This window comes from Halichoerus grypus, chromosome 6 (genome assembly GCF_964656455.1).
Source record: "Halichoerus grypus chromosome 6, mHalGry1.hap1.1, whole genome shotgun sequence".
Classification (NCBI taxonomy): domain Eukaryota; kingdom Metazoa; phylum Chordata; class Mammalia; order Carnivora; family Phocidae; genus Halichoerus; species Halichoerus grypus.
This window is the reverse complement of record NC_135717.1, coordinates 86,609,563-86,897,920: the sequence shown is the minus strand read 5'-3', so window position 1 is coordinate 86,897,920 and position 288,358 is coordinate 86,609,563. Positions and strand designations below refer to the sequence as shown.

Sequence of the window (288,358 nt, the reverse complement as noted above, 5' to 3'; positions counted from 1 at the left end):
TGTATTTGTAGGTGGTGAGAGAAGGCAGCATTGATCTGCTGTCCCTGGAAGATCTTCCAAGTGCCTAGCAAGACTGGAACAGCTCAGAAGAAACTGTCTGCTCGCTCATACATTCCACAAGCATGCCTTGAGTACCTACTTGGTGGAGATATATGTAGTTATCTCTCTGTCTCTCTGTCTATCTATCATCCATCTCTCTAGGTCTAAATACATAGCTCACAGTATGGCTAAGTGTATTCCATAAATAAAACTTGGTAATGCAATGAGACAAGTGCAGTATCAGAGGCGGGCTCAAAGAGCTGTGGAGTGAAGGAGGGCCTGTCTTGAGTAGGACAACAGGAGAGAAAGGCACTCCAGGAAAAGAGCACGAAGGAAGGAAGGACAAAGAAAAACTGAAGAGCCGCCATCACCAAGGGCTGGGATGGTTCAATGTGGCCAGCGCACAGGTTTATGGAGTAAGGGAAGTATTTGGGGCTGGAAAGATAGATTGGGGCAGCTCATGATCTTGCCCCAGTGACTTGTCAACCTGGCCGAGAGGTGGGAATGAAGGCAGTGAAGAAGGGAGAGGGTGAGGGCAGATGGAGTGGACTGAGGGGCTCACAGGGTTTAAATGGGAGGAAATGAATATTGAGAAATTTATGAAGGGATTGTTAATAATACCCTCAGCTAACTGCATTGAATACATTCTATGGGCCAGGCAACGAGCTAGGTACTCCATTCACATTTAATACTCATAGTCACCCAGGGCAGTGGGTCCTGTAATTATCTTTTATTTTACAGATAATGAGACTTGGGATATGGAGGTAAAATAAATTGCCCAAAGTCACAGATAGTGAGAGAGCTGAGATTCAAACCCTGTCTGTCTTATCCAAAGGAGAAATAAGACAAGGAATGTAAGGAAAGGAGAAGAAAGCCAATTTACTTGTCTCGAGTTGTCTATTTCATTCTACAGTACTTATTTTTAAAAATGTTTTATTTGTCCTAGATGACCTTTCCTTCCAAAATCTTTGGTAACATTTTCTTCTTTGCCTATACCTTTTCTTATTTCCCTCTCTCTGCCACCAGTCCTACATTTACACAGCTCATTGTGAAAATCTCTTTAGAATGCAGTTGTATGAAAAGCTAATGCAAAATAAAAATTAGTCTGTACAATATATTAACAAGGTAAGGAGCATCTCTTTGTCGGTTTCTCTGCACAGGTGATTTGTTTCTCAGTGCCGGGGTTTGGAGAGGAGATTCACAATGCCTGTTTTGTTTTTTTCACATTTCCTGAGCAGGACACTGGGACTTTTGGAACTCGTGCATATCCACCCATATCTCAGTATAAGCTGAGATGCAAAGTAATTTGAACAGGACAGAAAAAAAAAAAAAAAGAAAAAGATGGGGCACCTGGGTGGGTGGCTCAGTCGGTTGGGCGTCTGCCTTTGGCTCAGGTCATGATTCCTGGGTCCTGGGAGTCTGCTTCTCTGTCTCTGCCCTTCTCCCTCACTCTCTCTCAAATAAATAGATAAAACATTAAAAAGAAAGAAAGGAAGAAAGGAATGTCAATGAAATGCCTTGTCGACAACATGAGTCTGACTTGTGCATCTATGTGATTTATCAGTAGAGTCAGGCGGTTTAGTGTATGAGTCCATCTTTCTCCATGAGCAGGGGGAGATGCATATGCATGGCCAGTAAAGGTGTTCTTTCACAGGTGAGGACACGTGCTCTGAGAACAGTGTACCCTTGCTCCCTCATGAGCTCCAAGTCCGCTAAGGGAGATCTAAGCATTCATTCATAGACCTTTACTGCAAACTCTAACAAAATATGTTTTTAGGAGTGGAAGAGGGGGACTGAAAAGCTATTCTTGGTCCACACTGTGGCTCCTCTATCCTACTAGGAGCTAGGGACTTCTGCTGCTTAGCTGAGTGGAATCCAAGGGCAATCCAAGGGTAGGGGTCCTGGAGGAAGACTCTTTGTTCCTCTCTCACCATGACAGTGCTCACAAGGGAAGGAAAAACTCAGCATAATGTTTCTGCATCTCTTTAGAAGCTGTCAGAAAGGACTTCTAGATTGGGCATTTTTATATATGCAGTGTTCATAAGACCATCACATAGCAGCAGAAACAGCCGAATTGCTATCCCCTCTTGAGCTGGGCCAGTCTGCTTGGCTCCAGGTCCTAAAGTTCAGGACAGAGGAGCAGAGGAAAGCTATGGGAGAACCACAGAAACCACCGCCAGGAACTGAGACATGAGGCCTCTCCTTGGCCACTCATGAAGCAATGCAGCAAATCTAGAGAGGAAGGACAGCTGTTATAACCAAGTCTCTTGCTAGTGGAGTCCGGGGCCTCTCACTGGAGTGGGTTGAGAGAGTTTGACAGAAAGCTTAGAGACGATGAGTATAGATAGCACTTTCAGGGAATTTTGTTATAAAAAGTGGTGGAGAGAGCAAAGGAGAGGGCAGTAAGTGGCCGGCAAAGTCGATGGAAGATTTTTTTTTAAAGATAGGAAATATAATAGCTGCTGGGATGTATGATGCAGAGTTACATGTATCATTATGGGTATATCTCAAAAGCATAATGTTGAGTAAAAGGCAAGTGCAGAATAGAACACAAAGTATGCCATAATTTTATTTGAAATGTAAAATATTAAAAAAATCCCCATCATTTCTTTATGAGTATATATGTAGTCCATTTTTTGATTATTCTAAATTGTTTATTAGATAAGAATTTAATAAACATCCCTTATATTAGCAGTAACGGTGGCACTGGAGAATACTGTGCCTTCTCCAAGCTGCACAGGGAACCACGGAGAGCATGGAGGCACTTGAGACCCTTTCCAAGGCCATGACTCTTGTGGCCTGCAGATGTGAGCCCTTGAATCTCCCTGTGCTTGTAGACTGGTTTCGTGACCCACCGGGTGTCAGGATTTCTTCTTCTTCCTCTTCCTCCTCCCCCTCCTCCTCTTCTTCTTCTTCAAGATTTTATTTTTATGTAATCTCTACACCCAATGTGGGGCTTGAACTTACAACCCGAGATCAAGAGTTGTACACTGTACTGACTGAGCCAGCCAGACACCCCAGGATTTCTTCTGAAAGCTTAATGGAATGAGTCAATGAGGGGAACCTCAAAGAATTTGTATGTGGAATCTAATGTAAGAATTCAGGGCTCTCAGAGTCCCCAGTGGTACCTGGCTCACTCCTCAGCAACAGACTGAAGGCTTCGAGCAAACTAGCTAGTTAACACCATGATGGACGGGATTGCTGTAGGTTGCACTCGGGCGCACGCACATCCAATATATGACATAATCTTGCCTGGCCTTGTGTCCCGGTGTGTGCCCTTTATGGGGTTGGTGGAGCAGAGAGCTGCCGGTTCTACCCACAGCACCTGCAGGAGAAAACATATTACACGGGACTGCTTCTTCTTCCATAGCTCCCGAATGTGATTGTAAACGCCCATCTTGCTTACCTGGTGGCTGCAACCACATGGAAAGCTGTAGTGAATATTTTTTCAAAGTCTTTGTGGGACGATACCATTAGCCCCAGGCCAATAGTTGTCTAAGGAGTGGAGGGATCAAGGAGGAATACACGGCATTACATGTATCTAAATGCTGTATTTTTTTTTAACAAAAAAAGGAAACTGAATAAAATATAGTAAATTGTTAATAATGTTAAAGCTAGATGGTGGATACACAGCTATTTATTTTATTACAGTCTACACTTCTCTCTTTACACTGAAATACTTACTAATGTAAAACTAGCGAATACAAAAATATCATTATCATCATCATCACCACCAACAATAAAGTCAGCCATTCTCAATCCCACGACCCTGAGGTCGTGACCTGAGCTGAAATCAAGAGTTGGATGCTTAACTGACTGAGCACCCCAATGGGTGATTTTCTGATGACAGTTCACATCAGTAAAATATACTGAATATACCTGTGCATTTTATTTAAAGCAATGTTGACAGGTTTGTGCAAATCATTTTGGAGGTAAAAGCTATGGGCCAAGGCCTGGATTGAGCCACATGACACCCCTCCCCCCACTGGAAAACGCAAAGCTCATCCTTGTGGGTTTTGTTTTGTCCCTAATAGGCATTGAGAAGCACCCACAAACGCCTTTTTCTTATTCATAGTTGAGCGTTTGCCTCGAATTCTCTGGAGTGCGTACATGTGCTGGATACTGCAGTGGTTGGAAGGTTCTGTGATATTCAGGAGGACAGATGACAGGACACAGGAAAAGAGGTCCACCGGAGAAAGGCTTCTATAGTTAATCAAATGTGACTTGGAGTACCTGACTTTTTAAAACAAGTCAGAAAGCAAGCTAAAACACCTCTGCGGGGATAGATTAGAAGGAGGATCTGGCAGGAAGACCAGAGGCACCTGTTCTTCTTTTTTTGGCCCCTCATATTTTCTGAAGGTATAATACAAACCTGGTATATCTAACTGACCAGTGGAAGAAAGTTCTAGAGAAGCTGGTTTCATTTCAATATAAGGAAGTGGTTTTTTTTTCTTCAAATACTAGAATGTATATGAGGGCACAAGGCTGCCCCACGTGTGAGCTCCAGCGTTAAACAGACTAAGCTGGGAGGCTCCCTGTCAATGAAGTCATGAGTGTCTTCAGTTTGCCCTTGGAAAGAGGTTGTACGAGAAGGTCCAAGGGTGGCAGGCTGACTCTCTGAACTGGAAGGGCTCTCTTCCCTGTTCTCGAAGCACTGTCTCTTCTCCCTACCAGCCCACAGGCACCAGGGTGGGAAGGTGGAGAGCATGAATGACACAATCTCCCCACCATCATACTGTGGGGACATTGCATAGGCAGATGAGCCAACCACAACTGTTCCTGAACTTTAGGAGAAGACTCTGGATTCACTGAAACGTAATTGGATGCTCATCCCTGGATACCCGTGGGCAAACTGCCTCACTTCTTTGAGCGATTTGAGATAGCTAAGAAGGAAGAAATAAGTCACAGTGAAGACGATGTTTATACAACGCCCCAATCTGACTTTCAGGGTTTGGCCCTATTTCTTTCTGATAGGTACAGGAGTTTAGAGCCGGGTGAATAAATCTGACTGCTCATCTGTCACATCTGATCTGATTGTTGAAAGGCCTGAGATACCAGCCAGCTATTCATGACCTGTCTCATTGGGAGCTCAGCAGCTGGCTGCTAACGGTCAGACACAGTCCTGGCCCGAGTCCACAATGGAAGGTTGGGGTATTTTGCTTGAGGATCGCTCAGGATGGAGCCCTTTGGAAGGACGGCAGCCAGATGTCCAGGTGCATTCAGCTGGTGGGACAGCAGCTGCTTTGTTATTCTGTGAAATGAAGCAGCATTCCCGACCCGTGGAGTTGAGCGGTCAGGCCGCAGTCATTCAGAGGCTGAGTCAGGGCAGAGTCACACGCAGGATGACAGCCCCCATGGGGTCAGGGGAACCTCCACTGTAGCGAAATTCTTCAGCGGTTCTAGCCAAAGTTTTAAAAATCCCACCTCTTCCCACCCTGTTCTTTGTTAATTGGAACTACACAAACTTCCACCATATGTCACATGCATCTATGCCCAAGAAGAGATGGAAAGGAGGTGGCATGGAACTATTTTTTTCCTTGTGGCCCCTCACCTTCTGCAACACCACTTCCCATCGAGGCCAGAACCACGTGAGACACTCCTGCGTGCCACAGAGGAGCCCTTGGGAACATTCAAAGATTGCATCCCCCAGAGCCTCGTGGATCGATGAAAACACCACCTATCCTGGGTCTGATTAGCAGAAATGCACAAAGATAAGGAAAGCTAGCTTTCATTGAGTATGATTTTCAAGGCACTTCTGGACAATGTGTCACCAGTCCTTTCCACTCAACAATATCCCCATTTACAAGCAAAGAGGCTGATTTGGTGGTTGAAGGACTTACAGAAGGTCACTGGCTTAGCGAAGGTGAAGCCAGAACTGCCAGGATTCTGCCTCCAGATCCCTGTTCTGTCTGTTTCCACGCAGCCCGCCTGCTGTCTGGCAGTTTCTGGACACTCAAGGGGGTTGCTTGGGTGGTAGCTGTAACCAGGACGTCCAGTGGCAGGAACCTAAGGGGATCCAACCCCAAGAGCTAGTAAGGGGCCATGCAAGGCCTCCAGCACAGAGTCTACACCATGCCCATGGTGCTCACCTCCTAGCTGCTCCCAAGAACAGGGCTTTGTCTCTCTCATTTACCTGTGGATCTCCAGCACCTCGAATGGAGGTACCCAACAAATACTTGCTGAATTAATTTGGCGCACTATTATCTCTCCCAGAAGGTTATAAGGGAAAGGGATCTTGTTGTGGTCAATGTTGTATCCCCATATGAACTATGAAGGGGAATATTATAGTGAATGCTTTGATGGCTTTGAAGAGATAAATAAGCTTCCAATCCTGGTTCTTTGCATTAATAGCCTTGGGATCTTGGGCGAGTTACTTAAACCCCTCAGAGCCTTCATTTCATTCTGTGTAAAATGGGGAACACAGGAGTGTTGTGAGGATTAAAGGAGCTAACTCGTGACGGATGTTCAGCCTTCAGACGTTGAACACTTTGGGTTTTCATCATGAACTTGAATTGTGGATTGCAAGGCTGGTCACTGCAAGGAGGAAGATGAAGCCACCACCTCTACACTATATTATCCTTACATATTTGAGAAGGCAGGGATTCTTGGGATTTACCCCTCAGGGGATATCAAGATTTTACTGCTTAGGACCTGCTCTCAAAAATAGTCCCTCCTTCCCGTGGTCACATCCCACAGCATGACTCTATTTATTGGTGGATGTATGAATTCCATAGGTACTCTCTCATCAAAATAACGTTTCATGGCTTCCTTTTAAGTGGACGGTCCTATTGACAAAGAAAAATGAAATGCTATTATAATTAAAGGGATGTTTATTTACTTTGCACAATGTATTTAAGTTGGACTCTACGAAATTCCATTGGTAATTTCATATCCAAGCCAAACAGCACAGATTTTCTTTTCCATTATTCCTGAATCCTAATTCACTCAACCTATCCCAGCTCTGAGGCTGTTCGGACTCCGTTGCCTTTAAGTCTGATTTTTGAGTTATAACTGCATTTGCTGTGTGTCTTTATAATTACCAAATACTCTCATTTACATGATCTCATTTAATCCTCAGGGCAACACATGGCGAGGCAGTATTATCCCTATTTTATGGATGTAGAAAGGGAGGCCTGTGGAGGTTTGGGGAGCTTGCCCAAGGTCACAGCCAAGAAGCAGCCACCCCATTGACCTGGGAGGTGGGTTCTGATTCCTGAGTTCCGTCATACCCCAGCTGTCCCGTCTCCCTCGTCATCAAAGTCCCCGACATCGGCTATGACAGAAGGGTGTGTGCACAGCCGAGTCCCTGTCTATTTCTCTTTATCTTGGGTGCCTCCCGTAGTTTTCGCTAGCTGTTTCAGCCACTTGCATGCCCCAGGTCCGACTCCGGCCAACTGATCTTATTACATCCTGCAAAGGAATGTAAAGGAACAGGCCTCTGTGTTTGGGTCCGCTTCCCCTGTAACTTTTCCAAAGATCCCCAGCTTTTGGCCCGGCCCTCTTAACCATAACTGTGGCTTCTCTTTCCGGACTTGGAAGGTCCTCTTACAATACCTGCATTTCCCCTGGCACAGCTGACAGACCGTCTGTGTGGGTAGAGTGATTTTCGCCTCGATTGTAATAAAAATTTTAATTATTCATCAGTACAGTAGCAGTTAGACAAATGCCCAATTATTATTCATCCATAGCTAAGTAACCTCCTGCTCTTTTTTGGAGCTGTGACAAACGCAGCCCTTCCAGAACTGGCAGAGGGCTCAGATCAAAGAGCGCTTTGTGTCTTGCTTGAACCAGGCAAGGCAAGGCAGCGCTGTCTGCGTGAGCCTGCACCTCCCGCCTCCCCTGTCCCCCAGTGTGGAGCCAGCCTAACAGCCTGGACGAGCAAGCCAGCCTGGAGAGGGGAAACTGAGCCCTGTAGTACTGAGTCTGGCAGCCGCCAGGCATCATGCATGGCCCCCCTGGTTCACCTGGCAAAGATTTGCCTTGCCGGTTGGAACAGCTGCACAGGGCCTTTTGCCAAAGGAGCAACTGAATTGCAAACGAGGTTATGGAAAGTGACTCTTGATTAGATCAACTCTGTAGCTTTTTTCCCTCCATAATCCGTGGCCTCCTCCCTGCACGTCCCCTGGGGGCCCCGGGTCACCGGGAGGGCTGCTGCAAAGGAGGGACACCTTTTCCTTTCTTGGGGCAAGCTCCCCCTCCCTGCTCACCATTCATCAGGACCTTCAGGTCCACCCAGATCCCACGGGGTGGGGCCTTTTCCTGGGTTGGACAGCTTTCCAGGGTTTCATGTTTTCCTACTCTTTCCCCTCAGAATTTACCGGGAGAGCGATGTTGGCCAGAAAGCCCCTTGCACTCTGCCGGCTCTCCAGGATGCCATCCTACACTTTGGGGAGATGTCCCAGCTTCCCCGTGTCTCTCTCCCCTGCCATCGTGAAACCTTTGGGCACCTCTGGTGGCTTCCACATTATACCACAGCCCTTTCTGCCCTCTGCAGACCCCAGGTAGCTCTCCTTATGCCTCTGACTCCTGACCCCATCCTGCCTCGAGCGTCTTGGTCCAGTGTCCCCCTCGCTCCTTTGATTTTAGGTGTCCAGGCAGCCACCCCCTCTCCTGTTTTCTCATACCCCTTCTTCACCCTGGCCCTCCCCCCCAATCATGCCACTGTGCCTCATGGACCCTCACCTCTCAGTGCTCAGATTTGTCAAACCACACTTCCTCCACTCCTCTCTTCCTTGCAACCCGCCTCTCCCCTAAGGAACACCACTTGTGTAATTTCCTCCACTGTAGGTTTTCCATTCTTTCATTTCCGGATCATGTCATTTCTCTCCTCATTAACCTAAATAGCTTTCCACCTCACTCAGAGTAAGAACTGAAGTCCTTACAATATCCCTATGTGATCTGCCTGCTGTTATACTCCAATGACAAGAAATCCTACTACTTTCCTTCTTGTCCCTCTCTCTCCAGTTTCACAGGTCAAACCTGGTCCTGCCTCAGGGCCTTTGCACTTGCTGCCCTCTCAGGCTATAATACTCTTTCCCCAGATATTCGATGTCTCACTCCCTTCTTCTATATCCATTCAATGTACAGTAATATCCTGGCTCTCCATCACCCCACTAACCTAGGTTTTCTTATAGCACTTATTATCCTAACATATTTGTGTGTGTGTGTGTGTGTGTGTGTGTTGTTTACCTCCCTCCATTATAATATAAGCTCTGTGAGAATAGGGATTTTCTTTTGTTCACAAACAATGGAGTACTATGGACTGAGTGCTATGGACTGTGTCCCCCCCCCCCCACAAATTCATATATTGAAGTCCTACCCCCAGTAGAAGGCTATATTGGAGATGGGGTCTTTGGGGTGATTAGGGCTAGATGAAGTCATGAGGGTCCCCTCATGATGGAGTTAGTGCCATTATAAGAAGAGACACTGGAGAACTTGTCCTCTTTCTCTCCCATGTGAAAACACAGGGAGAAGGCAGCCATCTACAAGCCAAGAAGAAGGCTCTCTCCAGAACCCAAGCATGCCAGCAACATATCTTAGACTTCCAGCCGCCAGAACTGTGAGAAATAAGTTTCTTTTATTTAAGGCCCCCAGTCTGTTGTACTTTGTTATGGCGGCCTGAGGCCACACATCAGTGTCCCATGGAGCAGGGGGCCAGGAGAGGAGAGCTGGGGATCTGTGGTTATTGGTTAGCTCCCACCCTTACATGAAGTCCTTCTCATTTAAGGTTATTACATTCTTCTTGTCCTCCTGGGTGAGTCACCCACTGTGTCCCCGTAGCTGTCTCATGGACGATTTTGGAATCTGGCTCCTTTCTTCCTCTTGTCCATCTCAATTTTTAATATCCACATAGATGATCTGTCTCTCAAACAGATTCCTCAATTTCAAGGCCTCCTTAGCCCCCCTGCACTTCCCCCACCCACGGGGACTTGTTATTCGTACACGGACAGCTCCAACCCAGAGCTCTCAGACCCCTGGCTTTCATGCTATGACCAGAACGCCCATCCTTCTGGCTCTCCCACCATCTCCTTCCCATGACACATTTGACTTTGTGGAGACTTCTTGGCCCTTGGCCCCTCTATTTCTGCCCAGTCAGTAGGCTCCAGAGTTGTCACAAATGACCGTGCCCTTTACGGACTGCACAGTCTGCTGCTTGAGGAGGCAGGTGGGGGCTGGAACCCAACCTTTGCACTTTGCTCCACAAGTTTCCTGCACCTGTGCACGGGGGCAGGGCAGCGTCCCTGGAAGCAGCGGCACCTCTATCTTCTCGTAAAGAACAGACGTGCCAAGCCATGCGCACACAGCATGTGCCCAGAAGGGCATTCAAGAAAATGTTCACAGAGGCATGGTGTAGGCTGCGGCGGCCTTGATGTACCCGATAGTGGACAGCTGTCCCAAACCTCTTGAACACTTTCTATACTTCTTGAACACTTTCTCCAACAGTGCAAATACCAGCCTCCCCCCTGGGGGTGCAGAGGGGAAGGGAGACAAAACCCATCGTTAAGGTCCTAGTCTCCCTCACTTTCTTGCTGCTGGGGATGATGATTTAGGTTCCACCAACCTAATGTACCTACAAGAGACATTGACTCAATGTGGAGTTCTACAGAGAAGGCAGAGCAGGGGCGTCTGCTTTTCCGGGAGCGTGGTGATGGAGGGGGTTTCGTTCTATATTTGGCAGGTGTGGTGGTCGGCCTCTGAGCTAACGCTTCGTGATTACGGTGGAGGTTCAGCCCTTGGGATGGGCCAGTCCCACCATGTGTGGGGGGGCGACATTCCTGGACGCTCAGCCAGAGTCTGTTTCTTTACGTCTCTCAGTGATTTTTTTTGAGCTATCTATATCCCCCTCTTTTTCAGCCAGCTGGAGTGGATTCTGTTCTAACTAGAACACGGGCCACCATGTGTACCCTCCTTGCCTCTCCCCTGCGCCGTTCCAGCCCAGGTCCTGTGATCATCTGAACTCCTTGCCTCCACCTTTCCCTACCCGCCCCCTGCCCCATTCTTCCTCTGCACCTACCCAGTGAAATACCTACCCCACTCTCTTCTTCCTCCACACCTGGGCAGCTGGTGGGGGTAAATCACCTAGCCATGCAGACTGTCACCATTTGTGTCTCTGCCTCAGCTGGCTCTGTGTGGGTGCCCAGTGGTGCTTTCTTGCCCGTGTCCGGTCTATCGCCCATTCTCTTCAACAACAATTTAAACCTTCCACCATTCCCTGCATGCTTGGTCTCTTCATTCTCAGCAAACAGCCCTCTAACTTCCTGTCCCACTTTACCCCATTGCCCCCGGCCAATCTTACCACCCTCCCCACATTTTCTCCAGGGTCAAAGTACATGGGCACCATGCTCCTACTGAAAGGCAACCTCATCGGGATCCCTCTGACCCCATCCCCTTCCATCATCTCTGGACCTTGCTTCATCAGTCACCACCACTTGCTCCTGCATCTTCTGCTTTTCTTTCTCTTGCCAAAAAAATAACTCAAGAACATTTAGTTAGTTTGAGTATCATTAATTAGTTTGTATGCAAATTATTTCCTCCTATGTGAAAGAATCCCTTCTTTTTTTTAAAAAAAGTAATCTCTACACCCAATGTGGGGCTTGAACTCACTACCCAGAGACCAAGTTGCATGTTCCACTGACCGAATCACCCAAGGGATCCGTTCTTAAGCTGAGATGAGGATTTATACATAATGGTGGGAGATAAGAAAACACTGCAAATGGTCTGTACACAGTAAAGCTTGTTTGCACCTTTTTGGGGGTAAACTGATTAGGTCAGCAGAGATGGCCTCCTGTCCTCGACTAGGTCCAAAGGGAGATGGAAGAAGACAATCTAAGTTGTTTATGGATTTTTGAGAAAACTTTGAGAGTCTGGCTGAGGAACACACGTTCCAGGCTCTCTCTGTACAATGTCTACCAGCGTTCTGCCATCCACTCCACCATCCCTGTGATGACTTCTCATTCCCTACTGGATCTTTCCCCTGAAACTCTCATCGCACTCAAATAATTTCCATCTTGAAAAAAATTGCTCTCCCTTGACCTTCCCCTACTAGTGTATTCAAGCTTCTCTGCTTCCTCATCTCCTTTTGCCCCTTAGTCCAAGTGGTTCTGTCTTCCTAACCAAACAACTCTACCAGAACTTTCACACTAAGGTCGTTCATGACCTACGTACCAAATGCAGGGGACATTTTTTAGTTGTCTACTTCTTGGATTTTCTTGCTGCCTTGGACCGCAGACTCCCAGGGCACTTTTGGGTCCTGGTTCTTTATGGACATCCATGATCACATAGAGTTCAGAGGTCCCTCCTCTTCACATCACAGACTTGGATGTTGGCACTCCCCAGGATTTTTCTTGGCTAGTTCTCTTCCCTCTGGACTTTAAGTATCATTGCTGTCATTTTTACAGCTAATGACTATGTGCTGGTGAATCCCAAACCTGCCAAGTACTGCTGGAAAAATTATACAGAAGAAAATTACAGTCGGGGGAAGGGAGAGGATTTGTTTTATCCTAAGACAGAAATGCTAACACTTCACTGGGCTCCTGCCATTTATTATCCACCTTTCACTGGGTAGTTACTCAAATGTTTAAGGGAGGTGAATAAGTTTGCCAAGGTGACAGCAGAGAACCTTGGGTTTCCCTGAACCCCTCCTTCTGTTCTGCATCAGAGACCTCAAAATGAAGATGGGGAAATGGCTGCCTTTTGGTTCACTCCATCCATCTGTTGTCCCTTGGATTCCTCTGCGAATATTGACTAGTTAGGCCCATTATAGGCGTGGGGAATATTCTCGGCCCCTGGAGAGCTGCCATCACTCCGATGGGTGGCTGGGTCTTGGGAATGGCAGCCACCTCTTATGTCCACAATCAGTCAGGACACCCAGGGCCATTTGTCTGCTGTTGAAACATATTCAGGGTGCCCTGCTGTGCAGCGTCAGAGGAATAAAGAGAATCCTCAAGGGGCTGTTGTAGTTTACAACTTTTGTACCAGAATTTGTCTGGGAGCTCCCTGGAGGCAGCTAGAGGGACCTGATGCTTTTCGAACGGCACCTTCTTCCCACAGCATGAGTGCCCCGTCGGACTGCCCCCTCCCCAGCACCAATGATCTCTGCCCTACATCGGGCACTCACCTTTTGGTCTGGCATTGTCTTGTCCCCCATCCTCCTGTGTACATGGCTTTCTCCTTGAAGGCCAAGGCCATGGAAGCTATCTATACATGACATACATGAGACAGGTGTAGTGTGAAGAGATACAGAAGAGGGAGCCCAGACCCTGAAATAGAAAGAGCCTGAACTCTGAGTGGGACAAACCTCTGTGTGAGTTCTGCCCCACTGTTTCCGGATTGTATGACCTTGGGGTAATTACTTATCTGAGACTGTGCTAGGTTAACTATAATATGGGAATGTTAATTCACTTAATCACATGGTGGTTGCAAAAATTAAGTGAGAAGCACAGGTAAAGCACTTGGCATTGTTAAATGCCCCAAATGGTAGCTGTTAGTATATCATTAGTAGATGCTTAATAAATATTTCTTGCTTCTATTGCTTTCTCTTTTCTCCCTGGAGAATTCACTCAGTCCTGTGATTCATGTCTCACATCTACAGAGTGCAAATTCCTCTTCTCTGCTCTCTATTGGCTGCATCACACACTTGGCCATTTACTGTTCCTAGTGAATACTGATGCATGCGTTTTTATGTTTATGGTTTGTGTCCTAAACTCTAGTGCAAGGTTCTGAAGTAGGGATCCTATTTTATAGCTTTTGAATCCTTACTGCCCTGCACAGTGTCCCAGTCATAACAGCTGCTCAGTAAATATTTGCTGACACCAATGAGTAACATTTCACCTTAGAATATAATCAGTTGCATGCTGGGGTGAAAATACTCCCTTACCCTTCACTCTATATTCTAGGCCCAGCCCTGCTCTCCACATTCCCTTATACGTAGCCCTGACCCCACCCAAGCTGGGGCCTGCTGTGGTAGCTGAGGCTGGAACAGATTGCTGTGCAAATACTTGGCAAAGTAACAATCTATTTGTGGATAAGCAGAAATTGGCTGTATTCTCGGTAGAGTTATGAACTGTCACTATTAACACCCATGAGTCACTAACATCGTGGTGGGCTGAGTGATTTTTCTGCAGGCTTATAAGGCATATTATACTAAAAATGCCACTGTCCATCTGTCTAATCAGTGCCTGTTCCATTGATGTCACAGATATTTAAATGAGCTTCTTTCTTCATGCCCAAATACACAGGGGCTTTATGTAATCCCGACTCCACTTGTGAGTGAGGCTGAGGTAGCCAATAATGTTGTTGTTGTTATTTCTTTTTATGGTTTCCAGGAAAAGCTCTAGTATGCTGGGAGAAGTTAAAGAGGAAAATAAGAAACAAGCTAATCCTGTGCTTCTACTCCCCAAACCAGATCATCAGCCTCACATTCTAGAAATGGAAGCAGTGAGGACTGGATGAAGTTGCAGATGGGTAGAATGGTCCTTAACCCAGTAGAATTTCAGCCCCAGAAAACTATAATTCATCGACTATGTGGCTCCATGTCCCCTTTCTGAATCCCTCATAAACTTATCTTGTGACTAGCTTTACTTCAGGACATAGAGGAAAGGGAATTCTGGGAAACATGGCTCCAACTTGGCTAGGTTGATACACTATGAAGCCCCCACAGAGAGTAAGTTTGGTTAGTATCCCGGAAAAAGAAAATCCTAGAGAAGAGAAAGACAAAATATCAATCATATCTCTCAACTATAAAAGTAACTTTACTCCTTTGTAATTAGCAATTTGTGGGTAATACTTTGCAATGGTGTGAATATCCTGATGCCCAACACAGTTTACCCAGTGGTCTCAGGATCTATTGATGATCCCTGTCTGAATCAATTTTTGCAAATTGCTTGAATTGACCCACATGTGTTCAGTGGGAGCCCCTTTAGGCCAGGCTCTGAAACCCTTTAACATGATTCTTGGTCTTTGTATACTTCCTTATTTTGAGCAAAACAAGAAATACAAGGCTCAACTTATGTTTTTCTGGCCCCAGACCTGGGAATGGATGTTTCTCCAAGGAACTCTGGTCTCTTTTAGTGGGGAATGATATTTAGACACCAAGATCTGGTTGCTAGGTGTGCTCATTGTTATTGGTGTGTTGCTACACCTGGGCCTTTGCAGTGGAAGTAATAGGGAAAAAAAAAAAAAATATATATATATATATATATTTAAGATTTTATTTATTTATTTGACAGAGAGAGACACAGTGAGAGAGGGAACACAAGCAGGGGGAGTGGGAGAGGGAGAAGCAGGCTCCCCACAGAGCAGGGAGCCCGATGTGGGGCTCGATCCCAGGACTCTGGGATCATGACCTGAGCCGAAGGCAGACACTTAACAACTGAGCCACCCACGCACCCCGGAAAATATATTTTAAAAAACTGTAAGTTTGCTGATATTTACAATTAAAATTTATCCTTTTTCTTATTTAAAAATTTTATCTCTATTCTCTCATAGTGGAAATCTTGGTTTCTAATAGCATTAATATATTTATTTATTTACTTTATCCTATTATATACATAAAATATTTTCAGGACATTATGCCATTATTACTACTACCAATAAACCCGTTCAGTAACATTTAAGATTTCTTTGCAGTTCTTTTATCCTTAGAATATATTCCCCACTAAGGATGTAGAGAATGTAGACTTTAAAAATTACTCAAATTAATTTCTTTGTGTGATTTTGCTGTTGTATTTATATAAAGTTAGTTTTTTAAATTAATAAACTTTATTTTTCAGAGCAGTTTTAGGTTCACAACAAAACTGAGCCAAAAGTACAGAAAATTCCGATATATTCCCTACACCCCGCCACCTTCTCCCACTATCAACATTTTGCACCATAGTGGTACATCTGTCACAGTCAATGAACCTACATGGACATGTCATCATCCAAAGTCTGTGGTTTACTTTAGGGTTCACTCTTGGTGTTGTACCTTCTACGGGTTTGGACAAATGTATAATGATTTGTATCTCCCGTTATAGTATCATGCAGAATAGTTTCACTACTCCAGAAATTCTCTGTGCTCCACCTATTCATCCCTCTTTTCCCCGAAGCCCTGGTAACCATTGATCTTTTTACTGTCTCCATAGTTTTGTTTCTTTCAGAATGTCACATAATTGGAATCATACAGTATGTAGACTTTTCAGGTTGGCTGAAAAGTCTACACTTCACTACATTTCACTTAGAAATATGCATTTAAGTTTCCTGTATGTCTTTTTATGGTTCGATAGCTCATCTTTTTAAAGTGCTGAATAATATTCCATCACCTACTGAAGAATATCTTGGTTGCTTCAAAGTTTTGGCAATTATAAATTAAGCAATATCAAATTTAATTTCACATTTCAAATGTTTACAGCAATGAACACCACATGCAGGTTTTTATGTGGACATACATTTTCAGTTCTTTTGGATAAAAGCTAAGAAGTGCTATTGCTAGACCTTATAGTAAGACTACTTTTAGTTTTATAAGAAACTTCCAAACTGTCTTCCAAAGTGGCCATACCACTTTGCATTCCCACCAGCAGTGAATGAGAGTTCTTGTTGCTCCACATAATTGCCAGCATTTGGTGTTGTCAGTGTTTTGGATTTTGGCTATTTTAATAGATGTGTAGTGGTATCTCGTTGTTGTTTTAATTTGCAATTCCCTCCTCATATATAATGTTGAGTGTCTTTTTATATGCTTACTTGCCATCTGTACATCTTGGTGAGGAATCTGCTCAGGTCTTTTGCCCATTTTTAAATCAAATTGTTTTCTTATTGTTGAATTTAAAAAATTCTTTGTATATTTTGGATAAAAATCTTTTATTAAATGTGTTTTTTGCAAATATCTTCTCCCAGTCTGTGATTTGTCTTCTCATTCTCTTGACATTATCCTTTGCAGAGCAGAATATTTTTAATTTTGATGAAGCCCAGCTTATCAATTCTTTTTTTTTTTTTTTTTGGAAAGTGCTTTTGGTGATGTGATGTACCTAAAAAGTCATCAGCATGCCCAAGATTATCTGGGTTTTCTCCCATGTTATCTTCTAAGAGTTTTATAGTTGTGCATTTTACATTTAGATCTGTGATTTATTTTGAGTTAATTTATGAAGGGTGTAAGTTCTATTTCTGGATTATTATTATTATTATTTGCATGTGGATGTCCAGTTGTTTCAGCCCCATTTGTTGAAAAGACTATCTTTGCTCCATTGGGTTGCTTTTGCTTCTTTGTAAAGATCAGTTGACTATATTACATGAGTCTATGTCTGGGCTCTCTATTCTTTTCCATCGATCTACTTATCTATTCTTTTGCCAATACCACACTGTCTCGATTACCATAGTTTCATAGTACATTTTGAGATCCAATAGTGTCAGTTCTTTGACCTTGTTTTTTTTCAATATTGTGTTGACTATTTTGGGTCTTTTGCTGCTTTGTATAAGCTTTAGAATTAATTTATCTGTATAGATAGAACAACTTACTGAGATTTTAATTGGGATTGCATTGAATCTATAAATCACGTTGGGAAAAACTGACATCTTGACAATATTGAGTCTTCATCCATAAACATGGAATATCTCTACATTTATTTAATTCTTCTTTGATATCTTTCATCAGTTTTTCTCATATAAATCTTGTACGTATTTTGTTAGATTTATATCCCCAAATTTAATTTTTTGGGTGCTAGTGTAGATAGTAATGTGTTTTCAATTTCAAATTTCACTTATTATTTGCTTTTATATAAAATAATGATTGACTTTTTATATTATACTTGTATTCTGAAATTTTGTTATAATCATTTATTAGTTCCAGAAATTTTTTTGTCAATTCTTTTGATTTTCTGCATAGATGATCATGTCATCTGTGAACAAAGACAGTTTTATTTCTACTTTTCAAATCTGTATACTTTTAATTTCCTTTTCTTGTTTTATAGCACTAGCTAGAACTCCAGTGTTGTGTTGAAAAGCAGTGGTGAGAAGGGACATCCTTTTCTTGTTCCTGAGGTTAATTTTTAATATTTGCATTTAGTTTTAGGCTTTGCTTAAAAAAACAAACAAACTCTATGCCTATCATTCTTATCCTTATCCCCTTTACTCCATTCTCATTTACTCTTTCTTGGTAACCATTTGTATTTATTTCTGATTTTATATTTTCTGTGGTTTTTTTTTTTTTTTTGCAAAAATTAACTAATATGTGTACTCATTTTTATTTTCCCTTCATTCTTAAATAAAAGATGGCATCCTATATATACTCTTCTGAATCTGGCTTTATTTACTTCATAATACATTCCGGAAATCATTAATATTGACTCATAGAAATCTTTCACATTCTTTTTCATTGCTGCATATTCTATTGGATGGATCCATCACAGTTAATTGAATAAACATTTGGGCTATTTCCAGTGTTTTGTTGTTGTGAATAATGCGGCAGTTGAATAACTATATATATATATATATATATATATATATATATATATATATATTGTTTTATAGTTGTAGAAGTATATCTTCAGGGTAAGTTCCTAAAACTGTGATTGTTAGGTCAAAAGCTAAAGACATATATTGTTTAAAAAATTTTTTGTATTTGAGTATAGTTGACATACAATGTTACATTAGTTTCAGGTATGCAACATAGTGATTCAACAAATTTATACATTATGCTACGCTCACCACAAGTGTAACTACCATCTGTCACCATACAATGCTATTACTTTTTTTTAAGACTTTATTTATTTGAGAGAGAGAGAGTGCACAAGCAGCAGGGAGGAGCAGAGGGAAAAGGAGAAGCAGATTCCCTGCCAAGCAGGGAGCCCGATGCGGGGCTTGATTCCAGGACCCTGGGATCATGACCTGAGCTGAAGGCAAACACTTAACCAACTGAGCCACCCAGGCTCCCCCATACGATTCTATTACAATATTATTGACTATATTCCTTATGCTGTGCTTTTTATTCCCGTGATTTATTCATTCCATGACTAGAAGCCTGTATCTCTCACTCCCCTTCACCCATTTTTGCCCATCCTCCCACCCACTTCCCTCTGGCAACTATCAGTTTGTTCTCTGTACTTATAGGTCTGATTCTGCTTTTTGTTTGTTTGTGTATTTGATTGTTTTTTTAGATTCCAAATATGAGTGAAATCATATGGTATTTTTCTTTCTCAGTCTGACTTATTTCAGTTAGCATAATACTTTCTGGTCCATCCACGTTGTTGCAAATGGCATAATCTCATCCTTTTTAATGGCTGTGTAATATTCCATCTCTCTCTCTCTCTCTCTCTCTCTCTCTCTCTCTCACACACACACACACACACACACCCCACATCTTCCTTATCCATTTATCTATCCATGGACACTTAGGTTGCTTCCATATTTTGGCTATTGTAAATAATGCTGCAATGAACATAGGAGTGCATATATTTTTTTGAATTGGTGTTTTCATTTTCTTTGGGTACCCAGTAGTAGAATTATTCAATCATATGATATTTTTATTTTTAATTTTTTGAGGAACATCCTTACTCTTTTCCACAGTGGCTGCACCAATTTACTTTCCCACCAACAGCGTATGAAGGCTCCTTTTTCTCCACATCCTTGGCAACACTTGTTATTTCTTGTTTTTGTTTTTTAATTTTAGCTATTCTGACAGTTGCAAGGTGATACCTCATTGTGGTTGTGATTTGCATTTCCCTGATGATGAGCAATGTTGAGCATCTTTTCATGTGTGTTGGGCATCTGGATGTCTTCTTTGGAAAAATGTCTACTCAGGTCCTCTGCCCACTTTTAATCAGAATTTTTTTTTCATGTTGAGTTGTATAAGTTCTTTATATGTTTTGGATATTAAACCCTTATGAGATGTATCATTTGCAAATATATTCTCCCATTTAGTAGGCTGCTTTTTAGTTTTGTTGATGGTTTCCTTCACTGTGCAAAAGCTTTTTATTTTGATGTAGTTCCAGTAGTTTATTTTTGCTTTTGTTTCCCTTGCCTTAGGAGACATATCTAGAAAGATGTTACTATGGCCAATATCAGAGACTTTACCACCTGTGTTCTCTTCTAGGATTTTTATGGTTTCAGGTCTCATATTTAGACCTTTAATCCATTTGAGTTTATTTTTGTGTGTGATATTAGAGAGTGGTCCAGTTTCATTCTTTTGCATGTGGCTGTCCAGGTTTCCCAGCATTATTTATTTTCCCATTGTATATTCCTGCCTCTTTTGTCAATGATTAATTGACCATATAACCTTGGGTTTATTTCTGGGCTCTCTATTCTGTTCCATTGACATATGTGTCTATTTTTGTTCCAGTACCATGCTGTTTTGATTACTATAGCTTTGTAGTATGTCTTGAAATCTGGAATTGTGATACCTCCAGCTTTGTTTTTCTTCCTCAGGATTGCTTTGGCTAGTTGGGGTCTTTTGTGGTTCCATACAAACTTTAGTATTATTTGGTCTAGTTTTGTGAAAAATGCTGTTGCTATTTTGATAAGGATTGTATTGAATCTGTAGATTGCTATCATTTCTTGGCCTTTTGGCTAAGATCAAGTAAATCTGTAGATTGATTTGGGTAAAGACATATATTATTTTATTGGAAATTACCAAACTGTCCTCTGTATGGGTTGCACTATTTTTCACTCCTACCAGCAATATATTAGAGGGCTTGTTTTTCCATGGCCTCAACAACACCTTGAGTGTGTTCTCAAGAATCTGAATTTTTGCCATCTTGATAGGTGAGAAATGGTATGTAATGTGAATTTCATTATAGTGAAGTTGAAAATATTACCATGTGTTAAGGCAGGTGCTTATTTCTTGACTAAACTATTACAGTGGCCTCCTGACTGGTTTTTTTTGGTCTTTTAATTTTCTAGAATCCCACCAGAGAATTCCTTTTAACAAAAGCAATCTGATCATGAAGCGCTCTTGGAAAAAAATCATTCAATCATGTACCTTGTTGTAGGAAAAAATTAAGCTTTTAGCTTGGCATACAAAATTCTTAATGATCAGTTTCCTATATGCCTTGATTCTGGTCTTTTATCCTTATGTACTCCTGCTTCACTTACTCCAAATATTTCCTTTTCCTTTCTCTTCTGTGCTCTTTCATGTCTCTAAGCCTTTATGTTTTCCATTCCTTCTTTGAATCCCCTTCCCATTCTTCACTAGAAAACTCCTACTCATCCTTCAAAGCCCAGTTCAACTATCATCTCCTTGATAAAGTCCTTCTTAACTCCCTCAATAGAGCTACTCATCCCTCTGGGTTCCTAGAGTTTGTGGCACTGAACCCTACAATAGCATCCATCAGATTGTGCTAAAATTGCTTATTTTTAGTCTATCCTCACTACTCTTTGAATACAGGGAGTCATTTTATGCACCCGCCCCATTTCAAGCACTGTGCCAGTTATGTAGTGAGTGCTAAATGAATGTTTGCTTAATGAGTAAATAAATGATGAGAAATAATTCATCACTCCAGTTTCTGCTTATACAGAATTTGAGGTTTTCTTTCTTTCCTCTGAGCTTTCCTTTTTAAAGGATGCCATTGTATAGATCTAACAGTTCCATAAGTATGACCAGGCTTATGACCACCTAATCTCCTAAATAATTTCCTTTAGCAAATGACGAGTCACCCAATTATTGAATCTTAGAGCTGGGAGAAATGTAGAGGAATCATTGGGTCCCTCCTTCTCCTGAAAGCAGGACTTGAGCTTCTGCTTCCTCATAAGGAGGAGAGAAGACTGTGTGTTTTAAAATCTCAACATCAGGGTCGCCTGCGTGGCTCAGTCTGTTGAGTGTCTGCCTTTGGCTCAGATCATGATCCCAGAGTCCTGGGATCATGCCCCGCATCGGGCTCCCTGCTCGGCGGGGAGGTCTGCTTCTCCCTCTGCCTCTGCTGCTCCCCCTGCTTGTTGCTCTCTCTCTGTCAAATAAATAAATAAAATTAAAAAAATAAATAAATAAATAAAATCTCAACATCAGCAGAGTGCATGACTCTCCTTTCAAATACATGTGTGGTAGTGCTTGAAATAAGCCACCATGATTTTGGATTGTGACATGGATTGGATAACATGGGGTGATACGGATTGAATTTTAAGGTAACAAAGTAGGTACTTCTTTCCAGGTCAGACAAAGAGCAAATACTTTGTCATTAGCACTATCCTCACCACCTGCAGATTTTTTTTGATGAAGATATGGTTTAGATATAACTAAAATGTCTGAGAACACAATTGAGGGTACTTTACCTACCTATCCCTTTTCTTTTTCTGATTTCTTGCTCTCCTACATTATTACAATTTTAATAGTCATCATTACTCTTAAGTATTAGGCTGTTATGTTATCCATACTGATGTGATTCAAATGAAAATTGGCATTCGACTCCCACTCCCCAGAGCCCATCAAGATAGGGGTTCCTCCTTATTATCTATGGACGATTTATTGAGTAATTTAAATAAATAGTACTTCCCTCCACCCGAATCAATTTGTATATGTGTTTTTCCTGTTCTCTTTTCCTTCTAATATAAAGCGATAAACTGTTACTCAAGCCCCATAAGGGAGTTGTCTTAGCAGTCTGGAGTGGGGCTGATGTGTGTTACGTCTTAGGGAGCATCTGTTGTCATACATCTTTACTCTTTAACCAAGATGGTAGTGCTTACTCTGAAGAATAGTACAACCTGGAAAACTGCCCAGGGAGATGGAAACTGAGATTTGCATTCAGTTTAGGATGTAATTTATTCAAACAGGTACTGTGCCAGACTCTAGAGGTAGAACATGGTCCTTGCCTTCATGGAGCTAATTTTCTATCGGGGAGCAGAATAATAAAACAAATGAATAGATAAAAAATAAAAGCAATTAAAAATGTGATGAAGGGAGCAAGTAAGAGGATAAATTAAAGATAATAAGGGGGACTTACTTTTGATAGGTTGGTTGGAGACAGCCTCCCTTGGAGGTGATATTTATGTGGAGACCTGAAGGATGGGAAGGGGCCAGCCAGATGAAGAGTGGGGCAAAAATATTCCATGGATATGCAAGAGCATATGGGAAGGCCTGAGGCAGAAGAGACTGTGGCTTTTGGAAAGGAATTGAAGGAAAGGAAAATGGTGAGGCCGGAGCTTAATGAAAAAGGGAGAGAGTGGGATAGAGCAGGATGTGGTTGAAGAGGCAGGTGGCAGTCAGATCATGCCGGGCCTTGGGGGTTACCACTGGTGTTTGTGTTACATTCTGAGGGTAATGGGAAGACACTGTAGGGTTTTAAGTGACCTGGTTGACATTTTAGGATGGTCACTTTCAGTGCCCTGAGAAGAATAAATAAATACACATATTTAAAAATCAAATAATACTAAAAACATGTATAACTGACAATACCAGTCCCCTCCTATTAGTTGTGCTCCACAGAGGTAACCATCTTTAACTCCTTTAGTTATTTTCTTGATAATTATCTTTTTTTTTTTTAAAGATTTTATTTATTTAGTTGAAAGAGGCAGAGATAGCGAGAGCAGGAACACAAGCAGGGGGAGTGGGAGAGGGAGAATAGGCTTCCTGCCAGGCAGGGAGCCCGATGTGGGGCTCGATCCCAGGACCCTGGGATCATGACCTGAGCCGAAGGCAGACGCTTAATGACTGAGCCACCTAGGCGCCCTTGATAATTATCTTTAAATTTCTAGACAATATGGGTACCTTGCTGTATTCCTTAAATGCCTGTGGATCCTGTTGTTTATTGACATTCAAGAGACAGTCCTTCGTGCACGGGTTAAAGCTTCATGTACATAGCTGGCTTTGTTCTTGGTGACTAGGAGGCCTCTCAGGACAGGGAACAGACAGTGAGCCAGCCAAATATCAGTGTCAGGAGGTTGTTTCTGTGGGGACACTCAGTTTCTCCAGAGAAGAAAATTCCAATCTCTTGCCCGAGAACTTGCCTTTGACTCCTGTTGTTCTGGGAGCATGGGAGGGGAGGGGGACTGGGTCCGCTCCCTACTGTAGAACATACAGGCTTTCTATTAATTTACCTTATTTTCAGCTCTGAGTCTCACACTTACTCTCCTCTGGGGCTGGTGTCCAGAGATGGAGCAGCAAAGCTTCAGTGTCTTAAAGATGAAGCCTCGTCTCCTGGCTGGTCTAGGGAAGGGTTCCGGTCGCTTTTACCCTGAGGGTGGAAGGATGGGGAAGAATAAAGAAATCTGATTATGAACTGGTTATGAGATATTCTTAAGTAGAGTTGTGACATATTTAGGCAGGTGTAAGGCTCGGGGCCCTGAGCTGAAGTCTTGTTTGGAGAGATAAGCCTGGAGTCGTCACCTCTGGAGGGTATTGAGGACCATGGAAATAGTACCTGTCATTCAGGACAGTGTGGAAAGAGGTGAGATGAGACCACAAGACCCAATTCCGAGGCGCTCCAGCAGGGAAGGAGGGAGCTGCGCACCAAGAATGAGAGAGGGCAACCTTGGTCTGGGGTTAGGGGAGGGAAAGGCCTTCTTCACTTTGTTTGGAAAAAACCGATAGCTAAGAACCCAGTGTCCACGGACAGATGAGTGGATAAACCAAGTGTGGTATATATAAACAACAGAATATTATTCAGTCTTGAAAAGGAAAGGAATTCTGACACATGCAACAACATAGATGAACTTGAAGAAGTTCTGCTAAGTGCAATAAGCCCATCACAGAAAGGATAATTACTATATGATCCCACTTATATGAAATACCTAGCATAGTCAAATACATGGATACTGAAAGTAGAAATGGCAGTTGCCAGGGGTTTGGGAGTGGGGAATGGGGAGCTGGTGTTTAATGGGCTGGGAGTTTCAGTTTTGGGAGATGAAAGAATTCTGGAGATGGGTAGTGGTGATGGTTGCATGACAGTGGGAATGTGCTTAAAGCTACTGAGCTGTACACTTTAAAATGCTGAATTTCATGGAGCGTGTATTTTACCACAGTTTAAACAAAAAAAAGAAGGAAATTAGAAACTACCAGGTCATCCTAAGTCCAATGATGAAATAAAAGGAAGCGATGTGGAAAAAAACAAACCCAAACTAGTAGCTGAGAAAAAGCAACAGCGCCCTATAACCCTGTTTTGTTGATTGAAGGTGGTCCCCCCACCCCCTTATATAATGGTCCATATGAGAGTGGGTGTGGTGTGGGGAGAAAATGAAAGATGAGAGGAGAGAAAGTGGGTTAAGGAAGAAACATCTGGGGAGGGTGAAGGTGTGCGGAGAGACAGAAGGATAAAGGTGGGAGGAAGGGCAAAGAGTAAGGAGAAAAGCTTCCTGTAAAGGCATGGCAGCCAAGGCAAAGGACAAAGGCAGGCCAGCACACATCCATACGACAAGGACAATGACGTTGGTCCCACATAGCTGGACAGGTCCAGGCAAAGTCAATGGGAGCAGTGTTTCTTTGAGCCTGCAGAACCCCACTCTGCAAGTTGCGACAGATGAATAAGGTATACTTTCACTCAAGTGATCACATGTCACCATATGCTTCTTATATGGTGAGTTATTGTGGAGAGAATTTATAAAAAAAAGTATGTGGTTGTATCGCTTAACTCTGTTACTATTTCAAACTCACAAGGAAATGGACGCGAAGCATGGTGTTGCTGTGCTCCGTAGAAGAGACTTTTAAGAGAGATCCCAGATTTTTCTAAAACACTTATTTTATAACACAGGTAGTCCTTCCTTCCTTAAAGAAATTAGGAAGTAAAAGTTGGCAAAAAAAGGAAAATTAAAATCTCCCCAAATTCCACTCCCCAGAGATAACCACTGTTATTGAATTGATGTACTTCAATTTCTATGTCCCGGTTCCTTGAATCTGAGCAGGCTTGTGACTGCTTCAATCTATAGGGTACGGTAGAAGGGATGCTATGTGATTTGGGAGCTAGTCATAAAAGGCCATGCCGCATCTCCCCTGCATGTTGGAACACTCACTCTTGGAGCCCTGAGCTGGCTCTTGGAGGTCCGACTACTCTGACTCATCTACCAAGCTGTGAGGAAGCTCCAGCCACACGGAGAGGTCGCTTGTGGGTACGCTGTTATCAATGGCAACTGAGCCACCACAGTGTGGGTGCCAGCCAGGGGAGTGAAGAAGCCTTTAGAGGTTTCCAGCTCCAGCCGTTTGAGTCACATGCTGCAAATCAATTCTCATAGCTGGAGCTCCAGACATCAGTGATCAGGGATAAGTCAGCCTCCAGTCCCTGCTCTCTGCCCCGGCCAAATTCTTGACCCACAGAGTCTGCGAGATCCATCGGATGGATGTGGTTTTATGCCGCTAAGCTTGGGGAGGGAGGTCATGACACAGTTCTAGATAACTGGAACACCCAGCAATTCAGTTTCCCTTCTCAGAGACAACCACCATTACCAGTTTCTTGTGTATTCTATCAAAGGTATTTTATTAATATAAAATCACGTATTTTCCCTTCAATATATTTTTAGTACAATATGGCTGTATACCATACACGGTCCTGTACTTTCATTTTTTTAATTTAACAATGTATCTTGAAGATTCTGCAGTTATTTTTTTTTTTAAGATTTTATTTATTTATTTGACAGAGAGAGGCACAGTGAGAGAAGGAACACAAGCAGGGGGAGTGGGAGAGGGAGAAGCAGGCTCCCCGTGGAGCAGGGAGCCTGATGTGGGGCTCGATCCCAGGACCCTGAGATCATGACCCGAGCAGAAGGCAGATGCTTAACGACTGAGCCACCCAGGAGCCCCAAGTTTCTTCAGATATTCAGAGAGAGCTACTTCATTTCTTTTTATAGAAGTATACGATTTTATCTTATTTTTTAAATGAGGAAGAATTCATATTTTTATTTTATTTTTTTTGACATACCTATTCAGCTTTCTTATATCAGAATTACAAACTTGCTGGTGATGGGTAGAGTAACAATTTTCTTTCATCTGTCTCATCAGTTTAGTTCTGACTTGTCTTATTGGTTTAGTTTCTCTCTCTTTTTTTAAAATTGAAGTATAGTGGACACACAATGTGACATTAGTTTCAGGCGTACCACATAGTGATTGGACAAGTCTATACATTATGCTGCGCTCACCACAAGCATAGCGACCATCTGTCACCATAAGGCGCTATTACAACAGCATTGACTATATTCCCTATGCTGTACCCTTTCTCCCCATGACTTATTCATTCCATGACTGGAAGCCCCTACCTCCCACAACTCTTCTCCTGTTTTGCCCATTTCCCCCTGTCCCCTCTAGCAACCACAAGCTTGTTTTCTGCATTCATGGGTCTGTTTCTGCTTTGTTTGTTTGTTTTGTTTTCTTAGATTCCCCATATAAATGAAATCAGATGGTATTTGTCTTTCTTTGTAATATTTTCTTATATAGATATTCCATAATTTAAATAACAAGCCCTATTGTGATGGGCGTTCAGATCATTTTCAGTCCTTTAGTTTTCTAACCAGGTAGCAACTGCCGGGGTAACATTTGTAATTGTGACATTGACAAGTTGCTCTCCTTGGGGGGTTATTCTGGTTTTCTTTCCTAATGGAAATGTCAGAGTATGGGTTTCCTCAAAAATACAGTGCTTTGTCCAATTTTGTTTTAAATATCTTCCAAACAAATTGATAGGAATGGTGTTACTACAGTTTAAATTATTTTATCACTTATTTTGTTATGAGTAAAGTTGAATATCTTTTCATAGGATCAGGAGTCATCTGTAGTCTTTTTTCTTTTTTTTTTTTTCTGTGAATGCTCTGGTAATATCCCTTGGCCATTGTCCTACTGGGCTATGGTCTTTTTACTTTTTTTTTTTTTTTTTAAAGATTTTATTTATTTATTTGAGAGAGAGAGTGAGAGACAGAAAGAGCACAAGAGTGGGGAGCGGGAGAGGGAGAAGCAGACTCCCTGCTGAGCAGGTAGCCCGACGCGGGACTCGATCCCGGGACTCCAGGATCATGACCTGAGCCGAAGGCAGTCGCTTAACCAACTGAGCCACCCAGGCGCCCGGTCTTTTTACTTTTTATTTGGTGAACATTTTCCTCATGTTTTCTTCTAATACTTTTAAGACTTAATTTTTCCATTTCAATCTTTGACGTACTTGGTTTTTATTTTATTATTAATTTTGGTATATGGATATAATTTTTTCCTGAGATGGTTACCTACTTCTCTTAGTACTATTTATTGAATAATTCATCTGGTCCTCACTGATTTAAGATTCTACCTTTATCTTTACAAAATTCCTGTGTAAATTTGAGTCAATTTCTTGATTTTCTATCCTTCTATTCTATTGATATATTTATGAACCGGCACCATACTGTTTTAATTAGCTAAAATTTGGCAAAATAGACTTGTTTCACTATTTTCCCCCCAGAATTGTCCTGGCAATTCTTGCATGTTTATTCTCCAAATAAACTTTAGAACCACTTTGTCTAGTTAGAAAAATATTCTGTTCCTATTTTATGAGTATGGCATACATTTTGGATTAATTTAAAAAGAATTAACATCTTTGTGATGTTGAGTCTTCCTGTGTAAGAAGAGATATGACTTTTCATTTAAGATTTTTTGGGGATTCCCTCAGTACCATTTTACAATTTTCTTGCATATTGTTTTTAGAGTTACTCCAATGCGTTTTACCTTTTGTTCTCATTATCAATGGGATCTTTTGTCCCATTAAAAATTCTAAGCAGATGTTGTTTATAGACAGGAAGACTTGATTTTTCAATATTAATTTTGTACCTAGACAACTTCAATTTCTTATTATTTATAATAATTTTTAGTGGATTGTAGTGGGGTCTCTAGGCAAATATCATAGTATCACCAAATGCTGCACTTTTCATTTTTTTCTTGTTGCCTAATTTATCTGATACTTACAGAATAATGTTTGTGGGTTTTTTTAGAGAGGGGAGCAGCAGAGGCAGAGGGAATGAGAGAGAATCTTAAGCAGGCGCCATGCCCAACATGGAACTGGACGCGGGGCTCAATATCACAACTCTGAGATCATGACCTGAGCCGAAATCAAGAGCCACCGAGGTGCCCCCAGAATAATGGTAAATGGAAATAGAAATGGTGATAGTTGACAGCCTTTTCTTATTCATGAATTTAGCAAAGAACGTATATAAATTTATATATATTCCTTTATGTATGTGTGTGTCTATGCATATGTAATGTTCTCAATAAAGAATTTATATGTTATAAGTGTTTTCGACTGATGCCTTTTTAGAAACCCTATTTTGAAAAATAAAATTAAGATATAAGCCTCTCAATTTTAGATTTATTGACCAGATGGGATATATTCAAGCAGCACAGAGGAGAGGTTAGTGGAGAAAAGATATCTTATTCAGACAGTAGTGTGATTATTAAGCTTATGAGGGTCAAGGGAATGTTTTCAGAATGGAGTGTGTTGCAGTAAAACACGGTTTTATTTGCTGACAAATGGAATCCATTTCTGTATTGCCCAGATACTTAATTGACAGATTGAATCACTGCTCATAATTGAAGGTTAAATTCAACATGGTATATTTTGAAATGACCCCACGTTCTTCCACATACCTGCAATGTTCAAATCTTCCTGGAAAGAAATTTTTTTTAAATAAAATTAATGTGTACCCAAAAAATACAAAAATGCTAACTCGAAGAGATATATGTAGCCCGACTTGATAGCAGTATTACCTACAATAGCCAAATTATGGAAATAGCCCAAGTGTCCATCAGTGTCAGTCAGAGAAAGACAAATGCCATATGATTTCATTCATATGTGGAATTTAGGAAACAAAACAAACAAGCAAAGGGAAGAAAAAAAGAGAGAGGGAGGCAAACCAAGAAACAGACTCTTAACTATAGAGAACAAACTGATGGTGACCAAAGGGGAGGAGGTGGGGTGATGGGGATTAAGGTGTGCACTTGTGATGAGCACCAGGTGATGTATGGAAGTGTGCAATCACTGTATTGTACACTGGAAACTAATGTTACACTGTATGTTAACTAACTGGAATTTAAATAAAAACTTAAAAAAATAAAATGTTTCCATTCATGTTTGCTTTTTTGTTAGCATCCTTAAAATCTGTAGAACTTTTTGTAAAGCCTCCTTTTTGATGTGAAAACAAATAAAATTTCTGATTTAGGATTAATGAAGGAGAAGAATGTAGAGAATGTAGAGGGGAAAAAATACTGTTTTTCCTTCTGGGGAAAGTCAATGTGGGCACAATAATGCTGCCTAAAGACTAAGGCCTCTTTTGATGGTCCCCAGTTTGCGAAACCAATGCGTACTGTTAATACTCTACTCTTTGCAAAGAGGCTGAATTCATGTGAAACCCTCAGGTTGTGCTTTGACACTTGGGACCCTGACATAGGTTTTAGTGTTATTTGCTATTTCCTGGAGGGAGCTTTGAATGGGCTTGACACCAACAGCAGCAGCACAGAATGAAGAAAGAACCACTTTGAGTGACTGCACGGGTGTCAAAGATGGGAGAGGAACACCCAAGAGAGTTCGAGTTGATAAGGATCTCACATGCTTTACTGTCACTCAAGCTCTCCAGGGAGTTCAAAGGATGTTACCATACGGTCTGATTACCTCTCCTCGCAACTCTGGGCCATAGGTGATGAGTAGAAAGGAAGCTCTCATCTCTGGTAGTTACATGCTGGATGTTGAACAATGAAAGCCCTGTTTTTCTAGCATTCCCCAGACACTGTACAATGGAAACCCCAGTCTTCTCTGAATTCCCTGTCCAGGTGAGGTGACACCGGCCAGGACTCCTCTTGCCCTCCTCTTAGTTGAGTCAGCTCTGGTTTCCCTCTTGTGTTAGAGAAAGTGAATCCCACACTCTTTTTAATCACAACTGACAATACTGGCTTTGTGGATTCAGTGGTCTTCCCAGTGCCTCTCTTGATGAAGGATGAAAATGATAAGTTAGAAACTGGACTCATTGAGCTGGCTTGGCTACAAATCAATGACCCCAGGCAAACAAGTCTTATCAACTTTCATTAGATCAATTCTAAATCCCTGAACTGTGTAATTCTTCCCGAGCTATGGTCCTTCCCATATCTCTAGATGCAGAGAAACATTGAAAACTAAATTACAGGTGTCTGGATAGGAGATTTGGGGAGGGATGTGTCACTGAGAGATACAGGTTTTGGTGACTGTTAATAGTGACATCTATTATATAGTTGTAAAGGTTCTGAGGGAGCTCAAGTTGCTTATTTTTGAAAAAGTGAGGTGAGGAAAAAAGGGAAAAGAAGAGGAGAAATTCCCAGGAATTTAGCTTTTGAAGAAGAGAGATGGAATTAGTATTTACCTACTAATTACATTTGTCACTATTATAGTTGTATCAAAACAGTGCCCCACATCTTGAGATAAGGATTTTGAGTAGTGTGGCTGCCTAGATCATGCCTCTGGATCTAGGGTTTCTGAGAGTGAATAATTCACTCCACAGATGGGATACAAAGTCCCCTGCATGACTTCTTAGACCATTTGTTTTAAAATGAGTGTAAAACATAGTTCTTGTGGACATTGCAATTTATTCCCACTTAATTAGATGGTATTGGATATGAAGGAGAAAATCTGGAAGGGAATGGAAAGGATGAGGAACAGAAAGAAGAAGTTCTAGAAATAGCAGAATCACCAAAGTATAATGCAATCTGGAGTCATCTTGTGTGTGTGGGGGGGTGCAAACAATAACATATAGATTTTGGAGTCAGCAAAAATTTAAATACATAAGTATGGTACACTTAATAAGCCAAGGAATTATAACAGTGATTATAATTATAACCTACTGAATGGGAGAAGATACTTGCAAATGATACATCTGGTAAGGAGATAATATCCAAAATATATAAAGAACTTACACAACTCAACACCAAAAAAAATCTGATTAAAAATGGGTAGAAGACCTGAATAGACATTTTTTCCAAAGAAGACATCCAGATGGCCAACAGACACATGAACAAATGCTCAACATTGCTCATATTCAAAGAAATCCAAATCAAAACCATGATGAGCTACCACCTCACACCTGTCAGAATGGCTAAAATTAACAACACAGGAAACAACAGATACTTGTGAGGATGTGAAGGAGGAGCCCTTTTACATTGTTTGTGGGACTGCAAATTGGTGCAGCTACTCTGGAAGATGGTATGGAGGTTCCTCAAAAAGTTAAAAATAGAGCTAGTTAAGACCCAGCAATTATACTACCAGGTATTTACCCAAAGGATACAAACATACTGATTTGAAAGGGCACATGCACCCCGATGTTTATAGCAGCATTATCGACAATAGCAAAATCATGGAAAGAGCCGAAATGTGCATCAACTGATGAATGGATAAAGATTATATGTATCATATTATATGTAATATAAATAGGAATATATATTGGAATATATAAACATATAAATGGAATATATAAATGTAATGGAATATTACCCAGCCATCAAAAAGAATGAAATCTTGCCATTTACAATGACGTGGATGGAGCTAGAGGGTATTATGCTAAGCGAAATAAGTCAGTCAGCGAAAGACCACATGATTTCATTCATATGTGGAATTTAAGAAACAAAACAGATGAACATAGGGGATGGAAAAGAAGGAGGGAGGCAGGGCGCCTGGGTGGCTCAGTCGTTAAGCATCTGCCTTCAGCTCAGGTCATGATCCCAGGGTCCTGGGATCGAGTCCCACATCGGGCTCCCTGCTCAGCAGGGGGCCTGCTTCTCCCTCTCCCACTCCCCCTGCTTGTGTTCCTGCTCTCGCTGTCTCTCTCTGTGTCAAATAAATAAAATCTTTAAAAAAAAAAAAAAAAAAGAAGGAGGGAGGCAAACCATAAGCGACTCTTAAGTATGGAGAGCAAACTGAGGGTTGCTGGAGGGGAGAGGGACAGGGGATGGGCTAAACAGGTGATGGGTATTACGGAGAGTACATGTTGTAATGAGCACTGGGCGTTGTATGCAAGTGATGAATCACTAAATTCTATTCCTAAAACCAATATTAAACTGTATGTTAACTAACTACAATGTAAATAAAAAATTGATACAAAAAATAATGAAAATATTCATCTGAAAAATAATTTTCTCTCTAAAAGAGTAAAAAACAACATAAACTAAAAAAACCCAAAGAGTACACTTATCATGATGACCACTGAATAATATAGAGAATTGTTGAATCACTATAGGGTATACCTGAAACTAATATAACTCTGTATGTTAACTATGCTGGAATAAAAAAAAAAAACTGCTCTGTAAAATACTGTCAACAGAACAAAAAAGACAAGCCACCAACTAGAAAAGGCTGGATTTGCAAAAGATAACATCTGATAAAGGGCTGTTCTCCCAAATATAAAAAGAATTCTTAAAACTCAACAGTAAGAAAACAAACAACTCAATTAAAAAAATGGGTCCAAGACACCTCACCAAAGAGGATATACAGATGGCAAATAAGCATATAGAAAGACGCTTCACATATGCCATCAGGGAAATGCAAATTAAAACATAAATAAGATATCACTACACACTTATTGGAATGGCCCAAATCCAGAATGCTAGTAATAGCAAAGGCTGGTGAGGATATGAAGCAACGGGAACTCTCACTCACGGCTGATGGGAATGCAAAATGGTGCAGTCACTGTGCACAACAGCCTGGCAGTTTCTTAGAAAACGAAATATAGCCTTACCATAGCATACAATCCAGCAATCATGCTCCACGGGATTTACCCAAATGAACTGAAAACTTACATTCACACAAAACCCCATGTAAGTTTACAAAAGCTTTCTTCATAATTGCTAAAATGTGGAAGCAACCAGGATGCTCTTCTGTAGGTGAATGGCTAAATAAACCATGCTTCATCCATACAATGGGATATTACTCAGCACTAAGAAATGATCTATCAAGCAATGAAAAGCTATGGAGAAATCTTAAATGCATATTATTAGGTAAAAGAAGCCAATCTAAAAAACTATATACTAAATGATTCCAACTATATGACATTCTGGAAAAGAGAAAACTATGGAGACAGTACAAAGATCAGTGTTTACCAGGGGTTAGGGAGGAGGAAGGGATGAACAGGCAGAGCACAAATATTTTTAGGGAAACTACTCTGTGTGATACTATAATGGTGGAAACATGTCATTATACATTTGTCCAAACCCACAGAATGTACACAACTGAGTAAACACTAATGTAAACTATGGACTTTGGGTAGTGATGTGTCAATGTAGATTTATCATTCCTAACAAATGTACCAGTCTGCTGGGGAATGTTGATAAGGGGGGAGGCTGTGCATGTGTGGGGGTGGAGGTATGTAGAAACTTTCTGTATTCTCTGCTCAATTTTGCTATTAACCCAAAACTGCCCTTAAAAAATAAAATATATTAAAACAAAAATGTCATTCAGGACTTAAAATAGTAATTTCGGTTTTCCGAAAATTTTATTTACATTTCACATCCCAATATGCATGGCAAATGAATTATTTATTAAACAGAATTTTGAAGTCTAAAAATATTGAAAATAGGTTGTTTGGGGATTTTGCTAAACATTTTAGGTTTGGATTTCACTAGGGCTACAGAGAATGAAGTAGAAAATCTTACAGATATAAGTGAGGGAAGAGAGTAAGAGTAAGAATATTCTCTTGAATTATTTTCCTATTTACCTAGGGAACATATGTTTCCTTTTTAGAAGAAAAGCATATTCTTTGATCTACTTCCTAGATTTTCTCTGTGTTACAGGTTTATATTTAGGCGAAGGTGAGAATGGGCTGGCTACCCTGAGAGCTAAGCTTTAATTGGTGATTTCGATAAAGGAGCAAATCCCTTGCATGACTATCAGAAGATGAAGTTATTGCAAGGAACTCCATAAGGGCTGTGTTTTAGATATAGTTCATTCTGACTTTTTTGTTGCCTGGGGGATGTCCCAGCTGAGGGCTTTGGTGGAATCTAGGCTGAGTATGTGTTAGTTGGGACTAGGAATGTTGGCTCATTGACAAGGGTTGATCTTGTCAGAGGCTGGAGGTCAAGTCACCCCAAAGAAAGACTGATGGTAAGGAGTCAGGTTCCAGGAGCAAGTGGGGAAGCAAGGTGGAGTCCAAAAGGAGAGTCTAGTAGGTGACTCATAGTAAAAGCAATAGGTCAGTTTCAGAGAGGAAGACTCCCCATACCATGCACAGACGTTTCTTCTTCAGAACTGGATAGACTGTTGCCACTTGAGCTGGGTTCCATCATGGCATTTGCACCTGTTACTCTATCTGTTTCTAAAGGGGAAAAAGGACTTAGCTTATGACAGGTGGAAAACAGGATGGCTATGGGGATATAGGGTCTACCTACCTAGTAGGACTGACTTGAGTCATTGCTAAACCAGTCAATCTGAGGAGTGCTGGCCAACTTGACTGGGTGGGGTACAACCAGGAGGGGGTCAAAATTATTTAGAATGCATTGTCAGCTCTTTGCCTTTTCTTAACTACCGCAGGGGTGAATCTTGCCAGTGGAAAGCCCAGGGGACTCTAAGATGGATCAAGGGATAGTAAAAGTGCCCTTTAAAAGCGTCGTGTTTACATTTGATCTCTTTAATCTATTGAATATTTACTGATTCATTAAGAGAAGGTCTTGGGTTTAATGGAACCTCTTTACTTCTTGGGTCTGATTTTGGCTTCCCATGTCCTCGAACTCCTGATTGCTCCCTTCCTCCAACCAGACAGGACTGCCTTAGAAGCAGGACCTCAGCAGTCATTCTGTGGTGATGTGGAAGAGCCAGGGTGGGGCTCCCAAAAGGAGCTTTCCCACCTCAAGGCACTCCCTCCTCCTCTACTCTCTCCATCCCCCGTGAGTTCTTGGCTGTTGATTAAGGCATGGCTCAGATACCAGCTAGCCATTCCCTTCCAGGACTTGGTGATTTGGATGATCAAGTTAGCCATTCCCCCCCTGAGCTCCCACAGGGGACAGCCAGGTCTTGATCCCTCCTCCCTGAGAGTATTTCCCAGATGTAAGGACAATAAAGCACAGATGACATGAGTCGGTCATGGTTCTACATTCCTGGAGCTTAAGAAATCTGGGGTGGAGGGCGCCTGGGTGGCTCAGATGGTTAAGTGTCTGCCTTCGGCTCAGGTCATGATCCCAGCATCCTGGGATCGAGTCCCGCATCGGGCTCCCTGCTCCTTGGGAACCTGCTTCTCCCTCTGCCTCTCTCTCTCTCTGTCTCTCATGAATAAATAAATAAAATCTTTAAAAAAAAAAAAAAAGAAATCTGGGGTGGGGTAGGGAGCAGCAAAAAACACATAAATAATTAGATATTAGTCAGATTGGCAACCAGTATATTCACAGAAATAAGTTGTCAATCAGTCAATCAATCACTATTTATCAGAGCTAATTTTGAGCTAGTTGTGGTTTGGAATTTACTTTCTAGGCATATTCAAAAAAGACACCCTTCTCTCTTTCTGAGTGCTGAAGCACTTTTATGAAGTACCCAATGTAGTGGAAAGGGTTATAAGAAAAAAATGGAGTAATAGTTTCTTATGAGGTGATATACACCTTATCCTGGGAACGGACTCTTGTGATGAATGCCTTAGCCATGTTAGATGCTCCCAAGTCACTCCATTATTTCCCCCTTTGCTACAGAATCGAGCATAGGGGAGCTAGCCATGGAGGGTTCACAAAGCATCGGTATTCTTTATTTAATTGTGAAACAGATAAACAGAACTCCTCTTTTTGAGTGGAGAAATCTGATTTTGCCTCCGGATGCTACCTGTCTGACTCTGAATTTTGAAATCCCAGGATGTCAAGTGTTAGATGGCATTGGTATGACCTTAATGATAACTTAGATGGATCAAGGAATGACAGAGATGTCCTTTAAAAGCAGTATGTTTGCATTTGATTCATTCAATCTAATAGATTTTTAAAATTAAGTTATTAAGAGAAGGTCTGAGGTTTAAAGAGATCCTTGGTTGGATATGAGCAGCTAAGATTTGTAAAAGAAAAAATTGTTTAGAGGACAAAAAAAAAAAGACTGACCAAAGGCGATTCAGACTCTACTTGGGGACAAATAAAATCAAGCCCTTGATTGATAATTGCCCCTCAAAGTATGCTTCAGAATCTGGTTGATTTATTGCTCTATGTGTAACTCATTGAGATTTTATATCGGGGGCACTATTTCCCATCATACCTCTCTGTGCTCCTGAAATCCTAGAATATAGAACAAAACTTTTCATTCTACAAACAACAACAAATATCATTGAATTCCTGCTACTTTTCAAATGCTGTAATAGACACATACCATGCATTATTTCATTTAGTCATTGCACAACAACTAAAGGAATTAAGTATTTCCACTATTTTACAGAGAGATAAATGGCCAACACAAAACCCCAAAAAAGAGAGGCAGTAGGACCATTCAGGGTGAGGTTGTGAGCTGAGGGTAGGGAAAGGGCACACTAGGTTCTAAAGGGAAAACTTATTTATTTACAAATGTGTATAGTGCCCGTTCTTTCCTGTAATATAAAACCCGAGAGCTGGGTATTTCCATGATTATAAGTGCTGCCCCCTATAAACATAGTCGGGTGCAAACTTCTCAGTCAGGTGCAAATTTTCCAATATTATGAAAAGCAACAATAAGTTGTTTTGCCAGTTTTCAAAGTGTGATGCTTTGGGCTGTTTAGTAATACCTCCAAGGGGCTGTATAAGTGTTATTATTGTTTGTTGGATTTGGGATTTTTATGTCTATTTGATGAGTGAGACTGTACCATAATTCCCAGTTTTTGTCTTGTCCTATATGATTTTGGTATCAGGGTTATGTTAGTCTTTTGAGTTAGGAAAGGGGTGCTTCTCTTTTTAGTCTATGGACAATTTTATATAAGCTTGAATAGTATGTTCCTTGAAGGTCTGGTAGAATTCTCCCGTAGGATTTAGTCCCTGTGTCCCTTACTCTGGGCTGTAGCCACTCTGATTCAGTTCCTTAAAAACTCCAGAGTTCTTTCCTCCTTGAGTACCTTTGCACATACTTTTCTCCTGACCTCCCCACTCACCGTGCTTTTCCCAAATGTCACCTCCTCTGAAGCCCTTCTCTGATAATCCCATCTTAGGCGAGTTTCCTCTATTCTTTGTTATTCTCCATCTCCATCCAGCACCATTAGTATTTTCTTGATAATAATTGTCATGATTTATAGCTGGTTTAGTGACTTTTTGGTTTATTTGTTTTATCAATATGAGGGCAGGGTTGTGTTTATATTATTCATCCAAATGCTTAGCCCAGTGTTTGGCATATGATGAGAACTTAATATATATCTATTAAGCACATGACTGGTCATCCCCAACTCATTTAAGTTATACTGAAAGATGGAGAGTCCACACAATTCGGTGTTCCCAAGTTTCTCTCCTAGTTGAAGAGCCTATTCTTTTTTTAAAAAAATTTACATTTTATCTCTTTCATTGCCAACTCAGGAAGTTAAGTATGGTTGTCTTAAATTATTTTTAAGATAAACTAGAGGGAATTTAGGAAAACTTCATCTTGTCCTCCCTTGACTTTTTGACTCCTTAGGTTCTATAGTCAGCAGACTAATGCTTACTTTGAAAGGCTCCCATTTTATCTCCAATAATACTTTTTGCCTTGAAGTCTACTTTTTCTAATACTAATATAGCCACATCAGCCTTCTCATGCTTGCTGTTGGCATGGCATATTTTTCTAGCCATTTATTTTTAACCTATCGGTGTCTTTGTATTTAATGTCTCTTATAGACAGTGTAAATTTGGGTATTGCTTTTTGTCCATTCTGACAATCTCTGTTATTTATTTGAAGTGTTTAGTCCTTTTACACTTAATGTAATTACTGATTTGATTGCATTTAGGTCTATGTTTTGTTCTTCATTTTCTATTGGTCCCATCTGTTTTTTTCCCCTCTCTTACTCTTTTCATGGTTTCTTTTGAGTTAATTGAATACTTTTCATAATTCTACTTTATCTGCTACCTTTTTGCATTTCTAGTAGTGATTGCTTAAACATTGTATTATATATTCCTACCTTTTCAGAGTCTTAAGAGTTATTATTGTATTACTTCATGTAAAATGTAAGACCCTGATAACCATATGGGTTCACTTACCACCTTCCTACTGTCACTTATGTCTTAGTTGGGATATGTATTACATTTCTGTTGTTATAACCCCCCACACTCCAATGCTATAACTTTTGCTCTAATCTCATTTTGTTTAAAGTTTTGTCATTTTAAGCACTAGTCTATCTAACAGTTTCTGGGACAAGAGTGAAAACCAAGGCTTAGTTTATAGCCTCAGTGAACTCCTTGTTTCTGAAACTGTCCGTGTGTATTTATAAATTGCCGAGAAGCCTACAGGAAGCCACTTTATTGGAACACCCAGTTGCAGCCTTTCAGCTAATAAAGTAGGTTTATTCATCCTCTTTTTAAATTTAAATTGCAGTGAACATCTAGCCTCCTTCCTCTCACACAAACCAGTTCCTTGTATTTCTTCATGCAAAATCAAATATTTATGCCATGCACTTTATTATAAAACTTTGGCATCAAGCTGCCCATAAAAGTAATCTTTTTTGTGTTTTTGCATTTCCTTCTGAGACAATATTCTTATGCCTTTTCTGCTTTTAGGATCTGTTTTTCCTAAGACTAAATTGTCTTCTCATGTGTGGTACTTTTCATATCTGAATGTGTGAACATTTTCCTCTCTTCTTTTTGCCTTCATATTTATGCTGTTGATTGACAACTTTTGAGGACTGTTCTTTATTCTTTGCCTCTGATTCCTTCCTGAGGTATTTTCCTGACTCTGTGCTAAAGACCATGAACCATAGAGAAGCATGTTAGTTCTGTCACTGGGTAGCTTTGTGACTTTGGCTCAATCACTCATATCTGTTGAGCTCCAATTTACATGAAATGATTTAAGACTCCTTCTAGGTCTAATATTCTGTTTCTCTATGACTTGAGTTGCCTTAGCAATATTATCATTTGTTCAAACACACATGCACACAACACACACATGCACACACACACAAAAGTACATGCAAACACTTATGTAGAGTTGTCCTCTTTCTTCCTTTTTTTTTTTTTTTTTAAGATTTTGTTTATTTATTTGAGAGAGAGAGAGAGAGACCGCCAGAGCAGAGGGGAGGAGCAAAGGCAGAAGCAGAAGCAGACTCCCCACTAAACAGGGAGCCCGACACAGGGCTCGATCCCAGGACCCTGGGATCATGACTCGAGCCAAAGGCAGAGTCACCCAGATGCCCCTACAGTTGTCCTCTTTCATTATCCTATGATACTTCTGCTTTTGGTCATCTTCACTCTTAAAAGCTGCTGTCAGATACCCCCTGATTCTCACCCCATATCTGGCTGCCTGGTCCTTGGCTCTTCAAATGCCAGTGTTTATGTTCTTGAATCCGACTTTTACCCATTTCAGCTAACTGGTAATCAGCACAACTCTGCTCCTGGCCTTGTACTCCACCTCTGCCTGCTGAATTCACCAGAGTTTTCCTCCTTAGTCCCTTCAGCAGACCCTCTCCTTTCATGTGGCCTCAACTGGGATGGTGGACTTCCATTCTGCCATGTCCCTGGCCCTTCTCAGTATACGAATGAACTGGACTTCATTCTTGTGGATGACAGGGTTCCTGGGAAAAGGCCATGGAAAAAGTCAGAAAAAATTTATGAAATTAGTAAAGAAGAGAGGTGGAGCTGGCCCAAAGTGAAATTATAATTTAGGGGAAGTTTATTTTTAGTATCCCTCCAAATCTCTTTCAGGTACAATTTCCTCTCTTTGGCACCCCACATTTCAAGACACCCAGTGCTCTCCTACTACACCTTGCTACCTTAGGAGACACCCGCAGCCCCATCCCCTGGTTCTCGGGACTCCAAATTCCAGATCACTGCCAGGTCCAGCCCGTCCCTCCAGCCAGTCTCTACTCCATAAGAGCCCTGTTCTCTAATGGCCAAATCAAGAAATGTTGGTATCAAAGGCTGACAGTGGTTTGAAGAGTTTTCTTTCCTGGATAACATGAAAAAAAGAAAAAAAAAAAAAGGAATCAGAAGATCTTATTTTGAAATCAAGTGCTCCTGCTTTCTATCTGTGTGAACTTAACCAAATCTTACCTTCCCTTGAGTCTCAGTTTCCACCTTAAAATGAGACAGAAAATATTTTTTCGTGGGGTTGTTATAAGAATTTATAGATATAGTGTATGTAAGCACTCTTTCTAAGTACTGTGTAAGAATAAAGATTTTTATGCAGGATTCAAAAATGCTTCTAAGCCTCGCCCTATACATCATGAATTGGGAAAGAAGATGGTTCACTTGGCAAAAGACAGATCCAGACGGCCTCTATACTTCAGTTGCTTCTTTAAATTTTTTTTTCCTTGAATAATGAAGGGAAAAAAGAATAAACTATGAAGAGAGAAGCTAGGTAAGATTTGGTGAGTAGAGAATACGATTTTTAGACATCAAATTCCATATGCACCTATGCATTCACTTTCTGGAGAAAGAACCCACCCAGTTGAATAATAATGTATAGTATTTATTGAACATCTATGATGTGCCAGGCACTTTATATACATTATCTCTACTTTTCAACGAAACCCTTCAGAATGGTAGAGAAGGAAATAGGCTACTCAAAGAAGATGAGTTTTCTTTTCTTTTTATTTTTTTTTCTTTTCTTTTTCTTTTGTTTTTTATAATGTCCCATTGCTGCAGGGGGTAGAGCCAGGTTCCAACCCTACCTCTGTCTGATACCAAAGCCTGTGCTCTTTTCACCAGACCACCCTGATCTTACTTCCCTGAGGAAGCTTACCGATCCATCTCAGAAGCTACAGACCACCTGGGATACCTGGATCTTCCTCAAAATATGTTCAAAAAACAAAAAGCAGGCATGTCTGAAAATAATTTGGAGTTGACTGGTCTGAAGGCCCTTGGGCTAGACTTGTTCGAACTGCACCGTGGCCTGAGCAACCTCCCCAGAACTGGGGCTTCTGTGGAGCACCCAGTAGGGAATGTTCTTTGGCAAGTCTGAGCCCATCCAAAGGTTGGCACCCCAAATTATAAAGCGAGGGAGGCTAAAGGAGCAGCACATTATGACACTGTATAATTATTTGACTTTGGTGTAATTCCTGCTTGACGGCCAGTTAAGCCACATTACCTGTCTGAAACGGAAGGAGCCTTTGCAGGTAAGCGTAGAACGGAAGTGGATCTTCTCCATGGCAAATGTCTCAGCCAAATGGCCTGGTCATGTCAAATTTGAGTCTGAGTCCACACCTTTCATGGGAAAACTTAGTGGTCCTCAAGGGTGGCTCTCTCTTGCATGTGGCCAGGTGCCCCCCATCATTGGCACTGAGGTAATATTTGAAGATGGCCATGGTGGTGAATGCTGGGAGCATGGAGAGAATGAAGCATATACTAGCAAGGGAACTTTATTTGAGTGTCTGAAACCCTGATTTCACCTAAACAGGTTAAACCACAACCAAAATTTCTCTTGCAATAGAAAATCTTTGGTTTGGAGATAAAGTCATCTCTGGAGTGTTCCATATTCTAGGTTTTCCTCAGGTGGGAATCAGTACTGGGAGCCTGTAAGGGAAAGGAAAGAGTTTCAAACTGAATTGCCCAAAGCAGATTTTGAATCCCTTGGAGAATTTGCATTCATCTACTGATTTGACTAACGAGCTCCAAGCTGATGCAAATGACATGTGCAGGCTTTTACTAGGAGGAAGAAACTGGGGGAGGGGAACGGCTTCCAGACTTCTAATCTTGGGGGAAGCTCCTCTGGGAGGTTGGCAGAGGAAGGATGTTCTGACTTCCCAGATGGTTTTGCAAGGTAATCTACCCTATTTTGGTCAAGGTCTTGACTAAGGATCATATGTGTCTTGAGGAGGTCAAGTGGCAATTCAGTTGATTAGAAACAAAAGGTCAACATCCTTCAGCAGTTGTCAGTGGGTGATTTTCCCACTTGGAATTCCATGGAAACAGAATTACAGAGATGTGTAGTGTGTATGAGTTTGGGGGGAGGGTTTGTCAGGCATAAAAGAGGAAAGGGAACTCACATGTATGTGCTAGGATTGTCACACATTTTCTTCACTGAATCACTTCAATGGTGCTTTGGGGAAAAGAATTCCTTTTTTTTAAGAGTTTACTTATTTATTTGAGAGAGAGAGAGAGCAAGCACAGGAGCAGACTCCCCGCTGAGCACGGAGCCCGACGTGGGGCTCGATTCCAGGACCTAGAGATCACGACCTGAGCTGAAATCAAGAGTCAAACGCCCAACCGATTGAGCCACCCAAGCGCCCTGAGGAAAAGAATTCTTTAAGAAACCCGAGCCACACTCCTTCAGTGAGTTGCTTGAGATAGTGATTAAATGGGATTAGACCCCAGCATGGATGCTGTTCTTCCTGTTGTTCCATGTGAAGATTCATCTCTGACTGGAAATGGAAGATTCTCCATTTGGTCAGGTGCATCCTTCCCTTGTCTAACAGAAAAGCAGGAGTCTAGCAGTGAGCAAGATGTCCAGGAGCGTCTCACGGCCGGACCTTCTGGTTTCCCAAGCAGCCAGACTTCTAGGGCTTTATGATGTGGCCCCCTCATGTTCAGAGCAGTCCTCAAACATAATGCTCTAATTTCCCAGTCCCCAAACTGAACCCAAATAACATTGTTTTGTGCACCTATGAGCTGAGCCAGGACTTCCTTAGCAAGTGGGAGAAAAACAAAATCAAGGAAACTCGCAGACCAATTCTAAATAGAATGAAGCCTACACATTTCCTAAAGCTATTGAACTGAACAAAACCAGGTCAAAATATTCTCAGTAAACCTGAGTCAAGGCAATATTTCCCTTGGGTTGAGTCCATTGCCACAAGTAAATATCACTGAATGTTCAGGTGCTCTGCAAGGTTGAGAACTTGGCCCACTGCGGACACTGGGCAGGGGTGGAGGGGCTGGCTCAGACAGCTGTGGGGTGTGGGAGGGCTCGGATAGCCCCTCACCTGACCCAGCCTCTGACCCCTCCTCTGTGAAGTGATGGGGTTGCACTCATTCTCTGGTGTCCAACCTAAGACAGAATAAAACAGAAACAAAGGAAATTTTTCAGAAGGTAGTTTTTTTGGAGAATCCGGACGTGTAGAACGGATACAGAGCTGTTCTGGGTGAAGAAGGGGGTGGTGGCTCATGGCTCTGGAGTAAAGTATAAAATTAATAGCAGGTCACGTTGTGCCAAGCACTTTTCTAAGCGCTTTCTCTGGAATACCCCATCTGCTCCTCACCACCATCCTTCTGAGGTAGGGACTATTATCAGCATGATCCCAGTGTTACACTCGAGGAAACTGAGACACAGAGAGGGTAAGTGAGTTGCCTGTGGTCACACAGCTAGTGAGAGGAAGTGGGGTGGGACCAGCCATTCTGACTCTGCATTGGGTTAACCACTCCCCTCTGTTGCTCTCACACCAGCTGGGTTGGGGACCAGCCTGCAAGGGATGTAACATCAGAATGGAGTAAATCAGAAACTCGGTCCCAGCGAACTCAGGTCTCTCTGTCTCTCTGTCTCTCTGCCAATGCTGCCTATCTCTGCTGCCAGTTTTGCTCCTCACGCAGCAGGTCATACGTTGCCACTGCAGCCCCTCCCCCAGGCCTGAGGCCCCCCTGCCTAGAAGTGTTGCTTTGCCTATAGCTGCAACCGGCTGGAGCTCCGAGACCCGACGATACAGCGCGCAGGCTATTTACTAGGAATGAGTGATTTATTATGTAGTTTAAAAACCCTCTAATATGTCTCCCCAAAGGCTGCCCTGCTTCAGAAATTTAAAAAAGGAAAGGGAAGAGCGCATATGAACTGCAGAACAGTGAGAAGTGTTTTGCCAACACAACACACGGAAGAAGTACTTTTAAAACACACTTTGAAGGTGGTTTCATTCCAGCAGACACGGAATCCATCTCTATTTCTTATGTGTGGGTGACTGACGCTGCCCACTAATGAATGGAAAGAGAACTGTCTTCCAAGATAGTCGTGGGTAAAGTACAAATGGGAGACTACGTTCAGTGCCTACGATAAATGTCTGATTTTGTACATAAAAGAGTTGCCTTTCCTGCCGGTCTGCAGCTTGTCTTTTCATTTTCTTAATGGTGTCTTTTGAAGAGCAAGTTTTAATTTTGATGAAGTTCACTTTGTCCAAATTTTTTTTCTTTTATGGGTTGCGTTTTGGGGGGTCATAGCTAAGAAACCTTTGGCTAACCCAAGGTCACAAAGATTTTCTCTGACTTCACTCCCTCATTCACTTGTTAAGATGCACATTGTGCCAGGGTTTTAAGGTCAACATCTTGGGCACTTTGGATGGAACATCTGCTCGTGTATCCTACTGTTTGGAACGACGAGGATGTCATCATCAGCTTTCTCTCTGCTTACAATGAGCATGATCGGTCTTTCTAGAGGCTCGAAGAGAGGCAGTGATGCCAGGAATTCCCATTCCTTACCATAAGCATGGTGGCCGTGAGGCGTCGGGTTAGGAGCACCAGTATTAAGGTCTAGTACACGAATAGCTGTCCCTTCACTTGATGAAGAGGCTTTTGATCATGGTGTTCACTCTTGTTGCTGCTCCAGAGAACAAGCAAACTCCTTGCAGAGCAGATTGGCCCCAGGGACTTTTCTAGGGAGGACGTGGCAAAGGAATGCACACCAAAGAGAGAGGCTAGTTCAATTTTGCATTAGGGTCAGAATCTCGGGGCTCGATGGGCGAGAATGGATGTCTTGCTACTCCAAGTGCGGTCTGAGGACTAGCAGGTGTCAGCATCACTGTCAGGATTGGGTAGGGCATTTCTTGTTAGAAATGCCAAATTTCAAGCCTCACTCCGAGAGTAGGGTAGAAGAGCAAATTTTCTGCCCATAATTCCCAAGATGTAGATATTACTGGCAGAATCTGCTTTTTACCAAGATCCCAGTGACTCACAAGCACTTCTCAGGTTGAAGAAGGTCGAGTCCAGTGGTTCTGGACTCCCCTGCCAATACCCTGGCTGAGTGGTCATCTGGGCTCTGCTTAATAATGCCAGGGACAGATAGTCAAGGTCAGTGAGTAGATGAGAATGATCCTTTTATTTTCCTTTTTAGGTTAGGTTGGTTAGGCAGAGAAGTGGACATAAGTGAATAAGGAGTTGTGCTCTAATTTGCAAAGGGCAGGTCAGCTGCTAGAGCTACCTTTTAAAACAGCTCATCTTTACAGCAAATGGACTGCTGAAAAGATTTGGAGGAAGCTGGAAGATGACTTTGATATGTGGTTCTTTGTCCACTTAGCCCCATTCCATAGTATATTTAGTATTAGGAAAAATACAGCATTACCATGTGTGAGTACTGTTAATGCAAATTAGTCAGCATCAATTATTCTGTGTACTTACAATTTAGAAGGCCACATAGTCTTCTTTATACCCAGATGAACAAACTGATTCTAGCAGTGGTTCCCAAACTTCAGCATGCATCAGAATCACCTGGAGAGCTTGTTAAAAAATTGCTAAGCCCTCCCCTCCCCGACCAAAGTTTTTGATTCAGTTTATGGGACAGGAACTGATAATTTGCATTTCTAGCAATTCCCAGGTGATGCTGATGCCGAGTTATAAAAACAGTAGCTTCAGATGCATTATTAGCACCTCAGGATATAGACACTTACTCTTTGATACTGTGCTCTGATGATATGGAATATAGGGCCAGATATCAGCAATCCATGGTCACGGAAGACAGAGTACCCAGGACAACTTACATACAGAAATAATCTGATGGCTTTCAAACATCTACTTCCCAAACCTGCATCTGAGTTGCTAACAAGCAATTTCATTTGCTTCATTTTCCATTCTTTTAGTTTCTACCCACCTCTGATGGCAGACAGATAGTTCTGGTTGACTGCAGGATGTTTGATATTGAAATCATAAGCATCTACTGGCTGGCAGGTGGCCCCACTGGCCAGTGTCGCTGAGACATTCTGAGCATGGGGGCTCTGAGCTGGGTGATGACCTTCCAGGTCATCATGGTCCTTTGTGTAGTCCTGGGCCCCACCTCACCTGCAGGCTCACATCCATGACTGCTGTAGGATTAAGGAGCTGTTCTATCGTGGGAGGACACTGGAATCACCTCAGTCCTCAGTGAGCTGCTAAATCTTTGGCACAGCACGGGACCCAAGCATCTCTGGTCGGGGCTCCTTCCGGCAGATTTCTCCACCTGTGGCAGATGCTCGGCTTTGAACTTTCTGCCCCTTCTGGTGCTGCTTGTCTCAAGACTCCCTGCAGACGGCTCTGTGACAGAGGCCGCCTGCCAGTGGAAAACCAGCACTGTACTTTATTCTGTAATTGAGTGGAGACAGGATTTACCTCATTGGCGTACCTTGCCTGTAGGACTCCATTTCACATTATTAAAAACAGAGACTTGGTCCTTTTTTTTTTTTTATAAAAAATTTATTGAGATGATGCAATTATAGGCTTTTCTTTAAAAATTATTTGCAACTCACTGGCCCTGAGAAAAGGCATTTGTTTTTTGTTTTTTTTTTCTTTTTTGTTACATTCATTTGATTCAGTCCCTTATAAACCCCACACCTCATAAACAACAAGAGATTAGAAATTAAACAAAAAGAAAAAAGGAAAAGAAACTCTGGATTCGTTCTGGTTTGCAGGTGGTTGCAGTCGCAAAGAGAAATCTTGGAGAATGTTCACTTGGCGTGTGTGAAAGATTCGGGGAGTCTGTAGCTGTTTAGTGTTGATGCAGATGGGACCAAAGGAGCATCAGGTTAGTCTTCTGTGGTTTTTAGACAGGCAGGAACTATCATCCCCCTCCCCCCATGGCTTCCTTAGATCACTGCCTTCCTTCCAGACTTCTGCTCAGAAGAGGAGCAGGCTGAGTGGATAAAAACCTACTAGCACCGAACGCTAGGGCAAAAAAACCTGCCCTTTGTTTTTGGGTATTGCCCCAAATCTTTTATCTTCAGCTTCCTGGGTGGGAATGGGTCAAATGGGGGTATGGCCGGGCTGGATTCCACACCTCACTCTCCCTGGCATGCCGTCTGCTCCCAGGGCATCATCCTACCTCCTGGACACTCAGGTCTCCCTTCTGCAGAAGGGAGTGAACGTTTCAAAAATGTATTCAGAGTTGGAGCCTAGACAGTGAAAGGTGGAAACAGTGGTTACTTAGTCATTTAGGTGAATCCTGTCATAGCCATTGAAGTTTTAGCTAAAGCTACATTCTTATTTGGGCAAGATATCAGCGTAAAAAGACCCTGGGTCAGAGGGTTCCAAACACACTGTTGAGCGGAGAAAATCCATCAGTCTGTCATTCCTCTTTTTCTGTGGGGACGTCCCCCTCAAAGAAAGAAAGAAAGAAAGAAAGAAAAAAAAGAAAGAAAGGAAGGAAGGACTCAGGACATTGGTGACGCTGCCTTAGGCCAGAGATCAAGTTGCCTTGGGACAAAAAGACTGTTCCCTCCACATGGCCAGTGCAGCCAATCGCCACTGCTTTCCTCTGATGGAGAGGAGGCAATGCAGTGAACCCAAGATGCAGGCAAGAGAAGGTGCTAGAGAATTTCTAGCTGGAGATCAAGCGAGAGCGACCCCCCCCCCCCCAGACATAGCTGAAGGAAGCTCTCCCCGCTCCACGGTGCTCTTCTGCATTCTCCTTTCCTGATTTCTGATCTAAGCCAAGGAATCCCATGACAGCAGCAGGGAAAGGCCAACTATTCAGATCACAGACATGCTTTTCATGTGGTCCCAGGTGAACGTGCCATCCCCCCCAGCACTTAGTGTTGAAGTTAAGAATTTCAGCCTGGATAGATTCTACAGGTTTAGCAGATGCTCTCGGGAGGGCAGGGGCTGTGCCCAATTCCTCTTTGAATCCCTCACAGTGTCTAGCAGGTGCTTCAGCCAAGTTTGCTGAACTGAAGCAGGTATCTCTGGGGTCTGCAGTGTGTAAGCACCGTATCTCTGGTGTCCGCACTGCCCAGGTGTTAGCTCAAAGCATAAATGAGGAGGACTTTTGCCTTTAAGGGAATCAACAGGAAATTCTTATTGGTAATATCTGGGTGGGAAATAAAGATCATATTGGAATTAGCACCTTCTTTTCTTCAAGTGGCTGAAGGTGTCATCCTATCTTACATATTCTTGCAGGGTATTGCTTTAAATACAGAAGTCCTTGGGGCCAAAGGGAATTTCCCTCCATAATTCAACTGTAATATTCTTTGAACAGTAAGAGCCTGAGCCCTTCTATCTGGGTAAAGTGAACAGAATGAGATGTTCTAATCTAAGAGCCACATCATGCCCTGTCTCTGATTTCATAGTCACACAAAGGGCCTCAGTCAAAATCCACCCTTTCTCTTCAGCCCTTAAATTCAACGGCCTTCACAACACACCCGGTACTTGGCTTAAGATCTCCAGTTGTGATCCAATATCAGTCATCTTAGAGGCTGGAGAATGTATCCCTGCATGCTGTTGATCGCCCTGAAAGATATCTGTAGCATGCTGGGGTCCAGCTCAATTTCACCACCACTCAAGCAGACTGAGACCAAACCCTTCCTTCATCAATGGACCCTCCAGCCTCACACAGCAGGTCGTTGACCTGACCGCAAGCCCAACCTTCTGGAAGGTAGAGTTGGGGGAGTGCCTGACAGCAGAAGAGGCTGGCCACATCCATGTGTCTATCTGCGGTCTGATAAGAGGCAGGAACGGAGCACAACTGAAGAGCTTTGAAGGGCTCCCTGATTCCGGTGTCCTTGACCCACAGTCAATCTGTCCTTCCCTCCCCCCAGGCTGGTGTCCTTGTCAGTAAGGCTGGGGGACAATTCCTCCTGCCTGTGTTGCTCCAACCCCCACCTGCCTGACGCGGTCAGAAGTGGCTTGAGGAGCTACCCAGGGCTCTGGCAGCCTCCCCCTAAGTGCTGCTGATGGTGATGCTGGGAGCTATGAGATGCTCACCCGAGCGAGTAGAGGAAACAGAGAAACAAGGAGGGGGTGCTTTGTAAGGCAGGTCTAATCTCTTGGATTAAAAAAGACTGTCCTAATATTGGATTCTGAACCTGGGAATGGGAGAGTCAATTCAGGTGGCTAGAAAAGGAAAAAAACAAACAAACCCTAAAACAGCTTTCTAAAAATATCTGTTATCATCAAAAGTACTAAGAGGTGGCACTTCCTCATTTTACAAGATACTATGGACCTGATTTTGAGGTGTAAAAGAGCCACAACCAGGTCCGTTCTGAAACACAGCTATGAAAGAAGAAGAAACAGGTAATGAATCTGAGGAGTTTCCTGTTTGCCCTGGCTTGGCAAACACCAGGAGCAAGTGACTGTGTACTCCAGGGTCCTCTCCTCTCAAATGCCCTGGGTCCTGTGGGGACCAGGAAACTTAAAAAAAAAAAAAAAAAAAAAGGCTAGGAATTGGGGAAAAAAAAAAAAATCAGGTGAGGGCATGAAACTGACCACAAGATGGCCTCGGGATGGAGCAGAGAAGACCTTCTCCCTCACTAGCCTTAGTCACCTCCGCTGGAAGCATAAATCCCTCCTGCAGCACATTTTCCACCTAGTTTCTGACCATCAGGCCCGTGGGGTCCTTTTGTATTTTCCACCTTGCGGAACTTGCAAGCTAATCCCATGATGCTGGGGCCTTCCGAATGACGCAGACCCGCCTTCTGTCCTTAATCTTCCATCCTGCAGAACCACCAAGTCCTGGGGTTCTCACAGCCATGTGGGGGGCGGGGGCAGCCCGCTGGACTGGCATTTCTTTCTGGAGGACCGCAGCACCTGTGAGGTTTGGGGCCTCCCTCCGATGGGTAGCCAGATGCCGGGATGTGGGTTTGATTTTGCAGTGCCGCTGCAAAGCGCCCAGACCACTGATGCCGTCTGGGTGTCAACAATGCTCAAGACTCTCCGAGAGGCTCAACTCTGCTAAAAGGCATCTGAAGCTCAACAGCAGGCGGGGAGGGAGGACAGACGGGAGGCAGGGAAGGAAAGAGCGAGAGGGAGAAAAAGAGAGCTCTCCTTTTCACTTTATCTTTTTTAAAAGCATCTTTTTTTTTTTTTTTTTTCCAGCCAAGACCCAACAGCAACAGGAACAAACCTGATCCACATGGCAGGATAAAGAGGAACCTGAAACCCTTTGCAAGTGTTCTCTTTCCTGACCAGCTGGGCTTGCCACACTTTGTGAGATTTGCAAAAAATAGATATATATAATAGATATATATTTCCATAGGAAAACAACCTCGGATGTCTTCCCCTGTATGAATGATGAAAAGTCAAACTGCATGGTCTTAAAAAAAAAAAAACAAAAAAAACCAAAAACGAAAACACCATGAAACTAACAATAGGTGGATGGGTGAGGGTGAGGAATTACAGATGGAGAGGTTCCACAAGAGGAGGAAACGGAACCAGGAGTCCCAGGCTCGTGCCCTTGGCCAGAATTCCAGCCCCGCCTTCGCTGGGTGGTTTGTCTAAGGTGCTCTGGGGGCCCTCCCACTATGCGAGACAAGTGTCACTCCCACTTCCAGGTCTCTTCCGGTTCAGCTTGCAGTCCGCCTGCTCGCCACGCCTCCAGGGCCCTCATGGGCAGGGGGCCCCCGGCTGCTGACCCCCCTGAGGAGGCCGTGGCTTGGTTCCCTCAGCACTCGTCTTCTTGGTATATTTGTTCATCCAGCTCCTGGGACTCAAGGTGCTCCAGACGGTCCGTTCGGCCACTCATGATTTCATCGGGGGTTTTCATAAACCTTTGGAAGAGGAAAGGAGTCCAGAGATTACATTTTCCTCAAGTTTGTCCTTATCCTGAACTCTCAACTATAAGCGAAAGCCCCATCACCTCAAAGAGCTGGAGAGCTACTGAACCCGGCCAGTAATCTTAACTGAGCACAAACTGGAAAGCCTGAAAAATGGCCAAAGAACTATCAAAAGAGTCTAGAAGACAGCACCCCTTGGAGCTGTGTAGTGCTTTGTGCATGGCCATGCGAGGGAACCCTGGTACAGCTCACTGGTCCGTGTCTCTTATTTTTAGAGAGATTTTCCAATGACCTCTGGGAGCTGTAGATCCATTCCCATCTCAGGCTGTGAGCCCAGGGAATCGTATGCAAAACTTGAATTTAACTCAAAGGACACAATTAAACGTTGAATGGAAAATTTTCATAACAGGGCAAGTTAGTGGTGCTTTTGGAAATTAGAAAGGCAAAAAGAAAGAATCCTTTTCACTGTTATCACTGATCCACCCAACATGCTAGCAATGAATCCCCGTTAGTCTATCTTCCTCTGCAGCTGGGTGCATACGGCAAGCCTTATCTTCTTGTTGGAAATAACATTGGCGACTTGTATCGACCACGATTTCCCTGGTTCAGGAAGGCAGCCTGGGTGGAGACCCTGTAGCCTCACCCTGGGAGAGCCCCCTCCACAGTCCCACTCAGGGCCTGCACACCTTTCCCTCCCCAGACACTCTGCCCTGCCACCAGATGAACTGTCTGAAAACATACTTTTGGTCTCGTGACTCCATGTTCAAAAGCCTACGATGAGCACTTATCAGATAAAGCCAAGGACACACTCTTGGGCTTGCCCACCTGGGCTCTCTGTCATCTCTAGCTGGGAAACTCTGGGCCCCCGCTGTTTATGAACCCTTTACTCTAGCCTGGCCAGTCTTTTTTCTCATACAAATCATGGCTCATGCCTTCCTCCAAACCTGGCCTTCTCTCTTTACTCCTTTCTCTGAGTCCTGCCTCCTCCTCAAAGAGCCACGTAATAGCACCGGTCCCTACTGAAATCTTCCTTCTTTCAATGCCTACAAATCCTGAAAGAGTACCCACAATTTAATACTTCACTTGATTATACACAAAGAAGTATTTTGTGGCAAGTCTGGCTTCTAACACTCATTTCCTCAAAAATGACCAACTCTCCTAATAGCACTATTCTGTCCTTTTATATTGTCGAAAATCACTCTTGGAAGCCTATGAACTTTCCAACTACTTCTGCTTCTCTTTTCTGCCCTATATTGCTGAACTTCTCAAGCAGTATGATTTGTCAAGTCTGCAGTCTATCTTCTCCTTTCATCCCCTAACTAAAACCTCTCCCCACCATCTGAAGTCACTAACAATCTCCTGAGGCCAAATCCACACATACGCTGTATTTGGCGCTGCAAACTACCCCTTTCTTCTCTTGACTACTTTTCCATAATAAGCTTCTGATAGTCTACATCAGGCTTGTCTCAAGATACATTTATTGAAAGCCCCCAGAAGGTATAAAACAGAATTACATAAAATATAATCCTCTCCCTTCTAGAACCTCATGACCTAGTTGTGGGGAGAAGGACCTCACGTGTACAACTATTGCAAATGCAATGTGATTTAGGGCCAAGGGAATCCAAGAGATGATGGAGGAAGAGATCTCTGCGTGTTTGAGCAGTTGAAGAAGGCTGCATGAAGGGCAGGACACTTGAGATGGGCCTAGAAGGCATATATATCACAAAAAGCAAAAGTGAAAGGGATGTAGGTTTCCGGCACCGGGAATCATGTTAGTGTTGCAGGGCAGCTGGCTGGGTGCGTGATGAATTTGGAAGGCAGGAGAGTGGACCAGAGGTAGAAAGGATTATGAATTAATCTAGGTGTAAATCATAAAGTCTAGGCAGGGAAGCAATAATAATGCTTTCGCCCTTCTTACATCTCCCAGATTCTCACGAAAGCGCTTGTCATTGGTAGCCTCTGACCTGGAAGCTGCTGGTTAGAAATCTTGGGAAATGCGGTTTCCAGGCTTCTAGCCCCGATGACACAGAATGCAGTGGAAGGACAATCCAGCACAATGACTAATCTGGATATGGGAAGAGTCACTGATAACTCCAATGTCAAGGTTGGCCACTTAGAACAATGGTGACGCCACTGATGAGTAACAAGAATTCTGGATGCGGGGAGGGGAGGTTTCTAGTACGCGAAGAAGGTCTGTCTTGAACATTTCATGTCGGAGATACTGATGTGGTATTTCAGGGGACATGTACTATGAGAGGCTCTTGGAAATTGAGATTTGGAATTTCAGGAGGATTTCAGAGCTGGATACAGTCTAACCACTAAGGTGATAAGTGAAGCTGTGTATTGGGATCATTTCATCCAGGAAGAATAGGAGGACTAAGTTTAGGGTGAAGGATGAAGGGAAAGCATCAGCAGAGCCAGGGAAAGGAGGGTTCTTTTTTTTTTTACTTCAATCCATTCTGTTTCCAACTCTTGAACAGCCTTTTCTGTTGTTCTTGAAGATCTCAATTGTTTTCCCTCTTCCTAAGTTACCATAGTTCTTGCTGCTAAAGTCCAGGTTCTCTGCTTTTTCCAGTCTATCCCAGCATGCTCATCTATTCATACCGAGTGTCACTTTCTACCTCCCAATCCGTCTCTCTTAGCCCCATCCGAAACTCTTTTCTGTCCCACCTGCCAAACCCATAACCTAACGTCATGTGTGTTGATCCCACCTTCTCCCAGCCTTTCCTGGGTCTCCCCACGGCCATTACCACCAGTGTCAATTACCACCACTTCTACCTCTCCTGATTGGTCCTTTAGATCCCTTCTTCTTCCTCTTCTAATTCTTTCTCCTCTCTTGCATAGTACTTGGAATCACAATCTATGTGGTAGGTTAAATGGTTGGAACTCATTAGCTGTGAGGAAGTCTGGAAAGAGGAATGTCTAGTGCAGCAGTTTTCAGACTTTTCTGATTATAATGCATCGTAAAAAATACATTTCACATCATGACTCAGCATGTACAACACACATACACACACCCCCAAATTTTCATGAATCATTAGTCACTCTTATTTCATGAGATACAGTCTGATATTTTCAACTCTGTTCTATCCAATTCGGTTCTATTTCATTAAAAAAAAAACAAAAACAGTTTTGGGACTGACTCATTAAATCTATTTCTTGATTCATGAATGGCTCACGACCTGCAGTTTGACAAACACTGGTTCAGAATGTGGCTTACAGGGTTGGGAACCTGGAAGCCTAGATTTAAAAGCTCGATGATGTTACTTTGGTTGTTCCTTTTAACTACACTGGGATGTTGATACTATTGGATCACTGCATAATTTTGAAAGGTGAGTCAGATTGTGTTTACTTAGTTTTGGCTTTATTCTAATACAGACATAAGTAAAAAAAAAAAAAAATTTTTTTTTCTGAAATTCTAACAGCCCAGCATCCGGTACCCAGTTTGTAGCACTGGATGGCTCTGAGTGTCACACAGGCAGGTAGAGACCTTAACAGTCTCCCTCCTCCCTCTTATTTCAAGAAAACAATATCCTCCCAAAAGAAGGAAAGGAGAAAAAGGAAGTGCTACCTGAACAAAAGCCTTTGTCCGGGCTCCTTCCTGATAATGTTTAGTTTGTAGTAGTGGCGCAGGGCTCTGGACATTTTCTCATAGGTCATGTTTGTTCTGTTCTGTTTGTTCAAAGGAGGAAGAGAGAAAAAAAGCACAAAGACACAGTGAAATCAACCTCAGAAAAGACACTGGGGAGCTATTAAAATAAAAGATTTTCAGCTGCAGGCGCGGCCCCGCCGGGTGGGGAAAGCTCCCCGCTCCCCCCCCAGCTCCGGCCCAGCGGTGCCCACCCCCTCCGCTTTCACACGCCGCCAAGAGGTGTCCGAAGGTGAATCACCTTTTGTCAGAGGTCTTGGTGCTGCAGCTAAGAAAGCATATCCCACGGCAACCTCCCTGGTTTCCTTTCCCAAGACCAAGCTCTGCTCTGCTCAGTGAATTTCCTGCAGGGTCCCCCGATCTGTGGGTCATCCTTCACCTTCTGACCCACAGAGAATTCCTTTTTTTCTTTTCTTTTCTTTCTTTTTTTTTTTTTTTTTATTGCAGTGACCTTTCTCCAACTTGTGTTTCTGGTTTGTCATTTTAAGGAAGAGATTTTTTTGTTGTTGTTTAAATTCCTGTTCTGGAAGGAAGAATACAGTGGTTCCGAGCCCCGGGGGCTAGGGCACAGTCGGGAGCCGCGACGGGATTTTTCTCGGTGACTCACACACCAAGGAGTCTGTCAGTGGGGCCTTGCCGTATTTGGTCATGGCCTACATCAGGTCTTCCTCAACGTGGCCCTGGGGCCTGCCCGCCGCTCAGGCTGCCAACCTCCGAGGCTGCAGCCCCGGTGGGGCTGGGCTGTGCTCCCCTCCACCCCCTCTCACTCAGCTCACCTGGTGGTGTGTCTCCCAGGTGTCTTGCCTGCTTTGTCCCACATCTATCGGACCTTGGTGACTCATTTGTTTTATTTTGAGTAGGGATACGGATGTATTTATTTAATTTTTTTTTTTTTTTTGAGGGGGGAGACTCTTTGCTCTGTGTCTCTATTTTCTTTTCTTCTCCTGTGGTAAGAACACTTAACATGACCTCCAGCCTCTTGACAAATTGTTAAGTGCATCCTACAGTCGTGGTAACTCTAGGTACGAGGTTATATAGCAGAGCTCTAGAACTTACCCATCTTGCTTCATGGAAACTTTCCGCCCATTGATTAATACTCCCCTCTTCCCTCCTCTCCCCAACCCCTGGCAACACCATTCCACTCTCTGGTTCCATGAATCTACCCTATGAATGGAAGCAGGCAATGCTTGTCTTTCTGTGACTGGCTTATTTCACTTAGCATAATGGCCTCAAGATTCCTCCATGTTGTAGCCCATCACAGGATTTCTTTCCTTTTTAAGGCTGAGTAATATTCCACGGAATGTATACACCATTGTTTCGTTATCCAGTCATCCACAGTGGACATTTAGGGTGTTTCACTCACTTTTTACATCTATGTACTTTGACAGTTTTCCTAACTATAAAAGGCTGCATCTTTTAAATTCCAGCCCCTCTTCCCAGCATGGAAAAGTGTGGGGCAAACAGTTCTGGCCTGTTTGCATTTCAAGGGATGTTGCAAAGTCGGAGGATAGGCATTTCCACAGAGAAGGGGGCTTTTGCAGCCATGGGAGTTTCTAACCGAGCAGAACAGAAGCGACCCTTCCCCACTGCCTTGTGAGTCCCAGAGCCCTGTGGAGCTTCCCTGTTCCCCAGCTCCTGGCGACAGAAGGGTGGCAGGGCCAGCTCGAGAGGATGGGATGGAGGGCTGCTCCCAACGTGGCCCTATCAGACCCAAGGGGTGCGAAGTTAACTGGCCCCCAGCATAAGTAACAAATGGAAGGTGGCATCTTTAATTATTTCCTTCCCTTTCCAACTGTCTAATTGTTCGCCCCGTGAGAAATAAACTAAATAATGAGGGGCACACCGAGGAGACAGAAGCCAGGCAATTATCCTCCTACCCAGAAGATAAAGGCTTTTTTTTTTTTTTTTGGCACTAGTTGGCAGAGTAAATAGCTGGTACCCGTTTACCTTATGGTTTCCCCATAGTCGAGCCAGTCCATTGGGATCCACTATCCGGAATATTTTGGATTCTTTGTCCTCCCATCGGATGAAGTTTTCGTACCGGCTGTCAGAAAGCAACTGATAGACATAATCCCAAAGCAGTCTACAGTCTACAGAGGAAAAGGGCAAGAAAACACTTTTGAATAGGTTTCTTGTTGAGGCACTAAGAACAAGTAACAGAAAATAATCAAGTAGTCACTTCTGCCTCCTATGGACTGATGGTCTTTCTTATTTCACAGTGAGGAGACCAGGGCCCAGAGAGACCTGGCAGATGGTGCTGGAGAAAGGCGACCCTTGACCTGTGGAGGCCTTGGAGACCATCCCAGCCATCCGCCTCCCTCCACAGATGAGGACGCGGTGACCTGGAAGAGGAAGCAGCTTGTACAAGGTCATGACCAACGACTTGACCTTGAGCAGAGCTCACATGAAAGACAGAGAGCAAGCCAAAAGAGGGGGTAACACTAGGCTGGCGGGGTCAAAGGGCGGGAAGAGAGTCCCAGGGTTCCAGGCAAGCAGCATGGTCTGATTGGTGGTACTGCAAGATTACTCTGGGGTTGGAGGCTGAATGGACAAAGACGAGAAGATCAGGGCAGAAAAGAAGTGTGATGCGTGAAAGCCTGTGGGAAAGAAAACTCTGTGGTTTGCTGATTGGGAGCTGTGACTAGCGTGGTTTTCAAGAGGACAGATATTTTCTCATTACGCCCTATTTTGGAGTTCTTTAAAATTGTTTTCTCATAATGAAATCAGGGTAGAAAGGAACCCAAGTCAAAAAAATCACTTTCCATTTGGAGGACTGACGTTCCGTCACTTGGTCAGGCCACAAATATTTATTAAGTGAGTTAATACAGGCCAGGCACTGTGCTAGTCCTCGACTTTTGGCTGTGGCTTGGCATATTAAAGAGAAGACAGCCTGCACCCTTTTCCCTTGTTCTAGTGTTTTCTGGATGTGCTGAAATGGTATGTGGTTTGCCCTCCGGCACCCCGGATAGGTGGATGGAGGCAGACCTGTCCTACCTAGGTGTGCTTTCTGTACCGGCCTCCAGATGAGAATAGGAGGCTCTGATTTCCAGGGGTTCACTGTTGATTCTGGGAACCTCGGCAGGCCCTAGCCATAACGGCTGGGAGTGAAGGATCAATGATCGAATTCTGTGTGTTTGCTCAGCACTTTCCTTGCATCCTTTCTAATCCTTGGAGGCCCCAGGTGGCTGGGATTAGAATTCTGGGTCTCTTGCATGACACTGTGCTGACTTCCTTCTGTTGGGTCAGGCCTGGCACACCTGGAGGGCAGTGTCTAATGGAGACTTGGAATAATTTAGAGCCAACACGGTCACCTCCCAGGGAATGAAACACACCCTTCTCGGGAGTCTCTTTACAAGGGGAATTGAGTCAGGTCACCTTGGGCAAATTTCTTAAACCTCCCTGAGGTTGTTTCCTCATACATGAAACAGGAATAACACGTCCTTTACAGGATTACCGTATTAGTGATGGCACAAGCGAAGGGAAAAGTCATGAAAATAACAACAACGCCATATATTGGGTGCTGTGCTCAGGCACTGTGCTTGTATTCCACAAGCATGGCTGCTCTTGACCCTAGTAACCCCTCGAGAGGCAGGTGCTGTTGCTATTCCTATTTTATGGACGAGGAAGCTGGGGCGTAGAGGGCTTGGTAATTTACTCCAAGGGCACAGCTCATGGGTGACACCTGTAGGAGTCCAGGCTCTGCGCCGCTCTTCCTGATGGTTAACAGGTAGATATTTGTACAATTTTAGGACTTTCCAGAGCAAGGTTTCGCTCTGTTCAGTGCAACCGTGCTGAAATCCGGCCTTTTCTCTGAATGGCAGAAGGAAATGTGGCATTTTCTAAGAGGTTTCATCTTTCAAGAAACTAACATGAAACTTAAAATGACCATAAATATTCTCTTACGGTAGCCTCCGCCCACCCCACCCCACCCCACCCCACCCCCAGTTATCTGTGTCCAAACATTAATGGGATGTGCGTGTTTTAGAACAGGACGAACTGCTCTCTTCTTGAAGCAAAGACACCGCAGACTCTGGGAGCTGAACCCCATTCTGGCGACAGAAGCAGCCAGTCACTTCCATTACCCCCCTGCCAGCCGGGGGGAGAGAGCGGGGGACCCACTCCTCACACCATAAAGCACCTGGAGAAGTCCGCGTCACACGAGTGCAGGCTGAGAAGAATCTAGCTCATTTTTAAGGCACTTGTCACAGGACGACTCTAGCTGCTAAGCAAAGCGGTGAGGTCGGCAACGTGTCTTCACCCTCCTGCCACCTCCTTGCCTCACATTTTTACTACAGATGGAAAACAGAGGACCGAGCTGTGGATTCAGTGTTTGTCCTACCATCAAATGGCAGAGACATTTTAACTTCCCCGCGATCGCTTCCAGTTGGAAAGCGTCTGACAAAACCAAATATCATCACATAAAATGCCAGCAAATTAGAAGGAACGACAAAGGGGGTCTGTGGGTCTAACTCCTATATTGCTTCTCTACAGGGGAGAAATTGTGTCCGCTGCGAAGAGGCCTGATGGCACCTTTGGATTCATCTGGATTGGGAATGCGAGTCTCTAGAGTGTTCATTTGACTAACACTTAATAATAAAAAAACTGCCTTTAGTAGTTGATATAAAGAAATTGTGCCCATAGGAAGCTGAGCAATATATGGCTACTGCCCTCACGTCTCAGCCAACTGGAGCCAAAGCATAGAGTGGACGGTCCTTCCATTCCCACCCGAGTGCGGACTTTTACTTTCCTTGTTTCTGTGGCTTCTGTTTTACTGGCGCTGTGCATTGTATTTCTTATAAAACGCTACAACGGGAACCAGGCCATCTCTCCAAGTAAGGGCTTAAGCAGCACTGGGCTACCATGCTGGTTTTTCAGAGGCATCGAACTTGGACCTTTATGTAAACCATTTACTAAAAAAGATCTAGAAAGTTATCACTCTTTGGTTGGTAAATGAAGGGCAGGGCTTACCAGAGAACAGGCTTTACCTATACGTTTCAAGAACATTTGACTCTTGCAGACTTTTCCCTTTCATAAATGTGAAAATAACCCCAAACAAGCTGCCAATTGATCACTTTAAATGACATTTAAACCAGCAAAGCCAACTTTAGCTGAGTAATAAAAATATGTTGACATTCAAGACATATTGAATTACTCCATCGTTAACAGAGTAGCAACAGGAATTTTGTGGCATAAAGCAGTTGTTTCAAACTCAGAGTATAAGTGGCTTTTATAACACTTTTGATCGTTTTGTGTTTCTTTAGTTAAAAATTATTCCAGATGATATATATAAATGCCTGACCACATAAGATTTTTTTTCTTTTTCTTTCTTTTTTTTTTTTTTTAACAACTGAAGTTCAAGCCATTGGAGTTATTTTGTTTTTAAGATTTCAATGAAATAAGAGGCAGATCCTTTTTAGTTCCCTAGATCCTCTGGAGGTTGTTACGTGCAATTTTTCAGCTCTGTTGAAATCCACATGTGCACAGATACAATGTTCTCTGATCATCAACGAAAATGCTTAATACTATATAATAAAACTCACGAAACTCTATAAATACAAGAGTATCCTATTACAAAACACTTGAACATGCATGTGAAAAAAATTTATATTACAAGGTATTCATTAATTTTAAGTGCATTTCTCTTAAACTAAAGGGTCTTCTGTATTAAGGCACATGGGTATTTTAAACAAATGTCCATTATTTGGATTGTCTCTTCCATGAGAGGAAGTTTATTAAAGGGTTTAGCTCCAGTGAAGTGCCATTTTCCAGTTGCAGAGAGAACATTCTCTCTCTTTCCTGCTGGGTGAGGTGCCCTGGGTGTCCACAGCTAAAAGCATTGTAAAAAATCCCTTCCTGTGGTTAAGGAGAAATATTTTCACTCCCACGTCTGTCTCCTACCAGAGACTCATTGTACATGCTCCCGGAGCATAGACTGTAAAAAGATGGGCAATTCACACATAACCAACATGGTTTCTAATGAAAAAACCATGCTGGACAAAACTGATGTTTAAAAATCTGAGTGGGCAAGTCAAGTTATTGACAAAGGGAATGTTTAATGATGGTGGTTAATTAAAATGTTGGGAAAGCTTCTGAGAAAGTAATTTGATGTTGTTTTAACTGCCCAAATGGAATTTTAAATGAAGGTCTGTAAACTGGAGTTCCGTGGGGATAATCACCAACTCACCAGACACCGAGTGTCCCTGTTTCATTTCTTTCAATTTATTGCAAAAATTAATAAATTTATTTCAGGTTCAGCAACAAAACAGGTAAGTAACACCCAAAATAAAAGTTGCCACTCTGCATGATAGCAGTGGTTCTAACCTAGGGGCAATCTTGCCCAGGAGGGAAGGGAACACTTAAAGCTTCAGCCCCCAGCTGGAACCTCACTGCGCCCGGCCCCTGCTTTGCTCAGGTGGGGGCAGCCTGGGAAATCGCATCCCTACCTCCCGGCAGTCACGCTGTATTACAGAAATGTGTGTCCTTACACAAACTGGAATTTCCAGTCTCCTCCAGCTCCTTCTATTATTTTCCGCCCAGCCACTGTGGCTGTTACCGTTTTATCTTTTAAAAACGCTGTCCTGAAACTTCCTTCTCTTTTAGGGCTCTTTGATTTCTCGGTAGTTCACAGTGAAAATAAACGGCGGTGACTCAGCCAGTTTGAGAAGTCAGAGCCATGTGGGACATTCCTGAGCAAAGCCTCCGAGGTGAGAGGGAGTGCAGAAGTGAATCTCCAAGGAGATAAGGAAACAAGGGCGCCTCGAAGGGGTGCCCTTGGGGCTCAACGGCCGGGCCAGCTCCGGGTGGGCAGTGGGGCTGGCTGTACCCCCTGCTCTCCCCTCATTCTCTGCAGCCCTGCAGTAGAGCAAAGAGAAGGACCTTAGTGCTTGGTCATCAGCCGACTGGTGCTGTGTATCTACATTTTGTCTCATTAGTACTCCAAAGTGCCTGGAAATGGGTATTAGTATTCTCATTATGATGGAGAAAGAAGGCAGGCCTCAGGGACAGTCAGCACCTCTGCTGGGAGACAAGGACTGGATTCCAGTTCTGCTTGTTCCTGAGTCCACGCTTTCCCACGGGCTCACGCTGCTTCCCGGGGAACATTCTAGGCCAGCTGTTGATTAGGACCCTGGGTCGGGAGCCCTCTGGGGTTCTGCAGAGGGTTATCTGCCTGAGACGGTGTGGGATGATGTGGCTCTTCTAGCTGGTACTGAAACCCTGGGCCCCTCTGGTTTAAGGAGACATCCCATAGCACTGTCCTTTCCTTCCTCAAAACAGACATTGACACACCTGCGAGCAAAGGTGCACATATGTATGTCCGCCTTACCACCAAGGCCCCGGGAAGAGACTGTCCCTCATCACTGTCATACTAAACCCTTTAGGCTTCTCTTTTATAATGCCTTTTTCCCCCTCAAGGCTGCTCCTGAGGCTCATTAAAAAAAAAAAAAAAGTCCATGAGCTTCATTTGCAACCATGTCACCAGCACTAAATACTGCGGGGGCGAGGGGCGGGGGCGGGGAAGCAGAGATGGAAATAAGAAGAAGAGGACAGAGTGACTTCCACCGGTCCTCTAGGCCCTGGGGACATGTCTCCAACTGCTTACCCTGGAGTCTCAGGCTTATTTTTCTTCATCTGATTTAAGATTGGAGGCTTCCAGGTTGAATTTCTGTGCCTATTGAACACATCCAGTCAATAAAACCAAATCAGGAAAATACATTGTTCTAGTCAGGTGACAAAGAAGCTGTATAGGAGACTCCGTGTTTCCTTGATTAGGATCTTTTTGTTTCTGTTGAAAATGTAACCTTGAGTGATAATAAACATATTTTTGAAAGTCCCTTTAAAGATCTGAAAGATTGCCATGACGTGTGTTGTAGGAGGGTTGGGAGTGGAGGGAGCACGTGCTGGGGGGAATTTTATGTCTTATCTGCTGCAGGATCAACCAAACAATGAAGTCCTCACAAACCATGAAGAAGCTCATGTTTGCAAAGAAAATCAGGGGACTAAGCAAAAGTTGTGAGATAAGCACCAGAAAAGAAATAGTTTCTATTGGATGGGTCATAGACTTGGAACAAGCAAATCCGTATAGACCCGTAAAGTCCCCACGTTTGTGCAGCAAATGAAGAAGAATGAATGGATTATAAACCAGTTTGCCAATGCATCTTGCTTCCTTAGCAGAGTTTTGGATTAAGGCCAAGGAAGGGACGAGCAGACAGGAAGTTTGGTAACTCAGCTTTTAATGGAACTGAAGAACTTTAAGAGAAAGCCAAAATGACTTAAAATTTTTCTTTTAAGACTTAGCTGTCTATAGCGAAAACCAAAGCAGGAGCTTAGCTTGTTTGATGGTGTAAAGTCAGAGGGATGTTGCTTTACGTCAGCAAAGACACAAAATTTGGCATTTAGAGACACTATACCCTATCGCCTAGAAAAATGCCCGGCACATAGAGAGATACATGATCATTTTTGAACAAATGAATGAACCATTTAACTGCACCGTCCAAGTATGCAAAGAATCAGTTTATTTCACTCAGCCGTATTTTACTTATGTTCATGATGTTATTGTAACTATTCCGGACCGGTCTGCAAACAGCCTACAGTCTCGAACTTGTCTCCTTTCTTACATCACCTGTTATTGTTCCTTCTACGTGTTTTAGGCATGCCTCATCCTCTAAAGTGCAAGTAATTCCTTGAGAGCAGGGACAGGGTTTTCTACTTCTGCATCCTCCATCATGCCTACGACCTCAAGCACACGCTACATACGAGTCAACAATGCCATAGAACAGGGGGCAGCAAATGCTTCCTGTCAGGCTGCCTGCAAATATTTTAGGCTCTGCCGGCCATATCATCTCTCTTGCAACTTGCTCCACTCTGCTGTGGACACTAAGTGATTGGGCATGGCTGTGTGCCAATAAAACTTGATTTACAAAAACAGGCGGTGGCTGATTTGGCCCACGGGTCAGAGTTCCCAATCTCAGCTCTGGAGGCCCAGGTCAGAAGGCAACACGTGTCTTGGAAAGAACACTGGATGAGGCTCAAGGCTAGACTCTGGATGTGCCTGAATCTCCCTTTCTGCATCTGTACAAGCCCCTTCCAGGTTTGAAATCACCGACTTCTAAGAATGAACGTCAATATATACCGAAAACGTGACTCACGGCATCACCAGCGCTAAATCTCATCATCTTACGGTGTGTGCCGCTAACAGACTCTTTGGATATGAAATACATGGGCAAGGCACAGGCCAGTAAAACTTCTGTGGGCTGAGAAAAGTGCTAGAAGGTTCACAGATGCTGCCTGGACCCCCTACCTCCTACCACCCCACCCCCCCCAAACAATTGCTTCATGAGCATAACAAATAGAAAACAAGCCCAGAAAGAAGCAATTTGTTCACTGTTACATACACCATTGGCTATCCAATAAAAAGTTTGAACCCAGGGGTCTTGTCTCACTGTGTTCCATGTTAAATGCTCTCCCATAAACTCTGGCTATTCTAACTTAGTAATCTCAACAACAGTCCTTCTTATCCTTTGAAAAATAAGGGATACCTTTAAAAATAAGCTACATGTTATATTTAAATAGATCTAATCTGTGGTTTGTATTTAAGCTGCCTATTACCTCCTAAATTTCTTTTATTGATTATCTTAATTTTTCTACAAGGCCAATACCTAAGTAAACTATCATAACTTTGCATGTCACCTCTAAATTGTATGCTACATCCCAATCCTGAGATGTTAAAAAGAGAGAGAGAGAAAAAAAAAAGAATGGAAGAAATATGAGAGATTTTTAATGGGCTTGGATTCCCAAGATTTACATTTCTACCTGAAATAGAAAAAATATCCTGGACCTTATCTTGCTTTGGAGTTTTCTCCATCTGGAATGACCGCTTTTCCTTTAATCTTCATTGTTCATATTCTAAGCATTTGTAAGCCCAGCTCAAAGGCAGCCCCTCCACGGAGCCTTCCCTAACACCCCCACAGCACTTAACAGGAGTCCTTCAAAGACACCACACACTGCATTCAGCTTTTTCAAGATAAAGATTCTATCTTAGACCTCCTGGAACCCTCCCCCACCCCGCCCCCATGAATGTAGTCCAGTGCCTCAAACACAGAAGGTGCCCAAATATATAAATCCTAAAGTACTTGAGCAAACGACATCTCAATGGACAAGAATTTGGCGTTAAGTTTTTGATCCGCATTCATAAGCCGTGTTCCTCTCCACATCCTCCGGCTCTGGTATTCAGCGGCACTTTCATTTCTTTCTGGGCTATGCTCACCGAACAAGCTTAAGGAACTAAGTTTGCTCGTTTCACATCTGCTTTGCAGATATGAAGCCTTTTTAGGGCTGTTCAGTAATGCCAGAACTTTACATTGTCCATAGGAATTACCCAATGGGCTCGACCCCTACTAAATAGAATCTTATAAGGATCTGAGTAGTCCAAAAAGACACTTAGAAGGGTAGGAGTGAGGGGACAGGGATATCCCAAGAGAAACAAAGGAGCCTGGAGTTGTGGTAAGTTCTCTTTGGAGGGTTAGAATCAAGACTAAGTGTTAGACTCTAGACTTGCTACTCCTTTCCTTTCACCCTTGAGAAAAACAGTGACTTTCAGATAAATTCACCGATGCTGGATTTGGTTAAATTAGTTAATACTTACATCTGGAGATTTTTCAACTTTTGAGTGTGTCATTAGAGCATTAATGATGAATAATTTGAGGGGATTCTCTCATCCTGGAGGAGTTAAGGCACTCCGCAAAGGATCTGGGCCCTAGGGCTATTCTAGATGAATATTCTGACTTCCTAGGGTCCTAAAGAAAAGCCTACATTCCCCTCTTCTGTGTGTTCTTGAGAGAGACAGGGCATCCGTGGGTACCAAGGTTCATCACTGGGTTGGTTATGACAGTCCATAGAGCATCTTATTGATGAGGCTACATCCATCACCCAACAATTCTGATGTTCAGAAGTAAGATTAAAAAAAACAGTAGCACAATTTTTAAGAGACTAATATTTTAACCTTTATAAACCTACTAAACAAGGGAGAAATAACTCCGTAAGTCTAAATAATGTAACTTTTTCGATCTATGGGCTTATCTTAGAGTCCTAGGAAGTCTGTGATAAGACGGCGTGACAGAGGAGGTGGGGGACAGACACAGCTGGGGAAGCCAGGTCCCTGAGGGCAGCCCTGCCGGCAGCAGTCAATGGCACAGCAGTGACTGTCCCGTTGACCCCATCACCCAACCCCATCTGACTTTGCTTCTCTGGGGCTCTGTTTCCTCCGTGACTTCCCCGGTTCAAATGACCTTCCACATAAAATGCATATAGCAATAATAAGCTGCCCCTAAGAGCTGTCCTTAGAATTATGAACAAGTAGACAGAATCTGCAAAATGTCCAGCACTGCTATATAGACCATGCAAGAAACAAGACAAGAAGGGCATGTATAGAGAGGAAAGGTCTGGCCTGGGAAGCACAAGTCAGGTCATTCTATTCTTCACAGTAATATCCTGACCCCATCCTCTTTCTCTAATCATCTGGGAAAATTCACATGTTTTGCCTAAGGTCTCTGTCTCTTTATAAATTCTGTTTTTTTTCTTTTCTTTTTTTAGATTAAAAAAAACCCATACATACATACATATACACATATGTAAAGGTAGAGAACAAAATAATGTGAATCCCTGTGTACCCATCACCCAGCCATATAGCCATTAGCTCACAGCTAGTCTTATTTTATATACACCCCACCCACGCCTCACCCCCGGCGCCATGGGGTCACTTTGAGTCAAATCCCGGACACAGGTCATTTCGTGTTTCATAGTTTTTCAAACATAAGAGTCATATTTCTTTGGCATTTCATTTTCTTGATTCAACACCCCACGTAAATGATTTGTAACACGAAAACGGAGGCAACATTGGCGGTACACTTGGAGCCAGAGAAACGTTTAGAAACAAATAATTTAAACAAAAAAGGGACAATGAGTCAAGGCAGAGGCTGTTAATGTAGCCTGTAGGACTCGGTGCCGTCATGCCGTCAGGAGCACTGCTCCATCCTGGGGCTCAGCGGGAGATCTGTCCTGGGGTCTCCGCTCACGGAGGAAGGGGGTATTTCTCGCCTTGCCCCGACCAGGTCTGACTTCTGCCTCCATGCCTCCCTCCCACTACTGAACACATAATCACCTTCAGCACCGAGCCACCTCCCTGTAAAGCCTTCCTCCATTCCTCCCGACAAAATGCACCTTCTGCTTTGCTCCCACAGCATTGAATTATCCTGGTACACAGTCAGTACTCAATTAGTGCATGTGCACTGGATGAATGGGACACAGGATTGACTTCATTCTGCCTTATATCTTAGTGGGTGGTTTTCACATCTGTCTCTCCCAGGAAATTTTAAATTCCTCGAGGAAATAATTGTGTTAAAGCAGCTCTGTGTCCCCCTACTTCCTAATGCATTTATCTGTGCATAGTGGGTGCTCAATAAATGTCTCAGGAATGGAGAGATGCTCTAGGAAAAGAGCTGCCCTTGCCACGTGGCTGGAGGGTTAAGTGTCTGGAGAATGACTTCATGTAAATTATGGGCAGACTAGCACAAATACAACGTGTAGATTTTTTCCCCTGGTTTCCACTGGTTTCTTGTCTTAGGGAAGCAAATTTGGGCTTGTCATCATAAAAGTAAAAGAATTTGGGAGTGGTTTCCTTCGTCCAAATGACCCAGCAACACCTGCCTACAACACCATAACCGTGTTTTTCTCTCCTACCTTCTTCTCCCAAGGTGAAGGCTACATTGAGTTACTGCCCATAGGATGGAATTACAGGTCTGAATCGGAGACAAAGGTTCTTTATGCTGTGTCTGGTCATTAATTAGCTGCTGGAAACTTCAAGACAGGGCCATTAGCATGCTCATAAACCTTTTATTTTAAATGTGTTCACTTAGCCATGATTCTGATGTGACTCTCCTTGTAAACTGGACGTAGGACATTTGTTTCTTAACATTTCTGAGGCTCATTAACTACTCCATCCCAGCGGCTCATTAACTAGCCCATTAGGGATTTCACTTCATTCAGGCAGAAGCCTCCACTTGCCCTCACAGAGCCTTTGAGGGCGCCTAATTGGGAACGGTGTGAGGCTCGCTGCAAGGCTGGGGAGAGAGCGGGGCTTTGTCAGGTCTCCCCAGAGGCTGGAGTGGTGGCAGAGGGGTGCGCTCACCTACCTGCTATTCTCCCAATGGGCATGGCGTGCTCCTCGGGTGGGGAGACAGACACCATGATGTGGTTCATGTACGCCAGGTCTTCCCGATGGGAGAGGTTGATGGGCTTCCCTTCCCTATGCAGCCCGTCCTCGGAGAGCCTGGACTGTTTGAAATCCACGGAGTGCCGGGGGTTCAGGATCAAAGGGTGCATGATGGGACTGGGCATCAGCTGGATCACGCGGGTGCTCTCCTGCCGGGGGCTTGATGGCTTCTGGTGGGGCTCGGAGGACGGAGGGCAGTGGTTATTCTCCATGGGAGACACTGACAGGGGGTAGGACTCCTGGTGGTTGTTCTCCTGGTGGAGCCTCGGCCCCTGGGCCCTCTCGGCCGGGGAGAGGCGGCGGATCATGTTGTCCAGGGGGGACCGGAGGGGCCGCTGCTCGGGGTCGGGAGAAGGCCGGTGATTGGCTGTGACAGGTGATCTAGACCGGTGCAACAGTTCAATGGTGGGGGGGTTGTGGTGCACGTTCTCCACTGGTGGCCTTGGGGTCCTCTGGACACAATTATCTGTGGAGCAGAGGGAGAGACAATCACTGACCCCAGTGAATTGTCAGGGGAGGGACCCCACTGCGGTTCTAAAGGTAGTAAACAGTGAGTGGAGCCTGGGCGTGTGCCGGGCAGACTGTCCGTCCCTCGAGACGGAGTGTCTTTTCCACTGCTTAAAAAAACAATTGAAGTGCGCATACTTGAAATTCTTTTCCTACACTAGACAGGCTAAGAATGTCTACAAGCATTCCATTAATCACTTACTAGTGGCTTATAAACACAAGGAAGCCAAACCCATGTTCTTTAGCTTTTGGTTACTTGACTCTTCGACGTGGCTTTTGGGGTCCTTAAGAGTTTCTTTCTAGATGCTTTCACTGACTTACATCTTCATAACTAAATTTATATATTCTCTACTTCTGGGACATTGTTATTGGTGTTAATGATACTATTATTACTATTGCTAAAGTAGCTACTATATCCTTGGTACTGGATTATGTTGTTTAAAATGTATAAAACTCCTCAGTAGGAGATGCTAATACCAGTACTCCTATTTTACAGGTGATAAAATGGAGGCATAAAGAAGTTAAGCAACTTATTCAAAGACACACAGCCGGTGAGGGAACGAGACCCAGACTCCAGTAAGAGTCTAGAATCTAGGTACCCATTACGATATCTGCCACTTTGCTATATACAGAAACCAAGGGGAAAAGTGATAGCAAAACCTGCTTTAAGCATGGACAGTGGGCCCAATTTACAGACTGGCAATCCTGTACTTGAAAGAAGATTTAGGATGACTTTGTTTCCTAAAGTGCACAGACCCTACAAATGCTCAGAGACAGGCAGCAGTAAGTAAGGAAAAGGAGGGACAGACACCTCCAACAATGCCTCTACCCCCTCCCACTTGAACTTTCAAGCTGGTGATATCTGAGCACGGACAACACTGGAAGTGTACACAGCTCAGCAACAGAAGCAGTCCTGTGGGCTGGGATGCGGGGGGACCAGCACACACGTGGCTTTAGGAGTCCCTGCTTAGGGGGAGGAAGGACGAAAATCTGCCTACAAAAATGGAGCTTTCTACAGTGCCTCCCACTCATCTTAATGAGGTTTCTCTGGCCACATCTGCTCCCAGAGCTGTCTCACCAAAACGATGCACATGCTTTCAGGTTCTTGTATGGTCAAAGATTTGTCCATGACTCTAAGTAAAGCAAGTCAAAGATACCTCCCTTTGTCCCTTATGACAGTATCTACATGAAGAACATATAAAGGGGATCTAGGAATCTGACAGGGTTAGTAAACAGAGACCGAGCTGGTAGTGTCTCAAAGTTTTACATAGGATTAATAGAAAAATGAGGATTCCTCTAGATCTCGGTTATATGAGACAGTGAACAAAAGAAATGTTGTTCACGATCACTAAAAGAGCATCTGCTTGAAGGCAAAGGGTTTATTTTGTAACTACTGTGTAACCTGCTGCCGTGAATTTAAAAGTGCTTACTTGTTGGAATAGCTATCAATGGGAGACTGGCTTAATAAATGATACTATATCTCTAAACAATGGAGGATCAGGCAGGTATAAAACGGAATGAGGAGTGCCTTAATATTCTGCTAAGGACTGGTCTCTAGGTTCTATGAGTAGGTATGCAAAGCCAGGTGACGTATTTTGGTATGCTACCACCTTTCTATGATAAAGGAGAAGGGGATTCCAGTTTCCACGCTTGTATCAAACTAACCTTCCTACATATAGAAATGATGGAATCTGGATATAATACATTTACAAAAGTTATTTGAAGGTGCTGGAGAAAACTGAAGGGCATTTTACTCTTGAAAGAAGAGAACTGCACAAGTGAGATCCAAATTTATATAGCCCTGAGGGTCTTCCCCAGTCCCTGTAGCAGGGGGCAGCTAGAAATGAACCACAAGTTGTATAATCTGTCAGGGAACAGAGTATGGGGCTCCAGAATGGCAAAAAATCGAGAAAGCAAATCCTATAAAGGGGAGAGCCGCAGGGGGAATCCACTAAATTGGCACGTAAACTTCCCTCACATCCCTAATATGTGCTCCTGAACGGTGCATGTGCAGTGGGACCTCTAAGGAGTTCAGTGAAAATAACAGCTGTATGGCTGAAAGATAAGAGCAGGAATGTCAGCTACTGGCCACTGGATTGGAGACAGAATTCAGAATTTGAGCCCTAGCAACAAAGGCTCTGTAAACACCTCAGGCTGTTTATTACCCCAGAACAGCCACACCTTAGGAGTAAAGACTAGCTCCAGGACAAAGGGATTTGCCTCAGGGCTACAGGCAAAACTGAAAGAGATCTGCCCTAACCAAATGTTAAGACCAAGCCTCTGCAAACTCAAAGTGACTGGTTAGTCGTTTACCTACTAGAGTAAAAATCAACATTCTTCAGAGGAATATAACATAATCTAGAGTCTCTACAATGTATCATCTATAATGTCCAGTATTCAATAAGGATTTTCGGAACATGTGAAAAAAAAACAGAAAAATGTGACCCATAATCAAGAGGAAAGGCAGTCAACAGAAACAGACTCTGAGATCATCTAGATGTTGGTATTAGCAAAAAAGAACCTCAAAGTAGCTATTAGAAATAAGTGTAAGCACTTGAAGGAAATGATGGTCATAATGAGATATAACAGATGGAGACTGTCAGAAGGGAAATGGAAACTTAAGAAGAAGAGTCTAGGACTGAAAAACACAATATCTGAAACACTGGACTGGATGTACTTAACAGCAGATTGGAGATGACAGAAGGAAGGTTAGTAAATTTGAAGACACATCAATGAAAATCAGAAACAAATAAACAAATAGATCCTCAGTGACCTGTGGAACAATATTAAATGGTCTAATGGACATGTAATTGGAATCCAAGAAGAAGAGAACAGAAAGGATGGGACCAACCGCCCCCCCCCCAAAAAAAAACCCCAAACCGGAATAATGACCAAATGGTCCTCCAATTTGGTAACAACAACAGGAAACTTATAGATCCAAGATGCTCAGCAAATACAAAGCAGGATAAATACAAAAGCTACATCCGGGCATTTCATAGTCAAACTGCTGAAAACCAAAGATAAAGAGAAAATCCCGAAAGCAAACAGAGGAGAAAAAAAGATACACTATGTACACAGGTAAAGTTATACTAATTATGGCTAACTTCTTTTTTAAACACCCAGAGAGAGAGAGAGAGAGAGAGAGCGAGAGTGCAAGCATGCACACAAGAAAGATATAAATGGAGACCCATACACTGAAAGGGACTTAAGAGACACATCAAACATCTGCAATGTACAGACCCTTGTTTGGATTCTGATTAAGGAAACTGTAAAAACACATACGAGGTACTTGGAAAAAATGTAAACATTAATAAGACATTTGATGATATTGAAGAACTGTCAGTTTTCAGGTGATGTGATGGCCTTGTGATTAAGATTTTATAAAGGGTCCTTCTCTTTTCAGACCTGGACTGATATATTTACAGATGAAACTATGTATCTGGAATTTGCTTTAAATTAATTTGGGATGGTGAAGCAGAGAGTAGGTGAGGCACAGAGGAAGCAAGATTGGTCATGAGTTGATCATTGAAGCTGGTGATGGGTACATTGTGGCTCATTAAATAATTCTCTCTAGTTTTGCCTAAGTTTGATATTTTCCACTATAAAAAGTGTTTCTTTTTCTTTTCTTTTCTTTTTTTTTTTTAAAGTACTTAGTCAACCTTGCAAGAATACAGGTTGGGATAACAAGTACTAAATTCTTCACTTTAACCCAAATGCAAATAAATGCTTACAGGGTACTTAATTGATTAGGCCCACGTAGTTAATTTTAATGGCTGAGATGATTAGCATGATAGAAATGACCTACCATCTTTTGGGGATAAGGCAAGTTTTCTTTTCACAGCTAATACGGACCTTGACTCTGCTGTCCCCAAAAATGAATTTATCTCTTCTCTGTCACAGAACATTACCATGATAAGCAACTACTTAAGATGGTTGTGTTTTCAAGTTTTGTGCATTTTCTTCTAAATGCCATATACAGAATATTTCCCTTTACTTAAAAGCGTATTAAGGTTTAAAAATACTTAAGGATAATGAAGACCATGTACTGAAAAATTCTATATCCTGAATCCATTTCCTGTCTTACAAATTTCAAAACAGACACAGGCGTTGGCCAGGAGTCTGGTCACCTGCAGGCTCTCTTTGATGTCTTGGGCTTCAAGGCTCAGTGCATGGGTGTGCACTCGGGGCAAGCCCTAGGAAGTCTGGGTGGACTCTGAGAGGAAGAATTTCCATGCCAAGGGTAAAAGAGGAACTGATGTAATGTCCTGGAGAGATTTCACTCTCCGTTCCTGCCCAGATCTTCGGGAACAATGAAGGAGGGAGAGAGACAGTGCTCTGGATAATCCAACTCAGATTTTACTTTTGACTCAGGGTCCAGGCAGGAACAGGACCTGGAGGAGCTTGATTTATTTATTTCTCTGCAGACACCACTCAAAGAGGAAGTACTTGATGAAGTTGATAACATTAATGGTGGAGAACTGGATCCAAGGGTATTTAATTCCAGGCTCCTGGTGGTCTGGGCACAACCACTGTCAAGGCTGAAAGGCCTGCAATGAGACCTTCCAAGCTTTGTTTCAGTTTGCAAAGCATGCGCCCACGTATGGAGTAGACTCTGCCGTTCCCACCCTGCTGCCTGCTGCCCTGTTATTATAAGTTGGCAGCAGGGTGTGGAAACTTATGAGACCAGAGCCGGCAGGCAGAGAAGCTCCGGACACAGGAAATGCACTGAGCGGACAGTGGGTGCATTAAATCCCCCAGATGTAGGAGTCTTCTGTCTAAAACAAGAAGATTTTTTTGGTCTGGCCTTGATGTCTGGGTTTGTTCTTGGTGAACTGCCCAGCTGGAGAGCTGGGAAATTATCCACATTGCCCTCGGTCTGAAGGTCTTGATATGGGAGGGAAATGCGCAAGAAAGAGGGAGGGAAAGCCACACGTTAATTAGTCAGTGTGGGCATGGAGAGAAGGGGGGAGAAAGACCATGGACTGGCAGGGAACCCATTCTGGTTGAAAGTACTTTCTAATCCCAAACCTTTCTCTTTGTGGACCTCTTTTAGATACAAATACTCCCTTCTTGCCACCAAATAGCCCCAAATAAATGAGGGCTTTAAGTGTGAGGATTACAAAAAAAAGGATTTCTTTTCTTGTTTTCTTTCCTTTTACTTATTAGGAAAGTTTGTCTATTTAAAAGTCATCAAAATTTGACCCAATTTAATCAGGTCATAAAGAATGAATAACTAGTAAACTTAAAACAAACCAACAAAAACTGCCTTTGGTTAAAGTTGTGGGCTTTAAGCAGGAAATTTCCAGGGTAGACCAAAGGCTCAAGCTTCTAACTCACAAAGAAGGATCACATTTCCGAGGATCACATTTCCACCACCTCGCTTTCCCTAAGGCCATGGATGGTGATAAGAGAAGTTAGTCAGGGAGATGCAAATCAACAGGCCCAGCAGGTAATTTACTCATCAGCCTCAGTCCACTGTGTTCCACATTCTCCTGGAAGGAACCACTCACTTCCCAGCATGAATTTGTAAAAGATTAGTGGGAACCACAAATGATATAAAGAATTATAGAGACTAAATGCTCTAGGCCTTCAGATGCAATTCAAAACAGACTTCCTACACATGCTTGGGTTCTGTCACCCCCTGTTATGGGGTGAATCGTGCTACCAGCCTCACCCCACACCCCTCAATTCATATGTTGAAGTCCCAACGCCCTAGTACCTCAGAATGTGACCTTATTTAGAAACAGGTCACTGCAGGTATCATTAATTAAGTCAAGGTTGTATTAGAATAGGGTGGGCCCCTAATCCAATATGACTGATGTCCTTACTTAAAGGAGAATTTGGACATATAGACAGGCATAGACTGCATGATTGGAAGGGGAATGTTTTGCCACACAGTGATTACAAAATATGTGTTGAACCATAGAACCTTCAGTGATGCCAACCATATTTCAAGTAGTGTCGTGGATACAGTGTATGCAAAGGGAAGGAAAAGTGGTCCTTGCTCTCAAGGATATCGTAGTCTAATGGAGAAGGCAGACACATAAAAAAACACAAGGCTAAAGGTGCTGAATTAAGAGTCCGTCACAGGGAGCATGCCATGTGAAGATGAAGGCAGAGATCTACCAGTCAAGGAACACCAAAGATGCCTAGCAAACCAGGAGAAGCTAGGAGAGAGGCCCAGAACAGATTCTCCCTCCCAACCCTCAGAAAGAACTGACCCCGCCTTTACCTTGACCTTGGACTTCCAGCATCCAGAACTGTGAGACAATACATTTCTGTTGGTTAAGCCCCCCAGTTTGTGGCGCTTTGTTATGGCCATCCTAGCACACTAATACACAGCACCCTGCCCCGCCCCTGCCGCCACTCCACAAGGTTCCATCGAGACTCTCCACTGACCCTCTGCTTGCCCATTCAGCCCATTCACTCCATTCAGCAAGTTGCCACGGTCACTGAATTCCCTGGTAGGGCCCGAGAAGAACATCGCCCGAGTTTGCAGTGTATGACTCACAGATGTGTGAGCTCGTCACCAATAAATCCTAGGGGAGCTCCCAGAGTTTTAGAAGCGCTTGCTGAAAAGGGGCTGAAGGAAACAAAATGGGTGACTTGCAGGACTCTGGGGCTTAATCTGTATTCCTGTGCGAGGGACAGCCTCCCAAATGGCTAGCCTCTGCAAGCGGCTCAGTACCAGAGAGCACAGAAGCAAGTCTGCCTGGCCTCCGTCTCAATACGGGGCTGCACAAGAGAAGTGAATGAAGAAATCAACGGGTCAGATTTCAAATGAGCCAATTAAACCTGTGGGGTAAACCTTGTGAATCATTTATAGGGAGGGGGTCAGGGTGGCAGAGATAAGTCGGAGTGCTGGAGAGGGGAAAGAGCAAGATCACAGAGGGCTTCCGGCTCTGGAGGTGAACCCAAACTGCTCCAGTCCTCTTATTTCAAAGGGCTCAGATAGCACTTCCCCAGGGGGAACAGGAAGTTTCTTGAAAACTTCCTGGCTACCTGGGGAGAGTTAGTCATGCATATTAGGGATCTCTGGCGCTAAAACTTCTGGCATAGTCGGGGAGCCAGCTAGCCCCTGGGCTAAGAGCAGCCTCTACAGGACTGGATGGAGGAAGCCAGAGGAGGGAGGGAAGTGAGTGGGTCCTCCCTGAAGTACACTGAGCCCCCCCACCCCCAGATGAAAAGAGGCTCTGGGCACCATCCCAGGGCCTCCACACTTTCCCATCACAATGAAATGCCGCATCTGGGGCCAAGGGTCAGAGGGTAAAAGGTCATGCTACCCCAGACTCTGAAATACAGGAAGCAAAGCAGGAAGAAGAGGCCCTAGGGAGGCACGGAGGACTTAGAGGAGAGTAGAAGGATGGAGCAAGGGGAAGAGGTGGTACCTGGTGCCCTGGGGACAACGGGAAGTCAAGACTGGGGCCTGGTCTTCCTCTGCTGGAACCTCATTATCTCCAGCCAGATATAAGAATCCCAGAATTGAAAGGGGGCACAAAAGGTTAATCTTATGGTTCTTACATGTGAGAGGAGACAGCTGGAAGATTAATAGGTCCCAAAGGGGTCACTGAGGGCCTACCATACGCCAGGTACTTCGAGGTAACAAAGCACAAACACTGCTCCTTTTCAAAATGGGCTGTGTCCTGAGAGCAACTGAAGTTGGCACTTTCAATGTGGTTTCCCACAGAATCTAACAGAGGGGGCCTGGTTCGTCCATGAAGGCATTCTGGTATCATGGCGTGGGTAGGCAGCAGGCCCTTCCGACGTCCACAATGCAGAAATGTATGTGGTGTTTGCACAAAGTGCACTCGGTCACAATAACGGGAATAGTTAGGAAAACTGGGATTGGAGGTAAGAAATAAAACCAACCATTGCACAGCAACGTGAATATACTTAACACTACTGAACTGTCATGTAAGCTTACAAGTGGCTAAGATGGTAAATGTTATGTGTATTTTATCACAATTCAATATTTGTTTAGGTTTAAAAGACAAGAAGAAGGAAAAAAACCCCAACCAAACAGTGGTTAAGAGATATCAAATAATGATAATGAATAACAATTATTGAGTGCTTGCTATGTGATAGTTGTTGTTCTAAGGGCATTTTCCATATTAACTTGATTTTTATATCAGAAAAATTATAAGCAGGTTTGCTGGCATCTGCCACACCGTACCCTGGTCAGGGGACCTGGCTTGGCCTCCTAATCTTCCCAGTTCTACTCATTGGTCCATCTTCTGTCCCGTTTTCAGGGAGTTTGCACAAAACACATGGTGGAAACTGACACAAGGAAGTTAAGTAACTTGCCTAAAGTCACACAGCCAGTAAATGGGGGAGCTGGGATTAGAACCCAGATGGTTGGGATCCAGAGCGCGCGCGCACTCACGCACGGGCACACATCATTATGCTCTCTAGGTCCGTCATGCATTACAGGGTTAGCATCGATGTCAAGCCCCAGCCAATGGCCTCCTTGACTCTATCTATCTATCTATCTATCTATCTATCTATCTATCTATCTATCTATCTATCTATCTGTCAGAGAGAGAGAGAGAGAGAGCACAAGTAGGCAGAGAGGCAGGCAGAGGGAAAGGAAGAAGCAGGCTCCCCGCTGAGCAGAGAGCCTGACATGGGGCTCAGTCCCAGGACCCTGCGATCATGACTGAGCCAAAGGCAGACGCTTAACTGACTGAGACACCCAGGTGCCCCTCCTTGACACTTCAATTGTCAACATGATCTCAGAGAAGTTTTTACAACAACCTGTAACAGGATGGCTGGATCAGCTATAAACTTCATCTACTCTGGTGTCTTGTCAGCAGCTATACTGAGGAAGCAGCTCCCAAAGAGTGACCAGCACCAAGGGGCTGCTTCCCAAGGGGGATGACAGCCAGGGCTTCTGCTCTCAGAAGCCAGTGCCAGACTCTGAACTCACATTTCTCACGGGCTGGGGCATTTTCTTCATGCTAAGTCCATTCATTCAGAGGTAGTCAAAGATCTACAGTGGGTTAATTCAGTCCAAATCAGCATGAGTTTTTGACACCATGACTTGCAGACATATAGTGGTGTCTCCAAAGTTGTCTTTGATGGGGCACCTGGGTGGCTCATTTGGTTAAGTGTCTGACTCTAGTTTTGGCTCAGATCATGATCTTGGGGTCGGGAGATTGAGCGCTGTGTTGGGCTCCACGCTCAGTGCAGAGTCTGCTTGAGATTCTCTCTCTCCCTCTCCCTTTGCTCCTCCCCTGCATGAGCTCTCGCTCTCAAATAAATAACATTTAAAAAAAAACTTATCCCTGACCTTTTTGTTTGTTTAGATTTGGCAGTTTCAAGTACCATGAGGCAGAAAAATTATAAGCAGGTTTGCTGGCATCTGCCACACCGTACCCTGGTTAGGGGACCTGGCTTGGCCTCCTAATCTCCCCAATTCTACTCATTGCTCCATCTTCTGTCCCGTTTTCAGGGTGTTTGCACAAAACACATGAACAAAAATGTTATTTTGGTTGGCTCATTCATGCTACAATGGAATGAACACAGGCATGAGAGCTAAGTGGACCCAGGGCTAAGTCTCAGTTTTGCTACTTGGTAGCTGTGTGGTCTGGAGGCTCTTAGCTTCTATCATCTCATCCGTAAAGTGGGGATAACATTACCTTCCTTATAGGGTAATTGTGAAGATGAAATGATTTGGACATGTAAGAGCTTAGAACAGGGCCTGGCACACAATAAGAGTTAGCTAATATTTTGTTCCTATGAAGCAGATTCATATACCTCATCTTCTTTAATTATCTCATTAAAATTGTGTAAAGTTTCCTTCCTCCAAAGCAGTCTTTGGGCACTTGGATTTGGCAGTAGAGGGGATTGGGGGTGGAGGGGAAATATTTCCCTCAATAAAGCAATCACATAAATGAAAATCTCTGGGCTATTGCAGAATGCATGGCACCCTCCCTACTCCCCACAAAGAAACGACTTGTCTCTATTCTCTGGGCCATTACCATGTACTGGTTGTAGGGAGAACTGAGGTCAACTGTTTCGACACTTGAAAGTTCTATCACTTAGGATTTCCATGTCCACCGAGTGAAAAAGAGCTGCCTGCCCCAGAGCAACACCTGTGTCTTCAAAGTGTGTCCACTGTTGCAGGAACAATCACAACACTGCATGTGTGAGGATTTTCAAATTAAAGTGATTAAAAATCACCTCCCACTCTCTTAGATAGGACACAGGAGAGGGTGGGACTATAGAGTTGAAATTACAAGAGGGTCCCCCACAGGAGTCATGGGATGAGAGCATATGATAAACACAACTCTTGTTCCTTCTCTCTACAGACTTGGGCCTGTCCAGTCCGACAGGGGTAACTCTATGGAGCTGGCCCCATTTGGAGACTAGCTCAACTGGAAGCATATTTTATACCGCTCAATGAGCTTTTCAGGAATCACTATGCAAGTAGTTTTAACACCAGTAGGGCTACTGGCGATCGAATATATACTTAGGGACAAAGCCTTTCTTGTAATTATTCCATAGGAGTTATAAGTAACTGATTTTAGAACCTAAGGTGTCAAAAGAAGTTGATATTATCACTGTGTGTGACAAAACGCATTTATTTTATCATCATTTGCTGATCTGAAATTTCTAAGGATGTTTTACCTCCTGGTTTTGGTGAAAGAAACAGTATCATTTTTTTGCTGGAGGAGTCCTGTTTCCTTCTTACATAACTATCTACCTAACATCTAACTCATTCATATTATGCAGATAAAATGAGCCACAACAATCAAAGAAAAATCCACCTGCACTGAGGCTTTCAGTCATGAGATAAGGGGATGGTGCCACTCTTGGTTTGACCACTAAGAGGGGTAATATTACCAGCAGTTCCTGGTAAGGTGAGACACGGGAGGACAGAGAGATGTTTAACTGATTCCGAGCAACACCAAACAAGACACACTTTGGACTTTCTGGATTTTAGTTGCCCAAGACCCTGACAGTAGAGAATGTATCTTATTTACCTTCCTATCACCCAGGGAGACCCAGACTTTGGAGGGAATGTAGGATTTGGGAGTGTAGGAGATCTGATACCATTCAGCCTAACCCCTGTCTCACAACTGGGGAAACTGAGGGCCAGAGAAGAGAAACTCTGCCCTTAAGCTTTGTTCTGGCAGAATAGAGGATTTGCTGGTTTCCTAACTTCCAAATCCCATCTTTTAAAAAATTTGATCGAAGCTCACCATGCGTGCCAGGTGGTCCGGGGTGGTCCTGCTTTGTGCCCGTTGTACCTGCTGGAGGAGTCCTGTTTCCTTGTCACAGTGGCTCGGGATGGGTGAGAGATTACACAAGGCTGCCTTCATTGTAGAATACTGTGCTCTCACATAAGTAAATAAGGGAAGAGGGCGGCCATGCTGGTTCTCCTAGACCTGGGCGGTCAGCGGAGGACTGCTTTGCCCCAGGCATGACACAATTTCAGAACTGTGTACAATACGGAGATGACGAATGTTTACAAAATAAAGGGTAATGGAATTCCTGGGATTGCCCACCTCTTCCCTCAGAGCCTGGAGGGCAGCCTCTGAGCTGTAACACCAACTTCCTAGCTCCGGGCACGGGCACACATCTGCAGTCGCAGGGAGGGGGTAAACGAAGCTTTGTCCTTGCACTTCACTCTGCGCACCTCACTGTGCCAGGCTGCCGAGGGGCCACGCCCGTTCTCCTCTGGGATGTTCCTGCTCTCTTTCCTGTCACATTATCTGTGTGTCAGGTCAGTCCCATCAATGGCAACTTACTTTTACAAAGGACTGTGCCCCCAGGGATGTGGACCAGACCACAGGGGATAGAATATTCGATATGTACAATCTCACTTTACAGAGTTGGGTTTTTTTTTTGGGGGGGGGATCTTTCTGTACGTTAACAGATGTCCATTATTAGTGTTTTACCACTCACAAGGAAGTGTGGCGGCATTAATTCTAGAGACCAATCATGGTGAGCTGGGTACTTTTTCTTTTTGGTGGAGAAAAGGGAACAAGGTAGGAGCTGTTTGGAAGTGGGGACCTTGTACTGGTTGATTCCCCTCCCTGGAGGGTCCCCCTGTCACCAATGGCAGCTGGGGGGCAGGCAGCTTGTGCATATCACTATACAGATCTTCTCAGCTGATACCATCTGACAAAGACCTAAACTTCCCTTCTCGCATGTCCATCTGTTCACCTGAGAGAATGTGCGGTGTCTAAACAGGCATGGACCCTCTGGTCTTGATTCCTGGCTGACGGCTTAAAGGAATGGTCTCTGAGAACACACTCCTTTTAAGAGCTGGCTCTGAAGCGAGCGCACTGGTCCACGGGGTGATGAAGCCCTTGACCTTGGTCTCATTAGTTCCATCCTTTAACCTAGGGAATCACCACCACCGACATCCTAACACCCGAGAGCACAGCTCATTATGGCATATGGAGCAGCACATCTGTATGTACTTGGTCTGAGAGCAGCTCTGAGAGTATGCCCGGCTTTCTCTATTGATTAGCTCCTGCAAATGAGAAGAACAACAAACACCTACTTCGGAGTCAATCCAAGGTGGAAGGACTTGCGGTGAGAGACCAGAAGCTTCCCATGACATTTGGGAATAAAAAGAGGAATACGAATTCCAAATGGGATTTTTTTTTTTTTTTTTAAATAATGAGTACAGGAGAGAGAGACAGGAGGGGGGGAAAAAAGCCCATCACACACCTTTTGTATCCGAAGAGGCAAGCTAGGTAATATGATTCTTGCCTATGTCAAGCTTCAGTAAACCCACCTCCTCTTCTCTGGAATAGCTGTTGGCTATTATGCAAGCCGGAAATGTACATGGCAGGAAGAGCAAAAGAACAGAGAAACCGAATTGGGGGGGGGCAGCTGCTAAATTAAGCAAGGGTAAAGCTGGGGGAAGAAAGGATGAGAGAAACAGGCAGGGAGCAGGCAAGAGCCGCTCGTTTATTCCCCATCACGAAAGCAAGGGGGCCTGCTGTGAGACACTTGGCACGAGGAAGGGATGGCAGTCGCCTGGAGTCAGGCTCTCTTTTGTGAAGTGTTAATTAAGAAAACAAATAACTTCTCATTTTTTAATTTACCAACAACAAAACAAAACATGAGCCCTGCTCCTGAGAAGGCTCAATCAATTTAAGGAAATATCCCAAGGAACCGGGATTGGAGGCCCCGAGTAATCCAGTCCTAAGAAAAATGGCAAGTTGAAAAGCATTACTTTGTGTCCCCGTGTCTATTGTCTAACCGATGCGCGCACACATGGACATCACGCTCCTCAGAGGCACGATGCATCGCTGCTCAACAGAATCACGCATCAAGTTAAGACTTTAATAACCTAGGTCTGCACCCAAACACCTGCTTTGGAATGATGTCCAGTGCCACAGTTCAATTCTGGTCTTTTGTTTCTGTTTCCTACCAATGATTTTAGGACTGCTGGGACTTACCAGAGAAGAGCAGCCCGGGGCTTAGCAGGTACATCTGAGGTAGGCACTTATGTTGAGTACACTGCAAGAAGCCGCCTTCGGTGCACGAAGGAGGAACCCCTGGTCCACCAGAGTTCACAGGGTTTGAGTCCGTCTTGTTCCCCCAGCTTTTATTACCCTCTACTCACAAATTTTCAAAGACCCCCATTACTCTCCTTCATCAAAGCCCTCTCCATTCTGGGTCCAATATGAGTGCCTTGGACTAGCTCTGCAAAAGCAAAATGTTGATTGTTGTTGAAATGGGGTGATGGCTCACGGGGGTTTACTTACTTCATTCTCTCTATTTGGGAGAAATCTCTATTGTTTGACATTATGCAGAACAAAAGGTTGAGGGGGGAAAAACGATAAGCCTTATAACCCAAGTCATCTGATGGCTCTCTTGTTCCAGGGACTCACTCCATCCTACCTATTCTCTCTGCCTGGAGGGTTCCCCACTTCATCCTTGCTTACCAGAATTCTGCTGGACCATCAAGGAAGCCTCCAGAACCACCTGCTTCATGAGGCTGACCCTGATGCTTGTGCCTAGATGTAATTTCCACCCCACTGACTCTCAACAGCTATGCTTTGATACTCATCCATGTACCTCATTTCTCTATCAGACTGCAGAGAACCAAGAGTATATCTCATTCATCTTGGCATTTCCCTCAGTGTCTTCTATAAAGCAAGCACTCAATACATGTTTGTTCAATGACAAACGAATCATGTGAATAAGAACAACTTATCAAATAAACAATGACACCTCTTGGATTGTCTAAACCTCACGCAAGGAAAGAAAAGCCTCCTCTGGTACCTTCTTCATGGTTCTGATGCAGGATGACTTCTGGCTGTGTGTGTATAGAGTTTCCAGGATGGAAGAACGGTGAAAAAAGAATCCGAGGTTTTCTCTGCTTCAGAATATGCTGAAGGAGTTCATAGAGCACATCACCTGGAAAGAAAAAGGAAAGAGAACTAGAGCAATGGGAATATTCGACTCTCTATTGTTGGCACAGAACTAAAGACATAATGGCGAGCCAGGTCCGCATGCCACCTACCCCCATGGAGCACGCGGGGGAAACGCAGAGGGTTGGAGCCATGTGCTTGTTTTTTCATTGGACTTTTTAAATTGTGCAAGTAATATACGAAGATAGTTTAAAAAGCGCTGAAAACCAGAAAGAAAACAAAAATCACCTATAATCCTATCACTAAGAGAAAGAAGTCCTATTCCTACCACCTATGGTTTTATAGTTAGAATCAGGCTTGTACTAGTTTCATACCTCTCTTTTTCCCTTCACGTTATTGAACTGCTCCACTAGCTGCAAAATGAGAGCCCATCACGCGGATGCACCAGACTTTATTGGACGTTTCAATGACTCCAATTTATCGCTATTATTCTTGTGAAAAATATTCTTTTCACATCATTCTTTGCTTGCATTTCAGATTAACCAAAGAAGGATTATGAAGTCATTAAGTATGAAAATTTTTAATGTTCCACTGGCAATTCATACATTCTTCATAGAGATCTTCCAACGGAAAAAAATTGCCTTTCGAACCCACTCTAATCCCAGGCAAGAAGAGAATGAGGATGAAAAAAATGCACAAGTCTGGTCAGAGGTGCTGACTATTGAAGATACTCTATAAAGAATGGCATGTTCTGGGATGCTTACCTCCTTTAAAAATACACACAGGCATTGCTCCAAGGCTCTACAGTCTCTAGAAAATCATCTCTAGATGTCAGCCCCTTGCGGAGGATGGTGGGGGCTCGTCTGAGCTAGGGCCCTCTGTTCTGATATATCTGGTATTTAAAGTGTCCACTGAGTAATTAGCAAAAACAAAAAACCCACCCAAAAAACCAAAAGCACAAAAAAGCCCCCCAAAACCTGTCATGGTCTTGTCCCACCCCTTTGGCTTAGATCCAAGTTCAAAAATGCAGGTGGGTGCTCAAAACCCCTTAGGGGTGGGTGATTAATCTTTAATATACCACAGGCTTTTCTGACTGTCCCCCTACGCCCTTCCATATGCAGATATGCAGTCAACAATTGTACCAATCAATGGGCTTTTGTCTCTAATTTTAGCTATTTTTAACAGATACTTTAATTAACAACTTAATTTAACTGCGTATTTTGGGCTACTGCTAAATTTTTTTTTCTTTTAAATTCTGTCTGAACCTGAGAAACGCTCCATATTAATTTCTTTCTTTCTGCAAACCATTTGTACCAAATAAAGTTCGAGGGTATTCTGTTCTAAGAGATTCCTGTGGTGCCTTTGTGTCTTTGCTTTGACTTTATTCCTTCCTCTACCTTTGAGTTTGGGTGGTTATTAATATTACTTAGTGACACTATTTACTATTAGGATTCAATAAAGAAAAAGACTTTAAAGAGCTGAAGGCCAGCATGTCATTTAGGCATTTCCTGCTAATGACATGGGTGAGAGGACGCAGAGGGTTTCTGCACCAGACTTGGAAGAATGTTCTGTGGAAGGTAGAACTATGGCACACACGAGTGCGTTTTTTGAGCTGGGAAGGCTTGGAGCACATCTAATCTGAACCTAGTAGTCATGGTAATGTCGTCTCTGATGAGAGGAGGGTACAGAGCCTGAAATACAGTCCTATTTTAATGATTCATATTTTAATCGCTTACAAAAATAAGTCCCTAATCAACACTTTGTTTCTTTTGGTGTAGTGTAATGTCTTCCTGAACTTTTCTTAATTTCCATGGCCTCACACCCGCTGGGTTTTATCCTGTGGGTTTGAGCAATGCTTTATTTCGGTAGTACGCGGAAAGAGAAAACGCAACACTGAAAAATGTGTTCCTGATGATTAGTATTACTAAAAAAAATGGCCAGTAATTAGTGTATCCATTTTGGAAGAGGAGGCCAGGAAATACAAATTTAGTGTCTGTGAGGGTGTTCAACTTTGTTCGCTCAGAGAGGCAGGCTGATGTGGCGGGGAAGGCACAGACTTGCAGATGCAGGCGGCCCAGCCCCTCTGCACCTGGTGACCTTGAACAAGTCCCTGAACTTCCCTGTGAAATGCAAATGACATCTACCTTCCAAGTCTGCTGCAAAAGTTCAATGAGGGGAATGTGGCAAAGCACCTGGAGCAGGCGTGTGTGCCATGCATGTTACCCGCTGACCTCTCATCAGAGGTTGCTCTTGGGGCTCCAGAAGCTCTGCCATGTGCTGATTTAAGACCTGGCAGGTCACTTTTTTTTGTGTTTCCATTTCTCTATGTACATACAGGAAGCGAGGCAACAAAGCAGAACGGGGAAGAGTCTAGGCTCTGGAGTCAGACCAGGGTCTTAGGCATGTCCTTTACCCTCTCTAGGCCTCAGTTCCTTGGTCTACAAAATGGCCATGTTAACAGCATCTACCTCAGAATTCGTGTAAGGACGGGATGAGGTAATCCCTGTAATGAGCTCATCACGGGGGCTCGGCAAACAGCAAGAACGCAGCAAACATGAGTTGTTTTTGTGACCACAGCTATCCCCGCCACCATCACGGTTCCTACTGGTATTATTACAGTGCTGTAGGACAGAGCTGTAGACCCTTAAGGCAGTCTCTCATGGAGAACAACGAGTGTGTGGGTCATGGTCATTGTTATGCTCCCCCTGCAGAAAGGGCAAAGGTTAACTGAGGCCATTCACCCATCTTGGCTTCTGTGGATCCCTCTTGCTGAGCCCCTCCCCTGGGCCTGCTGGGCAGGCCCACAGACTGGCTGACAGGCCCTCCACCCCAGACTCTCCCAGCCTTCTGTGCTGGCTCTCTTCTGTCCCTCATCCCAAAGCTGGCAAAGGGAGCTCCTGTCTCTGTGCGAGAGAAAGCAGGAGAGGGGTGAATCAAGTGGAACTGTGCCAGTTCTTACCTAAACCATTAGCCCGTGATGAGAACTAGTGAGATCACATTCGTAAGTGCCACCTGGGATGGCTGGTTAATGGGTGTGAGCATGGGCCAAAGGTCCCACATTCCAAGCCAGGAAAAAATGGAATTTGAAGACTGTAGAGGATGGCCATAGATGGATCAGTCCATTCACAGACATGTTTCCTCAGCAACCAGGGGCTCAGTTGGGGAATGTGGCTGGCTTAGCACAAATGCATCGGGACTATGGGGGAGAAACCAACGTACGGTGCATAGCCTGGGTACATGTGGTTGGGCAGTGACAGTGTGTGCCCAGTAACAGCTTGGAATCTTAGGATTCTAGAGGTTACTTAGAGCGACTCAAACTTGTGTTCAGTAGAAGTCCCCTGCCTCCCCTTCCCCTGCCAAGAAGTAGGTTTGGCTGAGTACTTCCAAGGATGGGCGGCCGGCCACAAACATAAGCAAACCATTTTTGGACAGCTCTAGTTGATAGAAAGTTCTTCTGTTGAGTTGGAACTTGGCCTCCCCTGCAAACTCATGTACCTCAGTTCCTAGTTTTGGCTCTGGAACAGAGAACATGTGTCTTGTCTACAACAGTTTTCTAAATAAATAAAGACCCCCCCCACCCCCGCCATCCTCTCCCATCTCTACTGCCTCCTGTTCTCGCCAACACCCAGCCTGTTCTCCTGTTACACCTTAAAAATGTTCGTATATACACAGAAGATCACATCTAAAAAGTAGTATTAACAAAAAGGTCTCTGGAATAAAAAACGAGAGTCGAAAATAAGTTATATTTATTTGCCTGCTGAAAATAAAGAGCACGAGCCATAGCACTGTATATCTAACTTAGCTAATGACCACTGGCTTGAATTCAAAAGGCACTTGTCACAAAATTCTTGGCCCATTTGATTCATGATAAATCTTCTCTGTCTTCCCAGAAAAGCAATACCTAGTGCTAACTGTAAAAGGCGCTTCCATTGTACTAAGCAATGGAACCAAGGCTCCTGTTTAAGGGACAAGAGCTATTGTTGGTTTCTCTCTACATCTTCATGCTTATAGACATGGTTCACACATACACATGTATGTACAGAGGTGATGCTGCTGTGAAGCTGGTGAGTTGCAGGGCTTTCACCTGCATAGGCTCCTGGCAGGAGCCCTAAAGCCATATGTGTCCCCCAAATTATAAGCTTCAGGCCCCATAAAACCTAGATATCCCCCTGAGTGGGTGCACGCACGCATGGACACACACACACGGATGCACACACACGCATACAACACAGAAACCCACAGACTAAACACACATGTAATTCTGTAGTGGTGATCTTGATGTGAAAAGCCAGGCATCCACTCAAAGAATACGAAATTCTATTATTTTATTTGTAATTTGTTTCCAACGGATAGTAAAGAGAGTGAACAAACCTGCCGCAAGTTGCCTTATCAATGTTCCTCGTGTCTGAAGACTGAGAATAGACAGATGCTGTTTGGGGGGTTAAGGTTTCTTTCCTTTTGAGGGAAGAGCCCAGGCTCTGGGGCAAGAGGTCCCAGGTCCCCCTGGGTCCTCTATTTGTCAGCTGCATGCCCTCAGGCAAATACTCTTTCTCTGTGAGGCTTAACTCCAGGCTTAGTGAAACATTCTTTTGTCTCAAACGAGAATAATGCCACAGACTTGGCAGGGCTGATAGGAAGATCAAGTGAGATGATATGAACAAGCACCAGCCCCACGTCTGCGATAATGTGGGCTCAATAGATGGCACCCCTTGTGATTTGATGATTATTCACAGACGTGTCTCAAAAAATCTGGAAACCATTTGCTTTGCTTCAACACTTTTGTATTTAAAGCGCCTATACAAGTTTCATGAAGTCACATTCATATGTATTGAATATGTGTTTTCCCAGTTGACATCATTTCACATAGACATTTCTAGTTCAGTCTCTCTCACTCCCCTAGTTCACAGTTGTATCTTCAACCTCTTTCTATGGGATTCTTCCCTTTAGCATTTAAGCAGTGTCCGGTTTTTCCTGTTTTCTGCACATACACACACCCCTTGTCCCCATCTTCCCCTCCAGGTACTGCTCCTGGTTCGCTGGTCCCAGCATGGCCAAGCTTGGCCCAAGGAGCTGTCCAACTCTGTTCTTGCCACTTCCTACCCCTTCTACTGCGGACCTCCTCGTGGTCAAACCAGAGGGCAATGGTCGGTACTTGGGGACTCTGCCTTTCAGCAATATTCATCAGTAGCGCTCACTATCTGCCTCCTCCTAGAACAGTCCATGGCTTGGGACGTTCCTACCCCTCCTGATTTTCTTTCCACCTCCTCCAACCCTGCAACAGTAAGGCTCCCCAGGCTCCCACTGGTCTTTCTCCCTGGTAATCTCACCTACTCCCATGGCCTCCATCAGCCCATTGATGCTAAATCTACTCCAGCCAGGCATTTCTTCTCAACTCCAGAACCTTCAGTTATCTCCTAGATACTTCCCTTTTGCATGACATACAGACACCACACATTTAATGTGTTGAACGTAAAAGTCTTTACAACCCACATGGTGTTTCCTAGCACAGTGAATGCCCGGTTGTTCAGGCCAGAAACCCAGGAGTCATGCTTAATTAACTCTTCTCTTTCTCTCATCCAAAATCTAACCAGTCACCAAGACTTTCAGACTCTGCCTTCTAAATACTCCTGGTGTCACCCCCTTCTCCCTGCTGATCCCATCTTAGTTCAGGTCACCACCACTGTTCCTGAATGCCAGCTAAGCCAACTGCCCACATCCACTCTTCACCTTTGCACTTTGTCATGCCAATCTCTGCTTAAAATGCTGAATGGCTTCTACCTGTTTTTATAATAACCTTTAGGGTTCTGAACATGACCTGCAAGGCCCTGTGTAATCTACTCAAGAAATAATAAGTGGCTCGATGAATAGTTGTAAAGCCACAGTATATTCCTTTATATTTACATCCTCCAACTTTGTTTAGCAAGTCCCATACTGTGGGTGGCTTGGGCATTTCCAGTTCTTATAATTATAACTAGGATTGCTAAGGGCATTTTTTCCCCACTGCCATTGGACTGTGTCCTTGGGATATTTTCTTCAAATGTTATTATCAGTGAAAGTGTCTGATCACTTTTAAAGTTCTTATCCATTCCCTGTTCTGCAGAAGGCTGGGACCCATGCATAGTGTCATCTACAAGGCTACCCAGAGCCCCTCCCCTGGGGTTTCACAATGTTTAACTTCTTGAGTTCAGTAGGTTGAAAGCAGATTTTTATTTAACATTCTTAAAATTTGCATTTTTCAGGTGATGATTTACTATGTGCATATCCTCATCTGAAGATTATCTGAAGTAACACATTCTTAAATTTGCAAACTGTCCTCTTTTCTTTCTCTCGCTTTTCTGTTTTTATTCAGAGATTTTAGTTTCCTTTTGACCAATTCGTAAAAAAAAAATAGTGCAAGGGTGGGAGAGATACGTTTCGGATTTGTCATCAAATTCTCTCCGCTGGGTCCTTTCTGCCTCTGGTAGATGTTCAGGCTGAAGTCCAAGGCCTCGGGTCATTCAGTTAAATTCAGCAGTGAGAATGCTAAGGCAGGCACTGGCCCAGGGAGGTCCCACTGGTGGCCATTACAGCCCCCTCCCACTGGGGGACTGCTTGGTTTTCCATCTCTGTTCGACCTTATTTTCTGAAAATTCCATTCAATCCATTTTTGCAGGCTGATTAAATGACAGGCCTTTTTGTTAAATACAGAGTGCCTCTGTAACCATAAACATAAGCTAGTCTTTTACTTAGGAACAAGTATTTGGGATTTAGCTTGATATCTATGTCTGAGACACAGAGATCCTGAGAGAAAGGGAGCTGGTTGTGGGAAAATCTGAATATTGTCTTTAAGACAAGAATAAATCGGGGCGCCTGGGTGGCTCAGTCGGTTAAGCGTCTGCCTTTGGCTCAGGTCATGATCCCAGGGTCCTGGGATGGAGCCCCGCATCGGGCTCCCTGCTCCACGGGGAGCCTGCTTCTCCCTCTCCTCCCTGCTCATGCTCTCTCACGCTATCTCTGTCGCTATCTCTGTCTGTCTCAAATAAATAAATAAAATCTTAAAAAAAAAAGAGACAAGAATAAATCGGTTAGGAAAGAGATACCTTAAGACAACTGCCTTTAGCTGGATGCAGAACATAAAGAGACATTACAGAGAAACAAAAAAATAAGCTTGTGAGAAAATACGAATATTGTAAAATAAGTATGCACTTTATTAAAGGAAGTGTTGTATGTTTTACACGTTATAATATCACTCCGTATGGCAGAGGGATTGGTCATCACCACCGTTTCACAAATGGGAAAAGCGAAGTGCTAAGAAAAAATTAAATGACTTTTCTGTAATTGACCTATCTAAGCATTTCTCTGATGTGTTTATACTTTTTTTTTTTTTTTTTTTTTTTTGCTCCGTTCACAGACAGGAGAAGAAAGAGCCAACTCTGGGTGTCTCAATCAAGGATCATGCCTGCTGCAACTCCCACACTTCAGGACAATAATCCCCCTCTGTGACCCATCCCCTCAGATTCTGCGCCTTGATTCTAAAACAGCCAGTTGACCCAGCCATTCAACCCAGCAAATGCACCGACCACTGCTTAATAGAAATGAATTAAAAGCAAGTTGGTCCAAGGAGGAACTTTATGAAGATAAAGATCAGTATTTTTCACTTAACCTTGAAAGGGAATTTTACCATATTTGAAGGTCACAAGCAAGGCATATTTCCAAAAACAAAGATTCTGGTGCATTGGGGAGGGAAGAAATAATCACATTCTGGTATGTTAAATGACTGATTCACTTAGTAAACCCATCATACGTTTTTTGCTGAATTGAACTGAAGGAACTTTGAAAATAGGCTTATTTTTCATTTTTTGGCATCAATAGAGAGTCTAACATGAATTAAATTGAAGATAACTTGTGGTTTTTGTTATTGTTCTTATAAAAAATGCATACATAAATCCATTCCACCTTGATGTCTTATAATGGATAACTCTAAATAAGAGTTAATATCAACGCTAACTTGTCTGTTCCTTCTTATTCATGTGTTTTCTCAAGTCTCAGAGTGGTCAAATAATCAAATATCCCTTTGAATTTAAATCATCCCAGGCCATTTAAGGTGGTAACTGTCTGGTAGCTCAAAGAGTAGGTACAATTATCCTGTACAGGTAAAATTTTATAAAGTTACAGTTCCCTTCCATTTATTCTTTAGCTTTGCAAATGTTATAAATTCACCAGCTTATATCTTCTAACTGGGAGGATATTCCAAAGAAAATATCCCATTTATCTTCAGCCTTAAAAACTTCAGTTTGGAGATAATATAATTACTTAAAGCACAGTCTGCATGTTCCCTGCTTTATTATAGAGTTGAAAATGGAGAAGTCTTGTCCTGGAAATGGACGAGATAAGTGTAGTTTTTCAAATTGGCCAAAGAATGTGGAGTTCAGAGAGGCTACCATATTTGGACCTAAGACATATTAACACTTCAGGTAATTATAATTCACTGGGTCCCGGTCCCTCTTCTCTACATTTGAAATGAGTTGTGTTGAGGAGAATGTTATTTCCATATACAGAGAGCTTAATTCTGGGTGAGGCTGGGCAGGAAACAAGGCTGGGAGGAAGCTATAAACATCCATTCATGGTGACGGGGCAACCAGATACTTTTGTTTTATTCCAGCAGCCCCATGACTAGTGAGAAGCTGCTGCTGATTCATCTTAGGCAGCAAAAAAGATTAGAAGAAATACAGAAAAAAACTGGGTGAAGTGTAAGTTTTACAAGGCATAGAGGTCGAAGGGGATCAAAGTATTTATTCATTGCCTATGGGATAGGAGGATGTGCTACTGAATAGAAGCTGAACATTGTTTCATGCTTGAAGTTGGGCTCAACTGTTAAGAATAGAAGCCCATTTTATGGAGGAGGAAAATAGGGGCCAATGAAGTATTGTGACCTGTGGAGGAGCCACGTAGAGAACCCGGGCCTCAGGACATCTACTACATCAAATGCTAACCCAGAAAGCCCATGTCAGAAGAAACAGTGGCAAATGTGACATTTGAGAGCTAAAAAAGATTTTCTATCTATACCTTGTCTCTACCTTCTTAAGAAGAATGCCAGCAGGTAAAGCATGCCTTCATTACCCTGCTATGTGGCCACGTCATGAGAATGTCTTCTTAACTCTTTCTTAGCTCTGTTTCCAAACCCTCTGACAACATCCCTCTGTTCTGTGGTTAAGTTTTCTTGCAGCCCCTACTGGCAGGTATCACCTTGAAATTCTATCCATGGCTTTCTGGTCGATGCCTTAATTAAATCACCTACAGGATACATTTCTCTTTATTCCCAGCTCAACATAATGGGGATAATGCTCCCATCTACTATTCCCCGCTCTGGCCTGGCTCTGGTCTCAGAATTCCAACTGCAGAACAGGACCTGTCTTTTTGGATGCTTTGGCATTGCTTGGCCAAAATGAGTCTTAGCCCTTCCCACCCATGAGTTCCTCATCTTAGCTCACATTCTGGGCCTGAAGTCTTTTTTTTTTTTTTTAAAGATTTTATTTATTTATTTGAGACAGAGAGAATGAGAGAGAGAGAGCACATGAGAGGGGGGAGGGTCAGAGGGAGAAGCAGGCTCCTTGCCGAGCAGGGAGCCCGATGCGGGACTCGACCCTGGGACTCCAGGATCATGACCTGAGCCGAAGGCAGTCGCTTAACCAACTGAGCCACCCAGGCGCCCTGGGCCTGAAGTCTTATTAGTTTACTCTCATTGATCTCGTTCTGGATTTCAATGTCTCCAATGAGGACTGTAGCAAGAACATTCTAACTAGGTCTCCTGTTTTTAGGGACCCTCTGGGTCCACCCTATGCACCGATGGCCAAGGTCTGCTCCAAAGGGAGAGCTCCAATTCTATTATTCTCCTGATCAAAACCTGTCAGTGGTTTCCCACTATCTGCAAAATAAAATCCAAACTTCCCAACTTGGGCTTTAAGGGACTCACGTGTTGGGTCATAATTCAATTAAGATTTGTTGAGCGCCAGCTGGTTGCCATGCACTGTGCTAAATGCTGGAGACCAGTCAGCTTAACAAGACACAGCCCCTTGCCCAGATGAACTTCCTGCTCTAGAAGAGGGATGCAGAACAGAAAGCAATCACATATAACATGGGTTGTGTGTGTGTGTGAATTATGCCAGAATTAGGGTATGCTCTGTGATAAAAGAGGAACGGCACCTAACCCAGGCTGAGGAGGGAAGAGGTAGAGGAGAGGAAGGCGGCAGGGGGTAGTCAGGGAAGCAGGATGGCAATCGGGGAAAGCTTTTCTGGAAAAGGTCAGTGGAACTTCAAATATGAAACGGCAATCAGACATGTCAGGCAGGGGCGATGAGTGACGATGGACAGTGTTTCAAACAGAGGATCGAATTTGCATGGCCTTATCTCTGAACTCCATCTCCATACCAACTGACCTACAGTTCCTCTTTAACATCTTTCCTTACCTCTACCTTAGTTGCCTTTCCAAGCTTTCAAAGTCTGGCTCCATGACCAAACCCTGGAGCTTTTTTTGACAAGCCAGCCAGAAATCGCCTCTGCTCTCCCTGAACCTCCTTAGCCCATACTTCTGTACCTCGAGCATGGAGTTGCTCAGCGAATACTCACCGAATGAATTTCTACTGCTCCTTAACTGGGGTCTAAGCACCTCATGACCAGCCTAGCGCACTGACTTCATCTGGCCTCCCACCTCCTGCCTCTTCCCTTCATCAGATGGGCTATCTCACCATCATCCAAACACACTAAGCTAATGCTGCTCCAGTGACCTGGAATGTTCTTCTCCCCCCACCTCCTCAGTTCCATCCATCCTTCATGCTCCAAATCAACTCTATTCCTTCTTTCATAAACCCCATCCTACCCTGTCCTCTCCCCTCTCCAGCTTCCTTTTGCCTTTAGGTTCAATGCCATCCCCTCGCTCTAGCTGGACTGCAGGATCCTGTACATCTACCACATGGCCCACTCTAGCAGAGACCTGAGAAAATGGCAAGGACCTACTGGGAGGCTGTTGCCCATCTTTGCTTCCAGCTTTGAGCAGAGAGAATCTCTGGTTTCTAAGTAAAGTGGACAGAGGTGACTAGGGAGAAAAATAAATCAGCAACGAAAAGGAGTACCTGAGATGAGACGAAGGGGGGACTTACAGACTCATGGAGGAAAGCCAGGCTAAGGGCTAAGTCAAATCGCATCAAAACGCATGACTGTGTCTTCCCTTGTTTGCCTTACATGAATGGTTTTTCTGGAACACACTAAAGAGTTACGAGTTCCTTTCTTCCAGAGAGGTGACTTTGCCCCTTTGAGTATACCTTTGTGTTTTCACAAGAACAGACAAGGTAAGTATTTTTGCATTAAATTAAAAGGAACTATGTAGTTTCCTTTTAGGTTAGTTTTATTTACATATATGGTACTCTAGTTTTTGTATTCTGAGACAACACAAAGAATCAATGATTTGAGACAAAATGTTTCAGGTATGTCTGGCTCTATTCCTTTGTAGAACCTTAAAAATGATCTGTTTTTCAGAGATAATAAACTTCCAAGTTTCAATAACATCTCTACTTCTGGGGGAAACTTCCTTTTATCATTTCCTCATATAAACGGTCTGCTGCAATTGGGAAAAGCGGGGGAGATACTGTTCTATAACCTTATCTCATCCCCTGTGATGGCGATGTTTCCTCATGACGGTTAGTTTATTAACTTCTGGCAGGCCTCCAGGAGTAAATAAGGGTTGAACGTCGTTGGAACTATGCCAAGACCTTACGCAGGATCTTTGCCCTTTGTCAAGACAAAGAGAGTCTCTGCCGGACAAGTTACATCAAAATTGGCCACAGTGAGACTTGAGAGAAGGAGGGTCTGTTGGTACTTGACTAACTAGCCCCTCAAGAGGCATAAACCCCAGACCAAAGGTCCCCTTTCACATATGGAGCTCCCAAATAGCTATCTTCTAAATATCCATAATGTTTAAGAAATGAAATTAGAAAGTCTTACCTAGGTCAGCAATACACTCTGCAGGTACAAAAGCTCTTTACTGAATCGAAGCTTCCTATGGAGTCTTGGGAGCCCTTATTTTGACAAAACTGCCTAGTTAGATGAGCCTGAGAAGTCTTCCACCTGCACTCTTCAGGCTTTCTATAAGCTACAAGATGTAACACTTCACATAGCTCGGTACCGCAAAGGGTGTCACCCGAAGCCCTTTGAGTTTATTTCTAAGCTTGCCTTAGCTTCTCCCCATCCTTACCTCCTGTTCCCTCATGTCTCTTCCTCCCACTCCGTCTACCCTAGCAGGGCTCATGCCCCTTCCTCTTCTGTCTTTGGTTTTCACTGAGCAGTTCACCACCTATACTCACTCCTAAGCATCTCTTTCAAATGTTTCAGAATCAGGAGCAAGGCGGGGTGAAAGGGCTGGAATGCATTTTCTTCTTGATTTGATGGTCACAAGGAGATCCCTTAAGCTCCAGTGTCTGTAGGTCCTAAGTGGGACTCCCAACCTTCAAAGTTTCCCCTTGATCTGGAAACTCTTCCTCTTTTCCCCTCAAACTGACTTATGTCAGCAGGATCTTTCCTCTCTTAAGCTTAGGTCATTGTCTTTGTGCTCCTGGTGGCCTACTGTGGGGAGTTCTTGGGCATGACGAGTGGTGGCAAAGACCAACCAATGGCTAACAGATTGTCCCAGCTGAGCACGTGTCAGGGGTCCAGACTCTCACCTGAATGAGGAGATCGATAGCGAAAGTCCTCTTTGGTCAGCAGCAGGAGAGCTTTGCCATTCATTTCAAACGTGTTGCTGTCAATTGGCCTTAAAGAAAACTCATTTTCAGCCCACTTGAGCCACTGGGCTACGTCATCCCTGCTCCAGTAAATTGGCTGCAAGCCTGTTGGAGAGAGAGCAAGGCAGAAAGAGAGAGAGAGAGAGAAGAAAAAAAGGCCTTGTCAGTTAGACAGTTGGAATAAAGGGAAAAGCTTTCTGAATGGTTAATAAAATGGAGTCTTCACGTCTGAAGAGCCCTTATGTTCAACTCTGAATCCCAAGTTAAAGCTCAAGATCTGTAAGTGCCAAATTATGGTCCAATGAACTATTTATTTAGAGGCAAAATGAGAAGACAAATCCTTTTTTATGTCTTTAATGGACCCTAGGTCTTGGTGCCCTGTCCTTCCTTGTCCAGCTCCTGAGACTGTCTTGATCTCAGGTATGCCCTAAAGCTGAGGCTCTTCGGTGGCCTGACACGGTCATGACAGATGTCAATGTGCTTTGGAGGGGACCTTAGAATCACAACTGAGCTGTCACCCACTGTCCTTTTGAAGTGAGAATGTTCCAGAGCTGGGCTTGACCTTCGAGAGCTGCCAAATAATGAAGTGTTCCCTGAAACTTCTTCCAGGAAGAACAATTCACTCAGCCTCTGGGAAACTATCAGGCTAGCCTCTGGGAATGAAAGGGTAAAGTAAGGATAAAAGGTCTTTTGCCTTTTTATTCTGCTTTTCTGATGTTAGAACTTCCTGGCGGGGGTGGTACTTGGACTCTGAGTAGGACCAGAAGTGGGCCAAAGGGAGGGCTGCAGCTTAGGTTAAGAGGGTAGCTCAGGCTGGACCTTTCTGGATGCCTGACTATGAGTCTATATTTTTATTTCATTTTGCTGTTATGGGAAATCTTTGATATATCATTCAGGTGGTTTAGAACAGTGGTTCTCAAAGTGTGATCTGGGGACCCCTCAGGTTCCCAAGACCTTTTCCGGGTGTCTATAAAGTCAAAACTCTTTTCATAACAATATTAAGAGGTTATTGACCTTTTTTCACTCTCGTTTGTTCATGAGTATATAGTGGAATTTTCTAGAAGCTATATGACATGTGATATTGCAGTGGATATGAGAATCCAGTCATCTTCTATAGATTTGCAAAAGAGACTTACAAAAATGTAACACAATGCCATTTTTCTCACTAATTTTTTTTGTTTTGAGAAGATGTAGTCATAAATATATACTATGCTAATAATATAAGCTTAGCTTACTATTTTTCAGTAAGCATTTTTTTTAATTCTCAGTTTTAATTTCCAATATGGTAAATAGATATAATCCGTATGAGTGAAGCTCTTTGGGGTCTTCAATAATTCTTAAGAACTGAAAGCAGTCCTGAGACCAAAATGAGAATGGATAGGTTGGAAGAAGCTAGATGCTCAACAGAGCTTCATTCTCTAAAACTGTATTGCATGAATTAATAGTTCAAGTACAATGGAATCAGGGTTTGCTAAGAGGAGCTTCAGTCTCTCCAGTAAGTGACTTAAACTTGCTAAGGAGACTTGAGTATGCTGTAAAAGTGCCTTTCAGCTTGATCCTGGAAAGAGTCACCTTTTCATCCTTAAGTATCACAAAGAACTGTCTGGTCTACTTGGATGGGCTGCTTTTCCTCCCTAGTGGACCAGGGAACGAACAGCTCAGATCCCTTGGAGAAGATCCAGGGCTTCTGGGCATGACTATTGGCTCTGTCTTCCAGGTAGCTCCTTTGCAAAGTCTAGTTTTGAAGAATGGTAGCTGGCTTCCCTTAGCTCTGGGGAAGTCCTTTCTAAAGCAGGCTATCATGTAGGGCACCAAGAAAGAACTATGGGCACTGGCCTAATCAGAGATGGGCATTTAAGAGTTCTTTTTCTTGTTTTGTACGTTTAATAATTTTACATGGAAAAAAAAGTGGCATCATAAAATAAGAATGTGCAGTATGCTACTGCTCTATGATCTTGAGACTAAAACACAGCCACTAAAGAGTTCAAGGTTTTGTTTCTGACTCTTAACTATGCCAAGAAGTAATGCCCATTTCAAATGGTCCTTGGATACAGAACGTGCCCCTACTCTTTCCAATGACCCTGAAAACACATACCTCAATCACAACGAAATGGGGGTGGGCGTGAGGATGGCTCTGCAAGATCTCAACTTTTGAACCTGTAAGAAACCTTAACGTTTACTTCCTATTGTCAGTGGTGTCACCTCTGAACAGGAACAGCACAGTGATTAGTGATTTGTTACTAGGAACTTTCCCCTTCCTCTCCTTCACACAAACAGCATGGGTATAACCAGATCCTGGGGCCGAGTGTGAGGTTCCAGTGCAGCTTGGCCTAGGAAAGAGCCTGGTGGTAGGTGGGCCACAGGGCAGAAGATGCTCAATCGGAAACAGGAAAAACGATGGGGTAGCTTATTGGAAGTGTGAGTGCCAGAGCAAATACAGAACCGAATCCCACTCAGGAGGGGAAATGAGAGTAAAATGCTGAAGTGTCTGCAGAGGATTCACTGAACCGGAGGGAGGCGGGTGAGAAGGGGGTGGGGGATGCAAGTAGTAATTTGAGGTTCTTTATATTCTATGGAAGAAAATACTCATGAGTAATCTTTTCCCTAAATACAAGAAGAGTCACACACTTCAAACAGCCCTGCTGGTGAAGGGCGACAGTTTCTCTTTTCACTTCCCATTAATGTCTCCCACAGCCCAGTCCCTGAAGCCAAGCAGAGCCACCGTGGAAACCCCCTCCTGGGGAACCGACTTGAGTGCTCTGGGCTGTGTGCAAAAGGAGCCCATCGAGTCACCGTCAGTCCAGGGAATACCATGGTAATCCTAGCAGGTTTACCAAAGTGACCCCAATAGACTAAGCTACCTGCTCGAGGCCACCCAGGACACTGACCAGAGTCACTACTCTGCCCTTAGCATAAAGAAAAGGTAAACACATTGCCCGAGCTTCTGGAAAGGGGCTTGATAAACTACGGTGTTCAAAGTCAAGTCCTAGTGCTGCTTCCTCTTTGACTCACTCGAAGACTGAGGAGAAAGAAGCCCCCTTTCTTCAAACCGAACAGCCCTAAGGCCTGGGAGTTACAGCGTCTAAATGGAATAGAGCCCTGGACCCAGAGGCAACTCTGTCTAATTAGGACCATTTAATTTGCTTAATAGTCATTTATTAAGCACATCTATCATCTAGCACTCTTGTAAGCGCTTTATAAATATAAGTTCATTTAACTCATGCTCACAGCAACCCCATGAGATCAGGGAACTCGGGCTCAGTGCATCGAAGGGATCTGCCCAAGGTCATATGGCCATGGTAACAAGAGGGGCTGAGAGTCGAACCTAGGCAGTCTAGTTTCAGAGTCTGTGCTCTTATCCCTCATGCTGTGCTTACGCATGCATTTCCCACCCCGAATCAGAATTCAGATTGATTTGCAGCATCTATTAGGGATTCAGAAAAGACTGAGTGAACTCAATCCTCCCCATCCCAGACTTTGATCCTTGGAGGCTTCCTCAGGTTATCAACAGACTAAAAATAGAGCAAAAAAATCTGTTTATCCCTGGAGAAGTAGATTTATAAATGGGAAGAAGAGGGAGGTGTAGGTGGCACTCTGCTTTGAACACATCCAGGAATACGGCAGCGCCCTCACTGGCCACTCACTGCGTATAGGCACTGGTCTTGAGACTTGGCCTGGCTCACAGCTGCTAATGTAACAGACGCCACAGAGACAAGATGAGGGAGAACGTATCACACAGAACCGCCTTTACGGTTATCTCTTGCGACTTTAACTCAACAAAGCTGAATAATACAGATGGTACTAATCATTAGTAAAAGGAAGAGACCCTTTTTCTGCACCTCTGTTACACTACTCCCCCGTGCACATCATAAGCCCATGAGAGCCATACTAAGACCTGCATTTTTAATGTCAATTCATTTCAGAGCATATTTGAGAAGAATTTTGTACAGAAGAAATGAACTGCTGTGATTCACAGAATTCCTAAGAATTCTACTGCAGTTTTTTTTTTTCCAAGTGGATCAAGTGAAGTTCATGGTGTCATACCCTTCAATGACACACCCAGGCCCTAAATTTTCTTCTAATATAGTTCTTCAATTCCATGGTCAAAGGGGCAGCCACTTTCATCAGCACATTCTTTGCCTGATTTCAAGCTTTCCGAGCTGTGTTTAGACTAAGGATGGAAACTGCTCTAGGAGTCAGGAACCTGGACTTAACCCCCAAAGCTCCCATTAGTTAACAGCTGATTTGGGGCAATTTCTCTCTGTGGCTTCCTCTGTAAAATGAGGGGCTTAGAGTACGTGATCTCTGTTCCTTTCTGGGTTAACAGTCAACACCCTCCCATTTCATCTGAATCTGAAAAACCAAAGGATACAAACAGCCAGGACCTTTTTTCTACCGAACTATTCCCTGCTCACGACGATGACCCTGAGATTTTGTAACTTCCTGAATGATCTTCTGAGTCTCGGAAAACAGATTAAGTTATTTTAAGTAGACTGCGGCGCTTAAGAGTGTTTTCTTCTATTCTGATTCTTGGAAAAGTTATAAACCGGCTAAGGCAATAATAAACATGACATTTTGACTAGGTGCTTTCACATGTATGACCTCACGTGATTCTCACAGAAGCTCCATGAAATCCGTCATATGTTCTCATTTCAGTTTAACAGAGGGAACAGGGGGCTCGGAGTCATGAGGTGATGGCACTGGTTTGAACGTTACTCAGTTCAAGCTCTTTTGCTATAGTACACATTCATCAAAAACACCCTTTGTCCCAAACTCTCTGTGTAAACGGGATTTTGATGCAGATTCTGTGGCTGATAGGATAGCACTGTAAAAGAGAAGAAGACACCCCAGAGATGATCTAGCCCAACTCCCACCCACCTTGACTCAGTAGGAAACTGAAGCCGCGAAAAGTTAAGAGGCTGAACCACGATGAAGCTGGCCCAGATTCCCTGTTTCAAGCCTCTCATGCTGTGTCATAACTTGATTTAGTGACACAGAACAATTTCTGTAACCCTTGACATGAATGAGGAAAGTTATCACTTCCTTGCTTAGTCATCTTGCCTTCAGATTAAATATCCTAAATTGGTCCAAACATAACTTCTCTGCTGCAGTTTTTAGACCCTCACCGACCCGCCCACCTCTTCCAGACAGCAGATTTAGCTCCCATCCCTAAACATAGTACTGGGAGCAGGACCAGAACCCTTCTTCCTCTGGACAATAGAATTCTACTGATAATAGTAGCTGACAATTGTTGGGCACTTAGACTGAATATTTTCTACGGAGATTCTCATTCTCATTTTATAGATGAGCAAAAAATGCGGCACACGTAACCAGCCATGGTGGCGCTAGGATTCAAACCCAGATGGTCTGGCTCCACAGTCCCAACTCTTCAAATGCTGCCATCCTGCTTCTCAAGTACCTCATAATAACAGCAAATCCTTACAAGAGCTTACGGTGTGCCAGGCACTGTTCCCAATGCTCTCTGTACAGAACTCATTGAAGCCCTACAGCAATACTGTACGGATAGAAACAATCACTATCCCGACTTACAAAGGAGAAAACCTGCAGCACAGGGAACTGAACTGACTCGGCCAAAGTCACACAGCCAGGAAACGGACAAGCCAGCTGGCTTGGCCCAAAGTCCATGTTATTAACCACCTACCTCTCTGTCTAAGCTTATCTGGTGTTTTTGGCAGGACATCAAATTAAAGTCCTGATTTAAAAAAGAGCCAGAGAACAGTTTCAGTGGTTGTGTGAATTTCCACGGTGGATACACGGGCAGGCACTGAGCACCAGCACACTATTTCCCAGCTGTGTGACCTCAGACAAGTTACTCAGCCTTTCTGTATCTCACTTGCCTAAACCGAAAAATGGGGACAATTTTCAACCCATGAGTAAGTACCAGTGAATCACAGACGATGTGCTTATCAAATGTGAAGAGGCCATAAAGCTGGTACAGAGTAAGATTATACAAATGATGATAATATAAAACACACAAGACGGTATGTGGAATACAGCAAGCATCTAATAAATATTAGCTACTCATACTACTGTCGTCTTTTTTACTTGCCCTTCCCGGCACATACAGAGCTGGTGTTTGGAACCCAACCGTACGAATATATGTTAATTAATATTAGATTTCATCTTGTTACTTTTTACCATCATTCCAGCGTGCTGCAGTCTCTCCAGATTTGGTTCTATTTCTAGTAACAACCATACTTCACAGCTTCATGTGATCTGTAGCTTTGATAAGCATCCTTCACCTCAACAGGTTCCTGACAAAATGCTGATGAGGTGAGGGCTGGGATGGTAGCACTCCAGTGACCTACCAGCCACCTCCTTGCAGATGGACACGGATCAAGTTATTGGCTCCTTTTGGGCACAAGTGTTCAATGATCAACCCATGTACATACTCTGGTAGTTGGATTACATTTTTCAAGCTCTGCCGAAAAGATACCATCTAAAATTCAATGAAATGCTTTCTTCATGTCTATAAATATGTAACTACAGCCTTACTGAAGAGGCTGAAGAGGCTAGAGGGAGAAGAGAAGGAGCGGGTGCTTGGCTCTGAAGGGACAACTTTTTCCTAAGTGCTCACAACATGTATGTTTCAAAATCTGTCCTGAATTTCATCTGGAAGTCAGATCGTGCTAGCTGTTTTTAGTCTTTGCCTACACTCTCTTTTCCTTTCCGATTCTGAATGATCAGGTGAACAGTGGTTCAGATTCTTTCTTTCAGTACCTCTTCCATTTCTTGCAACCCTCAGGGATCACCGTAGTGGCCTGCAGTGAGCTCAGCCTTGTAAGTTCTGCATTCTCCTATGTCATCTGTCTGGGCCAAGAGCTTTGAATTTATTTAGAACAACTCAGATTCACTTTTACATCAATTCTCCCATCTTGGGCTTTAATTCCCTTATGTCAGCGTTTGCAATACTCGTTTCAGTCTGACAATCATCTTCCTTGATGGAAGAGAGAAGAAAGAGAGAAGTTGAACAATTTCGTTTTCTCTTTGCCACTTGTCGATGTCACTCCATCTGCCCCAGTCAGCGTGCTGATACTGTGCTCCTTCTTCTTCTTCTTTTTTTTAAGATTTATTTATTTATTTGAGAGAGAGCGAGAGAGAATGCAGGGGAAGGACAGAGGGAGAGAGAGAATCTCAAGTAGGCTCCCTGCTGAGTGCAGTGTCCAGGACCCTGAGATCACGACCTGAGCTGAAACCAAGAGTTGGATGCTTAACCGACTGAGCCACCCAGGTGCCCTGATACTGTCCTTATTCTTAAACCACCCACAAGACTCATTGTTTTCTTAAGCAGCTTCCATGGTGAATTTTCAGCTCACTTAGTTTTAGCCTTCTAGGTCTTTTGTGGTCTTCTATGGCTTTTGTGCGTTTTCCTTTTCAGTGAGTTTTTCTTCCGTCTACTATATACATCTTTTTAAAATTTGAGCTTATTAGGCTGGTACACACAAAAGAGCGGGAAGATAAACTGGCATGATCTTTCTGGCAAACAACTTGGTGGTAATTTAAGAGCCCTAAAAATGTTAACTTCTGAGAATCTACCTTAAAAAATTAGGATATAGAGAAATCGCTCATGCACAAAGATGTTCATTGCAGTGTTATTTTTACTAGCAAGAAGCTGGGAACATCAATAAGGACTAGTTAAGCAAACGTGGACAACATCTCTGACAGAAAATTATGCAGCCAATCACAGAATATTTTTTTATTTTTTTTTTTATTTTTTTTTTTTAAAGATTTTATTTATTTATTTGAGAGAGAGAGAATGAGAGAGAGCACATGAGGGGGGGAAGGTCAGAGGGAGAAGCAGACTCCCTGCCGAGCAGGGAGCCCGATGCGGGACTCGATCCAGGGACTCCAGGATCATGACCTGAGCCGAAGGCAGTCGCTTAACCAACTGAGCCACCCAGGCGCCCAATCACAGAATATTTATAAAGAGTATCTATTCATATGGAAGAACACCAAATAGCATGTGTGTGTATATGTGATAATCTCAAACAATGCATAGAAAAATATCACCAGGAAACAGAAAAATATTAATGGCCAACTGTCACTCTGTAGAATTATAGGTGATGCTTACTGTCTCCTTTTCATTTTTTATTTCCCAATTCTTTATATTAAGCCTGCATTACTTTAAAAAAAAAAAACTATTTTAAAATTTGAGCTCCCCAGAGAATGTCTCCAATACAGCCTCATCAGCTTCTTCCGCTGCCTTCCTCCCCTCTTGTCCCAGTAAGTGCCCTGTGAAGCTCATGTCAGAAGTTCATTTTCTTTTTCTTTTTTTTTTTTTTAAGATTTATTTATTTACTTGAGAGAGAGAATCTCGAGCAGACTCCCTGCTGAGCGTGGAGCCCAATGGAGGCTCGATCTCACAACCCTGAGGTCACAACCTGAGCCAAAATCAAGAGCCAGACACTTAGCTGACTGAGCCACCCAGGTGCCCCAGAAGTTCACTTTCAAAAGCACCCTGACTCTTCTGCCTTGTGTGTGAGCACTGTGGATTGTGAGACCACAGGTACTTCTCCTCTAAATGTCTGAAAGCACACCTGATCATGTCTTGCATTTCTCTTTTCCAATTCTAAGATGATGTTTTCATTCTCACCAGAAGTTCCCATCATTCTACTCTGCCGACCGATTCTTCCTTATTTGCCAGACCTGGGGCCAAATTCGTAGTGCCCCTCATCGTTTCTTCTACCTTCTGGGAGATAAAACTACTAATTGCTAGGTGCACCTGTTATGAGTTAAAACGTGCACGCACGGAGCTGATGGAGACTGCTCAATGCCTCTCACGTCACACTTGGCACGCAACAGTCCCCCAGTGACAGCAGGCGGTACGGAGATCCCCAATCCACCTCTGGGCCAGCTCCGCAGCCTGCGACTGCCACCCCTCCCCTGCCCGACACCATTCTCCTCAGGTAGGCTACTTCAGCTTTGTGCAGTTCTTCGCTATTACCATCCGTGGCCCCATCCATGGCATCCCACGACTCTTCTGTGAGGCAGCTAAGGCTCGTACAACTGTACTTACTGACGGACTGGAAGCCCAGAGAGGTGCAGGGACTTTCTCAAGGTCACAATGGGCGTAGGACCAGAAGTCTAGCCCCAGATCTTCTGCATCAGTCCAGTGAACCGCGTCCGGGCCAAAGGATGTAATAATGGATATAAAAATCCCTTGCACTCTGCAATGCATGGTCACAATGCAAGGGCATTAGGGATAATCAATCATAAACTCAACTTCTCATGGCAGGTTTGGTTTAGCCATAGATCCAGAACTTTGAGCAGTGCCCAGAGGGCCCCCTCTGCCTTCTGCAAAGGGGGTTGTGACAGGCAGGGTTTACCTTAGGATAATCTCCGAAGTAAAACCAAGCATCCTCAGAGCCCTTCAAGCTGCTTCCCAGAGCACTTTCCGGGAGCCTCTTCTGACAGCCAGTCCTCCAGGCTCCCACACTGGTCTTGGTCTTAGAGGTAACTCCGACAAGCCCAGCATTCTCATTTCTCTGGGTCTGCCTTTAATCTTGGAGTTGCTATTTGATCAAAATTGCTTTCAGCAAGAAATTCTGTCACTAGGGAATTAGAAGTTCCAAAACATTTCCTATTTTTGTCCTCAAGGTTACCGTTTCTCAGCACTGAGCATTCAAGTAGAGGTTAGAAGGTTCTACTTAACGTCTTTTGGCCCAAATCCCAAAAGCAAGAATACTATATGTTCATGTGTAGATTCAAAGTCATATTCAATTCCCTAGAAAATTTTTTTCTTATAGACTTCATTTTGTGGATTTTTTTTTTTTGGGGGGGCTTTCACTCAGTTTTATTCACAAAAGGGTTTTATCAACAAACCTGTTGACAGCAAAACCAGCCCAGAGCCTGCCACTCATCCTCACAAACATGACTTAAGAGTCCTTCCCATTTCTGCTTTTGGGCAGCAAGCCCAACGTGGTGAGAGGCATGTAATATTTTAGATTGAAACTTGGGTTTTGGACTCAGCCCTGAGTTCAAATACTGGTCCTGCCACCTACTAGCTCAGTGGTTTTGGGTAAGTTGTATCTCTGAACCTGTTTCCCCAGAAGTAAAATGAGGCCAAGAACAGTACTTATCTCCCTGGGCAAATTTAAGTATGAAACGAGATAATCCATATAAAGACTGGTCTGGTACACGGGAAGTGCTCAGTGCGTGTTGGGGGGTTGGGTAGGAAAGGGTCTGGATAGCAGATTAGCTGTACTTTGCCACACCTCTCCAGGAGACTGGAGTTTTTTCTGCAGCTCACTGGGGATTCAGAAACTGGAGCAAGGGTTCTCGCAGGCTGTGTGAAGGCTCTGGCAGGAACTATGGGGCCAGCACAGGGCTCTGAGGAGGGGTCCGGCATCCTCAGTGTGCATCGCAGGCTGGGGAGATGGCTCAGGAGGAGATGGTAGAGAAGGGACTGGAACGGATGAGAGACTGGAGGAAGAAAGCCCATGTAAGTCCTGGACTAGGGTGAGGCAAGTGAAGCACTCACTGCGGGTGCAAAATTTAAGTCAGTGCCCCGAACTTAGTAAGCATGAAAAGTAATAACATGTATTTTGGGAAAAATAATAATATTTTAATGAGTTATTGAAAAAATCAGAATGAATGCAAAAAATTCATGACGAACAAAAGATCAACATTTTAACTAAAGTTCTATAGAAAAGAGAGATGACTGAGCGCGTAGTGACAACGGGGAGGGGGCACAGATTAGAGCGGTACTTCTTCCGTTTCAGAGATAACGGACCCTTTTGAGAATTCAGTGAGAGCTACGGACCCTCTTCCGAAAGGCCCAGGCACATGCACACAAATACTTGCCCGCACTTCCGAAGTTTATCGACTACCTCAAGTTTATCTAGGGACCCTTGGAGAATTGGGTTAGTATTTTTCAGCCTCGCGTGTGCAAATGGGCCTGACGATAGGTACTGGCAATTCAGGTAAGAACCCATTTAGGTGTGAGAAGAGAAACACACATACCTCTCTCCTGATATCTTGCAGAGGAAAGGGAAGAGAGGCAGAAGGTTGCCCTTGTCTCACTCCGAAACGTGTGCGGGGCAATGGAATGAGGAAAGGCGACTCTTGGGCGGGTGGGGTGGGGGGGCCCGTGCGGCTCACTTCCTTAAGAAATGCACACACCTGACCTTAAATATGGAATGCCCCTTCCTCAGCTATTTTAGAAACCATTGCTAACATACTGCAAGTTTTTACTCATACTAGTGAAGAGTAATCACTGCAAATTATCTTAATTTATGAACAGTGAGGCACCTGGGATAGGAGAGACTCCACTGAAGGAGAGATGTGATTGAAAGATGGATTTCTACAGGACGGAGGCAATTAAGGGCAGCATTTCTCACACTGCAGGGCAGAAAGATATTGCTGATATTTATGCACACTTTTTAAGAGGTCCATTTTTAAGAGGGAAAAATGTAGGAAAATAGATATTAAGAGTTGAAATGCTCGTCAAACAGATTTAGGGGGCAAACTGAAACTGCTGGGAAAAGCTGGTGCAAGGTTTTTTAATTGGCAGTGGCAACGGAGGGGTGCGGAGAACAGAAGCGTTGGATTTGCATGATCCACACAACACAGATGATCTACTACGGGTGTCTGAATAAAGAAGAATGCATATCCTTTCTTTCCCCCTCTTGCTCTTTTAAACCACACAGGATCATCTCTTGTGCAGGCCACAGTCCACAGAACATTCCTTTGCAAAGCGTAACAAGAGCAGAACTCATTCTCATTCTGGACGGGGCCTGATCTGCCCCGTCATTGGCATGGGAGAGCCTTTCCTTTGTGCGGTTCAGCTGCGCCTGGTCCCTTCCCTCCCGGGTTCTCTTTATTCCAAGGAAACTTAAACAAGCAGGCTGCCTTTTCTCAGGATGGAGACAGTCCCTATTATCACCGAGTCCTGTGGGGTGAACATGAGACTGGGAGGAAGGGGAGAAGGGGAGGGGAGGAGCCAGGGGGAAAAGGGAGCCTGAAAGAAGGGTTTAACTTTTACAACAGCTCACTCCACAGGCCTCGGAAAACACATGGAAAACACATCCTCGGCCCCAAAAGTGACCAGGGTTCAAGCAACCTAACGCACTTGTGAGACAATGCTCTTTTGGAACATGTCCTCTTTTAAAGGGGAACTCTCCCTTCCCCTCCCCCCTTCTTCCTTCACCTCTTCCCTGACACTTTGGAGAGTGATTCCAAGTGTTTCAAAGGCCTGGTCGGTTGCCTTTTGGGGCCCCATCCGCTCTCCTTCTCCAGGCTGCCGGAGCCGCAGCTGAACGGGCACGAGGAGGGGCAGCCTGACAGGGCAACAGGGGCAGGATGAAATCATTCACATAGCGTTTGTGTGTGTGTGTGTTTGTGTGTGTGTGCACGCGTGTGCGTGTCAGACTCCTCTCCACTTCTCCTCCCCTTGTTGCTTCTGTGCTAAGGATCTTCATAGGGAAATGTTGCACATTTATCCATGAAAAAAGTTGTAATCTTTCTTCCTCACCCATGAAATTCCCTGGTATCCGAGTTGTGAAGGTTACTAATCCCCTGGTTTTCAGGGCTTAAGGTCACTGGGGAGTCAGGAAAATGAAAAACAAAAACAAAAACAAAAACACAGCAAAAGCAACCCCACGCCGCCTTCCAGAAGAGCGGGCACGCTCCGTGGCCAGAGGGAGACTCTTTCTTGCTGCCAAATATCCTTTTCTTTGGCTCTGTCGTCTGTCTTGTCTGCAGTTTTAGATCGGTCCCTCCTTTGGACGAAGGCATGAAGACGTCTGTGAAGGGGAAGCTGGCTGAGGGAATACCCTAAATCAATATAATCCGCTTACACCTTAGCTGGGCGAGACAGTCAGATGAACCTGTCAGAGCGATGAGCGAGAGGACCCTCACGTTTTAAGGACAGTGGGGGTGTGGAGCAGCTCAGGAGGCAGAAGCACAGAGGCTCCAAAGGGAAGGAGATTTTGTTCACTTTTACCTGCCGATGTTTATGATGTAGGACTTTTTTTTTTTAAGATTTTATTTATTTATTTGACAGACAGCGTGCACAAGCAGCGGGGAGCGGCAGAGGCAGAGGCAGAAGCAGGCTCCCCACTGAGGAAGGAGCCCAATATGGGATTCGATCCCAGGACCCTGAAATCATGACCTGAGCTGAAGGCAGATGCTTAACCGACTGAGCCACCCAGGTATCCCAGATGTATGACTCTTTCAAAGGAGCTTTTACTTCCGCACTGGGAAAGGGGTGGGTGCTTACAATACAGGTAGATGCGAGTGTCCTGAGTGCTGGTGACAAGGCTCTGTCTGTTTTTCTTAACTTTGACTCGAGCGTCTGAAAAACAGCTGAACAGAATGAGCGGTGCATCCCTGACGGCCCAAGTAATGTTCATTCACATAGCGCCTGGACGCTTCCCTGAGGCCGTGCAGAGCGTGAGTCAGGTGAGGCCTCCAGGTGGTGGGCAGGCTGACCTCCTATTTTCCTGCTATATATAAAGCATGCTGTCTAATTCTGTTTCTTGGCAAGAACAGCTAATTTGCTGGAAACGTTAAAATTTGCTGGAAACGTTAAAATTTGCCTTTAGCTCCTTTATTAGAAAATAAAATTCAAATCCTGTGTCTGTCGCCTACTTGCCCAGCAACTGTAAGAGGGTTCAGTGGTGGCCCCCCCCAAAAAGATATGTCCAAATCATAATCCCTGGAACCTGCCAATGTGACCTTATTTTTAAAAAGATCTTTGCAGGGGCGCCTGGGTGGCTCAGTCGTTAAGCGTCTGCCTTCGGCTCAGGTCATGGTCCCAGGGTCCTGGGATCGAGCCCCACATCGGGCTCCCCGCTCAGCGGGAAGCCTGCTTCTCTCTCTCCCACTCCCCCTGATTGTGTTCCCTCTCTCGCTGTGTCTCTATCAAATAAATAAATAAAATCTTTAAAAATAAAAAATAAAAATAAAAAGATCTTTGCAGATGTAATTGAGTTAAGGATCTCGGGATGAGATCATCCTGGATTATTCGGGTGGGACCAAGTCTAATGACAAGTGTCATTATGAGAGAACACAAGGGTGGGGGAGGGGGCACAGAAGAGAGGGCCCGTGTGAACACAGAGGCAGAGACTGGAGTGATGCAGACAGGAGCTTGCTTGGTTTCCTTCCTCACAGGCTCCTAATACCCACATGTTGAGATTTCCTTGCCTCTCTTCAATATTTGTCACTTTCTCTTGAATTCTCAAAAATCGCTTTATTTCCTTTGGATCTTAAAAAACTTTCCAGTTTTCCACTTTCTGTTTCTCTTAAACATTACCTTTTTATATATTCATCTTGTATTCCTACTAGTTTGCTCTTCATTTCTGAATTGATTTTTCCTTCATTTAATTTCTTTCATTTTAATTTTTTTTCATTTAGTTTCCTGAGTTCTGGCATTCCATTTCTAACTTTCCCTAATTCTGATTTATATTGTCCCCCCTCATATTTTATATCATTTTCTTAATGAATTTTAGCTCATTTGGATGGCAGATTACAATTCTGAATGGTTCTGAAGCCACATCTCTTTGGCATGCTTTCTTCAGGAGTGCTATTCTCCTTCTTACTTTCTTTTATCTTATAAAAACCTGGTGTGGGATTTGACCTCACTATTTCTCTGTTGCTCGTTTTCATGTGAAATTGGTTTTCCTGAACTTTTAGAACAAGGCGTCTTCCAAATTGACAAAGCTCTCTCTTCTATTGTGTTGCTGCAGTGCTCAAATGTATGGCAGCCTGCTGGTGGAAATTTCCTCCTTCTCTTTCCTTTTGGGAACCTTTTTTCCTCAGTCTCTGTTGTCCCTCTCCTATTCAACTTGGCTCTCACTCCCGCAGCCTCTCAGTGTGGGGTGGTCCTGGAAGGAGGACCTGGCTGGTGAGTTCCTGAGTTCAGAGATGAGAGTGCGCCAAACCCTTTAGGCCTCGCTCCAGGCTATTTGCACGCACTGCTCTTGGATCAGTGGGAGGATCCTCACTTTCAGCTCTTCCTCTCAAACTGACCCTCCACGATTCCCAGTGAGCACCTGTTGGCTGCTCTGGGCTTTTCCTGTTGTAATGTCTGTCAAAAGCCTCACTGGGGGCACCTGGGTGGCTCAGTCATTAAGAGTCTGCCTTCGGCTCAGGTCATGATCCCGGGGTCCTGGGATCGAGTCCCGCATCGGGCTCCCTGCTCTGCGGGAAGCCTGCTTCTCCCTCTCCCACTCCCCCTGCTTGTGTTCCCTCTCTCGCTGTGTCTCTCTGTCAAATAAATAAATAAAATCTTAAAAAAGCAAAACAAACAAACAAACAAAACTCTTATATAAAAAAAAAAAAGCCCCACTGGATCATGGGGCTAGCTTGTCAGCAGTTCCGCTCTGATCCACGGGCTTTGGCTGTGCAATGGAGTTGCTCTGCTCTTGCCTGTGGGTTCTGGGAGTTTGACACGGACATGGCTACCATGCCATCTTCCCAGGCTCTGTCCCAGAGTGCTTCAGGTTTGCAAGGACAGCATCCCTCTGGTATCTCGTAAAAGAGAGCACCCATCTTCTTATGTCTCTGGATGAACTCTTGCTGGGTTTCGTGGCAGTAAGTGAAAGAAGTGTGGTCATTACTCTGAGGGGTCTCTGGCCACACCAAAGGGAGTCAGCCCAAAGTGCAGGAAGCACAGAAACAGGATTCGGAGGGAAGACAAGATCAAATGACTATAGCCTCCACGGGCCATGGATGTCAAGGGAGGGAATACATGGCTTCTTTTTTTCTTCTTTTCTTTCTTTCTTTCTAATTAATTAATTTATTTGAGGGGGAGGGGCAGAGAGAGAGGGATAAAGAGAGAATCCCGAGCAGACTCCTTGCCGACCATGGAGCCCGACGCGGGGCTCGATCTCACAACCCCGAGATCACGACCCGAGCGAGCATGGCTTCTTCCACTGAAAGGACCAAAGAACTATTCCAGTGAAAGTAAAAACTTCCAAACGGAAGAAAGGTCTAGTGGAGACTAAAACAACAGCAGCGACGACAGCAGAAAGACACCCAACCTTTTGCGACCGTCCTTCCATACCTGCCACCACAAGAAGTCGATCCTGGTGAAAATCTCCCCAGGTGAGCCCTCCCGCCCCATGCTCAGTGACAAACTGCAGCTCAAAGACATAGGGAGTTGCGTGTCCATCACAGATTTCCCACACAAGCCCAAGGAGGAGCGAGTCAGCTGCCCATCTCAGGAAGAGCCCCACAAAGCAAAGTCGCCTGGAGCTCCAGAGCCTGTTTGGGTGTCACCGGTCTTGCTGTCAGCTCGAACCTGGCTTTCCTGCTTCTAAAAGCCTCCTTTCTCAGCAGAGCTGTGTCTGTTTGGAAGACCCGCCTCATCCCTGACACACCCATCTCATCCAAGGATGCTGCCACGGGATGATAATTTTTCAAAGTGGCTTTTTTAATGCAGCCCTTGGAAACTTTGCAAGAAATGTATCGATTTGAAATACTCAGGCTGAATTATTGAGCTCTGGCAAAGGGAAATAAATCTTTCCCATTCTCCCTGCCTGTTGCCAAGTGCAGCTTCCAGGAAGCAATGAGTGTCCTTTCTGGAAATGGAGCAAAAACTCAAAACATTCTATCACCTTCCCTTTACTAACCCGCCCCCCGCAACCCCCCCCCCCCCCCCCCCCCCCCCGGTCTTCACTTGCAATTCACTGACAAAAGCACTTTACATTCATTGCTCATTTGCCTGAATAGGCATCCGAATTAGTAATGCCCAAATTAGTAATGCCTGGCCGAGGCAGCTTCCTACATAATGAGGCCTGATGGTTTTGGCAGGCCTGGAGGCCCACGGAAGGCAAGCTCGCAGCACGTCATCAGGTTAAACACTCTTCCGGTTTTATAACCAAAACTTCCCCTACAGACCTGGATGTGTGGAGTAGAGGGTGTATGTTCACTGATGCTAGAGTTAACACGCCCAGGAGCCAGAACTGGGGTAGGAAGGTGGGGAGAGTGTGCGGGAAGCGGGGATGGGGGCGGGGTGCTGCGCTGGAGTGTTCTAACGCACACGCCAGGATTAACACGAAAACTTCCTGACATCTGCCGTTTCTTTCATTTCAGTCTGGGGTGATCATCTCACCTGGCAGTGTTCCAGGGGAATTCCCATCATTGCCATCAAAACACAGCTTGGTCTCATTGTGCTGAGTGCTCATCTGTCCATCTCTCCGTCCATCCACCCACTTGCCCATCCATCCGACAGATTAGGCACCCATTATGGATTGCATCTTGTACAAGGTGCAGGGCCCATCAAGGTCAGGGACACTGGGTTTTCAAGTCTGCTGGGGAGGCAAGGACCCTTAAGAGACCCTGACAGGCCCAGTGCATTAGAGCAGGGCCAGGGACGACTTTCTGAACTCAAGAATGGGGTCACAGCTTTGCCGGCAGAGGGCACGGCAGATACAAAGCCCTGGACACACGAGAGAGCCAAACCAGTGTGGGAAACTGAGTGGTTTCAGTAGGACAGAACTCAGAAATGCAGGGAAACGTGCATTTACAGAGGGGAGGGGCGATGCTTTATAAGCACAGTGGACTCGATCTGTCCCCACCCAGCTGCCCTCATGCTATCACCTGTCCAACTGCTGTTCCAGGTCTTTTCCATGGCAGAGAACGCCAAGTCCATCCTCCCAGATGCCAGGGCTCCACACCTTGCAGCCATCCAACCCACTGGCAAATGCTGTGGGCTCTGCCTTTAAGATGTATCTAGAATCTGACCACTTTCAACACGTCTGCTGCTACCACCTTAGTCCCAGCCACCCTCAGCTCCCACCTGTGCTTCTGGTACAGCTCCCTCACCAGTCTCCCAGCTTCCACCTAGAGTCTGTTTCCCCTAGAGTCTATTCTCAACATACAGGCCAGAGGGATCCATTTAAAACACGTCACTCCTCTGCTCAGAATTTACATGATGTCATTCCCCTACTCAAAATCCTTCAGTGGCTTCCCATCTCACTCAGAGTTAATGTCCAAGTCCTTAAGATGACCTTTAGGGCCCTATGAGATCTGACCTCTGTCTGGACCCATCTCCTTTCCTTTCCCTTCCTCATTCTGCTCCAGCCATACTGACCTCTTTGCTATTCTTCAAACATACCAGGCACATTCCTACCTCAGGGCCTTTGTACTTGCTGTTCCTTTAGCTGGAGTGGTCTCCCAGATATCTCCACTTCCTTCAAGTCTTCCCTAGACATTCCACATCAAACTACACATCTCTGTTCTCAGACTCCTCTTTCTTTCTTGCTTTATCTTTTTCCTTAGCATTTATCACTCTAATCTATATAGTCTTGTTTATTTTTCATTTTCTTCACTAGAATATAAGCAGATTTTCCCCTCACTTGTCTTGTTATTTATTTATTTTTGGTGTTCACCAGATCAAAGGATATACCCATAAAAAAATTTCAAATGCAATCTTATTCTCTGGAAAACTATTTAGGGGAAGCAAATATTAGCATCATTAAAGTTATTTTATCTTGGCATCCAGTCTCTAAATATGCTTTCAAAAAGCCTTTGTTATGATTCCACAGGTAGACTCCTGATTACATATATTTTGATCTTTATTGTAATTAGTTACAAAAATCCATGGCAGCAGTGAGGGAACTGTTTTTTTGATGCTTCAAGCAGTTTCTGGCACACGGCAGGCCTTCAATAAATATTTCTGAATGAATGAGAAGCGATGCCCTGAGAAGGAGAGACGGTATAACATGGTGTGTAGGAGTGCGGCCCTGGAGCCAGGCTTCCTGGGTTGGAATCTTGGCTCCCCGACTTACTAGCCGTGTGATCTTGGGCCAGGGACTTACCCTTCTGTGCCTTAGTTTCCTCACTTTTAAAAGCGGGATAGAAACAGGACCTACATCGGAGAGCTGTGAAGTCTGTCACACTCAGAAGAGTGCCCGGCACAGACCAAGCACCTGATAAATGTGAGCCATTATTAGCAAGGGCCTTGTCTGCTGTACTAAGGACTTTAGACATTATCCTCAGGCTACTTCGAGTCGTTGAAGGATTTTAAACCAGGGAGTAACATAATCAGATATTGTTTTCGAAGGATCACTCCAGCTGCACAGTGGAAGATGAATTAGGACAGAGCAAGACTGGTACGAGGAGATCAATTAGAATTAGGGGCTGTCGTGGGAATGGAGGTGACAGACACTGTTAGCCTGAACTAAAGCAGAAGGATGGCCTCAAGAGATTAGGGAGGTCGAACTGACAGAACCTGGAGGTTAACTCTGTGGAGGAAGCAGGCCACGACAAAATCCAGACTTCTGACTCCCCCAACCAGAGAGTGGTACCCGTCCACACCTGCCCACGGAGGACTGAGGGGGAGAAAATAAATTCATTTTCGCTGACTATGAGCTGTGGGGCAGCAAGGTGAGAGGCCCAGTGGGCAGTCGTATACATGTACCTGGTACTTAAGAGAAAGATCTAGGCTAGATGGAAAAGAGATTTAGGAGATATCATACCAGTGATTATTGAAGCCACTGGAGTAGATGAGATTGAAGGAAAACATTTAAGCAGGAAACCACTTTAAACAGGTGTACTCTTGAAGGATGGGGCAGCAAGAGACAAAGCAGGGGAGAATGTATCTCGCCAGCCAACATGGAGCGAGTCTCAGGAAGCAGTCAGACGCGTCATGAGCCGCAGAGTCGAGATAAGGAGCAGCGAGGCATGTCCAGTGGACTGAACATCTGGTGATTCTAGTCAGAGCGGAGGTGTAACAGGGATGGAGACCAGGTCAGAGTGGGCTGAGGCGTTCATGGGAGGTGAGGAAATGAGGGGTAGGGGTGGATAACTCTTTCACAATCTTGGCTGTGAAGGAAAAAAGAGACGGGGTGATAGTGAAGAGTGATATAGAATCCAGGCAGGTTTCTCTGAAGATGGAAGGAACTCAATCAACCCAACTGAGTATGGAGGAGGGAGAGGGTAAACTGATTGGGGAGGCTGGGGCAGAGGAGCCTACACTCAGGGGAAAGGAGCAGGTAGACATTAGGAAGGGCCTGGTGCCTTGACTAGAGCAACTGTAAGCTGGGGCCTGAAGGCAGATAAGCTAAGGGTGGAGGGGAGGGCTGAGGCGTGCTGACTCGAGGGAGGAGGGTGGGATTGTAGGTTAGCAAACATGGCTCTCAACCAGCCTCAGGGAACACGAGAGCACTGACAAGGGGCACTCTAAGGCCTGAAGAGCAGTGTCCACGTGAGGGACATGAGGGATGAACAGTGAACAAAAGGAAGCCGACCCCTTCTTCTGGAAATACAGACTGTAGGCTCGGAGATGCCAAGCTCCACATGGTAACTGGTGTAAAACCCAAACCACAAAATTATTCACAGAGAATATGCAGTGTTCTCAGAGAAATCTTCCTTAAGAATCATTCCCACTGCTTCTTTGATTAAAAACCTTCAAGACTCTCCACCAAGGCACAGAGAATAAAATCACTCTCTTTAAAGATGCATTCAACACCTTAACCTACCTCCCTCTCCTCCCAAGACCCTTTGCCTGACACTCCCTTACTCCTGTCCCGGTCCAGGCTCTCCCCAGCGTGCCTTAGCGCACAGGCTTGCTTCTTCTGGAGTCCACATTCCCCCCACCCCGGCCTGTTGAAACTCACCCCTCCTTTAATGCCTGGAAGGAAAGTCACTCTTTCCATGAAGGCTTCTTCCAAAAATGTCTCTCCTCCTGTCTTTTTGCTTCCAGAGCACTCTGAAGCTGTATACAGAATTTCCAGAAGCTGTGTTAAATTGGATTTATCTGTGCTTATGTCTTTTTCCTCACTAGGCAGTAAGCTCCGAAGGCGAGCCTATTTGTGTTTGACTTGGTGCCCCTCAGGGAACCCACCCCGGTAGGTGTACTTGAGTTGGCTTGGTGGTAGTCCTACGTGTGCCATTTGCAGCCATGGAAAGAGCAGGAAGACTTCACGACAAGTAATTAGGATTTGTGTCTTAAAACTGAATAGATCCTGTAGGTGTGTCTTTCTGGCTAGAAAAGCGTATTATTGGTTGAGTAGGCATTGAGCTCATCAGTGGAAATTAGTCCTCAGAGTTCTAATATTAGGCCAGTAGGGCACATTTTGACCCCTAATCATCTGACCTATCTGCTCCCCTTCCTTCCTCAGTTTCCCTTGCTTGGCATCGTAGAGACATTTTTCCTTTCTGATATACTTCGTCATTAACTCCTATTTCAACTTTGTCACACCATACAGCAGACATGGGAGCATCACGCACGCAGGATCTCTTTTGTTTGCTTTTAAGAGAATAATTACTGAAAGAGTATTCACTTCTGGCATTTAAAGGAAAGACATAAATTGAGATTTTACCATATACCTGGTGCTTTGGAGATACTATCTGTTTGACCCTCATACCAGCTTTGGAAGATGGGCATTACCGCTATCCTTTTACAGATGAGAAAATGCAAGCCTGGACAGAGGGGTTAAATGATTTATGAAGATCCTGAGTCCAATGCATGGCAGAAGCAAGACTCAGAGCCCAGTGGGGCTGACGCCAAAGCTCAGGTCCCCCAGCTTCCCCATGTCGGAGCATACCACCGGATGGTCCTAAAGGCTGCAGAGGACAGCCCCCTCCACCCTGAGGTCAGTCATGGTACACGCTATCTCTGACTTGGGACTTTGAACATCTCGATTCTAAGTGGGCTGTGAGGTCAAGGGAAGGATGGAAAGAAGGTGGCATCTGGTTAAAGCTTCCATTGGCTATAGAGAAATATCAAAGGAAAAGCAGAAGGCAGTTCGACTTGAGTGACTTAATGCTATCAAATTGTCAAGTGCAGCATGGACCCTTTCGCAACACCTCCTACCCTTTCTAACTCAGTCCCTCACTCTGTGGCACCCCACCATCCTTTGGCTTAGACAGAGAAAGAGCGCTGACTGCAGGCACGCTTATCTTGAGATCTCTCCTCTATCCAATAAAAAGTAAAAGGGTCAGGTAGCTGAGCACCAAGTTTGAGGCAGCAATCTTTCTAAAACAGAAAGCTGACTGTATTATTGCTTTGCTTAAACATTTCCAGAAGCTTCCCAGGGCCTTTCTAAGCTCCCGCTTAACTTGCCACACTGCCCTCTGGCTGACCCATCTCCAGCCACATGGGCATGCTTGCAATTCCCAGAGGCACCGTGTTCTCTGGCCTTTGTACAGACCACCCCCTCTGCTGGGCTTGGGCCGCTTCTGTTTTCTGCCTGGTGAACCATGCACACTTCAAAATATACTAAGATTTCTTGGGGGTCACCTTTTTAAATGATCTATCACCCCAGGAATGCCTGGACCTGTCATTCTCAGAAGTGGTGAAGAGTGGGCAGGGGTGGGGAGGGGGCAGAAATTCTAATGGAGGGTGCCTGGGTGGCTCAGTTGTTAAGCGTCTGCCTTCGGCTCAGGTCATGATCCCAGGGTCCTGGGGTCGAGTCCCACATGGGGCTCCCTGCTTAGCGGGAAGCCTGCTTCTCCCTCTCCCACTCCTCCTGCTTGTGTTCCCTCTCTCGCTGTGTCTCTCTCTCTGTCAAATAAATAAATAAAATCTTTAAAAAAAAAACAAAGAAAGAAATTCTAATGGAACTGCCTGTTGCATCATTTTTGAGTTTCAAACTCGACAACAATTACAGGTTCCAGGCATTTCTACTATATCCGGCATACATTTCTCTGCCCCCAGTCACATGAATTTACTTGTTGCATCTGGTCCACAAATATCCCCAAGACTAAGTCATCGCTCCTACCAAGCCCTTCGCCTGGATGTCCTTCTCCTCTGAGCTGAATCATGGGATGTGGACACATGACCTCATACCCGACAACAAAGGGCTTTCAAGCACTTCACCTCATTTGCCTCTCCGAATAACCCGGTGGGTCAGTGGTGCACACATTACTGTTCTTATTTCCAGCTGAGCACCGGAAGGGACAGAGGCTAACTGGCTTGCTCAAAGTTGCCCGACTAGGATAGGACCAAGGTCTTCTGGCTCTCGGTCCAGCATTTGTCTAATACACTGAGCTCTGAAAGTGGAGGTGGCCCCATGGATCAGGGTCCTCAAAGGTACTCTCCACGTTTATCTGCTTGTTTACAACTAGGCACTGGGGGACCATTCACCTCAAAGGGTGACCATACTCAGTCATCAGGGACTTAGGGGCATCAGGGAACCACGGATGAGGAATTAGAAGCCTTGTGCTTTAGTACTGGCTTTGAGCCTGTGTTCGCATCTATAACATGGCAGTCATTGTTTATTTCTCTACATCAGGCTTCCTTCAAGGAAAATGACAGAAACCACATCTCACAAAACCTGAGGGAGAGCTGCATGGCTCAAGAAAGAGGGCCATTGACCTGAGCCATTATCATCTGGCTGCCAAACCACTATCAGTCTCCTCTGGTTCACAGTGTCAGCCCGACACAACTCAGAACACCTCACGTAGTTGGACTAAAGTCTTAAAGAGGAACAGCAGGGAGTGTCTGGGTTGATCCGTCCTACACTTTGGTGATCATACTTAGGATATTTCATATTTGCCACACTGGCTCTGAAAAAGAAATTTTGTTTCCCTTACAGGTTTAATCACAGATGTAATCACCTGTAGTTTAGACCCCAAATACTGAAGTTATTTTATTTTTACTAGGTTTGATTAACGATGCCAAGAAAGGATAAAATATTTTAAATTGGTACTATCCTGGAAAATCATGGTGGACATATACTTGGACTCCACTAAAAAGGATTTGAATATAATAAAATAGACACAACATAAAAATCTCTTTTAAATACAATTTTATCTTTCTTTGGTTCTTGAGTGGGTCATTCAGGATCTTACAGAAGTTCAGGGTCACCGTCATAAACATCAGCTGTCATGGTACTGGTGACATACATAATGTGCCAGTTAATAACGGCTTTACAAATTCACAGAAAATCAGATAATAGACGTTTTACTGTAACAGGATCATGATGGTTAAAAGAATCGATGCACTTTTCCAAAGGAGTCTAAGTCATTTCTAGGAAATAACTCATGCTCTGTGAGAAAAGGACAGAATTTACAAGGAAGTGCTTGGTACTCCCTGGAAGAAAGTGTGTTTAAAAAAAAAAGGGGGAGGGGGACACCAGGGCCCCAGTGGAGTCACTTGCTCCCCGACAGCAAACCAGGACTTAATTGTAGTTTTGGCCTCTCCCAGGACTGTGACTTTTAACCAGTCCATCTGGAACTACCTGGTTAGCACCAGTGAGGTCACCTGCTTGACAGACCCCCAGCCTTTTCCCAGAGGAAGGTAACCTTGCTGAACAACCCTACTCTTTGTTAGAAACTTCCTTTTTCTGCCCCCTTCTGGCTATAAAAGACTTCCATTTGATACAGCTTCTTGGAGCTCCTTTCTACCCACTGGATGGGATGCTGTCCAACTCATCAATCGATGAATAGCCAGTCTGATCTTCACATTTACTCACGTGAATTTTGCCTTTTAACAGATTTGGTGGCAGTGGTGGGATTGAAGGAGGCTTCTGACAGCTCTGGGGACAGTAAGAAACACAGGCGTGGTACCCACAAACACTGCTGGGTCCTGTCTTTCTCACCATTTCCAAGGGCCATAGGTAAGTTCCTCCCCGTTCTGAGCAACCGTCTCCTTGAGTCAAGCTCCTGATCTAATTGGCTTGCTAGTTTGCAATTCCCCTTTTTGCAAACCCAGTCCAGTCCACGGTCTTCATTTTTGGGGTTTGCTGGTTCAGTCTTTTCCCCCACTTGCCCCAGTTCCAGGTTGGGAATTGCCAGTGGTGCGGGCAGAGCCTTCTCTGGGCCAGGCCACGGTAACATCTCATGGTCACTGCTGGGCATGTTAAGGTGCACATGTGTGTTTGTCTTGTTTTGTGCAGATAAAGGCTATTGTGAATGGGGATCTTGGAAGCCAAAAGGGCAAAAAATTGTTGGGCATGGGTCTAGCACTTAAAAGCTGTTAGAGTGCTTGCCACCTAACCCAAAGACTTCTGTGTTAGGATAAGTCAGTCATGGAACGAGTTAGATTGACAGTAGGTCATCCACCAACTTTAAGAAAATTTCCATGCAATGCGATACACTGTAAAACACCACACAGTCTCCAACCCAGAGGCACATACCTCTTAGGTATTAGCTTGGCTCTGAGAGACTCGAAGGCTTAGCAAAAAAAAAAAAAAAAGGGAAGGAGATCTTTAAATTCTAAAGAGATGGGCATGCCACTTTCTGGCACACCTGCTGATTTTATGTCCAGAAACTATAGTTCCTGGACATAAGCTGTAGATACCTACAGAAATGGCAGTCACCCTAAAAAAAAACCTAGAATGACAGTGGCCATTATGGACAATGTTCCAATTGGACAAGACTGTTCATTTAAGAAGCGCAGTTTAAAAAAAGGGTTCCTGAATTAAATAGAATGGGATACCTATTTTAATTGGCATGCAGAAGCATCAAAAAGGCTTCAAGATTCCAAAATTGCTTCCTTAAAAAATGTGCTGTAAAAGGCTAATGAAAAATTAAAGACCCAAGAGGTATCTAAAACACAAGATAATAAGACTGACATGACTCCTACTGCTTCCTTTCCCCCTTTCCACTCTGAAGACTAGGAGACAGTTACCTTTTAAGATAAAAACCACCTGAGGTTGCAGGTGATCCTCATTAGGTATTTCTCACTGGCTGGTCAAAGGCTGAAATAGGACCCATTGTTAAGGTGCTTCCTAACCCTAGGGAGGATCCTCCTAAGTTTTTTGTAAGAATTTAGCGTCATTATCTGGGCCTAAGAGCCCGGGCTGCCAGATCTTGATCAGCTTGTGCACATGTTGGTAGGACCTGGTGAAGCCCCAAAATGGGTGTACGAAGCAAAATGCCAAAACACCAAGGATGATATTTGAGATCCTCCATCTTCAACATGGTCCCCTCCTGGACCAGAAGAACTTCACAGTATAGCAACAGATCTTTTATTTTTTTTAAAGATTTATTTATTTATTTGAGAGAGAGAGACAGAGACAGCAGGAGCAGGAGGGGCAGAGGGCAAGGGAGAGAGAATCTCAAGCAGACTCCACGCTGAGCGCAGAGCCTGATGTGGGGCCCAACGTGGGGTTTGATCCCAGGACCCTGAGACCATGACCTGAGCCAGAACCAAGAGTAGGACCGGTAACCACCTGTGCCACCCAGGCGCTCCTAGCAACAGATCTTTTAAAAGCCATTCCTAGAGTCTTCCCTGACTGCATTGATTGGTCTGCTATTTAAACATGTAAACAAAAGAGAGATGAATCTGTGGCAGACTTACAGCCCCCTGGAAGCTCTCTTCCTACAGCATTCCAGGTACAATACAATAAACACGGTCATCCAATCAACTATAGCTGCACTATTTGTAAATGGGTTATCTCCTGAGATTAGTGGATTGATAAAAGAAAATAGGATGGGAGGCCACCGGTCTGACTGAACTTGTGACCACAGCTGAGCATTTTGGAAGGACTTTAGAGCAAGGCCATTAAAAAAAAAAAAAAAAAAGTCTGCCCAGCTCTTGGCCTTACATCTAAAACAGTTCCAAGGTCAGAGATCTAAAATAATACCTGCCCCCCACCCCCGCCGCCCACTGCAACCTCCTAGGGGTCCATTATCAAAACACAGACCCAGAAATCAATGCCTCAATTCTAATCAACTGGGATACTGGAAAAAGAGGTTGTCCTCAAAAGTCCTCTGCAAATTCTCCCACATCAACTCAAATACCCCCATATCTGCCCCTGAAGGAGGCCCCCAGATGGGTCCCTCCCAGAGTTGATAGGACTCCAAAGGTAATCCCTACGGATTACACCAAGAATCCCCTTAGAGAGCCTAGGGAAAACTAATTAAAATCACAATTCCTGGGGCGCCTGGGTGGCTCAGTTGGTTAAGCGACTGCCTTCGGCTCAGGTCATGATCCTAGAGTCCCGGGATCGAGTCCCGCATCAGGCTCCCTGTTCAGCAGGGAGTCTGCTTCTCCCTCTGACCCTCTCCCCTCTCATGCTCTCTCTATCTCATTCTCTCTCTCAAATAAATAAATAAAATCTTTAAAAAAAAATAAATAAATAAAATCACAATTCCAGATTTCAAGTTATACTACAAAGCTATAGTAATCAAAACAGTATGGTACTGGCACAAAAAACAGACACATAGATCAACGGAACAGGATAGAGAGCCCAGAAATAAACCCACATATATATGGCCAATTAATCTATGACAAAGGAGGCAAGAATATACAATGGGGAAAAGATAGTGTTTTCAATAAATGGTGTTGGGAAAACTGGACAGCTACTACAAGCAAATGAATGAAACTGGACTATTTTCTAATACCATACACAAAAACAAACTTAAAATGCATTAAAGACCTAAATATGACATGTGAAACCATAAGAATCCTAGACGAGAACACAGGTACTATTTGACATCAGCCATAGCAACCTTTTTCTAGATCCATCTCCTCAGGCAAGGCAAACAAAAGCAAAAATAAACTACTGGGACTACAGCAAAATAAAAAAAACTTTTGCACAGCAAAGGAAACCATCAACAAAACCAAAAGACAACATACTAAATGGGGGTTGCAAAGGACATATCCGATAAGGGGTTAATACCCAAAATATATAAAGAACTCATATAATTCAACATCAAAAAAACAAACAATCCAATTGAAAAATGGGCGGAGGACCTAAATAGACATTTTCCCAAAGAAGACATACAAATGGCCAACAGATGCAAGAAAAGATGCTCAACATCACTCATCATCAGGGAACTACAAATCAAAACCACAATGAGGTATCACCTCACACCTGTCAGGATGACTAAAATCAAGAAGACCAGAAATAACAAGTGTTGGTGAGGGTGTGGAGAAAAAGGAACCCTCATGCCCTGTTGGTGGGAATATAAGTTGGTACCGTTGCTGTGGAAAACCATAAGGCGATTCCTCAAGAAATTAAAAATAAAAACAGTTCCAACAGAACCAACAGTTCCACTACTGGGTATTTATCCAGGGAAAATGAAAACACTAATATGAAAAAATATATGCACCCTTAGGTTTACTTCAGCATTATTTACAATAGCCAAGACGTGGAAACAACCTAAATGTCCATCAAGAGACCAATGGATGAAGGAAATGCGGTGTATATACACACTGGAATATTACACAGCCATAAAAAGGATGAAATCGTGCCATTTGAAACAACATGGATGGACCTGGAGGGTATTATGCTAAGTGAAATAAGTCAGACTGAGAAAGACAAATACTCTGATTCCTCTCATAAATGAAATCTCAAAAAATGAATAAACAAAAAGCAGCATCAGAACTATAAATACAGAGAACAAACTGATGGTTGCCAGAGGGGAGGGGGTGGGGGGATGGGCAAAATGGGTGAAGAGGAGTGGGAGACACAGGCCTCCAGTTATGGAATGAGTAAGTCACATGAATAAAAAGCAGAGCACAAAGAATATAGTCAATGATACTGTAATAGTGATGTAATGGGACAGATGGTAGCTATATTTGTGGTAAACACAGCATAATGCATAAACCTGTCAAATCACTAACTTATACACTTGAAACTAATGTAACATTGTGTGTCAACTGTATTCAAATAAAAAGAAAAAAAATAATGGGAAAACTTCCCAAATTCTGGTAGACACCAGTGCTTTGCTTTCTACTTTAAACCCCACTGTCCTAGGACACCACATCCCTCAAAGTGAAAAAGAAGTTTCCATAGCGGGGGTACCTAACCAAATTCAGAGAGAATTTCTATCTCAACCGGTACAAATGATTCTGGGACCTTCCCTGAAAAACATCCCTTTTTTGCTATGTTATCCGGCTCCCGTTAATCTATTAGGTAGAGATCTCCTTTCTAAGTTAAAAGGGCTGGTATGTTTTGCTTCCTATGGAGATTTCACCTTAGAGTTCCCTGGCCAACCTGAACCTGATCTTTTATGTTCCTTACAGTCTGTCCTTGACATAGAAGAGGAAGAATCTCAACAGAAGTCCCCGATTTAATCAAGGTGCCCGGAAATCTGTGGGCTGCTTCTAATACTGACATTGGGAGAATAGAAAGTGCAGAGCGTATAACTAAACCTCTTCCCAAATTGCCTCAATAACCATTAAAGCTTGAGGGCATCCGAGGCCTCACAGCAACAGCAGAAGACCTAATCGGCCAGGGCCTAATCATTCCTTGTACCAGCCTCCGGAACGCGAGGCTCTTGCCAGTCCAGAAACCTAATGGACAGGGACGGCGATTTGTCCAGGGCTCAAGAGCTATTAACAAGATAGTTATTCCCAATTTCCCAGCTGCTCCAAACCCAATGCCCTTTTGTCACAAGTGCCAGCAGACCTTGGTTCAGCCTTTTTCAGCATCCCTATAGATCCACAGTCAACATTTGCCTTTACTTGGAACCATCAACAATATGCCTGGACCATCTTGTCTCAAGGGTTCACTGAGGCCCCTTCTTACTTCTCCCCAGGACGTCAACAAGACTTAAGGACCATCCAATTCCCTGGGAAATTGACCCTTTTACAATACATAGACAATCTCTTGCTATGCTGTTACCTAAGAAAGCGTCCATGAAGAGTTCCATTTATTTGCTACAGCAGTTAGCTGAAAGGGGACATGAAGTCTCTAAGGAAAAATTACAATGATCTCTGTTCATTACCTAGGTCATGATCTAAGCGCTGAAGAAATCTAGCTATTTCCAAAAAGAATTAAGCTAATTCAAGAATTTTGTAGGCCCACAAACAAGCAACAGCTTCATGGATTTCTAGGCCTCGTGGTTATTACAGACTATGGGTTCTTCACTTTTCTCTATTAGCTTCCCCACTCAAGAACTTACTAAAACTTCAGTCCTTGAGCCCTTTCCTTGGGAGGATAAACTGGAGCAGGCCTTTCTAAGACTAAAACAAACGCTGCAAGAACCACCTGCCCTAGAGCCACCTACCTATTCAAAGCCTTTCCCCTTATTTGTGCACCTCAGAGATACGGAGCCCTGGGAATGCTCATGCAAGGAACATGGTAATAAGCACAGGCCGACTACCTATTAGAGCATTCGACTTGGCTCAGTTGCTCATACCTGTCCCAGATGCCTTAGGCTACGGCTGCAGCTGCAAAGTTAGAAGCCCCAGCACCTTTAACCCTAGGAAATGACATTTATTTGCAAACCCCACTCGCTGTCCAAAGTCTTCTCACCTCTGAATTGACCCAACATTTCTCTGCAAGCAGACTAACCTCCTAGGAGATCCTTCTGCTTTCACCACTTAATCTCCACCTTAAATGCAACAACATTCTTCATCCTCCTATGGTACTACCTCTACTTGACAAAGGCGAGCCTGATGATTTTGAGGTAATAATGTCCCGTTTGGGGACACCATGTCCTGATTGACGAGACACCCCTTTGACTAATCCTGATCTAATTTTGCTTCTTGATGGTTCGTACTGTAAAAATGAGAAAGGGATTTTCCAGGCCGGTTATGCTATTACTACCCAGCATGAACTACTTGAAAGGGGTAAGCTCCCATAAGCTTCATCAGTCCAAAAGCAGAGCTCCGTGCCCTACCAGAGCACGTCAATTACCAGAAGGACAGACTGTCAACGGTCACACTGTATGCCTTTGGGGTTGTCCATGATTTGGGGATGTTATGGAAACAAAGGGGCTGTCCTTACATCCAGTGGGACTCCAGTAAAAAATGGACGGCAAGTAAACGACCTTCTTACTGCTATTCTCTTACCCACTCAAACTGCTGTCACCAAAATTAAGGCTCATACTAAAAAGACTGAACCTGAGTATCAGGAAAATGCTCTCGCTGACTTGTATGCAAAGGCAGCAGCAACAGAATCTGGAAAGATTGTGGCACATGCCGGGGAAGTCTCTGCTGCCGCAAAGAATGACCCTTTGTTGCCAGACTCTTGCCATCCTGATGTTCTTGCAACATGGCAAGTCTGCTCCTGAATCAGAGAAATCACGATGGATGAGCAATGGTTGTAGACTGAATGAATAGTCGGGGCTATGGGAAACCCAAGATGGCCACTTGGTTCTTCCCAGCACCCTGGAAAACCCCATTTTTCTTTTTTTTGCATTCTCTCACCCACCATGGAGCGATTAAGATGACTCAAATTACAAATAAACATTTGTGGGGAGACTTCTAAAAATGTGAAAACAGCTTACCACCAGTGCCCGACCTGTCAGGTCCATAATCCTGGGAAAACTATTTTTGTTTCCAGGTTCCAAACCTCCTCCCTCTGGACCCTTTGAGTATCTGCAGCGGGACTGGATTCAACTACCACTTACTATGGGTTTTCAATATGTCCTTGTTATTGTATGTGTGTTTTCCAGGTGGGCTGAGCCTTCCCCTGCTGTGAGGGTGACGCCCTCAGAGTGGCAAAGAAATTGTTAGAAAATGTGTTTCCCACTTGGGGTATACCTTCCACAGTCTCCAGTGAGCCAGGCCCCCGCTTCACTGGGTGAAATCAATCATGAAAACCTTACAAACTTCTTGGAATTATTACTGTCCCTATCACCCTCAATTATCAGACAAGGTCGAGAGAGCTAATGTGGTCCTCAAACTTAAAATCTACAAATTTGCTAAAACCACTGGACTCCACATCAAACAGTCATGGGTATCCCAGTGTTTATTGGTATACAACCTTCTGCTTGTTGTCCCTTTTTGTGTCATGCTAGTACAACTAGTTACTGTGTCTTGAATGTCTCATGCTAAAGCTTATCATCAACAAGGTTAAAGAAGCTTTCCTGGATCCCAATTCAAAGGATCCTGATGGTCACAGTCTGGATGGAGCCTGGCAACTAGATACTCTGGAAACATCATCGGCGGAAGAGAATTGTTGAACCCCATTAGAAGGAACCTTACCAAGTACTCCTGACCACTGACACTGCCAAGATACAAGAACGCACTGAGTCTAGGGTCCACATGTCACAGCTAATGAAGGTTCCACCTGACATCTGGTCCTGCACAGACACTGGAGCCCTCCGAAGTAGCTCACATCAAGGGAGACTGCTTCCACCTGACACCGATCAAGACTTCATATTTTAACTAAACATGAAACTCCTTCTTCTCTTCTTTCCTTTATTCTGGCATTGGCTTAGGATGATAAGGCCATCATCTGTATTTCCCAGTACACAGGTAAGGGGAGTAACTTTTCAGACTTCTGGATTTGTCATCAAAGATTCCAATCTATCTGTAATACTAGAGACCCCCAGTCTTCCCTGTGAACTTGTATTCCCAATGTCACCACCAGGTATAACCGACCCCCCCTTAAGAGTCTCTGACCGAATTTAGCTCTTAAGGCCAAAAATCCAGTGCCTATCTTTTACCTTTCTCCAGTTAAACTGTAGTTACCCAATTAGACACAAATATCTACATAAATCTCATATTTGTACCCCCACTTTCTCATGATTCTCTAAATCAGACCTGCCCCCAATCATGAAAAGATCTCATCAGCAGCATCCATCTTTGTAAGACACTGAGAATAACTCTTTATTTCAGGCTAGGAGATTTATTTCCCGAATGTACAGAAAACCTAACTGACCCCTGGCTTGAATGGGTAAATGCAACAATCTCTATAAGTGAATCCATAAACAGTACCACCTTAACGGGAACAGTTTTGGCCCCAATAGGGTTTGACCCTGTCTGTGGTGGTTATCCTTCCCCTTGGGCCTACAAATACCTAGATGGTGCATAAGTGGGCAATGCATCTTGGGGTTATCTAACTGTTCACACGTGAACTAAGATATCTCATTGGTCAACTCCCCTGAATTTACATCGTCGAGTTAGAAAGGACCTTTAGGAGGCTTTCAAGATTCAGAGTCTGGCTTCCTTTGGCAGGTCCCTACTTCCCTGGCTAGGAGTAAATGTAAATGAGAAGATGACCAGGACCCTTTGCTTAACTCTTGAAGATATTTCAGAGTCCACTGCTAAGACAGTAGCTGCCCCTGCCCTCCCAGATCCTTAGACTCTCTGGCCGAAGTTGTTCTTGATAATAAGATAGCCCTTGATTATTTTTTAGTGGAGCAAGGAGGTGTCTGTGCTGTGGCCAATGCCACCTCCTATACCTAAATTAATACTTCTGGGGAAGTTGAAACTCAGTGACATAAGACCACTGAGCAAGCCACATGGCTCTAAGAGGTAACTCCTTCAACAAGGTCTTTCTTTGACCTACTTGATTTTGATCGGTTTGGATCTCAGTGACCATGGCTCGGAAGTGTGCTCCAAACACCATGAAGTATCCAGCTTATAATAATCATTGTGGTCTATATTCTCTCAAAAGCTTTAAATGCATGCTTGCAGCTGCTAACCCAGCAAGCAAATGATCTCTGACTGGAATGTCAAAGCAACGAAGAGAATGACCGAGTAGAAGAACCTGAACCTGAACCTGTGACCTGTGGATATCACAGAGATTCAACAAAAAGCATCCTGACTGTGAAGATCACACAGGGGATCAGTAAAAGCTGCAAGAACTACAGAGAGGTAGCTAGAGGGGCTCTAATGCCCTAAATTTTGATCACATATCTTAGGCTGAGAGTCTGATCAAAAGGGGGAAAACATTTTTTTAAAAAAGGAACAACAGGGCCCCAATGGAGTCATGTGTCCCCTTGACAGCAAACCAGGACTTAAACGCAGTTTCTGTCTCTCCCAGGACTGTGATTTTTAACCAGTCCATCTGGAACTACCTGGTTAGCACCAGTGAGGTCATCTGCTTGATAGATTCCCCAGCCTTCCCCCAAAGGAAGGTAACCTTGCTGAAACAGCCCACTCTGTTAGAAACTTCCTTTTTCTGCCCCCTTCTGGCTATAAAAGCCTTCCATTTGGTACATCTCCTTGGAGCTCCTTTTTATCCGTTAGATGGGATGCTGTCCAACTCATGAATCACTGAATAAAGCCAATTTAATCTTTAAATTTACTCAGATGAATTTTTTAACAGGTGCTATAGACTCGTTAGTTGTTCTTCATTGTTAAGTTTTTTATTTTGCAGGTGTATTTCTTTGCATTATTGTTGTTGTTGCAATCCTGTGCCTGAGGCCCTATCCACTAACCATACAGGCTCTCCTTAAATGGAGTGGCAGATTTCTCCAGCCTTTCCTAAATCCAAGGAACAACATGCAATTCTGGATAGGCATATTACAAGATGAAATCTTTTCAAGGTCATGTTCAGGAGGACCTTTGTTTAAAGGAATTTGGGCTGGAATTCATAGTTCTCAGCTCTGACTTGAAGAAAGAAAAAAAGAGGGAGCAATGAAGGAGAGAGGGAGGGAGAAGGGAGGGAGTCACAGTCATACCACATACCACTTAGCCACCAAGGACAGAGTTTCTGTGCTGTTTCATTAGAACATGAAACCTATTCTGTTGACTATGAGTCCACTGTGAGCTGAAAAGAAGTTAGTTTACTTCCTTAGCATCTGGGGTCCCATAATTCTGAGTCATGGCCACATTAACTGCTATGGAGAAAGCAAGAGCTTTGGCAGCGAAGCCAAGCCCACTGTTCACAGTGCCTGGCACTATCCAGCAGGGAAGCAGGTTTCCCTCAAAAGCAGGAGAGCAGAACCGGGTGTCCTCAGGGGTGGGCTCAAAGATGAAGGGAGGGAAGGGGACCTTCTTTTCAGTGCTTGTAACTTTCTTTGTAGAACTCAATTCTCCTCAATTGGGAAGGATGGAAAATTCTGATTTCATGCACCACATTGAAAACAATGAACCCCACCACCCTGGTAGGGCAGGTTGGCTGTGGCTGTGGGCTTCGGTGGGAGAGCGCTGCCTGGCTAAGTGGCCACTCGGCAAAGGGAAGACGTTCACAGCAGTGAACTGAGTGTGTGGTTTCAGAGCCCAGTCCCCATGGGCTCCCAGCCGGGCCTCCTGGGGCCCCCTGAATGTCAGGGAACCCCAGTGCTTGCTTGCTTGCTCGCTCGGATGGCAGGAAATCACTAAGCTATGAGGATAAGGACCAGTCAAGGTCCCCGTGCAGCTTTAGGGCAGATTTCTCTTTCCCCTTGTGGGAGAGAAGCAGATTCCAAACTGCATTCAAACACAGTACAGTCTTCAGCAAGGAAGAAATGAAACCCTTTAAATCTTCAGTCCTTCACGTTGTACCCTCCCCTGCTGCTTTCAAGCTCACAGAAGCCTTTTGTTATAGTCCCAGGAATGTGTACTTAATAGAGAAAGTGTGGTTTTGCAGTTGCTGTGAGAGAATACTGAGTGGGGGGGAACAGACCTGCCTCCCAGAAGATTCTCTCCTGATGATGGGGAAATTCACCCGAAGACTGTATACCCCCAAAGCTCTCCCGAAAGCGCCAGAATGACAGACAGGAAATAATCCCAGACAATGATTACATTTGAGTGAGTGAGTTAACAATGAGAGGAGGGGGTTCCAGGAGCTTTGCTGCATTGGCTGCTGTGACCAGAGTTGGGGGATAGCTGAGAATTATACCCACTGTCATTCCCTGAGGGGACCTGTGATCTAGTATAACAGCATGAGGCCAAAATACTGCAAGGAATTAGAGGTGGAAGGGACCTCAGAGTGGATCTTCACCAGCTTTCTGGTGGTAACACAAGACTAGTGCCAGATTCACACAGCCCACTTCTCCAAAAAGGGGAAAATCTATGAAAGTGAATAGGGAAATAATAAAAAGTATTCTGAACAAGCGGAGAAAGCTTCCTTATAAACCAATACCTCATTACAAAATATTTTACTTTATAGGTTTTTTTTAAAATAAATTTTAGGTCGAGTAACGCCAGGGCTAAAAATTCTTTGGCAATAGGATATTTTTGCTGCCACATGCATATGATTTCAAAGCAATGCTTTTAGACAGGGTTAGCCTTGTGCGAAATTCTCAAGTAGGCAAATTTCATCTCAGCATTCCAGCTCTTTGTGTGCTTCCCTTTGATGATGGCACAGGTGTCATGGAATAGTAAGAGAGCAGAGGCTTTGGATTAGGCAGCTCTGGTGTAAATCCCAGTCCTGTCCCTGACTAGCATATGACCTGGGTGGGACACTTCGTCTCCTTTCTTCACTTCCTCATCTGTAAAAGGCAGATCTCAACTCACAGGGACTGTGAAAATTATACATGTGAAAGTGCCGGGTCTTCAGCAAGCACTCTGAAATGTTGCCCTTCCTTTTTTTTTCCACCCAGAAACCTGTGCCTAGTGATCTACACATCCCCATTTCCTCTCGGTACCCCCACCACCACTGCGGTGCCGTTAAATCACATTTCTAGGAAGAGATACAAAAATGACTAATGCTTAAGTGCAATGACACTCAGAGCTTAATGAGCCATCTCCCTGGACTATGGGCATTTTTTTTTTTTTTTTAACAAAAATCCATGAAGGAATAAGCTGCTAAGGGTAGAAATCCAAGCACCAAAGGAAGGCCTGGAAGTATTCTGAAGGCAGCAAGTCTTTTCTGAAAACTCTGAAGCCAGACAGATAAGCAGATAACTCCAGTGGTGAGGTCACCATGGAATGTTCCAAAAGACACTGCTTCTTGGAATGATCATCAGTCTCTGCTAAACCACCTTTCCTTTTCCTACTGATTGCACACTTCATATTTGTTGAAACAGAGGATTTCTCATTTTTAGTTAGATTCTAAATGAGTCCCGTAATCTAGATACAGCAGGAGTATGAAGGAAAAGCAGAAAGACTGGCTGAGGTTGAGCTCCTCTTATAAACAATGCCTGGGCAATGATCAGAACTGGAGAAGAAAAAAATATAGGGTACCAATTATTTGTTGTCTCACAGCAATGGATGTTTTAATAAATGTCATGCATCTAAGAGTTTAAAGAACTTTCTGACAATTGGTGTTGTTGAAAGGTGGCAAGATGGCCTGAGAGACAGTGAGGTCACATCCACAGAAGTATCTGGGGCAGAGGGGTATGGCTGTCACTCAGCGACGCCCAGGGAGAATGTCCACACCCGGCGGGGGTAGACTAGATGACCTGGAATGTCCATCTAACTGCAGAAGTCCCACTACCCATCTATGAAAGCAGCATCAAAGGAAAGAGCAAATAATAGCTTTTAATCTTCTAGAAGGTGTAGGTCATTATTAAAGATGGATTTCCAGCTTTCCAGGTGAATCCTAATCAGAAAGAGAAAGGAGCATCCGATGTGTGGATCTTTCTAATGGTGACAGTCATGTATGTTTTAGGTTGGATCCCACCAACGAGAATCTCAAGACAAAACAGGTATCTTTGTTTTAGTGTGGCTTGTCTCATACTAATTCATACTTACACTTTCCCTCTGTGACATTCAGAAACTATGGATTGTGGCACACAGATGCTTGGTTCTGAGCCGTACAGTCCTGATAAAGACGTGGCTTCTTTACCCATGTAGCCTTCATTCCTAAGTACCCTCTTTCTAGGTCTTCAACAACACCTTGTATTACTGGTCTGCTGTGTGCTTTCTGAAGTAAAGCAGTGTTTTCTTCATGGGTTTATGGGTAAGGGTTTTCCACTTGAGACAAGTTAATTCCTATTTTACTTATTTTCATTCCTCCCCTCTTAAATCTTCTTTTCTCCTTTTTCCTTCACATCTCTTCAATATCTTTTCTGTTCATTTGGTGTCTTTCCTTCTCATTTTACTGTACTGTTTTCTTCCTTCATAACATCTCCTTCCTCCTTGCTGACCCGTTACACATTCTGTTATCCCTTTACCTACAGCCTCTCATTCACCCACTTCCTGTCATTTTAAAATAGATCATCTCGCTATCAATGATTCCCAAAAGACACATTTCTCTACTCATCCTTCCTCTTCCAAGCACTCCTTAATTTTTTGTGGGTACCCTGCTCTTTTGGGTTCCCTGACCCAACTCCAACCTGTGCGTTGGTGGGGTGGGGTGGGGGAGGCGCTTCTTACACAACACGAAGCAATTCTCCAGACACCAGCAGGGTGACTGAGAATTCAACTCAATCCTGGCACTGTTTATCCAAAGACAGCACCAGCCTCCACAGGTTGAGGGCTCAGTCCTACAACACTGTCCCCTAACCTCACTTCCAGACGCGAGTCACCAGCTTACGTTGTTACCTGTGCTTCTGACTAACTGGCTACAAATCACAGGTTCCCACAATGCCCTCCTTCCTTGGTTTGACCAATTTGCTAGAGCGGGTCACAGAACTCCAGAAAACATTTTACTTACTAGATCACTGGTTTATTATAAAAGGACATAACTCAGGAACAGCCAGTTGGAAGAGATGCACAGGACACAGTATGGGGAAGGGGTGCGGAGCTCCCACGGCCTCTCCAGGAGCACCCCTCTCCCAGCACCTCCTGTGTTCACCAACCCGGAAGCTCTCTGAACCCTCTTCTTCTAGGTTTTTATGGAGGCTTTATTACACAGGCATGGTTGATTAAATCATTGGCCACTGGCGATTGATCTCACCAGGGTCGGGGGAAGAACTAAAAGTTCCAATCCTCTAATCACATGGCTGGCTCCACTGGCAACCAGCTCCCATCCTTCTGTGCTTCCCGAAGTCACCTCATTCACTGAACAAAAGGAACCTTCATCACTCTCATCATTTACGAAATTCCAAGGGTTTCAGTTCTGTGCCAGAAATGGGGACAAAGACCAAATATATATTTCTTATTATAAATCACAACATCACACCTACTCTCTTCTATGATTTTCTCTTAGTACCTTACTGCCTGCTATTATCTTCTTCAGTGTAGCTTTCTAGTACTTTGTCAGGTCCTTTTTTCTTCTCATGGTATCCTATGGGGGAAATGGGGGTGGAGAGGGTATGATGGCAACTGTGGAGAAAAATATAAAATTCGTGTTAAAGCTGCAGCTACTCATATGGCAACAGTGGTCTGTGGGGCCCAATTCCGTTCCCCTTGCACCTGTCACATAGATGAGATTTTGGACCACACTATGTACACCATCCTTGTTATCAAATGTTTGAGAACAATTAAGTTTGCTGCCAAAAAGTGATTTATACTGAAAATTCTAGGAATGCCTTATAGGTATTCTTTTTCAAGCGAATTTTATGTTTCTCTTTCTTGATCCTCTTGATTTATGGGTGGGTATACCACTGATGATAATTGGGGAACGGGGCTGCAGGGTACGAAAGGGAAAAATATATGCTCTTATTACTTTAGAAGAATGTGCTAAGGTACCAAAAAATGTAGGTCAAATAACTGGCTTCTCAAGTTCAAGAAGTAATTCCTATTTTTGCAAAACTTCTTGGGGCAAGAGAAAAGGTGATTTGATACCACCTCCCATTATTTTTTCTAAAAAGGAAATAAAATCTGTCAGTCCAATAAAACATCCATTGCTCTAGTAACAAAGATCCCTCTAGACAGGTGCATCCTGTTTCATTGGGAAGGCAGTTAGTTTACATAGGTACACTTAGGTAAAGATACCCCTTTCTGAAATATGATATGTTCCTGCCTGACGGTGAGTAAAACCCAATGTGGGTTATTTGGTTAGTCTTTACATATTATTTTATTATGTGACTATCCTTTTCCTTCTCATCCACCTTCCAACAGGACCTTTTATTTGAAAGGTTTTTCATTTCTGAGGTTTGAAGGTATAGCTGTCAAGCTGCTAGCCTGGAGCTTCTCCTGCTCCTGCCCAAGGAGCCCTGCAAACGTAGAGGCCCCACCCTGAGCCACTGTTTCCTAACCGGAAGCCCAACCATGCACATGTTCATTGAAAGCCCATGCAAATCTGTCTCTACTTTCCTTCACTCTACCCATTTTGTCCACTACAACACATTTCTGCATGTGCTTACTAAAAAGTGAGTTTGAAATAAGCTATCAAAATCCACCTACTCTCTAGTGTGTATTTATTTTCTTTGAAATCCTTTCAGATCTAAGCTAAGTAGATGCCTGCTTCCACTACAATGTCTAACTGCAAGTTACTTCTACTGAGCTGTAAAAGGCAATACAATGACATCAACTACGTCAGTCACGTGTGAACCACACTGCCTATTTGTGGATAACATCAGAGCCTAAACTAACCTGGCAATCCCAAATTAGTGGGCTTCAGAATCTGCCTGCCTCATTAAAACCCAGAATGAATTCTAGAAACTTAAGACCATTTGCCAATGGGACAATTCTGCTCATTGACTTGACTGGTGGGGTACCATCAAGTGATTTTTATACACTAGTGCTTTCCTTTAAGAAATGTTCAGTGTGTTCAGCAACGTCAGGTCACGAGTTAAGGCTGATTCTCAGGCTCAAAGGGTTGAGCTTCAACTCACAGGGTTGAGCTCCTCAGCTTCTCTGGTGCTGGCTGGCTACAGGCAGGATGAACACCATGTATGTGTGTTAAGTTAGAGTCCTGAGACTTGTTAATTCATCCCTGCATTGAAGGTGTAACTCTCTGGCCAATTCTTTAAAATAACAAATGTATTACAACTCATGTGGAAATGTATTAAAGCTTAAAAGTTCCTTGAGGACAGAAGCCTCCTCTTTCATGTTTTATTGTCTGTTTTCTATAGCGTTTAGCATATTGCCAAGCACGAGAACCTTTTTTACATGAAAACCTGAGATAACTGCTTCATTATCAACTTACGTGGCACGGGACAAAGGTGTGTCGGGCTATCCACCACCTTTTTCTGCTGCCTGCTTCCTCCACAGTCTCCAACTACCAATGGCTAATGGATAAGTTTCTTCATCAATCTTCATGCAGTATTAGGTTTTCAGCATAGCTGGAATACTACCAAGTTCTTACCTTTTAACCTTTGACCATCTTGCAAGTCTACCTTAGTCTGGAGTGTAGATATTGAAACTCCTCTGTTACTGGACTTTTGGGACCCAGAACAACACCACTCGATTGGTCCTTACTTTATATCTTTCACTTACTTGATTTCAAAGATTATTGCTCAACTTGACGTTTTGATTACGCTGTTCTACTGAGGGGCTACCATGATTTGTCATGTCCCAAAAGATCAAATTCAGCGAACAAGTATGACGATTTTAATTTGTGGTGCCATTTAATGCTTACCGCTCAATGAGGTCGAGATGATGTGCCTGGTTTACAAAAGAAGAACCAAGATACCGGGAGGTCCAAGGTGGCACGGGTAACAGTCATGGCTGCTCACTGCTCTTAGGATAAAGGCCCAAATCCCTAACATGATGGTGCCTCCCTCTACCTCGCCATCTTTAGCCCTTGCAGTTCTGTAATGTGCCACTCTGGTTTTCCACAGCAAATCCACCAAATGTCAGTTGGCTGACCTTTCCATTCTTTGAAGACCAAATCCTCTAGTCTCAGGGCTTTCATCTGTTTTCCCCGTCCCAGAGACAACCCTACCTCTTCTTTCCCCAATTAACTCCTACTAAGTTTTTAAGTCTCCTCTTAAATGTATACCATAGCCTAGACCAAGTTCCTGTGCTTTATGCTTTCAAAACAGCCTGCCGAGCCGCATCAATGCACTCACCCTCGAGTGTAACTATATAAATGAGTCATGTTTGTGTCTAACCCGGCTCCTGTCCCAGGTGCCACCAAACTGCAGCAGAGGAATGAAAAAAGTACAGACCCATAAGGAGGGAGAATGGGAGAAGAAACAATGGCAGCTGAGAGAGGTACACGAAGTGTTCGAGGATGGGAAGCAGATGGGCAGTTCGTATCTGATTTGGTAGAATCGGACAGCTGAACCCTACCTGCCTGCAGGGGAAGACACCAAAAACAAACAAGCCGGTTTTCCTGACAGAATCTCAAAAAACCTCGGAAACAAGAGGCTCCAAGCTCCTTGGAAGGCAGGAGGAGAGCAGGAGAGGCTACCAATGAAAGGATCTGTGGCATGACCCAGCTCAGCGGCTGCAACTCCTGGTAGATGACAGAACACTGGCTTGCCTGAATCAGGTTGAGTTAGAGAGCACCAGGCCCCGCAAAGATCAAGGAGTAGGAGAACACAGGGGAATTCGGTGGAAATCTGCCTAATGAATGATAAAAGCTCAAGCCCCTTCCCAGCTTGGCTCCTTATAAGCAGGGGAACACAGAATTTCTTCTGGGGCAAACTCACTTTCCCAAAAGACTTCTGGAGTCTCCCATAAGATAGCCAAATTACCCAGCTGGACCACCATAGTCAGACTCACCAGGCATCAAGCCCCACCTGTGCACACAGGACTGCCAACTGCCTTTTTGAATAAACACCTAAGAGCCGCCGTCCAATTTTTTAAAAATCACAAGTCGAGTGGTGAGAAGTGCTATGAAGGAAAACAGTGCAAGGTAAAGGGGAAGGGGAATGAGGGTGGGTGCATTTTGGAAAGAGCTATCAGGGAAGCTTCTCTAGGGAGGTGATATTTGAGCAGAGACCAGCATAAGGTGAGAAACTGTGCTATGGGAATATCTGGGGGGGGGGGGGTGGCAGTCTTATAGGCAGAAAGATAGCAAGTGCAGAGGACCGAGGCAGAAGCAAAGTTAGAGAGTTCTAAGAATAGCAAGATGACCGGTGTGGCTAAAGAGGAATGAACAGAACAAAAGGTAATACAGAATGAGGTTAGAGAGGTTTCCAGAGTTTGGATCATACAGGACCTGGTGGTTCATACTGAGAACTCAGAATATTTCTAAATGCGACTGGAAGCCACTGAAGGTTTTACAGCAGTGAAATGACACAATGATTTCTGTTTCACGGCAGACTACTGTCCTTGTTGTGTGGGAAATGGACTGAATGCTGCTGTTAATTCCTGGTAAGCCTCAATCTCCCCTAGTACGTCGTAAGCAACATGAAGGTGGGGCATATCCACCTTGGTCAATGACAGATACTTAGCACCTCACAGTACATATAGTAGTCATGCAATGAATTATCTGCTGAAAGAATGAATAGAATAGCAAAAGTAGAACTAGATACTAGTTATAAGATTCCAAAGCCCCTGGTCCTTCTAGTACACTAACCAGACTTCCAAAAAAGATAAGGATACCTAGCAGAGAGTCCTGCAGTAATTTAATACAATTTTGATGAGGATCATGATGTTCTACTGCTACTACTGGTAATATCATCTTGGTTCAGTCTATAGGTATTACAACATCACTGTGATCTATTTTAAAGTAAGAACGGATTAAAAATGGTGCTAATTAGTGTTTATAATGACAGTCTCTCTGTGTTTATAACACATTCCAGTTAGTCCCGTTCTATAATATAACATCAAATATAACATCAAAAGTAAGTCATATTGCAAAACACCTAAAGAGCCCCTATTCTTCTTCTGAGTGTCCCAAACTGAATCACTAGTTTGCATTTCCATATTTAAAGCTTCTTCCAAGGCATTTTTACAAAGATATCTTCCTTAGCTTTTGTACGTATATTACAGGCAGCATCATTCATTATTGGTAATTCATCATTTTGAAGATCAATACCCAATTCATGAGGATGGCTTATCCTTACAAATAAACTGCAAAAATTTGCAACTTTTACACATTCTAGAAACAAAATAAATCTAAAAACCTGCTCCCTTTTGACTTGTAGGAGTCATTCATTCAACAAACATGTATTGAGACTACATGCCAAAAAATTACAAAATATTGTGGATACGAAGATGAACAACAGTCTGTGTCTTCTAGGAGTCTAGGAGGCAGGCTTCTTATCAGCCAACAAACTTCTTTCTGGTTAACTGTAATTTCTTTCATGCTTCCCTAATTTGCAATGTGGACCAAGAATATAACCATAATACCCCACCTGAAAGTACGCTCAGTTCACTGGTTTACTCTGAGGCTGGAATGATCATTTCCTACAAAGAAAGCAAGAAAGAACACCAGCTTGTGGCAGAAGTCTGGGAAGGTGAGACTGGGAGAAACTTCCACTGAATCTAGTGTACTTTAGAGATGAAGGCCACATTAGCAGCTAAACCAGGAAAACAACACCTATTAGGAAACTTGGAGAAGACATGGACTTGAGTTGGGGCAAATTCAATGATTAAGAGGCATCTTTCAAGTAAATGTCCACTGATACGAAAACAAAAAGAAGAGAGGGGTCAGTTATTTTCATTGTACAACAAGGCCAGGATGAGTAATAATGGGTCTACAGGTCACCAGGGAGAAGTCAGGCTAATTAGAAGACCAAACTTGAGTTTGGGCTATGAGAGATGCAAAGGGAACCTACAGAATTCCCAACATTGGAGATACTCAAAGCTAAGTTAACCCCAAGAGATGACTGAGGAATAATTACCTTTGCTTCAATGCTAGCAAACAACAAAACAATCCACTAGAGGTCCAGAGTAGGTCAAATGAACATAAAGCTTACTGGATAATTTTGTGCTATGGCTCAAGATTGGTCGTCCTGTGGTATACACTCCAGACGATTTACCCTTGGTGTTAAGCAAACCACATTACGTAACATAGGCAACTGTGTCTGCCAGTGACAAGGATTAATTAAAATTCTCAGTCCCTAAGTGATAGCTGAAAACAGACGTTTGTAGTACTCATGAACATGTAACACTGAAGAGTAACACAACTATGTTTTAAAGTGATATAGAAAGAAGCAAATCCAGAACCTTGAGACACCTTCCAGACTCCTCTTTATGGTTCCAGACAGAATGTCCCTGCAGGTACCAGTCTCATTAGAAACCTAAGCAGTCCACCGAACCATGAGGGCTGATCTCCTAGAAGAACTTGCTGGTCACAGATGTAGCTTTTACCTTCTGGAAAATGCTGCCCAAGCGAGACTCTTGAGGCTTCTGTACACTTGCAGTTTCTTACCCTCCTAGACTCTGAGAAAGTAGGGAAGGACCATCCCATCCTTCTCAGCAGCTGAGGTTTGGAGGTTTAAGTGGTTCACGTTATCAGCCCCCTGCAGTGTCCTAACCAACAGGAAGTTTCCCCAGAGTTTCCATCACAGGAAATTTCCTGTGAGGAAGCCCTGACTGCACAAACAAAGAGTTCCTTAGCTCCCCACAGAAACTGCACAGGCGGCTGAGGTGGTGTGGGCAGAAAGGGTGGGTGTGAATAGGGGTGGAAGGCGGCAGGGGGTTGAGGGGTGGACAGCATGGGAAGAGATGGAGGGGAACAAAGAAGTTATTTCACTTCCCTTGGCCTTGGATTTGTCAGAAAACTGCTTACTAACTGGCACATGTTGGGGTTCACCTCTTGGCAAGCAGCTTTACCCCAGGCCAGACTGAACTTGGAGAGAGAAGACCTAATGTGAGTGCAGGTTCTGCTGGTCGACCTCCACCCCTAGCCTCTCTGAACTGACTTCCCCCTCCGTACAACGTGTGGCACTGCGATGATTAAACAAGACAGAGTAACATAGGCATGAACACTGGTAAACTGTGAGATTTCATACAAACAGAAGGTAGTACTAACTAGTTTAACCATAGCAATATTTTCACTCTAGCAAATGCCTCGCTGGTAGTAGATTATCTAACAGTGAACAGTGAGGTCTCTCCCTGGGAGGACCATTCAATTTCCCAGTCTTTGTCAACACAATCTGAATTAAAGAGAGCACCAGCTGTGGAAATGGAGCATTCTGATTACCTGAATGTTTTGGCTATATCAAGATTCGTTAAACAAGCTTTTATTTTTCCAACCCTAGAAACATCTTCAAAATGTAGGAAACTGGCTTAATTAAGCCATAACCATAGAGTTGCCTCTTGAACTAAATCAGGTATCTTAAAAAAAATTTTTTTTTGCCTTTTTCTTCAAAAGGCCAAGGTCAGAGTTTTAAAAAGAAAGGTCAGTTAAGGGGTCTATTTTGTTCTCTTCTAGTTAACTTATGTTTCTCTGCTCACATATTTGCCATTCTAATGTGGGGAGTCTCCTCAGAATAACGTAAAACAAAATCGAATGGGATGAGTGAGGACAACTTTACAATGAATACAGCTCACTTTAATTTCACCCATATTTTTGCTTTTATCTATAAAACCATGACGTAATTGTACTGCTTCGGAGGGTAGACTATACACTCGGACAATGTCTGCCACAAAATACTCTTGCTTTTTAATTCTTTCTGGTAAGCACAGGATCACCTACTCTTGAAGAACATTTTAAAATCTGAACCCCATTTTCAAGATGATTCTGGGGGCTCACGCTATCAAAGGTCAATACCAATGCCTTTTGATTCCAGGCCTATTGTGAAAACAGGCCTGTATTTCAAGCTTCCAGAATAGAAAAGAGGCAAACCAAAAAAAACCAAGAAAACCCCCCACCATTTCTGAAGAAATGGGAGCCGTGAAAATGGAAACTAAAAAATGTGACCATGGAGCATGTAGGCCAAGTGACAGGGGACCACACCACATACATACAGTCGGTAGCACACACAGACACATATATTTAATAACAGAACATTCAAGCTGGCTGGTATGGTATTTTACAACATAATATCATGAATGTCTTTTAAGTCCCACGTTAAAGGCTTCCCGGGACCCTTCCCCTAAAATCAAGTGGATTCAATTTCCCAAGCCTCTGTTAAGCAGATACCATGCGGCAGACAAGGCCACTATCCTCAAGGAGTCACCTTCTAGTGGGTGACGCAGACACACAAATAAGTATGACACAGTAAAAAATGCATGTTTAGCAATCAGTCCTGCGTATGATGGGGGCTGCGCGTGTTAGGGCAGAGCGAGAGGGATGGACAGCGACACGGGCAGTGCAGAGAGGGTGACGTCCTCATGACCCAGAGAATGGCGTGGGTCACCCCTGCTGGAGATCCCCAAGGACTGATCCCTAGTCAGGCACAAGCTGTGACTGATTCTGAAACTCAAACATAAGCCCTGCTCTTCAGAGAGGACTCTGTAAAGCGGTGAGCAGAGGCTGGAAGGAAGTAACGTGCACTTGGATGCAAAGTAAAAGCTCTAGAAAAAACTTCCTTAAATACAAATCACAGAAGTGGAGGGTGAAAGGCCCCTCAAAGCCTTTCCTCTCTGACTCTAGCCAGAGCCACACCTAAGTAATTTCCAGTTTGTAATGATGATAGACTCAAAGGAAAATGTATGTAAAACTCTCACCGTCTGCTTTGGGTCAGGCACTTTTCTATATGTTATCTGATTTAATCTTCACGCCAATCACAAGAGAGGGGACTTTTTTTTTACTCCCCAGGTTAGACAAAGAAGCTGAAATGCAGAGAGATAAAATAACTTGCCTTCTATGCAGCTAGGGATTACACAGCTAGAAACTGCCTTGAAGGTCTGAGTCCTGACATCTGACCTGCCTACCACAGTGCCCCAGAAACTTCCCTGCGGACTGGGATCCAGCTCTGCCACGCAGCCAGGGAGAAGTCTGGCTATGGGGCATTAATCAGGACTTCATTCCCGAATGGCACTGAAGAACAAGAATGCAGGGCTCTCCTGCTGGTTTTGATTGTGCTTATGAACTGGATTTATTAACCCGGTCTTTTGTGATAATTTAGTAATGTTTCTTTAATGTTTTCTGAGTCAAATAGAGGTAAGCCAAAGAGCCAAGGTTTCTCTTCCTCTCTCTTCCTTACTTCAGTGGGGATGGAAAAGACTCACCAACTCCAAGGCCTGGACACCAGTAGCCATGAGTGGTCCTGAGGCGAATCAGGGCATTGCAGGCAGTCGGTGCGGCTCAAGAGGAGGTGGACGCTTCACGCAAGCTTACCAGGGATGGAGGCGCAGGAGGACACACATAGATAGGGCGACAGTGCTTGTGTTTAGGAATCCTAAGGAAGCATCTGGGCTGCCGTGAAGGATGGGTGGCCACAAAGGAGACTGGGCACCAGTGACCTTGTTGTGCATCAGACATTTAGTTCACTTGGAAAATTTTAACCTGTATTAGCCCATTCTCTCCTCAGGCTACATGGATAAAAATGTCTGTGGGTAGCTGTCTCCTCTTCTTCCTCTCCCCTCCCCCCACGCCTTTAGTTAATTGCAGCTGTGGTCAAGGGCCTGCAGCCAAAAGTCCCACAATGCACTGCTCCACAGGAAGTTCCCAAGATCTCTTCCTGAACAGGAAATTTCCTGTGGTCCAACAGACATTCCTCACAGCGTTTATCACTCACATACATTTGTTTTGGCAGATACTGGGTCTTGGGTAAGAACAACAAGAAACGGTTGGAGGGAAAGCTACCTCAGGAAAAAAAAAAAATGCAGTTATTGTCAGGAGAAGAAAGTGTGACTGAATTAACTCCCATCACAAAGGAAAACAAATACTAGCAGAGTGGACTTGAGAGATCCGAAATGTGTGAGAATGTAAATACCACTCACACATACAGCTATGTAACATTTTGATTTTAACTGCAACTCAAAAGTGAAGCTATGCGGGCTTTTTGGGGGTGTGTGTGGGGGGGGCAACTTCAAAACATTCTGTCAGTTTTACTCAGTGAAATTTTGGTTCTTATCGGCATCATGGCCACAATGTGATTTAGATTTTAAATTTTCCTGCAGTTTCCTTAGGCATGTGCCCCACTGTAACTTATTTCCTCACTGCACAGTCCTTTCGATGTCTGACACCAGCATACCCTTTCCTGAGTGGCTCGCAGGCCGATATTCCACATTTGTGTGGCTTCTCTGGAGTGGAGTCTGTACTTTTGGAGGCTACAATAGGTGATAGGAGAAAAATGCGAGTACTCAGGCATTTTCCTTCCTACCGGCCTTTCTGACTCCTATCTTATAATCTACCCTTCACACAGTTCCCAAAGTATTCTTTCTAACCACAAAGAGGGATACATCCTTTCCCTGCCTAAAACCCTTCAATGGCTGCCCACAGATTTGGGGGTGAATTGAATTCTTCAGCTTAGCCCTGGAGACCTATCTTTCCAGTTTTGTTTCCTATCAACTCCCCTTCACTCCAGCCACCAGCTGCTGGTTGTTTCTAGAACCAACCATGCATCTTCATAGCTCTTTGCCTTCTTCAGACTCTTCTTTACTTTTACTTTCCTTTGCGACCCAGCTATTTTTTTTAAAGATTTTATTTATTTATTTGAGAGAGAGAGAGAGAGAGCACGAGCAGGGTTAGGGGCAGAGGGAGAGGGAGAAGCAGACCCTCCGCTGAGCAGGGAGCCCGACGTGGGGCTCAATCAGCAGACCCTGAGATCATGACCTGAGCTGAAGGCAGATGGTTAACCAACTGAGCAAACCAGGTGCCCTCCCTTTTTAAAGATTTTATTTATTTGAGAAAGAGAGTCCCTCATGACCCAGCTTAAACGCTTTCTCCTTTCCTAAGTCAACTGCTTCTCCTCTGTGGGCCAATAACATGAAGTGTAACCCCAATCACCCTATATTCTAATATGCTGGTTAGTTATCTGTCTTCCCCAAGAGAGGACAAGTTCCTTGAGGGCAAGAACTATTTTACTATCTTATTTGTCTTTGGAATCACAGTAGATAGTTGATAGGTATTTGTTAAAAAGCGAATCTTCTGAAACCTTTGTGTGGTAAAAATGATGGACTGTTTCTACTCTAAATAAACAGATCACACAAAACTGTCTTCTATGATGAACATTCTAGCAACCTCATAATGTAGTCTTTAAGACCCACAGAGCTGAAATTCTTTCTTGTAAATTATGCCAACTTGGAATGTCCACTCTCTCCTATATGAGAGATCTGTATGTGCATCATAACATTAGTCCTACTGATTTTACATGGGTTTTAGCAGTAGTGAGTACTTGGCTGGCTGCCCTTATGACCCTATAACCTTTCCAGCTGGATTTGCTTAAGCCCCTTTCTGTAAGTCCAGCTCCACCCAGACTCCAGGCCCAGTCCTCTCCTTTATCAAGAGGAAGCTTGGGACGAGTTGTTCAGGGAATCAGTAATGAGTCACCACAACTGCTGGCTTTAGTGGGCCTTGCTCCGTCACCCGGAAGAAAGTCTTTGCTGTTATAGGGTCCCTTATCGGGGTTTCCCACCCAGCTCTATCTTCCAGTCCTTCTCCATAACACAAGTCCTATGACTGAATTCCAGTTTCTGTGGCTGGGTTTCTGCTCTCTGCTCCTTAAGCTCCCATTTCCAGAGTTCATGTGCGACACCTCCCACCCCCAACTACCAGCACCTTGCCTCCCTACCACACTCACCAAAAACTGGTGGTCCAGGCCTTCATTCCATTATCTGCTGCTGAAATTTCCCTAATTGCCCCCACTCTGTGGGCACAGCTGAGGTTTGGGAACTGTGCATTTCTTAAAGCGAAGATCCTTTCATTTCTCCGTTCCCAGTGCCTGGGCTAGTGCTAAGCACACCGTATGAATAAAAATACCTGTGCCTGCAAGAATGAATGGCCTCTCCAAAATAGAGCTTTATTTATGGCATGACTTGGACTTGTTAGGAACATCACAGCAGAGGACCCACACACTATTTCTAGGTTCTTACAGGAGAGAAAGCATCTTTCACCAAAGAAAGGACATCTAAATTCCTCTCTTCTTGAGAGATAAAGAGATACTGCAAGAAATTATCCCTCAGCGCTATTTGATTTCTTAAAACAAAAGAAAGAGAAAAAGAAAGTTTGTAGAGAGGAGACCCATCAGGGCACAGCCTCAGAGCCTTGAAGCATGGACAAAATACAGGAGAGCGCTGGTTTCTGTGATAGGTGATGGAGAAGAATTAGCACCACCTCTGAGACGGTCAGTGCTTTTAACGCCCGAAAACACTCTGGGAGGGTTGGACAGCTGTCTCCACTGTTTTATTCCTACGTCACTGGGCTGGGAATGAGAAGGTCTGGGCTCGAATCCTTCCTCTGCTATTTACTTGCTTGATGCCCCTGGACAAGTCCCTTCACTCCAGAGTCTCAGTTTCCTCACCTGTAGACTGTGGATACCACCACCCAGCCTGTGGGTGTTGGGAGGGCTAAAGGCAATGATAAATGTCACCGGGCTGGTGCCCAATGGGGCAAAGTTGAATATGGCACCTAACAGGTGAATGCGAATCTTGGCCAAGGACCAGAAGATGATCGAGTGCAATGTGCTTTTCTCTTTTCCTTTCTGGTATGTGCGTAATAGTCTAGAACTCAATCTGTCCTCTCGTCTCAAATGTATCCTAACTCATCTTTTTCATATGAGTTTCATACACAATGGACTTTCCTTCTTTACAGGACAGTACCTGGACTGGAGGCTGAGGTGTCTGCACTTTATCTGTGTGAAATGGAGTCTTTATTCCGAGGCAAAGGGAAAAATCTGAAGAATGTGGCCGAGGCCATTTGATCATCATCAGTTGAGGGAATGCACTTGCTGTGGGCCGTGCGGATCAAATTCACCACGTTATTTTTCTAGGCTTTTTGAAGTTGAGCTAATAGATAAGGGTGGAAGCCTCGTTGTCTGTTAGCTCACATTTAGTGAGCCCGGACTAGGTGCCAGGCGCTATGCTAAGTGAATGGTTTTCAGGCTAGCGATCATTAATGCTCTGTATAACCTGCAAAGGCTCCTGATTCTAACTCAAGATGTTCACTTTGGCTCTATGAAGTCTCCATGTGGTGGCCTGATTTCCTTGGAGTCACTACCAAGGCCAGAACAGCTGGGGTTCCTTTGCTAACACGGCCCCAGTTCCAAGGACAGACAATTGGAAGCAGGATGTTTTGGGAGGAAGGTCCTGTGCTGGGGTGCTCGGGCCACCAGTGAGCGGACGGAGCTCCTACTCTTTGACTTTGGGTCTTCTCCAATTCATCCATGTTTAAATTTACATTTTAAATATATTCTGCTTTAACTGCTCCTGCCTTATTTTTACAAATATTATACTCTGAGGTTCAACTCGGAGGAAGCAATCTTAGAAATTAAAAAAAAAAGCATAGATGCAGCTCATATCCAACAAAACAATTAAAAACACACATACACACTGACTACTCAGACCACCGGCAAACAAGGAACCTTAAACACTGGAATGTTATGCAGATGATACAGTATTTCTGCTCTCTTCTAGAATAGCACTATGCACATTAAAGAAAAGTTGTTTGGGTCAGTTCAGTAGTCACAAAACACGGTAAGTTGTGTAAGACCATTTATTAAGCTTTGTGGATGGTTACAATGAAAGTAGAAGACATGATCCTTTTCTTTGAAGCATTTACTGCCAAATGGGAAAGAAAAAAAAAAAACAATAAATGTATGCATCAATAGCAAATACCATTGATGTCCGCATGGAAAGATAACTAGACGCAATTTGTTTCTGGGAACCACCAAGCAAAATAATGGCTTTCTCCTGCCAAAATCCAGACTCCTAATGATACTGATGTCCGCAAATCTAGGAGGACTGTTTTATCTTATATAGCCACACAAAATGGGTGATGGTAGAGCACAAAATTAAAATGACCTAAAGGGATTAAATACTTAGAGGCAATGAAACCCACAGGTATGAGAATCAGGTGCCCGGAGTAGAGCTGACCTCTCTGCTCTCCGAGTATCTCTCCTTCCATTCCATAGCTAGCACTGGGAGGCTATTTTTAATCCCCAGGCTTTAGGCAGCTGAGTCTGGTTAGAATGCAGCAGTGAGGCACCAAACGCCTGGAGCTCATGCTAGAAAAAGTTGCTTGTGCCCAAGCAGCTGGGCTGAGAATGAATGTGCTCCTGAGATTCCCCCACCAGAAGGGTCAAAACAGTCCTGGGCTTACAGGTCAGACAGGGGCCGGATTTACAGGTAGCATCTTCCCTGACTTTGAGCTTAGCCAGTGTCCAGTTCCAAGAGCTATTTTAAGTGAACTCTTAAAGCTGCTTCTATCCTCACACCCACACTGAGGTCTAGGATGGAGAGGGAGGGAGGGAGGGTGGGAGGGAGGCTGATTGATTGACTGGGCTTTACTGCTCCTTCCCTGATTTCCGTGGGTTCCCATTGTGCTTCTAAGAAAGCAGGATTCAGCGGGCGTCAGTGCTCTGGGCTATATTTATACCCATCCAGCTGCCCAGTTGCTGAGCTTTTCACAATTACAAACAGCAGGAGAACAAGATGCCTTCCAGAGGGACCATTTTCTCATGGTATTTATTCTAGATTTCTCTGGGATGATCTCAGCATTCATATCTTTTTGATGAAGGGGGGGGAGGAGCGAGGGGAAGAAAAAAACCCAGAGTTGGTTGGCACAGCTCTCTGGTGCCAATGCAGAAGAGTGTTATTTCTTCCAGGCATAAAAGGGGAAAGGGTGCCTTCCTCCTTGGGCTTTATTTGCCATTTAGCCAGGTTTCTGCCTGGGAGACAGACTTAGGAGTCACACCGCACTATACAAGGTAATTGTGAGTAGAGGTACCTATTCATCCCCGGCTTTCTTTCCTGCCCAACCCGCCCCCCCCCCAACCGCTGAGGCAAAACAGAGCAAAAGGTAATATTAAGAGAAGAAGGGAGGTATGCCACTAGCTTCGGAATCTAACTTGGATTGGATTCTGGCTGTCACCGTCCATGTGTGTGATCTTGAGTAATTTATTTGAGTTCTCGGAGCCTCACCTCACCTAATAGTCCCTTGAGAGAGTTACTGTTGGTTTTGAATTGAGGCGGCATGTGGAAGGAAGAGGAGGCATGTACTAAGCTTCCTTTGGCTGCTGTCTAAAACACCTTCTGCAGCCCTGGCCAGCCCCGTCTGGAACATAATGTCCTCGGGGCCAGGCACCTGTGGTGAGCAACCCAAAGCAATACAGCCAAGTGCTGAAGGGAACAGGGGAGCTCCACCACTTAACCAGCAAGCTAGCCTCCTCTGCTCTCACTTTCTTCGTCTCAACAGAACCTTCTCCATGGCCTTGATGAGGATTACATTAGCTAGCAAATGGGAAAGTGCTTAGGACAGTGCCTGGCACCCAGTCCGCATGGAGTAAGGGCTACTATTGTTACCTTCGCAACGGAAAGCTCTGATTATTCTCCATTGTTCCAACACTGAATACAGACAGAGTCTGAAGATAAATGCTTTATGAATTATAAAGGAATAGTCCTGAAAATCAAGCATTAAAATTTGGATAAGGTAAAATATTAGTGGGTATGAATCTGGTCATTCTGCAATTTTGCATTTTTCATCACCCACCCCTCGGCCCCCCAGCTGTGATTTCTATTAATTATTATATAATTATATAATGTAGAATTCTACAATTTTATTATTCTATAAATTACTCTTCTCAATACCACTGTTTTAGTTAAACCAAGGGTTGCTATTAATTCTCAAATAAAATAACCATTTATAGCTTTTCAAGTCACTTACATGGAAATAAAATGTAATGCTTTTTTATTTCTTCTCTTTCCTCTCCCTCAGCTGCAAATAAGGGTTGTTTGGTTTTACAGTAGATGAATGAAAACTGAACCCTATTAGCAGATGAGACCTGAGTCTGAACAAGGATTAATGTAAATGTAATCCATCTCAGGACTGCATGAGTCCCATTTAGGAGTGTGGATCTTGTCTAAAGTAGCTGACTCTGGCCAACACTTCACAAACGTCTGCCATTGGGAGAACAGAAATAAATGCACATCCATCCACATGAACCTCCTTTGATAATTCTTCTATCCAGGTAAAATCTGATCTAAAGAAAAGAGCAAAACAGCATAAAGAAACAGGGTAACATATTGCCTAAATGTTCTGTACAGAAGGAGGGCCAGGTACAATGCCTTGGTTTCTAGCTCTGTGTGTATGTGTGTGTATACTTACTTATTTGCTGTGTATATATACTTTATTTATTGCATGTATACGTATAATGTGTGTGTGTGTGTGTGTGTGTGTGTGTATATACATACACGCACACTTATTTATTTATTTGCTGTGTATATATACTTCACTTTTCATCTCAGCTCCCAGAGCTGGCTCCTTTGCAGTCTTCTTAAACTATCATCCACCTAATTTCATCAGTGATGTGACAACTCCCCCCCGCCCAGAGTGGTTCTCGAAATGTCTCACTTATCTTTCCCCCAGAAAATTGGAGCTGCATTTTGTTATGTACTTGGAACCCACCCCTGAAGATTCTGATTCAGTCGATCTGGGGTGGGAAATGTAATCTTTTTTAAAAGATCATCAGGTGAATCTGTTCTGCAGCTGGGTTTGAGAACCACTGGATATATCTCTTGGAAGGTTTGGAAGCGCTATCAAGACAACAGCATATAATAATAACGTAACAATTAACCCATACACAGTGCTGTGTGCCAGTCATGATTCTAAGAGCTTTACTTACATTAACTAGTTTATTGTTGATTTCTTTATTAAATTAAAGGGTATTGGTGTAAAAACAAAACAAAAACCTAACTGGGTGTTATCCAGATTCATCCACTGATTTCTTATAACGAAGGAGACATAAAAATTTGTTTCCCTCAAGAGGGCATAGGAATACAAAAATAAAACTACCTGTCCTTTAAGCAGTGCCTTACGAGACTTCTACGCAGGCAGCACTTGTGACACTTGTGACACTATGCAAGCTGTACTTGTCTATGGGTGAAACAATGATCAGTAGTAATAATAATTTCAATTAACAAAAAAATCTTCCTGAGAAGCTCTAGTTTGATATACACAAAACACATATACTTTGGACAATCTCCCTATGGCAGAGAGACTGTCAAAATTCATCAGTCTTTGAGGAAGTTAATTTTAGCTCTGCTCTCTTTCCCTAAACTCCTCTAAAATAACAGCAAAAAGATTTTGAAGAAAGCACAAGGACTAAAACACCAGGAGAGGAGATAAGAGAAAGAAGGAGAAGGGGGAGGGAGAGGAACATGAGGGGAAGAAGAAAAGAAAAACAAACCAGAAACTTGAAAGCAGATGAACCGATGGTAATTTACTTAGTGGACCCAAGAAAGTGGAATGCTAAGCTCATAGTAAGGAAAGCTGTGAAATATCCAGATTCACAGGGCAGGAACCTTCAAAGGCTTGGAAACTGGTGGCACTTGTTACATCTGAAAATCTGGACAGTTGAATCCCTGCTCCTCCCCTCCCATGGCAGAAGATTAGACGTTTATGCGCTGGAGACAATAAAAGTTAGTGAATTGAGAAAGAACTGAAACCAAAATGGCTAGGTGGAACTAACTGGAAATTTACAGATGGAGGAGTAAAAGCTAGTTTACCTGACAACTGCTGAGATTCCGCCCTCCCCCCCCAAGCCCATCTCCTCCTATTGCTCTTCTAGGAGGTTGGCAGCTACCTGAAGAGCATCCATCTCTGGAGAACGGGAATAGCCAAGGACAAAAGACTCAGAGATATTCATGACAAAGGTATCCAAAGGAAATACCCAGACTTGTCACCCTTGTGGAGAAGCCCATGCATGCACGTAGAACTTCTAATCCGTGTTCCATCCCCCCTCCTATGAGCAGACAAGCAGAGATCACTAGATGTTCGAGTATAAAAAAGTCAGAGAGCTAACCCCCCAGCCAAAAGCAAATACAGAAAACAAACAAACAAAAAAACAACCAGAAAAGGCATCATGGAGAAAACAGACAGTGTAGGGAAAATAAGTAATAATAATTATTATTATCCTTCCAGACATAAGAGAAGATGTTGCAACTATGAGGTAAGACAAGATGCTATAATGAGGAATGTGTCCAGAACAACAACAAAAAAATCCCACTTGCATATTAAAGGTATGATCTCGGGGGGCACCTGGGTGGCTTAGTCGGTTAAGCATCTGACTCTTAATTTCGGCTCAGGTCAGGATCTCAGGAGATCGAGCCCAGCATCTGGCTCCATGCTGGGCTTGGAGCCTGCTTAAGATTCTCTCCCTATGCCCCTCCTGCATGCCCTCTCAAAAAAAAAAAAAAAAAAAAGGTATGATCTCAGGAATAAAAACTCAATAGAAGGACTAGAAAATAAAGTTAAGGAATCTCCCAAAGAGAAGCCCAAAATATAAGCGGGTGGAAAATAACTAGAAAAGATAAGAAAATCATAGGACCAACATCCTAATAATGGGAGTTTCAGGGAAAGAACCAAGAAAACAGAGGACAGCATTTCCCAGAACTAAAGAAAATGAATGTCCAGATTGAAGTGGCCTGAATGGATGAACACAGACCCACACCATGGCACGTGGCAGTGAATTTAGAACCCGGAGGATAAAAATATTCCCAGAGGACAAACAAGCAAACAAAAAAAGTTACACACAAAGGATGAACAATCAGAAAGGCATGGTCTTTGCCACAGCACCACCAAAAGACAATACAATGGAGCACTGCCTTCAAAATACTGGGGGAAAATTATTTCCTGCCTAGAATTATATACTTAGGCAACTTATTAAGTCAAATTATCAAGTACGGGGAGAGAATAAAGATGTTTGCAGACATGCAAGTTTTTACAAATTTTACTTCCCCTCTAACACGGCCCCACCCCCATTCCTAGGAAGCTCTTGGAAGTTGTCCTCCATTAAAGGCAGAAAATAAACTAAAACAAGAAAAAGCCTGGAACTCGGGAAGTGGAATCAAACTCAAAGAGGAGGTAAAGTGAAGAAAGGTCCAGATGGCAGCTGAGCGCCAAGCTAAAGCCAAGACCGGAGCAGGTGGAAGGCTCTGAGGGACTCTGCTCTAGGATTTGTGACGCCTCCTGCATCTGAGAAAGGTGAATTAGCAATGAGTTTTTACATAAAAAACTGAGGAGAAAGTACATTAAAACTGTACGTACATGGTAAAAACACCGCCCTTAATAACTCCAGGGAAAACCAGAAGTTACAGGAAAGGAAAAGCAATCTTAATAGAGTACATGAGTCAGATGTAATAGCATTTATATAATCATAGTATGTAAACACTAAATATCGACCTGTCCAAAATCACGGCTACCAGGATGCTTCCACGGCAGGGCTGGGGTAGGGGGCAAAATGGACAGACTGTCAAGTGCCACGGTGGGATAAGAATAGAGAATGTCTAGAACTGAAAAAGAAAGAATAGCATGAGTGTGTGATTTAAGAAGTGGAGGTAAATGACAAAAGAATCAGTTAAAAGATAGGAAAGTGGTTGCCTTCAGGGAGCAGGAAATCAAGAGTGGGGACAGAGAGTGGGGGGGGGGGCACAGAAGATTCTGTAATGTACCTTATAAAAATTTTAGCTCCTTTAAACTCCATAAGTAACAATATGGATAACCATAAAAATCACATAAAGTTTATCAGAGGAAAAATGATGGCTCCGAGGAGAAGGGGACAAAGGACCACGTGCATTAGAGGCTAAATTTCCATCTCATGCGATTACACAATTCCTCAGGTGATCATGATGTCGCCACACTTCATAGTCTGCTTTTTATGATTTTTCTAAGATAGAATTGTTGGGTTTGGTCACATACTGTGGAGGGGGGAGAGAAATCCCCATTTGTGGGCAAAATATTACAGTTGTTAGTCATATTAAAGTCTTATTAGTTCAATACTCAAAAAAATCTATTTTAAAGCTTTTGAGAATAATATTATGTAGTATTAATGTAGCCCCATGCTAAGCACATACCATTGGGGTCCCTAATCCTGTGGAAGTGATGTCAAATGAACTGCCTAGGGACCAAGAAACAATTTATTTTTGGTCAGCCTTAATCTCTTAATGAGGGGTTCTTGCTGTGTTGAAAGGGAAAAGCATGATGAATGAGGGCTGGACTCCTTGTCAATGTTTTCTTACTGTGGTTTTCTTCAGCAATTAATGTTCCAAGGTGCTGGGGTACAGGAAATCTGCTCAAGAATGAAAACTGGGATTTCTCACCGGGTCCTTTAAGAGAAGCCCTTTTCTCTCTCCTTGGCTTCCTTCTTCTTTTCTCTTTGTTTTTGGTTGGATTTGATACTGGACGGATAGAACTGCTAATGATCTATACAAGAACCTTGGCATTTACTCCAAGAAGCAATTTTACAGAGCCCTGGTAAAACAAATCATCGTGATCCTCGGGCTGTTTTCGGTAATGAAGAGCATACTGGCCTCATCCTGGTTCTGCTACCAACCTGCTGTGTGATCTTGAGCAAGCGGCCTAACCCCTCTGATCTCACTTTGCAGGTCTCCAAAATAAAGAACAAGTCCCAGCCTCTTCACCACCCAGAAATCTCTCACAAGAGACCGGCACTTCTAATAGAAGTATAATGTGAGCCACATGATGGGATTTAAAATGTTTTAGTCCCAACAGTAAAAAGAGTAAAAGGAAAGGGTCTCTGTTACTTTTAATTAAATATTTTATTTAACCCAATGCATCTAAAATATTATAATTCAAACATGTAACCAATATACAAATTAATGAGATATTTCACATTTTTCTGCTAAGTGTTTGAAGTCTGGTGTGCATTTTACACTGACAGCATAGCTCAGTAGGGATCAGTTATGTTTCCAGTGCTCAGTACGTGGCCAGTGGCTAATCATGCTGGACATCACAGCTACAGGCATTTGGTTTTTGAAAGCTTTTGCTTCCCCAAGAGCAGTTTCTAGGAATAACTGATTTATTCACATATTGATAACTCCTGCCAAAAGCAGAGGAACCTCATGCATCCCTAGATTGATTGAACTTACAATATTATCCTCAAATATAGAATTACCATGGGGCGTTTGGAATACTAAAGCTGGCTCATGTACCACCCCCCTCCCCGCCCCGCTTTCTCTTTTCAGACACATAGGTGTCTGGGCCATAATTGGGCTAGATGATACCTTAGGGTCTCTCCCAGCTCTGTCAGTCAGTAATTTCAGTGCTTGATCACTGGCAACAGTATCAATTATACAGGCATTTACCAGTGACGGAAAGATTCAGGGTTTCAAATACGGAGTGGGTCATGTGCCCAGGAGAGTACTAGAGGGGGCCAGCATCTGTTCTGTTGACGTCAGTCAGTTCCCTCTAAGGTCACAGTGTTCCCGAGAGCTCTGATTAACCCTGAAGGCTGCAAAAAGAGACAACAGGCATGGACCTGTGTGAAAAATTACTGCACTTTCTCATAGTGGAAGAGCCTTTAGAAGTCAACTGGTTCAAAACTCTCACGTGTCTCTCTTCTCCAAGTGACTTGCGCATGATCACCTGCCTGCTGAGGGACAGATCTACTGTCCTGATCTTGACGCAGAGTGCTCTTTCACTTACAACTGAAAATTCCACACATTGAAAACAAAACAAAGCACTGTAAAGTCTCTCCTCTAGAAACAAACCGAGGGTTCTCAAAAGGCATATTTGTCCATTCAAAAATATCAGGAATCCTACTGTTGACCCACAATGAGGGTGTGGCAACGAAATCTACAAATTCTTCGCTTTTATTTTGGAATCTGTCAATTACAGATGCTATCTGTGATTATTTCATACTTGGAAGTTCTGATAGCAGTCTATAGATATATGTGTTTAATTAGGGAAAAGTGGGAAAACAAATTAAGTTGCACTTAATTGATACAGATTTTGTAGGAGAGAAAATATTGCCAAAACATGGGATTCGGGCATAAAGAATAAAATAAAACAGAGACCTGCTATGAAAGGACCACTAAATGAGAGCATCACCCTGTCCTCCCCCAAGGAAGTAATGCACCATGATGGTCGGTACATAAGGCCTGGAATAATCCCAAGAGCATTGGAAATGTGGATATATTTTTAAAAACAAGAACCCTAGCCCATCCGCTGAATCCCTAGAACAGCTTCCATCTTGTGCCTCCCCTCGCTGGATATATGGTCACTTTTTGTAGCCAATGGCTGAATTATGCAATCAAACCTGCTAAAACAAGTGCCAAAATTAGATGCCAAGCACATAAGGCATGTTATTGGCAGAATCCTTCATCTGGCTCTCAAGTTCCCAGCTAACTCCACTGTCCAGAATTACTCAAGAGTTTAAGCTAGAGGATTCTGAAGCGCGTGAGCGACGTGACTAAACACAGATGCAAAGACTGACACAAACCAAATGCAAGGCTGCTTGCTACACCAGGAGCCAAGAAATTGACTCCATGGCTTAGTGACATACTTCTACTCTGCAGAGGAAGACAGATGAAGCCTGATGTACTGCATCTTTACAAAAACGGAGATACAGTAAGGAAATATAATGTTAGCACTGCCATTATTCTCACTAATTGTAATGGCGGAGGTGGCATTAGTGATAATGGAGAGAGAAGAACTTCATGACTTAATCGAGTCAACAGATGTTTATTGAGCACCTCCTCAGGGAAGGCATTGCTGTAGCTAGCAGGCACACGGCCGTGAACAAAACGGAGTGAAACCTCTGTTCTTAAAAAGCTTGCATTCTAGTCAGGAAAGACAGACAATAAATAAATAAACAAGTAGCACGTACACTATGTCAAATGGTGGCAAGTTTTATGGAGAGAAAAAAATGTCATGGAAAGGGGACTCTACTGAGGGGGTAAGGGCTGCTATGAAGGCCTCACCGTTGAGCAGACATCTAAAGGAGGTGAGGGTGTGGGCCATGGGAATATCTGGAAGAAGAGCACCCCAGACACAGAGAACAGGAAGTGCAAAGGCCCTGAGGTAGGAACATGTGCAGTCTAACCTTCCACCATGTCTTGCGAGACTTACTGTTTACAGGCTCCTAGCAGGCCTCTCTGCTTTCAGGCTCCTCCCTCCCTCCTCACACTCTCCCTCCTCTTATCCCTCTAGCAGCCAGAGCGAGCCTTTAAAAATCAAAGTTGGACTGTGCCGGTCCTCTGCTTAAAATTCTCATCGGCAAATTAAAAGCCAAACTCTTTACAGTGGCCTGCGGGGTCCTCCCAAATCCTCCTGCTCCCACCCCTCCTTCCAAACCCAAGTGTCCCTCACCTGCCAGACATCACTTCGACACACTTGCTTCCTCGCTGCACCTTTGTAATACATCGCACATATTCCCTCCTCAAGGCCTTCATTGCTCTCCGTGCTTGGAATACCCTTAACCCGGACAGACAGCCACACAGCTCGCTAACTCACTTCTCTATTTGGTTAGCCGCTGCCTCTCAATGCATATACGGAACGAACCTGGCATGCAGCAGGTACTCAATATTTACCAAAAGAATGAGGCTGGCCATCTCCTTCCTCCCCGACTGCACCATGGTGTTGGCCGGCACGGGGGAAGGGTGCACAGACAGACAGACTTGGGCTGACACAGACGCCCCGTCTCCTGCTGGGAGGCAATGCCAGGCCCCCAGCTTGCCAAGCAACCCGTCTCTGGCTTCATCAGCCACTCTCCCATTTCCTTTCCTGCTACCCCTTCCACATGGGGCCTCTCTGGGGGGAAAGACGGAACTCTGTGGAGGATGCCCATCGCACTTCAGCCTGCCCTCCTATAGCTGTATTTATACACGCCTTTCTTCTAGTTTCAATGCAATGAACCCATCCTCCTCTGATTGAACACAAAAGAACACCCCCATTTTTATTTTGCATCTCATTTTCTCTGACTTCTGCAAGACCCAGTTCCATCGGTCGCCCCTTACTTCTCTATGTTCAGCTCTCAACTCTTAATGGGCAATTCTTCATGGCCAAATACCTGCCAGTGAAGGTGTGCCAAGACCCTCCATTTACCACGGTTGCTCCCAGCTCCTCTCTTACCTATTCCAATCCACAGCCAACCAAAGAGACACCTACCATCACTTTTCTCCCCCTTCCAGCTCATGCCAGTTGGGTTTTCACTAGCCTCTCCCCACCTCAGAAACTGTTCTAAGCCCCTGAGGACTTCCTCCCGTGTAAAAGCCAAGGACATCCTCGGTCCTCATCTTACCCGACTTCTCGCAGCACTTGGTTGTTCAGGATCATTCTGTCCTTCCTGAAATTCACTTTCTCCCGTCTCTCCAGGATTTCCCTCCTACTTCCCAGGGTGCTTCGTTAGAGGCTCTTCCTTTCATCTTGCCACGCTAGATAATGGACACTCCACAGAGCCATCTTTTCTGCTGCTTTCCCTTACCCTCCTCATCTGATCTGTCACTCAGCCTTGCCCCCTGAATCTATTTAATATCACTTGGATATTTCCCATGCACTCCAGCCCCATAGCCGCTGCCCTGGTTTGGGACTTGTAGTATTTTTTTTCTCCCCTGGATCAATGCAACACCTTTTTACCTCACTCCATCCTCTGTGTTGCTATCCATGAGTGCTTTTAAACCTAAATCTGATCACTTCTCCTTCCTATTGAAATCCCCATGAGTCACCGTACAATTTTCAGGGTAAAATCTAAACTCCTTAATATGACATGCCCTAAGCCCCCCAAAAACTACCTCCTACTTCCTTCTTCAGCCAGTCACAGATCCGTAGTTATTGTTCTATATCGATGTAGACTGGCCGTATTTTTCTTACACACAGAAATAATTTAATTGCCTTTCTTGGGTCAACACACTTGAGGCTAACTTATATATGATTTTATACACATACAAACCAAGGCGGCATATTCTTTTGATGTTATGGTTGTAAATTATTTTTTGAGAATTTTCTGAAAAGGTATTTCGAGAGAAAGAGCACATAAGCAAGAAAAGCTATCCCCTTCTGAACTTGTTCCCATGAACATCCTATAATGGATTGAGTCTAAGCATTTCCCAGCAAATCCTTCTGTCTTTCTATTACATTAGTGAACATTGTACAGAGTCTATTTTAAAATGAAAATAAAACATAAAAAGCCATTATCATAAGTGTTCACTGGGAGAAAACACACAAATATACACATATACATACTGTTACGGTCAAGGAATAAAGGACACTCTCTCTCACTCAACAGATTTCAGATATATTTTAGCTGTTTTTCCAGGTTAAAAACTCCTCTCAGGCAAAACTACCATTCTCCTTTCTCTCTTTTGAAAGCACTGAGAGTATATAAATTGATTAACCATCTGCTTACCACCACTGATCCAGGAAGATTTTATCCAAAAAAACCTCACTATAAGGTTTTAGGTTCATCATGAGCAGATAAGCAAAGTGAAAAGAGAGTAGTGGGTAAAGATTTTTTCAGGACAGCCAAGGAGCACATTTTGATTTCAGCAAATAATCTGACAGTTTATCTTGACATTTTCTTACAGGTTAAATTGAAATGGAGTACCACTGTGCACATTTACAAAAATGATGTGTCGTTTATGCCATATATAACGTATGGCATACAAAAAGAGATTTATGTGTCATAAAACACTACATAAACACAACATACTTATAAATTATAAAGATTAGTCTATATCTACCTGGAAGACAGTTTCTAGTAGTATGCCGCAGGGCTCTTTCACTGATCCTGTCCCATTCAATGTTTTCTTTCCAAATAATTAACATAAAGGCCTATAGGGAATACTCATCTAAAGTGACATAAAGTAGAAGAGATTCTCAAGAGGGATGAATGTAAGATCAAATTACCTCAGCCAACTTAAATGAAATTTAATAGGACTAAATGTAAAGGCATCTATTTGACTTAAAAAAAAAAAAACCCACAAAAGTATAAGGGAGAATTCTGACTTTGGCAATAGTCCAAGTAAAAATGGTCAGCATGAGTATAACATCGATACTGAAATGCTAACACAACCTTACGTCACATTGATGAAATAATCGCCTATTTATTCATTCAGCAATTAGTTTTGCATCTACTGGAAGTCACAGTCCCACTCCCCTCAGCCGCATCAGTGGGCAGACCACATTTTCACACCAACATTAATAAAACTGGAAGAACAGGAACAGAAGGGGCTCAGGAGGAAGACCAGAATGGTAAGTTACCCAGGAGGGCTTGTCTCAGGTGAGCAGAGGCTTAACATGGAAAGCAGAAGACCGAAGGGACAAGATAGTCATCTCTGAATGTATGACTAATAATGAGGAGGACAGTTAGCATTTATTATGGATCTACACTATTGGCCAGGCACAGTATAAGGGACTCTCCATTATATCTTAATCCTACCAAGTTGTTATTTCTCATTTTACCAATGAGGAAAAGCAGTTCAAAAAAGATCATACAATGATTCTAAAATTCAACCAGCTGGTAAACGGCAATGGTGGGCGTCAAATCCATACCTGATTCCAAAGTTTTGTTTGTCTCTAAAATTAACGCAGAAGGAACATGTCCCATTTGGTCCCACATGACAAAACCAGAACCAAAGAGCAAAGTGACAATGAACCGAATTTCAGAGAAGTCTCATCAAATCCGGAGACATCCAAGAATGGGATGGAAAAGGGACAGTGACATGCTCCTCACTGACCATATCCAAGTTCAATGTCCTGCTGCATCTAGGTTGCTGTTGAGACATTCATGACTTGGGTGACAAGTCAAAGAATATCATCTCTGAGGTCCTTTACAGCTCTTACACTTATTGATATGTATCAGATATTATTAAGAGCAATTTTTTTAAAAAGTAAAGAAATACTTCCAAAGAGCTGGATGCTGCCCATGTTAAAAAGCCAGGCCCATCATTTTCTTGGAGTAGAGCATGGCCACCGTTTCATGGCATCGAAGGGCTTCTTAGCAGAATTTGGAAACAAAATTCATTGTGCGCAAGTTGCTAAAGCCTCATCCATGAAAGTGGAGCAAAGGAAAACAGTCCATTAACGTTCTGTGCACTGACCTGGGGAATGCCAATGTAGAAGCACTTAACTTTGCCACGAAGAAAGAGTCCCCAGGACATAAAACCAAAATAAAACACAGTGCTGTGCAATAATTTACAATCTTATGTTAGACTTCCAGAATTTTGTCTGCTCAGCATCCACACAGCCCTTCTGCAGGGGGAATCCCAAGATTGGCAGGGCTTTCGCACCTGTTCCCTAGATCGGAACCAGGGCCAATCAGATGCACCTGCCACAGTCTGTGAATCTTAAGGGAGTGACACTTCCCCAGGGATGGTGGGGTATTATTCACAGCAGGGGCGTCAGCCCCGTAAGCTGTGTGTCCACCGGCAGCCACACTGTGGTGGCATTCTAAGAGCACTGTCCCCGTGGCATGATCTTGGCTGAGCTCTGGCTGCTGAGCGTGTCTTGGCGTCTGCTTTTTTTTTTTTTAATTGAGCCAATGAAATACCTAATATCTTTCCAATGAGACCTTTTTCTAAGTTATACATAACTTTTGTTTTTGTTGTGTTTTGCAAGCAAGAACTAGCACACTTCTAACAGCATTACACCACAGAATGAGTTGGGGTGAGTATCTGCTCTTGTCCCAACGTAGTAAAAAAGGCTACTGAACCTAAAAACTGCTCCTAATACAAACTCAAGATGTTTGGTCTTCTAAAAATCTGGCATCCCAGGGGTGCCTGGGTGGCTCAGTTGGTTGGGCATCGTCTCTTGATTTCGGCTCAGGTCATGATCTCAGGGTCGTGGGATCGAGCCTCGCATCAGGCTCCGAGCTAAGCGGGGAGTCGGCTTGTTCCTCTCCTTCTTCACCCCTCCCCCCACTCTCACGCTCTCTTCCCTCTAAAGTATATAAATAAATAAAATCTCAAAAAAAAAAAAAAGCTGGCATCCGAGTGATAGAGATAATCTCAACTTAAAAAAATCTGCTACAGCTATTAAACTAGAAGGGATAACAATTATACTTCTATTAATCAACTGTGTGATAAATTATGACTCACAGACTGGTTCATTCATTCAGCACATATTATTGAAAGCCTCCTCCGTGCCAGGAAGAGAAAAAAAGGAATGACTCCTAATTAACCCTTTTGTTTTTTTGGTATCCATGTAACTAGAAGCAGGGAAGGCTAAAGATAGGACATTTGTAATGTTATAGGCACAGAAAAAATAAATACGTGCAAAACCTTTTTAAAAGTCATGTCGTTTATTTGATATTGCATAATACTTTACTTCATACAGACTATACCCACTCGTTTAATTACACAGCACACTACGCAAGCACAGAGGGAAGTCATTGGTCACTTCTCAGCAATTCTCTTTACACTTTTTACCTCCACGAAGGATTCTCATAAGGTACTCAACTGTAACAGCAGGAACTGCCGTACCAACCAATTTTTGAGTAAAAACCTGGCTATCTGGAAAACCTTAGAAATGAAGTGTTATAAAGATCCAAGTTTTCAGGGTAGTACTAAGCACCAAAGGTTATTGCAGTGATGATTTTAACAACTCTGGGGAAATTTTTCTACATTATATTGTATATTTTCCTTCTGGCAGAAAAGAAAAAAATAGTAGGCAGCTAAATGGTTGCATCACTTGAACTATTGCCATTTCTCTCCTAGAAATGTTTCTATCTTGATTCCCTAGGTAGAAAAGTAAGTGGGTCTTAGTGGGGAGGCTATTTTTAGCACCTGACTTCTTTTTTGAGAAATGCGTTCCTTTCTTGATGTGAATGATTACCAAGACTAGCTTTCAACTACAGTTTTAGATCAAAAATGAGCACATCACAGGAAAAAGTTAGAGGAATTTCAAATTCTTAAGATGGGAACTCAGCAAATTTGGTACCAAGTTCTAGGGAAGGGCCTGTGTGCTAACTTCCTGCCAAATATATTTGCTGCAGCGATTCTCCAAGAACCATAAAAAGTACAAGCTATAAAACTGCAAATCAGTTCTCAAATGATGAAAGGTTCAGTTTTAAAGGAGGTCTTATTCCGGAAAGCACACACACAAAAACACAGAGATGGGTGTGTGTATACATGCAGACGGAAGTCAGTGGGCCCAATTTTTGTGTTTGCTTAAAGCCCAAACCTATGAAAATACCCGGCAAAGTACTGAATCTAGTTTTGAACTATTCAGGGCCCAGATATAGGAAGAACAACAGCCACACTAACGTCTGCTTCCAAAATAAATCTGGTTTTGGTTGTTTGGGAGATAAATAACCACCAGCCCAAGTCTGACAAATGTGACAATGTTCGAAAAGCTACAATAAGGGGGATAGTGCCAGCACTGGAGTGCTTGAATAATGTTATATAAAAGAATGACGTGTCTGAATCTCTGAGACCTTTTACTTGAGCTCACCCACATATAGGGCTCCAACCTCAAAGAAAGAACTTGGCTTTAACAACCACACAATTCAAGCCCAGTGTACAGAACCGGGCTAGCTCAATGGTGTTTGAAAGAAGAGTGGTTTTTAGGATGGAAAAATAAGAACTCTTTGACCCGTCAGGGAAGTCATCTTCCTCTTTTTCCAACCAGGTGTCAAACAATGTCAGGCAGAGTTCAGAATGATTTGCATCCACAAGGAGAAGGCAGCACATAGAGCTTTCACTCAGTGCCTCAGTCTGATTCTTGTCAATTCAATTCAGCACACATACACAACACATCGAGTGTTTGGCGCGGTGCTGGGCCCCAGAAATCTAACAGTGCCTTAGAGTTTATGATGAGTACTAACCAGACCTCATTTTCCAGGGGGGAAAAAAAAAAAAGTTTCTTCTGGGCAAACATCTCCTCAAGTGACTTATAGCAGACAAGGTCATATTAAAAACAGGTGTATGCCAGGCCTGGCTGCGTAGACAGGCACTGAGGGTTGCCCAGGAAGACAGCATCCTTTACCGAATATTTGCCATGTGCCAGACACTCTACAAGGCACTTCATAAGCAATAACTCCTGTAACCTCACAACAAGTGTATACGACAGGCATGGGGATCCTCCTTTAGGAAATGAGGAGACATTCAGGAAAATGAGGAGACACTGTGCCATTCAGCTATGCAGGGCTCCAAAGTCTCTGCATTTTCTTTCTTTTACCCAAGAGCTAGATTTTTATTTATTTTTAAAAATTATTTTTTTCATTTTTTTTAACATTTTTAAATTTAAGTTCAAGTAATTAACATATAGTGTATTATTAGTTTCAGAGGTCGAGCGCTGGGGATTATATAAGACTGATGAATCACTGAGCCTATGCATTTTCTACTGTTGGACACAGCCTGCCCTGAGAACAGATGTTTCAGTCCAATTAAATGAGATTCACTCATTCATCAGTACTTAAGAGCCGTCTATGGTGAGCTCCACCCTGTGCTACATTCTGGGGGAATGCAGTGGTGATCAACCAAGCACAGTCCCAGCCCTTCTGGAACTTGTGGTTCAGTCCTGAGGACAGACTGGGAACCCAGGTTGTAAGAAGGGAAGTTGAGCTCGTGTTGGAAGCACACTGGGGGCGCTGGTGAGTCCTCAGGCATTAGTGACTTCGGCTGAGGTCTAAAGGAGGCACTGGAATTACACTGAATGTATCGGGCTACGTCGGGGGTAGGTGGTGGAACAGGGGAAAGGGCTCAGCATGGAGAAGAGTGTTGCAGCCAGAAGGAGGAGGAGAGAGAATGCGATCTGTATAGGACAACTGAAAAAGGCCCAGGACGCCCGGAAAACAGAGAACAAAGAGCTGAGTGTACAAAATAAAGCTGCAGAGGTGAGTGGGACCCGGAGCCAGCAGGACCTTGCAGGCTGCTGCATTTGTCCTCTGTACAGTGGGAAGGTCCTGAGGGGTTTCAAGGGTAGGGGGGAGGGGACAATGGAAAACACAGGCCCCCATTTACATTTCAACACAATAAATCCAGGTGCCAAGTGGCCAGCTGGGGACCGATTTGATCACGATTTCCTAAGACAAAAATAATCCTACACAATGCTAGAAAAAATAACAGTAGAGAAGGAGGGGGAAAAAAAAAAAACAACAACTCTACCCCTCATCCTCTCACCTAGAGATAACCACCAGAACTATTTTCCTGCATTTCCTTCTGGTCTACTTTAATGGATTTTTTTAATGGGATTATTTTGAGGGGGAGACTGGTATCCTTCCTCTTCAATTCTATTCGATGAACATCTCAAAAGCATGATTTTTAATGGCTGCATAATATTCCAGCATAATAGCCTTGTGGTTGGCTCCTCCTGATCTGCACAGACGTGTATACGAATCTTTTGTCAGCATCTGCGATGTTTCCTAGTGGTGGATTTTTAGAGAAAAGATTACTGAGCCAATGTGTTCAACCATTTCAATGTTCTTTACCCACACCTGCCAAAAGCGTTTCTACAAAGGGGATGCTCAGTGAATTGTCTTTTTGTTCTCAGGTCGCTGTTGGCCTTTCTTTATCTCACTTACATAGATGTACCTCTTGTGTGAGCTGTTGCACACTTACATACGTGCGCCCATCCCCCCCAACCCGATCTGCATTGAGAATTAACATTCAAAAAAATCTGCCAGTTAAGAAAACAAAATCTGATACATTATTATTTCTAGGGTATACTGTTAGTTATTCTTTGGCGAATTAATTTTAATGCTCAACCTAAAGTAGAAGTCAGGTCCCCACACTGGGACTTCTTAGTGCTGCTATGTCGTAGGGTTTGGTCCTAACAGGCTTGTCTTCACCTCACTGCAGATTTACTTTATATATGAAATCAATTTCCATCACCCCATAACTTCCTGGATGTGGTCCTGAGCTCCTCCTTCCATATGACGACGAGCTCCTCGGCTGAGCCTGGACAGTCGCATCACTGGTCGATTGGTTTACAAACCCAGTGCTGGTAATAATCATCATCTGTGGGCATCACCATCAAGCATGGTTAGGAGGCGTGGTGCCCGGTGCTATGGCAGAGTGGATTAAACCGTTCCCTAGAACTCCAGAAACATCAACGGAAGATAGATCATCCTAGCTTACACAGATCTGGAGGACTACAGGCAAGAAAACCAGACCGGCATGATGAAGCAGTTCGTAACACACCGATGTACACCCAGGAGAACATCATGCTCAGTGCAGGGACTCCTAGTGCCCCACTAACTGTTCAAAAACCATTTCTTGGGTGCTAGGCCTGCCTGGTTTATCAGGTTCTTCTGCCCTTTCAGTGGCTCCCATAACAGGGATATTTATAAATGTGGAAAGGCCTGACTCAGGGAGTGACCTGAGCAAAGACTCTGAACTAGGGCAGTGATGGTGCTTTCTGTACATAGCTGATGGGGGAGGGAGGGGTGGTAGAGTCCCCCTCTGGACTGCAAATTCTAGAAACCAACAGGGCAAACATCTGCCCCTGTTCACCAGTTTCCACAGTGCCTAGCATCTGCCTGGCACAGGATGGGCACTCAGTTAATATTTGCTGAAGAAGAGAACACAAACTTACATAAAGACATTTTAATAAGTAATAAAGAGGAGTGTCTGCATTTTATTCAGCGTATAACCCCAGCACTCATCACGGGGCCTGCCACAAAATAAGTTCGGTAAATGTTTGTTGTGAATGGCTAAGTTTTCTCCCCACAGTTAGCTTTCCAGGATTAGGAGACGAGTGAAGGAGACGCCACCCACTATCAGCCTCCCTGCCTCCGCCATCCACAGCTCACAGTCCCAAGTTCACAGTCCTGGGAACATCAGCCTTACCCTTCTGGACCCCCACGTTTTCCTGTACTCTCAATCATTAACAGCCAAATTCTCAAACCATAGCGTTGACGAGAGAAAACAAATTGCCCTCTGGTACAAGGTGTCATGCAAGGTCGAGACAGCACGTGGAAAGGAATTAAAGATACAGCATACACTGAAGGCATCTAGCCATGCCCAAATCTGCAGAGGTCGTGTTCTTATATGCAAAGTTCCTGGTTAGACACTCCGCAGTGACCCGCTCATTGGAAGACGGATGGATGATTCCCCAGCCTGCCCCCACGGGGCCACAGTCCTCTCCTGTATCATTCAGAATTCCTCGGGGCTGTCCAAACCAGCACCCTCCCTCATTCAGAGGCTAGCTAACAAGTTACTAGTTGTTCATTTCCCCCCAAGTTCCTTCAAGGGGCTGGGCAGTGGTTATGATGTGCTTCTCTTTGGTGAACCACAGCTGGAATCTCTCTGTGTATTTTGCCGGATAAATTATTATGCTGGAAAAGGTGGTTAGTGGGAACAGGTCCATCAGCAAGTACTATATGTCAGACAGATTAGGAGTTACATAGGGGCTTTTGTGAGCTAAGTGGACATATGAACACCATTTGTTTACATTTATTTACTTATCGCGAAGGGAAAAACATGCCCCAGGTACTAATATCATCTGGGGACACACATTCTAAGATGCAGACTGACCCTACAATTTCACACCCCTGCAGGGCCTGGAGTGAGCAGGTGTGCAGGACACCGCAGAGATATGAAGGAGCAGAGTCCATCAGCTGGCCCCAAATCCTGCCCTTGACTCTTGGAGGTCTGCCTGCACAAGCCCCCATGTCCCATTTGTAAACCTCTCTTGGGGGGGGGGGGAAGGTTAAAAAAAGGATCTGCATTTTGCTGCTAGGAAGACCATCTCTCAACCCTGGACATGAAACTGCCTAGACACTTTCCACCCTCCTGCCTCAACCCTCCCCGTTTCATTAAAAGCAAAACCAAAACACACAAAACACCTCTCCTTTCTGAGATCAGCCAACTTCTTCTTCCGTCGGCCTTGGGGCTGGGTCCCGCGCCATCATTCCTTCCCCTCGGCTCTCTGGGCTCCAGCTCTGCCCTCATCCCCATGACACATCCGTGGGTCCCCGTTCTCTTCACGCTATCTCCCGTTTCTCTGGGGCAGTGCCAGCAGCTGCAACAGGTCACCCACAATCACAGCAGCGGGCCACGTTTCCTTTCCCCGACCTTCCCCAGCCACGGTGGTTTGCCACGCAGGCCATGGGGTGGCTATGCCAGAGAAGCCTCCCACGGATGGCTTTCCTTGCCACTCCCAGGATTCGGATTGGTTGGTTTGTTTGCTTACGGGTTTTTTCAGTTTATTTGTTTGTGTTTTGAAGGGAATGAAGCACGCTCTCCTTATAAATATGCTCTGTTTTCCTCAAATACTCTCCTTTTTCTACTAAAACATTCTTTCTGAAAGCCCAACAAGCCAGAGCATAAGAAAAGTGCTTTGAATATCAGCTTAACAGGACTCAGCCACGTATAGTCTCCTTTAAAGGCGTTCATAGCTCTCAATTATCTCTTCGTTACAAGCCAAATCAAAACTTAAACTAGCAGATAGCAACAAGACAATGTATATTTACATTTGAACATAGACAGCGCTAATGTTCTGGAACTGGAACTGCATAGTAAGGAAACCAAGCTCTAAAATTCGAACTCTCTGTCCCGTTCATTCTGCTGTCACTTCAAGAATGTTTCCATTTTCCACTGAAACAGTCCCAACACTGTTGATTCTCAGGCAAAAAGATCTTTATTAAAAAGATATATATATATATATATATATATATATATATATATATATATATATATATATATATTGCCCTTTTGACTCTTGCTGAGCTAAACAAAAATTCTTTCGGGCGCCTGGGTGGCTCAGTCGTTAAGCGTCTGCCTTCGGCTCAGGTCATGATCCCAGGGTCCTGGGATTGAGTCCCACATCGGGCTCCCTGCTCGGCGGGAAGCCTGCTTCTCCCTCTCCCACTCCCCCTGCTTGTGTTCCCTCTCTCGCTGTGTCTCTGTCAAATAAATAAATAAAATCTTTAAAAAAAAAAAAAAATAAACAAAAATTCTTTCTATGTCAACAAAGTAAACTTAAGACAAAGAAATGACAAAGGAAATAAGATCAAGATGTTTTGTACTTGAATCTTGATCAGGGACCTTCCTAAAAGCAGTAGAAGCAGCATTATGATGTGGGCAACCTAAAGATCTTCCAACATTATGATTGTAAAATAAAAATCTTTAGACTTTTGTTGGTTAAAGATAGGTCACAGAGAACTGCACGACTTGAAGCTTAAACTGAGCACTATCGTTATTAGGTGTTCTTTATGTTCTTGCAAAGTATGGTAAAGAAATATTCTAACGAACTGGTAGAAAGAAGCTGCTGGTTTGCTTTAGTCAATATCAAGTTCATAGCTGCCTTTTATGGGAAATGTGCAGTTACTTCCTTGACGCACAGTGGGTTTAACTCCCCCACAGCCCTAGGAATAAATTCCTTAGAAAAGAAACTTCCCTTTGGGGGAGAGATTGGTCCCCTTTAAACATATACAACAGAAACCATTACCCAATCACCCAGCACCAATCACTCTGAGGGCTTGGTTACAAAGACTCACACTCCCAAGCGTACCGAAGCTCAGACATGGGCACAGATCTGACTGCGGAAAGCCGTCTTCTCTACTCTGACACCCTTGATGGTTGAGTCATAAGATTCCCCAGGGAAGAGGCTCATGAAATTACCAAATTACATAATCGTTCTTCTGAATTCACAAATGTTCTCTTGTGGTTTAAGATAAATGAGTGCTGATTCTCCAAATTAATAACCTTTTGTAACCAACACTCCAGAAAAATGAAGTCTTCTGCTGGCTGCCCAGCCTCCAGATTTTGGTTGTTACATTCACAGCTTAATCTTTAATAGAGATGACTCCTACCTTCTACTTTTTAGGTGTTTGAAAGTCTGCACGCACATGATCACAGCATTATCACACCTTGGATGGTGATGGGGATGGCACACTGTACCCTATTCAATTGGCTACCATTTTTACTGCCAATGTATCATACTAGGTAGGGGCTTTCTGTAAAATTGGACTGACTATCAGAACTGGCGAGAATCAAAGAATCTGGAAAGTGAGGACTTCCAAGGCAGTGTACGAGCTGGGTCCGAAGGCCAGGTTTCCTAACTCCAAGTCACATTCTTGTTCCACTGTAACACAGTTCTTTCCTGTTTAAAGTTGGTAAGAGTTCAGTTGAAATTCAAGAGAACATTGTGCGTTCTCTGAAGAGTCTTGATTTATAGGGGAACTCAAGTGGTTAAACAAGGCATGTCACTGATTATCTGAATGGAAACTTCATGACCAGAACTCCACCAGGAAGGGGAGGCGTACATCCATATTCCCTGCTTTCTTCCTCTCTATTTGCTGTAAGAATCCAGTTTCTCATGGGAACCTAAAGCTTGGAGTGTAGAGTTGCCCCTGGCACCATGTTGATCTGTTACCATGGAGATCACCCTGGTAACATACAAACCTGCCACCAGTCCAGACACACAAGTATCTCATTCTGACTCCCAGAAGGATTGCTCTACACCCCACTCCCACCAGTTTAAAGTTTGTCTCTGCTAGGATTTAGCTCTAAAGGGTTTGGAGATTGACTTTTAAATGTCATTAAAACTATAAATGCTCGTTGACAAGGAAGGAGGTAAGGCAAGAGGCATCTCAAGATTTTAAAGCAACCAAGTTCGCATGTAGCAATTGCTCCCTACGTTTGAGTTATGGACTCGATTATATTATTTGACAAAGAACTGAAAGTAAAGTGTGAGGGGGGGACACCATTGGAGCTACTACTTAACACTTATTGATCATCTGCGATGCACTGTTTACACAGTATCCAGCTCATTGCTGTAAACTGTGAGATGTTAAAGCATTACTTGGTGTTAATCCCTACAAAGCCCTACTACATTTTCAGAAACCGGAGTTCCTATATGTGGCAGGTCGATGGCAATGCTGTCACAATCAGTCTCTAATGGGAGAGACAAATAGACTTGATGTTGGGCATCAGTTAAAGCACGTCAGTGTCGCTCTGCGTCTCGTGCAAATCCACTGGACCATCCAGGAGGTGCAACATAGCCATGACTTATTCCTTATTCACAGAAGTCAAAAAGGCTTTCTTTCTCTAGCGTCAAAGCTACCTTTGTAAGTGAAACCTCTGTATCTGTCTAGAAGAAAGTCTATTTTACTCTCCCCTAGATCTTAGGATTGTGACAGGGCAGGTGGAAGGAGGAGGGACTCTGGTCTACCATTAGGTTGATGGTGGCTAGGTATGGCTCTCCCCATTAGGAATTCCCAGGAGTCATGGGAGGAGGGCTAGAACTACCATGTTTATGTTCAGAAGCCTCAGGCTTCGGGCTGGGCCAGGATCACATAGAGCCTTAGAGTTCTCTGGTTTCTTATAAGATGGGCAGAGGCAACCCCAGCTTCCAACAAGTACGAGGTGAACAAAGAAGGCAGAGCTTCCTTTCTCTGCACGCCCAGAGTTGAAGCTGGGCCACTGACTCAGTCACCTGGGGTCTCGATGGTACAGCACATAGGAAGACACTGTCAACCCCCAACATCCAAGGCCTGGGAGTCTGAGGGATCTCAAGGCTCAGTGGGCTTTGTTCTGTTTCCCCACATCTGCTTGCTTACATTTAGTGTATCATCAGCACCTCTGTCTAAGGAGCAGGGAATATTAAAAAAGAAGATCTAGCTCAAACTTACTAATTAGCAATTTCTCTTTTGAAAAATTTGAGTGGAAAGGTTATTGAATTTCATCTACCTGTCAGTCACCTTGCTCCCTTTGGCACCTCTTCAGCTCCTGCAACTCCTCTGCTAATATGATCTTCCTCCTCACGTATTTCCTCCCCACCCCTTACAATGCTGCCTGAGAGGGCCAGGTAAGAGAAATGGTCAGGGAATCATGGGCCTGGGGTGCCAGGAGAGTGCACGCCCACTCTTCTTCCAACCCTCCCCCCACTTCTTCTCACTTCCAAACAAAATCAATAATAAGTCAATCTCTTCCACGTCACCCCTACTTCCTCACAAGAGGAGCGAAGGAGCATGTTAAAGTGTAGATTTGGGTGCACCTGGGTGGCTGAGTTGTTAAGCGTCTGCCTTCAGCTCAGGTCATGATCCCGGGGTCCTGGGATCGAGCCCCACATCGGGCTCCCTGCTCGGCGGGAGGCCTGCTTCTCCCACTCCCACTCCCCCTGCTTGTGTTCCCTCTTTCGTTGTCTCTGTCAAATAAATAAATAAAATCTTTTAAAAAATAAAAATAAAGTGTAGATTTGGTCATAACATTTCAATAGTACTTTCCTTTTTTTCCACTTTAAGCCCAAATGGGGAATATATTGAGTCATGAGGAAAAAGAATTTTTTCAAAAGACCCCACTGGCTGCTGGAGGCCAAAGAACAACTGAAATCAGAGATTACATTTCTCTACAGGAGGAATGACTCCATTTCTCCCCTTACTCGGAGCTCAAAACAACACCTATGTAGTGTTTTTGCTATATATGCCAAAGAATAACTTGGTCCTTTGAATCTTTTATTATTAAGTACTATCAAAATCCCATTTTTCTCAGGTTTTCTCCTAGATGTTATCTGTGTTCTAAATATAAGTGAATTTTAAAAATATTTTGGCTTTGGGCGCCTGGGTGGCTCAGTTGGTTAAGCGACTGCCTTCGGCTCAGGCCATGATCCTGGAGTCCCGGGATCGAGTCCCGCATCGGGCTCCCTGCTCAGCAGGGAGTCTGCTTCTCCCTCTGACCCTCCTCCCTCTCATGCTCTCTGTCTCTCATTCTCTCTCTCTCAGATAAATAAATAAAAAATCTAAAAAAAAAAAAAAAAAAAGATTAAAAATATTTTGGCTTTTATTGAGAACTAATTTTAAAAATCTATATTCCTGGGGCACCTGGGTGGATCAGTTGGTTGAGCGTCCGACTCTTGGTTTTGGCTCAGGTCTTGATCTCGTGGCTTGTGGGATCAAGCCCCATGATGGGCTCCACGCTCAGCGGGAGCCTGCTTGAATATTCTCTCTCTCTGCCCCTTTCCCCACTGGTGCACTCCCTCCCTCCCTCTCTCTCTCCTTCAAATAAATAAATAAATCTATTTTAAAAAATCTATATTCTTTGGGGAAGAAAAATGAGATTAACAATGGGAACGAGGAGGAGAAATTCTGGAGCTACTTACACTGTAGTTAAGTAAGTGACCAATTATAAAACTTTGGACTTAAACAAGAGGACACACACTGTAAGCTTACTTGTACAGAGGAAAGTTAATAAAATCAAACAGAAATCAAGGAAAAAAACCCATATTTTCTGTGGATATTTAAAACATATTCTTGTAAATTTTTGAGATATTTGTCTCTTGTAATTACTATTCTACTGGGCACAGTAGATTCTCAATAAATACTGGTTTTGTTGAATGATTATCCAAGTTTCTGCTTTCTAAGACTGAGTCCCTACCTTACGCATCCTTGTATCCCCTAGCACTGAGCACAGTCTTCAATCAATGCTTATTGAGTAGAACAAGATTTGAATTTTCTTCAGAACAACCCTGGGCAGTCACAAACAATATTTCCAAGGAATTTCACAAGGAAAAGGATACAACCTGGCACCAGTCACTTTTCCTTACCTATCTGAAACATGACCAGCATGGCCTTTCTGTCCTAATTGATGAGGTGTGGCCAGAGCTGGTCAGTGAGGTTCCAGGCCACCTTGGCCCTCGAATGAGCCAGAATGGGCTCTCTTCCAGAGGTGAAGGGCACGGTTATGTTTGCTCAGTTTATTGCCCATGTATATTATTTTCCACAGGCTTTTCTGCCATTACAAGAGTCTGCCATTGCAAGACTACAAGGTTAGTGCTCTTTCTTTTTAGAGGCCTGGGACAGGTTTGACATCACTTCTAAGCACCGAGGTCAATTTAAAACAATTGACAACACAGCTGGGCTTCCAAGAAGGGGTGAAGAGCACAGGTTCTGGAGCAGATCGACCTGGGTTCAAATTCTGGCTCAACCACCAACCAGTTCTGTGGCCTTGAGCAAATTACTTAACATTTCAAAGCCCTAGTTTCTGTAAGGTGAAGATAGTATCACGGACCTCTCAGACTCGCTGGGAGGATAAAATTAATGAGACAATTTATTAGAGCACTAGGAACACACAACACACACCCCATAAACGACAGCTGTTTACACAGTGCTTGGCTTGTCACCATTTTGCAACTGTGATTTTATACACAGTATCGATCGAATTTTTCTAATGCCTCAGTTTTCCCAAATCAAAGTGCTGAGAAAACATGCTTCAAGGCAACGTCACTAAGCGTCCTTTACTCACACCAACTGAAACTGGAGGAAGAATAATGGGGCAGTCCTTCAATTACAGATCAGCACATACTAAAACCTGATTGGCAGGACCAGTCAACATTGTGTCCTCTCTCCTAAGAAGCCTATCTGGACAAGGCTATCCACGATGGCAATGGCTTCAATGAACAACCATTTGGAAACACGCTGAGCATCCCCTGGAGCAGCTGAGAGAAGGTAAATCAAAGGCAAGTTCTCTTGAGGAAACCGCCATATTCAACCCAGGATCCTAGTTATTTTTAAGTCAGCATTCACTCTGAAACACCCAAAACTGAAATGTTATAGCTGACATAGCATGCACTCATTTTTTCCTGTTTTTATCACGTATACTAATAAAAAATATCTAGCTTTTTGATGCAAGTTTCTTCACCAGACAAGCTGTTATACAATGAATTGTTCTTCCTTGCTCTTTAGAATAAATCCTATGAACAACTGTCAAAGGCCGGGACCTCTTAAAATGGCTTCTACAGGGCGCCTGGGTGGCTCAGTTGGTTAAGCGACTGCCTTCAGCTCAGGTCATGATCCTGGAGTCCCTGGATCGAGTCCCGCATCAGGCTCCCTGCTCGGCGGGGAGTCTGCTTCTCCCTCTGACCCTCCCCCCTCTCATGTGCTGTCTCTCTCATTCTCTCTCTCCCAAATAAATAAATAAAATCTTAAAAAAAAAAAAAAAAAAATGGCTTCTACAAGGTCAGAATTGGACAGAACTTATTAAAGTCATAGCGTCTGATTTCCCCCAATTTTACAAAGAAGCAACTGAGGCTTATCATGGCTAAATAGTTCACCCCAAGCCACAGAGCTACTGAATGACAGCCAGGACTGAACCCTGGCCTCCTGACCCCCAGTTCAAGATTCTTTCTGTGGCCACTCTAAACTTCATCCTTTCTGTATTTCTCCCCACAGAGCCCAAGCACACTGTACTCATAGAAAATCTGTAATAGATACTTGCAAAATTGACTGACAAATTCTACAATTTTGCTCTTTCAACCTAATACTGTATTTCAATCCCCAAAGACCTCAATCATGGCTAAATAATGAGTGCCATTTGGCAAAGGCTTTGGAGGAGCTTACAGAGTGTTTCTGAAATCATAATCTAATTTCCTCACAACAGTGTGGAAAGGGGTTTGCTGTACCCATTTCAGAGATAAGGAAACTGAGGCCAGAAGTTAAGTGACTTGTCCAAGGTTACACTGCCATTCATCTTTTGCTAGAGCTGGCACTTGAACTCGGAAATCTGGTTCTAAAACTGTGTGGTTTCCCTTCATTAGGCTAAGACTAATTAATTCTGACCCACAAATGATACTGCCATCATTCTTCCTCCCAGTCTGTGCCATTGAAAAAAGAAAGTTACTTCATAAGGCATCTTCATGTCAATTTAAATGCAGGCTGACTGAACTGCAGAAAATGATATGTGCAGGTATAAGGACGTCCTCTGTGAAAAGTGCAGGCACTTTTCCTTCCCAGGAGCAAAGACCCAGCTCCCCAGACCAGAACAGCACTTACATGTACCGTGTACAAGATTTTAAAGGTCAGCCTGAGGAAATGGCTGCATTTTCTTTTTAACCCCACTGCTAAAGACATCCTCAATCATTGTTTGTGACAGAGGGGGAAGGAAAGAGGCCATTTCTGTGAGTCTCAGCAGCATGGGGCTGTGACACGACCTACAAGGCCTCCATGTAGGTCAGGGATGGGCGAAGCCACAAAGCAAGGCAGCAAGAGATGCTCCAGACCTCCTCTCTGGCTGCTCTCGGGAATGGTTAAAGATAGAGATGGTGGCAGCTAATGGCGGGGGTGGGAGGAAGGGAGAGGAAGAAGGCTGTGAAGGAAGGTGCGGGGGGACGGATATCATCCAGCATACAGAAACCTGTCAGGATGGGATTTATTTTTGTTCTGTGAGGGAGTATAATAGGGCTTTGCCTGTACTCTCAATAGCTGTTTTGAAGTGAACCCGGCTGGTATGTCTTTAATTTGTCATTTCATTATGAAACTGTTTCCCTTCCAAGAAGCCTTCAAGTCAGGAAGCTCTGTCTGCCCACACAGGAAATTCCTTTGCTTCAACTTCCCCAAAAAGGAAATTTCCCTCAGAAGTGAGCCCAGCATATGCCTTTGAGCAGAGCTGTTTCAAGAAACTTTGGCAGCTGAGTCCCGAAAACACCCCTGGCTTTCTGCTGCTGCTGGGATGTCGGGTAAACAGTTGGGCTCTCACCCCGGGGGCGGGGACCCCACTGAAACTGGCCCTGGCCCACCCCTTCCTCCCTCTTCTTCATTCTCCTGTGCCCTTGCCCCCCACCGCCATCCTGTGTAACAGCCAGAGCTCTAACCCTCCAAGAGGGATTCAGTGCCTGCACTTTTCACTGAGAAATGGGCCCATCTGTAGACTCACCTCCATAGCACACACACGAACACGCTCACAAACAGGCACCCCACAGTCATCCAGAGGCGCTGCAACACAAAAGCACCTTTTTGTTTTACAGTTAAAATTTTCTTAGTTTTAACACACTCGGAAAATCAGGACAACTTGGTTTGGGCGCAGGGGTGGGGAGGGGTAGCGGAGCAAGGGACTCTGGTCTGCCTTACTCGAAACATTTTATTTTGATGTTTCCCACATCGTCCCAGTTTTTTCATAAATCGCATTTGCTATCATGAATGCTTACACAAAGAGGGCCCCCTCCCCAAACTGCATTTCTACAGCTGTTCTTACTAAACGAAGGCCCAAATTATTTTCCCTTGTGGGCCTACTATGTGCCAGGCACTGCTCTAGGTACCTAGGAGAAAAACAGTAAATAAAACAGGCAAAAATCTCTTTCTTCATGGAGTTTAAATATAAAAAAAAAAAAAAAATCAGATCTGGCCTTTGAGATGAAGCAGTATTGTTATGGCATAATTTACTACCTTTGCCTGAGCAGTGGTTCTCTCACACATCTGACACCAAAATAGGAGGTTTACAACCACACTGGAGCAAAACACTCTTTTCACTCTCGGTCCCACACACTGACTTGAGACCCGTCACCGAAAGACTACAGTATTTCAAAGGAAGAGGGTGCAAGAAAATAAAAGAGCCCGCTAGAGCTTCTAAAGCACGCATATTACCAAATTCCCTTTTATCAAGGGTGGTGGGTTTTTTTTTTTTTTCCTACACAAACTTCCCCCAGTGAGGATTTTAAGGAAAACATGGATGGGAAAAATATCTCAAACCACAGCCTTGTAAAACTAATCTCTCAGACATATTGTGAATGACTAAGTGGGTGAGCGCCCGGAGCAGCTGTGAAGTGAATAATAATATATAGTATTTTCTGAAGCTTCTTAGCAGAGAGGCATATTAGCAGGAAACTGCCAGACGCATAGTTAAGTTTTTAATTTTCCATTTCAAATCACTTCATTAAAAAAAAAATGTGTGTGCATATAAAGGAAACAACACAGAGACCTAAAGCACAAAAAGAGGGAGTGGCATTGGACTTCGAACTGTAGAGAAGGCAGTGGGACAAAGAGAGACACAGACAGATGAGGGACTGAGACAGCCCCGGATTTTCACCCTGCGATGCGACTGCACTAGAATGGCAGAGAGAGAGAATCTGATCTTATTACGCTATTCCTGTGCCCGGACTCTGTAAGGGATATTGTTTACCAGGAAACAGAGCAGATATTTAAGGGACTAGTGAGAATCATATAGCTCACTGAAATCTGAATATTAACCCTGAGGTTTTGGGGTTGTGGTAGATATCTTCCGTGGAGTGGATTTACAATTTTATTTCAGTGAGTTATTCTATTTTTTCGAAAATTTATGACGTTTTAACCACAGTTGAATCTCATAGGGGGACCCAACATTATTTTTCACGTTCTCAAAGGGAATGGTCTGGGGAATAGGTCTTTGGCTTATATTTGGGAGGGAAAGTGTGGAGTCTGAGGAAGCCGCTCTGCCAACCACCAGCTCTGTGACTCGGGCCAAGTTCCTTAACTTCTTTCAACCTGACTTTTCATCAGTGAAGTGGGGATAATAAAACTCGCCTGTAGGGCTGTCATGAGGATTAAATGATATAAGACATGTGAAAAGTGCCTTCCATAAGCACTCAATCAATGGTAGCTATTACTCCATACAGAGACCTACGAAGGATCTTCCTCCCAAATTCCACATGCCCACTCCTCAAATAAGCCACGCACCTCTGGCTAGCTCCTTTAAATTCTCTGCAAGTCAAGATTTTCCTGACCACTTCAACTTGAGACTTGGATTAACAGGTCCCTTATAATAGCAGCATGGTCTTGGCATTACAATCTAACAGTCACTTCAGAGGCAAAGACATTTTGGTTAAGAATGGTTGAAAGGCTTAAGGATTCAGATGCGAAATTCTCTTCTCCTCTCAAGGCAATGAAGACAACTTGCATGTTCTGAAGTTGACCGTGTGCTGAAGGAGCTCCAACTTTGTTCAGTCAATATGACGCTGGCAATGTCTTGAGATCAACAGCCAGACATGGTAAATATCAGATTACTCATCTTGGTCTCAGAGGTCCAGGTTCACAACGTTTTGTCTAAATCAAGGGACCTGGATTTTCCATCCAATTTTACATCAGTCTTCTCCATGGAGAAGGCCAGCCCCAAGCAAAATTACAGAGTTTTTCCCAACGCTACACCCTCCCTTGACCTCCGTGCTGGCCGTGGTTCTTCTATTTCAAAAGATTCAAGAGATTTGATAAATTAATTTTCATTAAGATACCAGGGACTTAAGGAATTAATTATCACTCTCCAAGGTACTAGCTGTTATCCTACCAACTTACTGTTAAAAAGTAGAGGTTGGTAGAAATAATGCCCAATCCAAAAGGAGTGTATCTTAACAGTGGAACTTCAGACATCATGGTGGTTCATCACGGGAGATATTTAAATTCAGGGCCCTCTTAAATCACTGCAACTGGGTGACCACAGACCCTGCCAAAGCATAACACTGGCCCAGTTCACAGCTACAAAACCCTCTGTCCTAGATCCATAGTAGCGTCATTGGGACAGTGAAAGTTTAGAAGCCAGCCACTCTCTGAATCTCAATACTCCTTTAGCAAGCAAAAAAGTACGAGACAGGAGGAGACTGCTACACAGCTAGATATACAATGCCATGCTACAGAACCCAGTCGTATTTCTTCAAGTTCTTTCCCTGGATCATTCTGAGTAATAGGAATCACCACAGAAGCTCTGTGAAGCAGGTGGAGTAATAGCTATGAAACAGTATGAACCAAACACACACACACACACACACACACTCATTTGAATTCATCTGAAGTAAAATTTTTCTTTGCCTAAGAATCGAAAGAAAAATTTTTTTTCCTTTTACAAGGTCCAAACAAATTTTACATCTGTTTAGATTTCTGTGGGCCTCTGAAGTTCCTCTCAGCATGATCAGAGAACTAAAGTGTAGTTTAAAAGGACATTTATAACCCATGGTTCTCCAGTGAGGAATACCTCTCTTAGGGAATTTCTGCTTTTGTGTTTCTAAAAGACCTTTAAAAATAAAATCCCAAATATCTGGGTGAATATTTAATTCATGGCCAAATTTTAAAAGCAGCCAGAGCGCCACACAAAATGCCTGACACAGAGCTGTAAATAGGGGAACGAGAACTATCTGTCTAGGGCGGGGATTTCGTGAGGTGGCTTCACCACCACCCCGCATAAGAAGTGAAAAGAGTAAGTGTGGGAGTCAGAACTATGAGAACGCCGGCGTGGAAGAAATCAGAATGAAAAAGAAAAGAAAGCGTTTTTCTCCCCCACTTTGTTCACTTGTAGTAGGAAAATCTGCCCAAGACAGAGGAACCTTCCGACCCATCAGAATAACAGGTCTGTGAGCTTGCACTGCCTTTGGGGCTACTTCCTCAAGTAAGGCATAGGAGGAGGAAGAAGAAAGAGTAATTTTATTTCAAGACGGTTGGCACCAAGTCATCTGCTCACATTTATTTCTCGACAATGAGTCCCTGATGTTGGTGACCCAAGAGCTCCTTAAGGAGGCAAAATAAAACCACTCATCAGCTTTGCTCACGAGTCACCGCTGCTTTGGGCAATTCTTTTCTCCCGGATCCTATACCCCTTTTTCATAGCCTGGGGCAGTAAGGAGATGATCTGAGTAACTAGTTCAGGGCCCCTATTTAGAAATAGTTTCTTGGGTGTGAGTTTCCATGCCCATGGGATGGTATAAGTGTCACTGATTCTCTTTGCTGGCTGGGGCGGATGGAAATGTACTTTAAAGCTCAGCATCAAAGCCTTCACTTTAGAAGCTGAAAGGCTTCATTCCCTTGCCAACTGTGCTTTTTTTCCCCCCTATAATTAATTAATGCAGTATTAATTGTGCATGTGCTATGAGGCTGGCCGAAGGGGGAGGATAGCGTGGCCCTATCCATGCAGATCAGCTGGCTTTGTCAAGCCGGAAACCCAGTGGGCATCTACAGAGGGAGCAAAATGCAGATTGCCATTTTTACAGATTACAGGAAAGGCAAACGTGCCTCAAGTTGCAGAGGGGATTCCCACAAATGGTGCAGTTGGGGTCAAGTAGGTAGTTACCAGAAGCCACACCTGTACATAATGCACTGGGCAAAGAGCCAACTCACAGACAGTTCTCAGGGCTACGAGAAATAGGGAGCAGGCCTGAGATCAGAGAGAAGGTTCTTGGGACCCCGTGTAAGGGGCGAGTGGCCGCGACAGCCATCAGAAAACCTGCAAGGCCAAGGAACTGCCTCCGTACCCGATCCTGACCATGGGCAATGTAGGCAAGTGTCCACTAGTATCAGATGTCGAGAATTTCCATATTTCCTTGCAAGAGCGCATTCTCACAAGACAATCACAGCTCAAGTAGAGGACAGTTTCCTGTGTCACTGAAACACCACCATCTGAACTAAAATTTGATGTTGAGCGCTAGAAGTCAAGTGAACGATCATGATATTTAGCATTTATAGACAATGCGCCACTGCTAATACCCCTTGCACTTCTCTTCTGTAATTAGAGAACAAATAAAATGTCTGAGCCTGTGAAGGACCAGGGGAATCATATACTCAGGCTACTTTGCTTTACATATGAAGAAACTACAACCCTGGGAGAAAGAACATATTGTTTGGGATGACCCCCCCTCCTAATGAGCACATTGGGCCAATGCTCAGAGGACCGACCCCAGACAAGTGCACTCCCCGCTCTATTACCCTGTGGTAGAATTTCCTGGAACATATGCCATGTTGGTAAACTGAGGCACCGAGATGTCAAACAATTTTTCTGAAGCATGTCAGACTAACAGAAAGTATTAGGAAGTGAAAAGGTTTATTTTGTGAACTCGTTAATATAATCTCCGTTTGAGCACATCATCTTTCTAGCTGTTTTATAGTCGTCTGGGAGGTGGATCATCTCTTTTTCACTTACCTTTGTTTCTAACATTCCAGAATTTATAGAGGTATCTGAAAATATACTACAAATAACAGTCTGCATAGAGGACTGAATTTGAAAATTTTTCTTCCACTACTTCACAACGTAATTCAGTTTATGTCCCTCACTTTATCCCTTTGGCCCTCCTTGTCTATAGTTTATAAAAATTTCCCTTAACTTAAAAAAAAAAAAAATCAAGCTGTTGGCTTGGATTTTCTCCTTCTAACCAACAGCTTCTAACCATGATTTCTATCGGTTCCTAATGAAGAAGCAACAAAGTGAAGTGACAAAAAGCCTGAGCGTTTGGGCTTTGATCTGGATTCAAATCATGACTCCTTCACCTTCTCTCTGTGTGACCTCTGGCAAGTGATTTACCACTCTGAGCCTCGGATACAGATAGAGATATAATATCTACCTTGGAGTGTTAGAGATTATTCAGAATAATATTTGGAAAGGTCCTGGCAAATAGAAAGTGCTCAATAAACAGCACTGACAATGATTCCTTATTCCACACATTATTGCCACAGAAATTTCTTTAGAGTGGCATCTTATACACAGTCAGCCTCAGAATGGCTCCTAAGGAGAAGCACAGTTCTAGCAAACTTGCAAGTGGGGTATGACAACAAAAAAAAGAAACTCATTGGCAAAGATAAGCTCCTCCTGGAAAACAAATGGGTAATTAAATCTTAATACTGTGACTTCTAAGGTGGAGCTAATACATAGATTGCCCGCTACACCTGTAAATTTTCTTAAGATATTACTATTCCATGACCTTCAAGACTCACCTGGGTGCCTTTTTTTTTTTCCTGATTGTTACAAACCTTCACCCTCCTCAGTGAACCGCTTTAGCTAATGCTCCCACCCCAGAGAATCCAGCCTTGTTGAACTGCTGAAATCAAGTGTTCCCTGCACAGCCCTGCCTGGGTTAGACTTTTGCTTCCACGCATCTAATCTGCATCCACCACACATCTACAGCTCTTTATCCAGTACCTAGATCTGCAATCTGCATTTCTATTACTGAAATCTTGGAGCTCCATTTGAGGCTATTTCTATCTATGATCTAGAGGAAACAGAAATAGAGTCTAATTTCAAAGGAATGGAGTTTAATCCACCTACCCAAGATGGAAGCAGGAACTATCAGGGCGGGGTAACTAATTATTCTTGGGAATTTACAGGCAGCACGTGGCCAGAGCCAGGGACAGTTTCTATCTCTCAAATCCTGCTCTACCTTGCTTCAGAAGGGACCAGAAGGAAGAAGCCCCAAAACACACATGGACGGTTTAGGCAACTGACCCAGAATCCTCCTATAGCAACAGTGAAATCAGTAACACCCAAAGGTCCGTGGCAACTTTTACCTCCAGAAAAACATGAAGATGAGGTGGTCAAAGTCACTCCTGTCAGAAATTCCAAGAGTCTGAGCTACTGATAAGATTTCACTTAGGCATGAAGCAAAATGGGAGAAAATATCTGTTATTTGAGAATGGAAACTTTATCCTATTTGTATAGACTCAGCCCAGTCAATGCTTTGCGATAACGAAGAGGACTTGAGGAGTAACCTAGGAAAGCCATTTCAAGCCAGCATCACACTGAATCTTCATCATGCCTGTCTGCAAGGATTGTGTAGCTATATATGAAATCGGCCATGGAACTTAGGGACAGGGGCCCTAGTATGCCAAGAGAAAGACCACAGAGGTCCTGACGGTTGGGAAGTCCGAGGGGAGACAGTTGAGAGGAGACAGAAGAAATGGGAACATCATTTATTTCCTGTTGTTCTAGTCTCTACTCAGAGAACTGACTGGTTCTCATGGGCTCTTACTTTTAAATGGCTGTCTGGCTTAGTCCATCATCATCTCTCAATATTGGGTCTAGAATAGCGCGGGGCGTCTCTGGGCTCACCTCAATAACCCACAGCACCAGGTAGGGACCATCAATTGCCAAACGCTTCCAAACGTCAACTTCAGAATTCCAAGGACGCGGACAGCCCTCCCTTCCCCATCCCCCCAGGATCAAGGCGCTTTGTCAGAGCTTCTGCCAGAGGAACTGCCTTAAATGTACACAGAGCGCACGGCATGAAATGCAAAGTGAAAGAAAAGGTCAATAGACCTCTGGTTATATATTTAAAAAAAAAAAAAGACATCTATAAATAGCTGCATTTATTGAAGCTGCTTCCTTATCAGGAAGCATGGAGCTAGGAATTAACGTCTGCCTGCATCGGAAATTCTTTCAGACTGCAAGCCCAAAAAGGAAATTTCCCTTCCAAAGCATCCTGGCTGTTCTGTGGCGGGCTGTTTTTTCTCTCCAAGCTGTTTGAAGCAGCTAAGCAGGGCCCTGATTCGGCCCCCGGGTGCTGCTGGAAAAGTAGAAAGCCTTCAAGCATTTGAATGTGAAAAGTGGAGGCACCCAAAGGAAGGCTTAAGGGAAACAAGATCTAAAACGCGGGTGGCTGGCCATCTTTGTTAGAAGTCCCTACTGCTCTGTCAGATGCTGACTGAGAATTAAATCTTCCCCATGTCCTTGCCTCAACTCTGCTGTTGACGTCACGACACGTCACGGGCAGCTGTGCGAGGAGAGGCCATTTTTGGAACACTGATAACAGCAGAGGACAGGGGAGGACTTGCTAGGTTTGAGAAGAAGAGTAGTGAAGGCTGAGGAAGGAGATTTACAGACTGGGCAAGGCCAGTGAAGAAAACCATGCCAGACAGAGGTACAGAGAGCATGCGGGTAGTAAAGTGCCCGAGAGCGGACTTGAGCTCCCAGAAATCGTGGGTCGTTAGAGGATAAAGCTCATTTCCAGTGTGACTTAGGGAAATCAGTCTTAGTGCTATGTAGACAGAACTCTAGGCCTTTTCTTTAGTGAAACAAACAAGGACATACAAGCTTCTCTTGGCCCTTGAAAATGAGGAAGCCACCCCTTTACACAGGCTATTTATCAGCTTTGGAAACTGAAAGAGCCCTAGTGAGCTGGGCATTGTGTGAGGTGCTACGCATAAGTTAGCTCTGATCCTTATGGGGAACCCTCTTGAGTAAGTGTATTAGAAAGGTGAGTTTTAGAGAAGTTAAATCATCTCTCTAACAGAGAGAGGCAGCCCTGGAATGCAAGCCCACTCATGTCTATCTGGACCCAAGTCCTTCCTACTACCAGGCCTTTTCATTTGGAAACGCCAAAAAAAAAAGCAGTGGGACCTGTTCCCAGGTCATTCCTGGTGAAATGCCAGGGAATGTGGGGACATGATTGAGCCCCACTCCTGGAGCTGGCCCTCTCAGGCCTTCATGGCCAGCTCTGTCCCTCTGGTTGCAGACAGAAACTGAACGTCAACCTGAGCTCACGAGAGAGTGAAGAGAGGCGAACAGCAGAGACAGGTGGGAAAGACCAGAGTGAATTATCCACAGTAACCGCCTCGGGTTCCCGGTGGAAGCCGACCTGTTGAGGTTCAGCTCAAATGAATGGTCAAGTGCATGACCAGAGCCAAAGCGCTCCCAGTCCCTGCACCCACAGCCGCCCAGACTCCAAAGTCAGCACTGCTGCTACATCCAAGGCCACAAGACTCTGTCATTAATGTGTTCTCCCCAGAAGCCTCAATGGTGACTTCCAAAGTAGACAGCACATTCGGCTCTTCCAGGCTTGGGTGAATTTGATGGACCTATCGGAGCCGCAGTCGCCTCATCACTAAAAAAGACTTAGTAACACCTACTTCAAGGACTGTTGCATGATTAAATGAGATAATACATAGAAGCACATGCTGTTGCTTGTAACAATATAAAATACGAAATACGATTATATTTCATTCCCATTTTTGCCTCTTCCCAGGGAACAAAATTAACTTGCAAGTATATAAAATTGTGGGTTGCTCTAGCTAATTAGGAAAGTGAGGCACTGCATCTCTTTTCACTATCCTGGTTCTAATATAGCCTTGCTCGCCACGTGACTGTCTTCGACTCAGCTACTCTGCTGAGAAGGCAAAATCACCAAGTGGGTGAGCCGCGAGGTAACGTTTCCAAAGGAAGGCATTAAATTAAATTATTAAACACACACAAGTAGGAGTAGTAATGTAAGAATTTTGAAAGATTCACAAGGAAAGGAAGTAGAGCCAAGGGACTATTTCTGGTGTTCCGATTCTAGAAAACTCTAAGCAGCTATTATGGCTATTTATTAACCCACAACATCATAAACCGTAACCCTATTAAAAATGATGAATGAGTCCTAGGTTCTGATTTTTAAATATCAATTCACAGGGGTTTTAGAAGGCCCAACCAGCACTGCAAAACACAGAGCCTCTGAGCAAAGAGATAATGTCAGCCTGTGATTAGATGTGATTCTATCAGCTAAATCCAAAATGATCATGTAAAAAGGAATTTAAAATAAAGAAAGGACATTTAGTGATTTAAATTCTGCCTGATAAGTCTGAAGCATACTTACTATAATCAGATGGGCAGCGCTGAGCATCACTGTTAGAGGCTGAGGGTTGGCACCATCTCATGAGGCACCTATGGCTGCCCCCTCACCATGCACACCTCCCCAGGAATTTACAAGAAGGTGGTCTTTGGGCAGACAAATTAGAAAAGTCTCCCCGCCAGAGGTGCCTGGGTGGCTCAGTCGGTTAAGCATCCGCCTTCAGCTCAGGTCAAGATCCCAGGATCCTGAGATTGAGTCCTGTGTCAGGCTCCCTGCTCAGCTGGGAGTCTGCTTTTCCCTCTGCCCCTCTCTCTGCTCGTGCTCGCGCTCTTCTCTCTCAAATAAATAAATGAAAAATCTTTAGAAAGAAAGGAAGAAAGGAAGGAAGGAAGGAAGGAAGGAAGGAAGGAAGGGGCCTCACATCATGAGGCCCCTAGTGAGAATGAGGCAATGGCCTTCAGTGGTTGGAGAATCAAGAGTGAGCTCCTCTAGGGACTCTCGGGGATCTTTGGTCCTTTAAGTGTTTTCAAGGTACAACGAGAGGCTCAGTTCCCATTAAGGACTAGAACTTTGTGTCTTCCACCCACCTGCTATAATTGTTGTACTTCAGCTCTTCTACCCTCAAGCTTAAAAAATAAGTCAGTACCCTTTGTAGAAGGAGGAAAAAATATAAAGAAGAAGCCCTTTCTATCTTCTCAATAAACATACTTGTGTCTGCTCTCCTAGTAAAACAGGCAGGTTCCAGAAATCTGCTGCAGGACTGCTGACAGGCCCGGCCTGCACATGTGGGCAGCGAGGAGGCCAGGCCAGGATGGCTCGGGGCTGGCCCCCCTCCCCTTGGCTCTCCTCCTTTCCTGGGCCCAGACTACCCAACCTGGCCCTAGCAAGTCCTCTATAATCACAACTTAACACTTTGCTCCATTTATCACTTTGTTTTTATCATAGGCAAATAGAAAGGCATTACTTTCTACTTCTCAATAGCTTGCTAATTTGTCACACTGTGTCTTCAGATTGGGTAATCCTGGGGTTTGCAGAACAAAATGGTGAGAAACCCTCAGTATGAGAATCTTCACTATTATGAGCCCTGCCTTCCCTCCAACCAGGAAAGGATATATTTTGACTTAAGAACGAAAAGAGAAAAAGAGTTAAGCAAGAAGGTTTATCGGGAGATCAATGAGGACAAATGGTTTGAAAAGAAACAACTTTGAGGCACACCAGTCTGGGGAGTATCTCTTTAAAACAAGCAGCTAAAAATGCTTTCAACCTAGCAATACCATAAATGTCCTGCTGCTGCCTTGGCTTCCAGATTCTTCCCCGTACTTTCCATGAGCATTCCATTGGGAATTGTCTGGAATCCCAGATTAAAACAGCAATAACCCAATTCCCTTGTTAGAATATTTATTTTCTTTTAGGTTTGGAAACCCAGCTGGGATGCATCTTCAAGTATATGGCACAGCCTCAACCATCCTAGGGGCTACATGAGATGTTTCTCAAACAGCTCGATGGGCAGCTGAATCCTGGAACAGGAGAAGGAGGAGGGCAGCTCAGCCGCATGTGGAAAGCCCCAGCTGAGGACAAACAGCAAGAGCCTGGGAGCCTCCATTTTCAGAGGATTCAGTCCAGATGTCAGGACCAACAGGGCTCATGCAGATTACCCGGGAGGTCTCCAAAGTCAGGCTGCCAGCGAGGAGGCATCGCCCTGACCTGAATCCATACTCTAACACCTGATTATATTCTAAGGTCGGCAGTAATACGCTACAATCCTATATCTGATCATTATATATGTGGGGATCCATCCAAGGGACATAAAGTATTCCACAACTCATTGACCAGTTAGAAGATTCAAGCCATAAATCATTTCTGCCACTATAGCCACATCGGTGAATACTGGCTACGTGTCAACCCTGAATTCATCCCTCTATCCAAAAAGTACTTATTAAACACACTTACATAGTAGCATAATAGACAAGAGCCAAGGCTCCGGAGTCAGACGGAGCTGAGTTTGAATCCCAACTCTACCCCCTACTAACTATGTGACCTTGGCAGGTTCCTTAAATTCTCTAAGCCCTAAATTCCTTATGCGTGATGTGAATGTTAAAAGAACATCTACCCTACAGGTACTGCTGGGAGAATTAAATAAAATATTTTCCATAGAGGACTCCACACAGTTCCTGGACCAGGGCAATCCCACAACAAATATAAGCTATTACAGTTGTGTGCTAGGCGCATGGTAGGCCCTGTACTGCAGTGGTAGGCAGCCCAGCTGAGGCCCATGAGGAAACCGTCTACTCCGGAAACAGTGTTGATATAGAAGAGATGGTTCCAAGTATGGAGAAGGGCTCCCTAAGTGAGATTATGATAGCTTAAAGTGAAGAGGGCCGTTAAACGTTCTCTTGTCACGTCACAATATTTTCTGGTAGGAAAACTGGGTATTATAATGACTGACTCACAGTCAACCAGCTAGTTTAACAGCAGAACTAATTAAGAATGAAGACCTTCTAACTAGCTAGTTTGGTGTGCTTCTTTGTTTCTTCTGCCATGGTAACTACTTATGGGCAGGCAGTCCTGTGGTGAAAGGGCTTCCAAAAATAAAGGCATCCAGAGGCGAACCAAGAGCTAGGGCCTCCTTGCGGGGGATGTCTCAAAGGGATAAAAAGCTATGAGAGAAATCTCTGTTTGGGCCAAGCGTTCATACATTTTTCTTCTCTGTACTAGACTTTAAACTCTGTAAGGGCAAGGAGTTTGGTCTGCTTTGCTCGCTTCGGTATCCCCGGCGCAGCACAGATAACCAGTAACTATTCGCGGAACAAATAAATGAACGAGATTAGACAGTAGGAGGGTTTTGCCAGCATGGCACAGCGTGTTCGATTTGGAAGTGACTACTCCTGAAGTGAATATACCAGTCACAGGACAACTTCTGGAGGAAAAGATGCTATTACCTGACTCCGGTATCTTTTCCAGTCCCGTCTACTCCCCTGGGGCCCCAACACTCCGGTTTACCAAGGACAGGAGAGCCTGCCGTCATGACCCTCGCACGGCATGACACGGCTACAGTCCCAATCTCATCTTTAAAAGTTCATTGTGGAGAAGATGGGAGAGTGGAGCTCTGTCCTTGCCCAAGTGAAGCTGGAATGTGCTGTCACTTACAGCAACTTTGTAAATACAGACGGACGCAGCAAGCTGGAGGAGGGGAAGGAAGGGCTCCCATGGCCCTCAGCTCCTCCCCATAATCCCAGCTACCTCCTCACTGAAGGAGAAGGGATAGCCAGCAACATTCCCCTGCGACCTCCCAGCAACACAGTCACCTGATTCCCTGAATTCTCACAGGGCGAGCAAAGAGGAGCCTACATCCTCTGTCTCTTTTTGTTCTCCACTTTCAGCAAGCAACCTTCTGGCTTCTGAGGAGGGATGGAATGAGAGGAGGCAAATATCCTGGGGAGCCAAGATAGGGCCAAGGTGACCCCCCGTGTCTTCTACAACCTGGACCTGTGCCCTCGGGACAATGTTCAAGCCAGAAAACCTGGCATTTTCTTGGCCACTGTGATCAGGGTGGGAATCAGGTGACTCATTCTCCCCAGCTGCCCCATCACGCTGTATCATGTAGGCTGGGTGGCAGCACAGGAAAGAAAGACAAAAAGGAAATGACAGGTGTCGGCTGCTTTGGAGGCTGGCCCCAAGAGCACAAGTGTGTTGGCCCTGATGCTCTGCCAAGCTGCAGTAGAGGATTCAGACAGGGAGCTGGGAGAGGCAGGGGGAAGAGATGATCTGAGAGAGAAAGGTGGAAAGAGTGCAAACTGACCAGAGCCGCAGAGGCAAGGCAGGTACAAGAGAACAGGAGAGGAGAGGAGAAGAAAGGACGGAACGGAGAGGCCATATCTAGGCAGTAAAATGAAGCAAAGAAAAGCAGCCAGCATGCATTTAAAAAAAAAGAAAAAAGGAGGGGAGGCTCTGTAAAGAAAGGAAGAACACATAGCCTAAAAGCAAAGCAGGGAGGGAGTCTGACTCAGAAACTGCCCAAAATTTAGGGTCTTATGAAAATACTAAAAAGAGAAGTCAAGTGTGAACTTAGGGAGACAAACTTTCCAAAAAAGTTCACTTTGCCTCTCAGGAGATCGAGTGCACTCTGCCCTATGGTACACGTCTCCAGATGTCGGCGGTAACGTGGCAGCAAGGGCCAGGAGTCTCAAGCTTTTCAATGGGCTGCAAAGCAGCTTTGCAAAGTGGGCGCCGAGTGACAATTTCAGAGCTTGCCCCTCTCCGGCCCAAAGCCCGGCGCCCCCGCCCAGTCAATCATTCCCCTCTCAGTCTGTCTGTCCTTCTGGCCATGGTGTTGTGCGTCCTCCCTCCCAGCCCCGCGCACACGCGAACACTCACGCAGGTGCGCGGGCAGACGGATCGAGTCGTCCTCCATCCTGAGCGCTCGGGGCACTGGAACATGAAGTGGAGTCGAGGAAGCGTAACTTGGCACCGGGCTCTCGGGAGGTGTATATGAAATTCGTTCCTGCTGTTAGAAAGAAGGGCAGGAAGAGGGGAGGGGGAAGAAGACAATGAAGGCTTAGAACTGACTTGGGTGTGAAATCAGGGAGAGGGGTGGGGAGCAAAGGGGAGAGAGGGGGCATTTGAGCGCAGGTGGATCAGGCTTCACAGCAATCCCCCTCGCCCCCTCTCCAGACACGCCATCCACTTAGTTGTCTTTCGGATCTCCAGCATTTGGGATTTATAACAAGGCTCTGGAAAGGCTGAACATAGGGCTTCTTTGGACTCGGGTCAATAGGTGTCCATTTCCCCCTCTCTGCGCTAGTGGTTCCTTCAAGTGAAGAGGAGAGACAAGGTGGAGGAAAGGAAACAGCATATCCAAGAGAATGGCTTAAAGACTACTCTCTCAAAAATTGCTTGTCCAAGTCCCATAATTAATGTCACCCATACATTAAAACCATGTTTCCTCTTCTCTGGCAACATCCCCAGCTTCTAATACAAATAAGATTCTGTACTCAGATCCAATGAGAGGTGAGCTCAAAGTGATGGCCTGTAAGTTCTAGATTTAGTTCATAAATCTACAGCAAGATTCTTCTATGGTCTACCTATCTCATTATAAACCAAAAATATCCACTGTTTATTTTTTTTCCTTTATAGCAGGGAATTATCTGCAACATTAATGGCAGCTCCTTGTCCCTTCATTCTCCAACTCAGAATCCATACTTCCCTTCCTTCTGAAGTATTTCAGAGCTCATTCAAGAACTGTCTGCAGTTAAGGCAAGTACTGTTTAATTGAAGATACTTACTCAGTAACTGACAAGGAAAAGGGGGAGGAGGACTTCTGCAGATACACTGTTTAAATTCAAACAGTGTTTGTTAGATCAATTAAAACAACTGGATGGGATGGGAAGGATTATTACTAGGCTTTAAGTTAAAACACAGCAAATAATGGCAAGGAACTGACTATTATGTTCAGCTAGAAGAGCAGTGCAATTTGCATGTTAGATCAACTACTCTGACTTAAAGTCCATACATAAATAAACATAACTTCCATTTGTTTCTGTGGTTCAACTGGGCAAAGTAAAGTGGGACATACAAGGTCCAAAATTAGTTGGGGGAAAAAGATCAGTAAGATGCCATTATGAAAAAATCAAAATCAAAAAACAAAAATCAGGAGCAAAAGAAAAATCACAGATGGAAATAAAGCAAAGGGGGTGTTTATGTTTTGGAAAGACGTTTCTCCAACATTTTATATTCCATCAAATGTGCAAAGGGAAGCAGGGGAGTCCCCCTGGCTCTATAACCAACTTAAAGCTTCTCTTCTGCTCAGAGCCTGGAAAGTTTGGTGGTTGTGGTAGGAAGTTTCGATTTTAAATTAATCTATACATATTTCTGTAATTTCCGAATGGAATCGCTATACCTTCCCTGAGGCATCCTCTACCAGCAACTAGGGCATTTGGAATATTTCCATTTAGACATACATCCTAAACTTACCTTGTGAATTTCTTAATTAAAGGCAGGAGTACACATCCTAGATTTCATTTCTGTCTCAATCAAGATGTCCAGTGAAAGGTCACCCAGAGCAAAAGCTTCAACTTCACTTTTCTTAAATTTTACCAAACATCACACATATTTTGAGCAACTCTAGCTTAAGGAGGAGTTATACTTTTTGGTGTTTGGTTTGGGGTTTTGGGGGTGAAAGAGGCAAAGACATCAACACACCTATGGAACACATACAAAATCTGTTTAAGAGTTTTTCAAAGTGAGGTGAGCTTTTTAAGCATTCTAAACACAGTCTGTTTTAACAAATTCTCCACACACTTCAACTCTCGGGAAAAAAAAAAAAACAACCCAGTCCCAATATATGTCTAGATATCTTATCTGCCGTTAACTTTATTCCCAGAAATAGCTTTGTTTTGTTAGGGTTTTTGCAGAAGTGAAACTGTTGATGAAGAAAACATAGTGCAGCCAAAGAGTTTTTCAAATGGCATGGCACAAGTGCGAGAAAAAAAAGATGGCATTTCATAATACGATGACTGTGTCTTAAAGCAAAGAGAGACTCACCAGATCCTGCAACTGGTCCCTGGGACAGGCCACGTCATCCCAGCTCCCTCGCCCCTCACCAAGTCCATCGAGGGCAAAAATGGAAGAAATCCAGCCCCCAAAACGGATTTTACTTTGTTTCCTGGGAAATCTACCTCTAGCCTACTTCTAAGAGTCAAGCTAGGTATCACCTTTAAAATGTATATATTCTGACTTGCTAAATTATCACTGCTGTCCCTTCATTTCACCGTCCTTTCTCAGGAGGCACCCCCCCCCCCCCGCCATGTGCGCACTTCGTCATGGTTGCCTGTCCTTCCTGCTCGACTGAATTGCCACACTCCAGTGTTCGCCCTGGGATTCTATACCACCCCCCATGTCCAAGCAATTCTAGATGGAGACAGACTCTACATTCTCGTTTCTACCCAGCGATATTCCATGCAACACCATAAGCTCGGGACAGGAAGCTCTTTTTAAAAGGTTCCATGAAGAGATTTGTCAGTAGCAGCAGAAGAGAGGGTACCTTGACCAAGAGGGGGAAAAGCAAAATACGCTTCTAAGACCTTGAGCAATTTGCTGGCACAAATTACACACCTACCCTGACCCCGGGTTCAGCAACCAGCAGAGCACTCAGGGGACCCCGGAAAGGACACCGCCCAGGACGTGGGCTCCTCTCCCGACCGAACAAAACACACACCTGCGAATCCCACACTGCAGGCTTATCTCCCTTTGTCTCTCTTTCTGTTAATTTCTAGGGCGACTCACATGGTTCACGTTTTTTCATCTATTCCTATAACCAGGCACTTAACATCGACAAGGCACAACCTGCAGACTATCAGCAATTAGAAATAGGAAACAAACACCATCTCAGATGGAGACATCTAGACAGAGAGACTTAAGGACATGCAGTTTCTCAAATCAAGCAAACCTCTTTATCCTCACAACTGCTTCTGTGGCCTGACCCTAACAAAGGGAAGGGGAGTACCCGCTTACAGCTCATTCACCTCAAAAGCAAACTGTCGTCGGATGAAAACCAGAGGTGTTTTATTTTAACAGTACAGAGGGGATAACGATTTTCCCAAGAGGATTATAACCACTGCTCTAATTAAATTAAAATGCTACAGACAGTGATATTAATGCATTCAAGTGTTGTAGGGGGATAAACTGCCCGCGGAGGTCAATGATGTGACTGAAAAGGCCGTGATGTGGTTACATTATTGTTTATATGCTAAAAAAATAAAATGTGCGGCTCTCAAATTTGCAGATACAAACTATCGAACCAACCTACAGAACAAAAGGGAAGCACCTAATGGGGAGCGGGGGGCGGGGAGCAGCACAAAGCTCTGAAAAGAGAAAATAAGGCTAAAAATAGTTTTAGGCAAGGGATGAAATGTAAATTTCACTAACCATTATAGAAAGCTTTTCTTTTTTTTTTTTTTAATTTAAATGGAATATGGAGTAGGGTTGCTGCAAGCATTTAACTACCAGACCCAAAATGAGGTCTATTCCCTGTCCTCCTTCCTCCCCCAAACCATGAAGGGCCAATGAAGGGTACCCACTGGATTCTGCTCATTTTTAAATCAAGTGCTTAGGAACCTGTGACTATCACATAAAATAATCTTAAAGATTTTACGCTCTGGAGGAGAATGGTATTTTCCTCTCCCTCCTCCCCACCCCATGACGGCATATCACAGAACTGAAGAGTCAAACAATGAATATTATTACCAAAAACGTCTTCCTTTTTCAAAATTATTCAATATAGAGCTTCCATAAATCATCGGGATCCCCCTGGTGCATTTACACATTTGTTTTTACACCATTAGTTCTTTAAAGAGGCTGAAGGGTTGAGACACTTAGAGCCTGTTGCTAATTAAATATTAACTTTCTGGAAATAAAGATAAAGCGTTTCTGGAACTGAGAAAAACAGAAGCAAAGTCTGGTTGTACTTGCAAAAAGATGGTTTACAGGTCATTTTAAAGATTCCTCTAAAGCGGAGACGTCCCGGATTTAGGCACTATTTTCCCAAAGTAGCCCCCAAACCCACTACGAATGCCAGATGACCCCAAGGAGGGTTTCTGAAGCCCGTCGTGTACAGGCCTGAGGAGGAAGAGTGCCACAGAAACAGACGGGGTGACCACTTCTCAGGGAACTATGGTAAAAATTCCACAGGTGCCCTTGCCTCCTGCTGCACTCTGGTGTCCCTTCACCGCCTGAAACTGACACCTCAGCCAAGATGGCAAATAGCAGGCACCCGAGGTCCAGCGGGCACGCTGGTGATGCTCAAGCTTTGCAGGGAAGGAGCTCTTTTTCCCCCTGCAGGGTTTTAGGAAAGCTGCCGGGGAAAGCTGATGCTTGCTTGTTACTACAGTCTGTCGTCTACAGACCGAAGAGAAGACATGTCTCTCCTGTAGGAAGCGATTTACCAAGATTCACTAAACTGAAGCCGAAATGCACAATTATTTAAGTACATGCTTCTGGCTGCAAAATGACGCAAAGTGGTGGCTAGAGCTTTCATTAACCAGTGAAATCCAGATGTCACCCAAAAACTGAGCAAGACAGAAACTGGAGCGGCACGGTTTTCGAGGTTTTTGGCACAGTGGATGCAAACAGACATGCACAAGAACCTGAACTAACACACTCTCGAATGCCAATTTCTTTCACTTGAAAATTCACGTTGAATATTTTGTTCACCCCCAAAGGTGGCGAGATCAACTTGGAGAACTTGGGGAAAGATGCAAACACCAGTCTGCTTTTCTAAATACACACTGTACCCAGAGCCACAGGCCACGGCGGCTTTGGCATTTCCCCAGAAGGAAGCCGTATGCCTTAGGATCTGGGATATATATACCTGGGGATCTGAGGTATTCAGACATGAACTCTGAAGTAGAAAACCAGCTCCATCAAATCCCAGCAGTGACGTTGTGATGCTAGCTTTCCATCCCCTAGGGACTCCAGGAGACATCTATACCAGCAGCCCGAGCAGACCCTCCTCTTAGCTCCTCTCCTGAGAGAAACATCCCTCTGGGTGCTGAGCCACTGGATTTGTACTGCCCAATCGGTCTTTGGCTTTTCCCGTGCCTCCAATAATTTCAGGGGGAAAAAAGTGGGGATACCCTGTGCAAATTAGGATAGGTGGAGCTACACTCCTGTTCCCTGCAGCTTCTGTCCGTGTCGCCCAGATGCCCATTCAGCCCTTGGAAGGGGTGTGGGAGGATGCACCCGACAAACCACACACACACCAATGGGAAATCTTCCTAGGAGCCTGGCTTCACTGGTCTACGAAGGGCTCTTGCCTTGGACATTTGAGCAGACGGGTTCAGGACCTGAAATATGCAGATTCCTGTATATTTACAACTGAAGTAGCCCCTTCCTCACCTTCCCGGCCTAATAGCGTATCCATCAGACACAATTAGTTACAGCATCTGAAGCCTTTCTTTTGCCCAGAACTATGTTATCTGTGCACAGCAAAGTGAATAAAAAGAAATGTGAGCAATGGGCCCCCTGGTCAAACATTGCTGTAAGAGGTCACGAGGGTATTTTTTTTTTCCCTATGGTTGTTACGAAATACTTCAGCATTCATCAAGTGTCCACTAGGAGCCAACGCCTGTACTGGGCATTATAAATTCTGCCACTGTCAAGTCCTCGAATTTCCAAGATGGCCCCAATATCTAAAATCCTGTATCACTTTACCCATACACGTACATGGGCCCTCATAATAAATACCTACACCCCTCAGAACAGATGTGCCGATCTTAGTTGTAAGATAAGGTCACTGCAACCATCAGGAAGGGGAGCTAGCATTCAGAGAGCACTTGGAATGTGCTTGCCATGAAGCCTTTATTTTAGACTCACAATAACCCTGCAGGGAAGGCACGATCATGTCCATTCCACACAAGGAACCTGACCTGAAGATCACAGGGGTTAAGCAATGCCGTTGAAGTCTCCAGCTCATGAGATGGTATGACTGGTTTAAACAGGAGAAATAAGATACTACACTTAAGTAGCACTGGCCCATCGTCAGTGGCTTCACAACTTATGGGGAATCCCCAGAGAGAAGTCCAAGCTTGTAAGAATCACTGCAGCTCTGGAATATTCCACTGCTTTGTGCCCCTACCCCTCACAGGATTGTGTGGGGTTCCTGAGAGTCACTCCACAGAGCCGCCTAAGCCAGGGTGCCGACTTTCTGAAGCCTGTTACTTATCCAATTGGGAGCACAGACGGAGGGAGTAAATGCATTTAGCTGAGGAAGGGACTAAACCCGACATATGAGAGAAGTTCTCAGACCTCTGAGCAGAGGTAGCCATTAGGATTCATCCAGGTATTACCTGTGGGACACAATCCGAAGAGCCACCAGGGCCTTTGCAGATTACTGGTGCACAGGATGACTTCAGAAATCTCACCTGAGGTTAATTTTTGAGTAAAAATATGTTACTTTTATCTCTAAGATTTTCTTTAACAACAACAGAACACATTTCCCTTACTCAACTACTTTCCATTTATCTAGTGAGCAGCAAATCTGAATGTACAAGTGAGACAGGAGCGGTGAGGAGGAAAGGCCCTGTCAACATTTAGTCAGGCCTCGAGTGAGAACATCTGTATACCAAGAAGGAGCTGAGGGGCGCCTCGGTGGCTCAGCCGTTAAGCGTCTCCCTTCGGCTCAGGTCCTGATCTCAGGGTCCTGGGATCGAGCCCCACATCGGGCTCCCTGCTCAGCAGGAAGCCTGCTTCTCCCTCTCCCACTCCCCCTGCTTGTGTTCCCTCTCTCGCTTTGTCTCTCTCTGTCAAATAAATAAATAAAATCTTAAAAAAAAAAAAAGAAGGAGCTGAGTCTGTCTCCAGAAATCTGAGTGGCCACAGTCCCATGACACTTCTCCAATAGGCTGAAGAGGCAGACTCCATTCTCTCAAATGACGAATGGATAAAGGCACTAAGGATACATGTAGCCTGTGGGGAAGAGAAGAGTTAAAGGATCCTTTTAGAGGTCTTCAAATATGGGAAGGATTAGTGTGAGGCAGAGATAAGGGCACCTTAGAGGGCAGGGCCGGCCACTAGACCTCTGTGCTAGAAACATGGACGTGGTGTATTATTCCCCCTCAAGCCAGTTGAAGCTGAGGCTCGAAGGTGACTCTACAAGGGGTTCCTACACGGGGAAGGAACTCAAGTAGAACTTGAAGATGCCTTAGGACTCCCAAGATGCTGTCCCTATATGATCTCACACCCCCTGGCGAGTCACAACTTATTAATTACAGTGTGGGCAGAGGGCAGAACAGATCCAAACAGAGCGTCACCACCGCACTCCCCTCCTCTCTCCATCAGAACTCCCCAAGACCCTCACAGGATACAAGGGTTCTACCAAATATTATTAGAAACAGCACTAGTGTCTAGAACTAGAAGCCACCCCTTTAAGACAAGCACCAAAGCAAAAAAAACAAAAAAAACAAAAAAAACAAAAAAAACAAAAAAAAACAACAAAAAAAACAACTCAAATAGATTTCCTTATTGTTCCAATTTAAAACATTTTAATTAAGATCCTTTCCAACCCTGATTTGGTATGAATTTCTTTCCCTTTTTTTTCCCCCTGAATTTCTTAAGTATTTCTGACATGAGTTGTAAGCAGAATCTCAAGCTGTGATTCCTCTGCATGCCAGGTTGTGGTTTCCAGGGAGGTCTATGCTTAAAGGATGCTCAGCTCACTTGGCTGGAACCCAGTGCTGACACAGGTGAGGTCGCAGGCTTTCGACCTGGGTGGGAAAATTAAACACGTGTGCTCCGCGGCCCCAGCTACCCCCCGAATCCCTGCCATGATGGAGATGACTGCTTTCGCTCTGAGCGGAGATTAGGTGAGCTCACCAACATACATAACCACTCCTGGAAACCCCATGAGAGGGCATGTCCTACTGATAGTGGGTCGCACAAGTGTAATAAAGGTGGTGTGACTTTATTTATACACAAGCAGCAGGTGTTATCCCTGTGAAAAATCAAGTCTTGCTGTTGGATTTATCCAGAAATGCCCCAGAGCTCTGGATCAACCTTTTGAAAAGAGGGCCACTAAATCCTTTCTTCCTAACTAATTCTAATAGCAAAAGAAATAGGTACTTAAATTCACAGCAGCTTATGTCTTGGGCACAACAAAGTGGCCAAGTTTGGCTCTTGATTAGCTGCTTTCTCCTCCATTAATGCCATTCCCCTTAATGATGTGGCTATTACAATTAGCCAGGATGCGGTGTCCCTGCCTGGGGCTAACGAGTAATGAACTGAGAGAGTTGCTATTTAGTTATATCAAGGGCACCATTAGGGAGCGCTTCTCAGTTTCTCCCCCCAAAGGAGAGATACCTTCCAGGCATGTTCCACCTGCCGTGCGACGCTCTCTAGAGCCTTCACAGTGCCCCTGGTGTGGGGGAGCCAAGTCCCCTGGGGCCGAGGGACCTTAAGACCTGGGACCTTAAGACCATGGCAGAATACATGGTTAATGCACAGGTTGTTGCTTCAAACCTGTGCATTAACCACTTGTCCCTCCTCCCCTTCCACCTGCTGCCTCGTGCCTCCTAAACCCTTCACCCCTCCCCCACGCAGCTTTCTTCTCTGTGTTACAGCACCACTCTGGGCTTTGCTCATCTTCACTTCTTTCTTGAACGGCTGTATCCTGGAAGTCTCTTAAAAGGAAGAGAGAGAGAGAGAGAAAGAGAAGCTACCCACAACCCCAGCTGTCTGCTGGGGGTGGTTGCAGGGGAGGCAACTCAGACCTTCTTTAAAACGAAAAAGCCATCTTTTTACTCTAAGAAATATTAGGTTTTAAAGATCTGACACCAGAGCAAGATTTACATTCCCATTCAGATGACAGTAATCCAGAGAAACACTGAATAAAACTGAGTAAGGTCTCTAAAAACGGCAGCCCCAAGGAAGCTGTGTGCATGAAGTCCTACAACTGCCTCACGGATTTGGTCCCTTTGCAGCGAACCAGGAGGCACCCACCCCACCATGGCTCAGTGTGTAAGGCAGAAGGCTGGGGTACAGCCCCTACCATGGTCAGACTGAACAAATTTCCTTGCGCTCCATAGATCAGATCATTCCCGGGCTGCCTCAGGCAGAGAAATAAATATAAACAGAAAAAGCCCTGTAAACTATACCTAGAGTAAGAAGCGCAAATTAGTTCTGGAAAAGATTTATATCTCTGGAAAATGTTTGCCACCTAAATAATTTCAACAGAACGACGTAAGAGCACCATACTTAAAAAGCAGTGGAAAAGAAAGAAGTCAACCTCTCCTCAGCGTTGCCGTCTGAGAGACTGGCATACCCCATACCCACCCTCCACTGTCACAGAACATTATTTTAAAGATAAATGAGATTAAGCTTGTAAAATATTATGAGTTTCTTCAAACAAAGGCTCTCTATAAATGCAAGGCTTTATTATGACAGGGAATTTGAGAAGTCCCAAATAAAGCACTACTTTTTGTGTATGCCTTAAGAATTAAACCTGTCTTTATGTTGTAACATGAGAACTTAATTAAAACCAAGACAAGATCGACATGACCTCACTCTATAACTGACTGAGGAATTAGGGCCGGATTTATCTCCTATCCACCGCCCCCCCCCAGCCTCTACACCTTTAAAAAGTAACATATAAACAACCTTGAATACTGATTACGAGCATCACACACCCGCGTTTCCTCTTTCAGAGAAACTTTTCCAGAAGTAACAACCCTCATGGCAAGTATCTTCTACCTCTACTACCTATGCTTATCAAAAACCTTAGAAATTCCCTGATTCTTAGACCCGACACTCCTGATAGGAACTCAGAAAGGGCATCTTCTCCTTCGCTGTGGTCATGGTTAGAAAGACCACGGAGTTTTGTTTTTGACAATGGATTTCTGTGTGTCAGAGATGACAGCAGTGATTATCAGAATATTAAACAGCTTGAATTAAGGAAATTCCTGTGCTACACTCTTGTAGCCCTGTTGTTAAGACTAACAATTTACTGGGGCCCCTGGGTGGCTCAGATGGTTGAGCGTCTGCCTTCGGCTCGGGTTGTGGTCTCCAGGTCCTGGGATCGAGCCCCACGTCTGGCTCCTGGCTCAGCGGGGAGTCTGCTTCTCCCTCTCCCTCTTCCTCTCCCCCTGCTTGTGCTCTCTCTCTCTCTGTCTCTCTCTCAAATGAATAAATAAAAAAAAAAGAATTATCTTCAGGATAGTTTAAAAAAAAAAAAGACTAACAATTTATTTTAATAAGATCCATGCCTTCATTATAACTACTAGGGCTCCACAGTATATGAAAAATATGCTTGAATTTCCATATACTTCAAGGACTCGGGATCAGTTAATAATCAAGGAAACACACATTCCACATCAGGCATTCTGAATCTTGGCTGCACAGGAGAATCATCTGGAGAAGCTTTAAGAAGAAAAAGAAAATTCTGGGGCACCTGGATGGCTCAGTCAGTTAAGTGTCCGCCTTCAGCCCAGGTCATGATCCCAGTATCCTGGGATCAAGCCCCATGTCGGGCTTTCTGCTCGGCGGGGAGTATGCTTCTCCCTCTCCCTCTGTGCTCCCTCTCTCGCTCTGACTCTCAAAAAAAGAAATAAAATTCTTAAAAAAAAAAAAAAAAAATTCCAGTATCCAAGTAAATCAGCTAGGTATCAGTATCTTTAAACCTCCCCATGAGATTCCAATATGCAGAGGGTAAGGCTGAGAATCACGAAACAAATAAATATTGTAAATCAAGACACGTTAACTGATTATCCTTCACAACAGTTTTTTAGAAACCTTATTAACCAGGCACCTGGGTGGTTCAGTTGGTTAAGCATCTGCCTTCAGCTCAGGTCATGATCCCAGCGTCCTGGGATTGAGTCCCGGGGAGCCTGCCTCTCCCTCTGCCCCTCTCACCTGCTTGTTCTGTCTCTCTCTCAAATAAATAAATAAAATCTTTAAAAAAAAAAAAAAAAAGAAGAGAAACCTTATCAACCAATCTGCTAATGGTCCTTCTCTCCTGAGTAAGTTGCTACTGTTCTGCCTTGAACCATAAAATGGAGATTATCCGTGTAATTCAGGAAGTTCCTGACTAATGACTACCTGAACTACATAGGAACAAGGGCCCTAGACAGGTGTGCCTGAGCTGGTTCCTCTTCTCTCCCAACTGCCTCCGGAGCTTCCTCCTAAACCCACCTGCTTCACTTTCTGGAGCTCCACACAGAGCCTGTGTTCTCAGCACTGACTGCACTTGAAGTGTGTAGCAAGACAAGGTTAGTGAAGGAAAAGCAAGAAGGAATGAAAATCCATTTCACTTCTGGCCTGCCCTCCCTTCCCCCTCTTGCACCCAGAAGGGTCTGTCTGTCTTCGTGTACCCAGACCCCGGACCCCCTTCTTGCTCAAGAATGAACCCGCATCAAATAGCTTGGAGACTGGGGAGCCTCTTTTCCATGATGGCAGTCAGGGCTGCATTTGTGCCATTCTAAAGGGGTGAGTGGACCCCATCTGCCCCCAAAGTAACCTTGCTACTAGTGAGTAGGTCTTTATTTCGTACAGCTCAAATCTGAAGAAATAGCTTGAGCAGCCGACTTCTTAATAAAATCTTAGAACCCTAAATTAGTAGAAATCTTGAGCCTGCTAAAGCTCTTTACCAAGATACCCTTCAATTACCAAAAGCCCTTCAATCACAGGCTGTTCTATCCTAACACCCCTAAGAGTCATGTCACCGCAACTAATACAAAACCTAGTTGACAGATACAGGAATTGAGGTTGAAGGGTTAACAAGATTCTTGAATGAATCACATAACTGCTCTGGATGAAGTTTAGCAGTCCTAAACTCAAAATTGTCATCTTTCTACAGAGTTACTTTCTGCCTAGAAGGCTTTTTAAACTCTTGGTCATCATGATAAAACCTGGGTATAAAGTGGCCCGTAAGGGGAAGAGCGGCTTACTCAAGAACCTAGCTGAGTTATTTATTCATTCCTTGATTTAAAAACGAAACAAAACAAAAAAACAAAAACAAAAAACAAAAAAACACTCTTGAAAAAGGCCACTGAAAACTTAAGTTCTTCCTCTAAAACAAAATTTTCAAGTTTCCAGGCAATCTTGATGTTATTAGTATTTTATCTCCTCTTCCTTTAAGCAAAATACAATTCTGCAACAGCAATAGAATCATGGCAAGAACGTGACTTTAGCATCTGAAATCCACTCAGGTGTTGAAACTACTACAGCGGATAGTAAGTCTCTTTGCATCTTCAGAAACCAACTTGCACACCAAGCTGTGAAAGCACAGCGCAGCGTCACCTCCAGTCAAGCCTCACCAGTGGTGTCAAGAGCTCCAACACGGAGCTGCCAACAACCGAAATCTATAAATAGGAAGATCTGGAAAGTTTAACCAAAAAGTTGAAATAGGGACTCTGAAAACCACTTGGAGCTGGGACGGTCCAAACAGGAGCTAGCTAGCAAAGGGCTCCTATGTCCCTTACAGCTATGGAATTCCCCTTTAGTTGGATTTCTTCATGTTCCTTGCCACAAGCAAATCAATTCTATGCTGACGATCACCAAGGTTTCTGCCCGAAGAAAAAGAGCGGGGTCTGAACAGACACAAATGACAAAGCACTAATGTAGTTCTTTGCTTGCATGAGAATCAGTGGTTTCTGAGTGTGGTGAAAATGCATTTGAAAATCATTCTGATTAACACAAGCAAAGCTACCCTCTCAATGAACTTACTAAGACCTGTTTTCCAACCGTCAGTTGTCATAAACACACCCATATAAAGAAAAGCATAGTAACATAATGGGGAAAATGGGTCTACAACTTTGGAAATCTGGGAACTTTCCCGAAAAGAGTCCTAATAATACTTCCAGTGGGTCGCATAGGACATTATCTAGACCAAGGCTGCCCAGCAGAAATACAGTGCGAGCTACACGTGTAATTTAACATTTTCTACTAGTCACATTAAAAAAGGGGACAGGTAAATTAATTAAATAATGTATTACATTTGACCCAATGTATCCAAAATATTCTCTTTTTTTAAAGATTTTATTTATTTATCTGACAGAGAGAGAGACAGTGAGAGAGGGAACACAACCAGGGGGAGCGGTAGGCAGAGGGAGAAGCAGGCTCCCCGCTGAGCAGGGAGCCTGATGCGGGGCTGGATCCCAGGACCCTGGGACCATGACCTGAGCCGAAGGCAGATGCTTAATGACTGAGCCACCCAGGTCCCCCCAAAATATTCTTTTGAAATACAAATCAATTCATTTATTGAGATATGTCCTTTTTTTTCACAGTAGGTCTTCGCAATCTAGTGTCTAGTTTGCAGCTCAAATCAGACACCAAATTTTCACTGGAAATACTCGATCTGTATTTAGAGTTCACACAATTTACAGTTGAAAAGGTAAATACATATACCCAAGCTGTTCCAAACACACTTTAAAAGATTTTTAATAAAAATCAAGTACATTTTAAAATTAAAATTAATTAAAATGAAATAAGGGGCGCCTGGGTGGCTCAGTCGTTAAGTGCCTGCCTTCAGCTCAGGTCATGATCCCAGGGTCCTGGGATTGAGCCCTGCATCGGGCTCCCCGCTCCACGGGAAGCCTGCTTCTCCCTCTCCCACTCCCCCTGCTTGTGTTCCCTCTCTCACTGTGTCTCTCTCTGTCAAATAAATAAATAAAATCTTAAAAATAAATAAATAAATAAAATGAAATAAGTTAAGAACTCAGCTTCTCTGTTGCACTAGCCATTTCCATATATAGCTACTGCATATTGTGGGTTAGATACTGGGACAGTGAGCACCCCACAGGAATGAGTGGAGGTCATAATGTGTGATGTTATCCCACATCCTTTCTGAAACATCATGAACTCTGGGTAGACAATGACTACAGATGGCCCATGGTCCTCTTCTTGCATTTCTCCAATTGCAATGGTCAGTCATTAGAGTCCTCTAAACTGGAAGCCATTTACAGAGAAGGACAAAGGGGACAGAGATACCTCCTGCCCCTCTACTTGGTGACGATGAGCCTCTCAGCACTCAGCAGAAAGAACCCAGAGGAGTTTGGACTCCATCAAGAGAAGTCTTTTACTTTCTTCTTCTTATCAATATTGATCTTCTCTCGCTCGCTCGCTCCCTCTTTTTAACTATCTAACAAATTTCCCTGGGAGCTGCAGAACAAGTTTGTTCAGGACACCACTTTGCAGCTTCAGCTCTTCTCCCCAATATAAATGATCACTGTGCATTGCAACCTGCCCTCACTTGGATGTCCTTGAACTTGGCCACAACCTTTCTTAGGCGATGCCTAGAAATATAACCCACCTGGAACTCCTAAAGCTTTGGGCACTCTGTTTAATAATAATTATTTCTCCCATCTATAATTCTGAACCATAAAATAGAGGTTTAAACTTCTCAGAAGACCCTTTGCACTCATCAGAGGAATGATGTATCTAGTCAGGAGAAAACAGAACCAAAGTGGAAGTAAAGCCCTATGCAGAGTACATGATACGATTCTAAGTTCCTTGACAGCAAGTCGCGGTTGGACCCACGCTCACCTGCCTGGCTGACTCCCTGCAGCAGGGAAAGCAGAAGCTGAAAAGAAACACAGGTGCCCTGGCCTGGGACTGATGCTCCACCGGAAGGACATCCCAGCATCCCTCCCCCCATACGCTCCATCTCTTACTAAGTCTAACCTCAACAGCTGTAACCCAACTTACATTTACCCTTCTAGCGATTCTAGCCCATCTGCATGTGCCTTCTCTTCCTCACAAGACTGAAGAACAACACAAGTGTGAGCCTGAACAAACGCTCAATATTCCCCGCACGCTGATTCTTCCCACTGAAACGACAAAAACTGCAAAACGAAGGGAGGGCAGACTTGCGGCTCTATGTCCTCAGCTACAAAATGGAGACAAGGGGGCACCTGGGTGGCTCAGTTGGTTGGGCGTCTGCCTTCGGCTGAGGTCATGATCCCATCTCAAAATGGAGACAAGTGTACTGACTGACTGACGAGGTTTTGAGTAAACCCATCTCAAAATGGAGACAAGTGTACTGACTGACTGACGAGGTTTTGAGTAAATCAACTGAGTTAAAATACAGGAAAAAGGCCACGCAAACCATGTTGCATTCTCCTCATGCAGTGGTTCTCACTACTTTCAGACCTAGGTTCAAAGACGAATTGCTGCCTCCCTGGTCCACAACTTTCATCAAGAACTAACAAAAAATTCATATGTCTTGTAGCATTTTACGTGTACACAACAGATCACTGGGAAGAGAAGAACAGGCAGCGTTTTCCCCGGTTGAGACTAGAAAAAGAAATCAGCCTCATTTTCAGAGGCTGGCCTTGACTGTGTTACACCTAAACTGCAGACAAAGAGGGGTAAGGTGAAAAGCTCCACATGACCTGGAGTGTCTTTTTTTTTAAAGATTTATTTATTCATTTGACAGAGAGAGACACAGCGAGACAGGGAACACAAGCAGGGGGAGTGGGAGAGGGAGAAGCAGGCTTCCCGCGGAGCAGGGAGCCCGGTGCGGGGCTCGATCCCAGGACCCCGGGATCATGACCTGAGCCGAAGGCAGACGCTTAACGACTGAGCCACCTAGGCGCCCTGACCTAGAATGTCTTAACACCTAAATAAAAACGCAGTTGTCGATCACTTTCTAGTTCAATAAAGATGCTAAGACAACTTCCTATAGTTGAGTAGAGGTTTTCAGCTCTATATTGCAACTCAGAGCTTTAAACAGTTCCCTCCCCTGCATGGGCTCCACTGCCCATTCAGGGTTTCCTGTCTTGCCTCTCCTCCTGTCTCAGGCCAAGCCCCCCCCCCCAATCTGTGCACGCCTGCCCTTCTCTGCAAATCTGCCCCTGAGTCTGGATCTAGGTCTTGACTTCAGTTTCTTATTTCCGGGTTGATGGCTTGAGGGAGCTTGGACTTCCATTTTCTTGTCTATATCCATATTGGGGGCCTACCTCACCTTCACCTGCTTCTTAGATCCCCGACAGCACCCTGGTGCCCCAGACCCTCCCACTCACCCAGGAGGGAAGGCTGTCATTAGCAGAAAACTCCACGTGACCAGGGACTTGCCTATTCTGTTCCTTTTGTACCTAGAGCAGTGCCTGTGGGCTGGCACTAGGCACTCATGGATGGATGGATGGATGGATGGATGGATGGATGGATGGAAGGAAGGATGGATGGATTAAATGAGCCTCATTAGATAATCTCACCAAGAGCATTTCTTGGTGCTAACACAAACTCAATCTTTTGTCTTGTGTTTTCCCCTAGGGCCACCTAATGACTTATTGATAAAGTTTTAAGTCCAACTATCTACATAAGAATCTTTTTTTTTTTTATAAATTTTTTTTATTGTTATGTTAATCCCCATACATTACATCATTAGTTTTAGATATAGTGTTCCATGATTCATTGTTTGTGCATAACACCCAGTGCTCCATGCAGAACATGCCCTCCTCAATACCCATCACCAGGCTAACCCATCCTCCCAACCTCCTCCCCTCTAGAACCCTCAGTTTGTTTTTCAGAGTCCATTGTCTCTCATGGTTCTTCTCCCCCTCCGATTTCCCCCCCTTCATTCTTCCCCTCCTGCTACATTCTTCTTCTTTTTTTCTTTCTTAACATATGTTGCATTATTTGTTTCAGAGGTACAGATCTGAGATTCAACAGTCTTGCACAATTCACAGCGCTTACCAGAACACATACCCTCCCCAGTGTCCATCACCCAGTCACCCCATCCCTCCCACCCCACCCCCCACTCCAGCACCCTCAGTTTGTTTCCTGAGATTAAGATTAAGAATCTTGCTAGAGCTGTCAACACTGCCTCATCTCCTCTTACTTCTCCTCTCCAGGAGGCATGTTCACCGCCCAATCATCGAGCTATCTGACTTGTTTTTAGGTCTTATTTCACGTGGTTCCAAGTTCCCGGAACACCTTACCTAAACTATGATCCCTTCACATCAATTCTGCTGCCTTGTAAGACAGACCTTTTTAATGTGGTTATACTTTTTCCAGTGATGCCATCCTTCCCCAGAAATACTTTAGAAATACCTCCTTTAGGACTTTCAGAACCAAGTTACAATGATTTATTGCTATTCTTTGTATCTGACCAAAAACAGTTTCAAGAACTCATCAGACTTGAGGCGAAGTAATTTTGGCTATTTCCAAAATTTAAATCCTGCCTCAAGGACCGAAGTTATTCATTACTCTATTATCCATATTAATATTTCTCTCTCACAAAGACTTAAAAAAATGGCGGCAGACTATGTTTGTGCTGTTGACTCTACTATCCCGAGCACAGAGCCTGACACACTGTACGTATGCAACTAAAGAAGGAGTGAGTGAATGATCTGAAGACCTTCCTAAACGATTTTTGATCCAATGAATACATGCCCGATACTACTAGGTATTGAGAATATAGAGATGAGTAAGAAAAACTATTTACTTTCTTTAAGGAGCTTAAAGTCTAGAGGAGGAAAAAAAACCTTACGACAAAGGAAAAATAGTTATTGTCAACTCTTACATAGCAGGCGCATATATTATTTCATTTAAATTTCCTAGCAATCAAATAAGTCTGACATTTTAATTCCAATTTTAAAGACTTAAAAATTGGGATTCAACAATGTTACATAACTTGCATAATGTTAATAAGTGATAAGCCAGTCTCTGAACCCAGAGCCTATGAACTGAGGATCTTTCTTCCATGACAAGCAAGGGGTGTATAATTCAAGTAAACATTTTGTCTTTTAAGTGACTACTTTGAAACTCTAAAGGAGACAACATGTACGTGGATATTTGGCCGCTGGTACAAGTATTCCTTTTTTAGCCTTACCCTACTGCTCTAGAAATCACGTTAGGTGACACACCAATTCTGATTTCACTAAGAGGTAAGTCCTCCAAAGACCAGCTCCCTTAGCCTTACTTCCACGGGCATCAAGAAGCCACAGGCTTACTCAATCGGAGGTCCATGACCCCCATCCTGTGCTGATGTTGGGGCTAAGGTGCTTTTAGTTGAAGTTGCCACGTGAATGCCACGTGGACCTACAAACACCTATGAAGGAGCAGGTGGATTAAGCAGCAGATAAACACCGGTACACATGGAACTGGAAGGAAAGAGAAGGCTTGGAAACAAGAACTGGTATCTCAAAAAGGGGCCACATGCATGAATTACCTAGATATTTTGCCCATTCTTTTTAAGTAGAAGATGAAGAATGGAGCCTTTAAGTTTTATTTTAATGACTTTTTAAAAAGATTTATTTATTTATTTGAGGGGGGAACGGCAGAGGGAGAGGAAGAGAATCTCAAGCAGACTCTGCGCTGAGCGCAGAGCCTGATGCAAGGCTCAATCTCACGACCCCGAGATCATGATCTGAGCCAAAATCAAGAGTCGAATGCTCAACTGCCTGAGCCATCCAGGCGCCCCTGGATGACAATTTAAAGAGACAAAAGTTTCACATTGTTATCACAAAAGACATTAGACTCTAGGTATCTTTCCTCTTCCTTAGATTTCTTCATTCAGTTCTAAAAATATTTTTCACCGGTGTAAAGTGGTAGTTAAGAGCTACTGCGTGGAAGCACCCAGGTGTGTTTTCAGTCTTGACTCTGGCACTTACTGCATGATTTTGTACAACTTCGTGCAAGTTACTTAAACTCCACAAGCCTCAGTTGCTTCACCTACAAAATGGGGTAATAACACTGGGGCTCCACCTCAAAAGGCTGTGAAGATTGAAGGACATAATACACCAGAACTTAGCATAGGACCTAGCACATAAAAAGCGTAATGAATATCAACGACAAGTATACATGTGCCAAAATTGTGGTAAATCTTAAAGACTTACAGACATACACACATACAGATAACGGTCATTTCTGAGATGGCTTGGTAGCTCCATCTGTGGTAGGCTCATGATATCACATAATTACACTTAATTGTCACATAATTACATCAAGGACTGTGTGATAAAAGATACAGTGCTCCTGTAAAACGATTATCTATTATAGGATTTAAGTCACTTCCAAGTGCCTTTGCAAATCACCTATTTTTAAGCAAGGAAAAAAACAGGGGAAAAAGCCAACAGGAAAATGGAAATCAAAAGAGTCAATTGCTATAAAGATGCTGCAACAGAAGTGTCCACCGCCAGGTCTGCATGTCCTAGCATGATCAGGTCACCCATCGACCTGGATTCGGGAGATGGTCCCAGAGAGAGATTTTAGGTAATTTCTGTAACACTATTTTCTATGCTCTACTCAAAGGGAAAACATGCATTTGATTCTTTTTTTTTTTAAGATTTCATTTATTTATTTGAGAGAGAGGGAGACAGCATGCACAAGCAGGGGGAGCGGACAGAGGGAGAGGGAGAAGCAGGCTCCCCGCTGAGCAAGGAGCCTGATGCTGGGCTCGATCCCAGGACCCTGCGATCAGGACCTGAGCCGAAGGCAGTCACTTAACCGACTGAGCCACCCAGGCGCCCCAATGGATTTGATTCTTTTGATGAACATATTAGTGACAACAGCTGAAACATCCAGGGACTGCTCAAGGGAGGTTTTCCTGCTATCTGTCACAACAATCAGTTGTCAGCTTTACCTGCATTTACAGATCAACTTTTCAATATCGTCGAGTATGCGAGTGGTGGTGTGCAAGGTCCCCAATAATGCACACATTTCATTTCTTATGCTGAGGTGACTGGTTCTTTGCTAATGACACCTTTTCCCCAGTTGGGTCCATCAGCATTCAGGGGCAGCATGGCCTAGTACGAGTTGTCAGGAGGAAAAGCTTGGTATAATTATTCAATTAGCACCCACTCACTGTGTACTTACTCTCCTTTACCTGGAACACCTTTCCTGTAATCTCTGAAATTAACAAGGGGCAAAGAACGAAAGCAAGGTGACACGTCAGGGAGTATGGTACCGGGGGTAGGGCTAAGAGAAAATAAAGGGCTAAGAGGTCATTGAAATACATTCAGTGCCTTCCATGTGCCAACACTAAGATATGATACGTTTTGGTTTTATAAATGAAGAAACCCAGCCGAATCAAGCTTAAAGACCATGCTTGCCAATGTCACGAAGCCAATGGTGCTAGAATTCAAACCAAGGCTGTTGGATTTGAAAGCTGTGATCCCTTTACATCTCTTCCCCAAAATGAGGAGTGAACAAAAGTGGCATGATGGGCTCACGAAAGACAGTAAAAAATACATACTAGAAAGTGTCTGCAAGTTCTAGTATTTCACGAGATGACTGTATACCTGGAGTTTGGACCGTTTAAATAGAAGAGAGCATATCCTGATATGCAGGGTAAGGTTCTCAGGCCCGCTGCCAGGGTGTCCTAAGAGCAAGGGTTGTTCTAGGTCCTCTAGAGGCAGAAAAAGGAAAGGCTGTCTGTGTATTGGGTGCACCTGGAGAACCATGGCAGCCGCCCACTCCCTCCCCGGCTCAGACAAAGCAGCACGTTCAAACAACACAGCGTAAGGTGGTAGAAAAAGACGAGGTGGGAAATGACGGGTGGAAATGCCCTAAGTATGGCGTAAGATTCACACTTAAAGGAAAACGTCCTCCTGGTGAGTAGAGCTTATTAAAGGGGATGGAGTCCATTTTCTTGTTGCCCTCTCCTGCTTCCTACTTCCTGCTTCTTTCCTCATCGTAAGTTTGAGCAGAAAGGGGCCCCAGACATCAAGACCAGCATCCTCATTTTTCAGATGAAAAATCTGAGACCAACAGAAGCATTTGAAATCACACTTCTTGTTTCAGAAATTAGGTAGTTATCAGTTCTTGTTTTCGCTTTTCACCATGTACTGTAGTAAGGAGCGAAAGGGTAAACCAAAAACAGGAAAAAAACCAAAACCAAAAAAACCCCCCAAGAAACCAGAAATTTTACTTCATAGACACAAAGCTATCCCTGCTCATCTTGCATTTCCCCAATTCCATGACTCTGTGCTTTGAATCCTCTTCCACCGAGTGGCATGAAAGGTCTGCACTACCTTATTCACAGACTCTTGTCTGGGTCATTTCTCAGGCCACTGGCCACGGTTGGAGGGAAGGACGGCAGGGTGGGAGGATTTCTCTTCATTCGGGGCTACCGGCATGGGTCGCCATCTTGGATGACCAACCATCCTGGCTTCCCTGGGGCTGAGGGGGCTCCTGGGATGTGGGATTTGGGCGCTAAAACAAGGACAGTCCCACGGGAACCCGGACAAACGGGTCCCCCTACTGCCTGCTGTAGGGCCACATTCTCAACGGAGCTAATGGACCCGGACAGATAAAATGCATTCAGCTGAAGTTGTAACTGGTATGACACCCGCAAAATGGTCGCTAACGTTTCAAGTTTTTAAGAAAAGAAGCAGGATGAAGATTAATGACTATAAAGGGCTTTGAGCCCTTGGGGAGGAAGGTATTCTCAAAGTAGGAAGTGTTAAGTCCATAAAAGAAACAATATGAGAATGCAGTGGGGCTTTTTCATACCTAACAAGTATGACTAAACCTCTGAACACTTCCTGTTCCGTCCCATGTTTTTCTGAAATTCGCTTTTCCTTATCAGCCAAGAGGGTAGAAAAAAAAAATTGTTCTCTTCTCTTCTTAAGAATAACGGTGGGGAATTTCAAAAACCTCCAAAGGCTTCTAAAGTTCAGCAAGTGCTTGCTTTCATATAGAAATATTATGCAGAAACAAACAGCACTCATTTTTCCCTGTAAGCATCCTAAATTCTTATGACGTGTAATTTGAGGTAAGCAGAAAACCATCTGATCAGAAAAGATCAATTCTCACACTTAAGGAATGCCCATTCATTCAGCCATCTAGTGGTATTTTCAATCAAAAATGTGTTGCTGTGGGGCACCTGGGTGGCTCAGTCGGTTAAGCATCTGCCTTCGGCTCAGGTCATGATCCCGGGGTCCTGGGATCGAGTCCTGCATTGGACTCTCTGCTGGCCAGGGAGTCTGCTTCTCCCTCTGGCTCTGCTCCTCCCCCTGCTCATGCTCTCTCTCTCTCTCAAATAAATAAATAAAATCTTATTTAAAAAATGTGTTGTTGTTAAACACTGTGCCAGGTGCTGAATGAGGGGAATCTATTTTTATTTTATCTAGCACAGTATTCTAAAGATCAAAAACTGCCTTTTTGGACTTATTCCTGACTGTCCTCGTCACAGTGGAAGAGAGCCACCCTACCATAAAACTTCACACCCAAATATTTCTCCCAAGCAGCACTCCCTAAGAGCGGTGCCACAGAAGTCTGTCCGTCTCACTGTCGCCTTTCCTGGGTCACCAAACACACTGGAGGCGCTCGGCCTGCAGAGGGCAGAAAGGATGTGAGCCAAGGAGGGGGTTACCCCGGGAGCACGTCGACGGGTTCCCCTCCTCACAAGAACAGCTGAAACCTGCCTGGACACATATTTGGGAAAGGTACTTTCTTCCACCTTATCTGATGTCCTAGAAGCATGACGTGTACTAGATAAAGTAATGTTCTAGGGAAGGGGAAGGGGCAGCCCTCTGAGGGGCCAGGGGCCCATGGGAGGGGCTTTCGCTCCTTCCACTTCCACTTTAATGGGCTGATTGTTGTACCATCCCAAGCAAAAGGGGGAAATCAAATCAAGCGCACTTCACCCACATTCCCCAGTGGAGACGGCAGCCGCCACCACCGTCTGCGCCTGGAGGACGAGTCTAAAGGATCGAGAAACCAGGGTCACAGGAGAGCAGGGCTGGAGCAACTGTCCACCCAACTACATGGCCAGTCCAGGCAACAACGCTACCTCACTGAAGAGTCCACAGTCATCAAACTCAGCTTAGCTCCCTGGGCTGCGACGGACCTTCAGTCTTTGCTGAGAACTTCAGGTCTTGCCTACGTGCAGGCCTCCTGGGAGCTCTCTGGGCCTTAGTGACTTGCGCCTTTGTGCACACTACAATTGGCTTCTTTGAGCTTGGCAATCCCGGACCAGAAGCCTTACTGGACTTCCTCTGTTTATACAAGGCTTGTCAAGCCGGTTATGCTGCTTTTCTGCCACCTTTCTTTCCAGATGCCTCTAAAATGCCAAGCTACCAGGAAGCAAAGTGAGGAATAGGGTTTTCTCACCAGGATCCCAAAGACCTACAAAGGCATGCATAGGCCACAGGCTTCCCTGAAGGCCTGCTGCTGTTCTCTTAAATGGTGGAATGTGTTTTTAAGGATTGCAAAGGAACGGTTGTCAAAAGTAAGGTCAAAGTCAAATGCACTGTGTTTCCATCATTACTGCTGGCCTCTTTCCAGAGAAAGTAAAATGCACCCCTTGAAGCTGGCAGCAAGTCCTGTGGTTGCATCAATAATAATTTTCACTTGCACAGAAAAATCCCCCAGTAGCACACAAATGTTCATGAACTCCCCTCTCTTATTTTGCAGAGCTAGAAAAAGTGGTAGAGAGAAATTAAATGCCTCCGTGAATCAGCAAAAAACCTAAGGATAGAACCCAGGACAGCTAGTCTTCCTGCTTTAACCCACACATCTGGCACACACCACTGGGAAAATGGTTATTTTTTTCACTACAAAGGAGATGACCTTCAACTTTAAGCACGTAAAGTAAGAAAGATCTTAAAAGACACCAGTTCTTTTGTGGAGAGGAGAATCAACAAAATAGTCGTCAGGACAGAGTTCTTTCCAGAAGCCAAGATGGTGTCTAACCGAGGTCAAGACTGTACCAGCCAAGAGTCCAAAGACCACTGTCTTCCCCATCGTACAAGTCATTCATATTGAGAGGGCCTCGAGATCAAGGAGGAAATCATCAAATCGCCAGCAGTCACCCCAAATAGGGCTGGAGCCGGGCTCTTCCTGTCATATCTCCTTTTCCATTCATAGTATAAGAGGTGACCCAGGGAGCCACCCTCTCTGATCCCAGGAGAGTCCATTTATTAGGCATGAACCCACACCTACTGCTCCACAACCTGACCCCCACCTGCTCCCAGAGAGCTGCCTACCAGCTCTAAGGACCTTTGGAAAGGTTCTTCATTTAAAGGTACAAAGCCTTTCAACACGTCTCTGATCCTAATGCTTTCCACCCACAGGAGTGCACTCATGAGTACACCCAGGAGATCAGATAAAATCCTGAAATGGGCAAAGTCCAACCGACAGCTGCCCCTTCTAGGCCATGAACTAGCACACCTGGCCATTTGGCAACCGTTCTTTCCTTCAGCAGATCTTACCTGCCTAAACAGGAAATGGTGATAAGGCTAAAACTAGTTCATGTTCACTGCTATGGTTTCTCACACTTGAGCAGAACTCAGTTGAGAAACAGAACCTTAAAAAGAAAAAAAAAAAAGAAAAATGATAAAAATCAAGTAAAATACAAAATAAAAAGAACCTTAAACTGTTGCAGATCAGTTCCATGGAGTGTCACGGAGCCATCAAAAATAACAGAAATAGTATCTGTCAAGGTGTTTTGTAAACTATAAAGCCTGACATACAATATTATGTAAAGATTATTTTTTGATACTAAATAATCCTAAAAGTAGAATATGAAATTGTAATGAAACGTCGATGACAAGCTATCCAATAGCTATGGGAACACAGGGCTTAAGACTTGAAGCAGTCAGGTACAGGTCGTTGGTTACCATGCAAAGAGGCTCAATTTTATAAATCTTTTAGGTGGTTTACAAATTTAATAAACAGTAAATATGTTTAAATGATTTCCTGTAATCATAAATGTCTATGACCCAATTTGACAGTAAAACCAGTATCGTAAATCTTAATCTGAAGGGGATCTCTAAGGAGCCTCAAGGCCAGCCCCATGGCTTCTATCACTGGAGAGTAAATATAGTCGAATTTTTAAGGTGTAGACTCCTCTCTTGTGAGGCTTACTAGTGTATAATCTACCCCTAACTTACTCCACCGTGCTGAACGAACATCCAGCTGAAAGAGGCATGGGCAGGCCAAGAGAAGCTTTTATATAAGCCCCCTTCACCGAAGCACAGATCACCAAGTCTTACCGCTGGAAAGAGAGCCTTCCCCTGCCAGGGTCCGCTCCTGTGGGGCCACTGAGGGGTACTTGGTGCGAGCACCCTGTAAGCACCAGTGGACCAGCAAGCCCTCAGGCCTCCTCCCCATGCATGTGATGCAGCCTACAAGGGACACGTGCCATAATGCTTTCTTCACTTTTCATAACGATGTAAAGATCAGGTTCAGTCCCCACACTTTTAATTAAGCCTCTTAACTGGAAAACCAGCTCCATGTAGGCTTGAGGCTGTATTTTCTTATTTCTTTTATAGCTTTTTCTTATTTCTTATTCTCTGAGTCTTTCTTTAGCACAATTATCCCTTTCAGGGGACTTCATAAGTGACAGGGATGAGGGAGATGAGGAACAAAGCAACGGAAAATGACCGAAGGGAACAAGGTCACCACAATTTACAGGAAGCTCCCAGGTACACTGCCCCTGTGAGGGAGAGGGCCCTAAAAGATGCTTTTCTTTGTGGGGCCCTTGTCACAAAAGCTAGTTCTATGAGGCGTGCAGCTGGCTGGTGCGTGAGCACAAACAGCCTCCGTAGCCCATGGGATGTGGGCATGACTGTGTTATAGAAGGTTTCATCCGTGCCTCTCTCTCTGTTGGGAGGGCCAGGTAAACTCCACATTCAACAGCCTGTCATCCAGGGTACGGGGTGTGTGACTGTCTCTGTGTGTGTGTGTGTGTGTGTGTGTGTGTGTGTGTGTGTGTGTCAGACTATCCCCTCAGAGCTACAAGGTAGGGCCTCTGCAAAGTGGTATCCTCCTCCCTCTGCCCACCCACAGTTTACTTACCCTCCATAATACAGATTAGGTCTCTTCTTCGCTGACCACAAGTTCAAATCTTGGCACTGACATTTACTAGCTGTGTGATTCTGCACAAGTAACCTAGCCCCCAAATCCCAGTTTCCTGGCCTGTAGACTAGAGATAAAGACACCGATCTTGAAAGGCTGTGCAGATTGAATGAAGTCATGTTTGTGGGTGTATCTAAGGCTCCTACCGCTGTATTATACAGGATTTGGCACACAGGAGATTTTGTTCTTCTTCTCCCTAATCTAAAGACTGCTATACTTAATCCTGAACTGATCTGTACTTTTTAATTACTTTGTGCTTATATATTATCTCCCCACCTAGGCTGTGAAGAATCACATCATTTTTATTCTTCCTATCCACTGTATTAGCTGTGCACATAGTGAGTACCCAGTGTGCCAACTGTAGTCTAGGGTATTGAGCAAGTGGATCATTTCCCCCACATCCAGTACTATCTGGTAGTGTTTCCTGAGGAAACTACTGTGAGTTCTGGATACAGCCAATCTCTCTTCTGTCCCTTGGACTCCTCATGCTCCCTCTTGCAGACATAGCCCTCTGTCATTTGGAATGCCCTTAAGAACTTTCATAACCCAAATTATCTATTCATTTGATCACTTCTTGAGTACATTTCTCTTGAGAACACTTCCTGAGTACATAAACATTTCCTGAGTACATACTCACCTTGTGCCAGTGACAGGCACGGTGAATCCATACTTGGACACAGAAATGGTAAAACATGATTCCTGCCCATCCTTGAGGCACCTGGAAGGAGTCAGATGGGAACATAACACTCAAAATAATAGAGTGTACCAGAGGCTAAGATGAGAGGAAGTCATAATTCAGCCTAGGAACACTACTCTGAAATTAAATATATATATATATATATATATATATATATATATATATATATATATATATAAATATATATATATATTGCCTTTGAGATAGGCCTTCAATGCAGTGAACTTTGTTGAAATAGTAGGCAAAAGGGAAACCCCATCATCCTGGTCTGTTACAAAATAGGTCAACACTTAGTAAGGCAGATGCCATTCCAAAGAAAATCTCAGGATTGCCAAGTCCTTGTCAAGACCTTTCCTCGTGGTAAGCCATGTACGATGCAAAACAAAAGAATTTTCCTGCAACTAAAATTTGGAATTCTGACCAATCCATTCACACACATATTCACAGCATAGCATGTAAGTATTTAGCACCAGACTAGGTGTTGAATGGGGAAAAGAAAAAAGAAGAAAAAGAAGAAGAAATGTAAGCCTTAAAAGCTCCCTGTCAATTCCTGGCAGGGAATGGATCCAGGTGGAAAGGTGTGACACAAGGTGAACTTGACAGGGAAAATGGGCAGAGAAGGGGGTGGTAGCCAGTTCGTGATAAAAGCAATACAGGGTCAGAAAACTCCACTCTTCCCAAATGGGAAGTTGGAGGACTCAGGGGAGGGGGATAAGAATTATCTGTGTGGATCCCGGAGTAGCTCTACCAGAAACCTTGGTGTAATATAATAAGAGAGGTCTACCCTACACAGGTTCAATGCTAAGGCGGAGGGTCCAGTCAAAAGCCATCTGGGAAGCCTGCAAAGGTCTCCTGCATGGACCACACAGCCAGAAAAGCCCCATATCTAGATACATATCTACTACAAATACCTCAATAAACTGTCTAAAAAATTTCCCAAGTTAACACTTTTGTTCCTACTGCTTGAAGGCTTATCGCTTATTCTCAGTTGCCCCACCCCTAACTCTTTATTCTTGTCACGAACTCAACTCCCCACCGATACACAGAGCAGACAGAAAGGTTCCATCCTTGGGAGTACCTAGCGGAGTAGCTGGCATGCAGTAGGCCCTGAGTCAATGTTTATGTAACAGCCAGTCACGGGGCAAGCAATGAGAAACAATGAAAACACGGACCCTTGAAAGGTCCCAGGGAATACAGACTCTCCCATTCGTAGAAATTCTCCTGGTGCTGACTGGCACAGATCCACTCCACATGACTAGCTCCAAACGATCAAGGAACATGCCTTGCATGGAAAGAAACTTCCTTCCAAGCCCTCAGAACATACTCCCTCTCTAGGCGCTGCTGCTAGGACGGCTGTACACGGAAATCTTAAACCTGGCCGTAGGACCTGGCCACATCTGTGCAAAACTAGCCCCTATCAGGACCTGCCGGAGGGAAACCTGAGCTGCAAGAGTAACCAGAGACTCAGGCAGCTGACCTGCTTGTGATCTGGAGGCAGTACTATGGGTAGTCGCGAGTTTAAACCAACTGTAACTGGGCAATACCTGACAACCAATTTCCCTATGAGCTGACACTGGTATCCCTTATGTTGCAGGCTGGGTTGGGAGGGAGATGTTGCAGGAAGTGACAATCCCTGGGTCAGGGAGCATGGGGTGGCTTCAGATGGCCTGGTCTCCCTCCAAGGAGCCCAGGGTCAGGCACTTCCTGGGGGCTCAGACTCAGAGCTTCCTGGGGGCTCCCGTTTTTTGTTTTTTGTTTTTAAGATTTGTTTATTTATTTGAGAGAGAAGGGGGGGAGAGAGAGAGAGAGAGCAAGCAGGGGGAGGAGCAGAGGGAGGGAATCCCAAGCAGACACCCTGCTAGGCGCAGGGCCTGTCGCGAGGCTCGATCCCAGAACCCTGAGATCTTGACCTGAGCCAAAACCAAGAGTCAGTTGCTCAACTAACTGAGCCACCCAGGCGCCCCTGAGGCTCCTGTTCTTAAAATGGTGACGAGCAGTCCAGGTAACAGCCAGTAAAACAAGAGCTTTGTAGACAGATTGCGATTCCACCCTGCCTTGGCACGTGCGTGCTGCAGCTGGAGGAAGAAAGAGCAGAGGTGAACCTCACGGATATGTTAGTCAAAGAGAAACCAGGACAGGATGAAGAACCGGAAGGGAACCCTGATGGATCAATCCGGTTTGACTTGTAAGGACGACTGGTTTCATGCAATAAATGTCCACCCAACTCCTACTGTATGGCTGGTACCATACTGGGATACCAAGGCGAAGACCTTCATGCTCTCGAAGGTCACGCCTTATGACAACCAACAAATGTTTTTTTTTTCTTTTTTATTTAGAGTTTTACTACTTTTGTTACCATATTGTTTATGAAGAGCAAGACAGAATGAGAGGGATGCGGGAAGGGAAGGAGAGAAGAAAAAGGAAGTGAGAAGTAAGGCAGGAAGCAAGAAAGAGGGAGAAGAGGGTTGTGGGTCTTAAAAGTGACGATCCTTGTAAAGGGCTCATTCTATTCCTTGTTACGGGGGACCTATCACTGCGCCACTCTAGTCTGGACTGAATACTTGTGATATAGCAGACAATATTCTAAAGGCTTCTCATGTATTAATTAATTTAATGCTCACAACGTTACAAGGTATTAGTATTTCCATTTTACTAGTGAGAACACTTGGGTACCAAGAGATTAGGTCAGCTTTAACGACCCTGTCACACAACTATCAGGTGTGAGATCTAGGATTCAGACCCAGGTAGTCTGATTTCAGAGCTCCCCTTCTTACCCCTTACGCGTGTGGCTCCCAAGGTACGGTCCTTAGAACCCGGGAACTTTCAGAGGTGCAAATTCTTGCTCCCTGCCCAGTCCTACTAAATCAAAGACTCCAGGGGAAGGAGTCTGCAAACTGTTTTTAAAAGCCCTCTAGGTAATTCTGATGAACAGTCTGAGCACCACAGAATTAATTACAGTACAGCGCTTCTCCATATAGTGGCTCAATTAAGACAGATAATAAAATACCTTTCCCTCGCGGGGAGGGGAGCGGCCTTGCCTGGCAATGGGCAAAGGTCAAAATACCTGGATCATCCATTCTTTGTTTAGGGAGTGGCCTAGGACTGGGGCTTGGGAGAGCAATCTCAATTTCCTTTATTTTCAGAGAAGTCGATTTGGCTTCTCCAACAGTATCTATACTTTGATGGAAGGAGGTTAGGAGAGGGTAAGAATCCTTGCATATTCTTACAGCGATTTAACTCCTTCATAGCATCCCCACATCAGCTCGCAGACTTAAGAGGCCGCAGTGTCCCCAAATACCTATCCCTAAATGAAAAAGAAAACTGAAAAGAAAAACTTTGCTCTCAGTGTTCATTTGGCTTCTGACAATACGTAGCAGGTGGATGTGTCCGTTCTTTCGGCTAAGTTAGCTCAATTATTCAACCCAGTTATCCAGCTGGTGGCTTCTTTAAGCCTGCTGCTTCTCCCTGGGGCAGCTCACCCCTTGGCCATTTCACTGTTCATTAGCACCTCTACTGAGAATAAGCAGGGGAGAATAAAAGGTGAGGAAACTCAAACCAGTCAATTTTTCTCCTTGTTAGCGGCTCTGGTAAAGACTTGGTGGGAGAAAAATTGTTATTGGCTAAAACGAGACACTGGGATTATCTATGGGCTCCAATTTTCAATATTCTCCCTGCCCCTGATTATCAGATACAGTCAGGCCAGCCTAACTTGACAGCGTTAGCTCAGTCTACGAGTGAACCGAAGCATTACGTTCAAATTCTGGAATTTCTACAGAGGTAACCTATGGTATCTTCTTACCTAAAATTAAACCCCTTAAAAATGCCACGGTCACGGACAATTTTGATCACAGGTAAAAAAGGCTTAGATCCATCACAGCTCTTTGGACCCCATCTTAATTTTAATAACGGACTTTCCCCACCACTGCCACTTCCCACGACGTCTTTACTCTCATAAGAAAGACAAAACTCTAACGTGAAAAAGGTACCTACTAGTCTAGGGTGCCAGACCATCTGCTGGACATCTTCTAACCATTATCTTGCTCACTTCTAAAACAACTTGGCGAGAAATTTTTATCCTGATTTTATACAGAAACAGGTTTAGAGAATTTAAATCCCAGAGTTCTTAAGTACCAGAGCTAAGATATGAACATAGAGCTGCCTTCCCCCACCCCTCACCCCAAAATTACGCTCATGGCACCCCACCAGTCAGTAAGATTTCTTACTTCCACCTAGAACTCTCTTTGTGACAATGTCCTCAAGGCTCATTTGACAAATGGCTGTGCTAACTGTTAAAGATTATTTATTTATTTGAGAGAGAGAGAGAGAGAGTGAGCCCGAGTGCAGGGGAGGGGCAGAAGGAGAAGCAGACTCCCTGTTAAGCAAGGAGCCCGATGCGGGGCTCGATCCCAGGACCTGAGCTGCAGGCAGACGCTTAACCGACTGAGCCACCCCGGCGCCCCTGCTCTTTCTGACTTTGAAAGAGTAAAGGCCGTACCTGAGCATGCTTAGAACCCCCTCATAGTCTCCTCACATGTATACTCTTTCCCGTTCTATCGGCACCAATACAAATAACCACCCGCTCCCACCCCTTTGCCAAATCTATACAAATGGCCACTAGTTGTTCACAGTTCTGATTAGTGGGAGACCAGACATTTCCTGTATGGCAGAAGCCAGAGGCCTCGGTGGGCGAGGAGCTTGTAAAAGACGCCTTCACTTCCCAGATGAGTCAGGGCCAGCCAGTGTGCCAGGCTGTCTGTGTGGCAGGAGCGCAGGCCCTGGAGGCCACCGCACGACCGCTTCCTACTTCGGGGAGGGAAGTAGCCAAACGGCCCAGTGTGCCGGCAGAAGAGAGTCTGTTAATAGTCCATTCCTGTTCCTGCTCCTGTCCCTTTCTCCAGCCCCACCTCACGGGATTTTAGTGTCTGAACTTGCCTTTCTCCTCCCCCAGCCTCACTGGTGAGGCAGCTCCCCGAGACTGTGCCCCAGAACCCCAAAGAAGCCGCGGCACCTGGAGTGTCTCACTGCGAGAAACACCAAGGCCTTCTCAGTGCTGATGAGAGATCAAGTCATCGTTCTTCGGTGGCCTGTGAAATTACAGATGGGCTTGCTTTCTTATTTGTCAGCCAGTCCTTCTTTGCCATCCCTGGTGAGTGAAAGACAGGCTGGCGTTACCTACTCTCAGTGCAGTAAACACTACAGAAGCTTGTCCTTCAGGAAAGAAAAGTCTCTTCACTCCCCGACCCAGGGCACCTGACGTCTCCGTCACACTGCGGACCTCAAAGATCAGTGTATTTTACGGGTCTCAAGCTTGCTGGCATTTTTAATATGAGTTGCGTTGCCCAGAGAGAGATTATAAAAGAATTCGGGGCAAAGACCATTATTTCTTCGCCAAAGGACATCAGTATGACGCTGGACACCAAGGCAGTGCTTCCTAACTTGGGATGCGGGCCTCCTGCCTAGTGCAAATGGATCCCAGACTCCAGGAACGTGGCTCCCCAAGGCCCAGGCTTCCGTCTCCCCTCCCCGTGGGCTCACTGACAGGGTGGCAGCCTGGCTGGTCCTTAGGTAGCTTCTATAGCCTTCACTGAATCTGGTCTGCCTCCGCTTCTGAAGGTGCCAGAAAAACTGACTGCCCCCAGTGATTACCCTAACTGACTGGATGAAACACTAAACACATTCTGCACGGCCTCAACGACTTCAGGAAAGAGTGAGAACCCAGACCCTGGGCAGGTCCTGTCTGAATGACCCTTTGTGAATCACGGGTCAGGGATCCGCCACAGGCCGTCGCGGAGACTGGGCTGGAGGGTCAGGGGGCCCTAAAACCAACTCCTGCTTATTCCGAAATACAGTACTGATGGCAGGCTGGCTTTGGGCGTGTGTGACCTGTGCAGTCGCCCAGGGTCCCGTGCTTGCGTGAGCTTGCCTGTGCTTGTTTTAATGCTCTCCCGTGGCCGTCCCGAAATTCTTCGGAATTTCTGAACAAGGGGCCTTGCGTTTTCATCTTGCACTGGGCCCCACAAATGATGTAGGAGGTCCTGCCAAGCACTTTAAATCCCATCAAACAGTCACTCCGGTAAGTCTGGGAAGCTGTGCCAATAGGAGCAGGGAGTGGTCAAGCAGGGTGTGAGGCTCTGGGCTGGCAAGGGTGAGGCACAGAAGGATGACCGCTCCCTAGAGAGGAGGGTGCTGGTCAGACGACAGGGAGCACAGGGTGCCCAGAATGGGGCGACACCGCCAATGGGATGGCAGCATCAGAAACCGCTTCTCAAATACACACACCAAGTATTGCTCACTTGGGAGCCCGATTTTTGGGAAACTCCCCAAATCTATCTCAAATCTTTGATTATGGGCCTCATCTTCTCGCGCTGATTTAAACATAGTCTGACTTTTTCCCAATGTTTCCCAAGCTTGTTTTAAAAGTTGGCATTCTATTTGTTTGTTCTTTTCTTTTCAGCTTGAGAGAAATTTGCATGAGACTAACGTTGCTGAGATTGAGAGAACTCCACTTCCAGGCTGTTCACTTTGCCGCAAGGCCAGGCTCCGTCGGCTACGAACGGGTCGGACGCAGTGGGGAACGGCAGGGCCACTCACAGTCTGGAGTCTGTCCGGGTGCCAACTTCCCAATGATTCTCAACAACAGCAAACTACAGAAGGGCCCTAGGGATTCAAAAGGAGCCGGGAGACAGAGACATGTCTCAGTAGCTGTCTTGGGATCAGCAGCAGGCATATGAGGCCGAGCCTTTTATTAATGTTCTCAGACATGACAGTTAGGGATGGATGGACACTCCTTACTCTTCAGCGCACACACACAGCAGTACAGAGCTACACTACGGGGAAAGGCAGCCGTGTTCCCTTCAAAAGGACAGTTATGCTCTTGAGTATAAGTAAATAGTTCATAGCACCCTGCCTGATCCTCTAGTCTCTCCTAAGCCCCATGCACAGCCTCCCCTCCAGAACCATGAAATCAGCAGGAAGCAGATATGCTTTATGGGCTCTGTGTCACACAGCACTGCCTGCACATCCTAATCGGTGATGAAACAAGGGAACCAAAGCAATCGCCATCAAAGCTGAAAACGTGGCACCCGTGGCTCCAGGTCAGTTCTCTCTCGGGAAGGCAGAGCTGGTTGCCTGCTTCTTGGCAAAAGGAAGAAAATGGAGCTGGGCAGACGCTGCTGGATTTGAAGTGGAAGAATGACATTAACGTCTGTAGTGCAGGAAGGGCAACGACAGGCAAAATAAAGGTTTTCCCTGAGGTGCAGGGGAAGCCATCCACCTGTGTGCACCGGAGGCCAGAAGGACGTACTCGGATGAGTGCTTGCTACTCGCCACGCTGGCCCTTTCCCTCCCAGGAACAAAATTCACCTAATTATTTAGATCTGAGAGATGTGGAATCTGCACCTACTCATAGCCAGGGATAAGTGGCTGAACAGCTGATGGGCTGTGGACAACTGTCTGGAGGCCACTAAGGTGTTCTTAAAACTGGATGACACAAACATGTAGTTGAATACAAAGATCTGGGGGGAAAAAAGTAAGCAACACCTAACACAGCTGCTCAATGGCTATTTCAGTCACTGTTTAAAGGAAAAAGCATAGAATTTTAGAGCTGGAAGGCTGATCGGTGGTCCTCCTAACTGGACCCCTTATTTAACAGATAGAGGAATGGAGATGTCTAAGGTGGTTAACTGCTGGTCTGAGTCATGAGTCTTCCTGACCTACCTCAGAGCATTCCTAGAGCAAAGCATGAAAGAGAGAAACCAGCTCTGCCCACATCCCCCCAACTTCAGCCAAAATTCGACCAACTTTCACCAAATACTAATACAAACGCCAGTCTAGAAACTGAAGCTGTCTGAATGGATCCCACTCATCTAGGTCAACGGGGTGGCATAAGTCAGTCCCAATTACCAGATCACAGCCCTGATTCTCCACCTAAGCGGATCCAAATGGTCTTCAATGCAAGGGTAATAGCAAGATGTTGCTTCCTTCAGCTTTTCAGTATCAGACCCAGATCTCAGCAAACTTCCTTTTACCAAGAGCACAGGCTTGATACAGCTAGGTCAAAGGTCGCCGTTCTTCCCTGACTCTTCTAGTTACGTGAAGAAAGAATTGCTGAATATTTATTGATTATTACAAGAAACCTAATAAAGAGAGCTGGTAGAAAATCTCTGATTTGGGTTAGTTTTCTTCTATCCCCTCTTACAATCTAGATTTTTTTTTTAGGGAACTCAAAGCCTTTACTTCCAAAGGCCATATTGTGTCATCGTGACCGAAGTCACAGAGAGAAATCAGCCGCCACAAATCCCCAATTTATGCTAATCATAGAAAACAAAACCGCTCAAGAATAAGGCAAGCGATGCCTGATCTTCCTTTATAAGGTCTGCTGTCAGCAGCGAGAGAAAGTGCTGATTCTGGAGAGAGCTGAGCACAGCAGTGAGGACCACAGTTTACACGGGAAAGACCTGTGTTCGTGGCCCACATACGGCAATTATTATTAGCTGTGTGACCTTGGGTGAGGTACTTATCCTGTGAGTCTTGGTTTTCTCATCCTTAAAATGAAAGTAACTACGTGAAACAAGTCAAAGAAAGACAAATAATGCAGGATTACATGTATACATGAATCAGAAAAAGAAACAAACAAACAAAATGAACTCACAGAGAACAGACTGGTGGTGCCAGAGGCAGGGGTGAGGTGGGGTGGGAGGTGTCAAGAGGTACAATGTCCAGTTATAAAATAAATGGGTTCTAGGGATGTAATGTACAGCATGGCAACTACAGTTCACAGTGCTGTACTTTATATCTGACTGTGGCTAAGAGACCACATCCTTGAAGTTCTCATCACAAGAAGAAAGTTCCTGACTATGTGCGGGGATGGATGTTCAGTGAGTTTACTGTGATACCCATCTCCCAGTGCGTACCTATAGCAAACCACTACGCTGTACACCTAAAACTAATACACCGTTACATGTCAATTCCATCGCAATTTTAAAAAATTTTTAAAAATTAAAGAAAACGGAAATCCCATCACCTACTTCTTAGCATTGTTGTAAGGATTAAAGGAGACAGACTCTTCCACATTCGCGAAAGCCCTCAAAAGCGTCCCCACATCTCACACCGTCCTGCCACACCGCCCAAGATCAGGGCCTGGTCAACTAAATGGGATAGTTATCTGTAATCACCTGCAAACTGGTTCTGATGCACCCATGGTCTCCTTCTCCAATCCACCTTCCACAGCCAGCAGTCATCCTCTGTGCCCCGCCGCCCTCAGTCCTCCTACCTGCCTTCCCTGCACTCCTGAATCACATGTCACCTGCTCTGTGTTCCAGCCCAACTCAAATGCCCCCGCCCTCCCCCACCCAGGAAGTCTACTCTGACCCCCACGCCTGCAATCAGCGCTTACTACTGACCTTCCACAGCACCCTGCCTGAGAGATTCCCCGCCCCAATCACTTTTTGCCTCAAGTTATAATCACCCACCTCCAGGACTGTCTCTACGGCTGGACTGTCTTTTCCATCTTGGGTTCTTCGCCTCTCGAGCCATGTGAAGCCATGCGTGTAGTAGGCAGTCCATAAAGTCTTACTAAATTATTACTTAATTGGCTAATTGGTTTCAGCAGGCCCCTAATAAAATCTATGCTCGGAGGGAAGAAGTCGGCCCGGGTAGTTAGGCAATTCATTATCACAATATCTTTGATTAGTCAGCAATCACCTTGGAAGGCACAAGAGCTGGAGGCGAGCCCTGGGATGTCGGACCTCGTTACGTTTTCACAGAGCAATAGGAGCCCTGCATATGCCTGTGCTCAGGAAACGTGGGCAGGGCAAGGCTGGTTTCCTCTGTCTTCATGCTCTTTCCCTTATCACCTCCTTCCTCTTATCTCCAACACTAGTTCATCATTCATTCAGTTAACATTTAGTGAGCGCTTACTATGTGCTAGGCACTCTTCTGGCGCTAAAAACAAAGCGAAAGCGACGCCACGAGTTTACATTCTAGTGCAGCGCATTTCAAACTCCAGGGTCATCTGACTCATCTGGGGATCTTGCCAAACAGTGGAAGCAGACTCAGGGGGCCTGGGGTGGGGCCAAGCACCTGTATTTCTCCTGAACTCCCGGATGATGCTGGTGCCACCCGCACGCAACCACATTCTCGTGGCAGGGTTCTAGAGCACTGGTTCTCAATCCTGGCCGCACACAGGAATCACCCGGAAAGTTTTATAAAATACCGATGCCTGGATCTCTCCCCCAGAGTTTGATTTAATTGTTCTGGAGTGGCATTAGGATCTTTAAAAGCTCCCATGGTGATTATAATGAACATCCAAGGTTGAGAACCACTATTCTAGTGGGAGGTGTGCATAGAAAATAAATATGTATTTCAAATGAACACTATGAAGATAAATAAAGTGCAATAGAGAGTAAGAGAGTATATTATTTTATATAAGTTAATCAGGGAAGGCCCCTCTGAGGAGGTGACATATGAGCAGATACCTGAAAGATATGCAGGAATAAGCCCTCCAGTTATCTGGGGGAAGCGCTCTATATAGACAAAACAGCACATGCAAAGGCCCTGAGGTAGGAGTGTGCTTGGAGTGTCTGAGAAATAGCAAGAGAGACTAAGATACAAGAACATTCACTAGGAGATTTTATTGAAACGGTGGTTCACAATCGTAGCAAAATAGTTAATCTGTTCTAAAGGGAAGTCTAGTAGGTACCAAAAAGCCTGAAGGAGTTTAAAATGAGTAATGCTTTAAAGTTAAAAAATACTCTGATTCGAGGAAACATCTGGAAGCAAGGGAAATGCACATGATTATGTTAAATCATTTAATCATCCTAAGAACTGTACCAGATAAATCTCATTATCCTCATTTTAGAAATCAGTGACCAAAGGCTCAGAGAGGTATATCCACTTGCCCGTGACCATAAAAGGGCAAGATTAACTCCAGTCGGAATAACGTCAAGATCTGTTCTCTTTCCATTACACGTTAATCACCCATCGGATTGTTCCCTCTTATTCTCACTTCGCATGTGGCCCCCATCTCAAGTGCAGTGGGTGGGAGAAGGAGGGCACATGTCAGAGGAAGGAAGCAAAGGGTAAAAGGGAGGGAAGAAAAAGAAAATTCAGGAAGTAAAAGAGGCAGAGAGAGGGAAAAACAAGAGAAGTGCTCAAGGACAGCTGACTCCCCCCTATGTGCCTTCAGCTCCTGACTCTTCACAGCCGAGCCTCGGAAAAGCCCTGTGAGATGGTGTGAGGGCTAATTTCACGTGTCAGCACGGCTGGGCCATGGAACCCAGCTATCTGGTCACATGCCAGTCTAGATGTTGCCACAAAGGTCATCTTTAAATGAGATGAACATTTAAATCCGTGGACTTTGAGTAAAGCAGACTGCCCTCCATCATGGGGGTGGGCCTCGTGCAATCAATCAGTTGAAGATCCGAAGAGAAAACAGTCTGAGGTCCCTGAGGAAGTGGGACTTCTTCAGCCTGCCTTTGGGCTTGAGCTGCAACATCAGCTCTTCCCTGGGTCTCTGGCCTGCCGGCCTGCCCTCCAGATTGTGGATTTGCCAGCCTCCACAATGGTGTGCGCCAATTCCTTAAAATAAGCCTCGGTGCACACTTACACACACACGACTGGTTCTGCTTCTCCGGAGAACCCTGACCGACACGGACAGCCACCCCCAGTACTACCACCCCCCGCCATGCTGAGGGCATGCAGCTCTGAGGGGGTCACATTTCTAGGAAGGGAAGGGACTAGACTGGCTTCCGGGTCCTTCACTCGACACAGGGCCTCTCTAAGTCTCAGATGAGGTTACAGTGCTAAAAATCTGACCACCCAAGGAATGTTTCTAACAGCATTTCTATCCCTTAACACGGACTGGATGGATGAAAGAGGAAAGAGCACAAAGGCAGACAACAGAGATGTGCTGCACTCTGCCAACAGCTGATGAGACCACTGCCCCTCCGACTTGTGGGACGGCTCAGAAGGACCCGTGTGTGCCAGGGTTCAAACCTCTCCACCTGAGGATCAAACAAAATGCTTTGTTTTTATGAGGCTTCCTTGACGGGCTGGAAAATAATGATGAGAAATTAACACAACCACAGATGTCACGCTAAAATTCCAGGACTCAAAAACACCGAGAAAAGGCTGGAGCTTGCTGGAGCCTTGACAAAACGGGAGACAGAAAGCGGAAAAAAAAATACAGAAAAGTAAATCAGTGATGCCGGTCCACCCACGGGGGAACGTTGGGAAATACCACACAATTCTTCCCCAAAAAAACGTTGATCAAAATATGGACTGGTTCAAAAATAAGGGTGTTGAAGAAAGCAAGGAAATGACGTATAAATCACAACTTGAGAGTATTCCTCTACATTTTATTCGTTTTTGAGTCATTAAGAAGGTGCCCCCGGAACGACCCAGAAACCATTGTTCCCTTGCATGACTGACATTTTGAAAATGCTTTTGGGAGAAATGTTTGGAAAGCAGAGGGAAGAGCATGGATCTCCCCCCAGAAAACAATGGCATACACAGTCTCGTTCCTTCAAAAAGGAACTTGGGAACAGAAACGATCTCTACGCACCAGCGTCTACGTGACAGTACAGGAGAGGGGGAAGCAGGATCCATGAAGAAAAAGGAAGTGAGGCCTTTAAAAAAAAAAAAAAAGGCAAGTTTCTACACTTAAATGGAATAACTTCTGTTCCTTCCACAGTGGCGAGAAACGAACCTCACAGGTGGAGACCCTCCCAGGAGTGTTGGTGTGCGGTGTGACCCTCTCCCTGCACCACCCTTACCCAAAAAACTGAACTGTCTCCATGGAAAGAGGGAATGATTCTCAGTCCTTGAGAATCAGCTCTGGAAACTGAGATGTGTGGTACCGTTTCGCTCCGTAACCAGACAGGAAAAGGAGTTAAAAACACTGAGGAAAACAAGACTTTGTAGGCAGAGTCAGTGTTGAAATCCTGGAGAACTATGGGTGGGGAAAACAGGAGAGACACAGGAAAGGCAAGAGTAAAGCCAGGCTGGGTTGTCTGGGGGAAACCCAAGACCTCTGCAAGAATGGCCAAAGACCTTCCATGCTATTTGCACAACTCGATCAGTTAGCAGTGGTTATTCTGCACAGTGTTATGATTACTTAACAACATCTGCCATGGCCCTGGATTGGTAAAGGTGTCCCAAAGATCTGTCACGCCTGGCTGAGGCCTCCAACTCTCCAAGCCGATGGAGTCGCTCTGTCTCAGTGGGCCACACTGTAGTCTCCAGGACCTATTTAAATGCCAAGGAGGCGGTGGCTTTCTTGGTGTGACCTAAGGGGAGGCTCTTGACCCGACCCGCCACCAACTCACGTCCTAAGAGGCCCCCTCTAGGACTTCTCCTTGGTGCTCAGGAACTGTGACTGCCAGGCTTCTGTCACAGAAGCAGAGCTTTCCAGGAAGGGCAATACATTCCTACCAATGACTTCATTAGCTTGGACCAGCTCCTCAAATGCCCTAGCTATCAACTAGCAGAGCACAGGGCCCCAAGGCAAATACAGTATTTTAATAATAGCTGTATCTTATACTTGCAGAGTACTTTTCAGGTTATAGTATGTTTACAAAAGCGTTAGGAGCAGGGGCTCTGGGGGGGCACACTGCCTGGATTCAAATCCCATTTCTATAACTTTCTGGCCGGTTTCTCACTACGAAGTCATCATGATGAGAGCAGCTACCACCCGGGCTTGCTACAATGACAGACATGGAATAAGCAGGTAAGGCACCTCGATCAGCATCTGGAACACGGCGACACACAATAAATGCAGGTGGACGACTCCCCCCCAGCCCTGGGGCAGATATGGGGACAAGGGCTCAGAGAGGCGAAAGCTCTTCCCTGGTAACGAGAAGAGCTAGGTTCCAGATAGAAGGTACAGAAACACACACACGCACGGACACGCTTGTGCAAATGCTGTTGAGAAAGGATAGGGGTACTGGGGCACACGGTCGGTAGGAGACAGTATCTGAGTGACCAGCAAAAGCAACAGGGCTTTGGAAGGTGACAGAGCACTACCAAGGAGAAAAGAGCACTCCAAAAAGACTGAGCAGGCTTTGCTTCTACAGAAGAATCAAGATTTCCCTTCCACGGCCTAGGCCAGAATCAGCCAAATGCTTTCCTAGCATGTGACTAATATACTGCTGATCTCCTGACAAAAGAATACTCTGCAAATCAAGTCTGTAATGCCACCCACATGGCATGCAGAGAGCTGTGAGATGCTGTATTAGTCAGGGTTTTCCAGAGAAACACAACCAATACGTGTGTGTGTGTGTGTACGTGAAGAGATTTATTTTAAAGAACGGGCTCATTAACACTTAGGGATACTGGCAAGTACAAAATCTGCAGGGAGGGCTGGCAGGCCGGGAAGCCAGGCAGGAGACAGTGCTGTAGTTCAGGTCTGAAGGTAGTCGGCTGCAGCACTGCCTCTTGCTTAGGGCAACGGCTGCCGGGACGGGAGAGCAGTGGAGGGCAGAGGTGTCAGTCTTTTGTTCTACTCGGGCCTTCGACTGATTGGATGAGACCCACCCACATTATGAAGGGCAGCCTGCTTTATTCAAAGTCTACCAATTATAATGTTAATCTCACCCACAAACACCTTCACCGAAATATCCAAAATAATGTTTGACGACCTAATTGCGTACCGCCATCCAGCCAAATAGATACAGGTATCCCCCACTTTTCAAAACTTTGCATCATGCCACTTCACCTTTACAAAAGACCTCTGTTAGGACCTGTTTCCACTAACCAAATGAAATCTGAAGAGGATTTTCCCTTTTCCAAAAAAAGGAAAAAAGTGGCAATAGCATTCGGTGTTTGCTCGGCAGCGAGCCGTTTCAGACACTGGGCATCACAAGCAATGAGAGGGGCCCCCGTCAGCTCCTTCCCCAGCAGGCACGCTCAGCATCTCAGCATGAAGCTGTGAGCTTCTGTGCTTGATCTCAGTTTCTTTCTGGGGTCAGGTAGCAAGATGTGCCTCTGTCCTAAGACATATAAAAGCCCAAGGGACATTATTTTTTGGGCTTGGGAATACTCAACACTTCTTCCGTATAAATTAATGGTAACTACCCCTTCGCGTTACACCATTTCAGCTTAAGAAGGTTTTTGTAGGAACGCTTTACTTTTGGATAGCGGGGGAACCTGTATGTAAAACTGACTGTCACATATGCCCCAGGTGTTTTGCCTTCAGAGATCCCGTATCACAGATTTATTATGAGATCTCCAAAGAAAACACAGGAGTTCTACAAAGATTTTCAAAAAAGGCGAAAAAAAGCAAAGGAATAAACCTCACAAGATTCAAGACCGTGGCTAACCTGGGTGGGAAGGCAGGGGTGGAATGGGAGAGGTGCACACAGGTAGGGCAGCAGTATTGGTAATGTTCTAGTTCCTAAGTTAGATGGTAGGTTCAGAGGTTTTCATTTTATCGTCATACTTTGTAACTCACATAGCTTCATATATATATGTTTTATTTGTAATATCTGATATATATATCACATATATATATACACACACATATATATACATATCTCAGATGTTACATATAAAATAAAAGGGAGAAAATCAGGCCATGGAGTGAGACCACGACCTCAACACAGCCTCCCCCGATCACTCCTGAATAGAAATCTCTCCTTCCCTGATCCTACTGTCTACTCCATCGATGAGCCAATACCGCTAAGATGACTTTTCACATACTTAGGCCTCCTGTTTTCAAGTGAGTTTTAAGTCCCTTACAATTCTGGGACAGTTTCTTATAACAGTTTTCATCCCCCACCCCCAAAGTCTGGTTGAATGTCTGAGTGACTTAAAAAAATAAAAAAATAAACTCACTGATGGCTGAAACACAAGGTGGGTGGGGGCAAAGGTAACAAGAAACACAAGGTGGGTGGGGGCAAAGGTAACAAAAAGATCTCAGCAAGAAAGCAGAGTTGCTTGAGCAGCCCCAGGTTTCAGCGCCACAGAAGGCCTGAAGGACTCCAAAAGTTGGCCTGAGAGGTGAAAAGCCAGGCAGGGTCACATGTCCGATTTTTACAAGCCTGGACGGAAACAATGCCCATCCCGCTTGGTGCGGTACTATAAGTGGTCCCCATGTTAATAAGGATGACACAGCAAGGCTTGCAGAGGGGATGCACAGCACACCGGTGAAAATCTCAATCATCTGTGATGTGCAGACTGTGAGCAGCCAGTGGGAAGCACCTCCTAGGGATGTGGTACCTCAGCCCCACAGCTCCTTAAGAGAACACGGTATGGCGTACAGCACTTGTAGCAAATTGCCCATCTTTCAGCAAGCTTCCTGGCCAGTCCAAACAATGGCTCAGAAGACAACAGGACTCCCCCAAACGGCCAACAGTGAGGAGTGCTTTGTGGGTCTTCGAATTCCTTATCCACACTGTTAATTTTTCTCATCAGGACTCCTCAACCCTAAACTTGAGATGCTCCCATTTGTCCCATGCACCCCAGCTCTGATTTATTCCAATTTCGGTTAAGTGAGATCAAGGCTGTGTGTGAGAGCTCTCTCTCACTAGAAACAAAGGTTAACCTGGAGAGTAAGTATAGCTTTTCCGGTACATGCACCACAGAGTGGAGGATAACAGAGTAATGGATGGGATAACTCCTCTACTTGCCATAGTTCATGGAATAAGGCTGAGAGAATCATAAACACAACTACTGGGAGAAGAATGGATAGACTTCAAATAGCTTATAAACGGCTCCTATTAAAGAGTCCCTTTGTAAGCTCTAATCTAGAAGGAGAGAAGGCTGAGATTAGAATTACTGTAACCATGTTCCAGCCCAGCCTCATCAATAACAGGTGACTGTGGCCCTGTAAGGTGACACGACCAGCTCAGTGACACTTCAGGTCACAGGCAGGTCACTGGCAGAAGTAGAACCAGGTCTCCCCGTGCCATGGCCACTGCTGTTTTCACCACGCATTCTAGGACAGATCATCTTACCCACCTGCCGCATCCATGACTTGGAATTTGTACAACTTGGCACTAAATCAAAGACAGGCCCAGATTAGAATACATAAATCTACATGAAGGACGTTGGAGAGCAGTAATTGAGGGGGGAATAATTCTCTCCTTACATTAAGAGAAGGAAAAATCATCAGGGGCTAAACCAAACTGAGAACCCTTCCATGGACCCACCACTCAGAGCGACACATTGGTTGCAACAATCCCAAAATTTCTCACATTCGGAAGAAACTGCTCCTTCCTGATAACCGCATTCTCAACAGCATTCCTGCTGTTTGGCATTAGAGCGAACAAGCGAGAATATGAAATGGATCAATGGAAATGCAGTGCACAATCAGAATACAAAAGTCTATGTCCAGCTCACGTAGAGAAACCCTGCGATTCAGCCAGGGTGTGGTTCTCACCAGCCTGCTCTGGCTCTGGGCTCAGGAGACCACCTCCAAAAGAATAAGGCTGCCAGCCACGTCAATCCTGGTAATGGCAAGTGAGCCCACGCCTCAGGATTTCTTTATTTTTAAGACTTGAGAAGCAGGGAATGAGAATTTCTTTTTCCCCCTCACCAACACATTTTTTTCCTCTTGAGCCTCTTTGACACAACTGCTCTTCTTCTAGAATCTGAAATGGAGCACTTCTGTTTACTTTCCTATGAACTCCCTGAGGTCTGATTGTTGATGTCTGTGCAAGTCAGTGATTAGCATTCTGACTTCAATTCCTTCTTCAGAGTCAGCCAAGGAGCCCAAGAAGTTGGCTACAACCACTCCCTGGGAACAATAGGCCCTTTCTACAAAATACAGGTTTGTCTTCCTTTCCAAACACCCAAGAGTTGGTCCTCTGGCGTAAAGGTCTACCTGACTGTACAAAGTGTTCACTGTGGAGGAGAGAAACCAACTTGAGAAAGCAACTTGCAGGTCCTCTGTCCAACAAAGTCAAGGCTTCACCCCTGATTCCATTTATAGAACTCGAAAGGTAAATTATATGCCCCAGCAGAAAGCAAATAGATACAGCTATGGAAGCCATCATTCTGGAACCGGGCCTAGAAGAAGCAACTGCCCTGCAAGAAGCAAGCCGTGCAAGCCGTACGTACAGGGTCTCTCTCCACCTGTCAATTTCAGAATTCCTTAGTGCTCAGTTAACGCTTAAGACTTAGTCTCTGATCTGTCCTCCTCTCAAAAGTCTGGCTGGCCCTAATGTCTCTCTAAGCACTTGAACTTGGGGTCCCTGGGGCACTCAGTGCCTCTCTATGCGGCCTCGAGGGTAAGGAGGGTTCTCCACCCCAGAGGCTCAGAGCATGTTGATTCACTATTTTACCGAGGAAAATTTTAAAAAGCTGAAGTGCACCCCATCGGGCTTCCTCCTCTTTGATTTTTCTTCAGGACTGCTTCGCAGAGAGACGATTATGCACTTGTGCTTGCTTTGCCAGCGAGAAGACACAGTGTTCAGTCCTTGCTCTGCCCTTTCACTAAATACTTTGTGCATCAGTTTCTCTGCATATACACAAGGACGGTAAGAACACACCCTGCTTTTCTCACATGGTTACTATCAGGATGGAACGAGATAACAAAAGCAAATATTTTAAAAGCTGCTTTATAAATGAAAGGCCCTGTTATTTTCATTCCTTTCACCGATGTGAACTGGGGTCTGAGGACATCAAGAGCTCAAACAAAGGGACATCGGCAGAAGGAACATTTGCTTCTTACCATCCCTGTCCCAAAAAGGTCCTCCAAAGATTTATAAAACCATGGAAGCTGAGTGGGCTGGGACTCCCACTGCGACAGTATGTCCCTCAAAACTATTCTGGAAAAGTCCATAGGTTCAAGGCTCTCACTTTCATTTACCCCCGTGCTTCCAGGGTATTAAAAGCACTTCAGCAGCAGCCACTGGTGGACCCCCAGCCTGCCTTCTCTTGGTGAGGCCTACAGAGACCTTGAGAGAACTTGGGGGGCTGACAAGGGTTAGAGTGGTCTTCGCTGAGCTCCAGGCTTCCCCTGAGAATATTCAAGTTATGAGGGAACCCTGTGGTTCAAACAAATTTCCCTCAGAAGCCCCATCGGCGTGGGACAGTTTGGAAGGTGGAATTATTTGGATTTGGAGAGGACTGCTTGTTTGGGAAGAGGTGATTTTCTTCTGAAACTTTGTTTTACCCTTTTGTTAATAGGCTCGTGCTTTAGGTTAATCATCCTAGGGTCTGGGACTTCATGTCCTGAAGTCAGACTACAACAGACCAGACCAGACTAAATCAAGATTTTTTTTTGGCTAGTCAGGCCAAGAAGAATGGACTAGTCCAAAGCACAGAGGCAGTTCACTGCAAAATTGCTCCATTATCCCAATGCAGATAATCTAATCTAAAGCCGCTCAAAAAACATCTGAAGGCCAGGGCAGAGAATATAAATAAAAGAGTCAGATGCTTGAAACACACACACACACACCACCATCACCACAACTAAAACCTCCAACTGATTTACACACCAGGAAAACCTGGTTTTCAGAGAGCCTTTGGCCGTTTTAGAAAACATAAACAAACTTCACCCAGTGGCAAGTCCTCGTAAACTGTTTCCCCGAGCTGGTGTATCTGGGCACGAGCCCATGCTGCCTCCCATTTTTTATCTGATCCGCTATGCCTACCATTTTTAGCACATTCTTACCTAACGTACCACCACCACCACCAACAGGAAAAAAGGCCTATGAATTCACTCCCCTTCCCCTTCTCCTGCTTTCTGCCTCTGTTCCTTCCCTGTTTAACCCCCAGGCTACTGTCCCTTGGAGGCGTCAACATCCACTGACTGATCTTCGCAACACTTGTCCCCTCCCCCTTCCCCACTCTTGAATGAAGATTCCTTCATTAAAACAATATCTCTTGAGTACCTACTACTGTGTGTCAACGCTCTGCTTGACACCAGAAATACAATAAAGAACTAAACAGTCCCTGTTCTCAAGGTGCCTACCTTGTGATGGCGAGGCAGACAAAATAAAGAATAAACAAAATATCTGTAATACCTGCTAAGACAGGAACAAACAAGAGTCAGATTAAAAACAACAGAAGGAGGACCTGAAAATACTCCGGAGTGACCAAGATAGCCTTTCTTTTTTAATTTTCAAAACCTCAGAAATATACACATATTTTAAGTGTGGACTCTAATACTCAAAGGGCAATTACTTACCTCTTCCTAAAGTTTCCTTCCAATCTTAAAATGAAAAGGAATTACATAATTGACATCACTCAGTCCAGATTCCTTCAGGAAGCTCTCCTGCTCAGCCCTCCTGACTGCCCGGAAGGAAACTCACCTTCCGGTGGGTAGTTTACAAGGCGCTCTGCTAGGCTCTGAGGATCATTTGAAATATCTCCCAAAACTTCACATGTATTTCCTTCTACTCAGTGCTCTTGGGAAATTGAAAAAAAGAAAAAAAAAAAACCTGATCAACTGCACAACGAAAACCTGGACAGTAGATTAAAGCCCCACAAGGGGAGAACGTGTGTTTTAAACTTCTTGGTATCGTTCACATTGGCTCACCCATAAATAGTCTTCTGATTTTTTTTTTATATTAAGATAACAAAGTCAGCCATTCTAATCCCCAAATTTCTCTAACCTTTTCTTTTAAAAACCATGTTCTACATCTTCAATTATTTTTATCACACTTCTCTTCAACTTCTATATTTATACACACTCTTCTAAAGAGTGACTAAAACAGGAAAAAATACTCTAATAAGGAACTGACTAATGCAAAGGTTAGCAAAAGGGTTATTTTCCTTGAAACTTGTATTATTTTTAGTATATTTCAGCACTTTTTCCCAATCAGCTTTTAGTCAACTAATGACTCCTGGGTATTTTCTTTCAATACTTACACCAAGTAATGTTTTCCCTTTCTGTCTTTGAAAGTTCAGGGCCCTCCTTACATGATTTTTTAAGAATACTAACTAAATTCATTTTTTTTAATTCTCCAGAGTCATTTCTGACATTTCACAACTTAGAATATAAACTGCATACAGGCAGGGACTACATCTTTTCCTGGTGAGCTTCATGAAGAGCCAAGTTCTTTACGGACCACTTACATAGGCTCTGATGGCCATTTCTGAGGCCAACTCAGCTTTGTTCTTCAAAGTATAAGTTTATACTCTTTATGAAAGTCTTGTTTGAGTTCTTCAGCTACCAAGAGACCACAGGCAGCGCCCCTGACATGCAGCAGGCCCTCCTGTGTTACATCGACATGAACCACCTCAGTTTTGCTACTCAACTCCGCCAAAGAACACCACTCAGGAAGTCAGGGCATGCCTTTGGAAATTTCCTCTCACGAAAAGGCCAAGGATAGGTCTGGAAGAAAAATCTACCTCCGGCTACAAAAACTAAAACCACTGAGACTCTGGAGTCTTCACAGACAACGGATGGCATCACAACGAGAAAATTCTGACACATGCTACAACATGGACGAACCACAAAACATGGGCTAAGTGAGCGAGGTCAGTCACACAAAGGCAAATACTGTAGGACTCCATTTATGTGAGGTTCCTAGGAGAGTCAAATTCATAGAGACAGAAAGGAGAATGGTGGCTACCAGACACGAGAGGGAAGGGTGAAGTGGGGTTATTGTTTAATGGGTATGCAGTTTCAGCTGGGGAACATGAAAAAGTTCTAGATGTGGACGGTGGAGACGGTTGTGCAGCAGTGTGAGTGTACTTAGTGATGCTAAATTGTACACATAAAAATGGTTAAAATGGTACATTTTATGTTATTTTGCTATAATTTTTAAGTGGAAAAGAAAGACCGTGGCTGAGAAAAAAAAATTAAGGACAAACAGAACAAAAAACACAGGAACATGAAGGAGAGTGATACCGTGGATTTGATTTTGTTCACCAACTCTCAGATTCCTGGAATGAGGGGAATATCCCTCCAAAACTTAAAATGGAAGTTTTAGAACTATTGGTGGTAAGCCCTGCCGTCCACAGTACATACTGAGAACCTCCAGTATCCCAGGCCTCACGCTCGGTACTGGAAGGAGATTAAAGTTGATTATAAATAGTCTAAGGAATCCTCGGGAGAATGAGGCATATACTCAAATAACTATGTGCTATGCTAATTTGAATTGAGGTTTATAGAAAGAAATTCAAATGTAGTATAGGAGAAAGGACAATAAGTTCAAGAAAGGTTTCCAAAAGGAGTTCAGGGAAGGCAAATTCCTAAGCATTTAATGAAGGAAGTTGGATACACGACCTTGACCTACTTGCACCTTTGCATCCCTTCTAGCAAATGAAGTGGGGTCCTCGGTATGGTATAAGGTCCTTCCAGCTGGAGGACTCTGCCATGGTACATGTTATATAATATGGAGAATGGCCACAAAACTTTTGGGTGTTTGGTTGGATCTCACCCAGTACAACATCTTCCCATTCTCTTGACCTCCATCTGTTGCTACTCATGAAAAAGTTCAATAATCAACAAACCTTCTCCGTATTTTATTTTTTTCCTCTGTATTTATACATTTTAAAGTATCTTGCAGAATAACTCTCCAGGATTCCAGAAATATAGAAAAAACACACACAACTAGATTATTTTACTCTAAAATTCCAGTTTCTAATGCTCAAATTTTGCACATATCTCAATAAGATCTACATAAATGCTTTTTATAGAATGGAAAAATAGACCTTTTCTGTCTTTCCCAGGTTACTGGTGTTTTATGGAATAATGAAATGCACAGCACTTAATTGAAAATGAACATTAAAATGAACAAGCTGTATTCTATCAACTCTGAGGACTCTGTAAGTTTCATTTTTTGGATGTGTATGCAGCAAAAGTGTTATTAATACATGCAAATCCCACTAAATTCTGGTTTCCTTCAATTTGTCCCAAATGTCTTGAGAAAAAATGAGAAAGCCTGGCTCAAATAGAAAATAAAGAACACTGCCCCTCCATTTTATTGATGCACTTTGAAAGGAGCAATCTATTACAATGATCCCTTTGCAACATTGCAGTGAATTAAGTACCAGACAAAAGACAGGAAGAATTCTGAATACAGGTAGCGTTACGTTCTAATGGAAAGATTTTCAGAGCAGGATGGTAGTGGCTTCTGGAATCTGCCTGCCTGTGTTCAAACCTGGGCACTCTTCTCTGCAAACCGTGGGCGGGTTATATAACCTCTCCAACCCTCAATTTCCCCACCCATTAAGTATTTTAGTAATACCAATACCTAGCTCAGAGTGTTGTACGGAGAGCTGAATGAGCATGTAGTGACATAAAGCTCTTTGCGCAGTATCTGGTATGTAGTAAATATTTAGAAAATGCCACTTTTTGTTATTAATCACCTTGTATTCTTATTCCAACGCAACCACTGGCTGCTTCCAACTGTAGACATTTCACTTAGCCTTTGGCGGGGGGGGGGGGGGTGTTATACTTTTCATCCCTATAACTTATTTATATTATAACTGGAAGTTTGTACCCTGCACCTATTTCGCCCATCCCCCTCCCTCCCTCCCCTCTGGCAACCACCAGTTTGTTCTCTGTATTTCTTTAGTCTGCTTGTTTTGTTTGTTTGTTCATTTGTCTTGGTTTTTTTAGATTCCACATATAAGTGAAGTCACATGGCATTTGTCTTTCTCTGTCTGGCTTACTGCACTTAGCATAATAGCCTCTAGGTCCACCCATGTTGTCACAAATGACAAGATCTCATTCTTTTTTTATGGCTGAGAAATATTCCATTGCATATATACATGACATCTTTTTTATCCATTCATCTGTCCATGGACCATGGACACTTAGGTTGCTTCCATATCTTGCCTATTGTCAATAATGCTGCAACGAACATAGGGTTGCATGTACCTTTTTGACTCAGTGGAGGGTTTCTTTGTTGTTTTCTTTGGGTAAATACCCAGTAGTGGAATTACTGGATCATATGGTATTTCTATTTTTAATTTTTCATTTAGCTCTTTTGAAGCCTCTTGGTTGCCCTACTTCTATCTTACCTTATAAGGATAATAGGGAAAAAAACTGAGGTCACACCTATAAAGAAAGTTGAGCTACAGGAAAACATGAAACTCCCTTGCTAGTTTGGAAGGAGCAAGCTGCCTTGTGTGAGGTGCCTAGGTTGGGAAGCACACACAGTAAAGAGCTGATGGCTACCTCTGGCCAATAGCTAACAAGTAACTGAAATCCTCTGTCCACAACTGCTAAGTACTAATTTGCCACCAAAAGTAGATTCTTCCCCAGTCAAGCCTCAGATGAGACTACAGCCCTGGCTAATACATTAATTGCAGCCTCGTGAGACCCTAAGTGAATGACCCAAGTAAGCTGTGTCCAGATTCCTGACCCCCAGAAACTGTAAGAAAGTAAACATGTGTCGTTTTAAACCACTAAGTTTGTGGTGATTTGTTACAAAGCCATAGAAAGCAAGTATTAATGTGGAGATAGGGAATGCAGGTAGATACACACGGTACAAAATACACATACATACAAATACACACACACACACACACACACACACACACACACACACACAAGGATTCCTAGGATTTAACATCATTGCTGTAGTGATTTAGCCTTACTGGAGCATTATGGCAGGAAAGGACAGTAAACCAAGGACACAAATGGTAACAATCTTCTCCACAGTGATGGGGCATGAGAAAAAAAAAAACAAACACATAGCTTTCTGTGGCATTTCATCAAACAAGTAACAACCAAAGGTTTTGTTTTCAATTTATTTTCAAATTAGGTAAGTCAGCCTTTCTGGAAACCAAATTGGGCAAGAGATTTTGTCAAGGTCCAAATCCTCTTGCCAAATTGCATTACCTTATGGGCATGATTGGAAACCTCCCGGGACTTAGTTATGGGAAAGTTTCACAAATGAGACGCCCAGATTGGACCGCTAACATACAACTTAGTTCACATTAAATAAACTGACCCAAACCAGGAGATCAGAAAAGCCTTTTGTTAAGATGTGGGTTCTGAGTTCATTTTCTATTTAAATGCTATGTTTTCCAGTTCCTCTCACAAACAGACATTCTATGCCATTTAGCCACTTGTCCGGTGCTCTCTCCCGCGGCAACACCCTCTTCCAATTTATCAGTGTCTCCACTCAAGCCTCTGCCCTTGAATTCTTCATCGGTCTAGGGCCTTCTTCAACATCTTCCATAGAATCGGGAAATTTCAAAAGTAAGAAGGTTCCTTCGAGATCTTCTAGTCCCATGCTCTCATTTTACCAGAAAAACTGTGAGGCCCACGGAATTCAAATGACTGGTTCTAGTTTAGAAGCAGAATCTTTTTACAACCTTTCAACTGTTTCTTGAGAACAGAGAGGAGGAGTACGTTTCCCTCTAAACCTGCTCTTTCATCTTTTCTTGCATCTGTCTGCTCTGATGCTTGCTGCCTCAGTAAGCACCCCCTTTCCCAGGGAAGCATTTGGGTGAAGTATCAACTATACATGGAAGAGATCTCAAGTAACCACCCTGTATCTTAGAGGCCGGGGTGACATTCATCGCCCACAGAGTTTCTGCCACTGTCAATCCCCAACAAATTTCAGCCAAGTCATGGCAACAAAATAAATTATTGGCCCCACTGCTTAAGTGATGAGCTAAGGCACGATTTAATCATACTATTCAACGAAGATTCACCAACTGCAGCTTGGAGAAAAAGACAGGAAGGAAAACTATGCATTTAAATTTAACAAATATTTACCAAGGTATTGCCTACAATTTCTCCGTAATTTATTTATCTATTTAACGAATGCTGAATATCAATCATGTGTTAACCACATCACTACCAGGAATAAAAAGATGATGTAAGAAACAGCCTCTGCCCTCGGGGAATTTACAGTCTGGTAAGGAAGTCAAATATTTAACGATGATTATAATAACAGAGAACCTTTATTGAGCAGTTACTATGTGCCGGGCTGGTTCCAAGTGCTTTGGACGATAGAACGAACTCCTCTAGTTATTACTGCAACTCTGTGAGGTAGGCTCTATTTTTTTGTTATTTGACATACAGTTGACACACAAAGTTACATTAGTTTTGGGTATGCAACAGAGTGATTCAACATCTCTATACCTTACGCTCTGCTTATCATAAGTGTAGCCACCATCTGTCACCATACAGCGCTATTACAATACCACTGACTACATTCCCTTTCATCCCCGTGACTTATCCACTCCCTAACTGGAAGGCTCTAAGTAGGCTCTATTTTTAATCCCTATTTTTACTCTCAAGAAAAGTAAGGCACAGAAAGATTGGGTTACTTGCCCAAAGTTCCATTCACCATTTCAAGAAATAGGCACTGCTCTGGGTGCTGGGGACACAGCAGTGAACAAAAAAGACAAAAGTCCTCATTCCCGTGGGGCTTACGTACTAGCGGAAGAGGAAGTATTTTAAGTAAAAAACAACGAGAATCAACGTCAGAGAGTGGCAAGTGCCCTACAGAAAAACAGAGCGGTGAAGGGGACATAAAGGATTGTTTAGAGGGAGTTGGGTCGTTGCTATTTCAAAAGGGGGTACCCGGGAAGGCCTCCCAGATAAGGTGCCATCTGAGCAGGGATCCGAGGTGTCTGCAAGCACCAGGGTGAGGATCTTCAGGCAGGCGGCCCACAGCAGAGCCCATGGCCCGACCACTTTGCTCACCGCCTCTCTGCCATGAGTACCGTGCAAAAGAAGCTGGAGCCTTGCCCTTCCTTCTAGCAACCTCCTTAGCCAAGCTTTATTTTCTCTTCTGATTATAAAAGTAATGTGTTCTCACTGGGAAAAAAAAAAAATAGGTTTAAAATTGGGTTTTCATAGAAACTTCTATTCCCACAGAGGTCTGAGGTTCATCGGCCAAAAACATTGGAGGGGTTCTGGAAGTCTGACAACACAAAGTGGAAGAGAGAAATGGAAAAGGCCCTAGACGAGGATTCCAGAAATTCAGGTTCTGGTCCTAGCTCTGCCTCTAGCCAAAACGTACCTTTGTGGGCCTGTTACATCCCCTCCCCAGGCCTCGGGGTCCTCACCTCTAAAATGAAGGAGGCAGATTAGGCAACAGGACCGCAAGGCCCTTGCAAACATTCCACGAGTGGATGATTAAAAACAAAGAGGCCACTGGGAACGTGGGGAAAGCCAACTGCGCACGCTAAGGGCTGCTAAACACATGAGTCCCCAACGCTGAACCCACAGCCAGGTAAGAGGGCAAGAGGAGCGGATGAGGTTCCTGCAGTCCTTCAGGATGTCCCTGGGTCAGCCAGCACAGAGGGAAGAATGAGGAGGAGGAAGTGCCACTAGGACCCCAAGGTCCTCTCCCTGGCTACCAGATGAGGACAGCACGAATGTGAGCCCTGGAAACTCCTCAGGCTCTGACTCCACATCTCAGAGGACCTCTCAGATGAAACCTCATTATGCTTAGAAAGGACAGCCTTGCTGACAAAACGAGCCCTTCTCCTTCTAGCTTGTGCCGTCAGTATTCTCTCCACCTCGTGCCCTGGAAGGCTGAAATTGCAAAGGACCATAACACAGCTCACTTCCACTGGGGAACCCTGAATCCATGGAAAGCAGAGAGCACCTAGGACAAACTCCCGTGCCTGGTAGGAAGAATCCCAAAGTCAAAGGAAAGAACTCCAACTGCTTCAAAGCAACGGCCCTTGTGGGGATGGTTCCCATTCATCTCCGCATCGTTCCTCTCTCCAAATTTCTCCATACTGTTCGATCCCTGTCCGTACCCTCCACCTCACTATTTAACTCTCAAGGTGCTAATTAAAAAAGGGTGGAGAAATCTCTATTTCAATTCATTAGAATCTGTTCATACCGTAATACTTTTTTTTAAGATTTATTTATTTATTTGAGAGAGAGAGCGCACGCGCTGGGGGCGGGGGCAGGGACAGAGGGAGAGAGAGAATCTCAAGCAGACTCCCTGCTGAGCACAGAGCCCTCCATGGGGCTCGATCCCACGACCCTGAGATCATGACCTGAGCTGAAACCAAGAATCCGATGCTCAACCGACCGAGCCACCCAGGCGCCCCTCATACCACAGTGACTTTTCTAAGAGTCCTCTGAACCCGAGCTCGATTTGGTAACATCATGAAAAGGAAGGACGACGTACTTACGGTTCATGACAGATCAGTTTGATGCATGCATTACAAGTATGAAAATGCCAGAAAATTCAGTGTTTCACAGAGGCCTGTCTTCAGTATCTTTCGACAGATTTCAGCGGAATTCAGTATACAGAAGTTACAGATGCCATACACTAAGGGACATACGTCATCTTTGCATGACCATTTCCCCATTTTATTTTTTTAACCACATGGTGAACTAAGGGAAGAGAGGCACAGTGATACACGGACCCATACTGAGCATCGAGCTGAATTCTGTCCCAGCAACTTCAGGAGAGGGAAAATAGTATTTCCACGGGGTAGGAAGGACATCTCATTCCATGCACCTGCGGGGATACGTCTTCTAAAGGGAGAGACAGGACAAACACACATAAAAGTACATGTGGATAGATGATTATGACTTTGCAGAGCTGAATATATGAAAGCAGAGAGAAGGCTGTAGCAAACAGAGACAATGACCAGGTGGAAAAAGAGGTTTCACTGGGAATGTTTCTAGAGAAGGAGATTTTTAAAGCCCTGTTTTGAAAGTGAGAGAGAGCCACGTTTAAGCAGAGAGGTGCCCACTCTGCATGCGATCATCCTATTTAATTTAACCTCTGCACTGAATGATATTAAAAATCTATTAAGCCTCACAGAAGACAGCCCATTTGGTTCCACGATGGCCACCTGACTGACACAGCTTAAAGGATGAAACAAATCCTTTTTATAAAAGCAACGCATGAGTCCAACATTCAAATAACTCCATAGAAAGCTACTTTAAACGCATTACAGCTCACGTAACCCTCATAAAAACCCAGTGTGGGAGCCAACAATCAGTGGCCCATTTCTCAGCTGAGGAAACTGAGCCTCAGAGGTTAAAAAATGTGCCAAAATTCACACGGTGAAAAAGTGGCAGAGGCTGAGCTCAAACACGGGCAGATCTAGCCAACTTTAAAGGCTACTGAGTTTTTTTTTAAAAGATTTTATTTATTTATTTGACAGAGAGAGACACAGCGAGAGAGGGAACACAAGCAGGGGGAGTGGGAAAGGGAGAAGCAGGCTTCCCGCGGAGCAGGGAGTCCGTTGCGGGGCTTGATCCCAGCACCCTGAGATCATGACCTGAGCCAAAGGCAGCCGCTTAATGACTGAGCCACCCAGGCGCCCCAAGGCTACTGAGTTCTTAACCACCCTGCTAGGTAGGTAAAAGAATACAAAGAAATCAGATCTCCAAAGATGAACCTAAAATAAAGACTTCCCAAAAGTCATCCAAAATATAACACTATCTTATCCCATGGCATAATAAAATGTGTTCCTGGGGCGCCTGGGTGGCTCAGTCGTTAAGCGTCTGCCTTCGGCTCAGGTCATGATCCCAGGGTCCTGGGATCGAGCCCCGCATCGGGCTCCCTGCTCTGCGGGAAGCCTGCTTCTCCCTCTTCCACTCCCCCTGCTTGTGTTCCTTCTCTCGCTGTGTCTCTCTCTGTCAAATAAATAAATAAAATCTTTAAAAATAAAAAAATAAAAAATAAAATAAAATGTGTTCCTCTACCACCATCCACTCCAATAAAAATTTTATTTGGTACAAATCCATCTGATCTTCCCAAGTGCATGCGCTGGTGTGTGCACTGGCTGTATGATCTCTCTCGTTGGAAGGAGAACTGGTCACAGAGGACTAGCTGTTTTCTCTGAGAAGAGAGACGTCTGCTGTCCGCCAGCCCCCTCCAGTCCTCCTCCCTGAAATCATCACTCCCTCTGCTAGCTGCGGAGCCTCTGAGAACAGATGGTCAGGGTTGGGTGCGAGTGAGGCCAGCATCCCCGTAGCTTCCCCACTGCTCCATCACTAGAAAGCAAAGAGATGAAAGCAGCCGGGGGCAGAGCTATGACAGAAGAAGAGCACTGGGGCTAACAGCCACCAGAAGGAGAAGGCAAGCTTTCCACAGCACGTATTTTTGCTACCCCTACGATCTTGGTTTAGTCCCTGGAGTGAAAAGCAGGATTCCATGACCACAGACTGTTCCTGCAGCCTAACTTAGGTGAACTCTACCGTCCAAGCAACAGGCTAATGAGGATCAGAGGTAATTAGGATCTTCCCCCTACTCTGGGTCCCTCTTAGCCAAATGGATGTGCCACAAAGGGGAAGGGGGAGGGACATCACTAAGTACCAGAGACCCAGATGCCTAGTAGTGGGACTAAGTGAAAATGACTTCGGTCTATCTACAATCCTCAAAGATGAAGAGACTCGCAAAAACACAAGCACCTTTGACTTCTCGTTTGCCTACACTTAACTGCATACAACGCATGTTCTAGCCAAAACCAACCGCTTTCCAGGGCCTGAGTGTGCCATGTTTTCCCATGCTTCTAAGTTCCCTGAAATAGTCCATACTCTCCACCTTCCTAATCTATCTTGTGAACTCTTACTCATGCTCCAATGATCAGATCCAATACGTTCTCCCCTGTCACCCCCAGAAGTCTTCTCTCCCAGGGAAAGGTAAGCACCCTTTCTCTATGACCTAAGGGTTACAGCATATATCACAATGCATTATAATTCTCCCCAATAGATGGGAAGTTCTTTCAGGGCAAAAAACTGACCCAATTAGACACTTGGAAGCACAAAGAAGACTGGTCTCATGAGAACATGGCTTTACCATCAAAGAGTTTAAAATCAGATAAAATCGACAAGCACTGACTGCACCGAACCTACATATAAAGAAAGTGCTCACTGTGTGTCCAGAACTGTTCCAAGCACTGGCTGGGACTGGGACGATGGTGGAAGAAATGAAGTAAAAATAAAATGGCGTCTCGTCTCATACAAAGTTTACATGCGACTTCTTCACACCAACTGAAATAAAAAGCACTGAGGATTTATCTCCATCGAGCTTCCCACAAATGTTCTCTGGTTCATACTATCACTGCTAGTTTCCAAAAAATGAAGTCCTATACACAGAGTAATCTCTCGCATATGGACAACTGATTATATGTACAAGAATATTTATAGCAGACATGTTCACAGTAGCCAAGATCCTAGCACCAACCTGAATGCCCATCAATGGGAGAGCAAATGAGTAAACGGAGTATAATCCCAATGGAACATTATGTAGCAGACAAGGCAAATGAACTACTGTGGCATGCAGCAATATAGATGAATGACAGCAGTGACAATATTAAGTAAAAAAGATTACACACAGTCTGATGCCCTTTCCATGTATATATGTTTTATGCTTTAATGTAGTCCATCTTAGGACCACATACAGGTGAAGGCAAGCATACAGAAAGGACAGTAGGGAAGGAAAGGTGCACACAGGGTTCAGATGATGGTTACCTTGGGGAGGACCAGATGTGAGGAAGGAGGAGGAAGGAGGATCAGATGTGAGGAGGACCATCACCAGGTCAGATGTAGGGTATTTTCAAGGTCCTACCTTTGATTTCAGGGGATGGGGTTGGGTTGCTCATTAGACCACTTTGAATAGGTAAAAATCTGAAGATAATGTGTCACGAAGTAAGGATTGTGATTAATCTAGTTCTTTGCATATAAAGACCAACATCAAAAGAATAAAATTACAGGAATATGAGAAGATGGTGCCTGAATGTATGCAAAACGAACAGGTGTCCTGTAAGGCAGTGAGGAGGGCAGAGAGAGGACAGCTCCTGGCACATTCTGCCACTAATTGATTTCCCCCAGCCGGCCTGTGTCTAGATTACCAATTGAAAGGAGGCAAGACATATGCATCCAAACGTCCCAGTGTCAATCCACGGAGCCCTCTTTTTCCTCTTGGCATTCGCTGGAGGAACTCGAGCTCCAGAGAACACTAGATACCCTTCATTTACCTCAGCACCACAGAGCACGGGTGGACCAGCATTAATTTCATCTTTGAATATTCTGACCCTCTCCAAAGTGCATCATAAATTCATGCGTGTGACACCGAGGACACAGAGCTTCTGGCAAGAACATCGCTGTATTTGCACATGAAAATCAGTCAGGTCTATCTTCACCGGCAAGTTACACTGAGCACACAAAGCTCTCTCCGATGGTTTGGACTGCATGCCCCAGAGAAAGTGTGCAGCAGATGTCTGAGAAACAGACAAAGGGGAGGGAGGGAACAATCTCCCGGCGGGAGACAAATGATTCTGTAGAGAACGCGCCCCTGGGGGGAAACGTGGTCAGCCAGGACACTGAAACACGCCCAATGTCTACAAACAATACGGCAAAGGATGCCCAAATCTCCAAACACCTTCAAACCAAGCCCCTAACCTGAAACTTCAGTTGATGGCAGTTTATTTTTTTGTTTTATAAAAAGCTAGGTAGTAAAACGTTGGAAGCAGACAGGCAAATTTTCTTTGCTTACCTAAGCCTGCCCGTTAGCGTAACTGTGGACATTTTTATGCCAGGATGACTGCAAACAATCAAGTTTTCTTCCTGGAGAAGACTAGAGAAGAGCTAGCCATGGTTTAAAGGAAAACAAAGTTAAAAGTACTGTGCTGGGTCTTTAAATATTCAAAACCTGCCTAATGAGCAGAGTGAATGTTCAAGCCCCACCCCTCCCCACCACGAGGGGGGTCCCTAAATTTCAAGGGATGGGGGAGGCTTCCTCTACTTATTTTGGCTTTTGCAGGGATCCTTTAAGAGCAGAAAACTGTATTATGGTTCTCCCTCCCCCTCGTTCACTCTACTTCCAAACTTCAGAATGTTCTTCCACAACTCCGGCAAACACCGCACATTTTCCTGCCTGGCTGAGTCCTGGGCCTCCTTCCCAGTAAATAATCTTGGTGAGATCTGGCCAAAAACATTTCTTAATCACATATTTTCTTTGTCTAAAAAGAGTTATAGATGTAGTAAGTAACCTTTGTTCCCAGGGCTTCCCATATTTTCAGGAGCCCCATGTCATTTAATGTGAAGCTTGGTTTGCTTCTTTGAGCTACCACCACTTACACTTTATTTTGGAGCCTGTATTTAAATCCTAGATTAATCAGCATGGAGTAGAAAATTGTGGTTACACCCCCTGACCTTGCTGTCTAAATATACGCAGTCTCGACCAGGTGATCACAAAGGAGTCTCCTAATTAGCCCCTAGGGACGCAGAGGCAGGTCTGGAGGGGCAGCTGTTGGTACTGCAGTTACTCTGGAAGGGCCTCTGCGTGCCACCACTCTCCTCCTAAAAGTTCCAAGTTGCCCTGAAATGTGGTTTCGCAGTCTTTGGCCCCAGATCCAGAGAGGAGTAACGGGGGTGATGCCACCTGGTTTTACCTTCTGCTGTCTAAGAAGCCACATCAGCCTTGTGGGAGTTGCTGAGAAGACTAGCAGGACAGTGAGCACATCCTGCCTGGTGACTGAGATTCTGTAGTTATCAATCCCTCAAGGCCAAGGGAGAAAGGGCTAATGGAAAGCCAAACAAGTCACTGGACAGCCACAAGACTGAAGCAGAAATGATTAGAGAGCCCAAACTTGAACCGTCGTGGTTGCCCAGCAACACAGCCCCGCTGTTCCCCTGGGAGACCCATCCTCCCAGGGTGTCGGGTGATCATGTTATTTTCTTGGTAAGTTCATGTACTGGTTCTCCAACTGCTTTTCTCAGCAAGTTTACAGGCCTTTAACCCACACTGAGGGGCTTTTCAATAATGTCCCTGAAACCTTACCTGTCACTCTTTCCCTGTATCTACCAGCTGCTTCCGTGAGATGGGCTGCTTCCTTTGCCCAAAGGGTCCCCCCTTGCTGCAGGCTTCCCTAGCCCACTCTGGTATGCATAAGACTGTGCCTTGGAGTCCGACAGCCCAGAATCTAAGGGGGGGGGGGCACTACCATTTCCTTGTCATGTGACCCTGGGCACCTACGTCATGGCGGACATGAAGATGATTGACCGAATACCTGTAAAATATTTGAACAGTACCCAGTACAAGGTAAACACTCCCTGCATGCTGGCTGCAGTCATTAGGATCATTATTCAAGCTTGCAGTGAACTTTCTCCCTCTTTTCAACCCTTAGCACTCATCTGCACTTGGCACTGATTACATTCTGCCTTCAGCTACTACTTACCTTCTTCTACCGTGGACATCTTATCTCAATTAGGCCACAAGTTCCTTAAAGGTAAAGACTACAGTCTGGGTGCTTTTCTTTCCCTACGATGCTGGGAGGGGTCTTAAATGCAGGAACACAGTAAATGCTTGAAGACTTTCTTGTAGAAAGGAAATATGTGAATCCACAAATATCTCCACTGTGGACTCGGTGAAATGTCTCCCAATGTTTAGTCTGACTGTGGCTGGCTGTGTTTGAAGAGAGACTGACAAACTCTTTGTATGTATATGGAAAGACTGTTTCTTTCAAAATCTTCTTTTAATGGCTGAGAAGAAAAACGCTGGAATCGTCCACTTGTGCTCGATCATCTCAACATAATGCCTCATTTTATCTTTGTTACAGAAAAGATTCAGACAAGAATGTACTCTAATTTGCTATTACATTTAAATCAAATTTAATAGAGACCATCTTCCCTATGCATTCTTTCCCTATTTCCCATATATATATTCATATATCCATGAAAATACAAGTGCGCACGCGCGTGTGTGTATTGTTGGTTTCTACACACTGATTTTCACTTCCTGGTTTTAACCCAGAGAAGAAGGAGAAGTATTAAAAAGTCACAAGAGAAAAAAAAAAAGTTGTCACTTTTATTTTACCCAGAAAGAATCAGGAAGTGTCCAAAATCTCAAGAGGGAACCTGCCCTGCAGAAATTAGAGCTTATTATTACAGAGAGATAAGGGTTTGTGCCCTTCAGGGCTTATATATTTCAAGGGGTCTTTAAGCAGCCTGAATTTTCAGTTTCATTTTTTTCTGGAACATTCCGGGGGCAATTAAGCATAACCGATAAACACATTGGCCAAAAATTATCACGAAGTTCACTATCAGTGTATTGTGGATGGTTCTATTTATCCTGCCGAAAAGTTAAGACACCAAAACGTTACCCATTACAAACGACTGCAACTCAAGCCAGCATTAACAATGAAAAGAGTTTGCTTGGAGAGATGGCACACCCTGGCAGGCCCACCAAAATCACCAATCTTCTTCCCCCACCCCCTCAGGAGGCTGTTCCCAGGTCCTTCTCTTCATCCGGTCTCTGGTGTCTTGACTCCCCCGATACCTCCTCACAAGGCTCCTGACCACCCCTTCCTGGAACAGTCTCACCCCTGGGAGCCTGGGTCATTCTTTCCTATTGCCCATTGTGTCCGCCTCAGAGCACTCAACACAATTATCTTCTTTTTACCTTACTCACTTTTGTCTGTCTCTTCACACTAGAATTTTGGCCCACAGGTATTAAAGCCTTAGGCCTTACTTTTATAGGCCGTATCCTCAAGGCCTAAAACACTAGGTATGGGGCGTCTGGGTGGCTCAGTCATTAAGCGTCTGCCTTTGGCTCAGGTCATGGTCCCAGGGTCCTGGGATCGAGCCCCGCATTGGGCTCCCTGCTCTGCGGGAAGCCTGCTTCTCCCTCTCCCACTCCCCTGCTTGTGTTCCCTCTCTCGCTGTGTCTCTCTCTGTCACATAAATAAATAAAATCTTTAAAAAAAAAAAAACAAAAAAACACTAGGTATCATATTTGAGCAGTAGATATTAATTAAATAACATGGAGGAATTACTGTTAGATTTGTTAGATGTAATAATGACATTTTATTTCTTTTTTTTTTAAGTCTGTTAAAGACACATACTTAAGTATTTATAGATGAAATTACGTGAGGGATTTATACTTCAAAATACCAGGGTGGAAAAGGGGTGAGGAGTGCGGGAGGATATAGATACAGCAAGATTAGTCATGTATTAAGAACTGTTGAAATTGAGTGGTGAGTGTATGTAGTTCATTATACTGTTCTCTACTTTGGAATATGTGTGGAGATTTCTCTAATAAAATCTTAAACCTAAATGGAAAAATGGAACAGGTAATAGTTCATGTATTTAATTGAATATTTATTTGATCTTGAGGTAGAGAATGCCTTTCTAAGTAAAATCTCAAAGGGGGGAAAAACCCACAAAGCATTAATTTTAAAGCTAAATAAAATGAGATGCTCATTTAGTTTATCACGTTAGCGATGACTCAAAGCAGGCCACGGATAAGAACCCCTCTGACACACTGGTTTATCTACCGTAAAGAAAAAGAAGTTTTATCATTTGTAATTATTTTGTACTTATTTAAAGAACTTTTACATGATGCTTACATTCATCTTGTGCAAATATTAAAAGGAAAATAAGTAAAGTGATTTGGTCGTGGTGAGCCTAAAACTTCGTACCTGCAGGCCCAATTCCCTTGAGTCACTCTGATTCAAAGTCTGCGACCAATGACCATCTTTGTCTTCTATCCATGTATCAGTATGCATCTGTGGAATTAATTATCAATTAATTTTTAACAGTGTTTAGGAAGGTTAGGCCTTCGTCTTTATACAGACATTCACAGAGTAATTAAAGAAAAACCTCTTCCGTAAGAGGAGCTCAGCAAGGAAGTTTGGGAGGCAACTCTACAAAGTATGTACTATTCTCTGGAATCCCACAGGAACATCGGTAACACGATAAAAAAAAAAAGGAATAACAATTTTTTAGGGAATTTTTCTTTGGGTGGTCTGCTTCTGGGTTTATATCCTGGTGACATTTCCAGGAAAACCAACTTGAAACTCAGGCTTACAGTTTGCCTTCAGGTTCTTCAGATATGAGAGTTACAGAAACTAATAGACTTAAAAAGTAGTCTTAAAGGAAAGTTGATGCCCCCTTTCCTCTTCCCAGTCCTACTTTCTGAACCTCTATATAAATTAGACAGTAATAGAGTCTAGTGGTCTATATGCCACGGCAAAAATGGAGCAATAAATGAATAAATAAATGTCTTGAGAAGGAATGGCATCATTCCTCCTCCAGGGAGGCATCAGTATGAAAAGCGTGGGTAAGTCTTGGTGTTATCTATGAAATGTGAAATTAAAACAGTCTTATAGAAATTCAAACAAATTTCCTGAGTTTTTGTCTACAAGGGATTCCTGAATCTAATCAAGGCATAATTTTAAAATTAAAACAATTAGCCTTGACAATCAAAGTGTAAACAAAATATACCATACAGATTTACTCACTGAATGATGGTCTGAAGCCTTTAGCCAGCGGTGAGAATGAGCATCATATCCTAGTCAGGATCTTACATTCCTAACTTCAGTCTTACCTCGTGATTTTCTAAGTCACAGGACTTTGTGGTTTATGATATAAAAATAAAAAATAGGTGAAGCCCACCAGAAATGGGCATTAAATCTCCTAAAAAGTATTAATAGCTAACTTGAGCTATGTAAATGATTAAGGCCACAGAACCCAAACTTTTAGCATATTATATCAAAAAGAAAAGGTGGGACTCTGTCTGCTACTCAGTAAATGAGCCAAACAAAAATTATCCTGAAAAACAAAGGAACCCAGTGGACTTGACAGTACTCTAGCCGCTATCGAACGCAGATCCACGTGGCTTATAGCTGCCAAGGCATGACAAAGATCATCCCTATCCTCCAGCCATGGGGCAAGGACGCTGCCATATTAGAAAAAAGTTAAGTCTAGACTCAGTGGGATGCAGAGAAGAGAGGCTGGCTTAGCAGGCTTCCAGAGAGGAAGCTTCATCCCTGTGCCACCAAAAAATGTGGACCAGACGTGGAGGACCCTCGAGTGTCCTAATTACCTATATATAGTATTCAAGACTTTGAAAAGCAGAACAGCAAGGAGTATCATGGAAGAGCATCACCTGAAAGGTCTGAATTCACTTGAAGGAATGAGCCATTCTCCGAATCCCTGCAGGCAAGGGACACAGGCTAGAAAGATGGAGAGGGGCGGCTACTTTTCGGCCAGGTCCTGACACATGGCACACCATCTAAGAGACTGCAGGAGTGTTCAAATTATAGCCAGGAGGAGAAGCAGATCATCAACACCATTGGGGAAATGCTTTAATTAGTTTCCAAGCAGATCACTTTGCTGCCGGAAGGCAAAATAAGGACAGTCCACCATCTTAACAAACACTTCGCTATCTGTTCTTCCCCTCGCATGAGTCTTCAATGGAGGGAGTCAATCCCTAGTTGCAAGAAAATCAATGTGTTCAGCCTGAGTCAAATTATATGAGAGATGCTCTCCCTGATGCAGAGTCCCTGTCCTAGCTGGACATGTAATATGGATCTTTTTGGATGAGGTGAGTTAGAATACCATCACTAACGGGGCAAAGGGGTTCACAATCAAAAACAAAGGAAGCAAATACTCTACCATCAAATGTAGTTTTGAAATAAGAAAAATGTATACCTTAATGATACTAAATAATACGCACAGGGCAACTTTGCAATTTGGTTTCTAGCTTATCGACTGACCTGAAATAAACTGATTGCCCCCGACGACTAGCAGCTACCATCTGAGGGGCCAGCATATTTCCCTTTGCTTCTCATAGGAACATGGGATTTTTTGAATCATCACTCACACAGCTGACCAAAATGCTCCCAGAAAGCATAAGCTATGAACGATTGAAATCCCACCTGCATCCTTTCAGCATTCAGAGGTCAAAATGCCCTTAGAGCCAGAGAACTATCAAATTGGATGTCTCGACTTTTACAGAGGTAAAAACTACAAACCAGGAATGCTGAGTGTCTTATCCAAGGGCACAGCTAGTCCTAATTCCCAGCCAAGTGCTAGTCCCACTACATCATGATGCCAAACTCAAATGAAATCAATGAAAAGAGATTTGTAAACTCGAGAAGAGTAATACGATGAGATGCGTGAAACCCAGAGAATGCCAAAGTGATGGATGCCAAAGGGAGTGTGGCCACTGTCCTAGGCCATTCACAGACCCTAGAACAAGCATGTCTGAAAGTAAGGAACTGTCCATTTCCCTAACTATGACAGCAGGGGAGAGACATGGTCTACGAAAGACACAAGTCATCGAACGTTACCAATGAGTGAAATTCTTCGTAAACACGCCATTTCCCTGGGAGAAAAACGAGAGAGTGACAAAAATAAATACAGCCAAATCCCATGATGGCCCCATTTAAAAATATATTTATAGACTAGAAAACATCGAGACAATTTAACAGGCCCCAAGTAAATTCTATGGTAGGCCCACAAGGAGGGAGGCCCCAGTCTATGGAAACCAGGGAAGAGATGAAAGGAGACATAGCGGGAAGGATTACCAAGCTTTACTCAGGAAGGAATGTTGTTGTTTTGTTTTGCTTTTTCTCAAAAATGCATGTAGCCATCCATCTATCCATCCAGCACTAAGAACTGACCCAACCTAGAACACTACACAATTGCTGAGAGTGGCTGTTTCTTCTCAAGCAACCACCTGACCTTTGATTTCAATGCTGATAGCCAGAGGTGAGTAAAGAGAAAAAACTAATCTTTCAAGGCATGATCTTTTCCAAAAGTGCTCACCCCTTATCTCCCACACATTGAGACTGTGTTGAAGATTATACACACACACACACACACAAACACACACACACACACACACGCCACAATGGACAAGAACGGTCTCTTTTCAACTCATATGTTATCACTAACTCGTATTAATTCTCTTGTCTATATGGACAACAACAAAAAAGGTATGGTCAGGGTAGGAAAAGAGGCCATCACAAAAAGAGGAGAAACACACTTCTTTCTGCAAGAGGAGACGAAATGGGCAAGAAGCAGGTGTTACCATGTTTGTTGTGGTGAACACATCAGAAAACAACCAAAATGAGCCTGTCTTTGTCAACCACCGAGATCCGCTCGTTTTGTTAGCTAATGAAACCATGTGCTAACCTTTAGATTAAACCTATGGTAGATTAAACCTTCCTCCCTGACCTCAAGAGGTTTGCCTTGATGTCTGATCAAACAGACTTGGATGTTTATCAGCATCCACGGTTAAGGGGCACACATTGATAACCTTAAAATAAGAGTTGGACATGCCAGGTTTTCCTTCAATCTCCAGAGCCTCAAAGCACTCTGTCTTTTTGTTCTATTTTCTTGCCCAAAGTTCCTACAATAATAACATGGTATGTGTGGTACCTGATCATTCATAAACCTTGTCCTTTAATTTATTTAGCAGCAAGCACGTATCAAGCACTGCATGCTAGACACCAAGCCAGGCACTGGGATTACAGAGATGGGCCAAGAGCCTGGCACGAGCACAGGCACCAGAGAAATGATGCTTACAGGGAGGAGTGAGGGGCCACAGCAGACTGCCCGAGGGACCGTGGGGTGCTGAGGCATGGAATCTTTGCTGGAGGAGGTCAGAAAGGGCTGAGAAACATGAAGGATGAACAGATGTTTGTCAGGCGGAATCTGACAAACATGAACACCTAGGTGCTCTTAACAGCCCTATAAAGTAGGTGTTACTATCCTCACAGCAACTCTAAGTAGGCGCTACTATCCTCATTTTACAGTGAAGAAGCAGGAAGTTTAAAGAGGTTAAATGATTCGCCCCCTTAAGTTACAAAGTAAATGGCACTAGCGTGACCCCGTTAACACAGCAAGGCTCTTGAATCAGAGGCCTTGTCTTCTTCACCATGGTAATTCCAATATACCTAGAATATCCTAGGTGCTCAGTAAGTATGTGTTCAATTAATCTGAGTCACCGGACTCCATATCCCATGTTATTTTGGCTACATCCCAGCAAAGTAACCAAGAAAGATTCAGATAAACATAAAAGAGCTGTCCATCTGCTTAAGAAACAAGAAAGAGGTCTTCACGTAGGCCCATCATTTCAGGCCAAAAGCAGAGTATATGTGTATATGCATGTATATATGCATGTATGTATGTTTCCAGAGAGTAGAGATATGTATGCTACCTTATTCAGAGCCAGGAAAGAACTTGGATTTTCAGTAGTGTTTCAGTTTAGCCATGCAATTACTGGCAGAGGGAGAGAGAGAGAGTGGAGGGGGGAGGCAAGAAAGGGAAGGTTCCTCACAAAGCCAGACCCATCTATCTTCTTTCAAAGGCAGGAACTGGAATTGATCTGTGATAGCTTTTCCTGTCTTACAGGAACATCCAGAGAGCCACAGAGCCTTTGTAGGGAGGAGCATATGACTCCTTTTAGTTCATTTTGTTTTGGATTTAAGTTTAAGCAAAAACTCAATTTAAAAACCAAACCACTGCAACTCATGTATAACTTAAGATTCTGAATTCACAACTAAAAATAAAAAACTCCATGTTGTTCCCTGCATAAGCACACTTCTAACAACCTGACTACATCTGACAATACTGCAGATATGCATCACCCTCAGAGTCCTGCAGAGTCTTATGAACTGATGAGAAGGATCTGGGGAGCAACAGACACCAAATTAATCAAAGACCATATTCTGTTTTCTACATGTTCCTTCATTCAACAATGATTTATTATGGAACACCAACTCTATACCCAACCCTGTGGTCACAGGCACAAAATCAAGATGAGGCCCTCACTTAATGGGCTTATTGTCAAGTGATGGATACAAAGAGGCAATCACAAGATAATGGGATGAAAGTTTCAAAATAGGTGTTACGAGGGTACAGGAGAAAGACATCTCACTCAGACCCAGGAAGTCCAGGAAAAGACTCCTGGGGAGTGAGACCTGAAGATGAATAGTCCGTTGGGAGAAGAAAGACAGAGGAGTCTCTCAGGAAGAGGAAGACCAGGAGAGGAGAGGATGACACCTTCCTGCGAGTGGGTAAAAGGGAGTCCCAGGGAATGAGACGAGGGACAGATCACACAGGGCAACAGGCCTTGTTGGGCTTAGCTGGGCTTTCACCTGAGGGCAACAGGGAGCTATGGGAACCATGTGGGAAAGCGTGATGACAGGGGACCGAGGGGAGGGACAGCAGACTGAGTAGTGCTTCTATCGCTCCTGCATCCCAGGCTGAGAATAACCGAGAAGGGCATGACGTTTGTGTGCTGCTCACATCACCTTAACCAAGGACAGCTGGCAGTCACCCCCAAGCCATCGCCCAGCCAGGGGCCCACTCCAAACTAACGAGGAAAGTGACATGAACAAGCAGTGAGTGGCCAGACACTGTGACGAGAAACACAGCGCAAGGAGTGAGACAGAAAATTTCCACTTGCCTTTGAGGGCTTTTTGTTGATGGCATTATTTCATTTAACCATTTCTAGGTACACCTAGCTCCTTAACTATTTTTTTCTAGGAAGAAAAAAAAAGCCCCATGTCTTAGCTTCAAATTAACATTTCCCTTGAATGCACAATGTATGCTAACTAACTTCAGAGGGCTGTATCGTGATGTTTGGAAGAGTGCATTTTTCAAAGGACTGAAATGTGCAGATGTCCCTGCTCGGTGATATATAATACTTTTCAAATATATATCACTACAACTAAAGGACTTCCAAGGGCTTTTCTTGTTTGCTTGCTTGCTTGATTTTTGCCCTTTGTAGCACAAGTACAGATGGCTGTCCTCTACAAGGTCCTCTCTGAATGCCTTCTGGGCGGTTGAGGGATCAATGTAAAAAGACCTGGGAGCTGCAGGTACTTCGGGGCAACAGAATACCTTACAAAAAGATCCCAATCTTCCTGCTTCTTATGGTAATAAACTTTTACAGGTTGGAAAACTAGGCTCACTACTGTGGCTACCGCTAGGTCTCTAACTATAAATAAACGTGTGCACACCAGGGGGTAAGGCCTGCCCAGGGAGCTGAAGGGGGCCGAGCTGTACCTACACAGCCCATAATACATTGGATGCCCTCAGCAAAAGCCGCAGGCTCCCTCTGGCATTAGGAGGGCTGTGGCCCTCTTCAGATTACCACCAGGCTCCCGACCACTCTGAGTAAGGGAGGGACACAGCCCCAGGCCTCCTGAGCATCAGCCCAGCTCCTGGCTGCCAGAGAACATGGGAGAAGGGAGAGAGAGGAGGCCAAGCCGTCTTCCCCCGCACCCCACCCTGGTCTCCATCATCACTCTGGGAGATGGACATTCACGCGCTCCTGGAAAAGAGCAGCAGGAAGCAGCTGGTTCCAAATGCAGGGTTGCACAACCAGGTCATCATGGGGAAAACACCAAAAACAAACCTAAAAAATCCCCTAGGCCCAGAGCCACAGCGCACATTTTAACAGGGCCACAGAAGGTGCCGGACAAAGGGTGTTTCCATTTTCTCTGGCCGTCTTCTGCATCTCTTCATTACATTAACAAGTTTGTCTCCTCCCCTGGATTGTAAACGCTTGAGAGCAGGCACTCTATGTCCACTTTTGGAATCCTCCAACTTGGAGATAGGGTATTACTTGACAAAAATCCCTCTTTAAAACAAAACAAAACAAAACAAAAAAAACAACTATTTTTTTCACTTTAAAAACCTGAGCTTCCCTTCCTAGGTCGCCAGCTGGCCATCTGCTCTCTGGCCCAGAATTCCTGCTTTCCCTCTTCCTCCACACACCCCTCTGACCATCCTCTGGCATTTTGTATAGCTACATCCCATGGCCTATGGAACTAGCAAGCAAGGAGTTCCCAAAACTCAAGGCGAGAAAGGAAGGAAGTTAACGATCCGGCCACGCGAGCACACGCTCTTTATTGTTTGCTGGATTCCACACATTGTACTTGCTGGGGTGGTCTGCCAGTCCCCAAGGTGCATGTCAAATATGCATCCCCGTGCCCTTGTACCTTTTAGAGCAAGGTGGAACAGAGGCCATTCTTTGTGAGTAAAGACAAATTCTCTGGGATAGATTTGCATTGGCAGAAGAAGAAAAACAACACCTGCTTCAACCAAATTCCATAATATGGCCCTTCCATTCCTGAGTTTTATTCCTGAACTGTACTCAACAACAGTCGTGAATCACTGCCAAATCCCAGTTTAGAGACCACAGGCCATCGTCTGACCGGGCAGGGAAAGGAAAAAAGATCATTCTAACAATAGTCACTGGCAACATCTGGCCAGGATCAAACACAGGACCATTAGGAAAGAAAACAAAGGAAAATGGAATACAGCAATAAAATGCAACAAGCTCTCTTATGTAAGAGATAAACCCATGTTTCTGGGACAATACAACTATACTACGTGGAGGGCTGGGGAGGAGAAACACTGATTTGTGAAGGAATGCATTCACTCATTCACACGCCCTAAAGTTCCTCTAATCACTGCCCATCAGACACCTCGATATTTGAACTTTGTATGACTCCAAAGTTCAAGAGCTGATTTTACTGCCTTTTCACATGTAGCGCCAACTCTTCCAAGCCTCCCCTCTGTTACTGAGGCAGCACAAGGTTTACTCTGCCAGCAGCGGTTTCCTTTGGATACCGAGGCATCCTTTCTTTTATTCTGGGCGGCGATCAGAGCCTTGTCTCCCACACCAGCCCCCGGTCAGTAGCCACTTTCCTCACACGCATCCCCACACTGTCGCTCAGCAGAGTGTACTCCTCTCACATCCTGCCCACCGCAGCCCCTTGCATGCACCCGCCCCACCTGCTCAGAAGGCTGCCCCTTCCACAGTGGGGACCAGCCCCCTCTCACGCACCCGTCCCGGAGCCCCTGCAGAGCCACAGACGGCCTGCCGAGAGATGGCAGCCACGCAGACGCCCGGCTCCAGCAGCTGAAACACGCTCCCGTCCCCTTCTGTCACTGAGTGTTCAAGTTCAAGGTTAGTGAGAAGTGCCAGGTTTGGGCGTCTGCAAAGTCCGCTCATAGGTTATAAGGCTAAGGGAATCAAGAGGGCTGTCTGATTACACAGCCTCCCCGCAGCACTAGGATGGCAATAACGTTTGTCCCCGGCTAAGTCAGGGTTTCCCACAACACATCTGGTGTGGGCTCCCCAGCGTTCTGAGCCAGCCTCTTCACCACCTTCTTCCCTCACCTCAAGGACATCTTACTGCCACTCTCAAGCTCGAGACTGCTGAGTGGCCCCCTTTCCTTAAGACATGGTAACTGTAATAGCGAACATTTCCTACCGGTGACCCCACCGTGAATATGTGGTAAGGGCCAGTGAGATTTCAATAAGGTGGTTGTTTGCTTCGGGTAGCATGGTTTATGGGCTCTGCTGCTGATTCCGTCTTAAATTCTCCTTTAGCTCTGCATTTTGTTGAATAACACTGTATATTATATGCAAGCTTTGATTCACCCCATTAACGGAGAACAATTGTATTAGCCATATGAGTCTGAGTTCCCATGTTACTTAATTGCTACACTGCTGTGTTAACGAAGTTAGGAGGGGGTTTGGCAGGAGTGTAGATCACCTTCATGTTCAGATATTTGTGGTTTTATTTTTTCTTTTGCCAGCTTGCCTCTCTGTTTCAATTGCCTACCATCTGCCTTTGAACAATCTAAGTGCGAGCAGATAGATTTTATTTGGAGGATGAAATGCTTTGAGCTCATCCTAGAAAAGCATTTTCATATTCTGGTGTTCAGGGCATTCGCCGTTTAATAGGATCTCAAAGGCAATTCGGTTTGGGGTGGGAGTTGGTTCCTTCCTATAGTCAAAGTACACTGTGAAATAAAAACCTTGTGATCACATTTTTCAGCAAAAGGAAACAGGGTGGTCAAGGGGTCGGCATGAACCTCTCACCTTAAAATGAACCCTGAAACACCCAATGGAAGTGCAGGTGGCAAGACAGGGGAGTGGATGTTGTGTTATGTATATGGTCTATTTCCTACTCCACTGTCCGTAATTCACTCTGAATTAAAAAAAAAAAAAAATCCAAACATGAAGCATTTAAGAGCTCCTGAGTTTGTGGTTTTCTTTATATGACCAAAAAACACCCAAATGAAAACACCCAAAGGAAAAGCAGGTATGTTCACTTAGATCACCTGGTTGATAAAAAACAAAAACAAAAACAAAACAGAAAAACTTCCCACAAATTAGAGTGATGTGACTTGAATCTGTTATTTCGAAAATAAAGCCTAAAATAAAACCAACGACTGAATTAAAAATCAGTAAGCTGGTTGGGAGTCAGAAGACCAGGGTTCTAGTTGGAGCCTAAATTCCTAAAAACTGTAGCTCTAAATGTCTACATTCTGTTTTTCTAACGACTATCCTCTGAATTACAAGTGCTCGGCAGTCAGAACGGATTGGATAGACATCACGACGCCGCTTTTCCCCATCCTTTAATTGTGACAGTGGACCCAAAGCCTGCACAGCACACCTAGGTTTAATGAAAGAGTCAAAGAAACAAGGCTTCCAACCCGAGCCCGCATAAACAACTCTGACTGGAGCAAGAATCCCCATTTTCTACCCCCACCTCTAATCCCCACTGGCTCCCAAGTCTGAGCTGGTAAGTCCTCATGGTTTTGGAATAGCTGTGGGGCCTAAAACTGAATTCCAAAAAAAAATCACAAATCAACAGCTCTCTCCTCCTTTTCAGGACCACTGAGATACAAGTTGGGGGAAGTGGGGGGTGGGGGTGGGGTATGGTTCCTGCCCTGGGAAGCAGAAATCCACCATAACCTTTATGGTTTAGGTTATTCCCATCACTTCTTACTTCTTAGAAGCAAGGCCCATAAGGAAAAGCAAGAAAAACCCACAAGCCCTGCTCGCTCACCTACCCTCTCCAAAAAGCATACATGATTTTAAGAAAGTGCAAGGGACTCTTTGTTTTATTATACATGATTAAAACCCTGAAAAGGACATTTTGGTTTTTTTGTTTAAAGATGTTATTTTTAAGTAATCTCTGCACCCAACATGGGGCTCAAACTTACAACCCTGAGATCAAGAGTCGCACGCTCTACCAACTGAACCAGCCAGGCGCCCCCTGAAGAGAACGTTTTTTAAAACCCAACGAGGCAAGTTTCAAAGTGCAATGCTTATGGAAGCGTCATGCTTTAGGTGGAACAAAATCTCACCTACTCACCTAACCATAATAAAGCTATTAAAGGCCACTTCTCATTTACAAAGAGGGAATTAGCATGTATGTCTGACCTGGTCTTAAAACTGATCCTATAAGCTACCTCCCTAAATCTTCTCCCCATTATTTTTAGAAGAGTGAGAACTTCTCTGCTTTCATTCCTAAAATGATGTTGCTCTTTCATGGAGTATGACTCAAACAGAATTCCCTCAATTCCTTCTATCTATTCCCAGAACAGGGTATGTTGCAAACAGGATGAAACTATCCTTATAGCAAGAAATCTTACAAATGGGTAGTGATAAAGCGTCAGAGGATATGGTTACCTCAGTAAAAGTCTGAATAGGAAAGCCTATTTAAAGAAAGGCAGTTTCGCTACTTAAATACAGCACGGCACACATTATAAACTCTGCTATAAAACCAGAAAATTATAATTCCCAATAGGCTAAAACCGCAAAGTAACAGATCATCAGCACTAGAACTCTTAACATACAGAAATTAATTATTAGTTGTTGAAATTAAAGCAATAATTATAATTTCTAAGTCCACTACTTGAAAAATTTTTACATTTAAACTGTTTCTCACCCAAACTGAGACCTACATAAATTACCAAGATGAGAGCAACTTTTAAGCTTTTACTCCATTAGAACCTCATGAACTACTTCTCTCCATAAAGCTGGAATTATTATTATACCAAGAGCTGCCCTAAATCTACCTTTCTTCCCATATTTCCAAAGGGTATGCTTGATATAAGTGCCAAAGGCTCACTATTATGTCCATTTAGCAAATTTTGGTAATGAAAACTGGTGTAATCTCTAATTAACAGGAATATCAGTGTTGCCCAAAGAACAAGAAAAACTTACAGGGAAAAAGGACATAATAAACTACAAAATGAGCAAACCGAGGTGAACCATTAAGGACTAAAACAGGAATTTGGGGAAGGTACATAATTGGGTTTGAATCATGAAAAAGCACAAAGGAGGTGAGAACCGGAACATTAGAGCCTACCGTCCTGGGGATGAGCAAACCTGTTTTTGGGGAGGTCACCTCGGCACCTCCTGGGGGGAAGTCACCTCAGCACCTCCTGTTTTGAAGGTTCACAAGCCAGACATTCTGTGTGGGAGGGCGATGCCTTCCATTTTGGGGAATATGAAGGAATGCATGATGAAATGAAGGAGAAACACATTAATTTTATTGTAACAAAGAAAAAGAAGATTCACATCTGAACAGAATAAGGAAAGTGCACCCCAAAATAACTTTACTGAGGTGAAGGGAAAACAAAGACCGGAGGATGGTGAGGAGGGAGCCAGGGAGAGGTGGGGAAGTGAATGGTAAAGCTAAGTAGGCTAATAATACAGACAAAAGGAAGGAGTGCACGGCAGGAGATAGAAACGCAGAGGAAGACGAGGAGGCGGGTCGGCCTGCGAAGCACTACTAATTATCCGACTGCACAAGCAGCAGCACAGGCAGGGCCTTAAAGGAAGAGGAAGAAAAGGAAAAGTCCATCTCCCCACACCTCCCCACCTCCCCTCCCCCAACAACACACACACACACACACACACACACACACACACACACACACACACTTCTTTTGGATCAGACTTCAAAGCTACCCACAATGCAGGCCTGAGATGGTCAACTGTGGGCCTGATGTTAAAAGAATTCTACTATTCGCTGTGAGTGGTATTTTGGGGATGCATATGGGTTAGATGTGGCGTAGGCACTAAAGTCATGCCCAGGAAAGGGGCAGCGAGTTTACAGAAAACTCTTTAAAGGTATGTGTGCGTGCAGGCGTGGGTGCGTAGCGACCAAGACCCAACTTCCAATCTCCCGCGAAGTTGCAGAGGGTTCTAAGGGCCCGACAGCACGGCCCCGAGGCCAGTACAGGAAGCCGGAGGAAGGCCGAGTGCGGGGGTAGAGCTGCCTTCCCTCTTCGAGCGCAGGACCTGCCAAAGGAATCACCCCGCTGGCCCACGAGGTCCAACAGCCTGGCCTGGAGATGGCCAGGGAGGAGGCAGCGTGCTGCTGCGAGTGTGTTTAACAGAGGTAGTGCACCTGCCTGGGCCACTGTGCAACCTGATACCACAGGGGGAAATTTCTTCCTCATCTCCGCTGTGATCAGATTCTGCCCTGAAGCGTAAGGCTTAAGTGTCCCTGCAACTTTTATCCAGAAGAAAGACAAACAGACTGGGTAGTCCTTCTCAATCCCAGCCAGGGGTCATCAGAAGGGAACAAGTTCAGAAGAGCCCCATGGTGTGGAGCCTCCAGTCACTGGACGGTGTCACCCTCGCCACGCTGGAAGACCGGCTGGAAGGCGGGCTGTTCCTTAACAGCCCTGAACGCACGTGATTTTATTTTCGGTAAAAGTAATCTGTTAAGGGGCGCCTGGGTGGCTCAGTAGGTTAAGCGTCTGCCTTCGGCTCAGGTCATGATCCCAAGGTCCTGGGGTTGGGCCCCACATCGGGCTCCATGCTCAGCGGGGAGCCTGCTTCTCCCTCTCCCTCTGCCTGCCGCTCTGCCTACTTGTGTTCGCTCTATCAAATAAAGAAATAAAATCTTAAAAAAAAAAATCTGTGAAAATAGAACGGTGTATCCTTTTGTAAGGCTTGCCACATAAATGAGAAACAGTGAGAAGTCCTTTATCAGATCACACTCATCATGCAGGGTTTGGAAAATACGGTAACTTCGGCAGGGGGGCTGGGGGTGCCCCTCCCACACAATCGAATGGGTACTCGTTATCGCTCTGTTTCTATTCCAACAGCTCTTTCAGAAAAGCGTCCTGAAATTTTCTCACAGGAAGGTCAATGTTTAAGCAACTTCAAGTGAAAACAAAGCCTGATGGCCCTATTACAGTTATGGGGGCTCAAAAGTTTGTTCTTGAGCAGGTTGCTAGAACAAGGACGTAATTCCTCACAGAGCTAAACGGGGGACAGGTCAGAGATTAGACTATGGCCCGTTCATTATCAGGAATCCCAGGGCTCATCCGCGCCAAGCCCTGGGTTCCCGTGCGCCCTGAGCAGTAAGCCTACCACTGGGTCTGGTGAGGCTGGAAGGAAAGGAGAGGAAGTAGACAGGAAGGAAATGGCCTCTAAATCAACAGCCTTGGCCGTGGAGATGTTGCGCAAGGACCACAGTGGTGGGAGGAACCTGACAGCACCCCTTTGGCCTGGACAGCATGAGGGGTACGAGTAGAGTGCTCCTGAGGGTACACCCTTGGTGGCCACCCCCACCCCCAGCAGCTTCATAAATGTGTGTTTGCACTGGGACCCATGCCTTGCTGCTCCCCATCGTGGCTGTAACAACTCCCAACTTGCACACAACCCCCCTTGGAGCCCATCTGGGAGAGGCAAGGGAAACCCTGGGCTGCCGGTGGGGACAGGCCTAGAAGGAAAGCAGCGTGGAGACAGGTCCCCTGAAGCCGAGATAAGATCAAGGCTGGGAGGGCTGGTGGGGTGCTGCAGTGTGGATCTGGAAACGAGCGCCCCTGGCAGGTAGCCAGGAAAACCTGGCAGGTGACGGTTTGGAGAGCCATGAAAAAATCCTTGCTTGGGATCTGGGTGGGTTCAGAAAGTGGAGACTTTTCACGTATCCTGATGCCCCCAATCCCAGCTGCATGTTAATGGCAATGAGAAAAAAGAGGAAATGAGCCATTTGGGCTTGTGGGGAAGGTCTAGGTGTGTCTCCTTATATCTGAAAATACTCGACTTCTGCCGGTTGGTCCATTTCACACGTACCAGACTGTTCATAACCCTAACACCATCTCCTAAGAGCCTCCTCTTTAAGTAAGGAGCACTGAGTTGTCCACTGTCAACAGAAATGGTGAGGCTGTCATACCCTCCGTAAGACACGGCTCTGAGTTGTTTTTCTAGTCCCGTGGTACGCTCGGTTGTTTTCTCTGGTTTAAGCCCCCCAGGCAACATGTTAGGAGTAAGCTAAGAGCTCCAAGAAGATCAGCTTCTCAGATAAGTAGAGAAGAGAACACGGGATCAGGAGGAGAAGGCTGAAAAGAGCTGACCCAAGTACAGAGTCAGATTCCTCCCTGTCCTTGGCAAGGCAATCACAGACTTCACAGAAGGCTCAGGAAGCCAGGCTGCTCTTTCAGGCTATCTCTGCCAACCAGCTAGCAGAGGAATGAGGTGAGGGGACAACAGGCAGCCCTACACAGTGGTGATACACCCTTGGTTCCCAGAGAACCACAGCCAACAATGTCAAGACTGCACATGGCTGCAACACAGCCATCAGCTCTCTCTCCCGGGCCCAGGAGCATCCCGAGCCAAGCAAAGAAAAAGGGCACATTGGTGAGTAAGTTTACTCGTTTGGGGCTGTTCATGCATCTCCCTTTGCATTGGGCCTACAGGTTCTCCAGTCTTTTCTCCAGCTCTCTGTGCTCCTCTCCAGAAGGTGGGCAGTTAAGAGGGAAAGAGTGAACGGGTCCTGTGTGTGTGTCTGTCCAGTGCGTATGTCTCAGGTATGAGGAGTGGCAGTGTGGTTAGCCTGGCCATGTGGTCCTAACCCTACAACAAAAGTGAGGTCTCTTCCTTCCTTCCTCTACCTTCAAGGGCTATTTGCTCAGGATTTCGACTGTGCAAGGTGCTTATCTCACACTTACGTATGTGTCACAGAACCTAGTTCCCACTGAGCCCATAAGAGAAGCTTAATAAATACTTGCTGATTTTAAAAAGTCTATTCAGCTAACATACATCGGACCTGCCCCGCACCAAGCACCGTGCTGGACAATTGGAGATATAAAAAAACGAATCCATCGGACTCCTGCTCCCCACAGGCTATCACTGTAGCTAGAGGATGACAAGCAAACTGCAACAGGGTCATGGCCAATAGCCAGCACGTTCAAAGACTAGTAAGATGCTGTGCCTGTCAGCAACAGGGAAGGCTTCAGAAATGGGCTTCAGATGACACGTTGGCTACCAGGCGGAAAAAGGATGAGGGGAAGATTTGAGGCATTAGGGTGCACTATGTGTTTTGGGAGAAGAGCAGGTCGCGGTTGGAAGATAATACAGAAGGGGGAGGCTGGAGAATGATTCTAGAAAGGTAGACTGCCCAGGGCCTTCCATGACGAAGGGCTGGGTTCCATCCTGAACTGCACGGTCAAAGAGGGACTGATGTGACTGAATTTTGACTCGCAAAGAATCATTCTGGGTCGGACTGGAAAGTGCAGGGAGTGGAGGTAGGAAGGTGAGAGATGGCAGACAAGTGAGAAACCTGGGGCTAGAGGGAAGACGGCGCCAGTGAGGATGGAGAAGAACGAACAGCATGAGAGGGATGAGGTGTGCAGCAGGCCAGCAGCTTGCCTTGCAGGCCGGAGAAGACAGAACATCCGCCCTCCAGAAGCTTGGGATCCAGCAGCCTTGAGAAGCAACATTGGATGAATCTGTTCACGTGCCCTGTCACCACTCATGCCCCTCAGTCCTGGATGGCGTTTGTGGCAGCACTGGCTTTAAGATGGCCTTTGAAGAATGACAGAGCTATTCATTTACTATTCCTCTTTTGGCTGTTCTCCCCTGTGATCCGTATCCTGAACAGTTTTATTTAGCTCTGTCTTTACGGTATAAGATCTTAGATGGACTGTTTGCACAGAAATCTCCATCAAGAAAAGCTCCCATCTTCTCTCGCATTAATCCTGCTCATCAGCAGCTTCTGGCAGGCTCTGACCTATGTGGGACACAGATAAATAAATGAAAACAATAATAATAAGGCTTTGCCAGGCTAGCAAACTGATCCGGTCAGAGGATTATAAGAGACACCTGTTTTTTAACACAGCAGCTGTGAACACAGTAGAAGCATGGCATCCTAGTAACAAGAAAGGGTTCTCATTAAAATCCAATAGTAGCAGAAACTGGCATGGACCAGTGTTCAGCTCTGACACCTGAAAATGAAAAGAAGTTCAAATAAGATTAGATACCTAATAGGCACCCTGCGTTGCTGAACTTGGAGACCTGAATGCTCCTTTGCTTCTGGGGAGGTGATGTACCCATCCATCCAAGGATTCTCAAGCTTTAATGCAACTATTACATATATAGGATCTTTTCATAAACATACTGAAGCTTTCTGAAGTTTGCCTGACCAAACACCTCTTCATTTCAGCCAGCTTAAAAAACTAAGCAGAACACAGCCCACCACAGAACATGGACGCTAATGTAGGAGGAAATAAACAACATGTAAAATTATCTGTTCGGTTCATTCACCCCTGAAGACCACACACACACACACACACACACACACACAATCTACCAACATATAAACACCACAGACAAACTATTTCATAGCTCTAATATGTACACATTACCTTTTCAGACCAGATCAGGGAGATGCTCCTAGAAACAGCTTGTTAACGGCCCCTCACATTGCTGTTTAACAATCCGTTTATAGCCCATCAGAAAGCCAACCCTCTGAGAAGATATATTTTCCATCTATATGTAAGGTTTTCTTGCCACAAGGCTGGGTTTTGTGTAACCTGTCACTCTACAAGCTAGGGAACAGATTATGCCCTCGTTTCCATGACTTATGACCCTGTGAGCATGCACACACGTGCACATATGTGGGGTCACAAGAACGAACCCTCGGAATAAAAGCAGAATGATGCCCAAGGAGGCACGAGCCATACTGTACAGTCCTGACTAGAACTAAAAACAGCATCTAAAGGCATGCTGTCAGCCCTCTCACTGTTCTCCCTAGATCATGCTCTTTCCAACCTCCAGTGTGTGTCCCGCAGCATGGGCCTTCGATAACTTTACCTAGGAACCTCTCCCTCACCCAAGGAAGCTACTTTCTAGGCCTTGGAGCGCGGAGGCATCTTTCAATGAACTTCAACTATAATGCCATAAATGCACATAAATGAAAATAAGGAGTGAACATAAAATCACAAATTTTCCTCCAAAGCCTAACATTTGTGCCCTGGGGACACTAGGACCAGCTGAAAGGCCGCCTTTCTGGCAACTGGTATACCAGAAACTCAGAAGTGCCAAGCATGGCCAACTGCCCAAAAGGCAGCCAGCTGGACTAACACTTGCTTCACCCTGCTTGGGGAAGTGTGCAGCCAGAACTTCCCCAAAGCAGCATAATCTTGTCAGCATGGGCCCCACTTGGGAGTCCCAAAAGGATTAAGAGAACCCCAATACAAGAGCCCAAGAAGAATCACAGACACCAATGTGGGGGCCAGATCTGTGAAGTGAATTCTTTCCAATAATCCACTTGGCATTTAGCCTGGCAGGCCACAAGCATGTACACCAACGGAGAATAACTAGATATGCCCTAGGATCTGCAGGCAATCCTAAAATGTACCCAAATAAGAATGTGGACACGTTGTGAACTTACTTTCACCTGTAACCTAGATCTAACTGAATCAAGAAGCAAGAGGACTATCTTCTCATTCACCCACACCTCCTCCATGGCAAACCTTAAAATACCACAACCGAAATGGAAATGTACACAGAACCATCTTTCCCTTAAATCAGACTGCTCAACACGAGAGCTAACCACAAAAGCACACACAGGCCTTCCCCCTGGTTTAGAGAAGCTCCATTTGGCCACTTTACTGAAGTTTTCAAGACAGACAAATTCTCAGAAAAGCTAGCTAACAGTAACACTGACTTATGCCCTTGGGCCCACCTCTTCCCTCTCTGCAGGGATGACAAGGCCTTTCAGGGGGTCTACATGGCTCCCCGCCTCGTTTCCTTCATGCATTTTTAAGGGTCATTTCCCTCTAAGGTCCTGTCCACCTATCTCACCGTGCTTCTAAAAGATGATCAATACATATCATGCCACTGGTATCAGGGCCCTGTTCATTTTCTAAGGTAGGTAGCATAGAAAAACCACAGTTCCAGGAAGGGTGGGAATAAGACAGATATTCTAATAGGTGCCCTACTTGACATGTAACCAAATGCTGAGGTCCCTTTGCCCATCTCCCTGTCTATCTGGGTGAAGGTTAAAGATACCCTTATAGCATGCTGAAGAAGATTACAGGATCACTACTCCAGCCTTCCTGTGCCTTCCAACAGCCCCCCTGGATTCCACCGTGTTCAAAAGCTGCCTCTGAAGGGTGCCTGGGCGGCTTAGTCGGTTAAGCATCTGACTCTTGATTTCCGCTCAGGTCATGATCTCGGAGTCCTGGGATCAAGTCCCGAATCAGGCTCCTTGCTCAGCAGGGAGTCTGCTTCTCCCTCTGCCTCTGCCTCTCCCCCCACACTCTTTCCCTCTCTCTAAAATAAATAATGTTTAAAAAAAAAAAAAAAGCTGCCTCTGACCTATAGGTGACTTCTACCTGCAGAGAAGTGGACCCACACCACCCGACTCAGAGCCAAAAGCACAGAGCCAGAGCGGAGACACAAAAAAGGCATAATGTAAAATTCAGAAAGCAAGCCTCCGTTTCTCTAGCTTTCTAAGGGTAAAGACTCTTACCTTTCCAACTCATACGCTTCCTCCTTCCACCTCATCCTAAAGTATTCAAGTCAGCAGACTAACGGAAGGACTAAATGGCACAAAGTCAAATAAGGATCTGGCAGCCTTCCAGGGGATCTGGGATGCAGTCAGCCACATGGGGTCACTCAGGCCTCCCAGGCAGGGGTAAGAGGACGCTCCCAGACCGAAGATCTCCGTTACTCCTATTTCCAACCCAAACGACAGCTCTCCCACCCGGTTCGCCTCACTTCGAATACAAACCACATCAAAAGGCACCAAGCGAGACCCACTGTCCCCACCCCATCGCTGGCCATGACCATCAGGACCCGGTAGTGAGGAGAGCCACGGGTCTCAGCTGTGCGAAACACCTGTCCAGTGACCTCATGACATGGATTTTTAAAACCTCCCAGATCTCAGGTCAAAAGGACACAGCGATTGCAAAATGCACCAGGAGTCCAATCCTTCAGATTTTCCATCTCCCAAAAGCAGGTAGGCCGACTCTGTGGCAGGAAGCTGGGCACACACATACAACCAGGCCCAGAGAAAAGAGAACTCCCTTCTGTCCCCTCGGAGGCCCCGCCCAGGATCACACATCTGTACATGAAAAGATGTAGCTGGACCCTCCGGTGAGTCAGGAGACTCTCTTATGCAGTCTCCTCCAGCAGGACTGATTCGACCGTCCAGGACAGTGTGGGAAAGACGAGCAGTCTAGAAGCAACAATGAGTAACGAACGAACGAAGATGGGGAAAAGTTTCCTTTCCTTGGCTGAGCTCCTCAGAGCAGTCCAGAAGACAGCTTAGCAAACTCCTGCTCCCCTTTCTGTCAAGTCTCTGTTCTAGCTCCCCTGGCCCACCCCAGTGCGATGTATTGATCTGAGTGTTAATTAGCAGGCCCTGGACGATACAATCTCTAAATTGTCTCCTGAGCTGGACTCTTCATCAGGGAACCCAGCGCTGCTCTGGCCACACCTGCAGGCCGACAGGCAGATCGGAGCCCTCCCCATTCTTTCCCGATCCCAGTTTCCTACAATGGCCACCAGCACCACACCCAGACCCACACTTTCACTACGGAACGAGGGGAAGTCTTAGGGAAAAGGGGAACTTCAGAGACAAACAGGCTGTTCTTGGGGGCTTGATTTTTTTTTTTCTTTTTAATGATCAGGCTGATTTCTACCTGCAGCTCATTTCTTCCAGGAAATAGTTCAGAGTCAGCACCTCATCTCTGGTTACTGTTTCCTCACATATAGGGGATGTGAGTGGAGCAGGGGTTACTGCTTGTTACAGAGGTAAGTCTTCAGAAAGATACAGTTATGTGGCCCCTCACAAGCCACTGGGAAGGGGACAAGGCAGCTGAGAAGAAAATCACAAACTTTCACTTGTGTTTTCCAAGGAGGAGGGCAGAGGAACGGTTTCTCCCCAAACCTATGCTCTTTCTCCAATAGTCCTAAAGCGCCCACACCTGCTGTGGGGGGGTCAGGCAAAGAGGCAGCCACGTTCTCTCCACTCTGCCTCACAAAGGGTCATTTTCCAGCCTCCAAGTCACCTCCTCATCTAACATGGATATACAGAGGGAAACTCAGGAATGCATTTCCAGTCCACGGCTAAGAGAACAGAGCTGCTGAAAACAGATACTTCAGTCCCTCAACATCTAAAAACAAAGGTTCCCTCATGCCCCAAAGTCACACATTTGGCTTTCTCCAACTCTTCTGTATAAACTTCCACTGAGAGCCATCGACTCCCACTCTTGAAACTGGAAATTCAACCCCCCCCCTCCCCCCCGCCAGCAAACAGTGTCTGCTCTGTGGTCAGACAGACATGGAACTGCCTGTTTAACAAAAGCAGATTTAAGAAATGATGCCCTCGTTCAAGTCGCGCCCCGGCCACAAATAATAAGCAACTGTGTGAACAAGCGGATCCCTGAATAGGTCTGAATACTTGAGGGCTGAGTAATAATGCTAGTTAGAGTCACTGGACAGTACTTCCAGGCTTCGGGTTTTGTTTTTTGTTTTTTTTTCCTTTTCTTTTATCTTTGAAACTTATTCAGAACCGTCCCAGCTATTCCCTCAAAACTTCACTGTGAGATGCAAAAGGCCTTGGTTATTACCGCATAACTGCAGCTGGCTCATCTCTTCTACTGTTGAGGCTTGCATTCAATTAAAGTTAAACCAAGAGCTTTGCTCAACACGACTGAGTGACCCCAGTCCATAGCGGCAAGCACGCCTGCTGGGAGTCCGCCAACTTGGGGGGGCCTAGATTTGGGTTCAGGGGGTGCCACTGACCAGCCACGGGAGTTGGAGCAAACCATCAGCATCTCTGGCCGCCATACCAACTGTATAACATAGGCCCGGGACTAGAAAATCTCTTAGCTCCTTCTAGATCTAGATATTATGGAGGATACATAAAGGGGGGGGGGAAGAACTTTTTTTTTTAACAGAGTAAGTCACTGCATTATGAAATTTACATACCCCAAGGGAGAGGTATCTTTATTACCACTTCAGATGAGTTAACAGGTTGAAGATGAAGATTAATTAAGTTCAAGAACCAGGACTCACACTCAGGCCTGTCTACTCCAGTGTCTGTGTTCGTCCCCTAGAAGGGCTCCACAGTATGGCAATGACTGGTCCCCTCTTCCCAGCAACTTACAACCCTCTTGAGGGAAATCTCCTTGACAGATAACCAAAGAACATCAGACAGAAAAAAAAGCGAATGAAAATCTGAAGTAGAGGTAATTGGAACTACATCGTGGCAACACATATCACTGAACGCACTTCACCCACAGTGCTCACGGCAGCAGGGCGCTGCATCCTTTTCAGGTCATTCAGGAAATGAGATCGTTTTCCGTATGTCTGACTCCCACACACAAAGGGAAAATACCCCCAAGGAGTACACAGGTCTGGTGAACGTACAGATTTATTGGATAGCTCCTTCCTGTCTTCGCTGGGGAGTAACATATTTTTCATAAGTCATTCATCCAGATAACTGAACCTTTTAAAACTTCACATTATTTTTTTGCCAAACATTTTTGTTGGATAGCTTTCCAAAATGCATTACATTTTCTCACTTCCTAAATCTCATAACTTAAAGCTTGTCTTTAACTTAGAAGTCATAATTATGATCATTAATATCATCAGTCATTGTGTGGTGCCATACACTCCACTCTATAGGAGTCCTCACGATGAAGCCACACTTTCTGAAATCTTATCTGCTTTTTACCACTCTTCCTCTGCCACGGTGTTAGAGGGACATGGTCCTAGGACAGAACACCCAATTCTGACTCTGGCTCAGCTACCACGAACAGTGTGATCTCAGGCATGCTATTTAAATGCCAAAGGACCCAGTTTCCTCATCTGTTTCATGAGAAATTTCAGTTGTGCTCTCTCAGATTCCCTCTTATTGCCTCCCCACATCTCTCTCTCTGCTTCCTTCCCCATATCTGCTCTGAAGAAAGGCTTCATTAAAGTTGTTCAAATGCCAAATTTTATGAACTCAGATGGCCAAAATTCTCTCTTCGCTCAAGTAAGATAGAACGAGGCCAGTGTGGTCAGGCTACCAGGAAAGAGGGGGAAGAAAAGATTATTCCTCTGGTAGTGTGGGACAATCGGGGAATACCTGAAAAGACCCCAGATTCCTAGAAATCATATAGTATTGAGAATGTATGTGAGGGATGGTTTAAGAAAAACTTTCTGTTGACGGACTGTGTAAAAAGTTTCAAGGGAGGGGGACATAAAAAAGCTGTGGACAGAAAAGACTGACCAGGGAGTGACTCAAAGGTATCTAACGCAGAGGCTGAGACTGGGCAGTATGAGAGGACACAGTGCAGCCTGTCACCCACAGAATGACGGAGTAATTAGGTGCCAGGCAAAGAAGAAAAAGGCAGAGAGGGAAAAGAAAGGTTTCTGAGAACATGGAGGGCCTTGCATGAAACCTATCGAAAGACAAAATATCACTAGAGAACACCAGAGACTGGAAGAAAAATGGAAGACCTGGACATTGGGTTGCGTGGCATGGCCATCTGGCTCTCCCCCCTGGGAGAGGAACAGTGAGGAACAACCCACCTTCAAGGGGACCCAGAATGGGAAGGAAACATCTCTGCTGCCCTATTCCTGCCTCTCACCCCGGCTCATGGGAGGCTCCACCATCACCCGTCACAATCGGTTTCCTAATTTTCTTCACGAAGATGGCTGTACCTGAGAACAGTGTCATGGAGAATGCTCTGGAATTGTAGGCCCTAGCTTGGCCACGTATGGTGTCTGAGGGCCAATGGGTCGCTTAAAACACTCCAGGCTTCAGGATCCTCATTTGTAAAATGGGGAGAAAAATGGCATCCCTGAGAAAGTTGTGAAGAGTAAGGGAGATAATGCAGATCAAACACTTCGCACACGGCGGACCAGCAGGCAGTCGTCTTCCACACCTGGTGGTGGTGGTGGTGGTGGTGAAGGAGGAGGAAGAGAAGGAGGAAGCCGAAGAAGGGGAGAAAATGTAGGCACAATGACCACTAAAACAGCTGACAAACCCCTTTAATTACCCAGAACAGGGAAAGCTCCAAAATGCAAGTGTTACAGAGTTTTCCATAAACACAGTCCAGGGGACCAAGAAGCAGCTCTGCCCCTCTGGGAGTCCACATGTAACAAACTCGGGCTAATGCCTTCCTTTTTCAACCCCTCCCACTGCTTCCCCACAGTCTGAAAATTCCAGATCATTTCTACAAAGACCAGGCTGACCTGTACATGTTCACTATCTAAGAAGAAAGGCTTATCGAGCAAATTAACAGAGCAAATAATATATTTGTGGTAATATTTCGACACTGAAGGAACAGTTTCCAACAGGCAACAGCACTCATTTCTAACCAACAGATGATGTGGGACACAAGTCATTTCTGCCTCTTCATCGGGGCTGATCCTGAGATGCCCCAGCAAGCCACACTTCATCAGTCTGGTTCCTGTAGGTTCAGAAATAAATCAAAATGTGTTTGTTGTTTAATAGGCTATAATTCTAACTTCTCGCTCATTCAGTCTCTCGCCCCCAAATACTAGGTTTGGCAGGGAACCATCTTTAAGCACGGCCCCTCTGGCGTGGGAACCCTCAGTGCACTCACACTCATTCTATTCAACAAATACACACAGAGGTTGGTTTCTTACACACGTCTAACAACAAATACAGCAGTCCCGGACTCTGCCTGAAAACAAACCCCAGTGCTTTCTCTACAGTAGCATTCACAGGGAAAAATATGCTGTTTGTATACCCCACACCCTAGGGGGCTTCATTTAACACTGAGCCACTCAGCTGGGAGAACCACACCAAAGGGCAACTTTTTAAAAATGGGTAATAAAACGAGACTGCTCTTCCCCCAGTTACTCCCAATAACCCCGTGCCTCCTCACCCCTTTACCTTCCTCGGTGTGCGCAGATGCAGCTCAACTGAGATTTACAGATTTTCTTTCAGCTGTACCTTCCTTTCGTACCAGACTTCTCACACACACTGTAAAAAAGAGTTGCTGCATCCCACCCATCCCATCTTTGGGAGTACATCCAAAGGCCTCAAAGCAGGATCTCCAAGCGGTCATCACACATCTACGCTCACCACAGCTTTATCCACAACAGCCATGAGATAGAAGTAACTGAAATCTCCATCAGCAGATGAACGGATAAAGAGAATGTGGCATACACATAAAACGGAATATTATGCAGCCTTAAAACAAGACGGAAATCCTGTACCATTCTGCCACGTGGAGGAACCTCCAGGGCGTTAACAATAAGCAAAGTAACAATAATATAGGATTCCACTTACATAAGGTACCCTAAGTAGTCAAAACCATAGAAACAGAAAATCGACAGGCGGCTACCAAGGCCGGGAGGAGGGGAGGGGGAAAATGAGTGTGTAGTGGGTATAGAGTTTCTGAGCTGCAAGATGAAAAAGTTCTAGAGATCTGTCTGTTGCCACACAAGGTGAATATACTTACCACTACGGAACTGCACGCTTAAAAATGGTTAAGATAGTAAATTTCACACTGTGTGTTTTTTACCATAATAAAAAAAATTGTTGCTGCAAACAGTGGTACAAATACAAGTTCATCAACCCCTTCTTCCCTGATCCGCTACTCCTACTACTTCCTCTTCTCACATCTAACAATATACCCTCTGGGCCCAGTGCTCCCCCCACACACATCTTCCTTGGCACACATCTCCGTGCCCTCATACCAGCTGGCTTGGGATTAAAATGGACCAAGCTAGGAAGTGCCAGAGAGAGTGCAGCCTATTGTATCAAATTTCCTTGGCCTTTTATAGGGATGCACCATGAACCCAGCAAATGCAGTGCAGGGGCCTGAGAACGAGGCCTATGGTGCTCTAAACCTGGTTCAGACACCAATTAGCTGGAGCAAGCCATTTCGTTCTCTGGACCTCCTCTCTATGAAAATACGAGGCTGGCCCAGGTGATCCCTAAGGCCTTCCAGTTCTGAAAGCCTAAAGGTTCCCTGGTTCAATTGTCCAAGAAACGGGAAAACCGGCAAGCCCACTAATCTGAGCCTTCTAAAGTGATTCTTTAAGGCCCTTTATCATCTTTTACTCAATTCCCTTGTCTGTCTAGATACACAAGTGTTTTTTTTCATTTTATGAAAATAATAAAAATAGTATCATTATACCAAAATTCTACTGATAATCATTTTTGGACAGACACCCAGAGAGTGTTCTAGGCCCCCCGAGACAGCAGTGCGGACTTATTAAATAGTTCACGTGAGCTAATGGATAAAAGCGTTAAGTCACCCTCTGGTACACAGGAACAGACAGAGGAAAGGGCGCTGACCTCCTCCCATGCCTCACTTCAAATCAGCAAACATTACTGAGGAACATTTCTGTGCCAGGTGCCAAGCTAGGTACTGGGACACAAAGATAACCATCGCTAAACCCAAGGAGCTCAGAGTCCAGTAGGGGAAACCCGGAGTGTCCCAGTTAGTAGCAAAATAAAGAGATTTCTTTCTGCTAAGAAGGCCAACCATACTGGAGAGTAGAGACAAACAGGGAGGGCGGGGAAAGGGGGAAGGGGCAGTGAGGCCACTAGGTTTGGTAACCTGGATGGCCCTCACAACTAAAGCACCATGCCAAGAAGCGAAGGACTGTGTCTGCTGGGCCATCACCACTTTCCGCAGCAAGTCGGCTGAACTTAAAACCGAACAGGTGACTTGAAGGTGAAGGCTGATGATGGAAAGGACAGCCTCTTACTTCCTCCCATGACCAGCACAGTCAGCCACTCAAGCCTCTGAAAAAAATTATTTTTTTTTTTTATATAGCCAGTTGTCCCTGTCCTTACATTTGAACCACTCCACTGGTCAGCAAAGGAACCATTTAAACTCTTGGATGAGAGTGCCGTTACACACGTGGGGCAGCCCAGTGCAGAGAAATGGTGGGGCTCCGTGACGGCTTGGGTAACCTCGGGCTAGTCAACCTGTCTTCTGTGTACAATGCGTGTCTGGTACTCACTTCCCTAGGTGATGAAAAGATGCCTACAAAGCTCAAAAGAAATATAAAAGGTGCTTATCAGGCATTCGATGTCAACTACCACCACAGAAGCGATCTATACAAAGGTGTGACTGCTTGACCGAGTCAAAAACTTTCACCTTGGAAATGGCACCTAAATTCTACACTTTGCTTTTCCAGGAGAACAGACACTGCTCAGAAGTAAACCAAGTACTTCCCTCTGTGGCTGCCTCCGGTCAGGCTCCTCTGTGCTCCATCACACCAGCTGCTGAGGAATTTACTGTTTGCTGACCAGCTGTTTGTAAGGAATGGGAACAAGTGAGGAAGGTTTCAGGAGTGGAGTGGAGGAGTGAGGGAAATCTCTCCACACAGAGGGAGGCTTCCGTATCACATGTCTTCAATACATCGGATTCATCAGCTCATCCCTGGAAGCTTCTGACATTCCTTCTCTGCTCCACAGAAAAGTTATTGTTTACTGGACTCTAGAAGCAATCCCCGTAACTTGCTTGCGGGTTACCAGCAAACATTTTTTATTATGCAGTCACTGTACCACATCCCAAGGACTAAATGAAACACTGCACACATCACCAGCACATTTTCAGATGACCCGGAATAATCCCAAGTCCTTGATCTGAAGCACTTATTATTGGAACACTGTGAATTCAACAAACTCCTTGGAAAAAAACACACTTCACATGTGTGCACCTAAACATACTCACGGTCTAAGCCAACAGTTCTACGCTGGTTCGGTGAAGAACCATTCAAATACAAGTGATACTTTCATTACTAGTGAAGAGTATTCCATCTATGTTAATTACATAGAAATACACAGTCATGAAAAGAGGCACCGAAAAAAACCTGAAAGGATAAGCAAAAAGGAAAAAAATGACAGGCAAACTATGGCTGCAATTTTTATGTCACATTTAAGACAGTGTTCTGTCTGGGTTTGGAGATTAGTTCTGTATGTCTGTGTAAGGAAAGGGGCTGCTGAACTCTTCCCAGTAGAGTAGGATGAAACAAGCCACTCAGTAGCACTAGAAATAAGCCCATCAGAACAGTGGGGACATGCAGTCTCTTTAAGAGAGGTATCAAGAAAAGTCACAGAAAGAATTGCTTTTTGTTTGTTTTCAGCCTAAAATTACCGCCCCGTCATTGGTCCAGGTTTTCCTGATGTGGGATTTATTGCCATCAAATATAATTTACTGATTTAATACCCTATTATTTAGTTACCTCTGTTTGTGTTATGAAGTGTCAAATTAGATTATCTGTACCGTGCTCATTGTAGAATCTAATTTATACAGCAAAAGAAACTAGTTTTGAAGTATCCAAGTACCTTAAATTATTTACTGTGATACCCTCTCCACCACAGACATCCTGCTGCCCCCAGGTATCTACAAACACAAAAGCCCTCAAGTGCCCCTGGGCATTTTTGTGAGGCAAAAACAAAGAAACCCAACCCACTTTTTTAGTTCGCTTTATTTAGCCCTATGTTAAAAATCCATGAAAATCTCACCTGATGAGAAACACTAAAATCTGAGTCTAATTACAAAAACCTACTAAGCAAATATAATAAAATAGTTTCCTTTAAACAGGAATACTTTAAACAAAATACTGTTTCCCATTGGAAAAGCAGTGTTGAAACAGGAAAGGTTTCTCTAATTCCCCCCAGATGAGGAAAACAGGTTATTTGTTCATTGTTTCTGCAGCGTCCACTCAATGAGCACATATTAAATGGGCCAAGCTGAAAACAAACAAACTTCAGTGGCTTCAGCCTCTCACAGAAGCAGAAGGCTTTCCACCTGGGGACTGATGGAATAGTGAAATAAATAAAGTGCACAATATACGCAGCCATGGGAAAAATAATTGGGGGAAATGGAGAAATCATCCTGCCTCCTCACGGTGGCAAACTTTACAACTTCTTAGAAGCAACAAACCACAGTACCACCAGCTCTATAGATACAGACATATATACGTGTACACACACGACTACTTGGAAGCCAAGTACGGTGTTTGCAAACATCCACCACCCTGCATTTACAATACTGCAAAACACGACCAGAAAGCCGGGAGATTTCTACTCTTAGATATCCTCTCTGCACTGTCAAACAGGGAAGGTCACTTTGCCTGGTCACTTAGATAATTCTCTCTCTCTCTCTCTCTCTCTGCATCACAGGAGTTTTCTACTTTGGGATTACTCAACTTTCACATGCATGGGAGTAAAATAAGCATTCGGCAACTTATTTACCTCGGTTTAAAAAAGAGAGAAATTCATTGTGCAAATGCCCAGGAAAAGCTGACACCAGGACTGTCTCTCCGACAGCGCTTGCAATTACAATCAGAGGAGGGGAAAAAACCCAGTCTGATTTGACCCAGGCAGTCCTCTGAGGGAAAAAAAAAAAGAAAAAGATTGCATCCCCAACGGGGGCTGACGAACTTTTTTTTCTAAGGAGACCACCCCTCAGGAACAAAAGTTACATTTCAGTCACATGTTGGGAGTAGGAGTAGGAGCAGGATTTTTTTTTTTTTTTTTTTTTTTTTTTTTTTACAAAAGCGCACTAATTACGGGGGTGTTTTACAGTTCTAGAGACCACTCGGGTTCCTCCTGGCCAATTGTGACGGGCATTTAATTGTCAAAAAGGTAGGGGGTGGGGTGGGGGGCGAGGAGCCGAGAGGGGGCTCGGCGGGGGGAGCAGCAAGGTTACACGAAAGGGTACAGCCGCCGCCGCGAGCTGCATCTCCTTCCCCGGCGCCCCAAATAATTCACTGCGACCGGAGCAACTGCCACAGCCCCCTCGGAGGAGCCCAGCAGGACTGCCCCGGCCGGTGCAGCTCAAGATTTTCGAGCACAGAGAGGGAGGGGGAGAAGATCTTTACCTTAATGCTACACTGAGCAGGAGTCTCAGACATGTCTCACAGCGAGAGAGATCAGGAAGTTCTCAGTTTTTTTCCACTTTCCTTTCCTCTCCCCAACCCAGAAGCGCTCCACGGCCAGCCGGACGCGGTCATTTAAGAAGTTTCTCGCAGCATCTCTCCCGGCAGCCGCCCCGGGGGTCTGCGAGCGCGCGGGGCGGGGCGGCCGGCGGAGTTGGGTGCGCGGGGCGGCGGGGGCGTGGGAGCCGGGCCGGAGCGCGGCGGCGGGGTCTGCAGGTCGCGGCGCGGCGCGGCGACCCGGGGCGCAGCCCGGCCGGCCTCCCGCTCTCTCCTCCCACCCGCGGCCGGCGCCCCCGCCCCCCGCCCTCCCGCCGCTCTCCCTCGCTCTCTCGAATGTTTTCCTTCCTGGAAGAGAGAAACTGAAAGGCAGAACTGAGAAAGCTCTTTGCTCATTGATCTTGAGAGTTTCAGTGCAGAAACTGACGTGAATTCCCAGCACTGAGCTCTGCCTCTTAAAGGAGCCACCAGGAAATAAAAGCTCGGGTTACAGCCCGGCATCGGGGAAATAAAAGCCGGGCGGGGGGAGGGGCGGCGGCGGCAGAGGGAAGCCGGGGGAGCGGGGCCGCGCGAGGCCGCGGCCGCCGGCGGAGCGCGCGGCGCAGCCCCCCGCAGCGCGGCCCACGCGCGCCCGCCGCGAGCCCCTCCGCCGGCGGGGGAGCCGGGCTGCCCAGGCGCCGCCGAGCAATCGCCTGGTCTAGGGAGACACGTTGAAAAAAACGTTACGCTGGGGCCCCAGAAACCACAAGACAGGTTTTTATGAAACGCCTCCCACCTTGCCCGGCTCAGTCTCTCAGATACACTGAAATGCACAAGGGCTCTCCCCCACCCCCCGCCCCAGCCCGAGCGCAGAGGCAAGGAGAATAATCACATATGAAGGGGCATTCCGGTAAGGACGCGGAATCCAAAGGAGGAAATAAAACAATAGCCTTTGTTCTGCTTCTCGACCGCTGCCTCTTTAAGAGAATCCACCAGGAAATGGGAGATCGGGTTACAGCCTGCACACGGGGAAATGTGGGAGCGCGAGCGCCGGAGCGCGACGCCGCCGGAGACAAAGCCGGGCGGCCGCGCCGCAGACGCAGGGGGACGGCCGGGTTGGGGGGGATTCCCCGCGAAGGTGGGCGCCCCGAAAAGAGCAGGCGCCGCGCGCGCCCGCGGGGGGGGAGGGGAGGAATGCGGCCGCCGCAGGCGCTTCCCCAACAGAGCACGCGTTCTGGGGAAGGGAAGGCTGCTGGGCAGTTATCAAAGGCGGTTGAGTTCCTTTTCCTGACCCCCCCTTCCTGCCGTTTCGAAATCCGCTGTCCATTTAAAGAAATAGCGGCCGCTACCAACCGAAATAGGTGACTCGACTGCAAAGTTGACAGGACGTGTTCCTGAACATAATACCCCTCCCCGGGACCGCTTCTCTGAAACCGTCATTGGCCGGTTGGATGACCCTGGGATCCTGCCAGGGGAGGAATATTTGGCTGGAAAAACAATCGAGGGGAAGTAAAAGCCGGCGGGGCTGAGGGTTCTAGCCTTGAGCACATGTGGTCTGATCATTCTGTTATTTTTATTGTCATTCATAGTCTCTTAAAATGCTCTGAAGTGGCCGCTGCAAAACACTGAGAACATAATTGTGTTTTAAATTCTAAACCCTGCTGATACACACATAGGGGTTAGGTGTGTGGATGTGTGTTATATTACAAATATATAGGTATGAATATGTACCTATAATGTGTGTATATCTACATGTAAAAGAGGACAGATTTCCCAGATCCCCACGCTACAGATTTTTCCTACTCATCTTCAACTCTCCACATTATAAAATGTATCCAGACCTCTTCACGCACTCATCAGGAAATTCTGAAGCAGAATTGATTAAAAGGGGTTGGGGTAAAAAAGAGTCCTATTGCTGGCAGGTGGGAATTACCGGTTTTTGTGAGCCTCCAGGGATCTTACCAGTTTTTGTCACCCGGTAGTCATATCCTCCCCAAGAGATCTCATGTCCACACCGGCTCCTCTACCTTGGACCACCTGCCACCCACCTCTATCCCCCACCCCCTCATGCCCCGCAACAATTATCTATCTTCCCTTGATCCCTCTACTTATGTTGCAGACATTGATTTTGATGTCCTATCGCTAGATTAAATCCTGTAAACCCTCTATATCACTTACCAATAAGATCCTCGGCAACTCTCAGCTTCTGTAAAAGGTTCGGAATAGTACCCATCTCATAAGATTCCTGTATTAAATGAGCAAATATATACAAAGTGCTTAATTAGCTGAGTACTTGCTACGTATAATATGTGCTCAATGTTAGCTACAATTACTTAACCTCAGGACTGAATTAACTCTCAACTTCCATCTCTATCTCCTTTTTACCTTCTCCAAGTGACTCATAGAAGTAGTAGTTTGAATTAGAAAGCATGTGATTCCAAAACAAAACAACAGTTGTGGAAAACTGTGCGTTTAGACCAGTTGGCAATTTCTTTCTATAAAGGGCCAGATAAAAAATATTTTAGAGTTTGTGTGCAAAGGGGCAAAACTGAGGGCATTATGCAGATATTTCTATAACAAGAGAGAAAATAAATATCCACATTATTGACAAAATATAAGGTGTAATAATAATTGTAATCAAGTCTAATAATGAGAGGAATGGAATTACTTTTGTGGGGGATAACATTTTACTTAGTTGAACACCAGTTCAGAGTAAGGGTTCTCTATCATCAAAACTAATTGTTTATCTGTTTATCTGTTAATGCTGATCTGTAGTGAAATTTTACATATTTCATTTTTGAAAATATTTTCTCACCCAGATAGGTACTGACAACCCATGAGCATATGGTTTTACTTAAGCATATTCATTGCTTAGAAGGCATTTATACAATTCTATTACAATTCTGGGGCACCTGGGTGGCTCAGTTGTTAAGCATCTGCCTTCGGCTCAGGTCATGATCCCAGGGTCCTGGGATCGAGCCCCACATAGGGCTCCCGGCTCAGCGGGAAGCCTGCTTCTCCCTCCTCCACTCCCCCTGCTTGTGTTCCCTCCCTCGCTGTCTCTCTCTCTCTGTCAAATAAATTTAAAAAAAATCTTAAAAAAAAATTCTATTACAATTCTATTACGTTCTCTTGATATTTCCCCTTTGCATGCCATTACATTGCAGGTTAATCACTTTCAATGGAAAATTAGGTGGAAGTGCACAGTAAAATGGATTTTAAATACGGAAATTTCCTGTTCACTTGTATCATAATCCAAAAACCACTATTGGAATTGTAGTTTGACTTCAGAAAAATGCAACTGCTGAAAATTTGTGTTGGAATGGAGATCTTGCTTCTTGTTTTAACTTCTGATGGCATGGGAAGTTTATAAAGCAGCTCTTATTTGTGATTGCAACAATGTTAGTCATATCAAAATGATCTAACTACAGCATACAATTCACACATAGCTCTGTTTTGCCTTATAGTTTTAGGCTGAATTAATGAAAAACATCAAGTCTGTAGCAAACACTAATTTCCAAAGACATTCAGTGTTCAATAATCGTGGTTGGAGGGAGTTTTCACTTATTCATTCCCACTTGTCAATTGTTTCTCTATTCCTTTTCCTGAATCTTTGGCAAATTAGGTATTTTTTTCATATTCCTATGTTGTCTTTGTAGCTTTTCTCCTGTATGTTAAATATAGTGGTCCTCTAGAAACTGCAATTTGCATCTTTAATTATAACTATCTTCAAATAATATTATTCTATGTTAAGAATATATAAGAAACTTACAACAGCATAATTCCATTTATCCCTCTCCCATCCTTTATGATACTGGCATATATTTACTTCTATGTGTTATAAAACCCACCATACCTTGTTGGTGGGGGGGTTGATATTTAAAAAATTGTAAATATGTGTATATAATGAAGGTACTAAAATATATGTGTCTTTTTTATTTGTCCAGGGATTTGTCCTTTCTGATACTTTTTTATTTCTTCTTGCAGGTATGGTTTCATTTTTCTCTGGCCTCGAGAACTTTTGGCATTTCTTGAAGTGCAGTTTGTTGGTGATAAAGTCTCTCAGCTTTTGTCTGTGTGAGGATGTCTTTATTTCACATTCATTTTTGAAGGATAATTTTCACTGTATATAAAATTTTAGGTTGACAATTCTTTTTCCTTTTGGCACTTTAAATACATAATTCCATCTCTGTCTCCATAATTTTTGATTAAAAGTCATTTGTAGTTCATATTTTAACTCCCTGTGTACAGTATCTTTTTTTTTCTCTAGCTGCTTTTACGGTCTCTCTAAATTTGGCTTTCAAAATTTTGACTATGATGTGCCTAAGTGTGGTTTCCTTTGTATTTATTCTTCTTGATGTTGGCTGCAATTCTTGGACTATAAGTTGGTATCTTTCATTAGCTTGGGAAAATTCTCATCTGTTACCTCTCTGAATATTGTTTCTGCCCATTCTCTCTCTCCTGTCCTTTTATTACTCCAGTGATACAAATATTAGACCGTATGACATTGTTCCATATATCTAAAATACTCTGTTTTGTTTTACTTTTTTTCTCTTTGTCTTTCAGTTTGGATGCCTTCCTTCCATTTATCTCTTTCTAAATTTCTTTCCTCTGTATTGTCCACCTTACTGTTAAGCCAACCCATCTAAATAGTTCTTTACTTATGATACTGTGTTTTTTATTTTTAGTATTTCCATTTTTTTATACTCTCCATCACTTTCCTGAAGTTACTCATATCTTCATACATGGCTTTTACCTTTTCCTTTAAGTCCTTTAGCATTTTTGTCATACTGTGATAATTCTGAAATCTGGACTATTTCTTGGTTAACTTCTATTGATGTTTTCTTTTCCTTTTTTAAAGATTTTTATTTATTTATTTGAGAGAGTGACAGAGAGAGAGTGCGCATGTGAGCACGCGCAAAAGCGGGGCGGGCGGGGTGGGCAGAGTGCTAGGAAGAAGCAGGCTCCCCACTGAGCAGGGAGCCCAATGCAGGGCTTGATCCCAGGACCCTGGATCATGACCTGAGCCGAACTGACTGAGCCTCCCTGGCATCCCGATGTTTTCCTTTCTTGATCATGGGTTACATTTTATTGTTTTTTTTTTTTATGTTTCTTAATATTGTTTACTATGTGCTAGGTATTTTATGTAAAAATACAGTAGACAAAGAATTAAATGATGTTTTCCTCCAAAAGAGGCTATACATCTCCTATAATGCCACCAGAATTTAGGCTGAGTCTGTATGATCTATAGTTAAGCTGAATTTGGGGTTTGTTATAATTTTATAGTTTGAGTCAATTCACCATTGGCTTCAAATATTTTGAAGGCAGGACAGGACTTTTCCTTCAAGCAAATATTGTTTTAGAGCTCTTATTCTCAGCTTTTCTGCTCTGCTTGATGTCTTCCTTAGCTTTAAGCCTTGGGGAAGGATCTCAGTTCTCTCCCACTTCCATTCCCAATCTTTCTGAGCTGAATGCCTAGAGGGCCAGGGGTCTTCTCTCAGCTCTTCTATCCCTCTACAAAACTTTCTTAGCTGAAAGCCCAATGTATCTCTGAAAGTTTCTCCCCAGCTCTTCTTCACTGCCCTTGTTTTCGTGGCCCTACCTGTTAGTGAATATCACAGAAAGCACTGTGAGGTAGTATAGTTTCTTCTGTGCCTATGGCTCCTCTGGATTCTAACCTATGCACAGTCCACACACTGCCGTCAAAATTTGTTAAAAGTTAGGCTGAT

General features: G+C 44.4%; 1 protein-coding gene across 7 annotated transcripts; it reads right to left on the bottom strand.

Moving 5' to 3' along the window:
• Positions 1-47,313: 47,313 nt before the first annotated feature.
• Positions 47,314-283,098, bottom strand: ETV6 (ETS variant transcription factor 6). 7 transcript variants are annotated; one of them, XR_013449080.1, is made up of 10 exons: positions 282,597-283,098; positions 253,348-253,434; positions 190,473-190,602; positions 96,079-96,243; positions 83,298-83,432; positions 68,461-69,006; positions 57,221-57,363; positions 55,196-55,296; positions 54,403-54,484; positions 51,586-51,618 (listed from the first exon to the last, which is right to left on the bottom strand). XR_013449080.1 is itself a non-coding variant. In XM_036076223.2 (9 exons), exons 1-9 carry the CDS (start codon positions 282,627-282,629, stop codon positions 51,513-51,515), a joined length of 1,446 nt encoding a protein of 481 aa, XP_035932116.2. In that variant the 5' UTR covers positions 282,630-283,094; the 3' UTR covers positions 47,314-51,512. The 7 variants fall into 7 exon arrangements, 6 of the variants coding, with proteins under 6 accessions (XP_035932116.2, XP_035932117.2, XP_035932118.2 ...); XM_036076223.2 differs by lacking the exon at positions 54,403-54,484 and having other exon boundaries at positions 47,314-51,618; positions 282,597-283,094; XM_036076224.2 differs by lacking the exons at positions 54,403-54,484; positions 253,348-253,434 and having other exon boundaries at positions 47,314-51,618; positions 282,597-283,094.
• Between the last annotated feature and the right edge of the window lie 5,260 nt (positions 283,099-288,358).

Bases quoted from the DNA above. Each gene is read 5' to 3' on its own strand.
- ETV6 (XM_036076223.2), bottom strand. From the start codon at position 282,629: ATGTCTGAGACTCCTGCTCAGTGTAGCATTAAG. The intron at 96,244-190,472 runs GTGAGTGTTCGC...TCTCTCCAACAG, and splicing joins CCGTCTGCCCGCGCACCTGC to GCTTGCAGCCAATTTACTGG. The intron at 55,297-57,220 runs GTAAACGGGTAC...TTGAACAAACAG, and splicing joins GACTATGGGGAAACCATAAG to AACAGAACAAACATGACCTA.